At 47.2% G+C, this 273658-nt stretch overlaps 16 protein-coding genes and 1 pseudogene across 30 annotated transcripts; 8 read left to right on the forward strand and 9 right to left on the reverse strand.

Moving 5' to 3' along the window:
* Positions 1–31052: 31052 nt before the first annotated feature.
* ZNF335 (zinc finger protein 335) lies at positions 31053–50412 on the forward strand. Of its 6 annotated transcripts, XM_080925082.1 has the most exons (28): positions 31053–31437; positions 32076–32326; positions 33489–33726; positions 34614–34691; positions 34883–35182; positions 35260–35400; positions 37456–37602; positions 39586–39826; positions 39930–40107; positions 40769–40881; positions 41492–41510; positions 41635–41751; positions 41835–41911; positions 41991–42151; positions 42540–42769; positions 43864–43957; positions 44060–44154; positions 45883–46142; positions 47181–47292; positions 47371–47745; positions 48425–48567; positions 48653–48795; positions 48925–49028; positions 49313–49387; positions 49494–49577; positions 49658–49723; positions 49803–49884; positions 49974–50236. In XM_080925082.1, exons 2-28 carry the CDS (start codon positions 32126–32128, stop codon positions 50099–50101), a joined length of 4002 nt encoding a protein of 1333 aa, XP_080781208.1. In that variant the 5' UTR covers positions 31053–31437; positions 32076–32125; the 3' UTR covers positions 50102–50236. The 6 variants fall into 6 exon arrangements, with proteins under 6 accessions (XP_080781208.1, XP_080781207.1, XP_080781205.1 ...); XM_080925081.1 differs by having other exon boundaries at positions 47181–47745; XM_080925079.1 differs by having other exon boundaries at positions 47181–47745; positions 49803–50412.
* Positions 50413–50519: 107 nt separating this feature from the next.
* PCIF1 (phosphorylated CTD interacting factor 1) lies at positions 50520–62727 on the reverse strand (the record flags this gene model as incomplete). 3 transcript variants are annotated; one of them, XM_080925083.1, is made up of 16 exons in its annotated part: positions 50524–51373; positions 51476–51651; positions 51742–51835; positions 52535–52887; positions 53011–53183; positions 53682–53844; positions 55015–55114; positions 55370–55453; positions 55540–55687; positions 56082–56236; positions 56345–56472; positions 56580–56714; positions 57761–57885; positions 57969–58111; positions 59245–59422; positions 62537–62727. In XM_080925083.1, 14 exons carry the CDS (start codon positions 58090–58092, stop codon positions 51145–51147), a joined length of 2187 nt encoding a protein of 728 aa, XP_080781209.1. In that variant the 3' UTR covers positions 50524–51144. The 3 variants fall into 3 exon arrangements, with proteins under 3 accessions (XP_080781211.1, XP_080781209.1, XP_080781210.1); XM_080925084.1 differs by lacking the exons at positions 59245–59422; positions 62537–62727 and having other exon boundaries at positions 50527–51373; positions 52535–52719; positions 52801–52887; positions 57969–58143; XM_080925085.1 differs by lacking the exons at positions 59245–59422; positions 62537–62727 and having other exon boundaries at positions 50520–51373; positions 51476–51835; positions 52535–52719; positions 52801–52887; positions 57969–58106.
* A 19030-nt stretch (positions 62728–81757) lies between these two features.
* Positions 81758–97320, forward strand: PLTP (phospholipid transfer protein). Of its 2 annotated transcripts, none has more exons than XM_080924926.1 (16): positions 81758–81989; positions 82502–82612; positions 82696–82795; positions 84159–84287; positions 84774–84929; positions 86045–86108; positions 86188–86251; positions 87089–87180; positions 91614–91790; positions 91882–91941; positions 93872–94036; positions 94135–94202; positions 96582–96624; positions 96720–96783; positions 96904–96980; positions 97179–97320. In XM_080924926.1, exons 2-16 carry the CDS (start codon positions 82513–82515, stop codon positions 97299–97301), a joined length of 1482 nt encoding a protein of 493 aa, XP_080781052.1. In that variant the 5' UTR covers positions 81758–81989; positions 82502–82512; the 3' UTR covers positions 97302–97320. The 2 variants fall into 2 exon arrangements, with proteins under 2 accessions (XP_080781052.1, XP_080781051.1); XM_080924925.1 differs by having other exon boundaries at positions 81800–81923.
* A 97-nt stretch (positions 97321–97417) lies between these two features.
* CTSA (cathepsin A) lies at positions 97418–102957 on the reverse strand (the record flags this gene model as incomplete). Its single annotated transcript, XM_080924924.1, has 15 exons — positions 97418–97833; positions 98046–98150; positions 98280–98369; positions 98931–99006; positions 99524–99666; positions 99747–99822; positions 99920–100011; positions 100469–100553; positions 101035–101126; positions 101444–101599; positions 101827–101913; positions 102002–102052; positions 102323–102434; positions 102548–102726; positions 102904–102957. 15 exons carry the CDS (start codon positions 102955–102957, stop codon positions 97750–97752), a joined length of 1482 nt encoding a protein of 493 aa, XP_080781050.1. The 3' UTR covers positions 97418–97749.
* A 349-nt stretch (positions 102958–103306) lies between these two features.
* NEURL2 (neuralized E3 ubiquitin protein ligase 2) lies at positions 103307–105339 on the forward strand. The gene is made up of 2 exons (XM_080925713.1): positions 103307–104070; positions 105106–105339. Exons 1-2 carry the CDS (start codon positions 103329–103331, stop codon positions 105219–105221), a joined length of 858 nt encoding a protein of 285 aa, XP_080781839.1. The 5' UTR covers positions 103307–103328; the 3' UTR covers positions 105222–105339.
* A 2069-nt stretch (positions 105340–107408) lies between these two features.
* Positions 107409–108450, forward strand: SPATA25 (spermatogenesis associated 25; the record flags this gene model as incomplete). Its single annotated transcript, XM_080925208.1, has 2 exons — positions 107409–107463; positions 107831–108450. The coding sequence occupies 2 exons, from the start codon at positions 107409–107411 to the stop codon at positions 108448–108450; spliced, it is 675 nt and encodes a 224-aa protein (XP_080781334.1).
* Positions 108451–109112: 662 nt separating this feature from the next.
* ZSWIM1 (zinc finger SWIM-type containing 1) lies at positions 109113–112641 on the reverse strand. The gene is made up of 2 exons (XM_080925243.1): positions 112512–112641; positions 109113–111188 (listed from the first exon to the last, which is right to left on the reverse strand). The coding sequence occupies exon 2, from the start codon at positions 111041–111043 to the stop codon at positions 109676–109678; it is 1368 nt and encodes a 455-aa protein (XP_080781369.1). The 5' UTR covers positions 111044–111188; positions 112512–112641; the 3' UTR covers positions 109113–109675.
* Positions 112642–113716: 1075 nt separating this feature from the next.
* On the reverse strand, positions 113717–131617 carry ZSWIM3 (zinc finger SWIM-type containing 3). The gene is made up of 2 exons (XM_080925710.1): positions 131448–131617; positions 113717–115934 (listed from the first exon to the last, which is right to left on the reverse strand). The coding sequence occupies exons 1-2, from the start codon at positions 131600–131602 to the stop codon at positions 114014–114016; spliced, it is 2076 nt and encodes a 691-aa protein (XP_080781836.1). The 5' UTR covers positions 131603–131617; the 3' UTR covers positions 113717–114013.
* A 440-nt stretch (positions 131618–132057) lies between these two features.
* Positions 132058–143845, forward strand: ACOT8 (acyl-CoA thioesterase 8; the record flags this gene model as incomplete). Its single annotated transcript, XM_080924853.1, has 6 exons — positions 132058–132185; positions 133692–133828; positions 136777–137002; positions 141347–141504; positions 141831–142025; positions 143706–143845. 6 exons carry the CDS (start codon positions 132058–132060, stop codon positions 143822–143824), a joined length of 963 nt encoding a protein of 320 aa, XP_080780979.1. The 3' UTR covers positions 143825–143845.
* Positions 143846–144281: 436 nt separating this feature from the next.
* Positions 144282–151579, reverse strand: SNX21 (sorting nexin family member 21). 4 transcript variants are annotated; one of them, XM_080924849.1, is made up of 3 exons: positions 151100–151579; positions 150554–150711; positions 144282–144957 (listed from the first exon to the last, which is right to left on the reverse strand). In XM_080924849.1, exons 1-3 carry the CDS (start codon positions 151356–151358, stop codon positions 144283–144285), a joined length of 1092 nt encoding a protein of 363 aa, XP_080780975.1. In that variant the 5' UTR covers positions 151359–151579; the 3' UTR covers position 144282. The 4 variants fall into 4 exon arrangements, with proteins under 4 accessions (XP_080780975.1, XP_080780977.1, XP_080780978.1 ...); XM_080924851.1 differs by lacking the exon at positions 151100–151579 and adding an exon at positions 150074–150141 and having other exon boundaries at positions 150554–150622; XM_080924852.1 differs by lacking the exon at positions 151100–151579 and adding an exon at positions 150074–150141 and having other exon boundaries at positions 150561–150616.
* Positions 151580–156997: 5418 nt separating this feature from the next.
* TNNC2 (troponin C2, fast skeletal type) lies at positions 156998–159589 on the forward strand. Its single transcript, XM_080924729.1, has 6 exons — positions 156998–157103; positions 158497–158548; positions 158640–158783; positions 158872–158986; positions 159104–159240; positions 159421–159589. The coding sequence occupies exons 1-6, from the start codon at positions 157101–157103 to the stop codon at positions 159450–159452; spliced, it is 483 nt and encodes a 160-aa protein (XP_080780855.1). The 5' UTR covers positions 156998–157100; the 3' UTR covers positions 159453–159589.
* A 4559-nt stretch (positions 159590–164148) lies between these two features.
* UBE2C (ubiquitin conjugating enzyme E2 C) lies at positions 164149–166544 on the reverse strand (the record flags this gene model as incomplete). 3 transcript variants are annotated; one of them, XM_080924995.1, is made up of 6 exons in its annotated part: positions 164149–164207; positions 164471–164530; positions 164632–164836; positions 165502–165588; positions 166142–166169; positions 166444–166544. In XM_080924995.1, the coding sequence occupies 6 exons, from the start codon at positions 166542–166544 to the stop codon at positions 164149–164151; spliced, it is 540 nt and encodes a 179-aa protein (XP_080781121.1). The 3 variants fall into 3 exon arrangements, with proteins under 3 accessions (XP_080781121.1, XP_080781120.1, XP_080781122.1); XM_080924994.1 differs by having other exon boundaries at positions 164632–164890; XM_080924996.1 differs by lacking the exon at positions 165502–165588.
* A 1113-nt stretch (positions 166545–167657) lies between these two features.
* DNTTIP1 (deoxynucleotidyltransferase terminal interacting protein 1) lies at positions 167658–189368 on the reverse strand. The gene is made up of 13 exons (XM_080925029.1): positions 189221–189368; positions 188618–188688; positions 187801–187897; positions 181774–181872; positions 177637–177705; positions 177353–177406; positions 177042–177100; positions 175689–175734; positions 171947–172005; positions 171792–171852; positions 170545–170616; positions 168105–168160; positions 167658–168008 (listed from the first exon to the last, which is right to left on the reverse strand). Exons 1-13 carry the CDS (start codon positions 189323–189325, stop codon positions 167870–167872), a joined length of 987 nt encoding a protein of 328 aa, XP_080781155.1. The 5' UTR covers positions 189326–189368; the 3' UTR covers positions 167658–167869.
* On the reverse strand, positions 178240–178506 carry LOC308427009 (ATP synthase subunit f, mitochondrial-like; the record flags this gene model as incomplete). The annotated part of the gene is made up of 1 exon (XM_080925031.1): positions 178240–178506. One exon carries the CDS (start codon positions 178504–178506, stop codon positions 178240–178242), a length of 267 nt encoding a protein of 88 aa, XP_080781157.1.
* Positions 189369–192146: 2778 nt separating the features above from the next.
* Positions 192147–205046, forward strand: WFDC3 (WAP four-disulfide core domain 3). Its single transcript, XM_080925089.1, has 4 exons — positions 192147–192326; positions 201878–202009; positions 204270–204446; positions 204859–205046. The coding sequence occupies exons 1-4, from the start codon at positions 192248–192250 to the stop codon at positions 204873–204875; spliced, it is 405 nt and encodes a 134-aa protein (XP_080781215.1). The 5' UTR covers positions 192147–192247; the 3' UTR covers positions 204876–205046.
* A 36988-nt stretch (positions 205047–242034) lies between these two features.
* On the reverse strand, positions 242035–242543 carry LOC308427176 (vacuolar protein sorting-associated protein 29-like; annotated as a pseudogene). The gene has a single exon. The product of its transcript is annotated as a vacuolar protein sorting-associated protein 29-like (transcript).
* Positions 242544–267805: 25262 nt separating this feature from the next.
* Positions 267806–268967, forward strand: WFDC11 (WAP four-disulfide core domain 11; the record flags this gene model as incomplete). The annotated part of the gene is made up of 2 exons (XM_080925547.1): positions 267806–267893; positions 268816–268967. 2 exons carry the CDS (start codon positions 267806–267808, stop codon positions 268965–268967), a joined length of 240 nt encoding a protein of 79 aa, XP_080781673.1.
* Positions 268968–273658: the final 4691 nt, after the last annotated feature.

Raw genomic sequence — 273658 nt, forward strand, 5'->3', positions numbered from 1 at the left:
GTCCCCATTGCCAAGTCAGGCAGGACCCCAGACCCACAGGAAACCACAGCACTCAGGGAAGCGGTTGAGTTTTTGCAAACTGAGGAATTTGTGGGAAAAGGAAGAAGGATATGCATAATGGAGCATTCACCTAGCCCTAGGTCTGAAGGCCCTGCGTAGTCAGCCTGGTAAAGGACTGGAAGACCTAAGGCTTGGGACCACTCTTCCTTAGGCTTCTGAGACACCCCTCCTCCTGGCCAGAGAGCAGCCGGGAGCCCCTCCCTATGCTGTAGGTTCTATCCTCTCATTTCCACCTCCTGAGAGTGTCTTTGACTCAGCTTCCTCTCTGGGAGCAGGCTCTTTGAGGCAGGATTTGGGGAATTCCACAGGGCAACCCCCTAGTACCAGCAGGTTGACTCCTTGGGGAAGGAAAGATGAGCCTCGGGGACATGTGGAAGCAAGCAGAAGCCTCATCCTTCCCAGGCTGGTTAGCATCCTTCCTCTTCTGTTTAAAGAACAAAAAACAAACCCTCAAGCCTTTGTCTCTATATTGATTTGAGGATAAAATGAGACTCAGGAAAGATAGACGATGCTTTCAGCCAGTGTCCACGAGACCTCAGTTGATGTCAGGTTTGTGACTGGAAATTAGACCGGGGTCTTGGCTCTAAGCCTCAGGGTGACCTGGATGGGGCACACACCTTCCTCTCCAGAATTCTCCATGGATCCTTCCCCTCCTCCAGCCCCACTCCATCCAGGAAAACTCTTGCACAGTCTTTCCTCCCTGCCTTCTGTCCTCCCAGCCTGCCACCATGGTGAAGCAGGGCCATTTATCTGTCTTCAGCAAGCTATTCTGATTGAGCTTCCTAATTATACGCTTCCTAATGAACAGAGCTGTGAGACAGAGTGGGGAAGCTGGGACATGGTCCCAGGTTTCCCTTACATGCTTCTGACGGATGAGCGGCCACACTCAATTGCAGTCCTGGATCTACCGTTTCCCAACCTCACCATTTCCCAACCTTGTCACCTTAGGCAAGGCATTTCTCCTCCAAGCCACAGTGATAATTCACTTTTTGTGATTTGTTGTGTTGAACATTGTGATGTGCTCTCTACAAACCTCTCATATATGTCCTATCCCCTACATATGTGTGTGAGTCTGTGCAAGTGTGTGTGTGTAAGAGAAAGAGAGTCTGTGTCTCCATGTGTAAATGTGTGAGTCTGTGTCTGTGTGTGTATGTATGTGTGTATGTATCTCCATGTGACTGTGTGTGTTAGTCTGTGTATGTATATGAGAGTCCGTGTGTATGTGTATATATGAGAGTCTGTGTGTGCATGAGCATATGTGAGACTGTGTATGTGTGAGTTCATGTATGTATGAGTTTATGTGTGTATATGAGTCTGAGGGTAAGAGTCTGTGTGTGTGACTATGTATGTGTGTGACTGCATGTGTTAATCTGTGAGTGTATATGTGTGTGTGTATGCCCCCACACTCCTAGGGTCTTACACATGCTAGGCAAGCCCTCTACAACTGATTTGTTCCTAGCCCTTGTTTTTTGTTAATTTTTAAAGGGGTATGTGTGTGTGCATATGTGTGTGTGCAGGAACGCACATCCATAACTGCCAAGGCAAGAGAAGATGTTGGCTGTCATCTCTGTCATCTTTCCTCCCCACCCCCTTTGAGGCAGAGTCTCTCCCTAAACTTAGAGCCCAGTGACTTGCAGACAGGCTGGTAGTCAGCAAACCTTGGTAATCCTGTCTCTGAGTCTCCATCAGCCAGTGTAGGAGATGCATCCTTGGGTGCCACACCCAGCTGTTTACGGGTATGCTGTGGATCCTCAGTCAGGTCCTCAAGCTTCTACTGAGTCATTTCCCCAGCCCATCTTGATTTATTGAGAGAAGGTCCAAATGGAGGTCAGGTTTAAACTCCCATCGCCTGCCACTGCCTCCTGTGTGCTGTGTCATAGGTGTGTGCACCATGGTTGGTTTGGGAGGTAACTCTGGATTTTTTGGAATAGGAAACTTCTACTCAGAGCAGTCAAGGGACTTGCCCATGATCACAAATCCCCACGATGTGAGTTAAACAGAGAGCCAGGGTTCAAGCCCTGAGCAGTTTGAATCTTAAAGATTCTCATCTGCTATGGGGACTGAGCGGATCTGAGTGCAGGGGAATGAAATAGGTGGGTTTCCAGAGCCTTCCCACCCCAACCCTTCTCTTCCCCTGCTGCCTTAACTATGATAAAGCTGGAGGCTCAGGACTTTGAGGGATCGTACGTTGAAGACAGGGATCCAGGGCAACTACATTATAGACTTGGGAGTGTGGGATCAAAGAGTAATACAAGATTTGAAATGGAAACAAAGTACTGGGACCTCTCATCCTGATCTTCATCTAGGTGACAGACAAGAACTTCAGAGAAATCTGTGAAGTACCTTCATCTTGCCAGCAATTGTGTTGAGTGTCATGACTATGCATTATGCCATGTCTCTGTTGGCTATCACATTTATGTGTGTATGTCCTATCTGTATGGTATGCTACATCTGTTATATGTCACATTGATGTCATGTCATCTGTGTTGTATGACACATATATGTCATATCTATGTTGTGTGTCCTGTCTGTGTTAGATGTCAAATCTATGTAGTATGTCACATCTATACCATATGTCATGTCTGTGCTTATCTTGTTTCTTGAGCTTTACACCCTTGTTTTTGTTTTTGAGGCAGGGTCCCACGATGTAGACCTGGCTGGCCTAGACGTTGCTATGTGGACCAGCCTGGCCAAAAACTCATAGAGATCCCCCCTGCCTCCTGAATAATGGGATTAAAGGTGTGCACCACCACACCCATTAAGCTTGACTTCTTTATACTTGGGGCTGACGGTCCTTTGTTTGGGGATGTCCCCAGACACTGCAGTGTGTCTGGAGGTGTCCTCACCCTCTCTTCCTCATAGTGCCAGCAGCACCACCTGTACCCATTGTGACAACCATCATGTTACCAAATGTTCCCTGTGTGAGTGGGGAGGGAGGCACCTCTGGTCTGTGTTGAGTTTTCTTTGTAAATGACCCAAACATTTCATCAAATACTCAGACCATTGGTGAGGATCCTCAGTTTTCGTTGTTGTTCTTGTTTAGTTGGTTGGTTTTTGGTTTTGAGACAAGGTCTCTCTGTGTACTCCTAGCTGTCCTGAAACTCTCTCTGTAGACCGGGCTGGTCTTGAACTCAGAGATTCACCTGTCTCTGCCTCCCCAGCACTGGGATTAAAGGTGTCTGCCACCACATCCAGCTACGGCTTCACATCTTTAATGACTGCTCAATTTAGTCACACCAACACTTGGAAAGTGAAAGCAAGAGGGAGAGAGTTCAAAGCCAATCCCTAATGCATCGCAAGTTTGAAGCCAGCCTGGACTACAGGAGACCCTGTTATTAATAAATAAATAAAAGTCCTCACGGTGGTGGCACATGCCTTTTATCCCAGCACTCAGTAGGCAGAGGCAGGTGGATCTCTGTGAGTCCAAGGTCAGCCTAGTTTACAGATCGAGTTCCAGGATAGACAGAGCTACGCAGAGACCCTGCCTCGAAAAACAAACAAATAAAACAAGCTATTCAACACATTTTTTTTGAGTTTCATGAGCAAGCATTATGCTAAGTGTGCTATGTCCTCAGGTATCAGAGAAAGGTGGATCAGGAGTTTAAGATCATCCTCAGTTCGTAGCAAGTTCTTAGCCACCCTGGCTACTGGAGAGCCTAGCTTCTTTTCTCCTCTTCTCCTTCCTCCTCTTCTTTTGTTTCTGAGCTAGAATCTCAAATTAGTTACTGGAGAGCCAGTGACATGGCTCAGCAGTTAAAGGAGCCTGTCACCAAGTACAAAGACCGAAGTTCATCTTTCATGGTAGAAGAGAACCAACTCCTACGAGTTGTCCTCTAATCTCTGAGCACAATGGCACATACTCCCATAGACAAACACACACAGATGGAATGCAATACGTGGTGTGTGTACATTTGTGTGTATGTGTGCAAGTATGTGCTTGTGTGTGAGAGTGAATGTGTGTGCATGTATGTGTGCGGTCCTGCATGTATATATGTGTACATGTGTGTATAAGGGTGTATGTGTGTGCTCCTGCATGTGTGTGCATGTGTGTGTGTGTGCATTGTTGTGGTTTGAAACAAGGTCTTACCAAGAAACTCTGGCTGGTCTAGAACATACTGTGTAGACCAAGCTGGCCTCAAACTCACAGACCTGCTTGCCTCTGCCTTGCAAGTACTGGTATCAAAAGTCTATATTGCTGTGACTGGGAAGAAATTTGGGGGAGGAACAAGAAGAGTCAACACCACAAATGGAGGTGTCCCCACCTATTCTAGTTTCCTTTATCGTGAAGATGTGGAAACTGGGGTTAAGCAGAGTCATAGAACTTGACAGAAAGAGTATGTAGAGCAAAAGGGGCTCCCACTCTGGGATTGGACAGCCGAAATCCAAGCTTCAGCTCACTGTGTGACCCCAGCAATCACACAACCTACCGTTTCCCCATCTTAAAAATGCTGTTAATAATGGTGTTTCCGATGCGGGCCTGTTACAGGGGTGCCTGGTATACTTTGGGTACCACTTCTCAGCTACGCTTGCCTTCAGGATTACTGGTGGTTCTTACCCAGGGCTTGGAATCCATCCTAGCAATAATTCTTCTCTCTCTACCCCCAACTTCCTCCTTTGCCACCCCCACACATACATACAGCCTGCTCACCAACCCCCACGAAGGGGAACTTGGGGGAAGCTTGGTTTTCAACACAGCCATAGCAGGAAGTGGTTCTGATTACCACATCCCCTTCCCCACTTCCTCAGCCCCTCCTAACACTACAACAGAGTTTAGCTAAGGACTCAGGAAAGAATACAGAAAGCAAGAAATGCCCCCCTAGGGGGCAAAAATCTGACCCCCTGGAGCTCTGAACTCTTGACCTGGAATCATAACTTGGACTCTGAACCCCTTACAGTAGCACAGGGACTGGGCTAGACCTGGAGTCCTGAGTCACTCCCTGGCAGGATGACACAGCCGTGAAAAAGCCTCCACAACAGGGATAACCTCAGAGATAAGGAATGGCTTCCTCTGTCTAGCGTGGGGGAATTCTAAGCCTGCTTCTCCCAAATTTGCAGAAGAGGAAAGGGCCAGGTAGGCCTTAGAGGCTCTGACAGGCAGGAAGTGAGGGAGACACACTCCTTGTCTGAGATGAAACAGAGGCCGCCAAAGAAGTGTATCACTAGATCCCAGCCTCCTACCACAAGCATCCCTCCCAGCCCCAGGATAGGGGCAATTCCCCAGTCTGACTCCTAGATTATTTCCTGACGCGGAGCCCTGCCTCCCTGCTGGCCTTTGCTTAGCATCTTGCATGGAGCAGTACTGACTTTGGAATTAGACCTCCTGGCTTCAAACCCCAGCTCCTAGGACTTACTGTGTGACCTCACAGGTCACTTTCTCTCTCTGTAACTCCATTTTGTCCGTGAAATGGGGAGATGTAGCTCAACTGTGGGGCGTGCTCTGCTCAAAGGCCTTCATCGAGAGCCTGGCTCCCAAAAGTCTACTTCACAGAGTAATAGTAAGGGTTTTGTGAGAAGCTGTGCTGCAAACTTTTAACACAGTGACTGACACATGACAGGCATGGGGGGGGTACAATGATTCCTTCACTCTAATGCTTTCATCTCATTAATATGACAAATAAGGATCCATTCATAATTTCATTTTGGAGATGAGAAAATTGGAGTTCACCCAAGTTCATACACCCAGCGAGGGAATCACCAGAGACTCAGTCTGGCCCTGACCAGGACCCCAACCTTCTCTCCAGAATGTGCACGTGTCTCAGGCACCTCTGTCTGAAGTAATTCTAAATCTGTGTACATGGACTAGACAGTTTGCTCCAGCGACATCACAGACCTCAGTACAGCACAAGCAGAGATTGTGGACTATTTTCAAGGTGACAGTCACAAAGCCTGTGCTTTTTTGGTTTTGTCTTGCTCCCCCCCCCCCCCAGCAAAGTCCCGTGTAACCAGGCTGACATCAAACTCACTGCTGAAAATTACCTTGACCTTCTGAACCTCCTCCCTCCGTCTCTGGGCCGCTGAGTGTGCACTGCATAGCTGGATTTAATAGAGTGCTAGGGATGGAGCCCGGGGCTCTGAGAAAAGCAATCTACCAATAACCTACACCCCCAGCCCTTTGACTTTTGAGGCAGGGTCATGCTATCCAGCCCAAGGTGGCTTTGAACTTTGGGTTCTATTGCCTCTACTCTGGGAGCATGGGGGTTACAGGAATGTGTCACTATGCCTTGTTCAGAGAAGTGTTTTAAATTGCTCATTGTCCCCCAGCTGGTGAGTGACAGGGCTCCTGCCTCAGCCTTCTGACTCTAAGTCCCATGCTAAGATCGGGTCATTGGTTCAGGCAAGAAGGAAGTCGGTGTGGGAGAATCTGGGTTGGGGGTAGGTGTTCAGAAGCCAGGAGGTTATGTCTCAGAACCAATGGTGGGTATATCTAGCTGGGCGCTATTGAAAACTAGAATGAGAAAGGAAAGGAATTAAAAAGGAGAGTCAGGTAGCTGGAAGGGTACAACAGCCCAGAGGACTTCCCTTAAAGCCCGAGGGTCTTCTTCCCAGGAAGAGATGGTGCTGAGAGTCAGGTCCAGGGATGGAGGGAGGAGGATGGAAGTGAGATACACTCCTTCCCATTAGCTTGTCCAACCAGGAGTTATGAATATGCTTGGGGTCTCTGCCAAGCAGGTGCACCCTCAAAATACACGTTTTAAAAGTTGCTTTCGATATTTGGGAGGGAACAAAAACTGCCCTTAAAATGGCCAGTGTGCAAAAAAAGTCCATCCTCAGTTGGACTTCCTTATAAGGTAATTCCATGGTTTGGTGTTGCTGTTGGGCTTTCAGGGAGGTCAGGAAAGCACACTGTGACTCCTGTGATCACAGTGAAACCTAAACCTGACTCTTCACAGTGGGGACTGTTGGAGGATTAGCCCCAAAACTCCAAGGCTAAACATTCAGTGGGCTCAGCCTTTGCTGACAGAATGAAAGAAGAGGCCCTGGCGAATATCAGGAGGGGAGGGTGCACAGATCACACAGAGTTTGCTCCTGTTCCAAGACCAGGTTGAGTTCACTACCAGGAACCATTTCTCAATACTTTTCAGGGGTCCCTGATGCCCTGCAGCAGCAGCTCCTGGGGACATTTAGAAAAGCAAGTCTTCACCTGTCCCTACCCAGTTTGTCATTCACTCACCCATTCATTCACTTGTTCATTCATTCACTCATTCATTCACCCATTCATCATTTACTCATTCATTCATTCACTCACTCATTCACTTACCCATTCACTCACTCATTCATTCATTCACTCACTCATTCACTCATTCACTTGCTCATTCATTCTTTTTTTTTTTTTTTTTTTTTTTTTTTTTGTAGTTCTGGTATCTAAACCCACAGCCTTGTACATGTGAGGCAAGCTTTCTCCTACTGAGCTCCACCCCTACAGTCTTAGACTTAACAAGCCTGCCAAGTAATTCAGACGCCTGAGCGATCTGCTTTAATGTAGCTTCATCCAAACACGGAGTGGGAACGGTTTTGACCCCATTTCCAGGGGGAATCTGAGGTCACAAAGTTAAAGTCAGTTGCCCCATTACATAACTAGTGCTAACAATAAAGCTGAGTGCTCTTTGTTATATTATAGAGGAATAATAAATATATAATATATATATATAATAAATATAAAACTGTCAAGAATTTCAGGAGGCCTGGCTACTCAAAACTCATCCTACAGGGTCCAGGAATCTGGGTGCAGCCCTGGGGTGCCAGGCACCAGGTACGTTCAAAGTCACCCACAGGAATCCGTCAGTATGTTAATAGGACTGGCACTGTGCTAGTATGATCCAGTCTACACTCCAGAAGACCCCTGAAGGTTGCAGTACCAGGCACGGTCCCTGAGCTCAACAGACTCCAAAGATCACAGGGAAAAGCACGTGTCGTATAGGAATACGTATAGGAATACGTGTTCAGCAAAGCTGCGCACACGCTGGTCTCTCCCGGTATTTTTGTCTGTTTTTTTTTTTTTTTTATGTCATTGCTGGGGATAGAACCCATGCGCACACACCCCGCAGGCGATCGTTTTCCCACTTAGGTACCACCCCCTCCACAGACAGCCTGGGACGTTTTCCAGCAGTGACATTCATGTTTCATCATCTTCTCTGACTAGGGCACAACCTGAGTGTGAAGCTCCTGTGATTCAAACAATCACAACTGAGAATATATCTATCTACACAACCCTTCCCCCACCTGTAAAAGACTCTTATTACCAACTCCAGTTTGCATCCGTGTTTATCAAGGCTGGGGACTTTTTTTTTTTTAAGACCAGGGTCTCACTATGCAGTCCAGTTGACCTGGAGCTCCCAGTGTTCTACAGTCCCTAGTGTAGATCAGGCTAGCTTCCCTCAGACTCACAGAGACACTGGGATTAAAGGCGTGAACCACGACACTCCGCCCTAGGCTGGGGGCTTTAAAAAAGAAAGATTCGGTAATCAGTGGGGTCCGGAAGTGGTTGTTAGCAAGATCCCTGGATGTAGAAATGACAACAGGAACAGTCGCCCCCTCCAGGCTGAGGAAACCCAGAGGTGTTCGGAGACTCCCCGCCCTCTCCCCACTGCACCCCCAACGGAGCTGAAGCAATTGAGAACACGGCCAGCAAGTATCCAGAACCAATTTCCGCAGCGCTTCCTCCCCTGAGCTGCGGAGACATTGCTTCAAAGCTCAGACTCCGAAGAGCACGAGACACCCTCCCCACTGCGGTGCCGCAGAGCCCCGGGGCTGCGGCAGGCTGGGCGAGCCCGGAGCGGCTCCGCCTCGCGAAACCTTGGGCAGCCTCCTCGCGACATCTGCATATATTTGCATATTGAGCTCCAGCGCCGCCCTTCCCCCGCCCCCCAGCTCCACCTCCGTAGCGGGTGAGAGAGGAAAATAAAACTTAATATATTCACAAAGCCTGCTGAGACGTCTTCGAAGCTGAACTTCCCGCTGCGTTGCGACTTTGATACACCTGAAGGGGCTGCGGGGGCGGAAAGAATCGGGAGGGATGGTGCGGGAAGGCCTGGAGCCTGGAAACAGCGGGTCCCTCCCGCTCCTGCGGAAGGACCATGCTGAATTTATCTAGTGGGAACATTAGAGATGGGGAGATGGCGGCTGCCCCTTTCCAGGGCCTGACTGAGGTTCCTGGCTGAGAGACCATTCGGAAGGTTCTCCCAGCAACAGACCTGGGTAAAGTGGAGTCCAGTTAGGTTACAGACCGGGCAGGTGGCTGGGATCTGGCAGACCTGGACTTGAACCGTGTGACCTTGAGTTAATAACTGACTCTCCACGAACTCGAGTTTCTTCGTCCTTATAAAATACAAATGAGGCCTAGCTAGATGGCTCTGGCAGTAATCCCTTGCCTTCTTCATGCCTGATGACCTGAATTCAAGCAAGTCAGTCCCCGGGGCCCACGAACTGAAAGGGAAAACCTGACTTATTTTCCCCCTTGAGAAACTGTCTTTTCAGAACCCTGGCTATCCTGGCGCTCACAAAAGATCAACCTGACTCTGCTTCCCAAGTGCTGGAATTGAAGGTGTGTGCCACGCACACCTCCACCATCGGACTTTCCTATCCTCCACCCACTTCCCCCACTCCACCCCACAGAGAACTGACATTGTAAATTGCTTCTGACCTCCACATGTGTGCTTCCCTCCTCCCCCCCAGGCATACCACACACATCTACTATCCCAGAACTTGGGAATCAGAGACAGGAGGATCAGGAGTTCAAGGTAATCCTTGGTTACACGAAGAATTAAAGGCCAGCCTGGGCTAAATGAGACCCTGCCACCAGGTTTCTTTCATAATAATGACATTATTTCTTTTGAGTGTATCCCTCTGGTTTGTGGGTGAGGAGTTTGGATAGTAGGCACAGGGCCAGCTCGGTGACACTGCTCTTGCCACACGGAGTCATCACAATGAGGTTTCACTTACATTTCAGGACATGCTAACCTTTTATAGTTCTATTGTATGATGGGCCCACATCTGAGCTTCTAGGCCTAGACTGGGGCTGCCCCTCCCAGGATTAGCTGGCTCCCAGAGAGAACATTTGGCTCAAGAGCACCCTGTGAGTAAACATGCAAGCTGCTCCAAACAATCCACACCTCCTGAACCTCCTTCCTCCTCTTCTACCTCCTCCTGCAGTTCAAGATTCTAACCTTGTTATTACAAGTCTTCTGTGCCCAGGCACTGAGCAATGGGGCTAACTCCTGGAAACCAGAATTCAGTGGAATTATTCAAACCAGTCAGCTCTGGGCTGCAGTGGTTAGAGAGCATGCCCAAGGCCCTGGGTTCGATCCTCAGGGCTGTCTCCTCCTCCTCCTCACATCCCCCACCCCTCCCGACACAAACACACACACACACCACAGCTACTGTTTACTCCTGTAATTCCAGTGCTCAGGAAGCTGAGGCAGGAGGATTGTCAAGAATGTTAACCCAGGGAACTATAAATAGCAATCTCTCATTTTCCCCTTTTTCATTTTTTAATTTTATTATTTATTTGCTTATTTTTAGAAGCTTCCAGTTCCCTCAAAGCCTGGTCCTGGGCTGGCACAGAGCCACCTCTCCTCTGGTCCTTTGACTAAGGCAGTCACAAGGGACAGGAAGCAGACAGCCTGTTTCTACTTGGAAAGAGAGCCCTAGAGCAGGATTCTCAACCTCCCTAATGCTTTGACCCTTTAATACGGTTCCCCAAGCTGTGGTGGCTCCTAACCTAACAAAATGATTTTTGTTGCTACTTAACTGTAATTTTGCTACTGCTGTGAATCATAATGCAAATATTTGATATTCAACTCCTATGAAAGGGTCATTCAACCCCCAAAAGGGTCGTGACCTGCAGGTTAAGAACAATGGTCCTAGAGCCTTCAGCCTTTGATCTTCCAAGGGAGAAGAGGCAGCTTCCCACTGGACACCTCCCAGGTGTTTCTAGGATGCAAACATCTGACCGGACCAGTGCCATAAGATGCTTCCTCCCAGAGTGCTCCATCCTGGAATATACTGCATTCTCATGCAGAGTCTAGAGGCATGTTGCAACCTGTCACACTCTCTGGTGACCCGTCTACCGGAGTCTCGGCTCATTTGCCAGGTCTGGCTTTTGACCTTCATATCGCTGCCAGGAGCCTCGGGAGACTTTCGTTACAATCTTGCTTGCTTGAGCTAACTGGAATCAGATCTGATGAGTGTAACCAAGGGTCTCAACTGAGATATGGACCATTCTCTTCCTCCTGTAACCAAGTATCTGGTGTTAAGTACCCTAGGCTAACTTCCTCCCGTCTCTAGAGCATCTCCTGAAGTTCCCCTGGTGTTTCCAATACAACCTGGTCCCTCAATGCACTTCCTCATCCTGAATCTCCCCAAACCTTCTGTGTCACACCCCACACGTCTCTCCCCTCCTCCTGTCCCTCAACTAATAATCCGAACAATCCCCTTAAACCATCCCCTCTGAATCTGTGCCTTCACAGGCTGAGAGACTTCAACATCAGAGAGTTCATTTTTCACAGTCCTGAAGGGGAGAACAAGGTGCTCATTGGGTGGCTTCTTTGGAAGCCTCCCATCTGGTTTCCGGGTGGCTTCTCTTTCTGTGTCTTCTTCGCATGCTTTTCCCCTGGGCATGTCAACCATAGTGGATTAGTGACTGGCCTACTGGCCCATTTCAACTTAATTACCTCTTTAAAGACCCTATCTCTGAATGCAATCCATTTGAAGGTGCTGGGGTTAAGTGCCCAAGGTATAAATGCCGATGGCACTCAGGTTAACCCATGACACCCTTCCTCCTCCTGTCTCACCGCTTCTCCCTGAGCTTCAGGTCCCTGCACACTCAGCACCTATATTCCCAGGTTCACACCCTTGGTCAGCGATCCCTGATCATGTACACAGAGCTTGTGTAGCTCCCAAGTGTCTCCAAAATGAACTCCGTAGGCTGCCATCCAAACTTTGCAGGGTCTGGCTCCAACCTGCTTCTGCGGTCATGATCACAATTACAGGCAGAGGGAGAACGGCCGTGTTGTCACTAGACTGGCTTTCCTGTTCAAAGTGTAGCTTACAGACCCACAGTAACATTGTTCTCTTGAAGTCTGTCAGAAATGCAGAAGTCCAGGCTAACCCCCAGAGCTCCTGCCCAGAACTGGCTTCACCTGCAGGAGCCCCTTAGGTGGTAGAAGCTGGGATGACTCGGGGACTGGGGATGTAGCTTCGAATTAGAGTGCTTGGCTAGCATGTGTGAGGTTGAGGTTCGTGTTCCTGAAGGGAATCACTAATTCCAGAAGTTGAGAAACAGTACAAAAAAAAAAAAAAAAAAAAAAATGGAGATTTTCTATAAGTCTCTTAAGAATTCAAACTTGGCCAAGTGGTAGTGGTGGTGGTGGCACATACCTTTAATCCCAGTACCTAGAGGCAGAGGCAAGTGGATTTCTGAGTCCAAGGCCAGCCTGGTCTACAGAGTTCTAGAGTCTACACAGAGGAATCCTGTCTCAAAAAAAAAAAAAAAAAAAAAAAAAAAAAAAAAAAAAAAAAGATAGCAAAAGTATAAACAAATGAAAGACTGGCTGAGACGGCCCAGCATCGCTCACAGTGCTCAGCCCAGTGCTGGTCAGGATGCTGGTGCCGAGCGTGGAAGGACCTATTGCCCTAGAGAAAGAGAGGCAGAGCACCGATGGATTGATACACTCAGCCACACGTCAGGGGCTCCCACCCGCCAGCACTCTAACCCACCCCAGCACAGGCAGAGCCCCCAGCTGCTGGATGCTGGCACTCCACTCCTTCCTGCCTGCCTTCCCACACCTCCCTCACCCTCCCGCTTTGTCCAGCTGTTTGATTCATTTCTTAGATTTCGGCTGAGTCAGCATTCTTCCAGGAAAATCCCGCTGACCACCTAATCTGGGAAGGGGACCTCTTCCCTGCTCCCATGACTCCCCTGAACCCACCACTTCCCTTATTGTGGCTTTTTTTTTCTTCTTCATAATCCAGAGTGAATTTCCTGTTTGTCTCTCTCAGCACCAGCCGGGAGAGAGGGCTGTATTTGCTGTGTTCATGGTGTTAACAGGTATTTCTTAAATAAAGAAATATAACAGTTACATAGCAGTCTACTTTTTATTTTATCTCTTTATCTGTTTGGAGTATGCATGTGTTGGTATGCAGCTGTGTGAGCATGTGCGTGCCGCAGTGCACGTATGCTATGCTACATGCACAGAGGCCAGATGACAACTCTCAGAAGTCAGCTTCCGCCTCCAGCATGTGGCTCCTCATGAGGCTGGTCAGGCTGAGCTTTGCAGCACGCACCCTTGCCACTGAGCTGTCCTGACGGCACCCTTTTTCTTTAGGTCTTCTGATATGCCAGGTACTATCCTAAGATTTTTATTTAGTAACTCATTTAATCCTCATGGTTATTCAGTAACCTGGGTACGGTTATTCCGCCCCACCCCATTTTCCACATACGGAAACAGAGGCACGAAAAAGTTAGGTAAGCTGCCCAAGGTCGTACAGCTAATATACGGCAGAATGGAATTCAAACCCAAGTGCCCACTGGAACTCTGTGAAAAGTCAGAGGTTAGGGAAGTCTTCCACAGGAACAATGCCTTCAGCGGGTTTTGAGGACTGAATAGGAGTTTACTACATGGATGGATAACCTTAGCAATCTTCGATCTTAGTCCTGCCACGGCCACAGCAGAGTGAATAAGAAATAGCTGGCCACACCCCGGACACAAACAACCCAGACTCAGACAGGGCAAACGCCTCAGGGCAAAATGAAAACCTGGTCCAGTTTCAGCCTGAGTCACCCATGAGCAGGGCAGAACAGGGCAGGGTGCACATCCTGAGGTAAGAGGTGCAGCGCCCTCTGGCCCTGCGGGTCAGGTTTACTCAAAGGTGGACCTCCTTTCCCCAGGGCACTCCTTCCTCTCCCAGCGGCACCTTCCGGCAGGTGTGGGTTCATGGCTGACCTAGAGCCTCCAGGGAACACCAATGAAGTTCTGTGGTCAGCAAGTCGTGGCCCCTAAGGCTGATTTTATCATCTTGACCCTAGGACTTAGGGAGCGTCTACCCCTCTTCTTGAAGCTGAATCAGAGGGAGCCCCTATTCTGTGCTTAACGCAGATTGGGAAGAGGACCTACCCAGGACCTATGCTTGCCCAGGTCTCTCACACTGACACAGCTCCAACTTCCTGACTTACTGCAGGGAAGGATGAGGCTCTGAGGGAGAACCAGCAAGCCTGGACAGCACCTGGGTAGAATTCTCTCAAGTGAGCCCCATCTGGCCATAGGGAGACCCCAGCCTTGGCTTCTCCTGGGCAGCACTTCCGTCTCCTCTGTCTGAGCATTAAATGGGCAATCCACAAACTCCCCCTCCTTTCCCCTCTTCCCTCTGAAAATTTCCTTCGTTTGCTCTTTCGTGATACTAAGGATTGAACTCAGGGCATCTGGTATACTAGAGAGAGGTTTGCCAATAAGCTCTAGCATCTCTCTCTCTCTCTCTCTCTCTCTCTCTCTCTCTCTCTCTCTCTCTCTTAGATACACACACACATACTACACATGTACACACACACACATACACACACTACACATACACACATATTCATACAGATAGACAGATACACACCACACACATACACACAGATAGACAAACAGACACACATACTACAGACACATGCACCACACACACATATACACACAAACAGACAAACAAACACACACTACAGACACACACCACGCAGATATACACTACATATATATATATATATATATATATATACATATATATATATATATATATATATATACACACACACACAGATAGACAGACACACATCACACATATTCACACAGATAGACAGACCGACACACACACACACAAAGAGAGGTCTCACGTAACACAAGCTGGTCTCCAATTTGCTGTGCAGATAAAAATAACCTCAGGCTCCTGATCCTCTGACCTCTATCTTCTAAGTACTAGAAATTCCAGGTGTTTGTACCACACCAGGCTCTCTGAGATCTGTTTTTTTGTTTTTTGGGGGGTTTGTTTTGCTTTGTTTAAATTCTGTTCTGAGAGAGACTCTCTCTAAGTTGCCTGACTGGCCTTAAACTTATATAACACAGATGGGCCTTGAACTTGCAACCTTCCTGCCTCACTCCGCTGAGTAGCTGGGATGACAGCCGTAAGCCACAGGCCAGGCCTCAGAAAACCTTTACTAAGCTCTTTCTGGCCATGAGGCACAGCGCCAGGCCCCTGACCTCAGAGGATGATAATCGGATGTCCGACACACATGCAATCATAGACATTTACAGTGTCCTCCGCCATAGCCACTGCAGAGACCACATCCGCTTTGTTTATCCCTTAGGAGGAGCTTAGTAAAAACCCATGGAGCTCTAAGGAAGGAGGGACAGAAAGATAAAAAGCAGATGAGACAGGGGAGCCACAGATGCTATAGGGCTCTCCTGTAGCCTCCCTTCTAGCAGAACAAAGCACCCCTCTAGGAAGAGGGCTGGGGAACCAGAGCACAGCTCTTGTCCCTACCGGCACTCCTGACTGTGTGTTCAGAACAAGAAAGATGTCTGGGCTAAGGTGGTGCGATCCAGCGGCCATTTCAGTTCACATTGAAATGAAATACAATTCGAAGCGGAGCCAGTTTTAGTGGGATCAGACACATTCCAAGTGTTCAGAAGTCACTAGCGATGCGCCAGAAACCTCACAGATGGCTGAGTATTTGCATCTGGACAGTGCAGCTAAGCTGCACATACAACATCACCCAGATGTTGAATCCAGGGCACCAACAGTGTACCATATTTCCGTATTGCCTGTGAGGAATGGCCAGACGGTAGGGTGGCATAGTCCTTGTGATGGTTATTTAAAACCGTCAACTTGATACAATCTAGACAGAATAAACAGGCTAGCTCAGGTTGCCCTGTGGGCATGTCGGATTGCATTCATCAGCAGGGCAAGATGCAGCCTAAAAGTAGGCTGCACCACCCCCTGGGGCTGGGCCCTGAGCTCACGGAAAAGTGAGTTGAGCACTGAGAGGCACTTTCCCATTGCCCATTCATTCATTTCTCTTTGCTCTTGACTGGACAGGATGCAACCAGGTGTTTCAAACTCCAGCTGCCTTGATTTCCCCACAGTGATGAACTGGAACCTGGAGTTGTGAGCCAAATAAATTCTTCATTGGGCTCTGGGTTTAAGAGGGCTGGGGTGTGGGGCATGGTGCTTGCTTTAAATCCTAACACTTGGGAGACAGAGGCAGGCAGATTTCTGGCAGTTTAAGGTCAGTTTGGCCAACAGATTGAATTCCAAGACAACCAGGACTCCTCATAAACCCTGTCTTGGAGAAAAAAGCAAAACAAAACAAAAACAGAAAAACCCCAGAAGTAGGTTTTCCTATTTAGGAAAATGGGAGAAAGAAACCATTGTGGGGACCATAATACAGACTATTGGGTAGTCATCCATTGACTATGTATGTAGTAGTCTGTCCTTGCTTTTTTGAAAACTTAGAATAGAAAATTTATCAGTGAACGTATATATGTATGTCTACCACCAACTCTGTTATAAATAAATGTGTGTGAGTGTGTGAGTGTGTGTGTGTGTGTGTGTGTGTGTGTTCCAGGTCAGTCAGAGCTACACAGAGAAGCCCTGTCTCAAAACCTGACTAACAACAAGGAGGGTACATCTGAGTAGACACCAGCAGAGAGAAGGGGCCGAGGCGAGCAGCACTGGCTGGATGCTCACAGCCGTGCCAAGGCGAAAGTCACGAGTGCTCACTGAAGTGTTTCTGCGACTTCTCTCGAGTGCTGAGTTTTTAAAGACAAAAAGGAAATCAAGTCATGCCAAACAGGGTGTGAGGAAGTCTCCTGGGACTGTATGACATCTGTTGTTGTCATTGTCTTTACTACTTTGTCACCACCACTGACCGTCATCATCGTCATCATCATCATCATCATCAAGTGTTATGCCACATCTAGGGACTGAACCTTCAACCTCAGGAATGTTGATCAATTGCTCTAATACTGAGCTACAACCCACAGCAGAAGGTCCTGTTTCTTTCTTTCTTTTTTTTTTAACTCATTTTTATTTATATGAACACACTGTCGCTGTCTTCAGACACACCAGAAGAGGGCATCAGATCCCATTACAGATGGTTGTGAGACACCATGTGGTTGCTGGGAATTGAACTCAGGACCACTGGAAGAGCAGCCAGAGCCATCTCTCCAGTCCAGGTCTTGTTTCTTGCTGTGGGATTACCACAGGTTAGTTACAGAGGAAGACTGGGCTGGTAGACTGTCATTTACCTTATTCCTGTCCTGCCCAATTCCCACCTCTGTGTTCAAGGGGATGCCAAGCTTGACAATGTGACCACATTTGGCAAAAGAGATCCTCCAGGGTGCAATTCTCCTTGGTGAGGCTGAACCCTCCATTCAAGGACTGACTGCTTATGTAAGTTCTTTGCTTTACCTGCAGCCAGCTTGCCAGCTCCAGGGCCCTTTAAGCCGCTGAATTCACGGTGCTTAGCCACAGCAGCACTAGGAAGTTACCAAAGGGATGTTCAATTAGAGAGTGCTCACTGCGCACAGGACCTACAGAGAGAGGGCGTGTGCACATTTCTCCCAATCTGAACCTAAAAACAATAACAACAACAACAACAACAAAAATAATGCACTAAGCAAACAAACAAACAAACCGAGAATGATCTTCTGCTAATAACGTGTCTTAGTCGGTGTTCTGTTGCTATGAAGAGACATCACAACCACGGCAACTCTTAGAAAGCATTTAATTACGGCTTAAGATTTGGAGGTTTAGTCCATTATCATCATGGTGGGGAGCATGGAGGAATGCAGGCAGACACGGTGCTGAGGAAGGAACTGAGTTTTACATCCAGATCTGCAGTCCGCAGAAAGAAATAGATATCCTGGACTTGGTGTGGGCTTTTAAAACCTCAAAGCCTGTTCGGGTAACACACTTCCTTTCAAATAGTACCACTCCCTGGGGGCTGAGCATTCACTTCTACAAGCCTATGGGGGGCATTCTCTTTCAAACCACCGTGGAATATTATTTACCCTGTTCCAGAGCTGGGTGTAGTAGATCTCTAAGTGCAGGATAAAGGTGTGCTCTTGAAAGGGAATTTAGCAGGGATAACATCTCAAATGTAAATACAGAGTATCTAATTTAAAAAAGAAAGAAAAAAAAAGGGGGGGAGGGATTTAGCAAGATCACTTTCCCCATTCCTTGCTGAGAACCCACAGTAGTTTCTCTGCACAGAGAAGCACCACCCTCAAGCTCCAGGTAAACACAGCCAAGCAGGACAGAATGCCAAGTTCAGAAGTAGGCCAACTGCACATGGGAGTTTGGTATATGTGAAGGCAGAGGGGACTGCAGATTATGGTGGTAAGCCAACTGGTCAGTCACTTGGAAGAAATAAAGCAACATCTTCCTTGTTCTAGTTACTTCAACAAGAAGCCTTATTTTGGGAGAAATCCTCTAGAGAGAAGTATGAATTGTTTTTGTAATCTTGAGGTAGGAACTGCTTTTAAGCCCCACTTACTGCATCCTCATGGTCTCTGGGCTTTGTGCTGAGGCTGCAGGTGGAGGCCCTGGGCCCCCAGGGGCTCACTAATGTTCTAGGAGCGCTGACCTAGAATGCTGGCTTTCCATTTTTAAGACTGCATTGACTAACCAGGTTCAGTGGCTCACACCAGCATTCCCAGCCCTCAGCAAACTGGGGAAAGAGGATTGCTATAAATTCCCGAGCTACCCAGGCTACATAGTAAAGTCCTATCTCAAAACTTTGTTTTGACCATTAAAAGTAATTTCAAAATCCTTTGCTCTCTAATCTTCATAAATGGGCAGAACATTCAAACGTACAATATAAAATCCCCAAACCACCAAGAGCCTAACATAAGACTCAAAACCAAAGCAGGAACCGGTGGTCTAGGGTTACAAACCTGTAATCCCTGAAGTGTGTATGTGTAGTGAGGTTCGGGGAGTAGGATCAAGAGTTATAGGCCAGAGGCTGGAGCAATGGCACAGTGGTTGAGGACACTGACTGCTCTTCCAGAGGTCCTGAGTTCAAATCCCAGCAACCACATGGTGCCTCACAACCATCTGCAATGAATTTGATGCCCTCTTCTGTTGTGTCTGAGGACAGCGACAGTGTACTCACATACATAAAATAAATAAATTTTTTTTTAAAAAAAGAGTTAGAGGCCAGCCTGGGCTACACAGTGAAGCCCTGTGTCAAAAACCCCAAAGAACAAAACCACAAAACAAACCTGAACTGAGCGTAGCTGTCAGAACATGCTTGCCTAGTGCTGCAAAGGCCCTGCCTGGATTTGATCCCCATCACATCCTGTTCCTGCCCCACTGACACAGAATGTTCCAGAAGAAGGAGATTGCTGCTTAAGAAACATGAACCTTATGTTTTTTTTTTTTTTTTGGTTTTGTTTTTTTGCTTTGTCTTAGGTGTGAGTGTGTATATGTGCATGTGTGCCCATGTTCGTGTGCAGAAGTCAGAAGAAGGAATCAGGTAATCTCCGTCACTCTGCCTGTTCCTTTGAGGCGGCTTCCCCTAAATTTAGCTGGATCCTGAGCTTTTCTTTTCTAGACTAGAAGCTAAAAAGCCCCAGAGATCCTTTTGTGTCTGGAAGTCACAAAGGGAAGGTGACTGTGCATTTCTGTTGTCTCGTCCCCTCTCCCCATCTGAGGTGCTCACATGCGTGTGTTTTATTTGCCCTACTGCGCTACTGGTGGCAAACAGCACATTGTTCAGGTCTCATTAGCCCTTGTGCAAACCGCACTGCTCCGAGTTGGAGCTCAGATCCTGGCAGGTTCAACCTTGGACGTCAACCTTTAACGGAGTCTCCCCTGGCTCTCGGCCATGTCTACCCTCTCCATAGATGAGACATGTTCTCAGCCAGAGTCTCACACTCCGAGATGTCCCACGCACGGTCCCTGGAACTCCAGAAGTCCCAGCCCTAACAGCCTCAGGTCTGCCTCTAGCATTCCACGGGACACTTTCCCGGGCCCATCCCCTTGAGAGTGGAGGATGACTCTCCTCCACTGGCTACTGGTGCAGAGCAGGAGGCAGAAGACAGTTGAAGTCATACAGTGCTCATACACTGGAGGAGCTGGAGTGCTCTCTTGACAACCTTTCCTTCTCCTCCTCCTTAAATTCTGTGCACGTGCGGGCTGGTTTTATGTCAACTTGACACAAGCGAAAGTCATCAGAGAGGAGCGATCCTTAATCGAGAAGATGCTTCCATAGATTCGTTGTAGAATATTTTCTTAATTAGTAATTGATATGGGAGGACCCAGCCTATTTTGAATGGGGGTCACCCCTGGGCTGGTAGTCCTGGGTTCTACAGGAAAGCCAACTGAGCAAGCCAGTAAGCAACGCTCTGTGTCCTCTGCGTCAGTTCCGGCCTCCAGGCTCCTGCCTCGGCTGAGTTCCGGTCCTGACTTCCTGAGTGATGTGGAACTGGAAGTCAAACAAGCCCTTCCTCCCCAAGCTGCTTTGACCAGGGTGTTTCCCCTCAGCATCTCTAACACTGAGGCGTGCATCTTGCTTTTCCAAGCTCAATATTTTTTAATCAATACATTAAAGAAGCCACTTGGCATAGGAAGAGTGGAAGTCCTCCCCGCCCCCCAAGCTGGACTATACTATATGAACAGATTCTCAGCCCAGAATATTTGAGACATGCCTCTCCAGCTCATTAGCCTGTCCACTCCCTTTCTCAGGAGCACCCCTACTTTTGAAACTGTATTTGAGGGCAGTTTTTTTAAAATAAAAATTATGTGCATACATGTATTTATCTGCGTTTATGCCCATGGATGGAGTGCCTGTGGAATCCAGAGAAAGTGTCAGGTCCTCTGGAGCACGCTGGGAGCGCGGCCAAAATCTAAGATCACTATGAGCCCCGTGCACTAAGCCTTTTATCTAGTTTCCTCTTTTTTAAAAGATTTATTTATTTTATGTATATGAGAGTGTAGCTGTCTTCAGACACACCAGAAGAAGGCATCAGGCTGTGAGCCAACATGTGGTTGCTGGGATTTGAACTCAGGACCTCTGGAAGAGCAGTCAGTGCTCTTAACTACTGAGCCATCTCTCCAGCCCCCTAGTTTTCCCTTTTTTAATAAACAGCTCTATTTCTATATCTGACCATAAATTCTGGCTCAGTCTTTTGCCCTGGGATGCACAAACTCTGTGCAAGGGCCTTACCGCTCAGACCCAAGCCTGCATCACCCTGGCTTCCCACCGGCTACCTTCTTTCAGCTGGTACTTCCAAGTGCTCACAGGACCCACAGGCTAGACACAGCCTACACCAAGTCACCAGCCAGAGGACCAGACCCAGGCAGAGTCAGAGGGCTCCCCCTGCTGTCGGGCTCAGGAAATGAGCAGACAGACCTGGCATTCCTCCAAGAGAACTGCCTCTGGGGCTCATTTAAGCCCTACTCCACTGAGACATGAATAATTGCCTCCTCTCCTGGATCCAAAAACGTAACACAGATATTCTAATGGCTCCCATTTCTGGATCCCTTGTTAGGGATGGCAAGGAGTCGGCTAGACTCAGACTGTCCACTAATCACTCTGTGACCTCTGGCAAGACACTGGACCTCTGGGTGACTCAATTTCGGGAACAAAATAGAGACAGTCTATCACCCAGCTCAGAGGCCTGCTTTGAGGATGAGAGGCAAAGGGTAAACCGTTGAAAGTGGTACCCAGCATGCAGCCAGAATTAGTCCCTGGGAGGTGCCAGACCTGGAGCTAATGAGTGCTCGGCCACAGAAGGCTACAGGCTACATTCTTTTTATTATGTATTTAACTTAAGAAAGATCTTCCGTGTATGAATGCTTTACCTCTATGCATGTCTGTGCTCCGTGTGAATGCCTGGGGCAAAGAAAGCATCAGATCCCCTGAAACTGGAGTTAGAGATGGTAGTGAGCTGGCCAGATGGGTGTTAGGAATCGAACCCAAAAGAGCAGCCAGTGCTCTTAACCACTGAGCCATCTCTCCAGCCCTCATTCTTTCTCTTGATTGTACCATCTAATGTCACAGCTCAATGAAGCAGAGGGACTTAGTGTTAACCCCTACTTTACCAGAGAGGACTAAGCATATCAAGGTGACAGGGCCTTCCTTGAGCCCAGGTAAATGTACCAGCAGCCACTCCTTAACCACAGTGTCCCCAAGTGCTCATGAGGCAGGCAGTGGCCAATATCTGAATGGGGAAAAGAAAGCTCAGACAGGAGACACAACTTTAGGTCATAGAGCTAATTAGCACCGGAGCCTGGCCTGGACTTGACCCAGTTCTGTCTCCCCACAGTGTCTCATGTAATGCCATGACAACCGAGCAGGAGTGGTGACCCTGCGTGTGACACATGAGGACACTGACCTGAGAGGTTGACCTGCTCAGAGCCACAGGACAAGTATGCAGGAAGCTTTGTGCTGAAGGTAGACGCTGGAGTTGGGACGGAGCCCATTTTCGGTGCTCTGCCTCTGTTCTCTGCCTTGTCTTGTCTTTTGATCATCCTCCCAGGCTCCAAGGTAGTGCCGCGTGCTTCCGGGCCCCAGAACAGCTGTCAAAGGCCCTGAGCGGTGCTGGCCTCATCGTCCATCCCCCTGGCATATTCGCTTTTGTGTTCCTGTGATAAAACAGTCTGAGAAAAGCAACCCGAGTCTCATTATGGCTCAGTTCAAGATAAGTTGATCCTGGGAAGTGGGGAGCCATGGCGGCAAAAATCCAGCGCAACTGGTCACGTTGTGTGCACAGTTAGGAAGAAGAAAGGAGTGGATGCTTTTGTTCAGTCACCTTCCTCTTTGTATGAAGTTCAAGACTTTGTTCAGGAAATGTCCACCTAACCAGGGCAATCCTTACAGTCATGCACAGACTTCATTACCAGGCATCTTGTCTCCTGTCAGGTTGAGAATGTTACATCACTGCTGGCCCCTGGAGGCAGTTTGTACATGAGGCCCCAGGAAGTGAGGGGAGGGTCCAGAATGGAGTGCAGACACAGATCACTTATTCTTTTTTAAGATTTATTTATTATATATGAGTACACTGTAGCTGTCAGACACACCAGAAGAGGGCATCAGATCTCATGACAGATGGTTGTGAGCCACCATGTGGTTGCAGGGAACTGAACTCAGGACCTCTGGAAGAGCAGTCAGTGCTCTTAACCGCTGAGCCATCTCTCCAGCCCTGCAGATCGCTTCTGATCAGCCTCGGTGAGCTTGACCTTCCCAGAACTCTTCATTCATCTCTGGTGCACTGAACTTTGAAGACGGCTTCAAGGATAAAAAGTAGGGCAGTGTGTTCAGCATCTGTCACACCATTGCACATGTCACCACAGGTCCAGAAGTCCCCACCTTCGCCTCCAAGGTGGTCTCCTGAACTGTCTAACACTGCCAGACTGTGTTGATTATTCTGTGGTATCTGGGGCAGAGGGGAAGGTCCCAAAGCACTGGGCATCTAGGAGAAGAGTGTCAAACCATCACTAACTTAACTTGTTCCTTGTTTGGTGACTCAGTGGAGATGGATTGGACCCCCACTCTGACAGTGTCTGAGCTCTGTAAAGAAGGCGTGGTCCAGGCTCCCTGTTCAGTGTATGACGTCACTCTGTGTGGTCACTAAGCAAATGGGGGTCATTTATATTGCACCACTTAACTTTTGCACATGAAATCTGACACATTAATGTCATCCCAAGGTTAGAGGTGAAGGTGAACAGTCAAGAGACCCTCCTGCTTTTAACTCCTCAGGATTATGGCTGCTGCTCCCATGCCAAGATGAGTGGGGGGCTGTCCCAGGTCAGGCTAGGATAAAAGTAGTTCCTGGGCTATTTGGGCCTTGGTTTGGTGTGATTTTCTTGGAGTTTTCTATGCTAAGTCATCCTACCGAGAGCTGATTCCTACAACAACCAGTTTCTGGGCTGAGCTGTAGCTTGCAGTGCTTGCCTAGCCTTCACGAAGCCCTGGGTTTTATCCGTCGATAGCACCATATAGAACCGATTGGCATGCCACCGGCTCACAACGCCAGAACTCAGAAGGCACAGGCAAGACAATCAAAAGTTCAAGGCCATCCTTTGGCTATGTAAAAAACTCAAAGCCAGCCTGGGCTTCGCAAGATCCTGTCTCAACAACAGCAGCAGCATGCTCTGGGGAACAGAGCTATAAAGCTGGCCCAGGTCTAGCTCAGTCTGCTGGAGACGCTGGGGGGTCACTGGCAAGGTCACAGTATGACACAAACTATGACAGACAGAGGCACATAGTGGGCATCAAGGGAACTTATAATCCACTTATTATATTAAGTCTACTACAGAGAAATTCCAATTCCAGCCAGCCTGCTCTACACAGAGTGGCAGGTCAGCCAAAGCCCTATGGTGAGACCCCGTCTCGAATATATCTGTGTGTGGATGAACAAATAATTATTATTACTATATAATACGCTATAGTAGTAGTAATTATTCATTCGTATAAACAGATGTGTAGTGTCTCCTGAGCCAATACACTTCACTAAATGTTGAGGATACCATAGGCAAGAGATGGATGAAAGAGGCAAATACAGGTCTTGCCTCTGTCACCTGTCTTCTTGCCATCAGGAGAAACATTTGCCTCTGTGTCACCTGCTGCCTTCAGGAACTGCCATCATATACAAAGGTTAAGTCCATTTTCTGAATCCGGGGAGTTCTGATCCTGAAGCCCCTTCCCCACAAGCCCACCTTCCTCCAGTGCAGAAAGGTTCAGAATAAACCAAAAAAAAAAAAAAAAAAAAAAAAGCCTCCATTTCACACCACAGGGAGTCGACCTTAGGGGCTCATTATCCCAAGCAGGAGTGTAGTTTGGGGCTATAAATAGGTCTTTAACAACAGGTTTAGCTCACTTAACCCTAGTGGCCTGGAGTGAAATAGTGAGTGACTAGCTACCATGGGCCTGCCTGGCCTCAGCTCTGTGCAATGGAAGAGGCACCGAAGAGAGAGTAAGGACATATCCAGGACTCCATGGGGTGAACTCCCATGTGCACAACTCTGGCCACCTTGCAAGCCCTGGGCCAGTTTCCTTAGGTGTCACAGCCATGTTAGGAGTATCTAGTGGCCCACCTGTGATTGCAGCACACAGTGCATCTGAAGCCCCTGGCACCAGGTAAGTAAACCCCTGTTGTAACAGCACAGGCATCTCCTGCAGGAGATCCGGCCTGGAGTCACTTGCACTAGACCAGATGTTGGGTGCCTTTTCCTGAGAGACACGAACCAATTTCTATCTGTTTGCCCCAGATGTAGACAGCAGACCAAAGAAAGGACCAGCTCTACTCAAGTCTATGTTGGCGAACCAAGTTCGCCGAGTTTATTGGGGTTGCTATGGGTAACTCCAAGGCAGTTGTATCCCAAAAGCCCATAACCAGGATGGATGATTCACAAAAGCTGTTCCCTCAGAGCTCCCGCTGAAGAGACTCCTCCTCCTGAAGAGACTCCTCCCTCGAAGAGACTCCCCCCTCCCCCAGCAGTTACTCAAGATTTGTATAACCTTAATCAGGTGTCTCAAGAGTCCTTTGACTTTGAGCTTCCTGGATCTTATGAGTTTTGTTTCCTGAGCCTTGTAAGTTCCATTTGCTAGTTTCTCAATGGCTTGCACCCAAAATAAGAGATGTCTTCAACAATAGGGTCTCACATCTCGTCCTGGCGCACACTAATAGCCATGGTCTGCCTGTTCTTTGGGGTTTCCATTGCTGTGATGGAAGGAACACTGCATCCAAAAAAGCAATTTGGAGGAGAAGGTTTGTTTGGCTTATGCTTCCCCATCGCTGTTCATCATCAAAGAAAGTCAGGGCAGAGAGTGGCAAGATGGCTCAGCAGGAAGGACACATGGTCGCTGGCGACTGTCTATAAGAGGATCTGATGCTCTCTTCTGGGATGTGGGTGTACATGTGGTAGGGTATAAATAAATAAATAAATGTCAGAGCAGAACTCAAACAGGTCAGAAACTTATAAGCAGGAGCTGATTCGGAGACCACAGAGAGGTTGCTACTTACTGGCTTGCTTTAGCTTGCTCAGTTGACTTTCTGATAGAACCCAGGACCACCAGCCCAGGGATGGCACCACCCACAGTGGGTTGGGCTCTTCCCCCAACCAATCACTGATAAAGAAAAATGCCCTACAGGCTTTCAGAGAGTCCAATGTCATGGAGACATTTTCTTAACTGAGGTTCCCTCTACTCAGACTTTAGCTTGTATTGACAAAAAAACTATCCAGTGCATGACAACAGATTTTATGGTTTTGGCGGCCTCAGAGGACTCTGTGTCCAGAAATATATAGTGGTGGCCCACCCCTGGCATTGGGGTTTCCACTCAACAGTATACGGCTGCTAAGGGTGTCTTTCCCAAGCCGTAAGTGTACCTGCAGTCACTCTTCCTTTCTGTTGACTTTGTTCTTCCAGGCATTCTCCCAGATCTGTAGGATAGATAGTCAGGTGAGCACTGTGTACTGAACTCTTTTTACAGAGGGTGGGCGGGGGCTCTGAAGGCTCTCTCTACTCTCTGTGCAAGGAAAATGATAATTCGTCTTTGGCAGCCAATGGGATACTAAAACAGAAACACTAGCAAGGACCAATGTAGCAAGAAAAACCTATCATTTTTATCAATTATTTCTCTTTTAAAAAAATACCTGTGTATGGGCTGGAGAGATGGCTCAGTGGTTAAGAGCACTTACTGCTCTTCCAGAGGTCCTGGGTTAAATTTGCAGCAGCCACACAGCAGCTCACAACTGTCTGTAACTCCAAGATCTGACACCCTCACACAGACAAACATGCAGGCAAAACACCAATGCACAGAAAGTAAAAATTATTAAGAATATGTTTATGCATATAGGTGCATATATGCCTGTGCTGTGTTCCAAGCAGCCAGAAGAGGGCGCCAGATCTCCTGGAACTGCATAAGTCGGTGAGCTGCATTGTGGTTGGTGGGAATTGAACCTGGATCCTCTGGAAGAGCAGTCTGTGTTCTACTGCAGAGCCATCCCTCCAGCCCTTGAATCAATTATTTTACCAGAAAAGCAGTGCTGGTAGCAGCAGGGAGTGTGTGCCACCACCTGTCTACTCTCGAGAGTCTGATGTCACTCTCCACAAACCAGCCCCATTTTCATCCTGATAACATGGTTGTGGGGCCACAGATCGTCCCCCCATACCCACTGGGTTTGCTGGGGATTGTCTGGCATTGCTCAGTCTGGAACAGGACTTGGGCTTGGCAGTGTGTATTTTTAATCCTAGCACTGGGCAGGGAGGCAGGTGGTCTCTGTGAGTCCCAGGCCATCGAGGGCTATATAGTGAGACCCTGTCTTTAAAATCAGCCACAGCTGCCTGCAGACAGGGCCAAGACTGGACAGACAATTCCTGATACACTTTCTCCCATGGGACAAATGTACACAGGACACCTAAGAGAAGTAAGCGACCATTTCTAGAAGCCTAATGATTTCTTCCTGTGGTGTGCTAGCATCCACTCCTTTAGTAAACTGCTGCTCAGGCATTAAAGTTTAAAAAAAACAAAACAAAACAAAAAAAAAACCCAAACCCACAAACACAGCACTTCACACTTCACATCCTTTTCTTTTTTTTGGGGGGGGGGTGGGGGCGGGGGGGGGGAGGAACTCTAGCCTCATTCCCACACTGTCTATGTGCTTTTGACTTGCCACACAGACCCTCATCTGCTTCGCCACTCTCTCACCATCTCAACTGCTTTAGCACTTTATGACTTACAGGCTGCTCTGAATCATTCAGCCCCGCTAGAGCCCCACCCACCTTGTAAAGGTCATGCCCACCCTGGGCTCAGCAAAGCCACTAAAGTGCTACATCGAGATCCCCGTTGAATGGACTTAAGTCGCCTGTGAACACAGCTTTATCAGGTTGAGCAAACTACGCATCAAATACCACCTGCTGCGTGTCTCGTATTCTTAGTAGTATCTGTCCTTCCTGTTATCTATCCATCTGTGACATTCATGGGACTTGAAGTGGTTGTGACCAAGCATCCACATGGTTCACATGAGCCAGTCCATCTTGGACTTGTTTTTCTTGAGTCTCCTCAGGTTATGCAGTCTCTGTCTCAAAGCCCACTCACCCCAAATCCTACAGTCTCAGGAGTCAGACGGTGAAAGGCCCTGTCATTTCTAGTTTTAAAAGCTTCCCCAGTTCACAGAGTTCAGAGGGAGAAAACTTCCTGATTCTCAGTTTTCTACACTGAGCATTAGTCAGGTCATTTAAATGCTGAGTCACAGGTTGCTCTGCACGAGGCTAATGGTGGCCTCAGGACACTATCGATTATTCCCATCACTCTTCCTCTCTGTTCTCTGAATTTTTCTGTTTTATTTTGTTGTTTGTTTTTTAAAGTTTTGAATCCCAAGAAGGGCTAATTTGTGCCCTCCCTTAAATCCCGCACTAAGGGAAACGAAGGCCAACACCCGCACCTCATCTCCTGACAAATCAGAGGGTAATGTCGTTAGCTTATCGTGGTCCTTACCACTGTCCTATTGCTGTTTAGAGACACCAGGACCAAGGTGACTATTATAGGAAAAAGCATTGTATTGGGGCTTGCTTACAGTTTCAGAGATTTAGTCCATTATCAACGTTATGGGGAGCATAGCTCTGTGACGTATCTGAGAGCTGTGTCCTTATCCACACACAGAGAGGCAGAGACAGATACTGGTCCTGGATTGGACTTTTGAAAACTCAAAGCCCATTCCCAGTGACATGCTTTCTCCAACAAAGCCACATTTTCTAATCCCTCTAATTCTCAAACAGTTCCCTGCTCTAGTGACTTAAGCATTCTAATATATGAAGCCATGGGGACCATTCACATTCAAACCAGCCCTACTCTCTTCAGTGACCCTGGAGAAGTCTCTCTCTCTTTTAAGATTTATTTATTATATATAACTACACTGTAGCTGGCTTCAGATATACCAGAAGAGGGTGTCAGATCCCATTACAGATGGCTATGAGCCACCATGTGGTTGCTGGGATTTGAACTCAGGACCTCTGGAAAAGCACTCAGTGCTCTTAACCACTAAGCCATTTCTCCAGCCCCAAGAAGTCTCTTTTTATCCTCAGTAATTTTTTTTCCTTTGTGCACAGAAGAGAACTTTTTGCTATGAATTGGGCATAAAGTCTTTCCCCAAACGGTTCATACTGAAGGGTTGGTCCCAGCCGGTGGTACACTAAGAAGTGACTGGGTTGTGAGATTGTGAGACACTACATTCACCAACGCATTTATAGTGGAGTGGCTACTGGGTGGTACCTTCTTCAAAGAAGCTCACTGGAGGCACGCCTTTGAAAGTACAGTATTGCTTTGTCCTTGTCCCACCCACTTCTCCCTACCCACCGTGATTTGATTGGTCTTTTACATTGTCCCAGGCCCAGCAGAGACATCTGACTGTGGACAGAAACTCTGACATGATCCAATACAATCATCCTCTCCTTCTGTCGTTACTGAGAGGTTCAGATTGGGATGGGGGTGCTGGCTAGTTTTATGTCAACTTGATAAAAACTATAGTCAGAGAAGAAGGAGCCTCAACTGAGAAAATGCCTCCATATGACTGGGCTGTTGGTAAGCCAGTAGAACAATTTAGTGACTGATGTAGGAGGGGCTAGCCCCACTGTGGGCGGTGCCACCCTGAGCTGGTGATCCTGGGTTCTGTAAAAAAGCAGGCTGAGCAAGCCAGGAGGAGCAAGCCAGTAAGCAGCACCCCTCCAAGGCCTCTGCATCAGCTCCTGCACCCAGGTTCCTGCCCTGCTTGAGTCCTGCCCTTGCTTCCTTTGAGGATGAACCTGATATGGAAGAGAAACAAAATAAGCTGTCTCCTTCTCAAGTTGCTTTTGATAATATTATTTAATCATAGCAAAAAGATGTCCCAAAACAGAGCTCAAAGGGTATACTGAAACTGATTTTTCTTTGTAAAATAGATTTACTAGAAAAGATATTAATCAATAGACAGCAATGGCAGGGCACTGTGGGGACAGCAATTCCAAACCTTTTGGTTCCCTCAGATATTTTGCTAATAACAACAATTAAAAGCAAACAAACAAAAGCCCCCAAAAACTCCAATATCTTAGATATATTTCTATTGCTATGAAGAGACCCCATAACCCATTTCTTTCTTTTATAAATTGCCTTGGTTTCTGCCACCACTCCCTGGCTCTTTCCTTTCTTTCTTTTTTGTTTGTTTTTGTTTTTGCTCTTAGATAGGATCTTTCTATATAGCCTGAAACTATGTAGAGCAGGTTGGCCTCAAATCTGCCTGCCTCTGCCTCCCAAGTGCTAAGACTTAAAGGCGTGCACCACCACTGCCCGGCTTTAAGCATTTATTTATTTTACATCTATGGGGGCACACATGCTACAAAAAGCGTGTGGGGGTGGGAGGACAGCCTGGAAGAAACTGTTCTCTCCTTTACCATGTGGATTCTGGGAAAGACTCACTATGTAGCCCCAGCTGGTCTATGTGAACTCAAGTGAGGTTAATCTGCCTCTCTCAGAATGTTGGATTAAAAGCATGAGCCACCACACTGGGCCCAGGAATTGCAGGCTTCTAAAAATACCTAACACTGCGTGTGTACGCACGTGCGCGAGTGTGTAGGCTAGGAATCGAACCCAGGGCCTCATGTTTGCCACTGAACTAATTCCTCAGCTTCTGAACAAATCTACACTATCTACAATGACCAGAGAGCAGCTGGGTGTTTGAACCTCCAGTCCTAAGAACGTTAAGAAATACAGCTCGAAGTGCACCACGGTCCAAGCATTAACTTTTCTCCAAAACTCCCTGACCTCTGCCATTACCCCCAGCCTTTCTTGTCCTCAGATCTTGGTTTTCCCATCCGTATATGCTCCCTCCCCACGGCACAGCAAACCTAACCCGGGAGGACCCGATAGGGCTCGAGTGGAGCTTTATAGGTGAAAAGCCAGGAAAATAACTGATATCTCCTCCCCTCTGGACACCTTTAAGCCATCCGAGGCTGCTACGGTTCCCTAAGCGACCCCTGAAGGTGTGGCTAGACGCTGGGAGCCACGCCCACAGGAACCCGGCGCCTCCGCCGCGCCTCCTCCTGCGAGCCTTGGATGAGACATGCGTGACGTCACTCCACTTCCCGTGTAGCCATCCGCCACAAGAAAAAGTAGTTCCCGGCTCCGGCTGACCCCAGCCTCAACACTATGCAGCACATAAACTTCTAGAGTCCCTCTGGACCAGGCGACGGTTCTGAGTCCTCTGAGAGACCTTCTGAAACTCCGCAAATCTCTCTTTCCCCGGGGGGCGGCGGAGGAAGTAGTTCCGGTTCGAGGGAGGCTGATGGGTTCCTCCGCGACGGGGGTGAGAGGATGGCGACCTCGTCGATGCCGGAGTCGGAGAGCGACACAGCAGCCAGAGGCTCAGGTAAGAGACTGCCGGAGGCAGGCTGCCTCACTGCACACTGCTGTGCATCGAGGCTCTACCGCGGGGCTGCCGGGTGGCGAGCTCCCGGGCCGGCGGGGCTGTCCGAACAGGGCCCCGGGGTCCCAGGCCCTTTAGCCGCTCTCGCATTTGCCTGAGCGGAAACCCAGCGCCGCCACAAGATGGCGTCGGGCCTGGAGCTCAGGCAGCGCCGGGGACAGCCCCGAGTCACCAGGCCCCGCGACCGTCGCTGTCAGCCCCCTCCACAGGGGAGCCCGGGGAGGGGGAGCGAACCACTGACCCCGGGGGCCTGCGGGCTGTACCACTGGTTCCTCATCCGAGGGGACGCGAGGTCCGGAGGGCTGAACCGCTGTGTCCTCCCAGGGTCGATTCACGCCTCTGGGAGGAGCAAAGGGCCTTGATCAGCCACCAGGACCACCCTTCCTAGAGGGGCCCTACCCTGAGAGTCAGAAGTCCCTGTTCCTTTCTGGAAGGTTCCCTTTCCAGGAAACCCCGCCCCGTCTAGTCGGATGCTCAGTTTTTGCATCTGCGGGATGGGCACACCGGTGCTGTGTGGGTGCTGTTTGACCGGGTCCAAAAGGTGGACCACTTGTTGCAACCATGGTCGTCTCATCCGGCAGAGTGAAAGCCCCATACCCTGCGCTACGCTGTCAGTCGGTCCCCGGAACCAATGGAGGAGAACGAGGTGGAGAGCAGTAGCGACGCGGCCCCTCGGCCTGGCCAGCCGGAGGAGCCTTCAGAGAGTGGCCTGGGTGTGGGCACTTCGGAAGCTGTGTCCGCGGACAGCAGCGACTCTGCGCCCGCCCCAGGATTAACGGAGGCCGACGACTCTGGTGTGGGGCAGAGCTCAGACAGTGGCGGCCGCGCTGTGGTAGGGATCAGTCTGGATGGTGTGGGCTGGGGGACCGTAAGCAAAGCTTACTTGTAGAAAAGAATTGTTTTTGAGGCAGACGCCATGCCATGCCAAACTGCTACGGTAGGTTTTGTCGTTTGACAAGCCTCGTAGTTAAGAGACATATGTAAACCACTTGTTTCCAAGAATCTGCAGAAAGGGAAACTGAGGCAGAACATGACTACAGAGCCAGAATTCATTATTCGCTGTCTTACCCAGAGCCCTCAGGCTTCGTGAGCCTTTTCTGGCTCACATATTGATCCTTCTTAGTTACCCTAGTCTTTCCATCTGTCAATTGGAATGAAAGGACCTGGTTCTATAGGTTCTCTAGGCTGTAAGGGGAAACACTGAGCCATCTCTTCCTGATTTGATGATTTGAGCAGGCTACCCAGGTTTTAGCCCTTACATCCTCCGTTAAGTGAGAGTTATTATGTCTGGCAACTTCATGAGTAATTTTGGGAGATAGGGGTTGTATCTGGGCTCCACTTGATGGAGATAAGAGGCCCTGGATGTGAGTTTGGGGGTTCATCATATCAGCAGAAGTGGGCCTACTCTGAGTTTTCGTGTGCTAAGTTACAGAGTTACTGCTAGGGATAGGACAGGTATGGTCCGCGTCCTCACAGAGAACACAGCCTGGTGTGGAAATCATTGAGATGCCAGGGTGGGTGGGATTGGGCTGAGGAACTGGGTCTGTAGGAATGCTGCTCTTAGTGTAGACCCAACCTGTCATCATTCCAGTGTAATGAGGTGACAAAGTCTCGGCAGAGTGCTCCAGGAGAAAGGGCCTAATAAGGTCTAGCTTGCCCTCTAAAAGGGGCAGTGCCTAAATGGTTGTGAGAGGGCTGGATGTAGACTCTGGGTGACCATGGAAGAGTTTGCAGCAGAGGGAGTGATCGATGCCAAGGCCCAGTAACAGTTGTCCCTCCTGGCTGTGGTGTGTGGTCTAGAGAGATTCTTCTAACCCTGGGGTAGCACCTGAATACACCCATGGGCTCTAGAGCTCTCACTGACTGGAGAGCTCTCCTAGTCCTCTGTGGGGTTGAAATATGGTGGCTTTGTTTGTTGTTTCTTGGGTATCCACAGGCTGCTCTGTCCTGCCCCACCCCTGGCTCCTGAACTGCCCTCTGCTTCCTACTCCTAGGAGGAGGTATCCGAGAGCATTTCAACAGACCCCTTGCCTCATGGCTACCTCCCTGATTCATCTTCTGTGTCCCGGGGACCAGTGGCAGAGGTGCCAGGTGGCCCCCCAGCCCTGGTGCATTCCAGTGCTCTCCCAGACCCCAGCATGCTGGTGTCTGACTGCACAGCTTCCTCTTCAGACCTAGGCTCCGCCATTGACAAGATCATTGAGTCTACCATTGGCCCAGACCTCATCCAGAGTGAGTAGGGAGAGGGTGTGGCCCTGTAGAACCCAACAGCCAGCTGTGTGAATGAATGAATGAATGAAGATTAATTACTTTACTGAGGAATGTGTAAGGGAAACTTAGAACTGTTTCCTAGTGGTAAACAACACAAGAATCAAATAAGGGAGAGTTGTAGCTGAGGGCCAGTAAGATGGCTCAGCTGGAAATAGTGCTTGCCAGGCAGACCTAGTAACTGCTGCTGAACCCACGTAACAGTGGAATGAAAGAACCGACTCCCAAAGTTGTCATTTGACTTCCACACGCATGCCCGTAGACACACATGAAGTACATGCAACAGTAGCTAATTTTAAGAAGTAGAAGCAGTTGTATCTAGCTTTGTGCTAGGGGCGGTTATAAACACTTAACACATAGAAGGTGGCAGATCTTCTAGTGACCTCCAGAGGAGATGGCTGCCATTAACCTAGTCCGTGTGAGAATTATAAGGCACAGAGAGAGACACCAAAAAAATGACTTACCCAGTGACACTGTTAAGTAGAGGGTGCTCTGGGCAGTAAGCCAAGACAGGTGACCGACCCCTGAGTTCAAGCTGCTGGGTCTCTATGAGTAGTGACTTGCATAGAAGCACCAGCATCCCACAAAGCTCTGGCATAGTCTGAGAAGCATTCGGAGAAGGGTGCCTGCAGGATCTCTGTCCTGAGGAAGTTTAAAGAGGATAGAGGACCAGTAGGACCACTTTGTCAAAGACCAGGCAGCCAGGGTAGCTCTGATATCCTGGTGACTGGGCTAGCACATCACCTACACCCCACCTTGTACCATCCTGCAGTGGATGTACCCAGGGTCCAAGGGTATGGGCCTGTTGCCAGGGTCCCTCTGAGAGTGTCACCCTCCACCTTCTCTATCAGGCTGCATCACTGTGACCAGTGGTGAAGAGGGAGGCGCTGAGACCACACAGTACTTGATTCTGCAGGGCCCAGATGATGGTATGAATCCTGTCCCTAGTTCCCGGGAGCTATAATGGATGGGGGCAGAAGACAAGACTCCATATGACCCTGGAGGGTTAGCAGTTATCCTGGCTGCTGACAAGATGGCCTCTGGGAAATTTGGACCTGCCCGTGAAGAATAGCTGAGGCTCATGGCCAGTCTTGCCTTCTGTTTTCTCTCCTGTCCTCAGGTGCTCCCATGGCATCATCATTGTCTACTGCCACCTTGGCCAACAGTCTGGCTGCCATTGAAGCCCTGGCTGATGGTCCCACATCCACATGCCTAGAGCCTCCAGAGCAGCTGCAGGTAGAGCCCAGCTCTCTAGCACAGCCACCCCCAGCACCTGTCACGGAGGAGCTGGACCTACAGAGCCTGGAGGCCATGATGGAGGTGGTGGTTGTGGAGCAGTTCAGGTGCAAGATGTGCCAGTACCGGAGCAGCACCAAGGCGACCTTGCTCCGCCACATGCGGGAGCGGCACTTCCGTCCAGGTGCGTCCGGAGCCGCCGCTGGGCCCGATGGGGCAGGACACAACCAGACATGGCAGCTTGTTTCGTTCTCTCAGCAGTGCTAGCAGCAGCAGCAGCAGCTGGTAAAAGGGGACGTGCTCGGAAGTGGGGCATTTCCACCAAGACTGCAGAGGAGGAAGGGCCGGAGGAGGAGGAGGAGGACGACATTGTGGATGCTGGGGCAATTGATGATCTGGAGGGTAAGGCAGCTTACCACTCAACCTCTGTCCCCACATTCATCTGTAAAGACAGAGAACTACACCAGTGCCACCCAGGAGAGGGGAAGCTGTGGAGCAGGCAGAACCACAGAAGAAACAGTGCCAGCAAAAATACTTCTGCACTTTTCATAGCTCCATTACTTAGTATCTAAAATCATTCTGTGTGTGCACAGGAAAACTTAGTAAAGCTGGGCGTGTTGGCGAGTGCCAATAGTCCCAGCACTGGGGAGGTAGAGGCAGTAGGATCAGGAGCTCGTCGTCACTTTAACTACATAATTTGAGGCCAACCTAAATGAGACCTCAGTTCAACCCAAAACAAAAATATTTCACTTTTTTCTTATGTGTTGTGCATGGGTGCATATGCAGCCAGAGGTGATGTCAAACGTCTTGCACAATTGCTCTCTGCCTTACTTTTTGAGGCAGGGTTTCTTGCTGTACCTAGAGCTTGCTGATTCTGCTAGACAGCTATCCAAGAAGCTCCTGGGACCCTCCTGTCTCTCCAGTGTTGGGGCTGCTGCCATGCTCTGCTTTTGGACATGGGTTCTGGGAGGTTGAACTCAGGTCCTCATGTTTCACACCAAGTATTTCATTGACAGAGCTGCATCCCTGACCCCTTGATTCACTCCCAAGTTTTTGTTGTTCTAATTATGTGTATGCCTATGTATGGATATGTGCATTGTTGGCTGCAATACCTATGGAGGCCAGAGGAGGGTGCTGTTTGCCTGCAGCTAACCTTATAGGCAGTAGGGGCTGTTCCACATGAGTGCTGGAAACTGAACTTGGCTTCTCTGCAAAAGCAGCAAATGAGCTATCTCTCCAGTTTCTTTTTTTTCCCCTAACTTTTTGAGTGGAATTTCCCTGTGTGTAGCCCTTGGTGGTCTCAGATGTATGTTCCTCCTCCTGAATGTTTGGATTATAGGTGTGTGCCACTGTAACTGGTTCACTTTTCTCCCTAAACTTTATGAGATCTAATGTGCATTTTTGTTTCAGGATGTTTGAACCTGATTCTAGTTAGGGTGTGACTCAGCCCATAGCACACACCACTAATCTCTCTGGCTGGAATACCAACATGCCCTCAGTACACATCTTTAATCCCAGACAATGAAGGTAGAGTTAGTTGATGGAAGGAAGCACCATGCTTGAAAGTCTAATGGAGTGCCAAACAAAGTGACAACTAATGAGAAAGATTTGACAGAATAGGATCTGCCCAACTCTTATGAGGAGAGGGAAGCTGCTTAAGGGAAAGACAGACATACATACAGTAGGGTACAGTGGAGTTGGTGGTGAGCAGTGGAGCAGCACAGAGGGAGAAGGGCAGGTGTACTGGGAGAGCTTTACAGAGACAGACTGAAGACAACAAACTAGACTTGGATAAAGACAGAATGGGAAAGGAAAAGCCAGAAGATTAGAAAAGGTTCCTAGAGTTAATTTGAGGCAAAGCAGAGAAATTCAGAGGCCAAGAGAAAAGCCATATTGAATAAGTCAGCTGGCTTTTGAGCCAGAAGAGCTGAGTTAACAAGCCAGCCAGAGTTCAGAAAGAACTAGATAGAAGGGAGCTTATTCAGCAGCAAGACTTGGAGGCAGAAAAATGTTCTAGGCCTAGAGTAGATTGTATGGCGTCCAGAAGCTTCTAGGACTCTGCCTAGGTGAGCAGATGGAAGTACAAGCTTCTCAGACAACAGTCTTAACAGAATAAAAATAAGTTTTTCTTAGTTGGACTGAGTTCATTTTACTATTCAATGGTTATGCATGGTGGTTGTTTGCCTGGTGGGACAGCTCAGTCTAGGAGTTTGTCGACTGGCTCGAGTGGCTTTAGAACAGATACCTTTTGGTGCTTCTGGTTGAGGTGAGCTGTTGGCAGATCATTGAAAGGAAGGATAGTCAGTCCCCTGTGAGGGAAGGTGCAGAGGGCCTCGTAGGAACACCCTTACTGGTGGAGAGAAGTGCACACTGATGGACAGAGCAGTGGGTGTCAGCAGGGTAAGGGGTCAGGGCTAGAAGTGTTGGTCTATACACTCTCCTCTACTGTTGCCACAGAGGACAGTGACTACAATCCGGCTGAGGACGAGCCCCGGGGCCGGCAGCTTCGGCTCCAGCGTTCCACACCCAGTACCCCGAGACCTAGACGGAGGCCTGGCCGGCCCCGAAAGTTGCCTCGCCTGGAGACCTCAGACCTCCATGATAGTAAGATTTGATCATGGGACAAGCTGTATGTGTGGGTGACGTGTGACTCTGCTGTCTGATGCTTAGGTGCTCCACAAAGCACCCATTCTAGCCACTGGCTGCAGGCTTCCCAAGAAAGGAGCCTTCCTGTCTCCAACTAGAGAAACCTAGCCTCAGTGACTATGCAGGCTTTTGGAGATGCCTTCTAGTGACAAATTGTCACAGTGAGAAAAGAGGTTGACCCTTTCTAACTGAACAAGTAAAAGCTTAAAATGGTACTAAAATGAGGAGAGGAGCTGGTGGTTGAGTGGTCTGCGAGGCACTGTGGTCAGAGCATTGCAGTGGGACAGGAGTGGCTCAGCATGACGTGAGAACGAGCTCTATCACGGACTAGCTCTGACTGGAGCATGCCGCTTTGGATCTCTTGTTTATGCGTGGAGGGGTGACAGCATTTGCTTGTGTGGTGGCCACTGTGTATGCAGCAGCATTTGGAGGTAGAGTCTGTAGTCTCTCCAGAAGAACTGTTGTGTACAGAAAAGTAAATATGCCCCACACAGGCCATGGCCCATGAAGAGAATGATGGCATTGTTTAGGGGACCAAGGAAATGATTCAGTGGGTGAGAGAATTTGCTGTGAAAGCGTACCCTGAGTTCAAACCCCAGCACCGCAGGGAAACTTGGGATGGCTCTGTGTGTCTGTGTTCCCAGCATTGGGCTGCAGAAACAGAGTGATCCTGGAAGTTCATTGGCCATCAAGCCTAGCCAAGATACGGAGCTACAGGTTTGGTGGGATGCCCTGTCTCAGTGAATAAGTCAGAGGGAGGAGTACTTTTGCTGGTATAAAAGCTGTTAAATGTATCCCCACCTCCACACACATGTACATACACACACAGGAGACACTATGTCCAATCTGTCTCATTCTTAGTTTTTTAAAAAATAGTTTGTATTTTTGTGTGTGTGTATGAGCATGCCACAGCATGTGCAGGTCAGAGGACAACCTACAAGAGTTGGTTCTCTCCTTTGCCCTGTGGGCGCTGGTGATTGAACTCGGTGGGCAGGCTTGGCTGCAGAGGACTGTTCATTCACTAAGCCTTCACACTGGCTCTGTTCTGTCTGCCTGTCTGTCTGTTTTGTTGTGGTAGTTTTCTGAGCCACGGTCTCATGTAGTTCTGGCAGGCCTGGAACTCACATAGAAAGATCCACCTGCCTACCTGCTAAATTCTGAGACTAAAGGTATAAAGGTATGTTGCACACTAGTGGACGTCACTCATAATATTTAAAGTAGGATTTTGTTTGTTGATAGTGCTAGTGATTGAAGTAGGTCTTGTGGGTTTGTTTTTGTCTGTTATTTTTACATGCTTGCGTGTTTTGTCTGTATGTACGCAGTGTCTGTAGAGGCATCAGATCCCCTGAAACTGGAGTTATAGACTGCTGTGAGCTGCCTTGTGGATACAGGGAATTGAACCTAAGTCCTCTAAAAGAGCAACCAGTGCTCTTAACCATAGAGCCATCTTTCCAGCCCTTTAGATAGTATTTTAAACACTGTTTGAAAAGCTATCACATTCAGATTAGACTTCAAAGAGTTTGTAAGCTGTCCATGGAAGTCCTCTTGCCTCGGACCCTCCCTTGGGTCACCAGGCTCTCAAGGGTGTGCCAGTGTCAAAGACACTGTTGTCTCAGGAATCCACAGTATCCCTGTGGGGTTAGATTAGTCTGCAGATGGGACAGATGAGACTCAGGGAGGGGAGGGCTTTCACCTGAGAATGCACGGCCACTCACAGAGGGTGCTGAATCTAGAACTAGCTGTTGGAGCTGCTGCTGAGACACTCTCCCATTCAGTCTTGCTGCGCTGAGTAGGTCAGGTCAGAAGCAGTGTGGAATTTGTACTGCCCTCTGACCATGGGCTGACTGTGTGTGATCTGATGTCATCAGTGGTTAGTCTGGGGGCTGACTGGTCTCTAGTCCTAGAATGTGTGGCTGATTGTGTTCTTTGTGTCCATGACAGATGTAGGAGAGCCTCTAGTGAGTTCCCAGAGCACACAGAGCCCTCCAGAGCTACAGGATCTCGAGGCTCCCAGCTCCTCGGATCTGAGGGCCCTGGGCAAGGTGGGGAGGGGCCTGGTGGAATCCAGTGTGAGCCAGTCAGATGCTGAGAACGCAGCCCCGTCTTGCCAGGATGATGCTGACGCCCCACCCCGTCGCCGAGGAAGGCCTTCCAGGCGGTTCCTAGGGAAGAAATACCGAAAGTAAGTGGAATAGAGCATAGGTGAGCTTGATGGGCGGGTGTGGGTGGGTGGGAGTGCTCCCTGAGCCTGCAGCCCAGCCCTTGCCTCCACCCATTCCTGGCAGGTACTACTATAAGTCGCCCAAGCCACTGCTCAGGCCTTATCTGTGCCGAATATGTGGCTCTCGCTTCCTGTCCCACGAAGACCTTCGCTTCCATGTCAACTCCCACGAGGCTGGTGACCCACAGCTCTTCAAGTGCCTGCAGTGCAGCTACCGCTCCCGCCGCTGGTCCTCGCTGAAGGTGTGAGGCTCGGGGGCTCCCAGGGCTGGAAGGACCACCCAGGAGTAGAGCGCTTACACACTCTAGTCATGTAGCTTGTGAAGGATGCTGGGACATGGGACCCTGAGGAGGGCTGCCACGGGTGTCCAGTGAGGGACACGTCTCCTTTAAGGGTGCAACTTTACATTAGGGAAAATGTAGACATACTTATTCTAACAGCACAATTAGCCTGTGAGTGGTTTCTTCACAGTGAATCCTTCCAGCAGGTGGCAGTGTTAGGGTTCCTTTCATCTTACCTGAAAGGTGTGGCCAGTTGTACCAATTACTGTGGAGGACTGTGATTTGGCTGCATGGTGGTGTGTAGGCGCATCCTGCAGGCCATGGTGGACAGGCCTAGAGTTGTGTCTGGGCTCCTTAGGGGACTGTTCCATAGTACCAAAGTAAAGGCATGGGCTACATTGGCACAGTGCCCAGCTTCAAGTTATATTATGGCACGGTCCCTACACTCTGAATGTTTATTTCCTTTTTGGTCCGATGGGAAGCCAGCAACAGAGCTGGCACAGTAAATACTCTCTGGAGAGGATTCCTAGCTGTGCTGCAGACTCTGCTGTCCACATTTAAACAGGTGGGAACAAGGAGAAGGGTGGGAAGCTGAGGCTCCAGTGCTGTCTGTCTCTCACAGGAGCACATGTTCAACCATGTGGGCAGCAAGCCCTACAAGTGTGACGAATGCAGCTACACCAGTGTCTACCGCAAGGATGTTATTCGGCACGCGGCTGTGCACAGCCAGGACCGGTCAGTGAGTAGATCATGGGCAGTGGAGGGTAGACAGAACACGTGGCCTAAAGCACGATAGGTCCTATGTACGACACCCACTCTGGGCCTGGGTTGTTCATATGGTATTAGAAATACTCAGAGTCCTGGTGAATCATCCCTAATATTTGTCCCAGAATCCTTAGAGCCAGGGCCTTGAGGTTCAGGCTCTTCCTTAATCTGGGAAATGAAGACAGTGTTGAGGAGTCTGAGGGACATTGTATGACTGCAGGGGTTTGGTCAGAAGGCCTTACGGTCAGCTGCAGCTTCCCCCTCCCCATTGCTGAGTGCAGATCAGGGGAAGGAGTTGTGTTGCCAGCTAGGATACTGGTCACCAGGTTGAAGCCTATTCCCCAGGGCTTTTTCCTGTGGACCTTTTTTGAGCCTAGAGTGTAGTGTCCCGAGAATGGAGAGAAGACCCTTGTCCCAGATCAGATCAGAGCAGTCACCTGTGGAGACTTAGTGTTCTCCGCAGAGGACACCAGCTGGTTTTCCATGTGGAGAAGAGAGGGAATGGGTAATGAATGGTGATCAGACCTGAGACCGGGTGGCCCATGGGGAACCTGTGGTATAATGCTTTCTTCTTTCCTAGAAAGAAGAGGCCGGATCCGGTGAGTGTGGGGCCCTGGCCTGTGAAGAGCCCTGAACTGCTGATGGTTGGTGGGTGGGACAGGAAGTGATCACTCCTGCTGTTTTCCCTCTTTCTCCCTCTGACCTCTCATTATACCTTCCCAGACCCCAAAGCTGAGCTCTTTCCCTTGCCCAGTGTGTGGCCGTGTGTACCCCATGCAGAAGAGACTGACACAGCACATGAAGACTCACAGCACTGAGAAGCCCCACATGTGTGATAAGGTGGGTGGCCCAGACAGAGCTGTGGCTAGAGGCAGGGCCTTCTCTGGGCCATCCCCATCTAATTCCACCTTTCCCACCCTCAGTGTGGAAAGTCCTTTAAGAAGCGCTATACCTTCAAAATGCACCTGCTCACGCATATCCAGGCTGTTGCCAACCGCAGGTATGTCCCCACTAGAGGCCCATGGGTCAGGGAGAAATCCTTTATGTTTCTGAGCTCACCTCCTTCAAATTGCCTCCAGATTCAAGTGTGAGTTCTGCGAATTTGTTTGTGAGGACAAGAAGGCACTGTTGAACCACCAGCTGTCCCACGTTAGCGACAAGCCCTTCAAATGCAGCTTTTGTCCCTATCGCACCTTCCGTGAAGACTTCCTGCTATCTCATGTGGCTGTCAAGCACACAGGTCAGCCAGCCCTTCAGTCCCTATGCCCTCGTCAGAGCTCAGCTCTGTTCCTCTCCACAGTCCAAGCCACAGATAAACTTTTCCTTATGCTGTAAAGGGACTCCTGTGCTATTCTCTGTCCTGAGCCCAGTGCCAGAAGCTTGCTTTCTGACTTAGTTACGAAAGAGGGACATAGGAGGTAGCTACTTAGTTAGAAAGGTGACCTTGAGAATAAACCCTGGTAGGAAGGCTGAATATGGAAGTAGCCCTGATCCTTTCTGCTCTAATCCACCAGAGTGGACAGTAATGTTTGTCCAAGCACGGCAATGACTTGCTGCTAGGGAGCCCTGGCACCGGAGATGGCCTCCTGAAGGGCTGTGTGGGTGCAAGCACTTCCCTGTGCCCATAGGAGCCAAGCCCTTTGCCTGTGAGTACTGCCACTTCAGCACTCGCCATAAGAAGAACCTTCGCTTGCATGTACGATGCCGACATGCCAACAGCTTTGAAGAGTGGGGACGGCGCCACCCTGAGGAGCCTCCGTCCCGCCGCCGCCCCTTCTTCTCCCTGCAGCAGATAGAAGAGCTGAAGCAGCAGCACGGTGCGGCCCCTGGCCCTCCCCTCAGCTCAGCCGAACCCGAGGTAGGTGGCACACAGCACGCGCAGTGGGAACAGGTGCTGTGTCTCCTTTGCGCATTGTAGTCCAGCGGGATGACCTCTGCCTCTCCGCTGTTGTAGACACTAACCTAGTTGTGCTGCTTTTCTCAGCTTAGAAGGGGTAGCCTTTCCAGCGCCAGTCTAGACAGACACACCCACAGCAGCAGCTCACACACCTACAGCAGCTTGTTACTCTTAGATGTGAAACCATTGAAAAACTCGGCGGTCCTCAACTGCTGTGTCCCCAACATGAGTATTTTTGCACAGTATTGGAGGATCTGATGCTGATGCTGGTCTTTGTGGTTATCCTCATGTCCAGCATAGCTGCAGGAACATCTTCCTAGCTACATTCCAGAACAGAAGCGAAAGGAAGGGCTGAGAAATGGTTAAAAAAAAAAAAAAAAAAAGACGCTTGCTGTCATCTACACATGTGTTCCTCAGAAATTACTGGAAATACCTGCTTAGTTGAGCACTTTGGAAAGAGTCATGACTGAGACGGAAAAGTGTAGTCTTGTCAATGTGTGTGCTGCCCTCCCTAATGAAACTAAGACACTGACAAGAAAGAAGGTGAAGGTGTATGTGAGGTGCCTTGGCAAGTTAGGGTGTTTGGCGCCAAGCCTCATGATGTGATTTGGGGTCCTATATGGTAGAAATGGAACTTTGACTCCCCAGAGTTGTTCTCTGACATCCATATGTGTGCTATGGCGTTCATGTGACTATACACATACACACACCACATACATACAAAGTAAAATGTACTTTAAAATTAAGGGAGGCTGGATTGGACTTGGTAAGCAGACTTGGGATGAGCAGCTAGTATTCTATCATGGGAGCTCCCAGTGGCCCTGGGAAGATGACCACAACTCAATTCATGGGCTCTGGAGTTGGCAGTCTTAGGTTCAAGTTCCAGCCCTTCACTTTTCTGATCCTCACCATTCCATTAAGCACTGAACTGGTAAATACCTTTCAAAATAGTAGGTGACATAAACAAGGGACTGGGAGGAAATGAAGACATCAGATGTACTTGGGAAAAGTACTTCTGGCTAGACCTCTTAGGCTCCACCTATTCCCTTCCTCAGGCCCCCCAAGAACCAGCACCTTTCCAGTCACCTGAGACTCCCCCAATACTCTGTCCTGATGCCTTAGGTGGTGCCACAATCATCTACCAACAAGGTGAGCCTTGAAGAAGGCAGGGTTAAGGTAGGAACATGACATGGGTGGCATTGGGTGCCAGGTGTCCAGCCTGTTCTCAAGCTCAGGTTCCACCCAACCTAGGAGCTGAGGAGTCCACTGCAATGGCCACTCAGACAGCCTTGGATCTACTGTTGAACATGAGTGCCCAACGAGAGCTGGGGGCCACAGCCTTGCAGGTAAGTACCCAGGATTTCCCCATGCCCAATTATTGAACATCAGCTCCTCTGTTGGTCATGCAGTAAAGGAAAGTAGTGACTCCAGCCTACCCTGTCAGAGACAGATCACCCTAAACTTGAAGGAATGAGCTCTGTAGGCCACAGTGGGCAGTCTTTCCTAGTGTACTCTCTGGTTATTAGTGACCGTTTGTCTTAGGCACTCTTCTGTTGCTGTGAAGAGACTAATTCCATGAACTGAGTAGTAGCTGAAAGCTATATCCTGATCTTAGAGAATCAAAAGAGACTGAGTCTGGCATGGGCTTTTGAGACCATAAAGCCCATCCCCAGTGACACACTTCCTCCAACAAGACCACACTACTAATCACTACTAATCTTTCAAAGAGTTCCACTCAGTGGTGGCTAAGTCTATGGGGATCATTCTCATTCAGATCACCTAACAACTGCTGTGTATAGCTCTCATGCTCTCCTTCAGCTTGGTTTCTCACTGTCTACCATTCCTGTGAGCTCTGTGGGGAGCTAAAGCAACTTCTTTCTGTATACCACAGTCCCGGGGCTTTGTCTGATCCAGAGGCAAGGCCAGAGCTCTCTCTTGGCTCCTAGCAGCCTTGACACCATCTCATGCCACACACATCTCCTCCTAGTTTGCCATCTTTCCTCCAAGTGTTCAACCTAACCCATCTTGGAAGCATAGTTTTGTTTAGGTGCAAGCCAACACCTAGATGTTCCTTTAATAGGTCCACTGCTCTAGCATCAGTGATCTGCTGTGCAGGATGTGATGCACAGCTTGTCCACTGTGCGCACGTTCTTCATACCATTGTGTGTCTCAAGAAGGATGGAGGCATCGTTTACGATCCTACTTTATAATTCTGTTAATACAGTACAGGGCTAGACATCCGTCCGCAGGCTCAGTCTGAATCTCCTATTTGCTTCCTGCTCTTTTCTATAAGTTGCTAGTCTTTTGTTACTGCTTTGCAAAAGCATATTCTTTGAATATGAACGATGTCTACCTCATGTAATTATGATATTGTCCCCCCAGTGTTCTGTTCTCTCCTTTAATATCATGGTTTCTTTTGGTTGGTCATAGTTACAAAAATCCTATGTACATTTTGGTGTTTTGAGAACATGGTTCATGTAGCCTTAAATGCCTCAAGTGGCTTTAAACTCTGGTCCTAGTGCTTCTGCCTGTGTGCTGGAGTTACAGATACGTATGTTTTGCCACATCTGGCTATGGGCTTTCTCAATGGTTTTTCATTTGGCTCTCTACCTCAGAGTGTCCTGGTCACAGTGCTGATATTTGGGGCCTTGTGGTGGAGGTCACTCTATTTTGTGAGGTGTTTAGTAGCATCCCTGGTCATAGCAGCACATGACAGTATCATTCTCCATACCTAGAAGGTTGGCAAATACTGCTAGATACTCCCTCCCCAGTCCATTCTTGCCCATCTGTCTGCAGTCGCCAAGTGTGCTTTGCAGTGCCACCGTGTGTGTGTGTGTGTGTGTGTGTGTGTGTGTGTGTGTGTGTGTGTGTGTGTCCTGGAACTTAATATGTAGGCCACGCCGGTATGAATCTCAGATCTGCCTATTTCTGCCTTTGAGTGCTGGGGGGGAAAGGTGTGTTTTAGGAAGTCCTTGGGATGTGTGAGAGGTGACAGCAGAGGCTCTGGTAGGACAGTGAGCTTTAAGGCCCCAAGAAGGACTTTGTTCCAGAAGTGCCTGTTGGTATCATTGCAGGTGGCTGTGGTGAAGTCAGAGGGCATGGAAGCAGAGTTGACATCTACTGGTCGGCAGCCTTCCCCTGAAGACACCACTCCACAGGTGGTGACACTTCATATGGCAGAGTCGGGGAGCAGTGTGGCAGCTGAGAGCCAGCTAGGTCCATCTGATCTACAGCAGATTGCCCTGCCATCCGGGCCATTTAGTGGGACCAGCTACAGTGTCATCACAGCACCCCCAATGGAGGAGAGGACATCAGCTTCTGGCCCACCTTACAGGTAACTCCACCCCTTTCAGAAGTCTTTAACAGGGGCTCCCCACTCCAACCCAATTAGCAGGAGGCAGAGTCCTGGTTTGTACAGAGTGACAGGCAAGTAGGAAACTGACCTGTGTAGGGTAGAAGCTGGTATTCTTTGGCCATTAACTATTCTGGGAACTTGGTACTAATGGTCTTGCCTAGCTACCTTCCACAAGATCCAGGTTTTCCCGCTTTTACAAATGAGGTAACAGGCTATTGAGATGAAGCTTTAGATTGTGCTACCTAACCCTATATACCTTCCCTTCCCCTTAAGTGTAGGTGCTTATATGCATCTATGTATATTGTGTGCATCTGTGTGCACCATTGCATGCAGGAGCCTTCAGAGACCAGAAGGCATTGTATCCCCTGGACCTGGTGTTAAAAGTGGTTGTCAGCCACCATGTGGGTACTGGGAACCAATCCAGGGTCCTCTGCAAGAGCAGTCAGTGTTCTTAGGTGCTCTACCATCTTGCACCTCCCCAACCCCCAACTTTTACGACCTGAGCATTTGAACAAGTTTGTGCTCCTTTGTTGACCTGCTGCCTGAACCTGTGCTCGGCCTCTCTCTGCTGCAAATCTGTGACATGTTTCTCCACTCACTGAACTCTTCAGCCATCTGAAGAACTCTGACATGTGCTGTGCTGAGGGTCAGGAGCTTTGAGCCAGCCTCTGGTCAGGTTGGCTTAGCCTGTGCTCTCTCTTCTTGGATGTCTGGTAGCAGATGCATCCTGTTCACTCATTGGCTTGGCCCTTTCCTCCTGTCCCTTTGGCCAGACCTGAACTCCTGGAGTGCTGTCTTCTTCCTATCAAGGGGAATGAGGGTCGCCCTTTAAATATAGTGAATCACTGAGTTCTTGGTAGTCATTTATTTACAAAGAGACAGCTGGGATCCAGGTTTGAGCCTTACATTCACTCAAGACTCCTTGAGTTTGACTGACTGTTGCTTGGAGAGGGATTCTTGTGGCTTTTGATCCTTTTCTAGAACCCTACCTCATGCCTCCATTCTCTGTGTCCTCAGGGAAGATCCTCCAGGGGAGGCAGCCCAGGCTGTGGTTGTAAGTGACACTCTCAAGGAGGCTGGCACCCATTACATCATGGCAGCTGATGGGACCCAGTTGCACCACATTGAGGTGAGCCTTGGGAGTGGCCACCCCACCCAGTGTCCTGCCTCCACCCCTCTTCAGCATCTCATGCTGTCTTTTCTACAGCTAACTGCAGATGGCGCCATCTCCTTCCCAAGCCCAGATACTCTGGCCCCTGGAACCAAGTGGCCCCTGCTACAGTGTGGAGAGCCACCTAGAGATGGTTCTGAAGTTTTGTCTCCAACGAAGACCCACCATATGGGAGGCTCCCAGGGCTCTTCCACCCCACCCCCTGCAGCCAGCCATGCCCTAGGCCTGGTAGTACCCCCCTCCCCACCATCTGTAGCAACTTCATCAACAAAGAAATTCTCCTGCAAGGTGTGCTCAGAGGCCTTCCCTAGCCGGGCAGAGATGGAGAGTCATAAGCGGGCCCATGCTGGGCCTGCTACCTTCAAGTGTCCTGACTGCCCCTTCAGTGCTCGCCAGTGGTCCGAGGTCCGGGTAGGTGTTCTACGCCATGCCTCTACCTTCATTCCTGTGGTCACTCATTTGTATAACAACTCTTTATTGAGTATCTCCTCATGCCTGGTCCTCTGGTCCCCTCTAGGGTCAGAGATGACTCTGCAGGATTCCAGCTTGGGGAGCTGCCTGGTCAGGAAACTAACCAGATATAAAGTGACTAATGCCAGACTGTTCCCGGTGTGAAGGGTGGGAGGAGGAGCTAGGGAGATAACAGGTGACAGTGGAGCCAGACACAGAGGGTGACAATATGAACAAGTGAGGGAGGGCCTGAAGACAGCAGGGCAGCTTCTGATGTGTTTCTTGAGCTGCTTCCACTTGCCAGAGGGTTTCTGGCTTCCAGTACCAACCCAGTGCTGCTTCTTCTGAGCTCTGTACAGGGCCAGGCCTAGAGACCCGCTCTCCAGTGGGAAAGCTAAGGCCCAGTGGAGCAGGACCTAGCCCTAGCATGCAAGAGGTCCCTCCCTAGCACCTCTAAGTTACAAAACAGAGCCACAAACAGAGACACAATTGACAGTTCAGCCAGTGACTTCTGTCTGTGGTAGATCAATCCCTGTCAGGTCCATGCTTTTGGTCCTCACTGGCATGTGGGTTTAGTTTTCATGGAGACTTGTTGCCTTTCATGCTGACTCACTGGTGCCTGGAACTCTACCCTGTTTAGGCTCACATGGCACAACACTCGAGCCTGAGGCCCCACCAGTGCAATCAGTGTAGCTTCGCATCCAAGAACAAGAAGGACCTGAGGCGGCACATGCTAACGCACACTAATGAGAAGCCTTTCTCATGCCACGTCTGTGGGCAGCGGTGAGGCTAGGGATGGCTAAGAACAGGGGACTTCCATGTACACACCTGGTGGAGCTACTTCATGCCAACTCTTCCCTCGTTTCAGTTTCAACAGGAATGGGCACCTCAAATTCCACATCCAGCGGCTACATAGCATCGATGGGAGAAAGACTGGGACGTCGACAGCCCGAGCCCAAGCCCAGACCATCATCCTCAACAGTGAAGAGGAGACACTGGCCACACTGCACAGTGAGCTACCCCTGGGTTACGGAGTAGACTATTTGGGCCCAAAGACTAGAATCACAGCCCAAGGGAACCCCAGGGATGGGTCACTCAAGTTTTCCCTAAACCTCCTAAGTCTTCTTCTTCTCTGCCCAGCTGCCTTCCAGTCTGGTCACGGGGTCCTGGGTACAGAGCGGCTACAGCAAGCACTGAGCCAGGAACACATCATTGTGGCCCAGGAACAGACAGTGACCAATCAGGTAAGATCAAGGTCTGCAACCCCTGCAGAAAGGGTGGGACAGACAGGCAGAGGCTAGAAGGCCTAAAGAGGTAGCTCAGTGGGATAGAAGCGCTTGCACAACCACATAACAAGCCAAGTGTCTGCATGTTATGCTCAAAGAAGGGTGGAGAACAATGCTTGGCATCCTGTTCTAAGTTCCTGGCCTCCATGCCAGATTGGGAACACACATACACACCAAAAACACTTGATATGAGCACACGAGTTCAGTGCAGAACTGAGGCTACTCTGGCTTGGCCTTGTCAGGAGGAAGCTACCTACATCCAGGAAATCACGGCAGATGGCCAAACAGTACAGCATCTAGTGACCTCAGACAACCAGGTAACCTCCTATCCCCTGGGCCACTGTCTATGCCTGTGTCTTCTTTGCTTTCTTACTCAGCTCCCACTAAGTGGAGCCCTATCATCTGCCTCCCCCACTTTCTTAGGTTCAGTATATCATCTCTCAGGATGGTGTCCAGCACTTACTGCCTCAGGAGTACGTTGTGGTCCCTGATGGCCATCATATCCAGGTAGGCCAGGCCTGGAGCAGGGTGGGGTTTAGATGAAGGCTGCAACCTTACAGGATCACTGGCCAGTTTCTTATCTCTAGGTCCAGGAGGGCCAGATCACACACATCCAGTATGAGCAAGGTACCCCATTCCTGCAGGAGTCCCAGGTAGGGTACCTGGAAGATCAGGCAGAGCTGGGGTAGTGAAGCTCCTTTGGGGGCTATTCTTACTGGGCTCTTTCTCTAGATCCAGTATGTACCTGTATCCCCCAGCCAGCAGCTTGTCACCCAGGCTCAGCTTGAAGCTGCAGCACATTCTGCTGTTACAGGTATGGGACTGGACATTGACAGCCAGGAGACTGAAGTGAGGCCTAGCTCTTGGAGCCTCAGGCTTACTATGCTTTTCCCTCTTCGGCAGCGGTGGCTGATGCTGCCATGGCCCAAGCCCAGGGCCTGTTTGGCACTGAGGAGGCAGTGCCGGAACACATTCAACAGCTGCAGCATCAGGGCATCGAATACGACGTCATTACCCTCTCGGATGACTGAGCCTCAAAGGCCCAACGCTGATCGTGGATATCGGGGCCAGCTCTCCTGGAGACTAGGGACTTTCCTGTCCTACTTAGGGCCTCCAGATACTGGACAGTTAGTGTCCCTTGACTCCAAAGGAGCCAGACCTGTGCTCTTGGGGGGCAGCCATAGGCTCCAGCCAGGACATGCTGGGTGCCTCAGCCTGCTGGCAGGCTTTGGGAGAGAAATTTATTTTTGTTTTGATGGACCCACTGGCCCCTGTCTCAATAAAGGGACCAGAGTCCAGCCCTTGCAGCTCTCTTTGTATATGTACTAATAACCTGAACCAGGAAACCAGGCAGAAGTCCCAGCAAGTGGAGGCTACCTGGCTCTACAGCCAGCTAGCCCTACCTTGTAAGAACTGTGATTGCAGTATGGGCCAAACCAGCCTCATCTCAGGAGAGAGCTGAGCTAGTAAGAACCCTGCTTCCTCGGTGGGCTCCCTGTCTCCAGGGTCTCTGAGGGCAGGTGCTATATACTCTGAAGCCTGTAGTGCCTCTAAGGCAACACTTTCTCCTGACCAGATGGAAAACATTTAGCAGCCTGTAAATCTGGTTTAGGCAGGGACTAGAGATACCTGGGTAGGCTCAGCTGTAGTCTTCCAACCTACTGAGTTCAGGTAGACGCCTCTAGAGATTCAGTACCTCAAGGACCTGTGGATGGGTGGCAAGGTCTGGGGACCTTGATAAAGGGCACCTAGGGAATGGTCACCAAGGCAACTGCCCCAAGACCCTCAACACACTCTTGGGGAGTTTCTGTATTTCCTTTTACAAATGAAACAAGGCAGCAACAGGGTCAGTGTGGGGCTGGGGAGGCATGGGCTTATTTACAAGGTACTTGGTAAATCTGAAAGGGTGGGAGCAGGGAGGGGGAGCCCTGGCAGAGCCATAATATTCCTATGTTCCTGGCAGCTCAAGTCCTACTGCCACCCCAGGGTAGGGCCCTGGGGCATGCAGCCCTGAGGACTGAGTCCTAGCAGTCCGTAACAGCACCCCTGGAGCTCCTCCTCCCCGCAAGATATGTTAAGTGGGGTGAGGGTCTCGACTAGGGCCCTGCTCCCGGCTGAAGTCCCGGTCCTTGGCCTCTGAGGAGGAAGAGGAAGAGCTGGAGCTGTGGCTGCGGCCCGACTGCTTAAAGGCAGCGGTGAGCTCCTGCAGCCGCTCTGGTGTTGGCTCCCACTTGGCGAACCCAGGGTCATTCTGCAAGAAGAGCACTGCCGTGTTGTGGACGGCCTTGTAGTGCATCTCCTCCCTGTGGGCAAAGGCAGCTGCTCAGGGCAGGGAACGGACCAGGGCTGCTCACCCAGCCTGCCAGTCAGACCTGGCTTCCTTCCCCTGTTGCCCCGGCACCTACTTCTTGCAGATGTGCTGGGAGCCACTGCGGTACTCGTGCTCAAAGGCAGGCAAGATCAACTGGTGGCGTTTGAAGCGGCTCTGCTCCATTCGGGTGAGCGCTGGTGTTGGGGGCTCCCGCCACTCCGGGATGAACACAATGAAGGACAGGGGTTCCGGTGAGCTCTCCAGCAGTTTCTGTGGGAGGGACAGTATGGGGTGGACATGAGGTACTGCCCCCAAGAGGCTTGCAATTTTGCCTGCCCCATCAGTTGGCAGCACACCTACCTCGAAGTGAGAGACCATAGCATCCATGAGCTCCTCGCAGAACGGAGGGTTGGCCTCAAAGGAACCACTCACCGGGGTGAAGTCCAGGCAGGGCCTAAAGAAAGGTGAGCATTGTAGCCCCACTAACATCCAGTCCCTCACAGAGACATAAATGATGTCCCCATTCCTAAACAGCCACAAATGAAGGCAACCTCACAAAGAAATGACGACAGTTGGACCAGAGGCCAACATTCTCCTTTTAATTGGGCTGTGACAAGGAAATGACCTTGCCTCTCAGATTACTAACCTGAGAATGGAAGCTAAGGGTTAGGTGTGTGTGCCTGTTTCCACTAAGTTGAGAATTGAGTCTAAAACCACCATAGAAACCATACCCAGGGCTTCCCGCAGCTGCTGAGCATGGGCCTCTCCTTCTTTCCTGCTTTCTTCCTACTGGAGTTTTTCTGGTCATCTGTGTTCCTCAACCCTGCTGTTTTTGAGGTTTGTCTTACTCTTCACACCTCTCCCTGGAGCCCAGGATTTCTGTTCCAAACTTAAGCCAACTCATGGAGAAGCCCACAGGCCAGCTTAGGCAGTGTCTGTTACATGTCTGCCCCTGGAGCCACAATAGGGAGGCTCCCAGTACTTACGTACTTGTCAGAGATCACATGGCTGGTAAATAGTAAAAGTGGGAGCTACCTTCCACATTATCTTTCCAAAGCCCTCTAAGCATCAAGAAGCAACTAGATCGGGTTGGACTTGTGCCCTAGAAGACATCTTTATGGGAAGAAAGGGCCCAGGAACTCCTGGATCTCACCCTCGGGAGCCAAAGTAGCCATCTGTGTCAGGAAAGGCAGAACAGTATTGGCGGAAGTAGCAGTTGAGGGGTGAGGCGAAGCACTCAAAACTGACACCAAAGAGTCGGTGGAGGGTCTCAAAGACGTGCACTGGCAGTGACCCTTGCAGGCCAGTCCCCTCATAAAGGCCCACGCCAAACATCATCTGCAAATTAGCTTTAATCAATGTGAGGCTCAGTCTCCCTGTTCCCTTCCAAGGGAACCCTCCATGACCCCAGCTCTGTACCTGATATCGACGGAGAAGACACCAGACTCGAGGCAGGAACCTCTCAAAGGCAGAGTCATCTACACAGCTGTAGCGGTAGAGGAGCCACTATATACAGAAGAGGAAAGAGCAGTGATTTCATGACTGTATCACTGGCCAGATGAGGGCTCTGGTCAAAGAAGATCCCAAGCCTCCACTCAGGCCGTCAACAAGGGCCTCCCCGGTTCTCACCAGTTTACTGAAGTAGCTACGGCTGACCTTGACCATCTCTCCCTTATACCGGATGCAGACCACACTGTTCTCCATGTGCATCTCCACACTAGGCATGGGGGGTGCAGACACAGCCAGACGCACTGGGTAGCAGTATACCAGGCGGGGCTCCAACTCTGAGGCTTCTACTTCCTCTGTGGATGGGAAGACAGTGAAAGACTGTCCACAGTGGACAGCCTCCAGCACCCATTGTGCAGCACTTATAAGATGGGACTCAGTTTACATAACAAAGGAAACAACCTGCCAATCAACTGGCATTAACTGGTAGCCTGTATCAAAACACACAGCTCTTGACTCCTTTTGCAATGCCTTAGGCCTGCCAGACAAATCAGAAGTATGAAGATGGCAGCCTTTGTCTGGATAGTTGTTAGCTTATGTCGGGATCCTTAGGGCCTGCGCAGCTTAACTGTTAATGAATGCTCACATTGCCATGGTAGGTTATTATCACACTTGGGTCTGGGGAAAACAGGTTAAGGGAACAGGAATTCAGGTCAGCTTCTGGCTCCTTCGTTCTCATCACTTCAGTTTCTAGGGGAGCACTGACCCCCCCCCCCCCCAGACCAGTCTAGTCATGTGTGTTTTCAGGGCTAGGACAGAGTAGATGACAAGTTTGCTCTTCATCTCACTCCTACCTGGGATGTTGTTTTCCTTGAGGATGGCAAGGTGCTTCTCTCGGATCCGTTTAACATATTCCAGGGAGATGTGGTAGATCTTGCTGCAGATGCCTTCCACAGAGTCCTTGGCTGCAGCAGAGACATGAGGCCCACACTGCTTCCGCAGGTGCTCCAGGCGGTCCTGAAGAAAAGCCCTCATCAGGACACTGATGGCTAAAGGGCCTCAGTGGGGCCGGCAGGTGGAACTCTTGTGGGGCTAGTGAGTCCCAGATGTCCCAGTTGTCCCAGTTTTGAAAGTGGTTCTGTTTACTAGCCATGTTGCTTGGACAGATCCCTTGGCTTTTCTGAATCTTGTTCCTATCAAGGTAATTCAAACTAGCAAATAGGACACTGTGAGTAGTCAGTGTCATTCCCCGCCATTCACCAAGCCCATCATGTAAACAGGCCATGAACAGCTGCAGTGTTTGTTGCCACTACACTGGCAGAACCCAAGATGGTTGGTGGAAAAAGCGGCAGGTCAGGCAAGCTCCACCTTACAGCACTGGCTGTTTGCTGGGAGGGCTGCCACAGCACAGGGCACCTGGCTGGTCCATACTTAAAAGGTTGTGCTTTTAAGTACTTAGATTGCCCTGTAATCTGCAGTGTGACAGTGAGTGACTCTGGATAGTGAGTGTACCTATCTCAGTCAACAAGTGTCAGGTACACTTATTGATATGATCTGTGACACTTGTCTCTTGTGAAAAACAGTCCTGAGAAGAAAGCCCACTGCAAGTTGATGGAGATGGTTGAGTGACAGACAGGCCAGAGAACACGATGGCCCTGGATACACTGAGAAGGGATCGAATCTGAAGGTGGCTGGCTGTTTTGTAATATTTATTTTATTCATGTATGTATACGTTTTACCGTCATTCATTTTTATGTGCCACAAACATGCCTGGTACCCACAGAAACCAGAAGAGGGCATCAGATCCCTTGTTATGTAAATACTGGAATTGAACCCCAAACCACTGGGAGAACAGCCAGTGCTCGTAACTGCTGAGCCATCTCTCCAGCTCCCTAAAGGTAGCTTTTACTTGTACTATGGACACACACAAGGAAAGGCAGATCTCTTCTACTAAGGTGACACTGATTACTCATCAAGTTGGAAGGCAGCATCTGTCTGAGCTTCAGATTACAGAAACAATGTCAATGGAATTGTTCTTTGGGAGAAAACCATGGGCCTTAATCATCTCTGTAGTTGTGATTCTGGGGACTGGTGGGCATCAAAGTCTGCCATACCACACAACAAGCTGTGTGGAAGCCAGCCCGACAGGCAGTGCCTATCAACTGACCTCTCCCTGAGCCCTCTCACCATGTAGTCCTCCTTCGAGGCTGAGTGCTCCTTCCGTAGCCAGCTGAAGGTATCTTCCACATTCCACTTGACCACTTTTCTGCTGTCAGGAGATGCACTCCTGCAGGTTGACAGCAAGAGAAAGCTGTGTTTTGTGTGGGGCCCAGCTGTTAGGTTGTCTTATTTCTCCTGATTCACAGCCATCTCAGGCACTAACCTCTAAGCTTACCTCCCATCAGTCTGGCAACACTGACACACCTGTGTGAGCATTAGGCAGGTGCTTCCATGTGTTCTCGAATTTTCGAGTGTGCACACACACACATATATATACACACACACACACCATTTTCATTGTGTGGGACAGAAAAAGCCAAACCTGGACTCAATGAGCCGCCTGGCAGCTTCTGCATATTTAAAGAGCAGGCGTTTAGCTTCCTCCCGGAACTTGATTCGGGATAACCTGATTTAGAAAATAAGCAAGTTAGATAGAGCCCTACTACAAGTGACTTGGTACAAGGACCAGGCAGCCAAGTTATAGGGCTGTACCTGATGGGAATGTCATTCATAATTTCACGAAACATGGACGGAGACACAACTGGTTCACAGTTGCTTGGCAACAGAGGATCACATCCTTTATCCACCACTTTGCGCTCTAGCATCCAGCGGTTGAAAGATTCCCGGGGTGGCTCAATGCCTAGGGAACAAGAGAGCTGTTACGGACCTGGAGTAGTCAACACTAAAACAGAAAAGGCACAGTACTTGGTGTTTTTCAGCTGCTTCTTTCCTAGACGTCACTTACCAAACTATATTCAAAGACTCTTGGGTGGTTTTTGTTTGGTTTGGTTTTGATTTTTTAAGGCAGGGTCTGGTGATGCATCCCAGACTCGCCTGGAATTCAAAATCCTGTCTGAGCCTCCTGAGCTGGGATGTGTGAGCTCCAAGCATGCTTTCTCTAAGAGTTTTCCCAGCTTTCAAGTGTGGAAACTGCAGACAGGTCTGTTTTCCCACAGCACACACCAAGAACCACCAGGCCCTCTTCCCACACAAGCCCAAGTGGTAAAGTCAAGGAAAGGCTGTGGAGTCCTCACCCTCCCGCTGCTGACACAGTTCCCGATAGTGCTGGCGGAGCTTCAGGATGAGCTGAGAACGAAGCAGCTCAACCTCAGGATGTGGAGGCAGGACCTCTGAAGGGCCCCTGTGCTTGATGACAGCATTGGTCTGGATGTCCAGGTCCCAGTACACCCTAGGGGCACAGACAGGGCTTGTGATGAAGGCCTGCCCACCATACCACAGCCCTGGACAAATTACCCTTCAACAATGGAGGTATGCAAGCCAATCAGCAGGGACTCACTCAGTGGGTCGGAGGAGAGCTGCTTGTTTATCTTCAGTGGACCCACCCCAAATCTTTAATGTTGGGGTTCCTGGGATGTTGGGGGAACTGGGCACTGACTGGCTCGTGGGTGTCACAGGTATTTCAATCTGAAGGAAAAGAATCCAAAAAGCATCAAGTCATAGACGCTGCACTTGGGAATCTTTCCTGACACAGCCCTTGTAGTGACCTGCTAGCCACATGCCCAGACACTCACCTTGGGCTTCTTCACTCCGTTGCCACTTGGCTGCTCTTCTGAGAGCTGTCGCTTTCTGGGCTTGTTCTCTGGGGGAGTTTCCACCAAGGTGGAGTCTTGGGGCAGAGGGGTTGCATTCAACCCCAAAGGGTCTGACTACAGGAGGGAAAGCAGGAGAAATGTAAGTAGGGTGGTAGTTTTGTCATACTCTCATGCATTCCTACCCTGCAATGACTCCTCAGGAAGCCAAACGCCTGGAATGCGGATGAAGAACCCTGCATGGGCCCCACCCCTGCCTGCTACCTCCACCTGCAGCCCAGGGTGAGCTACCTACTTCCTGGTTCCCTCACCTTCAGAAAGGTCATGTTAACCCTACCTCACCACTGACATTATGACACAAGTCAGTGCTATGATGTCTTACATTAGATTGGTGCTTTAAGAACCAAACTGAAATCTGGAATCAAGTCAAAAAAGTCAAGGCTTTGCATGGGCCTCCTCTAGTGACATCAGGAATCTCTGCACATGCCCCTCTGCCAATAAGCAGCCATATGGCCTCGGCCCAGGTACTTTGAACCTCAGTGTCTTTACCTGCAGAATAAAGAGGCCCCTACCTGAAGGGTAGTAAAGCCTGCTCCAGCTGAGCGGTCTAAGTGCTGAAGTGGCTACCTGACTGTGTGGTAATACTCCTGTAGCATCCTTCCTTTCCCAGGTAGCTTCATTTTAAACTCTGATGATTCTCAGAGGGACTTTCTTCCCCAGATCTGGATCCCCAATGAGTTTCGATATTTTTAATTTTTTAGTAGACAGGGTTTGTCTGAGTATCCCTGGCTGTTTTAGACTTGCATTCTAGATCAAGCTGGCCTAGAACTCAGATCTACCTGCCACTGCCTCCCAAGTACTGGGATTAAAGGTGGGCACCATGCCTAGCTCAATACAACTAGAATCTTACTGTCTGCCACAAAGTGAGCATGTCATAAAGACAGGGAGGGAGCAAGTCAGCCGTGCTGAGGCTCATTTCATTTGCAGTGCCTTCAGAGTTCAGAATGCTACACTAGTAATCATTCTGTCCTGTCTGCAAGCTCTTTGAAGACAGGGAAAATCTTGCTTTACATTTTATCTGTAGGTATCTGCGCAAGGCTAGACACCTAGCTGTGGAAGGTGAGAGGCCTGCTCTGAGACCCTTGCCCCAAGCTGCCACTCACAAGCACATCGTGCTGACCCAGCACGGGCATCTCCCACAGGGACTGGTTGGTGAATCGGTTGAAGTAATAGGGACGGCTCTCCCTCCGGCTCCAGCACTTTTCCCAGCCTGCATGTACCAGCTCTTCTGCAAACAAAAGTACAACCCAGACAGTCAGGGCTGCTCACAGCATCCCTGCTGTCTTGCTAGCCCACCACTCCCTCCAGTACCTGGGAGGTCCTGTACCAGGCGAACTGGCTTTGGAGAACAGGGCTGGCTCTGATTGGAGGTGCCTGGAGAGTGACTTAGGAGGGAGGCTTCTTCCCGGGGGCTGCCGTGATTCTCATTGGCCATCTCAGCACCCACTCGGGACCTGCCACATAGGACCAAGAGTGTCAGCTCCATCCCACCCACCAATTACAACCTAGGGCTCTGGTGACTTATCTAGAGATTTGAGAAATCCAGCAGTCTTGCCCTGGATGGCAAGCTGGTGCCACAGGTGCACTGAGATTCAAGTTGTTCTCAATTGTATGACAGAGGACCCACTGCCTAGATCTTTCTAATTGCCTAGCTTGCCCCTGGGCTCACATCCTTCAGGAAGCCTTCTTTTACTCCTCCCCCAACCCAGGTTTGATGGGCAAAGCTCTTCTAGTGCCATGAAAAATGCACTGTAGTGCTAGATGGCTAGGTCTACAATGGAACGGTCTCATTAGACTGGGGTCAGGGTGTTGCTCTCCAAGGCTAAGAATGCTAGCTGGACCCAAGAGGAGCTCTACTAATCCTGCAGACATTTACAAAGTACCAAAGCCAATGAGAGAAGTCATTCCTACAAGGACCTGTGCCTTCTCTTGAGACGATGATAGCTTTACTGTTCCCACTAGGTACAGTCTCAGTGGACCAGCGCAGCTGAGGAGGAAGCAGAGACTCTACTGGTTGTAGTCTGTTGCTAAAGGAAGCAGTGTAACTAAGGAGTTTTATCTGGTCCAGTCCTTCAGAAGCCCCAGGCAAACACTGATTCTCTTACCACCAGCAATGAAGCCAGCTGCTTCAGACCTGTACTCTCCAGTACTCCCTGTGCACTCCCAGCACAGGTCCCAAAGGCCAGGTGCTTCCCAGTCTGGATCTATTACACCCCGGGGACCACCTGAGATCAGACTGGGAGTTTGTTGTTTTCAGTAGGTTACAAAACCCACGAGAAACCCTCCCCAGCAGTAAGACCACAAAAGCTGATTCAAAGATTTTCTTTGCATGCTGATCAGGAGCCCTGACTGGTTAACAACATCATAGGAATCATAGAACATTTATTTTATTGTACACTCACAGATGCCTGTTAATTTGGAAATGGAAAAATCAAATAGTTACTTTATCTGTACAGCTTGGCAGATAAAAATCACAGGGCAGCAGGACATGTGACACAAGGGCCTTGATTACAGAAAGGTTTGGAATGGCTTCTTGAGGGACTGAGCCCATGGGTTTCAAGGCTGAATAAGGTCCCCTTTCTCTCACCCTCTGGGGTCTGCAATACTAGCATGAGAGTGTTTTCTTCTCTGGCTGGATTGAACCCACTTCACAGGGTCCTACAGAAGGTGGGGAAGGCCCACAGAAAGGCGTAGCACAGGTGGGAAGGCTGGTCAGCAGTGCAGTTGACAAGGACTCAGGGGACTCCGTGAATCTGAATCAGCAGCTGGAGAGCAAATAGAAGAAAAGAGTCATTGGCCTGTGAAACTTTACCAGGCAGGGACAAAAGCTGTGAGACAAGGACACACTGGGGGAGGGTCTAGAGGCTCAATGAAGTTCAATTCTTCTCAAAGTTCAAGATCAGCCTAGTCCATAGAATGAGGCCCTGTCTAAATCAATCTGCTGAGACAGAATACCCCCCACCCTTTTGTGGTGATTTGAATTCTTTGGTTTGGTTCTGAGATAGGGTTTCTTTGTGTAACCTGGCTGACCTGGAACTCACTTTGTAGACCAGGCTGGTCTTGAACTCAGATTCACCTGCCTTTACCTCCAGAGATGTATGCCAACATACCCTGGCTTTTTTTTTTTTAAAACAATGTAGTCAAGTGTCCAGCCAATAAAGTCTGCATTCCTACCTCCTGAACTGGTTCATCAACAGAACTCTAAACTTGGTTTAATGCTTTCCTATCACCTTGAAGCTTTTTTGTTTTCGTAGTGAGAGAGATGGAACTCAAGAGTCTTGTACATGACAGGTAAGTGCTCTTCCAACCCTTGGTTGAGACCACTGTGCATAGCATAACAAATATATTATGAGGTACTAGGTCCCTTGTTCATGCTACATAACCTTTCTACCACTGAGCCAGACTCCTAACTTTTGAAACAGGGTCTTAAAAAATGGAACAAAAAAAAAAAAAAAAAAAAAGGAACAAGATTGTCCTTGAATTTATTAATCCATAGTTCAAGGCGGCCTTGAATATTTGAATATGATCCTCCTGCTTTGGTCTCTGGGATTGGCTAAGATTACAGCCTGTGCCAACAGGACTAGAAGATAAAACTTGCTTTACTGGCAATCAAGGCCAGATCCTTGCTAAGTAGTAAGTGTTCCAATAAGCAACCCTAACTTCCAGCCTGGGATTGACTTTTTTCCTCCTTCCCCCCCCCCTTTTCTGTTCTTGGGTTGAGATGAGGACTCAAATAGTCTAGGTTGGCTCAGACTCACTCTGTAGCTGAGTATGAACCTGAATCCCAATGTCGTCTTTGACATCCCAAGTGTTAGTACAGGTGAAAGCCATCATGATCAGCTTTCCTTTTGAATTGGCTTTGCCTGTGTTGCCTGAATTTGTCTTCAACCACTGGGCTCAAGAGATCCTTCCATCTCAGCCTTCTCATTAGGTGGAATATAGACACATGCCAATAGTAATCATGGTTTCATTTTGCACAACAGAGCCCCCACACATTGCACAGCTAGTGGTGCCAATCAAAGTGTCTGTAGACCAAAGCAATGGGAACAAAGTATACATCTGGAAAGTCTAGGGCAATATCTCAAGCCACCCACAACTAGTAAAGACACACTTCTGGGCTGGAGAGATGGCTCAGTGGTTAGGAACACCAACTGCTCTTCCAGAGGTCCTGAGTTCAAATCCCAGCAACCACATGGTGGCTCACAACCATCTGTAATGAGATCTGATGCCCTCTTCTGGTGTGTCTGAAGACAGCTACAATGTACTAATATGTAATAAATCTTTTTTTAAAAAGACACTTCTTTGAATGTCTTGAAAAAAAAATAAAGACATGCAAACTATAGCACATCTCATCTGTCTTTATTGAAAATTGTCTGTCCCAGAAAACGTGAAGGAGGCACCTGATGCATTTGTTGTAGAAGGCAGAAGCAGCCTGAAGCAGTTAAAGCAGGCAGAAGCACCACCTGAATGGGACACTACAGCAATCCCAAAACAGTTGAACTCCACGACACCTGTTTGCAGTCAGAAGCAGGAAGGGTAGAACTACCAAAGATTTTGTAACATCAGGACAGGGTCTCACATAGCTGAGACTGGCCTTAAACTCCTAATCATCCTGCCAGCATCTCCAAGTGTTAAGATTATCGCCCTTGGTCATACTATCCTGCCTCCATCTGTAAGCGCTAGAATTTCAGATTTCATCTATGCTATCATCCTCGCTAAAGATTTTGTAATTTTTAAAAGCACCCCAGGAGGGATTGGGAGACAAGATGACAATTTTTTTTTCACTTTACACAGCTTGGAAATGTTATCAACTTAGAATTTGTTAAGTGCTGGTGGTAATGAAGCTACTTTGTACACTGACTGCCCGTCATTATGTCAAACCTAGGGTTATATCCCCAGCACCACATACACACACATCAGAGCCAGGTGTAATAGCAGACACCTTTAATCCCAGCAACTCAAGACGCAGGATTTCTTTTGAGTTCGGGGGCAGCCTGGTCCACATAGTGAGTTACAGATAGATACTCAGGGCTACAGAGTCCCTGTCTCTTAAAAATAAATAAGATAAATATACATAGATGGGTGCAGCAGGTCTCTGGCCAAAACACCAGCTCCGAAGCAAGTTCAAGGCCACGCAGCCATCCTGACTTCTACGGCAGAACCATTTGACCCCTGCATGGTAGTCTAGCGTTCTGTGCACTCTCGCTGCTGCTCCCATTTCGTTAATGTATTCACTTAGCCTGTGCCTTCCGGACCCCCACGCATACCAAAGTCGAAGAAGCCCAGCGTACTCTAGAGACAAACAACAGTATCTGCGCAACCAGCGGAACTCAGGCGAGAAAATGCTTCCGATTCCCGGATTGGAGGAATATGGGCGGGAGCACTTCTCAGTGTACCAATCATAAAGCTCCGGCTCTGGTGGGCGGAGCCGCAGGACTACAAAGTGCGCAGGCGCACGGACAGAACCTAGTTCCCGGCGCGCTCCCGCGCTCCCCTCCCCCAACCCCAGCGGGGGCGGGATGTTTGGTGCGCGCGCGCCGGCCCATCTCCCGGGCTCCGCCCCCCGCCCTGCCGCGCGCTCCCGCCCCCGGGCTGAGGCGACTCAGAGTCGGAGCCCGACACAAAGGCGGTGGCGACGGCGGCAGCGGCAGCAGCGAAGGGACCCTAGAGGCAGTTTCGCCCGGTTCTCCGGGCCCACTGCAGTCACCCCAGCCAGCGGCCCTGCTGCCCACCCGCGGGTCTAAGATGGCGGCGACGAAAGAAACCGGGCGAGCGGCAGCCCCGAGCGGGAAGCGCCGGAGGGGCCTCCGCCGTCCTGCTTCGGACTCCCAGACCCTGGCGCGGCTCGCAGCAGAACCATGGCTTCCTGGGGCTCTTACCTGCTCGAAGCGGACTCGAGGGGATGCGGCCACACGTTCTTCTCGACCGCCCGTTTTGCCGCCTCCGCCTCGCCCTCCCCAGCGCCGCTGCCGCCATCTTGTGTCCCGGACCGGGACTCTGCGCTGCGCATGCGTTGGTACCGCCTCTGAAGGACCTCGCCACGGCCGCGTCGCCATCTTGAGTGTGGCAATGTTGGCTGGCTCCCCAGACCTTGGTTGCTTTCGCCCTCCTCCCCCTCCCCATTTTCCCGTCCTCTCTGTTGTCCCTTGTGGTCCTGAGGAGGAGAAAAACAGCTTTACTATCCTTGAAATGTAGGTGGGAAAAAGTGAATCTATACGCACACCCCTGCCGAACACACTCGCAGGGGCTGAAGATCTACTTGGACACTTTAAGGGGCACGAAACTGGTCTAGAATCTTCTGAGGGCTCTGGCTCAGTTGCCGACACGGAGGCGGAGTGGTGATGTAGGCCCTGCACATTGTAGACACCTGGGTCCTAGCCTGCACAGGGCTTTGCTGCTTCCAACTAGTCCCGTTCTCTCAGTCCTGGAATGTTTTCTCTCTCTGCCTAGGCCAGATTACGTGCAAATCGAACCTTTTCCTGTTAGCAACATGTTCACTAGTTGCTCTTGAATAATCCTAGCTTTTGGAGGAATGCTGGTAAGGTAGACCTGGCTTTGGGCAGCTGTAAAGTTGAGAAGGCTACACACAGCTTAGCTGGAGAAGCTTCTGCCAGAGGCCTCGGCAATTAGGCTACTAGCTCCACCCACTTGTGGCCTCCTAAGGAAGTTACCGCCCAGTTAAGGTAACTTGAAAGGACAAGTTTGCTGCTAGACTGACCTAGCCTCTGAGGACTATTCCGCTGAGACGCTGGCTGCCGGTAGCTTCCAGGTGGAATGTTGGGAGGTCAGGAAAAATAGGGGTTAGTAGGAGTCGGAGGATCTTATCTAGTCTATCCTCAAACACCTGACCCTTGACCCCAAGTGTGTCCATCTTCCTATGTCTTTTGGGGGATGGGAGCGGGTACTCTTGCTATAACCCTGGCAGGCCCAGAACTCCTAGAGATCCGTCTGCCTCCCGAGTGCTGGAATGAAAAGCATGCACCATCACGCCTCTCAAACCTTTTTTAAGGGTGGTGGTAGTGGTGTGCACTGCCAGCACTTGGGGAGGTGGAGGCAGGAGAATCAGGAGTCAGCCTTGACTACGTGAGACCTTACCTAAGTAAAAGCAGTAGCAGCTGGGCCATTCGGCTCACACCTGTAATCCTAGTACTTTCGAGACAGATAAAGAAGGAGCACAGCAGGATTACAAGAGATTTGCTTTAAACGGAGGATTGGTGGGCTGGAGAGATGGCTCAGTGGTTAGAGCACTGACTGCTCTTCCAGAGGTCCTGAGTTCAATTCCCAGCAACCACATGGTGGCTCACAACCATCTATTACGGGATCCGATGCCCTCTTCTGGTGTGTCTGAAGACAGCAACAGTGTATTCATATGTATTAAATGGGAGATTGGTTAGGAGTGTAACTGCCCAGGACTCCTAGCTACATAGGGAGTTCCGAACCTGATAGTGTCTCAAAGACCAGATGGACACCTGGAATCCCCAGCAGCACTCTAGCACTGGAAAAGCTGAGGCAGGAGAGTTCTAAGTCATAAGTCAGCCTGGGATACATAGTGAGGTGAGACTCAAACCTGAGCAGTGCACAGGAGATGGACATGGTAGACCTCGTCTCAGAGTTCAGAACTAGGGAGGCTGAGGAGCACGGATAACACAAGCATGCCTGCAGAAACAGTCACGATCAACTGCAGAAAGCAGACAGTGGTGGTTCTCAGGCCGATGTTCTACTTACCAGTCACTCCTGCTTTTTGCTACCTGACAATGAGTTTTGAGGCCAGCTTGATCTATCCAAGATTCGGGCTTCTCTGCCCTCCCACCCCTTTTGTGTATTCTGATGTCACTAGTTTTTCTTTTTTAAATAAGGTTTATTATTAACGAGTACACTATAGTTGTCTTTGGACACACCAAGAGAGGACATCGATGGCTGTGAGCCACCATATAGTTTCAGGGAATTGAACTCAGGACCTCTGGAAGAGCAGTCAGTGCTCTTAACCTTTAAGCCATCCTTCCAGCCCATGTCACTAGTTTCTTCAAGCTTCACATAATTCACCCTTCAGGTCCAGGCCCACACTTGGCTAAGCACCAGGTAGCCTCCCTGACTTTTTTAAGCCTCTCACCCCTCCCCATTCAACCTCCCTCTTCTGTTTTCTCATGTTCTGAGTGTACAATGTTTGTCCACTTCCTGTACTGTACAGGACTTCCTAGCCAAGCCTACCATGTTCAAGAGTCTTGGCCCACCAACTTGTGAAAGATCACAGCTAGAGCTGTTAATTACCTTCAACCACAAGTGGTAGAGAAGATCTCAACACTGTTCAACCAAGTATCCAGCCAGCCATGCTATTCTGCCCTAATAGAGGATAGAGATGGGAGATGAGAGAGGGCTTCCACATATGAAGCCTTGGGGGAGCACTCATTTCTTGGTGCAGAGCTTGGTTTTGGTTATAAGTCTATGTATGGCTAATAAATTGCTGCCCAAGAAAAATCTGGTGGAATTATACCTTGGGGTGCTGTTAAAAATCAACAGTAGGGGGTAACTTGTATACATCCTCAAGAGTAATTTAGCAACAGCCATTACACTCCTCAAGGATGAGAAAGGCTTACTCTCCTATCTGCCTGGTCCACGCTCAGCCCTGTGACTACTTGTTTGATGACCAGAGGCAGACCACAGTGTAAAAAACAGAGTGGCTGTTTTAGGCATCCTGGTTTCTTTTCTAGGCTCTGGCTTCTGCAAAGGAAACATGGAAGTGTTGTCCTTGGGAAAACCAAGCAAAGCATGAGCACCAAGCTAACCCCCTGTGGTTGGCTTAATGTTCTGTCCTATATACCCCCAGTCCCTGACTTAAGATGCTGGAGAGCAAACCTAAGGACCCATATTCCTGGAAGAAACACCCTCAAACACCAAAACTGGCTTCAGAATACTCAATTTGGGAATAATGGCTTTTTTTTCCCCTTGATCTGAGTTTGGTCCCCAGCACCCACATCTGGCAGCTCACAAACATCTGTACCTCCAGTTCAGGGGATCTGATGCCCTCTTCTGGCTTCTGCAGTCTACACACAAAAACTAAATCTTTTTAAAAAGTCAATTTTAGTTTTTGATAGTTTTAGAAGCCTGGCAAAGATCATGCCCGTGAACCCAGCACACAGGAAGGAGGATCAAGGCCAGTCTGTGCTCTATAGCAATTTCAAGAGCATCCTGGCCAGAATGAGACTGTCTCAAGAAAGAAAATATCAGTGAGATGGATCAACTAAAACAAGCTTTAAGAACCTGTTGCGGCATATGTCTTCAATCCCAGCATTAGGTATTGGTGGTGCACATACATGCAAGCAAAGATTCTCACACACACAAAAAAAATGTTAAAATGCTACGAAAAGCTAGGTGCAGTGGCTCACATGTGATCCAAACACTCTTCAGAGGAAAAATCAAGCAGATCTGAGCTGCGGGCTGGCCAAGGCTACACATTGAGATACTGTAAAGATAAAAGGTGACCAAAAGAGGGGATCGAATCCCCTGGAATTAGGGTTACAGGTGGCTCTGAACTGCTTTGTACATAGCAGGACTTGAACCCGGGCCCTCTGGAAGAGCAGCAAGTGATTTTAACTGCTGAGTCAGCTCCTGTCATAGAGGGTTTTCTGTTTTGGTTTTGTGAGACAGTCTGTCTCCATAGCCTCTGGCTTAACTTTGTAAATCAGATTGGCTTCAAACATACACACAGACACACACAGCAGGTAAAATGGCTCAGTGGATAAACCTGCTGTTGCACAAGCCTGAGGACCTGAGTCCAAATCCCAGGACCCATGGAAAAGATGGAAGGAGAGAACTGGCTTGACAAAATTGTCTTCTGACCTCTGTACATGAACCCACACATACATCGTGCAGGAAGACAAACAACTTGTATTAAAAAAAAAAAAAAGCTATATTTGCTCAGGTTCCCATGCATTTCAATCTTGTTCTCTGTGACTACAGCAAGAGCCCCTGAGAGGGAACAAGATCTCACCCTGATCATGGTGGGAGGCTCACGCAGGATCCTGGAATGGCTCCAGCTGCCCTGGAACCCTGTTCTGTGGTTCCAATTACACTAAGGCAGTTTCCAAAGCAAGTGGAGGGCCTGCTGCAGTCCTGGAGTGAGGTGACTGAAGGGAGTGGCTCCCTGGCCATTCTGGGATCACAGAAGAGATCCTTTTAGCCAAGAATAGACCAGGGAAAGGCGTGTCTCCTTGGGTCTTCCTGGCCCCTGTGTGATGTGGTGGGAGGGTCCCTTCCATTTCTTCATTTGGCTAGGCAGGATATGTATTGATGCTTGTACTAGGGCCTTGGAAACAAGTATTAAATAAGGCAGGCTTTGTGTTCAGGGAGCCCCCACAGAGTTGTGGGGGAAGCAGGTATATAAACAATCCCTCTGTGCTGGAAGATAAGGTTGCAAGGGAATGCCAGGTCAGTGAGTGTGCCAAGGAGCCTTAGAAGGAGATGACAATGGAGAAGTTTTCCAGGTAACCAGGGAAAGGGGGATAGCCTATCACAGGGCTGGGAGGTTTGGCAGGGGCTGGTGAGCTTGGAGAACAGGCCAGTCTTGTTCAAAATAGGCATAGGAATGGTGCAGGCCTTACCAGGGCCTTGATTTGCACTACTGTTCCAGCTTCATGGAAAACATTGGTGGCAATCCTCCAGTCTCCACAATATCCCTTACAATGCCCATTTCTCTACTGCAGTCAGTAGCCAACATGTTTACACCCAGAAGGGCTGAGTCTACAGATTTAAATTCCAGACTTCTCCAAAAGAGGACACCCAGAGACAGCCAGGAGCTCCCAAAACTAAGATCACAAAAAACTATGACCTGCAGAAGAGGGAGGACAGGCTGCCTGGCCAGATAGTCACAGATAAAGGGATCCTAGGACACTTAAAAAAAAACAGAGGGTGGGCTGGAGAGATGGCTCAGCGGTTAAGAGCGCTGACTGCTCTTCCAGAGGTCCTAAGTTCAAATCCCAGCAACCACATGGTGGCTCACAATCATTTGTAATGAGATCTGATGCCCTTTTCTGGTGTATCTGAAGATAGCTACAGTGTACTTACATATAATAAATAAATAGATATTTAAAAAAAAAAAACAGAGGGTTTGTAGAAACAGGCTATCTCTGTGTAGTCTTGGCTGTCCTGGAACTCACTCTATAGACCAGGCTAGCCTCAAATTCACAACAATCCACCTGCCTCTGCCTCCCTAGTGCTGGGATTTAAAGGTGTTTGTCACCTGCATCTGACTCTTAAGCTGCTTGCACAGCAACCAACAATTGAAAATACAGGGGTGTACATCTTCACACAAAGTCACCCCAAAGCCTCTGTATAGTTATTTGTCCCAAACATACACACATCAAGTGCTTTCAGTAAGTCAGCATTATACAACCATAACAATTCAATTTTGTGTGTGTTTGTGTTCACGTGTGGGCACACATGTGTGCAGAGGCCAGAGGACAACCTCCTGAGTCAGCATTGCTCATTCCTCAACTGCTGCCCCCCCCACACACACACTGGCCTGCAGCTTAGCATTTAGGTTGGGCTGGTAGACAATGAGTCTCAGGGGTCCACCTGTCTCTGGCTCCCAAGGCTGGAAGGCTGGGATTACAGATGTGTTCTCGGGATTGACATATACTTTTATGGGAAGAACTTTACCAATTGACCCATCTTACCAGGCCTCCAGAAATATATATATTGTACATTCAACACCTCACCCATGCTCCCTGGTCTAACCTGGAATCCCTCTCTTAAACGCCCTTTGTTTTTGGAGGCAGTTTCAATTGCACTTTCTTTCTCCCACCCCAGCCCCCATTACATTTATTGTCCATCTTGGAGGCCTTACTTTCATGTCACAAATACAAACATGATTTTATGTAGCTGTATAAAGTGTAGATCAGCCTGGTCTTTATCTTACTACCTCTGTTTCTCAAGAGCTGGTAAGATGTTTACCCTCCATATAAGAGAAAACATACAATATTTGTCTCTGCTCAATATCTCTAGTTTCTCCATTTTCCTGCAAACAACGTAACTTCTTTATGGCTTCAAAACACTCTATCATGAACTGCGAAAAGTACCGTTTTTTGCCTGATGTAATTGTGGCCTCAGAGGCTCACTGCCTCAGCCTGCTAACCTAGGCCTAATCCTGGAAGCTTTTGGCCTCTGTACAATCTTATCTGGTCCTCAGATGTTTTCAGCCTCTGAGACTTACTGTAGAATAAGCTCACTCTTTTGTTCTTTCTGAGCTCTGGCTAGCTGATTCCTTTCCAAGCTGACTGATTCAGTCTGGCTTCTCTCGTGGCCTTCCTCTCCTGAATTTCTCTGCTTGGCCTCACCTCATACTAACTTGGCAATGTGTTCTAATCTTTGGGGTCCTTTTCCTCATCTTCACCTGTGTCTAGCTTGTTCCCCCCCCCCTCTCTCTCTCTCTTTAAAGGTTATTTTATTTTATATGTATGAGTGCTTTGCCTACAGCTATTTATGTGCGCCATATCTGTGCCTGGTGCCTGAGAAGTCAGAAGGGGACATTGCAGTTACGGATGGCCATTAGTCACTATGTGGGTGCTGAGAACTGAGCCCAGGTCCTCTTCAAGAGCAGCAAATACCCTCAATGACTGTGTCATCTCTCCAACCCCAGCTTGTTTTCTTATACAACCCAGGACCACCTACCCAGGGGTGGCACCACCCACAGTGGCCATCCTCCTGCCTCAATTAGCAATCTATAAAATGCCTGGCAGACATTCTCCCAGGTCAGTCTGTGGCAACAATTCCTCAATGGAGGCTCCTTTCCCCAGAGACTCTAGTTTGAGCACAGTCAGTCCCATAGCTTAGTTCTTGTGACTAGAGCCACACTAAAAATTGACATCTCATCTCTCTGTGGTGTGCTGGTTTGGAATCCTTAGGGCACAAGCCATGGAATGGCATTGTCTGGTCTTATATTGAGGGGAGACTCTACAAGTGTAAAACAGAAAAGCAAACAGCAAAGAAAGGAGGAAAACTTGGGAGACTGACTTCATCAACTTGGATCACACCTAGAGAGTTGGATGCTGGGCAGTTTACTTCCAACAAGTTTAAATACAGTATAATTTGGAGGGGGAAACAAAGGTTCCTGATGTAATACAAACCCCGGTGCACATGGGATCATAATTACATTGGAAATAAACTCAGGGCACAAGTTATTTCTTCCAGGATTATGAGTTCTAGAAATAGGCTAACTATATTAGTTAGCTTAAGGGCCCAAGGAAGGGTCCAGTCCGGTCTTGGTCATACAGGTAGCATACAGGTCATGGGGCTGTTAGCCAACTCTGGTAGTCCTGATGAGGGGAGCTTGTGGAAGCTTCTGGCTATACCAATAATGTAACGTTCATTGGGACTATTAGGTATTTCTGGTTCAAGTTGTGAAAACTTGGGGAACCCCTGGCTGTAAGGGTCCTTTAGATTACTAGCCACCTCCACTCCCGGTTGCAGGAGCTTGGTACGGCCTGGCCAGCATGATAATGATAATGCAGTCATCACTTCTGATCCACAGATGTCTGGGTGTGAAAACAGGTCTTACAACTTTCCCATTACAAAGACAATCCTGCATACTTAACATTCCTGGTTTCTCTAGAGGCTTGTGGGCAAGGACCTTACTGCTGTGCTCACAACATCTGTAAAGGGTCTCTTTTGTCTGTGTGTCTATGTGTCCATGTTCCTATCCATGTATGTGTGTGCGTGTGTTATCCTTGTTGTTGTTGTTTCTTGAGACAGAATCTCACAATATTGTTCTGGCTGACCTGAAACTTACTGTGGACACTAAGCTGGCCTCATACAGAATTCTGCCTGTCTCTGCTTCCTGAGTGCCCTTATAAAAGGCTGAGCACCACCACAGGCATCTGACTTTAATTTTCTTATCCTCCTGCCTCAGCCTCCCAAATGCCAGGAGTATACTACTGTACTGGCTAGTTTTATGTAAACTTGACAGAAGCTAGAATCGTCAGAAAAGGGGAGCCCCAACTGAGAAAATGTCTCCATAAAATCCTATACATATGTGGGGTGGTGGTGGCTCACACCTTAAATCCTAGCACTTGGGAGGCAGAGGCAATTGGGCAATTGGATGTGTGAGTTTGAGGCAGCCTGGTCTACACACACACACACACACACACACACAAAAGGAGGGGGGTTCTGTAAGGCATTTTTTAAATTTAGTGATTAATGTGGGAGGATCCAGCAACACTGTGGGTGATAAGAAAACAGGTTGAGCAAGCCAGTAAGGTGGTGCCCCTCTATAGCCTCTGCCTCAGCTCCTGCCTCCTCTTTCAGTTCCTGTCCTGACTTCCTTTGATGATGAACAGTAATATGAAAGTATACATAACCCTTTCCTCCCCAACTTGCTTTTTGGTCATGATGTTTCTTCTTAGCAATAGAAACCCTAACTGAGAGGATGGAGAGATAGCTCAGCTGTTAAGAGCACTGACTGTTCTTCCAGAGGTCCTGAGTTCAAATCCCAGCAACCACATGGTGGCTCACAACCATCTGTAATGGGATCTGATGCTCTCTTCTGGTGTGTCTGAAGAGAGTGACAGCATACTTACATACATAAAATAAATAGAGGGTGGGGTGGGGTTTTTTGGTTTTGTTTGTTTGTTTTATAAAAGAACATCTCAAATAAATACCCATCTCTGTTGTAATCCAGTAAAGACAGGATCTTGGTCTTGGGAAGGGTTTTACCCCTTCCTTCTTTTCTTGTTTATGTTTAGCTGTGGGGCGCTGCCTGCACATTCTCCATTACAAGATGGCGCTGACATCCGGCTGGAGTTAGCAGTAAACAAGTCATGTGCACACGCGCTGGGTAACTTTCCACTCCTTGAGCTCTGCCTCTCCCGTGGCGTCATAGGGCCTGATGAGTTTCAACCAATCAGGGGTGTCCACGTCCAAGGCAAGGACTGATTCCTATATAAGGGGACGGGCTAGATAGTTCGGGGTCTTCGTTTTCACGTGTTGCAAGCTTATGCTCTGCCTCTCGAGAGCATTAAAGCTTTACCGCAGAAGAATCCTATTTCGTGTGCCGAGTCGTTCTTGCTGGCGAGACGGTTGCGGGACATTTAGCTTTGGCCTTTTTTGTTTTGTTTGTTGTTTGAGACAGGATGTCAGGAAACTCAGCCTGGTCTCAAAATCCCTATGTAGCCAAGGGTGACTTCACAGTTCTGGTCTTTCAGCTTCTCTCTCCAGGCTCCTGGGATTACAGATGTGTGTGCTATACCACCGAGGAGCAAATCTATGGCTTTGCCAAGCACTCATAACAACTGAACTACATCTCCAGCCCCTTGGCTTTTCTCTTCCTCTTCTTTCTCTTTTTCCTCCTCTTATTTTCTCAAGATGGGATTTCTCTGTGTAGCCATGGCTGTCCTGGTGTCCTGGAACTCACTCTGTAGACCAGGCTGGCCTCTAACTCAGAGACCTGCGTGCCTCTGCCTTCCAAGTGCTGGGATTGAAGGCGTGAGCCTCCACTGCTGGACCCCTATTCCTTTTGAGACGAGGTCTCATTGTGTAGGCTGTGTGGAACTCATGGCAATCCTACAGCCTCAGCTTCCCAAATGCTGAGATTACAAGTATGAGCCATCCACACTGAACTTAAAAAACAAACAAACAAACAAACAAAAAACTATTTTAGAAGCCATGGAGATGGCAGGTCAAAGTGTCTCACACAAGCCTGATGAATTGAGTTCAATCACTGGAACCCACACAAAAGCGGAAGAAGAGACTCCAAAGTCATCCTCTGACCACCTTCTCATGTGTGACACAGCATACCCATGTCCCATACAAGGAGCACACATTAATGACACTAAAGAACTATTAATTGGCTGTTTCTTTTGAAAAATGAATGGATTGAAGGAAGAGAGAGAGTGTGTGGCAGGGAAGAGAAATTGATGTTGGATCTAGAAAGATGGCTCAGTGGTTAGGCACTGTTCTTTCAGGGGACTGACGTTTGGTTCCAACACATATGTTTTGAAGCTCTACTGCCTGCAACTCCATGCTAAAGGGTGTCTGGTGCCCTCTTCTGGCCTCCACAGGCATTGCACACATACAAGACTATACACATAGTTACACACATAAATAAGCATGAATAAATAAGAAATCTTTATAAAGAAAGAAAAGCTGCTCTGTTATAAATTGTTTGGGACCGGAGCTGGAGAGATGGCTCAGTGGTTAAGAGCACTGATTCTTCCAGAGGTCCTGAGTTCAAATCCCAGCAACAACATGGTAGCTCACAACCATTTGTAATAGGATCAATGCCTCCTTCTGGTGTGTCTGAAGACAGCTGCAGCATACTTATATAAATAAAATAAATCTTAAAACAAACAAACAAAAACAGTTTGGGATCAAAGTTGGTCTAACTTCAGGCCTGAAGTTCTGCCTCCAGAGACAGTAAGAGAGTTCGACACGGCCAGTAGCTTCTCCCACGCCGGGACACATGTAAGTTTTGTGGAGACAAGGTAGCTCCCACACAAAGGCACACATGCTGCTGCCCCAGGGCAGCCTAGATGTGGAAAGGGATGGGAGTGGGTTGCATCAAGAAATGCAGATGTCCGCACAGCCAACCGAGATCCCTAGGGGCACCTCCCATGACCATAGGGATCTGCAGGGCCTCAGAAGAGATTAGGGAAGTATGACATTCCTGGCTGCTGACCAGCCCCACATAACCCTGGAGAACTGTGCCTACAAGAAGCAGAAAAGAGCTTAGAGACTAGCCAGGAATTAGGCCAGGGCCCACAAGGCCACTGTGGCCACACCACACGTAGAATCTCCTCCCTTTGAGGGGTCATGGTGACTCCCACCCATCCTTGAATTCAACAAATGTTTATGGAGTTAGTGTAAACAAGAGGAGAAGCTCAGCCCAGAGGTGGAGCTTGGAGTAGGTTGGAAGACACAGGATGTAAAGGGCCAAGAAAACAACTGGGTGTGGTGGCACACGCCCGTGACCCTAGTAGTTGGGAGGGGAAGGTTCGGGCAGGAGGAAGTTCAGAGTCATCTCTAGCTACACAGTGAGTTCAAGGTCAGCCTGGGTCAAATGAGATGAGGGGAAAAAGAATTAAACAAACAAAATGACCATAGATGGTAGATGTTGGGAGGGGACTCTCTCAGGGAGATGTTCTGTAAGGCAGGGAGGGAAAAGGGATGAAAAAGCCTGAGGCTGACCAAGCTCCTTCTGTGGTCCAAATAATGGCAGATCAATGGAATCCGAGGAGGAGCTAAATCCTTTAGAGTCACGAATGTACATATGCGTATGTGCGCATGTGTGTATCTGTGTGTGTAACTGTCTGTGTATGACTGTGTGTGTCTCTGTGTATGTATCGGTGTATGTGTGTGTGTGTGTGTGTGTGTGTCTGTGAGTGTGTATGTGTGTGTGTTTTCACCACTCCCTCCCATCTTTTTTTTGAGCCAGCCTGGCTTTGAACATTTTTCTTTTCTTTCTTCTTTTTTTTTTGACACAAGGTTTATTTGTATCACTCTGGTTGTCCTGGAACTCGCTCTGTAGACCAGGCTGGCCTTGAACTCAGAGATCTGTCTTTCTCTACCTCTCTATATACTAGGATTGCAGGCATTCACACTATGCTGAGCACCCTTATTTTTCTCTTTTTCTCCTTCCTGTTTACTTACTTCTGTTTTTATTTTTGTTCCTTCATGTATTTGTTCATTTGTTTCAAGACAGTCCATTTTTGTGTAGACCAGGCTTTCGTGGAACACAAAGTTCTGTCCTCCCTCTCGTGTGCTGGCATTAAAGTCGTGCACCACCACTACCTGAGTCTGTTTTCATTTTTAATGAAAACAATGGAAAAAGCCCAGGCTTAGCTGGCCAGTGGTGGCGCACACCTTTAATCCCAGCATTGGGAAGGCAGAGGCAGGTGGTTCTCTGAGTTCGAGGCCAGACTGGTTTACAGAGTGGGCTCCAGGATGGCCAAGGCTACACAGAAATCCTGTTTTGAAAATCAAAATAAAACAAACAAACAAACAAACAAAAAGTGAGAGGGGGGCAAACACTCGAGCGCGCTCGTGTGCGCGCGCGCACACACACACACACACACACACACACAGACAGAGAGAGAGAGAGAGAGGAGCAGAGTAGGGTACTAGTCAGGCATGGGTGGTAACAACCTCTATCTAAATCAGTGGAGAAGAGAGGAGGGCTGGAAGCTGTGAGTCGGTTGTCTTTGTTAGATGAAGATGCCCTGTCTTCTGGTTCCAGAGATGTGAAAATTAGAACATCTGTCGCCTCTTCCTCTGGAAGTTCAGGTATCTCATTCCCTAGACTGCTCTGCTACAAATGCCCCACCTGCTTCTTCTACCAGTTTGAGACTGTTAAGTGTAATGAAGCCCAGAGAGTCAGGAGACCTGGGACCAGGGAGGGCGGGAGCAGGGGCCCCTGGGAGTTGGTGTCAAGCCAAGGCAAGAGGGAGAGAAACGGGAGAGGAATGAGGGCCACAAAACAGCTCAGCTCCTAAGGAGCTTGCTGAAAAGCCATGAGACCCTCGGGTTGGACCCGGATACCTTTGGAAATGCTGGGTGGGAGTAGTAAAAAAATAAAAATGCTAATGCTGGGAAGCGGACACTGCAGAAATTTGGAGGCTTGCTCACAATCTAGGCGGCGCTTAGTGAGACCCTGGCCAAGTGAGAGACCTTGTCTGAGAGAAAGGGTCGACGGCACCTGATACAGGAAACCTACAGTTGATCCCTGGCTTCCATAGGCGTACTCACACACACTTGCTCGCTGTCTGTCTGTCTGCCTGTCTGATAACCTTTGTCTCTCATTCTCTCTCTCTCTCTCTCTCTCTCTCTCTCTCTCTCTCTCTCTCTCTCTCGTGTGTGTGTGTGTGTGTGTGTGTGTGTGTGTGTGTGTGTGTGTATACACCCAGAATCCTGTGGAGCTCCTGTTAATTGCTTGGACCAGACATTTCCTCCAGCCAGACCTCAGTCCTTTAATCTGTTTAACAGAGACATTAAGCACTACCCATCTATCTTTCTCACCTCTTCCCCACACACAAACACACAAAAACAAAAACAAAAAGAAGGAAGGGCCCAGCAGCACGGTGGCCTATCCCTCCTTTAATCTCAGCACCTGGGAGGCCGAGACAGGCTATCAGATAGATTGCTGTGAGTTTGAAATCAGCCTGGTCTTTGTAGCAAGTTTCAGATTAGCCATGGCTACATAGAGAGGTCTTGTCTCAAAAAATAAATGACTTAACGGCTCAGCAGTTAAGAGCACTGGCTGTTCTCCAAGAGGATCTGGGTTCAATTCCCAGCAACAGCTCACAACTGTAACCCTGGTTTCAGGGGACTTATTACCTTCTGACCTCTCTGGACACACAATTGGTGCACATATATACATACATGCAGGCAAAACTTACACACACATTAAGTAAGTAAATAAATAAATAAATAAATAAGGAGAAAAGGAAGAGCTGGGGATAAAAGCAGAGGAGAGCACTCACCTAGTACAGTCTGGGCCCAGTGCCACCACAAGAAAACAGCAACAGCAATTAATGAACTAAGGAAGTCAAATGTAGCTCAAGGTCCACACCACATCAGGGTCGAGACAAAGAGGCCCAGGTCAGTGGGTACAATGACCCTAGGTAGAACCTGAGGAGATAACACCTTGAATGAAACTTTATTTATTTATTCATTCATTTTATTTGATGTGCATTGGTGTGAGGGTGTCAGATCTGGAACTGCAGTTACAGACAGCAGTGAGATGCCCTGTAGGTGCTGGGAATTGAACCCGGGTCCTCTGAAAGAGGAACAGCACTCTTAACTAACCATTGTGCCATCTCTCCAGCCCCTGAAGGAAACTTTGAAACCAGCTAGTTTCGAACCTGGAAAGGCCACCTGGGACCAGGCAGATGGCTCTTCCGCAGAAAACGGAACTGGTTTTCAAGGAGGAAATGGGAAAGAAAAGAGGAACACAGAATACTCCATCTTCAAACAAATCTCCGAGCGGCAACCAACAGTTCTTCCCGGATGAACTCAGAAAGCCCCAGCCTGCATATTTGGTGAATGTCCAGTCTCTGCGAGGACTGTTTTGTCCACTGCATTCTGGAAACAGATGTAATCATGGTCGTTATGGTCAGACAGCTGCCTTTTCTCATGTCCCCCACCCCAGGTCTCCTGTCATGTGCTCCCAGGCCAGCCTATGATGATCCACACAGGCATATGAGCTGCAGCTCCCTGGATGGGGGAGGTGGTGTCAATTCCCGAGGAGCAACTTGGGTGGGCACTGGAGTGGGGATGGGCAGGAGGGGAGCCGGCTGATTCAGCTTCCCCAAGCTGGGCTGGGATCCAAAGAAAACACAGCTGAAGATGAAAGGAAGGCAGTGTCAGGCGGAGACTATATATGCTGACATCTTGGGCTACAATCCAGCTTGGCATCCCCTAGCCAGTGGAGCTTCTGTTTATTTGCTTGGACCAGATTTTTCCTCCAGTTGTACTTCAGTCGCTCAATCTGCTTAACAGAGAGACATTAAGATGGCCACAATGGCCCTTTCCAGTCATCCTAGTTACTCCAGAGGCCGAGGCAGGAGGATCACAAACTCAAAGCCTGGCTACATTGCAGCGCAGGTGCAAGGTCAACATGGAAAACTTAGTAAGACTCTGTATTCAAAAAGAAAAAAAGAAAAAAAGAGAAGTAGGAAGAGGGGCTGGGGAGGCCAGTGACATGTCTTCCTGGGTAAAGATACTGAGGCCAGACCTGAAATCCTGAATTTAATCCCTGGGACCACTCATTGGAAGGAGAAAAGGGGCTCAAACAAGCTGTCCTCCAGCTCCTGCTTACTGTAACATGCACCAACCCTCCCCAGTAAAAGTCTAAATCTTTTTAAAGAAGGCTGGAGATATAACTCAGGAGTCCGGGGTTTGCCTTGCAAGGGCCTGAGTTCCATCCACCAACATCAAAAGAACTAAAAGACCAACAGCCTCTGGATCCCACCGCATTGAGCCAGTTCCTAACCTGGTTATGATGTTTATCCTGTAAGCAATGATGTCTCTATTATAGGAGGCCCTGTGAAAGTTGTGTCTTGTGAATTAACATTCTCAGTGCAGCCTGTCAAACAACTAAATAGAAATTATCAATGCTACTGAGTCCTCTAGCAGTGTGTACTCCGTATGCTTCATATACATTGTATACTTTTTAGTACTCTGTGTGCTTCATATACATTGTATACTTTTTAGAACTTTGTACTTTATATACATTGTATACTTTTTTAGTACTTTGTGTACTTTATATACATTGTATACTTTTCTTTTTTGTCACTTTGTATACTTTATCTCATTGGCCCTCACTGCTGCTTAATTACTCTCATTTTGCAGATGTGGGAACAGGCTCAGGATCAGATTTGCTATTTCCTCTAGAGCAAGGTGTCCCCATCCAGGCGGCAGCCTATCCACTTAGAAGCTGTTCACGCTGCAGCGCCCAGCAAAGCCTAAAATATGTTTCCTCTGACCCTCTCCCAGAAAAATTGGAGACATGCTATAGCAAAAGACTTGAACCAGGTCTGTGTACAGAGCACTTGACTAACGGGCTAGCCTGGTATTAATGACCATGGCTGGTCTGAATGCACAGAGGATTTCCTTTGAGTCCCCAGAGTTTACTCAGTCATAAACAAATGTGAAAGGGTTCTGGCAGGGGCTCACCCCTCCTTCACCCAAGGCAAATTCTGACAGTCAGGGGGATTGCCAAAGTCCTCCCTGGGCTGCACTCTGCCAGCGTCACTGAGGGGTGAAACCACAACACACTGCAGGGAAAGGGGAAATTCACAGAAATGACAAGAGAGGCTGAGCCTGCAAGCCCCAGGAGTCTGGCTGAGGGGAAGGCACCTTCTCCTGTCCCTGGTAGGTCATACCTACGCCTGGGTTAAAAAGTGACTTCCAGGCCTAGATGTTCATCAACATAAGAATGGGTAAAGAAAATGTGGTACATTTACATACATTTACACAAGGGAGTACTACTCAGCTCTTTTCAAAAATGACATCATGAAATGTGCAGGCAAATGGATGGAAGTAGAAAAAAAGAATCATCCTGAGTGAGGTAATCCAGACCCAGAAAGGTAAGCATGGTATGTAGTCACTGATAGGTGGATGTTGACTATAAAGAACAACCATGTTACAATCCACAGACCCAGACAAGCTAAGTAACAAGGAGGGGTGTGAGAGGGGAGACACATAAATCTCCCAGTGATAAGGATTCTGGGGGTGGGTGTATCTGGGTGGGAGTGTCTGGTAGGGGGTGGGTACAGGAACAGGCGGGATCAGGTCAGGGGAACATGTAGGGAGAATTGGAACGTGGAGGGCAACTCTGGGACAAGCTAGAAACCTAACGCAATGTAAACTCCCAGGAATTTATGAGGGTAGACCCTAGCTAAGACTCCTTAGCTGTGGGAGATATGGAGCCTGAACTGGATAGGCAAGACTTTCAGTGGAGGGACTGGGACACCAACTCAGCCATAAAACCTTTGACCTACAATTTGTCCTGCCTACAAAATGTGCTGGGGTAAAGGTAGAGCAGAAATTGTAGGAGTAGCCAACTAATGACTGGTCCAGCTTGAGCGGGAGCTCAGAAGTAACAATGCCTGGAGGACCAGGGACCAGAGAGCCTAGAGACATAGGGTAGAGGATGATTCCTAAGGATGTTCTGCTCAACTCATAGACTGGCATCTTTCCCAGTCATCATCAGAGATGCTTCATCCAGCAACCAGTGGAAACTGATCCAGAGACCACAGCCAAACATTAGGTGGAGCGTGGGGAGTCCTACCGAAGGGGAGAAAGGACTGTAGGAGCCAGAGAAGTCAAGGACACCACAAGAAAACCCTAATCAATCAACCTGTGCTCAGAGGGGCTCACAGAGGATGAGCTGACATCAGGGAACCTGAATGGCTCTGACCTGGGTCCTCTGTGTATATTTTATGGTTATGCAGTCCAGTGTTCTTGTGGGACTCCTGACAGTGTCCGACACTTTCCTCCTACCGGTTTGCCTCAGTACAAGAGGGAGGTGCCCAGTCTTACTGCAACTTGATATGTCATGGTTGACTGCTCTCTTTGGGAGGCCTGTCCCTTTCTGAAGGGAAATGGAGAAGTGGATGGGGAGTGGACAGAGGGGAGGTGGAGGGGAGGGGGTGGGGGGAGCAGGGAGGGAGAACTGTGGTCAGGATGTAAAAAAGAATTATATTTATTATATATAATATTGTATATAAGATATATATATTAAAATATATAAAATTGGGAGTTTCAGGCCAGCCAAGGTTACCTATTTAGATAACTGTGCTGCTAAGTCAGCAGGGAAGGAAGGTTGTTGAAAAAATGTCCCCATTTTATCAGAGAACAGAATGACAGGAGCCAACTGTTGATAGGTGGAAGAGCATTCTAGGTAGAGGGAACAGCAGATGCAAAGACCTGAGGAGGGAAAAGGTGGGTGCTCAAAGGACTAGAAAGGCCATTGTGCAAAGGCAAGACGAAGGGCGAGCCAGCACTGAGCTGCAAGCCAGACCCCAGGTTTGCTGCTCACACCCTCCACCCCCCGAAACTCCCTCTGTAGACCAGACTGCCTTCGGATTTCACTGAGATCCACCAGCCTCTGCCTCCTAAGTGTTGAGATTAAAGGTTTTTGCTAGCCACACCAGGCCTTTGGGGGTTTTGTTGTTGTTGTTTGTTTCTGGGAAGGCTACTTACCTGAACTCTAAGCCACAGGAGCCTGGAGTCCTCTGCATGGCCTTAGCTCACCTGTGGTGTGTGCCTTTCATCATAATGCCTTGCTAGGGCTGTGGCAGAGAATGTACACATCACTTGACTAGATTCCTTTATGTTTACAATAACCTCTCACCAATCCTGGGGGATGCAGCTCACTTGCTAGAGCACCTATAGCACAGGACCTATATAGCACAGGGCCCTGTGTGCAGTATCCTCAGCACCACACAAACCAGGGCTGATGCTGTACATCTGTAAGCCAGCACTGATGATGGAGGCAGGAGAAGCCAACGTTCAAGTCCATCCTTGGTTGCGTAGAGAATTCAGGGCTAGCCTGGGCTACATGAAAACCTGTCTCAATGCTTCCCCCCCCCCAAAAAAAAAATACTCCCTTCCCCAAATCTTTAATATATACCATTTTAGGTAAGTGTTAGAAGAAGAAAATCACCTGAGCTATTCAATAAGAGTCCTAAGGCTGACATCCTAGGATGTAAGCATTGGTCCCTCAGAGAGAAAAGTCTAGACATCTTCCTGGGCTACCAACCCTACCTCAAACTATTTAGAAACAATCCTTGAATTCTCCAGTAACAGTCACAGACTTGTCTCACCCTCCAGTTTCCTGCCAGAGAGAATTCCTAAGAGAGCCAGCGTCACAGGCTATAAGAAGGTAAAATCAGATCTAGAGTGATTAGGCACTCTGGTTCTCCTCAGACTGAGTGGATTCCTATGCACAGCTCCGAATCCAGGAAGGTCCCGAACAAAACAAGACTATTGGGTCAGCTGAGCTGGCTGAGCGCTGAGTGTTAAGTACATGCTCAGCAAACATCTTTAGCAGTTCCTCCTTTCTATTTCTCCCGCATGGCTACAGAAAGATAACCGGCGTCTGTTTTCCACTTTGATGCTGGCGTGTAACTGTGCCGGCAGTGCACGAGGTGAGAGGGCACTGTGCAGAGCGGTCAGCCCCGGGGCTTCACTAAAGAATTCAGAGTCCCCCAGGAAGGCCAAACCTCCCTCTGGGATGATTGCTTCTCTGTTAGGGGGAGATCCCTGGGGCCCTAAAATCCTTAGGTTGATTGGAGTCTCATCACTAAGCCAGCGAGAGACGGTTGTGAGAGAAAAGAAAGGGAAATTAGGCTTGGGCATTGGCTTTCCCGGGCCTTCACGGAAGCCAAGTGGAAGTTCCCATAGGAAAGCACTCTGTGCTGGAGGAGGAAACTGAGGCTTCGCAGCCAAATGAAGGAGTTTGTTGTGATTGGAATTTGACAGCAGTGACTTCGCAAGCTGCTTTCTTCACTTTTCTCCCTCTTTTAGGAGCGAGTCCCCTACTTGTCCAGAAAACAGCCGAGCTTGTCACTGGCTCAGTACGGCCCTCTCCACCCTCCCGACTGCCTGCGTCCCGCCCCGTCCCCTCCCAGCCCCCAAGGAGGAGGGGAGAACAGAGGCGAGGAGGGGGGTCGGAGGCCCAGCCATATAAAGGCTGCTGGACCCGCGCTACCCGCCAGACCCTGCCGCCCGGATTCCCACCGCGCTGCTTGTCGCCCCACGTGACCGCGCCACTAAGTGAGTTGGGGCGCGTCCCCATTACATCCTTAGACCCTCCTGAGCCGCGTGGCTCACAAAACCCAGGTAGGGAGGAAAGCAGATGAAGGAGGGCGCTGGGATGGGGCACCAGACTGAATGCCTTATAGCAGAGACTTAGGAGATAGGGGAACCCAGGGGACAGTGCTCAGCAGGGGCCACCCCGGCGCGCGGCCTGGGAGACCTCAAGCCATTCAGCAGGAATGTGCTTGTGGTTGTCGCCATACCAACGTACAAGTCGGCACACGCCCTCCTCCGAAGGAAAAGGGAAAGTGGTGGTGGGGGATGGGGGGCTCATCCTCCTGAGATCCAAACTCGTCACGCGGCAGTTGCACGGGGGAACCGAGCCCCAAATCCTTTGGAGGCTGAGCGCAAGAATTGTGCTTCGGAACCTCGGTTTTGCATCAGGCAAATGGAGACAAGATGATTGGTTCCAAGTGCCCCAAATAGTTTTATGAGGAGTAACGGTCCAAGCCAGCACCCCGTTCTAGTTGCACGTCCAAAAAGTGGTCTGGAGCTGCCCAGATGACACCTGCGACCCGACCCCATCCTGTCCCCAGGCTTGGTCGCCATGGCCCTGCTCCCGGCCCTCTTCCTAGCGCTGCTGGCAGGTGCCCACGCCGAGCTCCCGGGCTGCAAGATCCGAATCACCTCCGCGGCTCTGGAGCTGGGTAAGGCGCGCAGCGGGAGACGTGGACCGGGTGGGGTGCCCTAGCCGCGGGCGCGGGACCTGAGTGTCTCCATGCTACCTCAGTGAAGCAGGAGGGGCTGCGCTTTCTGGAGCAAGAGCTGGAGAGCATCACCATCCCAGATGTGCACGGCGCAAAGGGCCATTTCTACTACAATATCTCGGAGTAAGTAGGGCTTGGGGAGGCGGGGTCTCAAAGGTGGTGGGACGACCTGAGACATCCCCCGACTGGGCGGGTCTGGGCGTGGTCAGTTAAATAAGGTGGGACCCTAAGAACCGGGTGAGATTACTAGGTAAAAAAGACTGGAGGTGGGCGGGCCCAGGAAAGGGGAATACGAACCAAAGAACACCGCCGAGGTACACTGGAAGAATTTACCTGTGGTTGAGAGTAGAGTCCAGCTTTAGGGTGGCGACAAAGGGGGAGGCCTAGAATGGGAGAGATAAGAGAGCTGTGACTTGGGGCGAGTTAAAGTGATGGAGGCAAAGTCAAAGAACCGGGTGGAAAGATGAGCATTCAGGAGGCTGGGACAGGATCGCAAATTAAAGCCTAAACTGGACTTTAAAAGAAAACAACAAGAAACAAAACAAAACGAAAAACAAAGACAAAACAAAAAAGACGAAAGAAAATAGGTCTAGCAATCACAGTGTGGGCAGAGCATGAGGTACGAGCAACAAGACCATAGAGTTTTTACTTACTTATTTTTAAGCTTTTGTTTAATTTTAATGTATGTGCATTGGTGTCTTGTCTCCACGTGTGTCTGTGTGAGGGTTTCGAATCCCCTTGGGACTATAGTTACAGATAGTTGTGAGATGCCTGTGGGTGCTGGGGATTGAACTCAGGACCTCTGGAAGAGCAGTCAGTGCTCTTAACCACTGAGCCATCTCTCTAGCCCCCATTTTTTATTCTTGAGACAGGATCTTAATATGTAGTCCCGTGTAATAAGAATAAGAATCCACTGTGTAAACCAGGTTGTGTGTGTGTGTAAAATATAATATAACTATACTAATATAATTCCTGTGGAAGGATCACTTGGGCTCACAAATTCAAAATCACTCCCCGTCTTTTATCTTGTTTTGTTTTGAGACAGGGTTTCCTCTGTGTAGTGCTGGCTGTCTTGGAACTCGTTCCATAGACCAGGCTGGCCTCAAACCCAGAGAAATCAGGAGGCTACCTCTGCCTCCTGAGTGCTGGGGTTAAAGGCGTGTGTGTGTGTGTGTGTGTGTGTGTGTGTGTGTGTGTGTGTGTATGTGTGTGTGTGTGCCACCATGCCTAGCTATTCCCTGTCTTTTAAATATTAAATACATTAAAAAAAATAAATGAGGAAGGCAATATTTAACTCCTGGGTCCAGAGAGCAAATCTCTTGAGTTACCCAATCCAGGTTGGACTCTTGAGGGACAAGGGAAAAACTCCATCCCACCCACCTAGATGGCCTAGCTTGCAGTTAGAGGAAGAGAGATGGGTCCTTGTGGTTGGGTGAGTCCATCTCCCTTGCCCCCCACACTGACCCCTGACCCCTGCCCTCTGCAGCGTGAAGGTCACACAGCTGCAGATGATATCCTCGGAGCTCCACTTCCAGCCCGACCAGGACCTGTTGCTGAACATCTCCAATGCATCCTTGGGGCTTCACTTCCGGCGGCAGCTCCTCTATTGGTTCTTGTGAGGACCCTGAACCCTCAGGGCTAGGGCTGTGGCTGGGCCCAGACTCCTTTAGCCTTCCCAGGTTTCAGTCTCTCCATTTAAGAGAAGGCTTTAGTAGGGTGCCTGTCAAAGGTCAAGAAAAGGTTTCAGGAGGGTCTTATGAATCTCCACCCCTAGGTGAGGAGCTCTAGGCAGGAAATGGCTGTGGGGGGTGTGTGTCATTTTTCTAAAATTTGCTTATGCAAACAAGACTAATTAAACTCATAGGATCATTTAAAAAAACAAAAAAAAAAAAAAAACAAAACCTAAAAGTTAGGGCAGATTCATACCGGGGAGATGGGTTCAGGCACTGAAGAGCAGGAGAGAACTATGGGGGTATATATGATCACAAACATTTTGTACACACTTGAGAAAAATGAAGGTATCATGTTGTATGGGGTGAAGAGAGGGGTCGAAACCTCAGTTAATCTCCCACTGGGGTGAACATGAACCTGCCTTTTACAGCTATGATGGGGGCTACATCAACGCCTCGGCTGAGGGCGTGTCCATCCGAACAGGTCTGCAGCTCTCCCAGGATCCCACTGGTCGGATTAAAGTGTCCAATGTCTCCTGCGAGGCCTCTGTGTCTAAAATGAATATGGCCTTCGGGGGAACCTTCAGGTGAGTCCCAGCCCCAGAGCACACTTTTTGAGGCCCATGGTCCAATGTCCTGGTGCAGAAAAGGAAGCTTGGGAGTCCTGCTGAATCCAGCCAAATCCTAGTTCCACAGCATCCGGGCCATGTGAACTTGGTCAAGTCACCAACGTTCAGAGGCTCAGAGAATTAAATCTGTTTTAGCAGATCCTTGTGAGCACTGTGTTGTTAGATATAGAATATTTAGGTAGCCCCTGGCATATGATAAATGTCTAAGTGTTAGGATTCATATGTCCGTGGTTGGAGTTGGCTCAGTGGTAGAGAGCCTGTCTAGTATGCATGAGGTCCTGGGTTCGTTCCTCAGTTCCTGCGTTTAGAAAATAAAACTTGAGGCAGGTATAGAAGCAGACACCTTTAAAACTCCAACACTCAGGAGGCAGAAGCGGGTGGGTCTCTGTGAGTTGGAGGCCAGCCTGGACTAAGTCATTTTAGGTCAGTCAGAGCTATAGAGTGAGAAACTGTCAAACCAACCCCCCAGACTCCCTGAAACTCACAGGCTCAGCATGCATGTTGGGCCTGTATTGCATTCTTAATTATAATAACAAAAAAATAACGTGGTGGATCTTGGACCCTTGGTGCTGGTTGTTTGGCATAAAAACCTGGTAGAGTTGCCATCCAGCGTTTGCGCACTGTCAGATTCGTGTGCTCAGCAAGCGTAGCATGTCCCAGGCCCTGAGGATTTAGAAAGCCTTCAGAGCTCAGCTAGAAGGATTCAAAGAGTTGTTAGGACTGAGAAGTGGAACCAAGGTAGCATTCAGGGTGGCGAGATTTAGATGAAGGGTGATCTGAGAAAGAGGAGGCATCTGAACCCAGTCTGCAGGCCACAGAGAGCAGAATCACTGGAGAAGGCATCGAGCGTTCATAGACTAGATGTAGGGGCCTCTGAGAGGCTTGAGAATGTGATGCAAGCGGCAGGGGAGGGGACCTTGAGGGTCAAGCTAAAGAGGGGCTGGGGCTTGGCTTGAGGAGCTGGCTGGAACCAAGGAGTCCCCGTTATGTCTGTTTCTTTTGGGCACTGTCATTTCCCCTGGGCCTGGTTCACGGGCCGTGCAGGGCTAACCCAGGCTCTCTTCTCCTTGCAGGCAGATATATAACTTTTTCTCCACGTTCATCACTTCTGGGATGCGGTTCCTGCTCAACCAGCAGGTGTGGGCGGTGGCAGACCTGGGTAGGAGAGTAGGGGGGCCTGGTTCTGAGAATCCCTGACTCTGGCCTGGTCCCCCAGATCTGCCCTGTGCTCTATCATGCTGGGACGGTGCTGCTCAACTCCCTCCTGGACACGGTGCCTGGTGAGTGAGTGTGGGGACTGGAGCTGGGGCCAGGGATAGGAGGACGCTGTAAGCTGTCACCATACAGTGACTCAGAGAGCCCCCTTCCCAGTCCAACCATGGAACGGTCCTGGGTTCAGAGGTGTCATTGGCTTGCTGTGTAACCTTAGGTAAGTAAACACCCCTCTGGTGTCTCTGGTGTCCCCATTTGATGGACCACACCTCTCCCAGGAGTTACCAAGGTCTTGAATACATGCTTGCTGACCACAGGGCCCCCGTTTGTCTTTATCAGTTTGCATGTCATACATGCTCAATCAACATGAATCCCTTCTTCCTATGCCACTGTGTGTGTTTACTGTTGGTCAGCGATCTTGACCTCTCTGGCCCATTGGGTAAAAAAAGCCTGAAAGGGAAAGCAGGGAAGTGACTCCTTAGTGGTCTTAAACATTTAAAACATGTTATCATAACTGTGTGTGCACGTGTGCGTGCATGCATGCGTACCTGCATCATGGTGTGTGCGTGGAGGTCAGAGGACAACATTGTGGAGTCGATTGTCTGCTTCTTATGGGTTCTGGGGATTGAACTGGGGTTGCACAGCTTTGGAGGCAAGCTCCTTTACTCCATGAAGCCATTTCGCCTGCCCTTCCTTTTCAGTCTCAGTGGTTTGATGAAAACCTGACGATAGTCTTAGTAGTTAGTAGTAGGGACTAACCGTGGCCTACTGATTGAGCACCTACAGCACATCAGGCTCTGGCTGCTGTGAGGGGAGCATCACTGCTTGGGAGTGAAAGACACAGGAAGGCTAAGCACCGGACTCAGTGTCACCCAGCTTGGACTGACTCGAGCCCCTTTCTCCAGTGCGTAGTTCTGTGGATGAGCTTGTCGGCATCGACTATTCCCTTCTGAAGGATCCTGTGGTCTCCAACGGCAACCTAGATATGGAATTCAGGGTAAGCTGCCTGGGATGGTGTGTGTGACCTCTGACTGCTGACGGACTTCCCGCCTCTGAGAGGGAAATTCTCATTTCTGTGGGTCATTCTCATCTGCTGTGGCTCCTGCTGCTTCTACAGGGTCAGGTTCAGCCTCCTAGATCAGAGCTTGAGCCCAGCTTTCTTTTCCTTTAAAGAATTTTTTTCAAGATTTTTTAAAAATTTTATGTATGTGAGTACATTGTCACTGTCTTCAGACACACCAGAAGAGGGCATTGGATCCCATTGCAGATGGTTGTGAGCGACCATGTGGGTGCTGGAAATTGAACTCAGGACCTCTGGGTAGTGGTAAATATTAAACAACGGTGAACGGTTCCAGGCACCACGCCTGTTACCTCCTGTTACTCTCTGTCCCTGGCGGCGATCTCTCCACCTCCATGCTAGCCCATGGCAGGTCCCTGGCACTCCAGCCCCATTCAGGGAACGCCTAGCACATCTCTGCTGCGGACTCTGCTCATATTTCCAGCATCTACCCCCCTGTGGTTATTGTCACAATTCCCAGTGACCTGATGAAATCAAAACTCTGAAGCTTGTAATTTAATAATTAGATTTATATCAGTAAATTCTTACTCCACAAAATGTCCACATAATAAATTCAGAGCCAACTGATATAAACTTCCCACCTAGATAAGATAACCCACAAATTGTCTTGTAATTATCCATCCCTTATAAGATATTCATAGCTACCTATGGCTCTCTAAAGCCACACGAGGGTGGTCCCTCCTCCTCCTCCATCTTGGTTTTTTCTCCCCCCCTCTTATCTTTCCTTCCACTCAGAAACTCTGCCCCCACCTTTCTCTTTCACTGTCCAATCACAGGCCTTGCCTTATCTTATGCCTGTCCTCACCTGCATGTACACATTAACCCATACCTCTGGAAGAACAATCAGTGCTCTTAACCAGCCTCTGAGCCCTTCTCCAGCAGCTCCACCATTCTAACTGTGTTCTGCATCTCTGCAGCTCCTCAGAAGTCCTTACTCCAGGGACTTGCTTATGCCTGGCCTGTCTCCTGCCTGCTCCTGACCCTGTGAGTTAGGTGCTAATAGTCTTCTTTTGGTTTCTGAGGGGGGTGAGGCTAACTAAGCCCTCTATGGATACCACGATCTAAGGATGTTCAAGTTCATGATTTAAAATGGTGTCCCAGGTGTATGACACATAATCTTCAAACATCCACTGATAGATATAATTCGTGTGTGCGTGTGCATATACACATGGAAGGGAGAGGACAGCTCCTGAGAGTTGAGTCTCTCCTCCCATCTAGGGGTCTGGGGTTCAAACTTACATCGTCAGGATTGGCCCCAAACTCCCTTACCTGCTGAGCCATCTTGCCAGCCTGACAATGCTGTTTGTTTGTTTGTTTGAGACAAGGTAGCCCTGGCTATCCTGAAACTACCTCCGTAGACTAGGCTGGCCCTTAACTCACAGAGATCCTCTTGCCTCTGCCCCAAGTGAAATTAAAGGCAAGAATGCTTTTTTTTTTCCTCTTTCTTAATTTTTAGATTTATTTATTTATTTATTCTATATAAGTACATTGTAGCTGCCATCAAACACACCAGAAGAGGGTGTCAAATTTCATTACAGATTGTTGCGAGACACCATGTGGTTGATGGGAATTGAACTCAGGACCTCTGGAAGAGCAGCCAGTGCTCTTAACCACCGAGCCATCCATCTAGCCCCTTCTTCTTTTTTAAGATTTATTTTATTTTCTGTTTGTGCGTGTTTTTGTGTGTGTGTATGTATGTGTACCACGTGTGTGAAGAGAGTGTCAGACACCCTGGACTTGGAGAATACACAGCCGTAAGCTGACATATGGTTGCTAGAGACTCAACCCACATCCTCTGGAAGAACAGCTGGTGCTCTTAACCACTGAGCCATCTGTCTAATCTGAGACTGCTGTTTTTAATTATGGTTGAATTTGTGGGTATGAAAAGCCAGCTGTATTGTTAATTTTATTTTTATTTTGAGTTTAGAAATAAGTATTTTAGCTGGGTTGGATGGTAGTGTTGAACACGTTTATTCCCAGCACTCACTGAGTTTGAGGCCAGCCTGGAGTACCAACTGGAAAGACCAAGGCTACACAGAGAAATCCTGTTTCAACAAAAATATTTTATTACAGAAAATTTAAAAGAAAGAGTAAGGAGTGCCTGGCTCGTAGGAGGGGTCCCTGAAAGCACAATACCATCTAGCTGCTAGTCTGGGGCCTTTTTATAGAACTAAACCCAGGTGAGGCGCGAGGGGAATTAGCTGGTCAGTCCGGTTGGCTCACCCCTAAAGTGGCCAGGAGCCTTTTTGCTTTCAGTCTCCTCCTCGGGTATAGCTTCAAGGCAGGAGTGACAGATAACCAGGAAGCAGGAAGCAGAGCACCTTCTGGTGTTCCTGCCCCCAGCCAGGACTTAAAACTGGTGCTGTAGAGGTTTCTGTTCCACCTGGACTGTTTCTCACCCCAAGGGCTAAGTAACTCCAACACCTTGAGGGAAGGGATTTGAGTAGCTATCAATCTGGCTTCTTGGAGTTGTCAGGTGTGGCAGTTGGAGTACCCCTCCAGTGGGCCCTATCTAAGGGACCTTGAGAGTTACTAACTTCGGAATGTAGTGAGGGTTCTTGACTCATGCTTGGCTAGTGATGTGACAGGGAAGGGAAGCTGAGAAAGGGACCAGGGGCCTGTGAGTGGAGGAAAACACTTTCCTCCCAGTGGGAACAAGCAGCGTTTACACAGCTCAGCATTACAAGCCCTAGGCAGAGACCCAGGGTAAGGCTGAAAGAGGGGTATGTTAATCAAGCTGGGCTTGGTGGTGCAGGCCTTTTATCCCAGCACTCAGGGGGTGGAGGCTGGTGGTTCCCTGTGAGTTTGAGGCCAGCCTGTGCTTTATAAAGCAAGTTTCAGGACAGCCAGGGATGAATGGAGAGACCCTGTCTCAAGAGACAGAAGAAAAAAGTCTTCATCCTTAACAGGCTCAGACAAGCATCCACCCAGGACTAGCTTAGTGGACTTTTTCTTCTCTGGTCTTTGACTATGAATCCGCTCTGCCTTCCAACATTTTTGACATCTGGAATGGCTGGACTCACCAGGTGAGATCCCTCCCAGCTGGATTCCTTCTTCAGTTCCTGGCCAGGGAATCATCAGGAATTACTGGGGTGTCTTCAAAATTAGATTGAAGCTTTTTTTTTTTTTTTTTTTTTTTTTTTTTTTTTTTTTTTTTTTTTTTTTGGCTCAACAGGTGCTTGGAAGTAGGGGAGCCATCCTAAGCCAGTAGGTTTCAGGGTTGTTTTTAGACACAGCCTCACTATGTAATGCTAGATGGCCTGGAGCGCCTATGTAGACCAGGCTGCCCCCAAACTCAGAGATTCATGTGCAGAAAAGCACGCCCACCAGGTCTGGCAGCTTCAGGTTCTTATTTTACAAATTTGAAGAATAAAATGATGGAGCAAAGCAGAGACTTTTAAAAGTATTTTATTATAGGGAGAGGAAGAGAAGGAAGGGCTCCCCTCCAGTAGGAACGGGTCCCAGGAAACAGGGCACCCGCTGTATTCATTTTAAGGATGTGACTTGCCCAAAGTCAGCAGTTGGTATGTGACCACCTCTGCTCCTTCCTGTGGTCAGCCGCAGAGTGTTCTAAAGATTCTGCAGCTCAAACATCTTAAATTCCAATCCTGAACACCCCCCCCTCCCCCCGCAGGCTGCAAGTCCTTAGGCAAAGGGTTTCCCCGACCTGGGCCAGATGCCTAATATGTAATTACCAAGGGAAGCTTGAGAGAACGTGCTTTCCAGGGCTGTGGTGTGGACACACTTTCTGTTAGAGGGACACACAAAAGGCTGAGGCAGGAGGATTGCCATGAAGTTGGGTCCAGCCAGGGCTACGTCTCGAAACTACACAAATAGAGAGGGGAATGAACACCCGGAAGTGGGTAGGCATGGTGGATATGTAAATGCGGCTGTGATTACTGCGACTCTGTATCCAGGTCATTTAGATCTCTCCTTTGCTGGCTTACGATTCCTGGTCCCCTCTGCCTTTCTTTTCATTCTTCGTTTCTTTCTGGGCTAATTATTTATGTGTATTTATTTATGGGTATGCAGTGCCCGTATGCAGTGCCCGGGGAGGACAGAAGGTAGAGTCGGATCTCCTGAAACTGGCAGACTGTTGAGCCACTTTGTATGTCCTCCGGGAGATCAGTACACGCTCTTAAACATCTGGGCCATCTCTTCAGCTCCGCGCCTTGCTTCCTGTGCTCTCTGCTGTGCTCCTCCCATCCTCCAAGCCTCTTTGCAATGCTTTTTGAGAGATGAGTTTGTCAGCCCCTCCAGGGCAGCCAGAGTCCAGTTCCCTGTGGCTCCTGACCGTGTGCCTGGCACAGATCCAATCTTCCTTGACCCTGATACCGAGCTCCCAATCCCAGGGAGCATTCTTCCCTCTGAAGGAGGGCAACTGGAGCCTCCTCAACAGGGCGGTGGAGCCTCAGCTGGAGGATGACGAGAGGATGGTGTACGTGGCCTTCTCGGAGTTCTTCTTTGACTCTGCCATGGAGAGTTACTTCCAAGCTGGTGCGCTGCAGCTGACCCTTGCTGGGGACAAGGTATACCAGGGATTGTCTGGAGGTTAGGCTAAGAAGGGGCCCATGATAGAGAGTCCAATTACCCTGTGTCATTTCTAATTCCCCCGTTCAGGTGCCAAGTGATCTGGACATGCTTCTGAGGGCCACCTACTTTGGGAGCATTGTTCTCCTGGTGAGTACTGGCTAGAGGCTGGGGGTGTGGCCAGAGTTGGAGGCTACCCCACCGACACAGTATGAGGTGGTGGGTGGAGGGTAAGTGGGAGGCTTTTTGCTTGTGGCCAAGCTCCCTTGCCTAGCCCATCCTATTTCTCACTCTGTGAAGCAGGGTTGGCACTTCTTGCCCCATTTGCCTTCACAGAGCAGGTGTGAGGTTGGGAGACAACCAGGGTCTTCCAAGTGCAGGGACCTTTGGGATGATCAGGATGCTCGTTTGCTTACTTTTTTTTTTTTAAATATAGGAGGAGAGAGGGAATTAAAAATTTAAAACAGGGGGTTAGAGATATACTTTGGTTGTGAGAATGCTTCCATAGCATGCCTAAAGCCCTGTGTTTGATCCTTGATCTGCAAATTTAATGGGACTGGAAAGATGGTTCAGTGGTCTTGCTGCTGTCAAATATGACTCATGGTTTGGTTTCTAGCACCTATGTGGTGGCTAACAATTGTCTGCAACTTTAGTTCCAGATAGTTCCTCTTATACCCCTGAGGGCACTGCATGCATGTGATATACAGACCTACATTCGAACAAAGCTCAAAACTACCCATATACATGAAAATAAAATTTACATATATATTTACTATATATAGTATATATTATATTATATACTGTATATATATATATATAATAAATATATAAATTCTATGTGCCATTAGTGAACATGTTCTTAGTCCAATTTTGTAAATGACAGTGACTTCAGGTCATGCTAGCCTCCCCTACATATACAACCTTGTAAGCCTGTCATGAGTTTCCAATGAAGTAACACAGGTAATTAGAAAAGCCACAGAGCACGTGTCCCCTGAAGCAGTCAATGACATTACTGCCCTAGGTGTCTTTCTCATGCTAAAGTCACGGGCTGTGTTGTTAGGCTGCCCGCATGCATCTGTAGGCTCTGCAGCTGAACCACCTCCTGACCTCAAACAACTTTTGTCTGCTTGGACTTCCAGGGGCGGGGCTTCAGTCGGCAAAGTGCTCACCTTAAAATTTGAGGACCCGAGCTTGGGTCCCTAGCACCCATGTAAAGAGCTGGGAGCAGCAGCTTTGGTGAGGAGACAGGAGAATCTCCCGAGCTTACTGGCTAACCAGTTGTGCTGACTCAGTGAGCCCCAGGTTTAGTGTGAGGCTTCATGAAATAATGTTGGACATAGAAAAGTGATAAAGGAAGCCACCTAAAGTTGACCTTTAGGAGGAATATAGGTGCATGTGAATAGATGCACACACACACACACACACACACACAGACACAGTGAGGATAATAGTGCCTGGCATACTTTGTTGTTTGAGACTTAGATGAGCTAATATGTATGCTGGGATCAGAATTATGCTTAAGTGGATGTTTGTTTTTGAGACTGGATCTCATTCACCCAGGCTAAACACACACACACACACACACACATACACATACACACACACACACACACACACACACACACACACACACACACACACATAAATGTGAATGCTGCCTGATCCTCCTTTCTCTACTCCCAAAGACTGGATTTACAGGTTTTGCTACCACTCCCAAGCAAAAAGGCCATACCTAGGGAGTCCCAGTTGGGGTTTGAGTCTGAATTGAATATTGAGGTTGAAGCAGGGGGCGGGGGATTTGAGTCAGAGTGGGATGTGTGCTGTAACTTCAGTACTTGAAGGTTGAGCCAGAGGAGCATTGGTGTCCAGGGTTCCAGGACCACTTAGGCAACTTAATGAGAGCTCATCTCAAGAGATGGAAGGAAGGATACTACTTTGACTAATTCTTGGGGGCAGGGTGCAGGCTAGAAGGGGGTAGGGTAGCACCACATCATCTGTCCTTGCCTCCAAAAGGGCTGAGGCTTTGTCCCACCCATCCCCCAGTGGTCACCGTGGTCTGCCCCTCTTACTCTGCCTCCAGAGTCCGACAGTGATTAACTCCCCACTGAAGCTGAAGCTAGAGGCCACCAGCCCTCCACGTTGTACCATCAAGCCGACAGGCACCACCATCTCTGTCACCGCCAGTGTCACCATCGCCTTGACCCCACCCATGATGCCTGAAATCGAGCTGTCTAAGATGATCATGGTATGAACCCCAGCAGGAGGGTACCTGGGGTCGGTGAGACGTGGGTTGTGGGCTTCGGACCTTTCCTGTTTATAATGTCCCCACGTGCTTTCCTTCAGGAAGGTCGTCTCAATGCTAAGCTGACACTCCGGGGCAAGGCGCTTCGAGTGAAGCTGGACCTTCGAAGGTATGCAGTTGATAAAGATCCTTAACTTCCCAGCCTTAACATCTCCAGGATGGTGGCACCTGCTCAACTGAACCATGGGGCTAAAGCTGAGCTATTCCTTTAAGCCTCCAATAAACTGGGATCCGTCCTTGTTAGTACTTACAAAAACTGAAACCAAGGCCTGGTGCTGGAGTTCACACTTTTAAGCCCAGGACTCAACATAGGCAGGTGGATCTCTGAGAGTTTAAGTTCTCTAGTGTACACAGTGAGGTGTAGGCTATCCAGAGAGTGGGGGAGAGGGAGAGAGAGAATTTGAACTCCAGGATGCAGAGATAGTTTTGTTAGTAAAGTTCCTCCCAAGCTAAATACAGGTGAAAATTACCTTGTACTTTTCTAGGGCTGCCTATTTAATGCCATCACCCCAGGTCATGTGGGACTGGCTAACTTGTATAATTATAGTTCAACAGTGGTTAGGCTGCAGAAGTCACAGTTCATTAACTAGTGGCTACATAGTAGACAGTGTAGATTGGAAGCTGTATAGAGCTGTTTTGAGATGGAAATGAGTCAAAGCAGGATCGTGGCTCGGCTCTCAGAATCTGGAGACAGGGTCTAGTCCACACAGCTGTGGAACTTCAGGCTATTTACTTGACCAGTTTCAGTTTCATCCAGGATTCTCAGGGCTGTGAATAAGGACTGAGTCACTAGGTGGTTTACAATGTTGCAGCTGGGCCTGGTAATTCTAGCACCAGGGAGGCTGAGGTAGGAAAATGTTAAGGCCAGCCAAGGCTAATCTATACAGTAAGACAATGTTTCAAGCAAACACCATTAACTCCAAAATAAAAAAAATTAAAAAAAAAAAAAAATCCCAAAGAATGAGGCCATGAGTTTAAGCCCTAAAACCCACTTTAAAAACTTAGAGTAGAAGCAATGGCTAGTGATTCCAGCACTGGGGAGGAGACAGAAGATACCTGGGGCTCACTCAGTTTAGCCAAATGCTGGAGCCTTGGGCCAATAAGAGATTCTTTCTCTAAACATGGTGGATGGTGTGACCCATCCTCCACTTGTCCAAATTTTCCCACACATAACGTGTACCTTTTATGCAGGTATGAATGAATGCTCTGGAGCGCATGTGCACGCACACACACACAATGTATACTTATGTGACCCTGGGGATGGAACCCAGGCTTTGTATGTACTTTCTGTCTCCAATCCAGCATTTCAGCTTTTCCTTTGCTTTTTGTTCTTTTCTTTTTTCAAGATACAGTTTCTCCATGTAGCCCTGGTTGTCCTGGAGCTCACTCTGTAGGCCAGGCTGGCCTCAAACTCAGAGGTCCACCTGCCTGTTTCCTTTGTGCTGGGATTAAAGGCATCAGCCATCACTTCCTGGCTTTTTATTGTCATAGTGAGTTCCAGGATAGCCTGGTCTACAGAGATCTGCCTGTCTCTGCCTCCTGAGTGTGAGATTAAAGGCAGGATGTTGGGATTAAAGGTCTGTGTCACCACGGCAGCTCTCAAGTTTGTATGAGTGTATACGTGCAGGTGTTCGGAGGCCAGAAGCATTGCCTTCTCCTGGAGCTGGAGTTCCATGTAGTCATTAAGTTGTGTGTCATGGGTGATGGTCTCCGGGAGCAGTATGACACTTAGTCACTGAACTTTCTCCTGTCCCCTATTCGATATGTATGTATGATGTGTGTATGCATGGTGTTTGTGTGGTGTATATGTATGGTGTATGTGTGCGGTATTTATGCCATGCTTCATAGGAGCCTGGAGAGGCGAGAAGAATGATTCAGATGTCCCGAAGTTAGAGTTACAAGCCATGCAGACTGACAGATGTGGGTGCTGAGAACTGAACTCGGATCCTCTGGAGGAGCAGCAAGTCCTCTTGGCCTCTGAGCTTTTCTAATTAACTCGTGTATGTGCATGCCTATGTGCATGTGCAATTATGTGTGATGGTACTCACGTGTTAGGAAGAGCATGTGAGTCAAAGGCCAACCTGTTCATTCTTTCTTGTACTATGTGTGCCCTGGGGATCAAACTCAGCCAGGTCCATTACCCACCACAGTCATTTTGCCAGTGCTATTTTGTTTTTTTTTTTAAATAGGTTTGGTATCTGATAGGGAGTAGAGATTGAATTTTGTTAATAAAGCAAACCATACTTGTTGACCTAGCTTCAGAGGCAAGGCATGGCACACAGGCATTCCTGACTGCTGAAAACCAGCAAGCTTAAAGAAAGGGGGCTCCAGAGACAAGAAAGTCACTCAAGGATGCACCCCTGGAAAATGGCAACTACCTGGAAGGATGATTGGGTGGGACCAGGAAGGCTGTCACTTGGGATCATCTTTTAGGTAGGGCCCAAGGAAAGGGTGTTCCCAGGTTTCATGGTGCGTTTCTCCCCCACAGATTTCAAATCTACTCAAATCAGTCTGCGCTGGAGTCTCTGGCAGTGAGTTGGGGATGGCAGTGGGTGGGTCCAGGCCTCCGGGCAAGCTGGCCGCTCACACAAACCGGAGTGCACTGTCTGTGTTCTTTTCCCCTCAGCTGATCCCGCTGCAGGCCCCACTGAAGACGCTGCTGCAAATTGGAGTGATGCCTTTGCTGAATGGTAGGGAGGGGCTGAGGGTGGGAGGAAGGAGTGGGGACAGGGACTAATGAGGGGTTGTGGGGGAATGGACACACGGACAGACTGATGGACACCCAGGCTGAGTTTGCCTCTCCCATCCAGAGCGTACCTGGCGCGGGGTGCAGATCCCCCTCCCTGAGGGTATCAACTTCGTGCGTGAGGTGGTGACCAACCACGCAGTAAGTACATACATTGTGGAAAGGAGGATGTAGACCAGGTCCTTCCTGTAGTAAAGGATTTTAAATCTAGAAACAGAGCCAAGCTACAGAGGACACTGTAAAGGAGCTGAGGCCCTGAGATTAAGAGTCTTGTGTTTGTTTGGAGGCGGTCTCTAAACTAACAAACCAGTCAGTGAGGCTCCCTGTCCCCTCCCCTAGGGTTTTGTCACTGTTGGGGCTGACCTCCACTTTGCCAAGGGGCTTCGAGAAGTGATTGACAAGAACCGTCCTGCCAACGTTGTGGACTCCTCTGTCCCTCCACCCTCTGCTGCAGCTGCCTGAACCCTTCCCCCGACCTGGGCAGCTGGCATTCAGGAACTGAACTGAGGCTTCTCAGCACCGCCTGCCCACCCCTTACCATCAGCCTAGTGGTCCCAGTGCCACAGAGAAGAGCCCAGTTGGAAGCTATACCCGATTTAATTCCATAAACAGTCACTGTCAATTACAACCCATTCACCCCTCTCCTTGGGCTTCTCTTCTTGGGGGTCCTGGGATGGGACATTTCTTTTATGCAGGTCGGGGAGGTCAGGCCACCCTACCATGGCCCGAACAAAGTGCTCACTCCATCCTAGGCTGTCTGAAGTCCTGAGGCCCACGCTGGGATGCACAGGGCTGTAGGAAGTCTGGGCAGTTTTAGAGCAGGACTTGCCCCACGGGGGCATTTCGCATAAAGGAGGACTCCTCTCCATGGAGAGAGGCTGGAAGGGGCTGATCAGGTACCCGGCAGGTATCAGTAAGGCTCCTTGTTCAGGAACCGAGAGAACATGGTGAAAGCAGCTCGGGGTTTGTCCGTGGGGACCATGTGTCCGGCGCCCTAGGGAGCAAAGCTTCATGAGAGATTTGGATCCCCCACACAAATCACCTCTCACTTCCAGGCACTTCCTTCATCCTGAGACCTTAATTCTTCCCTCTTCACCCTTCAAGCTCTCCCGGTGCATTATGGGTGACCCAGAATGAGTGAGGACCAGGAGGTCACGCCACTCCTCCCTCTGGCCCCGGCTGTCCCTCACAAGCTCAGAGTCCTACCTTGATGGTGAGGAAGGTGATGTGTGAGCACTCCTTCACGAAGCCGGCTACCTGTTCTCCGCTCTCCCCGTAGTCCACTAGCCAGGGCCGACGCTGCACCTCCATCTGTCCCATCAGGAAAGACGTTAGCCAGTGGCTCCAACCATCCTTGCTCAAAGCTGCTCAAGACTTCAGGACTCCTCTCCAGGTTTTCCCTCTCCAGGCATACCGCCCAGCCACCAGGCAGCACTTTACCTTCTGGTTGAGGGAATCCACAAACCATTCATCCCCCATGAAGTTGCAGGCCATGTCCACATCGCCATTGTAGAGAAGGATCTGGTATTTCTGGAGTAGGACAATGGGAAAACAGAAATGTGTGTGAGGCCCAGTCTCCCAGCCCTTCCCGGGTTCAAGCTTCAGGGATTCAGAAGCCCAGCAGAGAACAGAAACCTGAAATTCTCACGCTGTGTGCTACATATCCAATATGGACCAACTAGATGCTCTAATATATAAGGAGGAAGATTACGATGCCCCAAATTAGACAGCCTCATTGTGGAGCCCAGACTGGCTTAGAACTGAGGTCTCTCAGTCTCCAGGACTGAGCTTAGAGCTCTTGACTCATCATGGCCGGCTTATTAGGCTCATCTTACAGAAAACACAGCTGAGAGCTCTTCCCAGAGCCAGACGTTGGCACACACTGAGAGATAGCATTGTTATGTGTTCAGAGCCAGCCTGGGCTACGGAACAAGACAGTCTCATAATAATAACAACATAAACCCACAACCAGGGTGTGGTGGAGCAAGCTCTACAGAGACGCCCCGCTCGATGTGTTGTTTCTCTAGAGCCTCCAGCTACAACGGGGTTAAAGATTCCTGAGCTGGGTTGTGCTGTGCTGGGCACACATACCTGTGAGCTGAGCAGCTTCAGGTACTGGGAGTTCATGCTTTGGTAGAGGCGGCGGTACTGTAAATTCACCAAGAAGCTGCCAGGAGCATGACGCAGGATGCAGGGAAAAAAAGAACAGGGAACTGAGGGGGACAGTCAACAGGCCGGACCTTCCAGATTCCCAGCTTTGGATGTATCAGCTCTCTAGGACTTGCTTATCTGAATGGGAGCTGGAGATGTGTGGGCATATTTTTTTTTTTGGCTGATACAGTGATTGGGATACAACGGGTGTTTAGTGTGTTGTGTGTGAATGTAACGGCAGGTAATGATGGAGTGGAAACACTTAACTGAGCCCTAATGAGCTAGGGTTATGTTACTTAGAGGGGCCACAGGATGAACTGGGCAGCTCCAGGTGGCAATGGAGCTGTAGTCGGGACAGTGCCTACTTATCCAATGTCAGAGAAAACTGTCAATCAAGCTGCAGGACATCCTGAGCAACTAATGTTCACCCCCAAATGTTCACACCGCCCCCCTCTGAGAAGCCCTAGTTACAGGACCCGTGAACCCAGCCAAGATGGCGACCTCCTGCACCACGAGTAGCCACAGAAGCTCACTTGCACATGTCCCAGCGGGGCAGCGACTCAGGGATGTGGAGAGCCTTCCGGACATATGGGTTGTTGAGGTAGGTGGAGGGGGCTGTGGTGTTGGTGCAGGGAGGATCCAAGCGTACCTTGTTCCCAGAACGCAGCAGTAGTGCCTGGGGGCATGGGCATGGGGTGAGGGCCTTTAATATCTAATCCATCTACCGCCCCGGGGAAAGCCCATACCCTTGCATACCTCGGGAAATCTCCGCTTGAGCGGCAAGCGAGTGAAGATATTGCCAAAATCCTGGACCACAAATGTGTCCTCATATCTGTCAGAAACAGACAGACAGATGAACAAAAGTGTGGTGGGTGCTGGGCCTCTAGAGGCAGGAGGTATCGGCCCAAAGCACACCCAGCAGCACCTACCTATCACTGCCAGGTACCCCACCAGCACATGGGGCGTAGAGATTGTATATGTTGAGGCCAGATTTGCTCACAATTCGAGACACTTCCAGGAGCTGTGAAGATATCCGCCCTGCTTTTCGGATCCACTCACCCTCGGGATTAAGGCTCTCCTACCTCATCTCCCTCCCGATGCCACCCTTCACCCGCTCTTTTCACCGGTAGAACGCTCACTGGAATTCCAGATCTGGGTCCAGTCCTAACAGGACTATTCCCCGCCATGTGGCTTAAGGGAAGTGGCTTAAACTTTCTTGGCTTCAGTTTCCTCACTTCCCAGAGGAGCCCACAGTATTGGAGGGTTTGGGACAGAAAGCCCATGGGGTGAGCTGGAGCTATATAGTCCAGTCTGTAAAGCGCTTCTCCTACATGCACGAGGCTCTGGGTTCAATCCCCAGGACCACCACAAAGAGAAGCAACGGAGCTAGAGCTAGGTTCCCAAGGAGAGGTTTGTGTGATCCATTTCCCAGGCCTGGGGTGAAAGGGCTGATACCAAAGAGCAGGGCAGAAGCTCACATTGTTCACACACTCTGGGTCTTTGTTGTCATAGAAGTTACACTTGTTCTGAGAACAGCAGTGGGTCTGGAGTGAAGACCAAAGCCTGCGGATCAGAAAGTACTGAGGCTGAGCCGAGAGGCTAGGAGGAATAAAAAGACCTTCCTCCTCTCTCTTCTCAGACCCTGACTCTGGTGGTTGGGAGGAAAGAAGTGTAGGCTACCAAAGCTAATTTCCAAGGATTTGCTCCTTAGTCCATACAAGTAGCCCCAATGTTTTTGAGAGGTTTTTCTATATATCCTGGGCTCAAATCCTAAACTCGCTATGTAGCAAAGGCTGTCCTAAAACTCATGATTTCTGCCTGTTTCCAAGTGCTGGGTTACAGGTGTGTGTCACCATGTCTAGCTTCTTTAGTTTCTTTAAATCCTAGTCTTTTATCCTGGGCCTTTCAGCATCAAAACATTGGGCCAACTCCAGTCCCTACCTGCTCATAAAGCAGAGCAGGAATCCCAGGAGCTGAAGGACAGGTCTGAAATGGCATGACTTGCCCCACCTTAGACATTGCCCAACTGTCCCTCTCCCATTACCTGTTCCCCAGAAGACCGTGGTAGTAGGCAAAGTAAACCAGGGAGTTGTCATTCTGCTCATAGGAGGCAAGTCCATTGCCCACAGCCAGCCCCTGTGAAACACCCAAGGTATTCAGCTCATCTGAAGGTCGAGAGCGAGGGGGACCCTCCCTTGACCTACACGCAGACCTGCAATCTAAGAGCTGAAATCCAGAGTGGTTTGTGGGGGTGGGTGGGTGAGGTCATTCAATCTAAAGAACAGAAATGGCAGCCTGACAGGTAGGAGAGCTTCCTGTAGGAGGAGGCATGCAAGCTGGTAGAGTAGCCAATGGCCAGCTAGTAGCCCGTGAACGAGTGGCTCGGCTGACCTCACAAATCCTAGGTCACAGCATCACAGGTACCTCCCTCCCCTCCTGAAGCTACCCTGCACCTGAAGGTTCATGCTGGGATCCTGCATGACCAGTACAGCCAAGGTGGGGATGTAGATGCCAGCATAGCTCTCTCCCGTCAGGAAAAGTTTGTTGTCCTTGTATTCCGGAAAGAGGCGGAAGAAGTCTTTAAGGGCTTCATAATTGTTCTCAGCCACCTGAAGATGGATGACAGGGGAGTCAGGAGACCTGATGTTTAAGTGCTTCGGAGATAACGAGTCCAACCCATTTTACTTTGTGAAAGAGGAAGTGAGTTGGTTAAGAGTTTACCACAGAGCACATGACAGACAGGGCCAAAAGTGGACTCTGAGGTCATGCTCTCTCCTGAACCAAGCCATCTTGGGGGAAAGAGGGAATGGGGCAGGTGGTCAGGCAACAGGCTCACCTCTGTGTCATTGGTCACATACATCTTGTCATCTGCGTAGGAAAAGCCCACCCCAGCTGGGGACTCAATATACAGCATGTTGGCAATCTAGGGGGAGGAGGGAATGAGCAGAAGAGGGTTCCTCACCCCTTCAAGTACCCACACACCCCCACAAGACCCACAACTCCAAGTGTACCAGGTTCCAAGAATAGGGGTTGTACTCCAAGGTGACACCATCTGGCTGGATCTGAGGAGGAAAGACATATAGTCCCTGTGAGTCCCAGTGAACAGCTGGGTGGAGAGAAAGGGCTTTACGGATTGTCACACTCCGTGAGAGGTACAGAAAGTTAGGCCAAGGGTCAGATAAAACCAAAGAAAACAGAAATGTTAAAAGGTAAGCAAATTCAGGCCACAGGTTCCTTCTACCCTCCCCTTTCCTGCCTTTTCCTTGAGGAGCTGCCTCTTCCCAGTCCCCTGTCCTCTCTTATAGAGGAGAGAGGGGCAGTGGTCAACTCACCAGGAATGGGCCATGCTCTGTAAGCAACCCATCTAGGGAGCTGCAGCCGGGACCCCCATTGAGCCAGAGCACCACAGGGCTGTTCTTAGGGTCGTTCTGTGACTCCACAAACCTAGGAAAGGCACGGGGCAGGATTAGTACAAGTAAGAAGCCCCGTCCAGCCAGGGATCGTTAGAATTCGCCTGCCCAGTTATCATGCCCTTCTGGTGAGCTAGGGTTGAGCACCAGTAATGGAAGTGCTTGGAGTCCGATGCCCTGAGGTAGCCGGAGTACTGCCGGAAAGTGGACTGCTTGGCCAGACCGGGTAGGCAATCGATTTCATCCTGGTCCGGAGCTGCTTCGTCCTGGGACGCCCAGGACAGGAGCAGCAACAAGAGCAGTGGAGACAGTGCGGCTCGGGGCATCTGCGGGAGGAAGCATCGGTGGAAGATGTTTACCAGTTCCCCAGATCCCTTGCGCTTCCGAGCAGCGGTTCCTGGGGAGAAGATAGCGCGCATCTCCGGGGAGGAAAGCCCCCACCCGGGTCCAACTCCCGGCCACAGAGCCACGATCGCTGCCCACCAGTCCCGGCATCTTCGTACCTCGGCTTCCTTGTGTCCTTGCTCTCCAGGAGGAGCCTTGGGACGGGAAGTCATGTGTAGTTCTGGTCACGTGAGCTTCCGAATCACGTGACAGATTCCTCATTGTTTATTTTTTTTAAATCTGTGGGCCTGAGGGTCTGGAGTGGTCAATTACCAGGTCTAAGTGCACAGCCCTGGAGGTTATTAGTCCGGGTGCCAGATATCAGATGATCTTGGTCTTCATAGCAAGGTTTATCAGGCAATTGGGGACCCCTTAATGGTGACATGCCCAGAAAACGGCGCTAGGACCCTCGGGCAGAGCCGGGGAAAGTTAGACAAGGGGGAAATGCCTTACATGGTCCCCACCCCCCCTCCCCGCGGTCACCGTCTGAGCCCGCCGCCCAAAATAGCCCTTGGCATGAGCTGGCCTGCTTCATGGCATAGAGATGGCTGCTCCTTTCAAACCTATAGGGTTCGGTGGCCCACGGAGCCCTGTGTGTCCAGAGCCCCCTCCCACCCGCTTCCACAAAGTGCACGGAGCCAACATCCGCATGGACCCGTCGGGGACGCGAGCCACACGCGTGGAGAGTTTCGCTCACGGTGTGTGCTTCAGTCGCGAGCCCCTGGCACCCGGCCAGGTATTTCTAGTGGAGATAGAGGAAAAAGAGCTGGGCTGGTGCGGGCATCTACGTCTTGGTCTGACCGCGCTGGACCCGGCCACTCTGGCCTCTGTACCCGAGTTTTCACTGCCTGACTTGGTCAGCCTTGGCCACAGTTGGGTCTTCGCTATCACGCGCCACCACAACCGTGTGCCCCGGGAAGATCAACCAGAAGCAGAGGTAGAGGTCCCCAGCGGTCCCCAAGCCCTACTCGTTGAACCCTATTTACGCATCGAGCAGTTTCGAATTCCCCGGGACCGTCTGGTGGGCCGTAGCCGGCCAGGGCTTTATAGCCACCTCCTAGATCAGCTCTATGAACAAAACGTGCTGCCTCCCACAGCGCGCCGTAGTCGCCTGGGTGTTCTCTTCTGCCCCTGTGAGGATGGGACCGCTGACATGCACATCATCATCAACGGGGAGGACATGGGCCCCAGCGCCCGGGGACTGCCAGCTGGTCAGCCCCTCTACGCTGTGGTAGATGTGTTTGCCTCCACCAAGAGTGTGCGCCTGGTTCAACTGGAGTATGGCTGTATGTATCTCACCCCTGGAGTGACCTTTTTTTCAGTATAGGGACAGGCACCTGCTAGGACACCCCCCCCCCCAGCCAGATAGCAAGGCCTTGGACTGTCCAGCCCTAGGTTTTGAAGATGCAAAGTCTGGCTTTACCTTAGGCTTGTGATTTTGCAAACATCACACCTTGCTGTGGGCCTGCCTTGTTGACTGAGACACCCTGCGGGTTCCTTGTGGTTTGAACGGTGTTTCAATAATAGGGTAGGGAGCCTGTGGTTTTTAAATTTTGTCCTGGTAACCAAGTCAGGGTCTCATGCATGCCAGGCCAACACTCTTGCTGTGCTGCAAACCCCAGCCCCTAAGACAGGGATTCTAAAACCAATTATAGACCCGAGGCTTCTTGAGAATTTTGTGCACTTATTTATTTTTGGTTTTCTGAGACCAATTCGCTCTGAAGACAAGGCTGTAAGTAGCCCCCAGGCAGGCTTCATACTTTTGACAATCCTTTCTGCCTCAGCCTGAGGGCTGGGATTAGCCACGAACCACCACATTCAGCTATCAGTTGTGTGTTTTTATTAGAAAAATGTTCTGAGATTTGGATCTAAGGCTTTAGAGCCATCACAAACTTCAGATTGAGTTTTTGGGTTTTTTGTTTGTTTGTTTGTTTGTTTTTGGACTGGGTTTCTCTGAATAGCCTCGGCTCTCCTGAAACTCAGATCGACAACTTTGAACATAAGAGGCCTGGCTCACTGTAGCTCGACGAGCCTTTCTCCTACACCTCTGGTCATGTGTCATGAATTCACTGAGCTGAAATCTGCTGTGGTTGCATAGGCAGAGCAGACAAGGCGGCTGAGTGAAGGGAGGAGGATGTGGGTCTGATCAAAGTCCTCAGAAGGAGGTGTCATGTCAGCTAAAAAAGCAGGTCTGCCACAGGCTGAGCCTGAGAGCAGAAGGTAATTCCCAAGTGGATGGCACATAGGGACCCAGACACAGATGCCAGGTCTAGTGCTAGCTCCCCGAGACCAGTTTGCCTCTGACGGTCATCTCTCCACAGTGCCGTCTCTGCAGACTCTGTGCCGGCTAGTGATCCAGAAGAGTGTGGTACACAGGCTGGCCATTGATAGGCTCCAGCTGCCCAGAGGACTGAAGGATTTCTGCAAGTATGAATGAAGGCCTGTCTGTGGCCACCAGAGCAAACCCTGCCCGCAGAGCAGTGGCTAGTCCGGAGCTGGCCGCACGGCTCAAAATCAGGGCCAGAAATAAATAGAGCTTGTGTTGATGTTCTGAACGCTGGAGGGTTTCCTTGCCTCTGCAGCCTTGTGAGAGGCACTTTTATCGATACCAGGTCAGAAAAAGTATTTTAGAATCCGTCTAGATCAGGGCTTCCCGGCGTGCACACTCCTTTGAGTTATCTGGGACACTCCATGAGTGCCAGCGGGCCTGCCCCTCCCCCTCTCTGTCCTTCCCCCTCAACAGTCTCAGTTGGTTTGTGGTTTGTCAGGGAATTAAACTCAGATATCATGGATTTTTGTTTTGTATTGTTCTAGACAAGGTCTTGCCTGCCGTATTCCGAGATTAAAGGCGTGAGCCTCCTTGACACTTTTTTTTTGTTTGTTTGTTTTTTGTTTTTTTGCTTTTTTTGTAAAAGCCTCTTCAGAGATTCTAATGCGTGATTATTTACCGTTTTTTTTTTTTTTTTTTTTTTTTTTTTGGTTTATTTGAGACCTGTGCTGATCTTGAACTGTGGTAATTTGATCTCAGCAGGAAATGACAGACATGGTCTGTTTCTGGCTTCTGTCTTTTGCAGTACTAGGGACTGAGTTTAGTGCCCTATGTTTGCTAGATGAGCATTGAACCACCAAACCACAGTCCCTATAAAGACAGGGTCTCGATATGTAGCCCGGGCTGCCATGTAACTCACAAAGATCTGCCTGTCTCTACCTCCCGACCGCTGGGATTAAGGTGTGTACTACCTTGTCCTGCTGCCAGATCTCTTGTTACCTTTTTGGACAAAGCTTAAGTTGCTCGCACTGGCCTTAAACCTGGGGCTCTTCTGCCTCAGCTTCCCAGGCACTGAGTTCTAGGCCTGTTCCATCAGGCCTGACTATAATGTCTTCAAGAAGTAAAAAACATTGACACCTAGGTCTGTCCCTGGGATTCCATTAGTTGATCTAAGATGGAGTGGGGCCCTAACACTATTTGAAGCCTCCTAGAGCCTGTGCTGACCACCAATGAATGACCTGGACCAAACATCGCTTTTCAGTGGACAAGAGATGAGAATCTATTTGTCTAAGAACAAATAGCAAAGGAGCATTTATTTGGAGATAGGGAACTTGATCTGTAGATCAGGCTGGCCTCGAACTCAAGAGATCCGCCTGTCTCTGCCTCCTGAGTGCTGCCATTAAAGGTGCGAGCCACCATGCTGACTCCAGAAAATGATTAAAAAAAAAAAAAACAAACAAAACTCGGGGTTACCTGTACCCCGGTTTGCCTTCTGACTAGCTATAAAATGGAGGATGACCTTGCATTTCTGATCCTCCTGTCTCTACCACCTGAGTGCTGGGTTACCGGCCTGTGTCCCATGCTTGGTTTCTGGGTAGCAAGTGATTCACGACCTTGACTCACACAGCACAAGACACAAAAGTGCAGGACTCATTTCTCTGTATGGGTGATCACTAGCCTCCAGGGGCGACTCCTCACACTATCTCAACTCCTGAGCCTGTGGGCAGAGTCACTCCCATTTTACAGATAAAGATACTGAGGAACAAAGCTGTCTAGGTGGAGCCAGGTGTGGCCAGAAACATCTAGAAAGTTGAGACGGGAAGATCAGGGGTTTGAGGCCAGCCACACAAAAGCAAACACAGGCTGGGCATGGTGGTTCCTCACCTGTCGTCCCAGCGAGCAGGAGACTGGCCTGGAACAGGAAGTAGACCATAGGGCTTCCCAGGCCAGCCAGGGCTAAGTAGTTTGATTCTGTTCTCAACAAAACCAAGCAAACAAACCCTGGTACAACAAAAAGCAAAACAAAACATATACAGCGAGAATGTAGTTCAGAGGTAATTTGCTCCTCAGATAAAAAAAGCCCTGAGTTCTAGCCCCAGCACCAGAAAAAAAGCAAGACTAAAACCCACCTGTCTAGGTGGATCCTGACCAAGATAATGACAAAAGCCTGGGACTTCCTGATCCGGGTCCAGCACCCATTTAATCCCCTCCCATTGTGACATGTTATGTTCCATAATGAACAGTTAGTATTGTGAGGTAGGGTCCGGGTGTAAAGGCGGTGGCACTGTAGAAAACTGGAGACGAGGGCAGGAGGAATAGGGCGATTCCCTCACAAACAGGGACTCTGGGGCAGCCATGTCCTACTTCATGTCTCCACAAACTCATCTGGGTCTTCTACCTTCTGGCCAAGGTGAGAGGGGTTACTGGAACTGGGGTAGAGGGACAACAGAGCTTCCCACATGAAGTTGCTTCCTGGCTTTGGGGAGGTGGAGCTTCTGCTGAAAGCTTCTGGGCTGACCCTGGAATCAATCCTCAGGAGATTATATCCAAAAGGCCTTGCCAATTGCTAATCATGCACTTGCTCACCTAAACACTTCCCCATCACTGACAGTATTGGGACTGGCTGGAGTCATGGAAATAAGTAATTGCTTACATTCCCAACCTCTGCCCGTCTTCTTGGCCTCGTTCGGGTTGCCTCTGGCCCCAGGCCCTGCCCCTCAGGGCCTCTTCCTCCAAGAGACCAAGAATAACATTCCATTTCCTTCTTGTCTCTGCAGGTGGGGCTGCTTCTTCGGGTTCGTCCCTTGGCCTCTATAGTCCTGCAGAACCAGTGGTGGTGGTACCTGGTGGATTAGGCCCCCTGAGCCAGAAAGCTGAGCAGGTGGCACCTGCTGCCCAGGCCTGGGGTCCCACCTTGGCAGTGCCTGAAGCCAGGGGCTGCTCTGGGGGTGTTAGCTGGGAGACACCTCGGAGAAAGGAACACAACCGATACTGCCCCAAATTGCCCCCCATGAGGCAGTTTGAGAGCTTAGGCTGGGCAGACCCCTGCTCCAGAAGCAGAGCCCCCTATCTGGGTGGCCCTGGCAGGCCCCGGCCCCTGCTGCTGTGTGGGCTGTCACCTGGGGTTCTGCCAATATCTTCCGAGGCAGGGGGGAAGGAGGCCAGCTCCCAACCTGACATCTGCATCCTTACCCTGGCCATGATGATCGCTGGCATACCTACCGTGCCTGTGCCTGGCCTGCGGGAAGAGGACCTGATCCGGGCAGCTCAAGCTTTCATGATGGCCCATCCAGAGCCAGAGGGAGCTGTGGAGGGGGTGCAGTGGGAGCAGGCACATGCCCATATGGCTCCTGGACAGATGCCTTTAGTGAGATCCAGGAGGGGCTCCTGCTTGTAGTCAGATGAAATAGCATGAGATACATAGGGCGGCTTCTCCGTATGGTTTTTGGGCGGATAAGGTTGGGAATGACTCTGGCTGGGATGGGAAGAGGGTGTGGGTAACTGAGCCACCCTGACAAATCGCACTGCTTTGTTAGGACCATCCTGCAGGCAGTTCTTCATACCACTGCAGATCTGAGTCAAGGTACTACATAGGAAGACCTACTGGGAGAGTAGAGAAAAGTCTCTTCTTTAAAGTCCTAAACATTATGAATTTTCCTCTTGCCTCATGCCCCAGCTTGCTGAAGGGAGACTGTAGGCAAATGATGGCTGAGCAAACAGAAACCCATTCTTCTTTACTCTAACCAATCCTGTGAGGATGCCCATCTTACAGATAAGCTGAAGCTTAGAAAGCGCTTTTTATTGAGAGTCATACTGCTAGTAAAGGCAGAAGCAGGCCTGAAGGCTACGCAGGTAAAACAAAAACAGCATCAACACTCACAGGGACACCACTGGGTCAAGTCTCTTCCTTTCATGTCAAGAGAGGACCACACAGACTGCAGGATAAGTGTGGGGACACAACATTCATTTTATTGATCACAGGGTGGGACAGGAAAACTGGGAAGCTTGGCAGCCCCACCAAAGTAGCCTTTCCCTTTGTGGGAAGAACCCAGAGCCAGTGTCAGGGGAATCACATCCATCATGTCTGAGCAGGAGTTACCAACACAGAACCTTCAGCCTCAGCACCTACTAGTTCTCTTAAGGAATCACCTGTTTCCAGAAATTTCTTGAGCTACTTATGAAACCATTTTTCCTTATGAAAAAGTTGTTAAAACTGAAGTAGGAATGCACAACAGAGATTGTATTTGGCCATCAACGCCTACAATATTAACTACTGAGCCCTGAACAGAAAAGACTTCTGTCCTACGGAGCTTTCACATTCTAGACAAGAGGCTGGAGCAGACTTCAAAGCATAGTGTGTGTAGAGGGAAGTGAATATTCATATGTACATGAACGTTTCAGGGCACAAACACAAGTTGGGCCTACTGACACAGGCTTATAATCCTCCTTACTCAGCAGTTAGGAGGCTCACAAGTTCAAAGCCAGCCTGTCTGCAGAGTGAGTTCAAGAGTAGCCTGTGAGAGGTTATCTCAGAATAAGAAATAAAAAGAGGCAGTAGGAGAGCGCCTTGACACGTGCTCCGCTCTGCCTCAGCTCCCAGTACTGGGTGTGCACGTGTGTGCCTAGAGCTGCACCTGCTCATACGGGCCGATCCAGCTGTCCGCTAGTTCCCGGAGGGTGCTGTAGCGGCGCTCGAACTCCTCCTCGCTGCAGTGCTGTAAGAGCCGACCTACCTCCTCAGTGAGGAGAGTCACAGCCAGGTGCTTGTCCAGGCTGGCACTCCACTTACTGCCCAGGATACTGTCTAGACTGTTGGCACAGCCTGAGGTCCACTGAGCCTGCAGCATGTCGGGTTGGAGCACCTGCTGGCGGGCACTGAGCATGGCCAGGATGTGGCGGCAGGGCAGGTGGAAGGCTTGGTTAAAGTAGCAGCTGCAGCTGGCAGGGGACTGGGGCTGTACATTGTGCGTGTCCTCCAGAATCTGTATGTTCATTTTTTCTGAGCCAGAGCCAATGAGGTGCATGGACTTCTGGACTACGGCGAGCTCACCTAAGCAGAGTTGGGCAGCTGGCCCTGTGCAGATGGCATTGAGGGAGTGCTGGATGCGGGCTTCTACCAACTGTTCTGTGTTGGGGTTCTCTGGGCTAGCATTGGAAGGAGTGTGACTGTCCTGTGGACTCTCCGCCAAGCTGAGGCTTGCTTTGTCTGAAGGATTTTGTTGCATGTATCGGAACACAGATGCCATGCCCTGTTTCTCAAACGGGGTGGTGCCAAAACACTGACTGAGGATGTGGGCTGTGACCTCCAGGCTCTGGAAGTATCGGTTGCTCTGGGCTCGGCTCCTCCAGCGGTGGGCCAGCCAGATGCGGTCATTGAGCAGCCAGTGTGAGTGGAGCTCAGACAGCCTGTTGGGGGGGATGCAGTTATTCAGGAGTGTGGACAGCTTCCTCAGGTTGCTAGCTGTGGCCGAGCACATTGTGCTCTGCAGAGAGGACAGAAGCACACTTTGGACAGACTGCTCCAGGGATAGTTGATAGAATTTACCCTGGAGGAACTTACAGATGTGGAAGGCTGAGAGCAAGACCTCAGCAGTGGGGAATTCCATGGTCAGGGTGGGCAGCAGGAGGAAGTGAGGATCCACCAGAATGGTATTGACTCTCTCCCATGCTGGGTTAAACTTTTTGAACACCTGGAACATCTGGGCCAGGCCTCTGGCATCTTCATTGGTAGGAATGGCAAAGTACACTGCCCGGGCAAGAGGACCCTCAATCTGTACCCGAGGTCCATCCACCAGAAAGGTGTATAACACCTTGCCTCTTGGGTTATAGGTCCGGTGTATAAATAAGACCTCAGGGAAATGAGCAAAGAGGTCTTGCATGAAGCAACTTTGGTAGTTGAAGGCATCTAGCTGAGGAGTCTTGCTAATCTGGTGCAGCACAGGTGGGCTGGTATCCTTAATAAGCAGACCGTTCATCATTGTGAGAGCCATGGAGTGCTGGGAAGAGTCTAAAGCCCAGGCTAGGATCCCTCCTCTGCAGGACTGCTGTCAGTCAAGGAAGCATTACGTTTCTCAAATGCCAGGTAATCTGATGCTTGAAGCTAGACTGTAGTTTTAGATACTGTTTTAGATGAGCCTAGGAAAAGGAAGAGACACTTAAAGAGAGAAGGGACCTGAGTTTTCAACTCTTTTTTTCTGGACAATATTTCAAGATCAATATCAAACACTATATATCTTCTAGGGGCAGATATACATCAAGTACATAAGGACACATTGGATGATCATAGAAATCACAAAGATGAGAAAGAGTATGTTGGAGAAGGCAGGGCACATTAGCTAAAGTGTCCATAGGGGAGTCCCCTGGATATGAGACATAAATAACAAGCCAGCCATAAAAACATGGTTCCCAGAGACTAAAAAGGGCAGGAAGTCACGTGCAGTGGTATATACTTGTGATCCAAGCTACCTAACAGGCTGGGGCAGAAGGACCACCAGGCCAAGCTTCCCCGGGATCAGCTTAAGACCAGCATAGGCAATTTAGGGAGAACCTGTCACTGATACACAAAAACAACCACACACTCTCACATATACTAAAATCCCAAACCAACCAAACAGAAGGACTTAGGGGTTGGGTGTGGCCACAAACACCTGGAATCCCAACACTCAGGAGGTGGAGGCAGTAGGGTCAGCTCAAGGTCATTTTAGACTACAGGGGACCATAGCTCACTGACAATCTAGGTGATTGAAAACATGGTCAATCCTAGCACTTGGGAGGCAGAAGCAGGCCGAGCTCTGTGAGTTCTAGGCCAGCCAGGGCTGTTAGGAATAACCCTGACTCAAAACACAAAACAAATTCCCCTATGACATGTGGCCCTTATTGCTTACTGAAGGATTCTGCTGTGTGGCCCTGACCTGTCCACAGCCCACAGCAATCCTCACCTCAGATTCAGGCATGCATCACCTCATTTAGTTATCTTTTTAAAAAGATCATTCTAAATATTTTTGTATATCCTTTCTGTTCACAAATTCCTATAATCCTTGCTCTTTATTTTGGTCTATTTTGGGAAATAGATTCCCAACACCTGGTATGTACCAGGGGAAAAAAACCAACCGCCCAGAACTTGCTGTGAAATATTGGGAAAACCAAGTGGCCTTCTCTGAAATTCAATTCCTTTCACTATAAAAAGGGGCTAAGGTGTGTGTAGCTTCTCCTGCGTCTACATATATCCCGATTGGCTGTAATGCTTTATGCAAATATTTCCCACTTGGCTTCATTTACTGTCCCCATTTCACAGACCAAAGATTCAGGTTCAAAGTCACATGAGAGACTGAGGTACAAAGACATAGGCTAATGTCCACCATTACGACAGCTGGAAGCCGAGTCTTTGGCTCCAGATGCTGATGGCATCCTAGAGTCCCAAAATACGGACCAGGAAGGGAAGGCGGCCTCTGACCTCACCTGAGTTCGGGTGGGGGATGCGGAAGGCCGAGGTTCGTGTTCAAGCCCAGCGGAGCCGAATCCCAGCTTCCACTGGTGGAAGCTGTATGCACTAATCGTTGCGACCCGGCTTCACGCCTCCACCGCTGAGACCGTTCACGCACGCCCAGACGCGGCAGCCATTTCTCCCACTGGGCCCGCCTCCGACTGACTGACGTCCAGCCTCACCAATCACCACACCAGCTTCTCAATGACTCAGACCAAAGGAGCTCGCTGTGGAACTTGGGAGCTACGGACCAATCCTGGACTGGCAGCTCGAGGACGGACTGTTGCCGGGGTTACTGGGGGCTCGGCCAGAAATAACCAATGAGAGCTTGTGGAAGGACGTTGACGCCGCCCGAGGGCGAAGCCTCCCTTCCGTTTAGGGGGCTGGAAAGGCGGCACCTTTTAAAGGCCAAAATAAAATAAAGTAAAATAAAATAAAATAAAGAGCAGTGTTTTATTCGGAAACATTTAGTTTGTCAGGTATCGAGCTGTCAAGCTCTGAAGATACAGATCGATGGGAAAAGGTACAAATGTACTTCATTCTTTGCCTTAGGGAGAAATGGTTATTCAGGACCTGAGATTAAGATCAAGAGTTTGAAGCTAGTTCAGGCAACCTAGTAAGACCAGGTCTTAAAACAGCTGGCTGTGGCGTCAGACTATTTCATCCCAAGCACTGGGGATGCAGAAGCCCCTGGACTACAGGTTCCAGGCCAGACCTCTCTCGAAAATTAAACAATTTAAATTAGTAATTTGTCCACAGCATCCCAGCAAATGTCTTTCGGTAAAATCTAGAATTTAGGTCTCTCTTCCCGCCTGGTCCACAAGTCCCTTTCCTGAAGAGAATGAACAAGACAACCTAATTTCTGTGTTGCAGGCTTAGTTGGTAAGAAGAGGGCAGAGTAAGTGGTGCTACATTATTAAGCCTCTGAATGTCAAGCACCATACCCCATTGGACTGTACTCATTTCCTTCAATATGAGAACATTTGAGGTTGCTAGCCCTAGCCAGGCCTACATGAGGCCCTGTCTCAAAAAACACAAAAGTGAAACAAAAACAAAAACCGACTTTATTAGTGTGAATAAAAATACATAACAGGTATTTTAAAAGAGCAGCAACAGTGGACAATCAAGGTTACCCTCCTCCCCTCTGTCTGAGAACAAAGCTTCTTTCCAGGCCCATGTTTTATCCTCACCTGGGCAAGGGCTCACCTCTGTAGGCTGGGAAGAACGGAGCATGACCTTTCAGTATGGAATAGCTTTGGCTTGGAACAATGAATGAGGTGTTTATAGAACGCCAAAGGTAGGGCTAAAATGGGGCAGGTTAAAGGATTGTCACAGTGGAGTCCCTCTCTCCCCCAGTTTTAGGATCTTCTTAGCCTTTACCTAGGAAGACACTGATAAAAATACTGACCTCCAGCCTGACCCGCCATTTTGAGCTGTCCCGAGGTGGTTTTGAGATGAAGTTCACAGTACAAAAACTTCAATTGTGAACCATGGCTTCAGCAAGAGGGGGGCTGTCTCCTTCCTCTAGCTTTCCCCAGAGGAAAGGGAGGCAGCCCACATCTCTGAAGTCAACTGGCTGCTGACTGGACTCAGGCAGCTGATAGGGGTCCGCCCAGATGTCCACAATCTTGCGCAGGGTGGAGCAGCGCTCCTCCAGCTCTGGTCCCTCGGTTTGCATCAGCAGGTTTGCCAGCTCCCTGCTTAGGTCCCGAATCATGTGGTTCTGACTTTGTTTTTCAGGCTGATCTGTGTTTGGGATTATGCCGCGGTCTTGCAGCTCCCCATTGGGGTCAAGGAGGTGCTGGTATTTCTTCTGCCACCGGCAGCACACCATGGCTTCCCCTACTGGCTGCTGGCTAGTATGCAACAGAGCCAAAATGTGGCGGCACGGCAGGTGGTAGCACTGCTGAAAGGAGCAGCTGCAGCTGCAGCCGTCTTTGCTCACCTGCTGTGAGTTCTCCAGCAGCTGAACAGCCACCGAGGAGCCAGCCTCCTCTACCAGGTGGGTGGAATTCTGTACCACCTGCCACTCATTATGACACAACTTGTAGGCTAGTTCAGAGCCGCTCTGGTGCAAGATGTCCAGCATGCCACCCTGGGGCTGTGGCAACTTCGACTGCGCTGAGTCTGGCTTGGTCTCTTCTACCTCTTCCACAGGAAGCCTGGTGGTGCTCCCTCCACAAATTCTAAAAGGCTTTTTGGGCCTTGGAAGCGTGCTTGGGAGCCGAGTTCTCTTTAACTTGTGAGAATTTGTGGGCAAGCTCTTCAGACCTTTGGTATTAAAGAAATCTATATAATCCACAAAGTGAAGGATGCAGTCCAGCAGAGACCGCTGCTCTCGGAAGAGGCTTGACACCTTGCTGGTGACTATGTCCAGACTGTCCATGTAGGTGTTACATGCATGCAGGCCCTTCCTCACATGCATGTACCACAGCAGTTCACAGGAGAACCAGTGGGCCTGGAGGAAACTGAAGAGTTCCTCATCCAGTAGGGCTTGGGACATCACACAGAGATTTTTTAGGCTTGCATCAGAAGAGACAAACACAGCCTCCCGCAGAGCTTCTTTCATGAGCCTTTTAAAAGATGCATTTGCTGAACTCTGATGTAACTTCTTCTCCAAGAGACGAGTTGTGTGGTAGATAGAGAGGAGGGTGCGGGCAGTGGGGAAGATCTCCTGTAGAATAGCTCGGTGAGGGAATGAAGGGTCCACAAAAACCACCTTGACCTTCGGCCAATCAGAGTTGAATTCTGTAAAGATATTGAGCATCTTGGCCACAGAAGGAGCTGTCTCAGCCTTGAGCACAGCGAAGTGCACCACTCGACTCTCTCGCTCCTTGTTCTCCACCAAGAAAGCATATAGAATATGGCCCTGGCTGTTTTCCACCCGGTGCAACAAGAGAGTCTCTGGGAACCGGGTGAACAGGTCACTCATCTTGCTGCTCTGGAAGCTGAGTCGGTCTAGGTCTTGGCTGGTACCTACACTGAAGGAGGCCATTGAACCCTCGTCCACAGCGAGGAAGTTCTTCATCACTTTTGCTATCTTAGCCATATCAGAAGGACTGATGCCCTCCTCCTCTGGATTTGAGGGCTTGTGTATCTTATCTAGGCAAAAAGATGGCTCTACTTGGGGCTTCTCTGCTTTATCAAGGTCCTTCTTGTTGCTGAGCTGCACTGGCTGGAGTTCTTGCAGATATATTGCCTTCTGAGGTTTGCTAGTAGGGACTCCTCCAGCAGCATTAGGATCAGCATGTATGTGCTGGGTGTTCAGTTCACTGATAAACAGTCTATCTAGTCTCTCGTTGTACTGCAGGAGCAGGTACGCTGGACACCTGTCCACCTTCCGTGCTTTCTTCCTGTTTGACTGCGTCCGAATACAGACAAATTTCACCTGCACATATCTAGGGAAGGTAGAGGTGACAGTGAGAAAGGTGCTGGTTGCCCCTCTCTTAAGACCTCGTAGCCATTTATATTGACCAATACATTTCCTAGAGACTACAAAGTCTTCTAGAATGTGAGGGAGAAGAACGTGCAGCAACTCTCTAGTCACACTTTCGGCTCCCTCCTTCAAGACTGTCTCTATTACATCACCCCCTACTTTCTTCCACAGAGTTCTAAGGCCAGCTTATCTGTTTGTTTGTTATTATTATTTTTATTTTATTTTATTTTAGCTTGGGGACATCATGAAACTCATGATGTGGTCCCAGCTGGCCTTGAACTTGCTGCAACCTTCCTGGCTCAGCCCCCCATGAGCTGGGGCTACAGAAGTGAACAAGCTACTTACCACACCTGGCCTAAAGGCCTCATTTCTGCCATTCTGTCTGTTGCCATTTGTGGCCAGTGACCCCCACTCTGACGCAGGGTGTAAGGGGAAGCTGCCAACAGCAGTGGAGTGCTCAGCTAGTCTCTTCAGCGGATCCTAGCTGTGCTATAATCTAGTCCGAGCTCCCGGGAGGCCATGGCAAGAGTGCAGAAGCTGTAGGCCGACTCTCAGGCTATGCAGCAAGGCCTTTTCTTTCATTCAGGACACTGCTGCCACAAGCTCCTCCACAGCGACATGCTGAGGACCAGGACTGCCCACTGAGCTCTTCAGAGTCCTCTGGGGACAACATGTGCCTGGACTTACTTGTAGGAAAGGACATTTCTGATTGTTCCTGTAGAGAGAAATGTCTACATCCTGCTCTGTCTGTGTTTCGGTCTGTGATGGAGAGGGGACATCTAAGAAAGAACACCCTGGAGCTTCAGCACTCTGGATGGACAGTGTGATTTCAAGGGGATGGTCATCAACTTATCTGCTCTTTCTCTTATTCCATTCACCTCCCGGGCTCAAGACCCAATGAGAAGGGTTCTCCCTTCCCATCAGCCTTTATGAATGACCTCAAGATACAGTACTCTTGAATCTGATTTTCTGTATTCAATTAAAAGGTCTTACAGACCTTAGATATCAATACAAGCAGAGGTGAAATGGGGGAACACTGCGGGCCAAGTTGAGTCTTTTAAATCCAGGTTTCCCCTGGGAAGCTGTTTAATCTTGAACAAGTCATTTCACCTCTGTGGATACAGTATGCCCATTATAAATCGAGACAAGCTCATTAGGGTTATTGCAAGACTAAATGAACCACAACTAAAACATCTAGCCCAGAGCCTGTCTTGGCTTTTGTTTATGCTAGAGCCAAAGCAGCTGCTTTTGCAGTTCCCATGCCCAGCAACATTTAGTGGGGATGTCTCAAGTGCCAAGACTAACCCAGTCCTCAGTGTTCCTACGGCCTGACACAGTGCTGCTCTTTTAGCAGATGCTTATCAGTGATATAGTAGATAAATGAGTCACAGGCTACCAGCTGGAGGGATGGGTCACACCCCCGCCTCCTCAGGGAGTGGCCCAGCTGAAAAGCCAAGGGAGAGGGGAAAAGAAATCTCAGCCCCTGGCCTGCCCTGGCAGCCTGGGAGCTCTGCCTACTCTTTTCCAAACACTTATCCAGCTGGTCCAGTTTGCCCACCCTATGGGGCAAGTTTAGGAAAACAGGATATGTCAGTCTTGTGGTAACAGGGTGGAGGGGCCTGGGGCTGAGAACATATGTGTGTGTTATGGACACAGTACAGAGGTGGTGCCATCTCTAGTTTTGGTCAGGAAGGACTTGGAGTCCAGAGTAGTCCAGGCCAGCAAGTGAGGACCCACCCTTCTGTCTTAGAACAATGAACTGCCCACGGCTTCCTGTGCCCATTATAAAGTGTCTTCTGGAAGTGGCTTCTGTTTGTACCTTTGTTTGAATGATCCTCCCACTCTTCATCTCGAAGTACGTTCATCATTTAGGATACATGGAGCCATCATCTTTTCTAGAAGGCCTTACCCTCAACATATTAGCCCAATTCTAGTCATCTGATTATATTGACTTGCTGTGTATCTAGTGACAGTTTCGGGAGCCACTGCCAACACAACACAAAGCTCTTTTTACTATTCCTGATTCTACTTCCCAGCGGGGCTGGAATTTTGGGCATTCTTTTAATTTTTCTCATTCTTCATCCAATTTCCCTCCTTTCCTTAATTCTTTTTTTTTTTTAGTGGGTGGGGACAGGGCTTCACTTCATGGCCTTCTACCTGCCTTTGCCTGCCAAGTGCTGGGATTCCAGGCACGACCACCCTGCCCAGCATCTTTCTCTCTTCCTTTCTCATTATGCTAGGAAGCAAACCTAGAGCTTTGCACAGGGAGGCTGCTATTCTGCCACCAGCCTGACTCCAGTCTGTGTCTACTATGTGCACAAGTCTTTAGATGCTGCCCCACCGTTGCTACACAGTGAAAGATCCCGACGTCTCAGCTCACACCAGCAAGAATTCTAGTTTGTTCTTATTTTACAGAGGGAGGGAGTTTTCTATAAGGAGGCTCTATAAGGAGTATAAGAATCTAGGATTTACTCTTCCAGCCAATACCAGCACATCTGAGATTTGAACCAAGTTTGCTTGTCTATAGTCTAACTAGTTAGCCATTAATTTGCCCATTTTCTTTAAAAAAATTATCTCTGAGTTCCGTTTTTTCCCTCATTTGACCTTTACACATTGGTTAGGTTCAACAACCCCCCTTATAGATCTCTAATCAAGAGCTAGAGATGGCTCAGGTAAAGGTGTTGAGGAGAGACTTCACAAAGTTGTCCTCTGATTTATACAGACGCATGCCCTACCCTCTACAATACTATAAGCACACTGACACCTAAAATCTCACCGAGTTAAGGTGGGGATGGAGGATTGTGCCTGTGACCCCAGCACTTGGAAACTGAAGAAAGACTAACACATGTGGGCTGGAGAGATGGCTCAAGTGGTTAAGAGCACGAACTGCTCTTCCAAAGATCCTGAGTTCAAATCCCAGCAACCACATGGTGGCTCACAACCATCTGTAATGGGATCTGATGCCCTCTTCTGGTGAGTCTGAAGATAGTGACAGTGTTCTCATATACATAAAACAAATACATCTTAAAAAAAAAAAAAGACTAACGCCTGGGCTACATAGAGAATTGTGGGCTAGTCTAGACTAGAAAGCAAGATCTTTTCTCAAAAACAAACAAAAAATAGTCTGGGGCTGTAACTCAGTGGTAAAACCCTCCTTACCTTGATTGTGTGAAGCCCTAGGTTTAACCCCGAATACAACCAAAAATGAGAAAACAAACAAAAAACCCAACAATTTGTGCTTGTTCTGAAAATATACAGACATTTCCCTTGTCACTAACACTAACCAATGAACTTTAATGACATATCTGCAGTTCATGGAGGCGGTTATGTGTAGGGTATGTGTAAGAACTACGCCGTGCTATGTAAGAGGCTTGAGCATCCAATGGTTTTGATGTACGGGGCATCCTGGAGCCTGCCCACCTCCTGACACAGAGGGGACAATCATCATTTCATCTAATTCAAAACTGCTGCTTGTCAACTCGACCTCTTCCCGTCTCCCTGCCAAACAAAGCCAGTTCTGTCCAGGCTGCTGTTTCTCCACAACACAACTGCTTGCTTAGAGCAGCAACAGCCGATTGAGCCATTAAGGTAATGTGAGGACTCGGCCTGGACACTTGTCCTATTGTGGAGAAAGAGCTACAACAGGAAAGCTAGGAAGGGTTTCTCTTTTGGATGTGACTTCTGCATTTGTGTCCTGTGGGGAGCGGGACAGAATATGTCAGGCTTGAGGGTGTAGAATGGAGGATGCAAGGAGCCGAGCAGAGACAGTCACACTGCAGGCTCATTCTGCAGGCAGCAGCAATTCATAAGCAATTTTAAGTGAGTTATTAGTTAACTGAGGACTAAAGGATCCAATAAACTGGGTGTAGTAGCACATAACTATTTCCAGTACTCAGGAGGCTGAAGCAAGAGGACTGTCATGAATTCAGAGCGTAGTACATAAAATAAACAGTCCAATTCCCTCTCTCAACACAAACTCAAAACGACAACAAAAACTCCTGCGAAAATATCTTATGGAAATTAATAGGAAAAAAGATCTGAGTCAAAGTTTACCTTAAAATTATAGACTACAGGGTGGGGCTTGAGAGGTAGCTGTAGGGGGGTTAGCCTGAGGCTGCTTCTATTCTAATGCTAATACTAATAAACCCCTGAATTGGAATTAAATAAATTCTACAACAGGTGGCTCAGGAGTTTAGAGCAGTCGTAGATCTTGCAGAGGACCTAGGTTCAGTTCCCAGCACCCATAATAATTACTAACTCCAGTACCAGGGGATCTGATGATGCCCTCTCTGACCTCCTTGAGCACCAGGCACACAGATGCTGTGTACACATACATGCACACATGGTACATATACATACATGAAAAAATTACTCATACACACACACACACACACACACATATTATTTAAATCGGGACTAAAGGGGCTAGGGAGATGGCTCAGTCAGTAAAGTGCTTGCTAAGCAAGTGTGAGGACATATGTTTAGTCCCTAACATTCATAAAGAAACAAAACAAAAATGAAAGGGGCTGGAGAGATGGCTCAGCGGTTAAGAGCACTGGCTGTTCTTCTGGTCTTGAGTTCAAATCCCAGCAACCACATGGTGGCTCACAATCATCTGTAATGAGATCTGATGCCCTCTTGTGGTGGATCTGACCACAGCTACAGTGTATAGTATATAATAATAATAAAATAAAATAAAACCCCAAAACAAAACAAAACAAAATGAAAAAAACAAACAAACAAACAAAAAACAACCAACCAAAACAACAATGAAACTATTGGGAATAGCTGTGTGTAGCTATAATTCCAGTGCTGCAGAGATCTGCAGAGCTGGAGACAGGAGGATCCCTGGGGCCTTGCTGTCCGGTGAGTCTAGCCAAATCACTGAACTTACTGTTTAGTAAGAGATACTGTCACAAACCAATCCAATCCAAAACAGTGGAGAGGATCAACCTCCACACTTAAGCAAGCATCACATTCAGTGTAAGTGTACCTGTACACACACACACACACACACACACACACACACACACACACACACATGATTACAAGGCACAGTGGTGCATGCCTGTAATGTGTGAATGTGAAGCAAGAGGAGAAATGGAGTTGGAGGGCTGTGGGTGAGACCCTGTCTCTCAGACAGACAGAGCTGGGTGGCAAATTTGTAATCTCAGCCCCCTGCAGGCAGAGGCAGGAAAAGCCTTGGAAATTCAAAGCCAAGCAGGACAACACAGCTAGCCAGGGGTAGGTAGGAATACCTCAAAAGAAGTAGAGTAGGGCAAGAGACCTGTAAACTCAAACCCAGACATATCTAGAAAGAGGAATTTCTTTTTCTTTGTGGAGACAGTCTCTCAAAGTAGCCCTCCCTGTCCTAGAACTTGCCATAGAGATCAAGCTGGCCTCAAACTCAAAGATCCACCTGCCTCTGTTTCCTAAATGCTGGGTTAAAGGAGTGAGCCTCCACACAGGAGAGAGGCTCTTAATTTAGACAATACCTCCATAAGATTGGACTGCAGGCGCAAGCCTAGGCTAAATCTTCTTGATTAATGATTGACATGAAAAGGCCCCATCACCTGTGGGTGGTGCCACCCCTGAGCAGGTGATCCTGGATGGTGGAAGAAAGCAGACTGATCAGGCTACGAGAGGCAGGACTCTATCAGCTCCGTCCTCCAGGTCCCCCCTGACCTCCTGCCCTGAGGTCCTCCAACAGTACACTGATAAGCACACAGCCGCAGGTCAGACAAACTCTCCTCCCCGAGGTGCTTTGGTCGCAGTGTCTATCATAACAACAGACACCAAACGGGGTTCAGTGCACCTGAGGCTTAGTTATGAGGGGTACAGTTCAGATCCCCGTACCCAAGTACTGTAAACTCCTGCTCGGAGGGGCCCAAGGGAGCCTTCTGGCTTCAGCACATGCACAGGCGTAAGGAACTCACATACATATTTAAAAAAACAAGTCAAACAAACACAAAACCTAAAACTAACTTTTGTTGTTTGTTTTTTTTTTTTTTCCAGATAGGGTTTCTTTTTGTGTATAGACCTGGCTGTTCTGGAACTCACTCTGTAGACCAGGCTGGTCTCAAACTCAGAGATCCACGTACCTCTGTCTCCTGAGTGCTGGGATTAAAGGTGTGTGTCTTTACCATCTGGCTCAACTTTGTTTTGTTTCTCTGCGCACAACTCCCCAAAGTCTATGCTATTCCTCAATTACTGTCCTGGTCTTTCTCAAGCTTCCTAGGGTATAACTCCTGGAACCTCTGCCTTCTTGGTTTCCTGCCTCCATTTACCACTTCAGAAGACTATCAAGGGTTTATGAAGGGTTTACTTTCAAGGGTTCCACCAATCCTTCAGCCTTTGAGAGCTGTGTGTGTGCAATTTCAGTTTGCATGGTTTTATCTGCAATGTGTTAATCTGTTCATTAACTGATTCATCAGCTACATACTACCATTGATGTTAAGGAAACGGTGCAGGACCTGGCAAGAAAGCATAATACATGTGTTAGTGTGTTAAGAATTAAGTGACGGGGGCTGGAGAGTTGGCTCAGTGGTTAAGAGCACTGACTGCTCTTCCAGGGGTCCTGAGTTCAAATTCTAGCAACCACATAGTGTCTCACAACTATCTGTAATGGGATCTGATGCCCTCTTCTGGTGTGTCTGAGACAGCTACAGTGTACTATTATACATAAGATAAATAGATCTTAAAAATAAAAGATGGTATAAGAATTAAGTGACTTATGTCTAAGTTTCCTAGCAAAGAACCTGGAACATGTACTTCAGTGAGCATGTCGGAAAAGGGCAGTGACTGAACTGAAGAGCAATGGACAGACGTTGAACTCTGAAGGACATGAACTCTCAAACAGAGGGGCTGGGACAGGCTGTCTGTAAAGGGCACTCAAAAAGTATCACAGATTTTCTCACTTGATAGGGGTTTTAAAGAGAAAAAAATACAGAAGTCTTGATATATGAAAATGTATTTGGCCTTTGTCCTGCTCCCTGATCTATATGTCTAAATTTCTTTTCATTTTCAAAATGGTAAGTATCTTTATGTAGGCAAGTGAACCACCTGAAGGCTGAAGGCAACTCACTGGAAACATCAGGACAGAGTTCATTACAGGCCAGGGTAAATTACAATGCAGCCCAGTTGTCCTCAGACTCACCAGCAACACAGCCCAGCTCTCCTGCACAGTGCAGTGGTAGGTGCTGGTAATCCCCAAATTCAGAGGCAGAGTGAAGAGGGTCCCTCAGGTTCAAGTCCAGCTTGTTTTACATGGAGCTCCAGGCCAGCCACCCACTGAGACTCTATCTCAAAAGCAAAACCATACAAAATCCAACAAAGACAAAACAGCCCTAATCACTGTAGAGAGAATGTTAACAAAGGGCAGCCAGTCAAGGAAAAGGTCCAAATATTTTCTCCTTTACAAACTGCTTCCATGACCTGCAAGAAGGATTTCTTATGAACGTGGGTTTGAAAAAGTCTTTGTTTTTGAGACAGGGTTTCACTGTATAGCCCTGCTTTACCTGGAGCTCTCTATATAGATCAGGCTGGCCTTGAATTCACAGAAATTTGTCCACCTCTCTAGTGCTGAAGTTAAGGATATGTACCCTCACATCCGGCTGGTCTCCATTCTTAAATTATTTGCTACAATGACCCTTAAGAGTTTTTCTAACTAGGGAGCCAATGAGATGGTTTAGGGTATAAGTGCTTGCTGCTAAGCCTGACTACTTAATTTTGATCCCTGGGATTCACATGGTGGAAGGAGAGAAACATATCCAAGAGTTTTCCTCGGACCTCCACATACACAGAGCACAAAACAAACAAATAAATAAAGAAATGGAACTTTCTAATTGATATATATATATATATATATATATATATATTTCAATCTTATTTTATTATATTGTATGTTCTATGTGCATGTATGGCTGTGCACTACATGCATGCAGTGCCCTGGAGGCCAGAAGATGCTGGATCCCCTGGAACAGGAGTCAAGGATGATTGTGAGCCACTACAAGGGTACTGGGAATCAAACCTGGGTCTTTTGCATAGATAATGAGTGTTTTTAACCACTGCAACATCTCTATAGTCCTAACAGAAATATAAACATAGAATCTCATTTTGTAGCCTAGGATAAACTATTATTAAAGGCATGTGTCACCATACCAGATTTTTATTTTATTTTATATTTCTTTCTCTCTCTCTCTCTTTTATTAGATACTCTATTTACATTTGAAATGTTATCCCTTTACCCTGTTCCGCTCCCATCCCCCTCCCCCTCCAGTTGCCTTCAGAAAGGTGCACTCTTTTCTGATCCCCCTCTCCACCCTATTGCCTTGTCATTCCCCTACATTGGGACAATGTGCCCTCTCTGGAACAAAAGCCTCTTCTCACATTGATGTCAGACACTGCTATCTTCAGCTACATATACAACTGGATCAATAGGTCTCTCAAAGTGTACACAAAGGTTGGTGTTTTACTCCATGGGAGTTTTGGAGGGTTTGGTTGGTTGATAATGTTATCTTCCCATGAGGTTGCAACCCCTTTCAACTCCTTAGGTCTTTTCTTAAGCAACCTCATTGGGTTATTTTATATTTCTAATTAGTGTACAAAAACAGTACATTTCAACATGCCATTCTGTACTGGCTGGTTTTGTGTTAACACAAGCTGGAGTTATCACAGAGAAAGGAGCCTCAGTTGAGGAAATGCCTCCATGAGATCCAGCTGTAAGACATTTTCTCTACTAGTGATCAAGGGGGGAGGGCCCAGCCCATTGTGGGTGGAGCCATCCCTGGGCTGGTAGACCTGGATTTTATAAGAAAGCAAGCTGTGTAAGCCAGGGGAAGCAAGCCAGTAAGCAACATCCCTCCATGGCTTCTGTATCAGCTCCTGCTTCCTGACCTGCTTGAGTTCCAGTCCTGACTTCTTTTGGTGATGAACAGCATGTAGAAGTGTAAGCTGAATAAACCCTTTTCTCCTCAACTTGCTTCTTGGTCATTATGTTTTGTGCAGGAATAGAAACCCTGACTAAGACACATTCATGCATATATATGTGTGTAATATGTATACATATACATGTATATATCATTGTATATTATATGTACCATATTGATTTCATATACATATGTATTTACTAGTGTTTTTGAGGCTGGGTCTTATACTGTAGCCCAGGCTAGCGTGGAATTTACAGTAATTTCCTATGTTAGCCTTCCAAGGGCTGGATTTATAGGAGTTTACACCAAACTTGGTTAATGTGGGACTGGAGACAGAACCTGGAGCTTTGTGCATGTTAGGCAAGCATTCTAGTCAACTGGGCTACATTCCCAGGCTGCCTGCTGCCCTCTCATAAGCCCCCCCACCCCTTCATTTTTGTTTTCTGCAGTGCTGCGTATTTAACCCAGTCCCTTAAGAGTGCCAGGGAAATGTGGGTTCTGCCACCCACAGTTCATAAATGACACTATCCTGTGGTGCTGGCATTAAACCCAGGACCTTGCTCAAGGAAGTTACACACCTCACCACTGAGCCATTGTCCCTACCTTCTCACGTCTCCTCCTTTTTTGAGACAGGATCTTACCCCATAGCCCAGGCTGCCTTTGAACTCATTATATTGCTGAGGCTGGTCTCAAACTCATGTCAGTACTCTTTCCTGAGCCTCCCAAGTGCTGAGATTACAGTCTGTGCCGCCAGTCCCGCTAGACTCTATCCTACCCACTACGTTCGTTCTATGGTTTACTGTAGTTACAGCTCAGCAGTCACTGGTTCTGATGCTACATACAGCTTACTTCTCATCAAACCCTCCGCTGTTTTGTTTTGTCTCCCAGGGCTTTGTATATGCTCTGTAGGTAAGCACCCTAACTCTCACTATATTCCCTAGTCTACCTCCTCTTTCTTTTTTTGGGTGGGGGGTAAATTTACTTTTAGGACGAGAAAGATGGCTCAATAGCTTAGCAATTAAGAGCACTTGCTGGTCTTCTGGAGGACTCAGGTTGAATTCTTAGCATTCACATGGAAATTCACAACTGTACCTAATTCCAGTGGAACTGACACTCTCTTATAGCCTCTGTGGGCACTGCCTGCATATGTTACACAGAAATACACTCAGGCAAAGTATAGATCCAAATAAAAATAATAAACTCACAAAAATGTAAGTAGTTTTAGTTATGTGCATGTGTCTGATGCCCATGCACCTGAGTGCAGTGCCCTTTGAGTCCTACAGAGGACATCAGATCCCTGGAATTGGACATAAAGGCAATTGTCAGCTGCTTGACAAAGGTGCTGAAAACTACATTTGAATACTCTAGCAAGAGCAGCAAATGCTTTTAACTGTTGAACCACCTCCTCATTTTATAAAGGATAAAAGTTCATTGTGGAGGTTAAAACTCTTGTCCTAGGTCAAGGACAAAGGCTAGCTGACTCCAGAGCTCTCAACCTCTAACCCTTATGCCTGCTGATCCTCATCTTAAATTGCTAACTTCCCGTAAGTTCAACTGCCATTGCTATCCATATAACCTCTGCACTATTAGTTTCAAATAAAACTTAAAATTATTTAATGTGCATGGGTGTTTTGTTTGAATGTATGTCTGCGCAACATTGGCATGCCTGTGCCTAAGGAGGTCAGAAGAGGGTACCAGATGCCCTGGAACTAGAGTTACAGACTGGGCATTGAAGCCAGGTCCATTTAAAGAACAGCACGTGCTCTTAGCTACCCTGACATACTCCAGCCCTCAGATGATTTCCTTTAAATCAAATGCCACTTTTACTCTGTTTGGTAAAGAAGCTCATGTGAATATAGTAGATAAGAATTTAGAAGGCATGGCCTTGTTGGAGTAGGTGTGGTCTTGCTGGAGAAAGTGTGTCACTGTGGAGGTGGGCTTTAAGGTCTCATATGCTCAAAGCTAGGCTTACTGTGGCAGTTCTCAACCTGTGGCCTGAGGTTCAAGAATTTTCAGCTCCTTTTCCATTACCATGTTTGCCTGAATGTCACCATATTTCCTACCATGACAATAATGAGCTAAATCTCTGAACTGTAAGTCAGCCCCAATTATGTTCTCCTTTATAAGAGCTGCTGTGTGGGCTGGAGAGATGGCTCAGTGGTTACGAGCACTGGCTGCTGAGTTCATTTCCCAGCAACCACATGCTCTATGCTCTCTTCTGACCTGCAACTATACATGCAGCAGAGCACTCATATACATAACTTAAATAAATAAAAATTCAGGGAGCTGGAGAGATGGCTCAGTGGTTAAGAGAACTTACTATTCTTCTAGAGGTCCTGAGTTCAAATTCCAGCAAACACATGGCAGTTTACAACCATCTGTAATAAGATCTGATGTTCTCTTCTGGTGTATCTGAAGACAGCTACTTATATATAATAAGTAAATCTTATAATAGTAAAATGTATTAATATTAATGTACTTATATTTCACAGCAATACGACCCCTAACTAAGACAGTGTATATACTTGGCTGTGGGAACATCTATTAAGTTATCTCTTGAAAACATTTCTGCCACCTGCCCTCTAGCTCCTTCGACAGTGAGCTCTACAGAGAGCCAGGGTGCCATACATGATCCAAATCATCAATTAGAACCTGGTGTGGAGATGCACGCCTTTAACCCCAACACTCAGGAGGCAGAGGCACATGGATCTCTGCATTTGAGGCCAGCCTTGTCTACAGAGCAAGTTCCAGGGCAGCCAGAGCTACACAGATAGATCCTGTCTCAAAAACAAACAACACTGAACATCCTAGTGGCTTTGATCTCAGCCTTGGGAGGTGATTCGGGAGACCCTTTTTCCAAACAAGCTCTTACTGGAATCTCAGGATGGGGAAGGCAGGTAAAATATCACTGTATGTTTTGGGCAAGGCTGGCATAAGGGTGAGATCCTGCTTCAAAAATCAAACAAAAGAAATTTCTTTTGATTTTTCAAGACAGGGTTTCTCTCCATAGCTGTCCTGGAACTCACTCTGTAGACCAGGCTGGCCTTGAACTCAGAGATCCACCTCTATCTGCCTCCCAAGTGCTGGGATTTGTCTCTGCTGAGGATCAAGAGGCCCATATAAATTCTGTTAGTCAGTACTGTCTTCAGGGGCTGCCCAGCCCAGTGCCCTCATTTTATGCCCTCCCTAATGCCTGCCCATTGGTAAGTACAAGTTTGTTGATGCAATCAGAGAAGAAGTGACATTGAAAAGTTTCTCCAGCACAGCAGTTAAAGCAGCACAAGGTGGAAAAGGTGACGCTGGTCTGACACTGCACACAGTAACCGTGCGCAGCTTGACCCTTCTCCCTGCTCTGACTTGTGTCCCTTTCCACCACTGTGCTTGGGCTTGCTACGTCTCTCTTCTGCGCCATCTTACTTCAGTGCTCACACCTGAAGCTAACCCTGACCTCCCTCTGCATCTCAAGTATCACAGAGCAGAGCAGATGGGCGGTAGAGACAGGAGGCTAGTTTGCAGCAATGTAATATGTAAACCAGGCTGATAGGGATCTGCCTGTCTCTGCCTCTGGAGTGCTGAGATTAAAGGAACGGATCAGTTCTACCATGTTTTCTGAGATAGCCTCTCACTGAACTGAAGCCCACAGATTCAGCTAGGTTAGCTAGCCAAAGTGCTCTGGGAATCAACCACCTGTCTTTGCCCACCTGGCACTGGGGTTACAGAGCCACATGACTGTGCCCAGCCTTTAAGCAGAAGTGGGGATGTGAACTCAGTTCCCTGTACTTGCAGGACAGACATTTTCTTGCCTAAACAATTTCCCTTGCCCCTATTTACATTGCTTAAGAACCACAAAACTTGGAGCTAGAGAAATGGCTCTGCAGTTAAGAACAGTTGCTGCTCTTCCAGAGGACTTGACTTCAGTGCTCAGTACACACACTGGATGGTTCTCAACTGCCTGTAACTCCATGAGATCCAATGTTCTCTTCCAGCCTTCACACACACAAATATAAATAAAAATGAGTCTTTAAAAATTAAAGATGAAAATGAAGGCCTGAATTCATTATTTTTTTTTAGAGCAGTACCCATTTCCCTAAATCATGTTTAACACTTGACAAGTCATTTACTCAACAGTAAATGCCTACCATGGACAACCACGATGCTGGATGCTGGACAACCCGCCTGTGGGGCAGCTATGGAGTCCAGGCATCTCAGTTGCAGGAAGCACTTTCTGACAGATTGCAACTGACCTCATCTTCTGACCAAGCATGGCAGCCTAGTTGGTACAGGATGCCATCTTCTTCACAGATCTGGGCCTTCACTCCCATGGGTCTGTCTCATTAAATGCCTGACACTCATTACTTAACCACTGCTCTCCTATTCCCGGCCCAGGGAAACACAGCCATTTTAGTGGGAAGCCTTGTATGCTTCTCCAGTATTTGTTACTTCTTTCTTTGTAGCTCTCTTGGGGGAGAGGGGACAGGGTTCCTCCATGCAGCCCTGGCTGGTCCAGAACTCACTATGTAGACCAGGCAGGCCTTGACGCCATCAGAGGACCACCTTGTCTTTGCTTTCCCAGTGCTGGGATTAAAGGTGCACACCACCAAAAGAAAAATGCCCGATGTTTCTTTTATAGCTCTTTTATATTTTACTTGTTTGGTTTTTAGAGAAGGGTTTCTTTGCCCTGTAGTCCAGGCTGCTTTGGAGTTCACTATGTATTGTAGGCTGCCTTCAGACCTCATCCTTTTGAATATCTCTTCTGAAGACATTTACCACTCAGAGGCACGGTTTGCAGATCCCACCTCATGCAGCGGTTGAAATCTCTTACATAACACAGTGGGCTGTGGGCATAGAGCCTCCCATATTCTTTAAATCATCTCTAGGTTACAATAACAAACACAATGCAAATCCTATGCAAATAGTTTGAAAGACAAAGAGTCTCAGTCAGACATGGCGGATCACGTCTACAATCCCCAGCACTTGGGAGTCTGAGATGAGAATCACCATGAGTTTGGGGCTACTCAGGGCTACACAGAGAGGGCTTGTGCAAAAAGCAAAACAAAAAGTATATTTGTTCACGTCCACACTTCTGCTTAAAGACTTGCTGCCCTGGAACTCATTACTTAGGCCATGTTGACCTTCAACACACCCTTCCGAGGGCTGGGACTTAAAGGCATTCACCACCACACCCGACATATCATCAATGTGTGTGTGTGTGTGTGTGCCTGAGTGTATGCATGTGTACCGTAAGCTTGCAGGAGCCCTTAGAGGTCAGAAGGGTGGAGTGGAACTCCTAGAACTGGAATTACAGGTGCTAATAATCCACCACGTGGGTGCTGCGGACTGAGCCCAAGTCCTCCACGAGAGCAGGAAGTCCTCTTAACCGCGAGCTGTCCTTCCAGCCCCCATCGTTATTTTTGGTATTTTAATCCATACTGGTTTCCACGTCCAAGTAACTCCTTAGGGACACTTATTCATCCTTATGTGTACCCCAAGAATGACCCTGGACTTCAGAATGGCAGTCTGCAGAGTACTACCCAAAGAGCTCAATACTGGTCTCAAACTTTGGGGTACTCTGACCCTCAGTTGGGCTATATATTGTAATTAAAACTTGAATTGACTGACTTTCATATTGATTTATATAATGATTAGATTTCACAGCAAAACTCTGGCCACACAAGCCTTTCTTTTCACAAGGGAGTCAGGGAGGACTGCTTCCCTGTCTCTCTCTCTCTCTCTTGCCCCTTTGGTTTTTCAAGACAGGTTTTCTCTGTGTATCTCTGATTGTCCTAGAAGCTGCTCTGTAGACCACGTTGGCCTGGAATTCACAGAAATCTGCCTGCCTCTGCCTCCCCAGTGCTGGGATTAATGGTGTGCACCATCACCATCCTTTTCCTGTTCTTTTAAAAAAATGATTTGCTTCAAACTCATGATCCCCCTGCCTCTACCTTTTGCACTGGGATTCTAAACCTGCACCCTTATCGTTCTTTCGTTTAAAGGAAAACTAAAAGCTAAATTTATAGTAGGCTGTTTCACCTGAACCCTAAAATCACTGGCACTTTCACCAGCCCCTAGAGTCAAATGCACCAGAGAACTACCACCAATAATTCTGGCGCACACCTCTGCAGAGTAAAGCACCTGAGGAGCACCACCTTGGATAAGAAAGGGGGTTGAGAACCGCTGTATCTGGAGCTCAGGAATCATTTACAAAATCAATCAACGAAAAGAACCAACCAATGAGCACATTACTGCTTTGTAAAGAGGAGACTAATGGAGGAAATTACCAAGGCGTTTGGATTCACTCCTCAACAAGCTTTGTGCTTGAGAGAGATGCTCTCAATAAACAAATAAATAAAATGGGAAAACAACAAGATGCAGTTACTGCGAATTCCCAGAAAAGCTTGTGAATGAAGGAGTGGGACCAAGCACCGCGGGTAGCCCAAGGCCACGCCGGTGAGGTTTCCCTCGCTTTTCAGCAGGCATGGGCAACATGGCCCCATGCACGCCCTCCTCCTCCAGGTAGCCCTCCTCCCACCCTCCGGCCCCGCCCTTACAGGATATCCTCGCGGAAAGAGGTGCCGTTGTTGAGGTTATGGAAGCGGACGGAGATGCAGTCCCTGACAATGAAGGAGCACCTAGTCTCCTTTTTGTAGGCGCTGAAACACTCCTTGAAGTCCTCGTAGGTCTTAAAGCAGCTTCCTAGCTCCATGGCCGGGTACTGGCCCTCACGGAACCCAGAATCACGCCAGGGGTCAGAGGTCACTAGGTAACGGCTGGCACGGGCCCAGGTGCGGCCCCGACTGAGTGGCTTATTGGGAGCTTGGGAAGAGCCGGAGAAGAGACCGGTAAAAGCAACCTGGAGGCGACTTTGCTCTGTGACAGAAGGGAAATGACACTCATTCCTTATTATTTCATCTCCAATGCTCCGCCTCTTCGCTGATTCACCCAATCACACGCGAAGCTCTCAAACTGGCACAAATATTCTCCAATCATAAGATAGATACGGCCGCGCCCACTACGGAATTGACAAGCACATCTACCAATCAGAATCTGCGTATTGCTCACAGAAGCCCTAGGGATTTCCGGCCCCTGGAGTGACCTGCCGGAAGCTCTGGGTGCCTATATAAGTTTCCGCGTTTCTCTCTTCAGCAGCCAGCAGTGAAAATGTCAACGCCAGAAGAGCTGGAAGATGCTCATGGCGACGCCGACCGCGGCGACCTTTCTGGGGACCTCCGTAGTGTGCTGGTTACCAGCGTGCTCAACCTCGAGCCTCTAGATGAAGATCTCTACAGGTAGCCGGCGGTACCTCTGAACTAGGCTCGCACCCCTGTTTCAGTATAGAGTCGCGATTACTGCCATCTCCCTGTGGAGCTCAATTCTGAGGTTAAGAGTTCAGTGCCGGGTGCAAGCTCTGCTGCAGTTAGAAGGCGTGTCCCTGACATCTATCCTTGCTCTTAGGAGGCGATGGGGTGTGTGTATGTGTGTGTGTGTGACAGAGACAGAGACTCAGTTACTCTACAAGACAGCTTAATCTGGTAGACTGAGTCAACAAAACGAGGGCAGTGATTTCCCTGAGGATAACAGCTGATTGGTTATAATACACAATTCTAATAAGCTTCTGTGTGTGTGTGTGTGTGTGTGTGTGTGTGTGTGTGTGTGTGTGTTCAGGCCATCCCTGCATCATTAGTTGGGGTCTGGTAAGTTATTACTTTACTTGGGGTATGTTTTCTTCCTGGCATCACTGAAGTTGGTGATTGCAGCATGGGTTTGTAACAGTTTTTTGCTTTGTTAGAGACAGGGTGTCACTACTATATATAGTCCTGGCTGACCTGGAATTCACTATAACCCACAGGGATCCACGTGCATTTTTCTCCTAAGTGCTGGCAGGAGTTCACCACCAACCCTGGCCTTTTGTTTTGTTTTGAGACGGGCTTTCTGTGTAGCCCTCCCTGGCTGACCTGGAACTCACAGAGGTCAGTGTCTCTCTGTTTCCCAAGTCCTGGGAACAAAGGTGTGTACCACCATGCCTGTTCAGTGACAGTTTTGACCTATACAGCTCTCACAGTTTTATCAGAAGCTATCTTTCTTTCAGCTAGGTAATTACTGTCTTGGGCCAGGAGTGCTTTTCAAATGATATTGTAATGAAAAAAAAGTGATAACCTCAGGGCTGAGTTCTAGGACTCAGGGTTCAGGCTCCGGCACTGGGCAAGCCCTTTCACCTAGAAGGCCAGATCATTGTGTTCATCTGTATTAAATCTCACAACCTCATACTCTTCGACAGTTAGACTTTTTTTTTTATAAGGGAGTTATATGGGAAGTCTTGGAGTTGTTTTAGCTCTGAAACTAGTTCTTGGAAGGACTGCCTTGTCACGGTTAGGGAGTTCCAGTGGCAAGCCTTCATTCATCCTTACAATCCAGCCCCAGATGTTTTGTGGAGTTCCTTATGTCTATTCAAGGCCTCAATAAACTTCTTGCCTCTCCCTTTTCCTGGTTTGGGGCGGGGAAGAAGCTGCAGGCTTGAAACGGTCCAGGATTGGTAATGGTTGAGCTGTGTGGACTTGCTTCCTGTACTCTTGCTGTAAACGAGGGAGTCAGCTCACTTGCTGTGACTGAAGTCCAAGAAAGCCTGGGTAGAGGTGAAGGCTAAAGGTTTATGCTGTGACGTAAGAGATTGGAGAGTGAACACCTTGGCCTCCTTCGGGTTCTGAGAAAGGACCCAAATAACTTTAGATCCTTTACTTGAGGCTTATGGAGTTCAGAACACCCCTCAAGTCTTTTCCACTTTCCTCTCCCCACAGAGGAAGGCATTACTGGGTACCTACGTCCCAGCGGCTCTTTGGGGGTCAAATTGTGGGCCAGGCCCTGGTGGCTGCAGCCAAGTCTGTGAGTGAAGACGTCCACGTGCACTCTCTGCACTGCTACTTTGTCCGGGCAGGTAAACCCCGCACCCTGGCGCCTTGCTTGCAGCCACCCTTGGTGGCCCCTTGGTTACTTCTTCCCTCCTGCCTTTGAAGGCTGACTCAAGAGAAAGAGGAGAATTAGAGCAGGGGATGAGGAAGGGAGAGAGATGTGATTCCTGGAAAGGTACTTAGGGGGCTGAACATGTGGCTTAGTGGTAGCACACTTGGCTAGCACATTTGGAAGGGTCAAAAAAAAAAAAAAAAAACCTATATAAAAGAACCAGGGAGATAGCCCATCATTTGCTCAGGTCTGTAGCCTCAGTGCTTGGGAGGCTGAGACAGGATCTGGAAATAACCTGGATCCTTATCACACTCACTGCGACTCATTAAGTGCATCTGTTTCTTAGTGACGTGGACTAATGCTTACCTGCCTTTGGTGGGCCTTTCCTAGAGCTTTCCTGTTTGTTTTATTTTATTTTGAGATGGGGTCTCAGTGCGTAGCCCTGGCTGACCTCAGCCTTTATGACATCAGGCCTGGCTCTATTCTTTATTCATCCTTTCTGCTTGCCTCTGCCTCCCAAGAGCTGGGATTAAAGGCATTCGCCACCATACCCAACCCTCATTGATTTAAAAAAAATATATGCATGCTTTTTAAAGATATATGTGTATATGCATATGCCTAAATGAACACCATGTTGCTTTCTTCCTGTCTGAGGAGGCACTGGATATCCTGGAATTTGGAGTTACAAGGGATTGTGCCCCACCATGTAGGTGGTACAAACCAAACAGGGGTCCTCTGCAAGAGCAGACAATGCTCTTTTTTTAAATTAAAGTCACTCATTTTAGGTGACTTTTCTATTATCTTATTTCCTTCAAGATTTTTTTTTAAAGATTTATTTATTTATTATATATAAGTACACTGCAGCTGTCTTCAGACACACCAGAAGAGGGCACCAGATCTCATTATAAATGGTTGTGAGCCACCAAGTGGTTTCTGGGATTTGAACTCAGGGCCTTTGGAAGAGCAGTCTGTTCTCTTAACCTCTGAGCCATCTCTCCAGCACCCACAGACAGTGCTCTTAACTGATGATCACCTCACCTTGCTCTTGCTCACTTTTGTTGTTGTTTGAGACAGGTCTGTCTCACTATGTAGACTGGCTGGCCTGAAAGTCACCATTCAGACCAGGGTGGCCTCGAATGCACCGAGCTCTGCCTGCCTCTGGCTCCCGAGTGTTTTGGACTAAGGGCCTGCACCACCACACCTGGTTCTCTTCTTCATTCTTTATTCTCTTCTAATGTCAAGACTGTTAAGTCTTCCTAGGGCTGTAAACTGCTATTGGGATAGAAGGCGGGCGGTTTGGAAATTCAGTTTGAGCTTCATAGTAATTACCACAGTAGTCTAAAATGAGGTTACCTTCTTTTGCTAAGATTGATTTCATCTGTGAAACCAGAGTGGTTCCAGTAGGCTCTCAAAGCTCTGGGGAGCTCTCATTACAAACTCTTGGACTTAGCAGATGCATGCCACTTGCAGAGTGGTAGCCTCATGTGTCCCTGGCTAGCCTCAGACTTGCTGTGTAGCCATGGATATCCCTAACTAAAGTTCTGATCTTCTTGCCTGAGGCTCCTTACTGCTGGGATTACAGGCACCAGCAAACCTTTGTTCTGGGTGGAATCCAGGGTTTTCTTCATGTTAGACAAGTCCTATACCAATAAAACCTTCGCCCCACACAACCCTGGCATTCTGATCCTGTGATTCTTTCAGCTGAGGAGGTGCCCGACTGGGTTTTGTTTGATTTTTAGGCAAAATTACCAAGTCTGGCTTGGAATTCTAATCCTCCTGCCTCAACCTCCTGTATGTTGGCATTACAGACTGGTGCCTAAGTATATTAATTGGCTTTAGTTTTGATTCTACAACCAGGGACCACTTCATTTCAAAAGTAGAATAAGTTGCCAGGCTTTTAATTTAGCACTTGGGAAGCACAGGCAGGCAGATCTCTGTAAGATCGAGGCCAGCCTAGTCTACAGAGTAAGTTCCAGGAAAGCCAGGGCTACACAGAGAAACTTGAAAAACAAAGCAAACATGCAAACAAAGAGTAAGCGTGGGGTCGGCATGGTGGCAAACACCTTTAATTTTGGCACTGGGGAAGCAGAGGCAGGCAGATCTCTGGGAGTTGGATGCTACCCGCTACAAAGTTCTAGGGCTACTGTGAGATTCTGACTCAAATAACTAATTCATTATTTAATGAAAAGAAGAAAAAGGAGAAGAAAAAGAGTGTTCCCACCAGTCAGGCAGAAGAGGTTGATATTTATATACAGAGAAAGGCTAAAAGCCTAGAAACAGGAAGTGCATTGGTCACTTCAGTTTCCCTTGGAGTGGCTGGAGGTGTATTCCAGTGACAGAGCACTTGTTTTAGCATGCACGAGGGCAACCCTCTTCACCCCAGACAGCCAGGACTTGGCTACTATCTGACAGCTTTAACCAACAGCTCTTCTAACTTCACCGGTTTTCTGACTTTGTACCAAGTAGAGAAAGCCAAATGTGTGTCCCTAACCAATCACCTAAGTGTCCCCTTCTCCATGGCTCACCTGTAGCCTGCCCAGGCCCACAGCCTCCAGTCTGGGCACACCCAGCACATTCCCTGATCTCTGCTGTAGACATGGCCCACTGTCAAGCGGGTCTGGGTCTCTGCCAAAAGCACGTGACAGGGACATATTGAGAAGTCTGTCTTTATAAACAAAAAGAAGATGGATGTGATAGTTCACACCTGTAATTCTAGCATTTGAGAGGCTGAGGCAAGAGGATTGCCCTGAGTTCCAAGCTGGCCTAGGCTACAGAGTGAAACCCTGTCTCAAACAACAAAACCCCCAACCAACCAACCATAAAATCAGGATGAATAGAGCAGAGGGAGCTGTTTTACCAACTGTGATGATGCCGGCCCATGAATTTACTCAGGGTCACTGTATCCCCTTATGCCCATTGCAGGGGACCCAAAGGTGCCAGTGCTGTACCATGTGGAGAGGACACGGACGGGAGCCAGCTTCTCAGTGCGTGCTGTGAAGGCTGTGCAGCATGGCATGGCCATCTTCATCTGCCAGGCCTCCTTCCAGCAGATGCAGCCCAGCCCCCTACAGCACCAGTTCTCCATGCCCTCTGTGCCCCCACCAGAAGAGCTGCTGGACCATGAGGCCCTTATTGACCAGTACCTAAGGTGAGGCCAGGCCTGAGGACTCCAGAGAGGTGGTTTGTGTTGTTTTACTCTTAACATTTCTTTGATTCTTTAGTTTTTATGGTTCTGCAGATCAATCCTAGGAGCCTGGTGTGTGGTAGGTATGTTCTGCCACCCAGCTCCACCCCAGACCTTAAAACATTTACGACTTTGACCTATCTAGTAAAAACCACATTTAGGTCCCAGGCATAATCTGCATGCCTTTAGAGACAGGCAAGTCTATGAGAGTTCAAAGCTAGCTTGATCTACATGGGAGTCCCAGCCAGCCAGCCCTATATAGAAAGATTGTGTCTTTAAATAAAAAGAAAACAGTACTCAAATGACTAGATTTAGAAGCATTCAGATATTTCTATACTAGTCTCCATTTCCTTTTAAAAATTAGTATTGTGTGTGTATGGCGTGTTTGTGTCTGTGCATGCCACAGCATATGTAGGATGTGTTTGATGTGTTTGTGCACATGCATGCCATAGCATATGGAGCACACCACAGCACATGGAGCACACCACAGCACATGGAGCACACCACAGCACATGGAGCACAGCACAGCACATGGAGCACACCACAGCACATGGAGCACAGCACAGCACATGGAGCACACCACAGCACATGGAGCACACCACAGCACATGGAGCACAGCACAGCACATGGAGCACACCACAGCACATGGAGCACACCACAGCACATGGAGCACAGCACAGCACATGGAGCACACCACAGCACATGGAGCACACCACAGCACATGGAGCACAGCACAGCACATGGAGCACAGCACAGCACATGGAGCACAGCACAGCACATGGAGCACACCAAGCACATGGAGCACACCATAGCACATGGAGCACAGCACAGCACATGGAGCACAGCACAGCACATGGAGCACACCACAGCACATGGAGCACACCACAGCACATGGAGCACAGCACAGCACATGGAGCACAGCACAGCACATGGAGCACACCACAGCACATGGAGCACACCACAGTACATGGAGCACAGCACAGCACATGGAGCACAGCACAGCACATGGAGCACAGCATAGCATATGGAGCACAGCACAGCATATGGAGCACAGCACAGCACATGGAGCACACCACAGCACATGGAGCACAGCACAGCACATGGAGCACACCACAGCACATGGAGCACAGCACAGCACATGGAGCACACCACAGCACATGGAGCACAGCATAGCATATGGAGCACAGCACAGCATATGGAGCACAGCACAGCACATGGAGCACAGCACAGCACATGGAGCACAGCACAGCACATGGAGCACATCACAGCACATGGAGCACAGCATAGCATATGGAGCACAGCACAGCACATGGAGCACACCACAGCACATGGAGCACACCACAGCACATGGAGCACACCACAGCATATGGAGGACAGAGGATGACTGTGGAGCCAGTTCTCTTTTTTAACCTTTACCTGGGTTTAGAGGATAGAACTCAGGTCCTCAGCCTGTATGCCATGTCCCCTGCCCATTCCATTTTTAAATTTATTTATGTATTTATTTAAATTTAAGAGTACTCTATCTGTTTATACACCTAAATGCCAGAAGAGGGCATTAGATCCCTACATAGATTGTTATGAGTCACCATGTGGTTCCTGGGAATTGAACTCTTGACCTCTGGAAAAACAGCCTGTATTCTTAACTGCTGAGCCATCTCTCCAGCCCACTCTTTTATTTTTTTAATTAGTGTATATTGTATGAAGTCATGGGTTTTGTTTGACAGCTTCATGCATGTGTAGACTGTATTTTTATTATATGGCCCTTATATTACCTCTCTCATCCCCTTTCACATACAGTCCCAGGGCAGTGTTTTCAAGCTCTGGCTCCTACTCATTGGTGGGCCAGAGAGCCTCTAAGTGGGTCTTGACTATGCACTAAAGTATTAACTAGATCCCAGCACTTGGGAGGAAGAGAAAGATGGACTCTGTAATTCCCAGTTTAGGCCCTATCTCAAAAACATGGAGGCGGGCTGAAGAATGGCTCAGCACTTGCTGCTCTTGCAAAGTGTGGGTTTCAGTACCCACATGGTGGTCCATAACCACCTCTAATTCTAGTTCCAAAAGCTTTCACACCTCCTTCTGGCCTCCACAGCCAGTAAACACAAGTGTTGTGCACATTCATGCATGTAGATAAACACTGATACATATAAAACAAAAACAATTATATATACACACACACACACACACACACAAACGCACATATATATTTGGAGAGAGAAGTGGGGGGTTCTGGGAGGCATATATACTCTGATAGAATGTGTACTTAGCATGCCCAAAACTCTAGACTCATTCCCAATACTGCATGCACATACATATATGCATATATAAACATATATGTATACAGAAATGTATGTGCTTTATATACAGTATATAGAAGCAGAGAAGGTTATATTAGAGCCCAGTGTGCACCTAGGACAAGAGCCCCCTGAGCCACTTGAGTTCCAATGTTAGCACATGTGCACATGGGTCATAATGTAAAGGGCAGAGCTTACACTCAGCCAGCAGCCAGCAAGCATGGGGTAGCTTTGTTGTTATTAAAATGTTGGTTGGGGGGGCAGTGAGATGGCTCAGCAGGAAGAGGTGCTTGCTGTACAAGTCTGATAACCTGAGTTCAATCCCTGGACCCCATATCAAGGTGGAAGTAGAAAACTGATTCCTCAGAATTGTCCTCTGATCTTCACATGCGTGCTGTAGGACATGCACATGCTCTCTGCACCCATCCATAAGAAATGAAATTCAAAATTGACCCGAGGTTCAAGTCTCAGTCCTTGAATCCAACAGTAAACAACCTTTACAACCACTTAGTAAATAAACAGCCACCTCCAGTCCTGCTTCAGGCCTATGGTGCTGCAGCTGTGGAGTTAATGCATGGCAGAATGGGGCCCTCCTCTGGGACCCTGCTGCAGAGTCTGGACCACTGGTCAGCGTCTTGACTCTTCCTTGATAACATGTTTCTCACCAAGGTCACAATGAATAGAGTTTGACAAATGTTGGATATGGGGAAGAGCTCTGGATCTAGACAGACACACACACACACACACACACACACACGGAGTCTGGCCAGAGATTGCACCTTTGATACTACCTACCTGCTATGGGATTTTCTATCCCCCACCCTCCCAAGGCCCCAGATTCTTCATCTAAAATATGGGAGCAGTCCTCTCTCCAGCTCTGCCAAAGGAGAGAGGTTCTGTTGCTTGTGTTGCATATTGGGGCGGCAGCAGTGTGGCAGGGGTGGGGGTGGGTTCAGGAAGCCGACAGGCCAGGATTCAAGTCTAGACTCTGCCCCTGATAGCTGTGTGAGTGTGGACCTTCGTTTATGATTTGAGCTAATCACAACTCCCACCTCATAAGGTTGCTTTGAGGATTCAATAAGAGGTATACAGGCCTTTATCTATGTAGGGGTGCATGAGGCTGTGCCATGTGAGTAGTTACATCACCAACAGACATGAGGCTTAGTGTGTGCAGAAATATAAATAATGGATTGTTGTTAAAGGAGCCTGAACTTAGTACAGTGCTTGTTAATAAGGCAGCAACTGACCCTATAGGCTATATTGAATTTATGAAATAGAATGAATAATTCTTCTGTGTGGTGCTAGGGATCAAATCTGTGCGTGCTAGGTGGGCTTCCTGCCACGGAGCCACCTCCTTACCCCACACCCCTCACTGATCTTCTCTGAGTGTGGTAGCCACATTTCAAGTTCTCAGTCTCGTGTGGCTAGCGGCTGCCACTGTGGACAGTACAGAGAAACAGTCCACCAGACTGGTGGGCGTGGTAGAGCCTAAGAACTGAGGGTTCCACGGAAATGTGTCACCTGGCACACAGTGCTTCGGGCTGCTTAGGACAGAGAACACACACACAGCAGGAGGCTTCTCTTGAATGTTCAGGGCAGTGAAGAGGTCAGATAATAAACTGCCTGACATCAGATCTCCTCATGCTCTGAGCAATCCACCTGGGTCCCTGTGCTCACCTCTTACCAGTTGACCACACTTGTCACGTGAGGCCATGCCAAGGCATGAGTTATGGTCGTGGGCAGTGCTTTGATCAACACGCAGGCCTTTGCCATGTATAATGTTTGCTGTGAGACAGGTCATATCATTACTGTCATGTTTTAAGGGAAAAACAGGCTCAGAGAGATGACTAACTTGCCGAAGGTTAAAGAGACAAGGAAGGGGTTCAAACACTATATTGCTTTGTCAGCACCATGAGGAAGCTTTGCAGAGCCACTGTGGCAAATGGTGGCGATCAGAAGAGGCAGCGAGAAGGTCTATCTCCTTGAACTTCCTTGTCCCTGTGTTTCCTTCCAGGGATCCTAACCTTCACGAGAAATATCGAGTGGGGCTGAACCGAATTGCTGCCCGGGAGGTACCTATTGAGATCAAGTTGGTGAACCCACCCGCCCTGAACCAGCTGCAGACACTGGAGCCTAAACAGATGTTCTGGGTGCGAGCCCGGGGCTATATTGGTAAGAGGACCCACGATTTAGAGAAATATACTCCAGGAGTCTAGGCCTTGCCAATCATTTGCCCTGTATGGCTTCTCTCTCTGGTCTGTTTCCCAATCTCTCACCAGATCCCTTACCCTTGGGAAAAATGGGTTTACATTTAACTTACCTCTGTTCTCTCTTAGTTCTCCTGGATCTGTACACGCAAACCCCCTATCCTGGGTCATGTACCCTTGCACAACTAATTTGTGTGTGGCAGCCCTCCCCGCCTTCCCCAGCGGCTCCCTGCAGGTCCTGAGCTGGAAAGGCCAGGAGCCCAGGGCTGACGGGCTTGGGACCTGTTGCAGGGGAAGGCGACATCAAGATGCACTGCTGTGTGGCTGCTTATATCTCTGACTACGCCTTCCTGGGTACGGCACTGCTGCCTCACCAGTCCAAGTATAAAGCGAACTTCATGGTCTCGCTGGACCACTCCATGTGGTTCCACGCCCCATTCCGTGCTGACCACTGGATGCTCTACGAGTGTGAGAGCCCTTGGGCTGGTGAGTGTGGGCCCATGGGTCATTGTCTGTGGGATGCTAGGGAACATGCTTTGTTTTTGGATGATGCTGTCTCTTCCCACTTTCTCGGGCCGGCCCCTCTGGATATTTGTGTTGTTTTCAAAAGTACGGGAACATGCCAGGAATGATTGACTTTATCTCAGAGACCAGTACAGGTTGACTAGACCACTTTAGATTCCCTGTGCAAACTTGAGCAAATCCGTTTTGAAGCATTTTGGGTTTTGTTTTTTTGAGCTCTGTATGGAGTGGTGTCCAGCCTTGAATTCATGATACTCTTGGCTCTGCCTCCCAAGTGCTGGGAGCCATCATGCCCTGCTTCTCAGTTTTGCCCTGTGCCGTCTAAACGTCAGAAGCCATCGCTGCCACTAGAGGGAGCTGTTTCCTAGAAAGTCTTTTTTTTTTTTTTTTTTTTAGACAGTTTCATGGCTCTTGGTTAGCCTTGAACTCACTCTGTAACTGAAGGTGATCACTACTGCTTGATCCTCCTAGCTCCTCCTGAGTGCAGGAATCAAATCCAGCCCCCTTGTATGTTAGGTAAGCACCCTGTTAATGGAGTTACAGCCTTAGGAAACTGGGTTTTGGGTTTTGTTTTTTTGAGATAGATAGGGTTTCTCTGTGTAGGCCTGGCTTACTTGGTGACTTCAAACCTACAGACATCCACCTGCCTTTGCTTCTTGAGTGCTGGGATTAGACGTGTGCACTGCCACCACCTGGCTATCAACTGTATTTCTAAGGAGCTCCCCGAGTGATCCTGTGAGTTAGCACAGGGGGCAGGACACTGTGGTCTGTAAGGGCACCACTTCTAGATGCCCCATGTAGGGAACAGAGAGAAACCCAGCCTCCTCAAAGTCTGCATTAGAACCCTGGCTTCTTTCATAATGAAGTACACTTCAAAGGAAGAAAAGCTTTGCTTTATAAATGGGTGAAACTCAAGCAACTCCTTATAGTCAGGAAAGGGTTACTCAAGTACGAACAACATTGCTGCACAAGATTCATGACCTTGCAGTTAGGACACTCAGTCAGCTTTGGCCTGATTCTTGGGGCCAAGTTCCTGAGCCTGTCTTTAGTGCTATTGTCTGGAAAACAGGGCACGGAGTGAAGTCCATGCTCTGTGGCTGCAGTTAGATCTCAGTGGGCTCTGCTGTGTGAAGGAAACCTGAAGCTAGCCAGCCTCCCGAGAATAAGATCAGGCTCAGAGTCACCAAGGGAAAGACCTTCCAGATGCAGAGGGAAAAGACATCACACCCCATGGGCTCAGGTCCTCTTGGGTGCACCCCTCCCCTTGTGGTGGTTGGGTGAGTTACCAGCTGGGAGGATTTGGCTTGGTTTATGGGAAGGAAAGAATGGATTTCTGACAAGTGGCCAGAGATGTGGTAGTCGGCTTGGCCAAGCCTTCGGAGGCTGTTGTCAGAGCCCCCCTGTGGTCTTTTTGAGGAAGTGAACAGCCAGGTGAAAGTGCTTCTAAACCATCAAGTGGCCTTGGGGGGTGGGAAGCACGCCCCCTAGCGACTGAAATAGGCTCACACAGGGGCACTTGGCACTTTGGAACCATGTTCCAATGTACCCTTATATGGGGGCAGCTCTGCCCTGTATCAAACCCTTTGCAGGCAGGGTAGGTTGTGCTGAAGCAGGGGCCATTCCCACCCTTTCCCTTGCTTACAGGTGGCTCTCGAGGGCTAGTGCACGGGCGGCTGTGGCGTCGGGATGGGGTCCTTGCTGTGACCTGTGCCCAGGAGGGTGTGATCCGATTGAAGCCTCGGGTATCAGAGAGTAAGCTGTAGTCAAAGGTAACCAGCTCGGCCTGAGGCTAAAAGGACTCTTTCCATTGCCATTCCTGAGGCAGGATCACAGTTGAAGCTGGGCTTCCTGCCTCTTACATCCAATAAACATTGCTAACACTGGAGTAGCTGACTTTTAATAGAACTACAGCCCTCCCCATGCCCCTTCCCTTCACCAGGCTGTTACACTGGTTTAGAGGCCCATGGGAAAGGAAACATTGATCCTGACCTTGGCCTCCAGTTGTGGTAGGCTGAAGAGCCTGTGCCAAGACTTCCTCCTGGTATCATCCTAGGGTAACCCCAGCTAAAGTCTGTTCTGAGTTCTGTCTTACAGAACAAAGTTCCTCTCAATCTGTTGCAGACTCTTTCGAGAACTATTTTAGGGGCTCCCAGTTGCCTCAGCCACTGCCCCCTAACCTGGGGCAGCACTCTCTTAGACATGGACTTAAGACAGGAAAAAGTTAGTCCAGCACCTCTTTGATGAGCAGCTCCTTGAGGCTGGGGGGCGGGGTAGGGGTAAGGCCTGCCTCCTGTAGGGCCTGAAGCTGGGCCTCTGACTGCCGTTTGTCCAGGCCCAGGCGCCAGGAGAGCCGGACATGGGCCTCGAGAAAGGGTGCCAGGAAAGGATGGGGTCTCTTGTCCCCCAGCAGCTGCAGAGCCTTCTCACTACATGCTCGTGCTTCCCCAGGGTCCTCCAGTTCCTGATGACACACAGCCAACCCAGCCAGAGTCAACAGGGGGCGGTCCGGGCCAGAAGGGGTGCCCAACTGGGTCTGTAGCTGCCAGGCGTTGGCCCACAGTGCCAGAGCCTCACGATAAAGGCCAGTGCAGGTGAGACTCTGTGCCCGCCGCAGCTCGGGCAACACAAAGAAGTCCTGCAGTTCTGGAGCTTGGCGGAGCTCGGGCACTGCCTGCAGGTGGCCCAAAAACTGTTCAAAGGCCCTGCTGCGGCGTGCAATGGTTTCTGCAGTAAAGTTCCGGCGCAGACGCTTACGGGGAAAGGAGATGGCAGACATGGGGCCCCGGAATTGCCGCTGCAGGTTTCTGTGCAGCCGCTCAAAGTCCGAGTATCGGCGAGAGATCTGGGCTGGCTGGCGATCTGGTGGCCCTGGGCCCATCACGGCGAGGGTGTAGAGCTGTAGAAAGGGTGGATGTCAGGACTGAGGTAAAACATCGGTGGGTCTCTTCCCTCCCTTCCATACTTTGGGCTCTGCTCTTCAACCTCTTCTTCCTGAGACTGTCAGGAGGAGGAAGCTGCAGAACAGTGGCCAGGAACTCATTCCCATCTTACCTGAGGCTCCTCTGAAATGACCCAAGCCCAAGGCAGCATGGGAGAAAAAAAGACAGAAATGAGCTTTAATGTTTAGGGCCGCCACCATGTTACGCTGGGAATGCTCCCTGCCCCTTTGGGAAGGCCTTAGGAAAGCAGGAGTGAACTGAAACCCAGATCCTTCTTTTGGGCCTCTGAGCCAATCTGAGAGCCAGCTTGGAACTATGTGCCACTCTGGATACATTACTGGCCAAGCTTGTTCAAACCAGACCAAAGGACAGGCCTTCAGACAGCCTTAGCAGCAAGAATGTGAGTTCTGGACTGGGATTTATGTAACCACTAATCAGCCTCCTTCCTGTGATCCGAGGCAAAGCAGAATCCTCAGATCCGCCTCTGCTCTAATGAAAAGTTCCTAGGTTAAGGTCATTGTTTGCTCAGGCATGGAGTGTATTGGTGCTCGAGGCTTTTAGGTGGTGCACACTGGAGTATCCTGCACTATAGACAGGGTGGTTCCTGATTCTGTTGGATTCCTTTCTGGTTTTGGCCCTTGGGACAGTCTCACCATGTAGCCCACGAAGGCCTCTAATTCACAATCTTCTGGTCTAGACTCCTGAATGGTAGGATTAAAGGAATGTATCACTATGCCCATCTCTTTAGTTCTTTAGTTCTTTTTGTTTTTGTTTTGGGTTTCCTCTCTGTGTCTCTGTCTCTGTCTCTGTCTCTCTCTCTGTGTGTGTATGTGTGTGTGTGTGTGTGTGTGTGTGTGTGTGTGTGTGGTTGTTGTGTTTGGGCACACATACCTGACTGAGCCTGATGCCATAGCTTACAAATGGAGGTTAGAGGAAACCTTTCAGGATACGGTTCTCTTCTTCCATCATGAGATTTGAGGACAGCTCAGGTTATCGGGTCATGACAAGTGCTGGGCTATTTTGTTTGGCAAGACTGTGTTTTAGTTTTTGAGATGGTCTCATGGGTCCTGGCTGGCTGACCCCAGCTTGTTCTGTGGTCAAGTGCTGACACTACAGGAATACCGCACCCAGTGTATGCGGAGCTCTGTGTGTGCTAGCCATGCTTTCTACCACTGAAACAAGCCACACCTCCTGTCCTCTGCAGTAGTCTTTGTAGCCCAGGCTAGCCTTAAACTTTTGCTTGCCTCAGCTCCAAGCCTGGGATCATAGGCATTCTCTCTCCTTTCTCCTCTTTTTTTTTTTTTTTTTTTTTTTTTTTGAGACAGGGATTTTCCTCTGTTGTTTTGGCTTTGACCACCTAGACTATGGTGATCCTCCTGCCTCAGCTTTCTAAAGGGCTAAGACTATAGTCACACACTGCCATGCTCACCCTTTATCTTAAGCACAAATTGGTATCCCTTTTGCACAATTCATCTTTATTTTTAGGAAAGGACCAGAAGTCTCAGTTAAGACCCTCTTCAGGGAACAGCATTTGACAAGGTTTAATGAACTGTGGGCCTTCTAGGCATGTTAGACCTCTGAGTGACAGCTTCAGCCTCAAACTCTGTGCATGTGAGTGCGTGCGTGCGTGTTTCTGGGAACTGAACCTAGGGCTTTGCCCATGCTAGGTAAGTACTACTGACCTGTATCTGCAGTCCCTGACTCCATTTTTTGAGACAGGATCTCATGCAGTCCAAGCTGCCTCAAACATGCCGTATAGCTGAGGATGACCCCTCCTGATCCTCTTTTCTTCACATGTTATGGTATGCTTCACTATTCCACATTCTTTTTGTCTATCTGTCTCTCTTTGTGTGTGTTTTTGTTTTGCTTTATTTTTTACTCTGAGACAGAGTTTCATTAAATTGCCTGAGATTGCCTTAAATTCACTACATAGCAAAGGCAAACCTCAAACTTATGACCGCAGTCTCTCAAGTAGATAGAGTACAGGCCTGACCCACTGTATACTTTTAACTTTCCCTTTTCACAAGCAGTGCTATAAAGGTAGCTCCTAAACATGTTTTAGAAAAGGAGGATTCCTTTAAAGAACAATGTTACAAGAGCAGGGCCAAGGCAGGCAGGACTGAATGCTCAAGGACTGCCTGAGTTACAGAGAAAGTTCAAGACCACCCTGGGGCACTTAGTGAGACTATCCCGAAATAGACAAAAAAAAAAAAAAAAAAAAAAAGACTAAGACTATATATAGTTCAGAGGTAAAGCACTTGCTTAAGCATGCACGAGGCCCACTTTTCCATACCACCTGCCCCTCAAAAGTTAAGCAAAGAGTGATACAAGTTATACTTTATTTTTAATTTTGTGTGGTGTGATGTCTGAGTTACATTTGTGCATATATGCCATAGTATCATATGGGGGTCAGAGCAACTTTGGGAGGTTGGTTCTCTCCTTCCTCCATGGGTTTGGGGGGTTAAACTCAGGTTGTCAGGCAAACACCTTTTTCTGTCTGAGCCATTTCCCTTATGCACAAACAACATTTTAAAGGAAACTAAAGGATATGATTCCTGTTTGGTACACATGAACCAGGATGACTACGCAGTGTCCCCACAGAGACCCAGTGTAAGGATTAGTACTGAGGAGGATTGATGCCAAGATGAGGGCTTAACTGGGGCACCCAGACATTGTCTCAAATGTATCCAATAGGACTGCCATTAGCCTGTTAATCCAGTTATGTTTACCTGGCCTTTCTTCTTTTGAAGATTCCCAGTGCATTCAAACAACAAAAACCCATTTTACACCCATCCACCCCGTATTGTTCAAACATACTGACCAGCTAACATTTCCTTTCGGTTTTCTTTTCCCAGGCTGGGTTTGAACTCCTGACCCCTGTGCCTCCATCTCCCAAGTACTTGAAATATAAGCCCACCCACCAGGCCTCATTATTTTCCCCTTTGTCTATAACCCCAAGCAAAGCTGTTTTCCACAGGACACAGTAGGAAAGGCTGCTCTGCAGCAGTCTTTTATGCATACAGGTTGATATTTTAAATGTTAACATGTTCTTTAAGAATTTTATATACATATAAAACATACTTTGATCATATTTATTCCTCACTCTTCTCTTCTATTTGTAATTCTTTGCCAAAGACCATTTTCTACCTGATTATTTTGCCTGATGCTTGTAATGATCCACAGAGTTAGGTAACAGTGGCTGCGGTTGTTGGGGCTCAGCTGTAGGTCAATGACAGAGAACTTCCTAACTTGCATGTTCCGTCCACAGCAGTACAGCACGCTGTGCCTGCTGTTCTGTCGACTGCCTCATTCTGGACCACACTACTCCAACCTGGTGTCACTTAACCATCAACAGCCCTGCAAGGATGGTGTCTTGTCTCTGTCAGCTGTGGAAGCAGGCTCCAAGAGGAGTGAGGCTAAAGTCCTTCCTCTTGACCTCAGGGAGAAGAAATATGGAGATATGGGGTTCCTATTGTATAGAGGATGGGGCTTCATTTTCTAGACAGAGGAGAGGACAGAGATGGTTCCTGCCCTTCTTTAAGGCTTTTCACCTAAGTCTCCTGAGTCACCCACATTCCTTTCTGAGAGAGCTGCTCTTTGCTGACTGATTCTTGGTGTTTCCTTCCTGTGCATGACCCATTCATTACCCACCTCAGACCTCTGGAACATTTGCCACTTAAGATTGGACCGTCAGGGGCTAGGTGTGTAGTTCATGGTACAGCAGCGACTTAGCATACAAAGGATTTGATGCTTAACAAGATATGCAGCCTGCATCATCTATCAATCCCTGCACAGAGTGGGACAGTGCCCCATGGGTGTGGTCCTTGTTACCAACAGCAACAGAGAAGGGTGGAGAGACCCAAATGTGGGACAGGACTCCAGGCCTCCTATCTGGCTGAATGGAGGTAGACGAGGGAAGGGACAAGCTGGGAGTTGTTACTGCCAGGACCAACCAGGGTCCAGCTAGCTCAGATGGGTTTCAGACCTGAAGGGGGCAGAACCAGTGGATCTGTCTCTTTGCCAGTCTCTCCTCTTCATAGTAAGATAAACAGGGACTCTAGGCCTGGCTCCAGACTGTTCTTTATGCCTTAGCCCTGCTGGTGCTGAACATGGGAATGCTGGAGACCCGATTCATCAGGAGGTTGCAGCAGGCTCTCGGCACCTAACATTGCCCATCTAAAGTTAAGTGAGAATGCAGGCTGAATATCCTGCATCAGTGCTTAGCATCAGAAGTAAGTATTTCAGATTTTGGAATATTTGCATATACATATGTACACACACACACACTATATATATATATACATTTCTTAGACCCAAGTCTAAATACAAAATCAGTACAGTAAATATTTTGAGGCAGGGTCTCATGGCTTTCAGGAGACTGGGCTTGAGCTTATGTACCTGAGGCTGATCGTGAACTCCTGACCTGACTCCCCTTTCGAGCACCGAGACCACAGGTGTGTGGAGAGCTAGACAAGCACTCTTAGCAGCTGAGCATTACATCTTGGCTCCTAAAACTCACATTTCTTATGCACTTTATATGAACAGCCTGAAGGTTGGTCTTTGTTTTGATCCCAAGCTGGTCTTGCTGTGTATCTGGCCTTCCCTAAAACTGACACTTTTGCCCCACTTCCCAACTGTGCTAGCACACTCAGCCCTGGAGTGTTTTATATCATTTCCGGGGGTTTGAGATAAAGCCCAGAGTTCTTGGGCACTGTAAGCAAGTGCTGTATCTATATCTGAGATACATTCCATTTGTTTGTCCTTTTTTTTTTTTTTTTTTTTTGAGACAAGGTCTGAATATGTAGCCTTAGCCCAGGTTAGCCTTGCCCTTGGGGGCAGTCTTACTGCTTCAGCCTTTCAAGTCCCTATGTGATATCTTTAAACGGACCTACATTTTAAGCACACATCATGTGAAGTTCGGTGTGGACTTTTCCACTATTGGCATCACATGCGCACTCAAAAGCTTTGGATTTTCAAGCATTTGAGATTAGGGAATTTGAAACTATATCGCTGCCATTTTACCCTATCACAGGGCCAGACAAGGCTAAGGTTTCTGTGCCTGGTCTCACTTACCTCCTGTTAATCCCGTGTATTGTCCTGCCGCTCAAATGAGGAAACTGGGGCCATCGAGGTCACAGAACCTACCCAAGGGGAAGCCACTGGTAAAATACAGGGGGCGTGAATCAAGGCTGATCTGGTTCCAAAGCCCATTTCCTTAATCCTGACCCATGCAACCGGGTCTCAATACTGTGTCCTCCTGCAGTTGACAAAAACTCACAGGGTACAGGACAGTACACACATCAGTTCTCTTAACCTCAAAACTAGAACAGGAGGCAACTCCTCAAGGCCTCTTTCTCAGTTTTGGAGAAACCAAGCCATCAGTTGTCCACACCACACCCATCTTCTTATCTGGTCTCAGTTCCCCCAGTGTAAAATCAGGATATCCATTTATAACAACACAGCCACGACCCCCCAAAAGCTGTGGTATTTCCTACTTTCTCTCAGTGAGACTTCTAGACTCACTGCTTTAAGGGTTCCTGGAACCTCACTCACCACGTACTTGGAGGGAGGGTCCTTGACAACATTGGCGCTGGTCACCTCAAAGAGCAGTCGCTGTGGAACTAGGGTGTTCCGAGACTTTTTCCAGAAATCCTGCAGCTGGCGAGCCAAGAGTTGACTGCTCCGTTGTCCATCAGGTGGGGGACTTCGTTCTGCACAAGCACATGACCAGTCATTATGGGGCTAGCTAGCTCCAGAGTTAACATAAACAAAATGCCATGACCTCATTCACAGGAGCGAGATGGGCTTTATCTCAGCGCCTGGCTTACAGTAGATGCTAAATCTCCACCCAAAGCAGCTAGCACACCATACATTTGTTTTCCAGGTCCTGTGCACTTCATACCCACAAAAAACCCGAGATGCTCTGATTTCCATAGTGTGGTGACTCAAGGTCACACAGCCAAACCGGGTCTGGAAGAGCTTATGGTGTCAATAGTTTCAGGGAAATAACTTAGAGCCCCCTGGATGCTCTCGGACCGCGTCCAACGGGGAGGCCTAACCGAGCCCCGGGGCTCCTCCTGTCTGTCCTCTGGCACTCGCCTGCGTCTTCTCCCGAAGTCCCGTCTCCAGAGGGCGGCGAGTCGAGGCCCGCCTCATCGTCGTCCTCTTCGTCGTCAGGGTCATCCTCCGCACTGGTGAAACTGAGGGTGCCACTGAGGCGGGAGGACAGACCCTCGGCGTCGTCGTCCTCCAGCTCTGAGGTCTCAGGGAACTGCTCGGCCTCTGGGCCTGCCGCAGCCTCCCCGGGGCCATCGCTGGCCAGGGCGTGTCGCAGCCGGTGCAGGAGCCGCGAGGCCATGGCACCCAGGGGGGAGCGCGCCTCGCTGGGTCCAGGGCCGGAGAGGGAGGGGACCCCTGTCCGGAGAGGGGCGCGGGGGCGTGTCAGGGGCGGGACACCAGGAGCCACGCCCACGGGCCGCAGTCTCCGGGGACGTGCTGTATCCTGGCCTCTGCCTTGTTCCTCCCGGAGGCCGGGACGCGCCTCCACCCACCGCGTCCCCAAGTGCGTTCAGGGCGGGCTCCCGGGATTTGGTGCAGCAGCCCGCGGCTTGAAGAGGCTCTCCGCCCAGGCAGCTCACGGCGCCGCCTCGCTGCTTCCTGCCGCCGCTCCGCCCCGGCCCCGCCCGCTCCCCCTGCCGGAGCTGTTAGAATCCCTGGCCGCTGCCTGTGGGAGGGACGCGGAGAGTAGCCGGGCGAGCCAAGGCTTACCCCCACCCCCCGAAACCGTCCCCGATCGTGCTGGCCGCGCCCCTTCTCAGACTGGTCCCACCCCTCCTGGACTCCAGGGACAGCCCCAAGCTTTATCCCTAATTTCCATACAGTACTGTGTAACTTGACAGTAATTTCGCAGCTTTTGGGAGCTCGGCTCTCCCTTGAGAGAAGCTTGAAATCCGGCCGCGCCCAGCCTAGGTTTTCTCATATGAAAAATTTTCAGCTCTTGTAAGAACCCCAGTGCCTGTGTGAGTGACCCTAGGCCTTCCCAGTTTCATTTGAACTTCACCTGGGGGAAGTAGTCAAACAGAAAAACATCGAGAGAGGTTATTACTTGTCCAAGGTTGCAGTTTGCCAGATTTCTAGTGTGGAGCTCTGGAGCCGACTTATTTTCCCACGCCTGCGGGTTGGGCCGGGTCATCTCCGTAACTCTCTGGGAGAACTGCAGTTTCTTTCACTGCAGAGTAGGGGGCAGTGAAGAAAAAATTGCTCATCTCTGCCCCGAGGCTTACACGTCAGACCTAGCAGGGCAGATTCGGCTAGTTAGACAATAAAACAGGTTATCTCAAGGGCCAGCCAAGTGTGGTGTCACTGTGGCTCACTTCATTAATCCTAGCACTGGAGGCAGAGATGGGAGGATCATTGTGAGTTCAAGGCCAGCCTGGTCTACATGTCGAGTTCCAGGACTAAATAGAAACCCAGACTCAAAGTGTCTCAGATGGTAGCTCCTATCCCCTTTCAGGGCACGGGAGAGGGATGAAGGATATATTCTTGAAAGACCTCCCTGGTCTCAGTTTGTAGGACTAGTGGTGTCCTGTTGTAAGTGTTTCACACAGTGTCACATGTCGATCTCAGAGGATGAAGTTACAGTACTGGTTCATTTTTAATATGAAGAAACTAAGGCTAGGCTGGAGGCATGGCTTTGTGGTTGAGGGCGTGTACTGTTTTTGTAGAGGAACAGAACTCAGTTTTCAGCATTCACACTGACAGTTATAGATGCCAGTAACTTCGGGGGATCCAACGCCCTCTTCTGGCCCCAAGGGTACCTGCACACATGTACAAAAAACCCAAACCCACACACATACACATAATTAAAAAATAGAATAAATCTTAGAAAAAAGCCAGGTGTGCTAGTGCACACTTTTAATCCCAGCACTTGGAAGGCAGAGGTGGATCTCTGTGAATTCAAGGGCAGCCTGGTCTACATAGTGAGTTCTAGGTCAATCATGGTCACATGGTAAAACCTGAGAGAAAAGGGGAGATGTTCTCCTGTGGCAGAAAGTAGGGGAGCAGGGATTTAAGCTTGTTGGTGACTTGAAGCTCTGACTACTCTGAATTTGCTTACAGGCAGACTGTAAGGACCAAGGAGACACCACACATTTTTCTACTGTTGGTTGATTTTTTTATTTTTAATATCTTTAGTTATTTATTATATACAACTACACTGTAGCTGTCTTCAGACACACCAGAAGAGGGCGTCAGATCCTATTACAGATGGTTGTGAGCCACTATGTGGTTGCTGGGATTTGAACTCACGACCTCTGGAAGAGCAGTCAGTGCTCTTAACTGCTGAGCCATCTCTCCAGCCCCATATTGGTTGATTATTAACTTTTCCTTTGGTATATGGCACGGAAGTCTGGGTGAACAGCTGAGGGTCTGTCAGACACAGTCACACACACCTGTAACTCTAGCACTTGAGAGGCTGCCGCAGAAGGACCATGAGTTCAAACCTAACTCAAAACGGCAAGTAAACAAACAGGAAGAAATGAAGGAGAAAAGAGCTGGTGTTCATAGCAATATGGCTAGAAATCTGGTGTGTCTGGTTAGGCAGGATGATGGCCAGCATGCCTGCAGCAGTGGCACTTGGAAGGCTGAGGCAGGAGAGATGCAAGTTAGAGGGCAACCTGAACTATGTAGTGAGGTCCTGTTTCAAAAGGAAGGAAGGAAGAAAGGAAGAAAACAACTCCCCCTACCTCAAAAATAAGTGGGCCAGTGAGATGGCTTAGTGGGTAAAGGTGCCGTCCAGGAAGCCTGACAACCTGAGTTCAGTTCCAAGGATCCAGATGGTAGAGGGAGAGAACCATCTCCTGCAAGTTGTCCTCTGACTGCCACATGTGCACTGTGGTGTTTCAGCATGTGCATGCGCATATGTGTGCGTGCACACACACATACACACACACACACACACACACACACACACACACACAACCAGACAGTAATAGCCTACTTTTAAAAAGTTTTATAAATTATTTGTGTGTGTGTGTGTGTGTGTGTGTGTGTGTGTGGTGTAGTGTACCCATCTGTATGCGTGGAGGTCAAATGTTTCCTGGAGTTCATTTATTTAGCCTGTGAGTACTAGGGATCTACTAGTCTGCATCCCTGCCCTGTCTTCCCTCCCATTGCTGGGTTTATGGTCCCACATGATTAATGAGAATCTGAATCCAAGTCCCGATGCTTGTGTGGCTGGTACTTCACAGAGAAAGCCGACCCCATCACCTTCTTTCTCTTTTTTCCTAAGATGTAGTAGGCAAGGCTGGCATCAAACTCCTTATGAAGGCAGCCTTGATTTCTCCATCGTCTTACGTCCTTGTCACAGCTGCCACACTGGCTGTTTGTTTGTGTGCTTCTTTATATTACGACTGTGTGACCGTGGGCTCGCATGTGACATGGTACAAGTGTGGTGGTCAGAGGACATCTTTTGGAAGCACTTCCTCTCCCTGACCACAGAGCTGGGGTGTAGGGGAGAAGGGATACAGGACGAGGAGATCTGAAAGTTGAAGATGGCAGGGAGTGTCTGGCATATGCAAAGTCCTGCTATTCCTGAAGGGTGGTGCTTGGGGCAGTATTTAGCGGGACCAGAGTGGAGCAGCATGTAAGTCAACGAGAGAGGCCGGGATGCAAGTAGGGGCCGTTACAATCCTGTTTGGCTGCACATAGGGCCTTGGTTTTTATTTGTTTCACCAAACAAACATAGGAACAAATGGGGAGGGATGTTGCTAAGGCTTGCCTCCTTTTTGCTGCACAGACAAGTGACCCCGGTGTGCAGAGCCTTGCCTTGATCCTCTCCCTGGCAGGGCGAGGCCTTATTTAGCCTGGCCTGGCTCCTCGAGCTTTCTTGGGAATGTCTATATTTAGGGGAAGAGTGCAGCCCAGTTGCCACTGTCCATCTGCCCTCCTTGGACCCTGGTCCACCATTTGCTGGCCCTAGACTTAGCTGTCTCCATTTTCTTCCTGTTGATTTAGCAACTGTCCCTGAGCCTTGCCTACCTCACTGCTTAGCCTGGGCCCTGTGGGTTCTCTGGGTGTAGTCCCTTTGGACTCTCTCTGCCCTCCGCTTTTCACTCCACAGAGGCACAGAGGAACTCTAGGAAGGGGGTAGCTGTCCCCTCTCCCGTTTTCATAACTATATGTGTATTTATGAATATTTCATGTATAAGCTTACACCCACACTCCAGGGACTTCATGATAGAACAAGTACAAAAGGAAAAAAGGACACGGCCACCCCCAGTGTTGGGGATGTAGCTCAGTTGGTGGACTGCTTGCCTACCATGCACAAAACTCTGCTTCACCTCTTAACATCAGATAAAACCAGGCATGATGATGTATGAGAAAAACCCTAGTCATCCTCAGCTGCATAGTGAGTTTGAGGCTAGCCTTGGCTACATGAGACCAGGTCTCAAAAAAAAAATTAATAATAAAAGAAAGAAAGATAAAGAAAAACAAAAGAAGCCTGAGCTTCTAATCCTCTAAGTCACAGCAAACAGGCCCCTCACATTCTAGAACCTAATTTTATAGCAGCAGGTAAAGTTCTAGGTATATAATGTTTAAGACAAAATAAACCTTTGCTGTCTTTATTATTTTAGAGAACCCAGCGTTCTCACCAAAAAGTGGGCTCTAAACGCTTTTGCCCTGGATGGTCAGACCTGAAGAAGCATCTTTCTTCAATGTTCACTTCTCCTCACAATATGAGGCGCACTCTCTTTACTAACACTTCTAGGTGGGTCCCTAGAGTCAGGCTTGTCCTCATTTTTCCACAACAAAAGGTAAAAGATAAGAATTGCCAAGGCTGCAGCTCAGTGGTTAGGAGCACCGGGTGCTCTGCCAGAAGACCTTGGTTCAATTCCCAGCACCCACATGGTGGCTCCCAACTGTGGGATCCGGTGCCGCCTTTGGGCACTAGGTGTGCGTGCAGTGCACAGACCTATGTGCAGATGAAGCACCCATATGCAGTAAGAAAATGAAGCTTTAAAAGAATCACCAGTGTTGGGGATGTAGCTCAGTGGGTAGAGTTCTTTATCGCATGCACAAAGCTGCGGCTGGAATTCCCACCCAGCACTGTAGCCTCTGTGACTTGGGACACTAAGGCACGGGGATCGCCTGAACCCAGGAGTTCGAGGACAGCTCAGTTGACACAGGGCAGACTCCTTTGCAAAATAAATCAAAGGACTTGGTGGTATGTGCCTGTAAATCCCAGCACTCTGGAGGTGGAAGTGGGGGGAGGGTGAGAACCTCAAGGTTAACATGAGCTACATAAGGCGTTCAAGGTCAGTCTGTAATATGTAAGATCTGGCCTCCAAAGTGGGGAATTCCTCTATGGATTGTGTGACTTATGCTCTGGGCAGACAGGGATAATAATAGTTAGCTCTTCACGGGATGAATAGTAGTAGATGAGATCAGCATAGTGCGAGGACAGGGTGCGGGAGTTGAAGACATGTCACCAGCTCAGTACTACATGTCACTTCCCCTTCTGGGGCCAAACACCAACCCTAGGCACCCAGCACAAGCTAGGTCACTTAGTCATCTGGGCTCACGTTTGCCAATTCTATCTTGGAGGAAGGTGTGCCCCAAGGGCCCTCACCATCCGCCCACATTCACATGGCTCAGAGGGAGAAGAGTGTCTTGAATGAAGTTTGGACGTCAAGCCTGGGCTCCTTCCATTCTACTGTGCTCTCGTTCAGAACATCCTCTCCCATTTTGGAACAAGTGTGCTGGGGGTGGGGGAGGAGCTCCCTAAGACAGTGGAGCAGGGCGGGCCCTCCTCCTAAGAATCTAGGAGAACAAGAACGTCAGAGACTGCCACCTGCTCCGAAGCTTAAATTTCCCTGCAAAGGGCCTTGGCTAAATTAGGTAATGGGCTAGGACTCTGGGATGGGAGGAGTTTGCTGCCCCCTGCATCTGATTGGTCAGGGTATCCAGTTCTGGGGAGTAGGGAGGAGGGAAGAGAGGATGCACCTACAAATCCTGAAGCCTAGAGAGATCTGGGGCACCTTTGGGTGGTGGAGCTCGGAGGAGACGACCCACAGCAGAGGAGTCCCAGTCACCAGCAACCATGGTAAGGACAAGAAGGGTCTTCACACTTCTGTGCACAGGCTGCTTCTGGACCTCTTCCAGTCCTAGAACCGTGTGTACTATGGGTAATAATATGGACGCCTGAAGGTAGAAGGTAAGGGTTGCTGGAACCCAAGTCCTGTTGTGACTTCTCGTGGTCAGGGCAGGATAGTTCAGGAACCAATCCTCAAGGCTATGACTTCCTGGCTACCCTGAGGCTTGAGGCAGTGCTGTTATGCAGCTAGGGCTGGTGGGAAGGGTCTTAGCCTGTCTGCTCCCCAAGAGAGACGGAGATCATGAGAGCAGAAAGTCTCCCAGTAAGGCAAAGTAGGCTCCATTGGCCCTGCCGAGCTTGTGGCAACCAGAGAAGGAAGGCTTCCTCTAAGAATTCCGAGGATGATGGTTAGTAGGGGTGGGTGACAGGCTAGAGTTAGAGACCCTGACCATCCACAGGAGGGGTCTGATCTGGGGCTGCCACATTCTTCTGAGTACCCCTCCCACTTCACTTGAAGGAGTAACTGGACTCCAGAGACCAGCTGCCATTGCCCATGCCCAACTAAATATAGCATATCATCCTGGATCAGGCCAAGGGACAGGGAAGGTTGGAGGAACTGGGCCAGCTGGCTGAAGAATGTCTTGGGACTTGCCATCCTCTGCTCACCACCTCGAGTCCAAAGCCCTGACCCAGATGGCCTGGCTTGGTTGTGACCTGGGAAAATTCACAGAAACCTTACTTTCATGGTCACACATGGAGTTCCAGGCCAACCAGAGCTACATAGCAAGACTATCTAAACACCCAAACCAGAACGTTGTAACAGAACAAAGGTTTCTTATTTTCACACCAAGACAAAGCCCTATCATATCTGACAGTGTTTACCCTGATGACCTAGTGGGAAGTTTTGCCCCTGAGACCCCTCTGAATCAAAGCTGCGCATCTCTTCTTGTGGTCTCAGTGTCCGAGTGCTTGTAAATGTTCTGCGCCTTTGCATTCTGTTATTTAGTTGAGGACAAATATTTATTGACCAACTAGTCAAGTCTCAGACAGCATTAGGAGACAGGGAAATTAGAAAATTGAATAGTGTTAACACTTTCAAACCCTCTCTTACTCCTGATTTCATATTATCCCTGTAAAGTCACAGGAAGAGTGACTTGCCAAAGGTCACTGCTGGGATGGGGGGCATCCTGTCTCGGCTCTCCGAAGATAAATGGGAAACTGTGGTTTAACCAGTGTCCCCTTTGTACTGGGGACCGGCACCAAGGGACACCTGGGAGGTGCTGCCGGTTTGGAGTGCTTCTGGAGGGCCTAGGGGGCACTTCCTAATACAAGAGAGGGCTGGGGAGACAAGCTGGGGTGAGGGTCTGCCCTTCTGTGCTCTGATTCTCTCTGTTTCCTACAGACGGACCAACAGGCTGAGGCCAGGTCCTACCTCAGCGAGGAGATGATTGCTGGTGAGTTCAGCGCAGCCATTGGGGGAAATTAGGTGTTAGATTGACAATCCAACTGGCCTCACCCATTGCTGCTTCTGTCTCTCCCTGGTAGAGTTCAAGGCCGCCTTTGACATGTTTGATGCTGATGGTGGTGGGGACATCAGCGTTAAAGAGCTGGGCACCGTGATGAGGATGCTAGGGCAGACACCCACCAAAGAGGAACTGGATGCCATCATTGAGGAAGTGGACGAGGATGGTGAGCTGGGCCCCTCCAGGGCAGGGGACGGGAGGAGAGGCTCAGCTCACACGGGGCTAAGTGCCCCCCTTCCCCCTGCTTCTTGCAGGCAGCGGTACCATCGACTTTGAGGAGTTCTTGGTCATGATGGTGCGCCAGATGAAAGAGGATGCGAAAGGGAAGAGCGAAGAGGAACTGGCTGAGTGTTTCCGCATCTTCGACAGGTGCGTGGGGCTCCTGGGATCCTTGGGAGCAGATGGAGCCTGCTGGCCTGAAGCGAAGGAGCAGGTTGACCAGGGTGAGGTTGACCCTGTGTCCTGCTCTGTTCCTCCCTCCCAAAGGAACGCAGATGGCTACATTGATGCTGAGGAGCTGGCGGAGATTTTCCGGGCTTCTGGGGAGCACGTGACAGATGAGGAGATCGAATCCCTGATGAAGGACGGTGATAAGAACAACGATGGCCGCATTGACTTCGATGGTGAGGGCCAGCTGGTGCTCTTGGCTTTGTGGGTGGGACTGGGCATAGGCTAAGTCCCCTCCCACTCTCTTGAGGGCCCATAGGATGCTCCGCAGCTTAGTGCAATTTCCCCATTAACGACTAGGCACCTCTCTGCGCCCTGAGCGGTATGCCGGACCTCATACCACTTTTTCTCCACAGAGTTTCTGAAGATGATGGAGGGCGTTCAGTAAGGAGCCGGTCTTCGTGTTCATCCAGATTGTGGGTCCCCTGGGTGTGGGCAACTCCACCCTTGCCTTCCCTGCCCTGCCAGGGAAAGGCTGCTCCTTTGGGCTCTGTGGCTGGAAGGAATAAAAGCTGACAATGTAAAGCTGGCCTGACTGATCAGGGGAATGCTTGAGGGCAAGGGATCTTAGGGATTGCCAGGCTGGCTTGAGCCTTCCCTGGAGTGGCTGGGTGTGAAATGAAGGAAGGGTCACGCGAGCTGGAGGCTTGGGTGGTGGAGTGCTGGGTAAAGCTCGACCTGCTCTGCAGGTTTGCAGCCGGATACCAGCAGCTGGCGCTGGCAGTGGGCAACTCTTGGCAAATGGTCCGCTCTTGTGCCTGGTGCTGGAAGATGGAGGTCCCAGGGTGAGCGGGTGAGCCGGCTGCCCATCAAACGAGGGCATATGGGACGGATAGGGAGAGGGAAGCTGGAACCAGGGAAGAGGCAACGCTTCTTTCCCCCCTACCATTTCTGGAACCACCTTGGATCTTGGGTATGGTACGTTCACCCGCTGCAGGACCCCCTGCCAAGGAGAAAGAGTCTGTCCATCCATCTCAGATCGATGCATTTACACACAAGTAAGATGCAGCGTCCCAGGATCAAAGGGGGAGGGGAGCATCATTCCTGTCCCAGTCCTCCATCTCCCTCCCTTCAGCCCCTTTTCATCGCGCTCCAGAGGGCCAAGGGCATGACCTAGCTAAAGTGAAATTCTATCCCGAGGTAGGGTGGAGGTATTTTTTCCTTACTCCTGGAATGTCTTTCCCCTTATGAACCTGGCAGATTCTTGTCCTCCCTAAATGAAGGAGGCAGGTTGTTTGGGTTTGAATCCTCATTGCCTATGATAAATTCAACCTCTCTGTGCCTCAGTTTCCTCATCTGTAAAATGAAGATATCATGTGTAAATGAATATTTAGTGGGGACAGGAGTTCAAGAATACTTGTGTGTAACTGTCATTTAGTAACTGCTGGGGCACTTGGCTCTGGAGATGGAACAAAGGAATGCTAGGCAAATGCCCTGCCACGGAGTCACATTTCCTTTCTGGAACTTACTATGTAGACCAGGCTGGCCTCAACCTCTGCCTCCTGAGTGCTGGGATTAACGCTGTGCCCCGTCACGCCCTGTCTGCCATCTTGAAACTCTTTGAACTTTGTTACTTCGTTCAGACTACAGCCCACCCTCTCCATCCCTGTCCTGTCTTCTTGGCCCTACATAAACATTTTTTAAAAATTCTTTTAGATTTATTTATGTGTGTAAATGTTTTTACCTGCATGTTTGTCTGTGCACTACATGCATGCCAGGTGCCAGAGGATGCCAGAGGATGGCATCGAATCCTCTGAAAATCTTAGAGCTGGCTGTGAGCCATCACATCAGTATTGGGAACCCAGGTCCCCTTGCAAGAGCAACAAGTGCCCTTAACCACTGAGCTATCTCTCCAGCCCCTCAAATTAAAACCTTTTGAAAAACACATTTATGTTACATGTGTTTGCTGGTTATATCATACATGTAGAGGCTAGAGGACAACTTTTGGGAGTCATTTTCCCTTTGCATTTTGTGGGGCCTGGGATTGAACTCAGGCAGACCAGCTTGCCTGCAAGCACTAGAAAGCTCCTCTTCTTCCTCCTCTTTCTTCCATCACATACTTCACAGCTTCTGGCTTCAGCCCATACTGGTGCTGGGGTCTAGAAATCACCAAAAAGCCTACTATGTGCTGTGTCATTGCTCATTCTGCCTTATAACTCAAGCTGTTGCTTGCCTAGTTCTTGATAACAGGTAATGTCTCCCCTGCTCCAAGCTACAGCCAAGAGGATCTTCCTAAAACTGTCCCATGTTGCTGCTGTGTCCAAAGATTCTTTAGCGCCTGTTGCCTTCAAGATGAAGCTTAAGGAGCTGCCCATCCCCCTCCTCCCTGCTGCCCTGAGGACTGAACTTAAATTCTCAGTAACAGGCATTTTGCCCCTGAACTCTTCCAGACACCTATGCATTATGGTATGGCTGAAGGCCCTGAGGAAGCTGTCTTAGCAGCTTTCACTCCTCCCTGGAGTTTTTGCACCCCATGAAACACCCTCCATTCTTCCCACTCCAGTGTTCTGCAGCATCTGAGACCGAGTCCCTACAAATCTTTTTACTTTTATTTAAGAGAAGGTCTTGGGCTGGAGAGATGGCTCAGTGGTTAAGAGCACTGACTGCTCTTCCAGAGGTCCTGAGTTCAATTCCCAGCAACCACATGGTGGCTCACAACCATCTGTAATAAGATCGGATGCCTTTTTCTGGTGTGTCTGAAGACAGTGTACTCCTATAAATAAATAATATTAAAAAAAAAAAAAAAGAGAGAGAGAGAAAAGGCTGGGTTCAAACTTTCAATCCTCCTGCCTCAGCCTGCTGAATGGTGGGATTACAGGTGTGTGCCACAGTACCACTCCTTTGGTCCATCTCTAGTGTTTCCCCTCTTTCAGCAAGTCCACTGGTAAACATTTTCATTCAGTTTATAAAGCACTGGTGATGTGGTGTGTGTGTTTATGCATGCTACACTGCACATGTGGAGGTCAGAGAATGTTGTTCTGACTTGATGGAGCTCAGATCATCAGGATAGATGCTATCTATCCACCCAGGTCCTTATTTGTGTTTTAAGGAGTCCTTGAAACTGGGTAGGTTAGTTGACCACATAGAGGACCACGTCCCAGCCTTCCAAGGTAGACACAAACACAACCATCTCAGCACACATCTGGAATGGATTTAGTGCCAGTTTCTGAGCATTCCTGTTCTAATCATTCTGGGCAGTGCCCGTGCTGCTTGGGGGCCACACCCTTTTTCCTTTGCTAGAATTACAGGCTTGTTCCACCCTGTTGCACTTAGACCTTTGAGATAGAGCTTTAACTTGATAATATTAACACTAAGAATCTATATAGACCACGTGGGCCTTGAACCTTTAGCCTGCCTCCCGACTCTACTTCCAAGTGCTGGGATTACATGAATCACTACCAGCATCTGGCTCACTTCCCCTCCCCTAGATTGGGTATAGTTCAGGCTGGCCTCAAACTATCACGTTAAAGATGATCTTGAACTCTCTGCCTGTATCTCCTGGAGTGCTGGGATGACAGGCATATTCTACTGAAAGCAGGATCCCAGCCTTTGCTGAACAACTTGTACATTAACTAGACCACAGCAAATGTAACCTGGGGCTCACCAGAAATGCAGCTCTTCTGCCTCTCCTCCTAGCAGAAGTTGTATTTTAACAAGATTCCAAGTGAATTTGTCCACATTTAGATGGATTATAAAGTTCTATGCCTGAGGGGCTAGAGAGATGGCTCAGAGGTTAAGAACACTGGCAATTCTTCCAAAGGACCTGGGTTCAATTCCTAGTACCTACAGGGCCGCTAACAACTGTCTGGAACTCCTGTTCTGGGGGATCCAACACCCTTAAATTAGAGGTACATGTAGCCAAAACACCAATGTATATATAAAATAAAAATAAATGCTTCATATATATATATATATATATATATATATATATATATATTTAAAAAGCTCTATGCCCAAGAGAAAACCAAGAGCACAATTCACTTCTGAACTCAAATTTTTTTTCACCCATGGCTGCTAGAAGCCTAGGGAAGAACAGGGCTAACACTAGTGTGATGGTTTGCATATGCTTGGCCCAGTAGTGGCACTATTAGAAGGTGTGGCCTTGTTGGAGGAAGTGTGTCACTCTGGGGATGGGCTTGGAGACCCTCCTCCTAGCTTCCTGAAGATACTCAGTCTGTTCCTGGCTTCCTTTGGATGAAGCTGTAGAACTCTCAGCTCCTCCTGCACCATACCTGCCTGGATACTACTATGCTCTTGCCTTGATAGTAATGGACTGAACCTTTAAGCCAGCCCCAATTAAATGTTGTCATTTATAAGACTTGCCTTGGTCATGGTGTCTGTTCAGAGCAGTATGTTAACCCTAAGACAACTAGTTAACAAAGACCGGGTCCTCTGCCTCCCATCCCCCTTCCCACAAGGCTGCACAATCAACTGCTAGAAGAGCTGACAACTTGGGCAGGGCCCAAAGCACCGTGTAGAGATGGAGCAGGAGATAAAATTACCCCCCTGGGTCTAGAGCTCAATCTTTCTTCCGAGTTTGGGCAACCTGAGTCAGGTCCTCCATTCCCCAGATCTTTAACCTGTTAGAAAGCAGGTGTCTAGCACTCCAATCCTAGACTCGAACTGAAGGTCTGGTTTAGCCTCATCTGCATCCCGCCTGAAACTGTTCCATATGGTCACCATGTATTCATGGTGCATGCTGTAACGCCTCAGAAGTGGACTTTTGGTGCTGGGGTTGAATCTGGCACCTCTCTGCCAGGGAGCTATACCTCCAGGCAAATAAGTGACAAAAACAAGATCATTTCTTAGTGACCCCATTGTCTATCAGCTGCTTCCAACCCTGTAGACAACAGGCCAGAACCCAGATTGTAAGCTAGCAGGCTCCCCACCCCCAATCCTCCGGGTAACTTTGAGGCAGCAATTTATGCAAAAACAAGCAAGTATTTATTTAATATACATTGTAAAGGTTCAAGCAGACTTAATTTAAAGAACAAAAAAAAAATAACAGTACAGCTCAGAAATCAAGGAAGGACAGATGGACGATCTCAGAAGGAAGACAACACAAAGAGAGCTGGACAGCTGACTCAGGGCTCTTGGCTGGAGACCTGCTTTGAATAGGTTTCTTGCAGGTACTTCTTAAATGCTAGAAGAGAACATTTGGAGCTCGGGTGAGTGATGGATGGGGGAGGCTGGCAAGGCCCATTCTCCCTGTCTAGCAGATACCCCCGTGTTGCCATCTGGTTGGCTCCCCGACAGACTGGTTTCTAGAGTCCAGGAAAGGAACAGGAGATATATCCTACCCACAGACCCTTTCATCTTTGTGAGCACAGAAGAAGCCAACTCAGCCCCCAGGGTCCCTTTGAATGTTGGCAAGGATCACTCTGAACTGGACAAGGTCCTACCTACCTGTGGGGTTTTTCCAGAGCTCTGCCGCATGTGTGTTCAAAGGGCTATCGATGTTGGGTTCTGTGGATGGAGTCACAACAGTCAGAGGGATAAAGAGGCACATTCAGAGGATCCCTGGCAAATGCCCAGGGTGTGTAGGAATGGGTGGTCTCAGAAGTTACCTCCTAGCAGGCTCTGGATAGAGAGCAAGATGGTCCTGACATCATATAGTGCAGACCACTTATCCTTGAGGATGTCCAGGCAGATGTTGCCCTGGGTGTCCACGTTGGGGTGGTAGCAGGGTGTGAGGAACTTCACTGTGGGTGCGTTGTAAGGGTAGCCACTGGGGAACTCTAGGGAGAGTTTATACCTCAGGTCTTCATATACCTGACATTTGGGGAGAGAAGGGCAGAGTAAGTTCCCTTCACCTTGTGCACTGCCCTGTACTATCCCAGCATCCCCACATTCCATCCAAGCACCAAGGGCCATACAGCGAGGAACTTACAAGTGTGTCTGCGTCTGACTAACAAACTATAATTAAATTGGCCAATGGTGGGCTAGAGGTGGCTCACAGGTTAAGAGCACTGACTGCTCTTCCAGAGGTCCTGAGTTCAATTCCCAGCAACCACATGGTGGCTCACAACCATCTGTAATGAGATGATGCCCTCTTCTGGTGTGTCTGAAGACATCTACAGTGTACTTATATAATAAATCTTTTAAAAAAAGGCCAATGGTGCATTCTTCCTGTGCTATCAGTGACCTTCTGGTCCAAAGATTGTGACCTGGCACCCCGGGGGCTACAAGAGTGGTCTGACTACTATCTCAGTTACTAAAATGAAAATTTAGATCAAATTTCTGACTTAAAACCAGATCTGCTGTAATGGGAAGCTGTTTGTGCCCTCCACCCCACTTGATCATGGTCTACAGATAGCACTGACTGCCCAAAGAGTCCCTTTCCCTCCAACGGAAAGAACACGGGCACAGGGGACTGAAGCTGACCTAGCGCTTCTTCAGCAAAGTTCACCATACTCAGTAAAGTGTCGCCCACTTACGGTGCCGACTGCTCCGTGGATGGTCCCTACCCATTTGAACAGGTTGTCTGATTCAGGGAAGGCGGAAATTCCTTTGTCACCAGACATCTGAGGAAGGAAACAACACCCAAATGCTGGATTCCAGCGAACGATTTCCGGGACATCAGAAGGGGTCCCTGGGTGAGCGCCCGTCCTGCCCCCAACATACTCTGCCTCTAAATAAAGCAACTAGAGCCAATCCAGGCTAGATCCCAGGCTAGAAGGAAGGGGGCACAGAAGCACCTCCTGTGCTTCCGAATTTTGCCTCTTCTGTTTTTCACCGGGAATTTAAATGCCGCTAAAACTGAAGATTGCCACTTAGGGGCATTGTAGCAAAGGACAACGAGGAGAGAATTCTAAAGTAATGGGACCAGCAATTCCAAGGGTGGCGATGGGCAAGGTTACAGCTGGGGCCAAAAGGCAAGCCAGGATGAGCCTATGACTTGGTAGGCAGTTGCCGTGCTCAAGTGGACGTTCAAAGGGCTTCCGGTAAGACAGTAAATTACATCCATAGTATTAGCAAGTAGACTAATACTATGTATTAGTATTAAAAAAGGCTACTGATAATTGGGTGGGGGATGGAAAGGTAGGCGAATTGATCTTAGAACACACAGTCACTCACCATGAGGGTCATCAGTTCCTGCTGTAACCTGCAAAGAGAATCGGGGTTACTCGGGGAGGGCATGGATACAGTGGAGGTGATACAAGATTTCCCACCCTACTACCCCTTCTTCAAAGGCAGGTTCAGCTTGGACGCTCATTATCTACAGGAGGACCCAGGTGAGCCTTTGGCCGCGTGTTAAGCCCAGCGCTCGCAGGGTAACCTATGAGAGCTGCCTGGCAGCGCCGTCAGCCTTCCACTTCCTGCGTTCCTGATGCCCCTTTTGTGTCCCAAAGCCCCGGGGTGAACTCTGCACCACTCACCTCTTGCCCACAGGGCCCCGGGCTGCGCCCCCGCAGGGCTCGGCTCCTTTTCGAACGGCGGCAACGCTGGCCGCAGCTGGGTCGCGGTTTTGCGAGGCCATCCCAGAGGTACAGGCAGCGAGACAGGAGTGTAGAGACGAAAGGGCAACTGCGGGGCTGCGGGCCGCCGCCCGCGTTTGAATTGCAACCCTCCTGCTGCGCTAGCCAATCAGAGGCTCGCTTGGGTTTGATCCAGCCAATGGAACGCCCCGAAGCGCTTTGCCTCTGCGCAACTGCTAGGCCACCCAGTTAGGCGCTGCGATTGGATGGGCGGGGCATACCTCGGATAGTCGATTGGTGAAGAAGGCTGCCATTAACTAACGAATCGGTGGCGGATTGGTGGTCTTTGGACGACGCCGACCATTAAAGGGTCAAAGGAACAGTCCACGTGTATATTCCGCCCCTCCCCCGCTGGGTCTCTTTGGAACCCCGACTCCTGTGCTGATCTGTAATTTGGCTGTGCAGCCAGGTATGAACTTGACTTCTTGATCCTCCTTGCTTTCATTTCCAAGTGTTGAGATTTCACGAATGAGTGCTCTACACGCCCGGCAGTGGGTGGACCTCGGTCCAAATCTGCTGGTCCGTCCAGGCATACGCCCAGCAGGGAGCACATCTTCCGGAAAAGGGAGAACTTGACAGTTATTCTTCAAGCCGGAAGCCTTTTCTCCTCACCCTATTAAAAGGCTAGTTACCTTTCTGGGTTCCCAATAGTAAACGTGGGTTGAGCGGGTGCATGCCTGTAAGCCCTCCGCAGGTGGAGACAGCCTGGTAAGGAGCTGAGAGTTATCTCTAGGCTAGCCTGGGCTATATGAGACCACACCTTAAAGAAACAAAAACAGGGTCTGTTGGTGCTCAATGCCTTTAATCCCAACAAAGGTGGGAACTCTGAGTTTGAACTCAGCCAGGGATACATGTAAGAGTCTCAATCCTGAGCCTATAACACTGGGAAGATAAAGGGCAACTGCATTTTTCCTTTGCTAGCTATCAAACCCTCATTGGGCTAGTCTTCACATTGTGCAACATTACTAAACTGGGACAAGGACGGGAGATTGGCAGAGAACACAGATGGGGTAGGTGGGCAGGTAGGTGGTCCTTTTCTGGTGTGCATACTTCTTTGGCCCTTGTTCTGTCAGGTCCCACAAGGCAGTCATTACATCAGGCTCACCTGTGTTTATTACAAACTGTTTAATAGCTTCTCATTCCAATAACTTGAGAAACAGAACCACGTGCCAGTCTGGGGTGCTCTGCAGTGAGTCACTACGAACCAGCTCATGTACAGCTTGAAGCTGCTAAGAGCCAACTAGACCAAATCCCCATGATGGCCTCAGTCGGGCAGGGAAAGAGGGTCTTGGAGGCAGGCTGCCGAGTGTCGTAGCCAGGACACTGCTCAGGTCTGGGGAGCTGCTTCAGCAGCACGATGCTCATTTTCTGTCCGTAGTGTCTCCATGTATTTCCGCATCTTCTCAACCATCCAGGATGGCAGAACAAAGGATTTCAGCTCCTCCAACTTCAGGTCCAAGCATCCTCTGGAGGAGACATTGGGTGGACATTAATGGGAGGGTGACGGCCTTGTCTGTGTGCCTACCGAGGCGGAAGGATGGGGAAAGAGCCCCTCTGTATACCTGTAGTCATCGCTGGCAGCCAGGTCTCGGATGTCCTCCTCAATGAGAAGGTACGCCTGAGGGTAAGGGAGAGTGAGGCTTCTGATTAATTTCATTTTATATCAGAAACTACTAAATAATGTCCTGGGTAGAAGACGCAGGATGCAGCTTGCAGATTACTAGGGAGGAGTTTGCTGGAGGGCGCTGGGAATGGTTCCTTGAGAGCATCTTTCACTCAGAAACTTTACAGGCAGAGTAGATTCCAATGACTGAGAAAAAAAATTGCCCAGGCTGTACCTGAACTGTACCTGACTCAAGAAAGAAAGAAAGAAAGAAAGGGGGGGGGGGAGGAAGGGAGGGAGGGAAAGAAAGAAAGAAGGAAAGAAAGAAACAAACCCCATGGTCTTCCCACCAATTAACAACAAGAATAACAACACTTGATCGATGTGATTTATAGCATATGTTAAGAGCTAGCAGAATACAGAGATGAGAGCAAGAAGTGGTATTTACCCTGGGGTTGGTCAACAATGCTGCTATACAGTGGCTGTAGCACTGAACTCTCCCTGGGTCTGTACAAGGCCGCAGCCTATGGTCCTTGAGCTCATATACACTATCTCTTTTTGTTTTTGTAGCTGAGATTGGCTTGCAATTCTTGTAGCTCAGGCTGGCTTTGAACTCACTGCAGCACAACTGCTTTAGCTTCACAAGTACTGGGATTATAGGCAGGTGTCACACAGAGACAGGAACAGACACTAAATAATGTAGTAATTATCTTCAAAATTAGTATTGGGGATTAAGTCTGGGGCCTTCCCCAAGTCAGATAAGCATTCTACATATCCCTCAACCATACATATCCCTAGCAGCCTGCCTTACCACCCCCCTTAATTGCTTTTTTTGAGATGGGGTTTCATGTAGTCCAGGCCAGCATCAAACCTGTCAGATAATAGAGGCTGGCTTTAAACTCTTGATTTTGCCTCACCCTCTCAAGTGCTGGGATTACAGATGTACAACATTCCTGGCCCTTTTGGAAAAACAAAACAAAACAGCCTATTTTATTAAAAACTTGAGACAACTTCTTGCTTTAAGCCTGGCCTTGAACTTGTTTTGTAGACCAGCAGGCTTTGAATTAAAAATCCTCCTGGCCGGGCTGGTGGCACCTTTAATCCCAGCACTCAGGAGGCAGAGGCAGGCTAGACTACATGGTGAGTTCTAGAATAGCCAGGACTATATATTGAGACTGTTATCTCAAAAGAAAACAAAACAACCAAAGAAAAAAACCACAAAAATCCCCTGCTTCAACTTCCTGAGTAGCTGGGATAACAGGCTGATGTTACCAGGCCTGGGCAGCTCCAGCTTTAAAAGACTTGTTGCACCTCTACTGCTGCCCCTCTTCCTCCTCCTTTCTTTGGGTCAGGGTTTCACCGTGCAGCTATGGCTGGCCTGGAACTCACACTCATTTGGTTTCCTCTGCCCTCCAAACGCTGGGTTACAGATGGCTGCCGCATGCCCAGCTCTGCTCATCTGTTTCTGTTCTAGGCTAAGTGGTAGCAATCTGGAGTCATTTATAAAAATGAGTGTGGCACAGAGACACATGAAAGAAAGCTCTCACTGCCAAAAAGCAGATGGCGTACACAGGAATTTATGGTCATGAGAGTCAGTTATGAACAGTTCCAATAGAATCCTCATGGAGAACACTGCCTGTGTAGAAAAAGCCATGGTCGTCTCAGGACACACAATGATCCTGACTGTTGCTTGATTTGAGCTGAGATGACTTAGTAGATGTGAATCTGGAAAGTGCTGCCAGGTATGGTGAACATCTTTCTTTTTCCCTTTGTTGTTGGTGTTTTGTTTTTTTTTTTTTTTTTTTTTTTTTTTTTGAGACACAGTCTTTCTGTTATAGCTCTGGGTGTCTTATCTTAGAACTCACTCTATAGACCAGGTGGCCTTGTACTCAGAGATCACCTACCTCTGCCTCCAAAGTGCTGGGATTAAAGGTGTCTGCCACTATACTTGGCTGTTAACATCTTTAACTTGTGTCCCTACTATGTTGAGAAGGCATTCTACAGATGTATCTGTGATGATTCCCTGTATCCTTGCTATGCTGTGTTTGGAAAATGCAGTGGTCAATGAATAAGAATCTGTCCGCAGACATATTTGGAAAGAAGCATTGCTGGGTAGTGAGTTCCAGGACGGCCAGGACCGTTACACAGGGAAACACACAGCCTTTTCTATGGGCATCTAGTATGACCCAAAACTTGCAGGAGTGGGTGGAAAGTTGAGAGGGAGCCCTAGGAACCGTATCTGCTCTTCAGCATGAAGGAACAGGTCTCATGTCTCCCTTCCCACCATTTTGATGCTTAAGGAGTCTACAAAATTTGGAGACAAGTTGTGGCCAAGAGCTGGAATCATGATTCCTGGACTGGGTGCGTCTTTGGCAGTGGTACACACAAGCAGTGCTTACCATCTTTCCGCCTGTTGCCCGCATATGATGCTGCTCAGCCAGCCAGTGCTTGTCCTGAGGATCTGCTGCATACTGTGAAGGATAAAGTTAGTGGGAACACATGTTAGCTTAGTGGGAAGGGCTCTTCCCTTGGCTCCTTGACCAGTTCTTACCAATGGACCTTGTCTTGGCAGGTGTGTATATCCAAGGGCTCATGAATCTGAACCATGCCCAGGGAGCCTGGGGTTGCAACCTAGTTGCCAGAGTTCAAGTGCATGTCCACTCTCTCTAGATGCCTTTCTTAAATATAGCATCCCTAGAAACAAGCTCAGTATTTTATTTTTGGTTTCTGACAGTATATCACTATATAGCCCAGGCTAGGATTACCTCTGGATCTCCGTCTCTGCTTCTGAGTACTGAGATTATAAGCTCTTATGTGCTATTACTGGTAGGACCATACTTTCTAAAACAAACAGCACCATGTTCTAGAGTTCAACATCAAAGACAAACAAGGCTAAACGTCCTACACTTTGTAGATATGCAAATGTGGGTAGTAATGTCTTCCAGATTCGCCTTCCTTGGTTGTAGAATGGAGAGTGCTGCACCAGCTATGGCGGCATAGCCTGTAATCCTAGCTCTTGGTAGGTGGAGGCAGGAGGACCTGGAGTGAGTGAGAGGACAGCCTGGGCAACATGAGAGCCTGTGCTAGAAGATAACCCTCTGAATCCTATGCAGTTGTTAAATATGAGGGAGAGCTGTTTGTGTAGGACAGGTAAGCCATCAAGATATTACTGACAACACATTTTCTGTAAAAACTGCTGGGACATGCCTTTGATCCCAGTACTCAGAAAGTAGAGGCTGGAGGATTTCTAAATTTGAGGCTAGCCTGGTCTACAGAGCCAGTTCCAGGACTGTCAGGGTTACAGAGAGAAACCTTGTCTCCAAAACCTAAAACTCCACAAGACTAAAAGAAGCTGGGCAGGGAGGCTCGTGCCTGTGTTCCCAGCTTAGCTTGAGTAGCAGAGTGTAGGGGACTGTAGGTGTGCACCTGGTTACACAACCATTCCAGGGACAATCCCACGAAGCAGGCAAGTGGAGCTCTCTAAACTGGGATTGGCATAGCTAGGCAAAAGGTGCAGGTAAGGGGAACTAGATCCCAGATATTTTGACTACCAGGTCAGTGTATGTCCAAGCTTCTCTGTGCCTCAGTTTCCAAGGCCATCTACAACCACAATGTCATGGCTCTCTCCCCTCCAGCGCTCACCTACCTTAAAGAGGTGTGGGTGCTTGATGTAGATCCTCCCTCTGGTGCCTCCCATTCCTAAGGCCCTGTAAAATGAAGGAAGAGTGGCAGTAGGTGCTGACCCTGTTAGTGAGCTGTGAGCCAACCCCTCCCCATTGGCACCAAGGGTCTCAGACTTACTTGTTGGCTCGAGACCCCAAAACAAAGGTGGTAGATTCATTCAGCCGAGCTGGGTCCCACTGAAAGAAACAGGCCAGTAAGGGGTATTTAACATGCTGGGCAGAGATGTGACACTCCCCCGTCCTTTCCTCCCCCCCCTTATCCGTTATTGGACAGTTTATGCAGGAAATAGAGTACTTACAATGTTAGACTCTGCTAGACACTGAGGATTGAGATGAATTAAGATACAGACTGTTCCCCAGGAGTCCCAGACACACATACTGGCTGAAAGACCATTATCTGATGGGGCCATGACATGGCTGGGTCAGGGCGTGAGAGGTGTCTAAAGGGATGGATGGAACAGGCAGAAGGTCCCTCTTGAAGAGCTCACCCTGAAGTTACCTCTGGAAGGGTAAGTGCGAATCAAACAGGTGGGGGAGGGACGGGGCATCCTACAGAGTGCAGTGGGGAAAGGCTGATGAGCATTGGTTTGGAACACTCAACAAACTAGGTCATTTCTGTGTTGCTCTAGGAGAGGCGACTGAGAAAGCAGACAACTGGAGTCCCTAGCCACACTGATGGGTTGTGCTGTATGACCTACAGACCACATGGAACCACCGATGTCTACTGGAGTAAGCCTAATGTGCTCAAGGACAGTTCACTCTTTCAGCAGTGTGGATGACAGAGCAGCTCAGAGGCTGCTGTGACAAATCAGAATGCCAAGCAATTAAGAGCCTAAGCTATGGCAACAGTGAGGAGAAAGGGGGACAGGAACTGTAGGACATTCACAGCGTAAGGGTTTGACTGGATGCAGAGAGGTGAGGGAAGTCAACAGGCAAAGATGGCTCAGGTAAGACATAGCAGGATCTGAAAGGTGGACTGAGGGTGCAGCTTAGCAGAGAACTGTTTGCCTGGCACACGTGAGGTCCTGAGTTCTGTTCCTGGTACATACAAGGCTGTTTAGTCCCTAGTACAATCATCAGCACATAACGGGAGCTCACTTTTGTCACAGTGAGCACCTGTGAGGTTGAGAAGGATACTGAGTTCAAGGCTAGTCTGGGCTACAGTGAGAGCCTATCTCAGAATAACAAAACCAAATGTGTTTTTGAAGATCCTCATTACAATTTTAGATCTGCTGTGTCTGAGAGGTATTTGGAGGTTCTGGCTGGGAGCACAGCACCTGTGTACCTCTGACCAAACAATGACCGTGCTCATTCTTTTGGGATGAGATGCAGCTTTAGGAGGGGTGTACATGGAGTGGTGAGGGTGGCCTAGCCTGCCAGATCACCGTAGTCAATTCTAGGCACCACTAGGGTGGCATATGTTCTTGCCAGATGGCCCTTACATCCTAGATAAGCTGTGTTTGACACGCCTGTGCAACCTCAGGCAGCAAGGACTAGTAAACTGGAAGATGACAAGGTTGAGAGCTGAGGTGTGAGAGGGACAAAGAAACCTGGTAAGTATAAGACCTGGTCCCGAAGCTGTAGGCATGGATGAGCAAGATCCCTGAGCCTACGGTGGTCAAGAGGCACCAGAGGTCTTAAGGAGGATGAGTTTGAATTCATTCATATGAGACAGCTCACAACCACCGATAGTTCCAGCTTTAAGGGAATATAATATTCTCTTCTGACCTTTATGGGCATTCACATACATACTCACATGCACATAAAAGTTTTAAAGAGACCCAGAGAGAGCAGGTGAGATGGTTGAATGCCTGAGCCTAAAGATGTGCATCTGATCCCTGAGACCCACACAGTGGAAGGAGGAACCAACTTCCCTGGGAGGGTCACTGACCTTCACATGATTTTGTGAATGCACACAGAGTAAAGAAACGTATTAACAGTCATACAGAGGAGCTACAGGTGAAGTGGGGATCCCTACCATATGGGCCATGTTGGAAAAGCCCTCTTCTTAGGACTAAGAAGGGAGCTTGGAGAGAACAGAAAGAGTCAGGAGAATATGGATTGCAAGCTTTAAGTTTTAGAGCTCAAGAAATTTCTTGAAGATTTTAGAAGAAAATTCCTGACAAACTATAGGGAAAAGTAGAGGGCTGTGCTTGCTAGTTCAGTGTCAACATTTAGGAAGAGAGACTCTTTTTTAACTTAGAAAATGCCCCTCTCTGCCTGTAGACAAGTCTGTAGAGCATTTTCATAAATGGAGAGGTCTCTGCCCACTGCGTGAGCCACCACCCCTGGGCAGGTGGTCCTACAAGAAAGGTTTACAGGCACAGTAGCTCATGGCTTTAATCCCAGCATTTGGGAGGCAAAAGCAGGCAGATATCTGTGAGTTCAATAGGGGGAGGAAGCAGGCTAAGTGGGCCAAAAGAAGCAAGTTATTAAGCAGCACCCTTCTATGGCCTCTGCATCAACTTCCTGCCCTGAGTTCCTATCCTGACTTCCATTTGTCGATAGACTGTTATGTGGAAGTGTTTTTGGCCATGGCATTTTATCACACCAATAGAAACTGTAACAAAGACAGTAGCTAACTGGGCCGGAGAGATGGCTCAGTGGTTAGAGCACTGACTGCTCTTCCAGAGGTCCTGAATTCAATTCCCAGCACCCACATGGTGGCTCACACCATCTGTAATGGGATCTGATGCCCTCTTCTGGTGTGTCTGAAGAGAGCAGCACTGTACTCAAATTCATAAAATGAGTAAATTTTAAAAGAGCAGCTAACTTGTTTTTAATAAAGTTCTAACAAGGAGAGAGATACCTTTATGTACCCGATCATAAAAGAGATTGCAAAAATATTTTGGAGGTGGCAGATACTAAAGGCATCAACAGATTTTGGGCTTCACACTTGGCTTTATCACCAGCCAGCTGTACGCCTAGGCAAACTTCAAATGTATTGGGAGCATGAGATAATGCCAGAGAACAAGATCACGCCTGCCCAACAGGGGGATGGCAGGAAGGAAACTCGAGTCCCAGACAGGGTCACAATCTGTCTTGTAACAGCATCACAAACAATAAGTGAGCCAACAAACCATAAAGGAGTGTTAGCAGCTGTCGGCTTAGGGACTTAATTCTCCTTTTTAGAGACTTACTTTAGCCTTGAACTTGCAGTGATCTTCTTGCCTCTGCCTCCCAAGTGATGGGATTACAGGTGTCAGCACTGGACTCTGAATTTTAAAATTACCCATTTAAAAACTAATCAAACCCAGGGCCTCATTCATGCCAGACAAAAGCTCCACTATGGAGCTGTGCCTCCAACCCAGCTTTTTAGTTTCCCTCTAATAAGAGGGAAGTCATGCCACCTGCAGGAAAATGGTGCAGCTGCAGGGTTACATTAATCAAGTACATCTCAGAAAGACAAAACTGTATGCTTTCTCATTTATACATATAAAATCACGTATGTATAAATGATATCAATGTAGACATGAAGCGTAGGGGAACAGAGGGAACTGATGGAGGGCCAGACAGGAAAGGGAAGGCAGCAGAGCATGGAGAGGGACACGTCCTCAGTTTGGCATGAGTGTGTGTAGTGAGCAAAGACCAAGCACAACAGAACAGTTCCCATGTCAGGGATCACAACCAGGGCCTTCGACATGCCAGGCAGTATCTGCTGCCAGGCTACTAAAGTCCAGCTCTTTATTTTGTTCTAATCCCAGGTCTTCCTTGGAGTACTGTCTGGAGGCCAAAGTGGCTGAAGGTAGAGACAGGGAAGATGGCTGTGGAATGGCGTGAACATATCATGTATTACTTCCAACCTCTTTTCCTCACAGGGGCCCAGAGCCTCGGCCACGGTCATGTTCACACAAGCATACCTTGGGGCCTTCTCGGCGAATTGGTTCACAGGATTTTGGTTTCCATCTGCTCAGAAGGAAAAAAAAATAGGTGAATTCTCCATGTGATGGAGGGAGGAACTGAGCTTAGAGGTTTACTGGAGACATCACTGGAAGTCTTAGTGGTGACTGTTTTCTGGCAAGTCATTAGAATTACAAAGGAGGGGCTAGCAGAGGTGGCTCAGCAGTTAAAACACTAGCTCTTTCCCAAAAGACATGGGTTCAGTTCCCAGCACCCACATGGCAGCTCACGACTGTCTGCAACTAGTTTCAGGGGATCCAACATACAGACATACATGCAGGGAAACCACCAGTGTACAAAAATAAAACACTAATTAAAAAAAAAAAAAAAAAAAAGCCTGGAGCAAAAACTATCTTAGAGCCTAGCAATGGGCAAGTCCAGGAATGTCTAGTTGTAGCTTTCTCATCTGTCAGAAGGAGGTAAGGCCAGCAGCTGCCCTGCCCACCTTCAGGTAAAAAACAGTTTAGAGTAAGACCTTGTCCCCAAGACAGGACAAAGGGCTTTAGGAAGGATGCTGTAGCTGGGTACAGGCCATTCTAACTCTGTCCAATTTCAGACTCACAGCACCAGGAATGTATCCCACAGCAGCCAGAAGGCCCAGTGATGGTGTTAAGCTGGGGCAGAGTCATCAACTGTAACAAATGTGCCATTCAAGTGTCAGGTGTTGCTAGCAGGTGCACATGTATGGGGCAGGGAGGAGGGTTCATATCTCTGTATCGTCTACTCGTTTGTGATGTATCTAAAAATGCTCTATAAATAGAACTTAAAAAGCTTTTTGAAAAGAACCCTCCTCTAGTCTAATAGTGCTGCTAATAATTGTATGATCAGTTCTTTGTTGTGTTTTATTGTGACAGTGTCTCATATAGTCTAGACTGGCCTTCAAGCCACTTGTCACTGTGTAGCAGAGGATAACCAATAATTCTTAATCATCCTGACTTCTCCTAAGTGTAGAGATCTCAGTTGTCTGCTATTGACCCTATTAGGGCAAGTAATTCTGACTGTTTTTAAAAATCTGCTAGCTGCTGTGTTCTTTACAGAGTACTTGTAAGCTTGTATTCAGACCAGCTCTGAACATTTAGACATGAATCAGGACTGGTGTTTAATCAAGCTGGAACTGTTGTGGGCTTGTAAAGGCCAGATAAAACAACTCTATCTCATGGTCCCTTCACTACCCTACATTGGAAATCCTCTCCCACAGTAGCTCACACCAATTGACCCAAGTCCACCAGACTTTCACCCTGGCCTCTTCCCACTCATTGCCCCCCACCCCTCAATTCCCTTCAGCTCTTACAGCACTGGTAACCCCTACTCACACCATGCCAGCAGCTGCGCGGTCATTTGACAGGACATGTCCAGGAGGCCGACCTTTCCTCTGCACAGAGAAGAGCTGTCAGAGCCTTAATCTGTGGTAGCATCCCTGGTCTAGTCTGCTGGGACCAGGTCAGTTAGGACAGATGGTTATATAGAAAGAACAAATGATCCTGGGAGTGCCCTGGAAAGCAACTGTTTCTCTCCTTGCCACCCCATGCCTGGAAAAGCCCAAAGGTAATGAAAGCCCAGGTCTTCTTTTGGAACAGAAGGGCCCTTTCCAGCTGGAAGCTCCAACAAGGACTTACTTGCTTACCTTTTTGGGAATGGGGCTTCCTCGGTGGGATTCCTCTTCTGCTTGCCGGCCACGCTGTAGAAAAAGGGAAGAAGTCAGTGCAAGGCTAGTGCCTGGGAGCTGCAGTCTGCTGGGGCTAAGTAAACAGGACTCCTGGACTCAAGCCTTTGGCCACCACTTGACCTGGGTCTCAGAAGTCTTGAACAGTGCCTTTTGGACCTGGTGTATCATTTCCCGGGTCCATATGTTTTACCTGCCTCCCACTTGTCTCTTCCCTCCCAAGACCCTAGGGCAGTGATTTTCACCTTGATTCCTGGAATTTCATGGGCCAATCTGGGTATCACCTTTTCTCCATCTGAAAAGAGCAGCTTTGCCTGAAAGGAAAAAAAAAAAAAAAAACAGTGTTGGCAGCCAGCAGCTTGGTGGGAAGTGCAGCGGTTTGTAAACACAACTTCAGGATCAGTTAGCTTTCCTGTAGTCCACACTCATATTTATGTTCAAAGATGCAAACAAGCAAGAAACGCATGAGCACATATATCCATTTATGAAAAGCGGCTATGAAGACATTCTATTTCTGCCTGTTGACTATGGAGGGAAGGAGCTGGTGAGGCACCAAAGGCTGGACTGTGCTCAGTGGTTATGAGGATCTGAACCCGCCACAAAGCAGAACAGTCAGCTCACATTAGTCTCAGCACTTAGGAGGTTGATCCACAGGATTGCTGCATGTTCATGAGACTAAGGAAAACAAAGATGTGCCTGTGTGTGTGTGTGTGTACACAAATTCATGTGGTGGAGTGTGTGTGGAGGTCAGACCTGTCAGCTGTCTTTCCCATGTGTTGTCAGGCAAGCACCTTTAATTACCGAAACATCTTGCCATGGCAGTTATGCTTAGCCATGCAGTGCCCTCCTCAGTGGTACTTGTGTCGCCGCTCATGTTTGAGTTCCTTGTAAGAAATGCAGTAGCTGAAGACCACGTAGGCTGCCAGTACCACGTTAATCCCTGAGATGCTGCCTTTCCGAATGTTGATGTGCTTGTTGTAATATCGGTCATACCCTCTCCGAAAGGCTCCTGCAGTGCCACTGGAGGTCAAGTCCCACATCAGTATCCAGCTTGGCAGCTCTCCAAGTTTAACCTCCACAAGCCTCTTCTCCTTCAATGGCACGAGGGACACCATCTTAAAGTCCTGATCTAAGTCTATACTCTTAACCATCACTCAGAGACCTTGTTAATATAGACCAGGTTGGCCTCAGAGATATCTGCCTGGCTTTGATTCCCGAGGACTGAGATTAAAGGCATTTACAAACATCTTTCCCTCTCCATCTTTCTCTCTAGTTTTCCGAGACAGGGTTTCTCTGTATAGCTCTGGCTGTCCTGGAACTCTGGACCAGGTTGGCCTTGAACTCAGACCGCCTGCCTATGTCTGCCTCCGGAATGCTGGGATTAAAAGTGTGCGCTACCGTATGAATCCTCTTAATGGAATCTGTTATTTGCAAAAATAAAGTGAACAGATAAAAGCAAACAAGAGAAAACTCAAGGGAACACATGGGAGGCAAGATCCACCACTTCCTCCTAACACAAAGAAGGGTTGGAAAGATTAGAATCACTGAGAAGGAAGATAGGGCATATGGAGAGAAGAGAACCAGGCCTTACCCACCCCAAACTAAAACACTGGGCTGGAAGTTAGTAGTGGGTAAGGATGCTTTGGAACCCACAAAGTAAAAGGAGAACCAACTCCTGCCAAGTTATGCTCTGACCTTAGTGTAAAATAAACTATCACCAGCACTGATTAAAACAGTCCTAGTGTAAATCATCATGTCTAGTCTGAAGAATTTTCTAATCAAGTAAGTTTGTTTTAGACAAGGGAAACCCAAAACAAAATGCTTTTATTAATTTGTGTGTGTATAAATGTGTGTATTTATGTATATCTATACATACACTTTTTTCTTTTTGACAGTGTTTCTCTATGTAGTCCTAGCTCCTAGTTATTCTGGAACTCACTCTATAGACAAAGCTAGTCTCAAACTCAGAAATCCTCCTGCCTCTGCCTCCCAGGTGCTGGGATTAAAGGTGTGCACCACTATGCCCAGCTATATATTTCATGTGCATGTGTGTTTTGTTTCCATACTAGAAGAGGGCATTGGATCCCATGGGACTACAGTTATAGACAACTGTGAGCTCCCCTGTGGGTGCTAGGAACTGAATTTATCCCCTCTGGGAGAGCAGCCAGTGTTAACTGCTGAGCCATCTCTCCAGGCCATTTTTGTTGTTTCTACAGACAGGTTCTGGGCAGCACAGGCTGGACTAGACCTCAGTATGTCCTCATCAGGCTGGCCTCAATCTTACAGAGATCCTCTTGTCTCTGAGCCCCCGACTACACGTACATGCAACCAGACTTGGTATTCAAAAGCTGGGGGGCAATGAGGGCTGGTCATGCCTACTTTCTAAAGAAATTATTATTATTACTATTATTATTGTGTGAGTTTGTGGGTTGTGGCATACATGCTTCAACATACATAAGGGAGTCAGGACAACTTTATGGGGTTGGTTTTCTCCCCTTTAGGTGGGCTTGGTGGTTAAACTCAGGTTGTCAGGCTTTTGTGGCAAGCACCTCACCCACTGAGCCATGTCTCTTGACCTTTCTTCATCTTTACATCTTATCTGAACTCCTCAGGAGTCTCCTAAATCTATTTCTAATCCAGTGTTCTCGAAGCAGCCAGAACAATGCTTCTTTTGTATTGTGGGGGATGGAGCTCAGGCAAGCACCTTGCTGCTGAGCTGTACTCCAATTCTGAAGAATTTTGCTAAAATGCAAATGACATCAGGCCACTCTGTGATTGCACACCAACACCGTCCACCGGGCCTGTACTCTGCCCACTGCAGCTGTGTTACCCTATGAAACTAGAGACACTCTCCTTTCCCACTCCTTCCCCTGGACTCATCGTCTAGCAAGCCCTCTTACTGGACAACTGTTTGTCGAGTACTGTCAAGGGAAGGGACATGTACATTGCTGGGGCCTGACACTAAGAAGCACATAGTAGGTCCTCAATAAATATCAAGTGGAGTGATAAATAAAAAGACAGGGACCAGTGAGCTAGTTCAGGAGGTAAATGCATTTGCTGCTTGACATCTGCGTGAGTTCCATGTTCAGGAACTACTTGGTGAAGGAAGAATTTCAGAAAGTTATCTTCTGATTTTATACACTTGCCATTTGTATATATACAAACACCCAGAGGAGAGGGATTTAAGATGAAGGTGAATGAAGATCTTTTCAATTTACCCTGCTTCAGTTCAACCTTATGGAAACACTATTAGCAAATGTCTGTTGTTAGCAACTGTTACAATTGTTCATATATGATGCTCATTCCTGGAATAAAGAATCTGGCCTCTTAGGAATTTGCTGGCTAAAACTTCATAGTCTCAAGAAGCAGGTCTGTTTCCAGTGTTCTGCAGGATGGAGCTGTGCCCTCCCAGAGCTGGGGTTCAGGCAGTGCTTCTGTTCCTTTCTGAGGCTCCGCAGTTAAGCAAGGCATAGTTAACAAATTCAGTCAAGCAAAGAGCATGCTGGATGTGACAGTCTCTATTAATAGCACAGCTGACATAGGCAGACAGGTTCTCTAGTGTCTGAACAGTCATTTATAGAAATGATGTCAAGTCTCCTGACCACACCCGAGATGCAGGAGGACAAAGGGTGCTAAGCCCCATGACCCTCAAAGAGGCTATGGCTACTTGAAGCGGATTTACCAACTACTTGCAGAGGCAAGGCACATCTTAAATTACAATTTGTTTTTCTCATTTGCCCTTTTAAAAATGTGATAAAATTTTATTTATTTATTGACTGCATGTGTATGTGTGGACATTCATATGTAGGTCAGAGGACAGACAGCTTGTGGGAGTGGGCTCTGAGGAATTAAACTCAGGCCACCAGGCTTGGCAGCAAACATCTTATTGGTCCTTGTTTGTCTTTTTAATTTGTTCTAGCTTTATTGTGGCAAAACTAACAGATACTACATACACGAGGGGTCCATGTGTTGGTTTATATGATCACAATACACTGTTACCACTGTGTCTGTATACATGTGTGTACAATTTAGAAGAACTTTCTTAAGCAGATATCAAGTAAACAAGAATGTCAACAACTGTTGTCACTATTTTCTGTGTACCAGACTGAATCAACCTTCTAAACCTCAAGCTACCGAAGCTTCCCAGGTAACCATTTCCTTCTGTTTCTTTCAGTTTGCTAAACAGTTTCTTCAATGGCCAAACAGGGATGGACATACGTAACCTGTATGGTTCCTTTATGCTACTTCTCTTCCTGCTTTGTCATCTGCCACCTGTGAACTCAACTCGGATGTAAGTGGCTTCCTGATGTCTCCCAAGTACCACTAATGAAAGAACTTTCTTAGCTCACTCCGAACCTTTGTCTGCATCTCTTGGCCCTCACCTGCTCCAGGCAGCTGCGGCAGGCCTCCTGAATCAACTGCTCTGCATCCACTTCTTCCCCAACATTGTCTCGAACATTCAGCGCTGCCTTCTGGAAGAACTAGGGGAGAACATCAACACAAAGTCAGAAGTCTTTCAAGTCTGCATTAACCAAAGGGTACACATTTAATGCGGTAACATCATGGATGACTGTTGGCTTTGCTTATACACAGCCTCTCAATTTCATAATCATGTGTAAAGAAAAAATGCTATGCCCTAAGCAAATGGGCCAACGTAAGTGGAAAACATTAACACAATGGGAAATCACAACTGAATTTTTCATTAGCCAATCCCTTATCTTCGAGGCAGGGAAGGTGACCCAGGATCCCAGCAACACCAACAAAGGCTAAGTAGGGCATATGGGAAAAGGGAGAGCGTGATTCTAAAAATGCCAAGAAATTGCATGATGGGGCTCAAACATCTGAGGTGCCTGAGATCACATTTAAGTGTCCAAGTTGGACCAAGGAGATGCCTCAGTGGGTTATAAGTGTTCAAATTGTATCTCTACAAGAAAGTTATCAGTTCTCTCTTGGATATATCAAAGTTCTGGAAACTAAATTGTTCCTGTTGTGAGAAGCAGCTATGAGGATGCACTGCCACTTTTTAATTAGCAAGTCCATTGCCTCTGTTGTTAACATAAAAACCAGGGAAGCCAGGCATGGCGGTGTGTGCATTTAGTCCCAGCACTTGGGAGGCAGAGGCAGGCATATCTCTGAGTTCCAGGTTAGCCAGGACTATGTAGAAAGACCCTGTTCAAAACAAAACAACAGCAGACAAAATAAAACCAGGGAGAGCACATGAAATGAGTGTACATAGCACCACCTTTCTTTCCCTCATACCCCTTAATTCCATCTCAAGAAACTGACTCCTCAGAAACCCTCAAGTGAATCAAGATGTACAGTGTCATCGAAGTATAATTCTTTTTAATTAAAAAACTACATGAACTCTTTATTTAGCATGAATGTAGACACCTTGCAGGAGTTGGTGCTTTCCTTGTTTGAAGTGAGTTTGGGATTTGAACTTAGGTCTTCAGGCTTGGTGGCAAGTGCTTTCATCTGCTGAGCCATCTCATTAGCCCCCACTGAAGTATTTCTTGTAACATGAGAAAAACTGTAAACAATCCCAACGAATTTCCTAGGGACTAGCTAATTAAGTCATGGCATACTGATGAAAGAGAGTACTCTGTAACTATTGTGAAGAATCAGGATGAGCTACTACATGATGATCTAGAAACATGGCCCATATACTAAGTCAGTCAAGGTGATGAGGTTTGTTCAAGTGACACAGCTGGAAGGCTGTACAGCCATTGTTGGCAGTCAGCTATTAAATACTAGTGTGTATGTGTGCACAAGCATGTTGGTGCCACAGTGTGTGTACAAAAGTCAGAGGGCAATCCTGTGGAGTCGATGCTCTCCTCCCATCGTGTGGGTTCTGGATCTACTACTGCCAGGGTGTCAGACTTCATGGGAAATGCTTTACCCACCGAGTTGTCTCACTGACCCTGTTTTCTGATTTTTAGAATGAGGCATCACATACCCCAGGCTGACCTCCAACCAGTGAAGGATGAGCCTGAACTGCTCTTCTTGTCTCTACCTTCTAAGTGCTATTATAGGTATGTGCCACACCTGGCTTAAGAGAATATTTTATCAAAAAACTGAGTTGAATTATAGAATAAAAACATCCCCTACACAGACAGTCCACAGTCCTACCATGTTTGTTTTACTAGATATCTACTCATTCTTCTGCCCATCTATCCATCAACTCAATGTTATTAAACATTATTTGCAATGTTAAGGTGCAAACACAGGGTCAGTATGCTAGGCAGGCTATTCCACACTGCTAATCTTAAAAAAAAAAAAAAAAGTACGACACTTATACATACATATAGTTTGTGTATGTGTGCATGTGGGAGCACATGTCATGGCATGTGGTAGAGGTCAGAGCACAGTCCTTCCACCATGTGTGTTCTGAGGATTATAACCAGGTCATTAGGCTTGGCAGCAAGTACCTTAAGCCCCTGAGCTACTTCAATGGCCCCAGCATTTAATTCAAGACAGTCTTAGTAGGTAGCTCAGGTTGGTCTTGAATTCATAATTTTCCTGCTTCCACCTTCTGAGTACTGAGGTTACAAGCATACACTTCAATGCCAGATCTGTTATTAAGTATTATAAAATTAAATATTCTATATTATAATTTCTTTGAGAAAGCTTAAAAACATTTTTTAGATGTATCATTTGTGTGTGTTGTGTCTGCATATATGTCTGTGCATCACATGTGTGCCTGTTGCCTGAGAAACCACAAGAAGTTGCTGGTCTCACACTGGAGTTAGGAACTATGGATGGTTGTAAGCCACCACGTGGGTGCAGGGAACTGAACCTGAGTTCTCAGGAAGAGCAACAAGTGCTTTTAATTAGCCTTGAATTTTTTTTTTTTTTTTTTTTACATTTATGTATTTGTTTTGTGGACACATTCCATGGCATACTGTGGAAGTCAGAGGATAACTTGGGGGACTCAGCTGTCACTCTTGGTGGGAAGGGCCTTCACTTGCTTAGCCATCTTGTTGGTCCTGGAATATCTTTTTAAAAAGCAACATATGTTTAGTAGAAATAAATAAAGATTTACTTGAGCAAGATGAGACATAACTAAAATTTAGTATTTTAAAAAGGTTAAAGAGATGGACTGGAGAGATGACTCAGCAGTTAAGAGCACTGACTGCTCTTCCAGAGGTCCTGAGTTCAATTCCCAGCAACCACATTCTCATAACCACCTGTAATGTGATCTTATGCCCTCTACTAGTGTGTCTGAAGACAGCTACAGTGTACTCACATACATATAATAAAAAACAACAAACTTTAAGGAGACTGATAGCAGTTATTTGGTTTTTTAAGATTATTTATTTACTACATATAAGTACACTGTAACTGTCTTCAGACATACCAGAAGAGGGCATCAGATCTCATTACAGATGGTTGTGAGCCACCATGTGGTTGCTGGGATTTGAACTCAGGACCTCTAGAAGAGCAGTCAGTGCCCTTAACCACTGAGCCATCTCTCCAACCCACTGAGAACCCTGTTAAGCTCAGATGAGGCCAGGCACCACAGGAGGGACAGACACCACTCAATTTATTTTTATTTCAGAGGTTTCTCTGACAGTTTTATGGAGGGTAGATTTAAAGAAGGAAAGAACAATCAGAGCTGGACAATCACAGGAGCCTAGATGAGAAACAATGAAAGTGCCAGCCAGAATGGGGCATGGACTCTGCAGTAGACCACTACACACTGAACACAGAACAGAAGGTAGGTTTCTACACAAATGACCCAAAACTGAGCTCTGACCCCGTCTGTCCCTGCCCTCCTCACAGTATGCAAGTAGTAGCTCTGTTTTCATGGCTGCCCAGGACAAGTGAGCTGGCAGGTATAGACATCCTCTTCTCTCAGTCTGCATCTCAGTCATGGATATAAAAATACACAAGTTGCTGCCTCACTACTGGGGCTCCAACACTGTCACTTCCTGTTGGGATTATTTTGGTTTCCCAGTTAGTCCCTCTGCAGTCTATGTTCATGTGTTCTAATGCGCTTGCAGAAGCCAGAGGCACTGAAGCTTCCAGAGTTGGAGTTACAGCCAGATGTAAGCCACCTGCTCTGAAAGCTGTGAACCAAACTAGGATTCTCCATCCACAAACAGTGTGTGCTCTTAACTGCTGAGTCTCCCAGCCCTCCCTAAAAGCATCCATTGATTCTTTCAAAGCATAACCTATAGAAGCATGCCTTGAGAGAATCATGGCCTTGAGGCTATCCTGGGCTATGTCGTAGATTTTAAGCCTCTTTGAGCTACTTTAAAAACAAAGCCAATCAGACAAAAAATGGTTGGCACTGTAGAGATGGCTCAAGGGTTAAGAGCACTGGCTGTTCTTCTGCTTTTCCCAGCACCCACATGGTAGCTCAAAACCACCCATAAATTCCAGCCCTGGGGGATCCAACGCCCTTTTCTGACCTTGTGTACATCACACACATAGTATGTATCTATACATTTGGCAGAACACTCATAAACATAAAACCAAAACAAACCCAAGAGTCCAACAAAACCTCCCAACAACCCAGAAAACAAAACCTCAAAGTGGCCTCAAAGCCTTTACAGGATCTGCAGTTATTTCTTTATATGTCCAAATTATCCTGATATCAAAACAGAATAAAGACAATTATAGGGCAAGCTCCTTGAAGAACATAAAAGAATAATTCTCAACAACAGAGTTGCAAACTGGTTTTAAGAAAACATGGTAAATATTCATCATGAACAAGCAGGCTATAATCTTGAGACATAGGGATAATTCACATTTGCAAATCAATAATGGAATTCATTAAGCAATGGACTTAAGACAGAAATCAAATTATCATCTCACTAGATTAAAGAAAAGGCTTCTGAAAAAATAAAACATTTTGTAATAAAAGTCCTGGAAGAAAGGGAATGTATCCTAACATAAAAAAGGCTACAGATGACAGACCTACAGCCAACATTCTGTTAATTACAGAAAACTCAGAACTGAAACCAGGAATATGACAGGTGTCAGGTGTCCACTTTCTCCACTCACATTCAGTATAGTAAAGAAAGTTTCAGCTACAGCAATCAAGACAAGAGAAGCAAAGCACACAAACAAGAAAGGAAGATGCCAACAGAGCTTACTTACAGACAATATTCTACACACCAGAAAACCATGAGAATTGACAAGCACTTTCAACAAATCAATGTACAAAACCCTACAGCCTTCCTGCACACTGGCAGCAAACAGGTTGAGGAAGAAACCATTCCATTCACAATTGTTACAAAACAAACCCTCCAGTAAGCATGCCTGTAACCAAAGCTTTAAAGACTGAAGGAAACTGGAGACCCTACAGGATGGAGTGACCTTCCCCCACCCTACTGTGAAATGGCATTCCCAAAAGCAACCCCATCAAAACCCATGAGCATCTGTCACAGTGCGTCTGTCACAGTAGCCGACACTCTAGCTCTGTCCTCCAGTAAGCCCAGTGGTCACCTCTTTTTTTCACTTGGTCCCAGACACTGTTCAAAGTGAGCGAGGGCATTATTTGTCTTACACAATGCCTCAGTCCCGGTCATGTCTGGCAATATTCTAATCATGAATTACTATTTTTCTACTGCTTGGGAGCAATCTCAGGGCTTTACACACACAAGCTAAGTGCTTTACCGAGCTACTCACATGGTCCCAAGTCATTTTAGTGATGCTGATAGTATTTTTAAAAATGCATTAAAAAAAATGTCATGGTCTAAGCAAGGGTGTTGAATATATTAAAATGAAGCCACTTGGCATAAAAAGGTATTTAAATCCCCCCTAGGCAGTGAAAAGGCTATTGGGGTGTATATTTAGAATGGAAGCCTATTATCTCTGTGTAGCATGAATGTGAAGAGACTGCTGACAGGAGGAAGAACCATCCTGCCTGGAAGACTCCTCTATCCCCTCCCCCTTTCTTTTCTGATAGGAACTTGCTATGTAGACCAGGCTAGCCTCAAACTCCAAGGATCTGCTTGCTTCTTTCTCCTAGGTGCTGAGATTAAAGGTATGTGCTACCATTCCTGGCTCTTTTTAAGATTTATATATATATATATATAAATATACATATATATATATGTGTGTGTGTGTATGTACCTGCGGAATTTATATTCTGGTTATAACCTGCAGAGGCCAGAAGAGAGCACTAGATCCTGGACCTGGAGTTCCAGGTGTCAGAGAGTGGCCTGAAGTGGGTGTCTGAGAACTACAACAGAGTCCTGTGTAGGATCGGTGAGCACTCCTAACCCCTGAGGCTATGTTTTCCAGCCTCCATTCTTTTTCTTTCTTGTCCAAGGGGTCTTACTGTGCTGCCCAGGCTGGCTGTCAGCTGCCTCAGCCTCCTGCGTGGTTGAGCACGCCACAGTACCTGGCTGCGTGGTCTTGTTTAGCAGTGCTGTTGGCTTTAATCACCATGTCCTCACCTTCATGTACTTGTTGAAGACACTCTGGATCTCCTCATTGATGCTAGGCTGCAGGACAGCACGGAGGAGATCCATAGAGATGGCTGGATCTGTGAAACTGCATGGGGGTGGGGGGAGAGAATCAGGGGAGTGTTCCAAACAACATTCCCAGATTACTCAGCCAGTTAGTGACATGTGATTTTAAAATTTTATTTCATCATAACTCTCTATGAAATGGAAATTATTTTCCAAGTATGAAATATAATACACACACGTATTTTTTTCTTTTTCTTTTTCTTTTTTTTTTGAGACAGTTTCACTATGTAGTCTGGCTGTCTTGGAACTCACTATATAGATCAGGCTTGCTGTAAACTCACAGAAGACCGCCTGCCTCTTCCAAGTGCTGTAATTAATAAATGATTATTACTACCCCAGGTCAAAAATACAAGAAGAATTCCAAAGGCCCATCCAGAGTATTTTCCCTTCCCCAGGCTGGACTCAACTAGTGGCCCCATGTCAAAGCTGAGAAAACAGAGTCTAAGAAAAGCTAATGGCTTGTCCAAAGGTATCCAGTTAACAAACATCAGAGTCTGCATTAGAACTGATGTCTGAATCTCGAATTCACATTCTCTGGCTTACAGATTTCATTCACTGAGATGGTACTACATTTTTATACCTTCCCTGCTTTGTGGAAGAGTTAGGGCAAGGAACTGACAAAGTTACAGGAAGTTACAGCACCCGGAACTCCTGCTTGTTGTTGATCTCAGACTCCTTCAGTGGGGCTCTCAAAGCACTCACTCAAAATTCACATAACCAGATATGGTCGCACAGGCCTTACCTTGTGGTCATCTGAGATCGGCGGCCCCTTCGCTGCACCTGCCGGTGTTTTATCATTATGTTCCAAGGGTTCTGTGGGGACCAAGTGGGCAAATGTCACCGAGGCTTCTCATAGTGAAGATGAGTATGGAGAAAAGTGAGTATGGAGCTAAACCTAGACGTTCCTGCTTCTCACGTCTCCCACCTTGGGTTCTGATGGGGAATTCAATGGCTGGAAGACCCTGTCAGGGTGGAGGAATTGGGAAAATGTTTTCTGTCACCAGTGTCCAAAGCTCACTTTTTCTGGAAGAGCAAGAGGAAGAGCAACAATGTTTACCGAGGGTCTACTATGGGGCGGGTGAGTCAGGCGTTCTACCTGCCTTTATCAGCCCATCCCACCACAACTCCATCAATGTTGTTCATTTCACAGAAGAGAAAACTGGCGCTCAGAGGGTGTCACACCAGGCTCACGTCACCTAGCTAGAATCTGAATCCGGGTCGTCGCACGGAGAAACCGGCACCCCTAGGGCCGCACAGCCGCCGCGTTCTTTCGCCCGCGGGCCCGGGACCCGGGAGCCCGAGGCCCTGCCCGGCCCGAGCCCCAGCCTCGCCCGGGCGCCCTCACCGTGAGAACCGGCTGGCCCGCCGCGCCCGCTTCACCCAGCTCCAGGCCGCCTCGCTCCGCCCCGCCGGGGCCCCGCGGCTGCTCGGTGTCGCCAGTCGCCCCCATGGCGCCCCCGGCCCACAACAACCTCAGCTCGATTCAGCCACCGGAAAGCGGCGCCGTGACGTCACGGGAGCGCCCGAGCCACCCGGACGGAAGCGCGACGCGGGAGCGCAGTGGGTTGCTATGGGAACTGAACTGCCGCCTTAGGAGCCGGGTCTGAGTGGTTTCCGGATCTTTGGTGTAGGGCACGACTTCGGGGTTTTCAGACCCCTGGGAGACAAGGGCTGGAAACTGAGTGCGGGTGTTGGGGACATTCAGTCAAGGGACGAGGGTGGGTGTGAGGGCAGCAGGTTGTACACTTCAGCCCAGGGAACACAGGATGAGAGCGGTCCGAAGTTCAGTCATTGAAAGCCGCAGGGACTTCTGAAAGCTTGGCACAGCCTCCCCCGAATTGTAATAGTCTGACGCAGGAACCAGGAAAGCCAACAAAAGAAGGGCTGCTGGTGCCATTTCAAATACCCAGACACCAAAGCACCATAGCACTAGCCTTTGTGGGCTGTCGCTTGTGTCGGAAGGCATCAGAATGATGTCTTGTGAACTAGTCTTGTTCTGGAGAGCTGACCTTCTCTCCCCTAGATGGTTGATTCTGGGATAGGTAGGGGATGGAGGGTTTAACAACTGTGGCGTTCTTCAGGAACCCCCCCCCCCCCCCCCCGCCCAGTACTGTCTCAGAGGTAAGCTGTCCGTAAAAGAATTGGATTCACTTACAGATGATGAAGTTACTCTTCTCGGGTTACAATAAGCAGGCAGTGTGACGTGTACGAGTTTTTGTGTTAGGAAAGATCTAGATCCAAATCCGATATGATCGTTAATGTTGGATAGGGACTGGGGCAATAACATAACACCCCAGCTCTGAGGAAGAAGTAGCAGAAAGCTCAGTCTGTGCTGCATAGCAAGATGCTGCCTCAAAGGCTAAGAATATTGGCTGTGGGACTGGATAGCCTACAGTTGTTCTCATGCATACTAATTGCACGATCATTCATTCTTCCATAGTTTCAAATATTCCAGGCTGGACTCAAATTCACCATAGAGCTAAGCAGCTGCTTCCACCTCCACGGTGCTAGGTTCACATGCATGCCACAACACCACGTTTGGTTTATGTGGTGTTGGGAATTGACCCCGGATTATTTTATGAAATGCACTTAAAACTATGGCATAAGTAATTCCTTAAATTATTTTTATATAATAGTGATTTTCAGCCTTCACTTAAGGACTTTTTTTTCTGAAATATTATTGTGTGGATTAAAATACTATACATAAAGCACATATGAGATAATAAACAGTATCAGTTTTCCCCATGTTCCACTATCCACTTTTTTAAAGGTTTGCTTATGTGTATGAGTGCTTTTCTGGCATGTATGTATGTATGCACATCATGTATGTGCCTGGTGTCTGCACAGGTCAGAAGACAGTATTGAAACCTTTGGAAATAGAGTTATGGATAATTGTAAACTTCCGCATGGGTGCTGGGAACTGAACTCTGGTCCTCTACGAGAGCAACACATGCTCCCTGACTGAGGAGCCATCTTTCTAGCCCCAACACCCACCTTTTAACAAGAGCACTTCCTTGCTTTAAATGACGCCCTGCCCCCCCTTTGGCAAGATCTTCTTCTGTAGCTCTAGGCTGACCTTTAACTTTGGTCCAACCTGACTTTTGTAATTTACCTGTCTCTCTCTGCCTTCCAAAGACTGGAATCACAAGCAGACACCACTACGCCTGGCTTTTAGATATATGGCTTTTTAGTTTTTTGTTGTTGTTGTTGTTGTTTTGTTTTTATCTAGACGCTGCCCATAACCTTATTGGGCCCGGCAGTGTCAGTGGACAGCATTAGGTATCACAGCCAGCGGAGGACATGTGCAACACATATAAAAAGAAGAAGGGGGAAAAGGTGACAAAGGAGACATGCGAAAGACCTAGTCATAGCAGCTGTCCTAAGTTTGATGACTGCCCTTCATTTTGTCGAAGAGTGGCATGTGTGGGACCAAGCTGCAAACTTTTTGTGCTCTTGTACTGATGCCGAAACACTCCGATGCTGCTTTTCCATGGGTTTTGATAGTTTCCAGAGATGGGCAGGATGTCATGCTTCAGTTCTATCATTAGCTCAGCTATTTTCTTAAGTTGTCTTTTTAGTTCTTCCCTCTGTCAAGGACGAGGTATAGAGGCCCTTTTAGAGCCCGTGGACGGAACGAGGAACACCGAGCTTTTGTTCCTTGTCAGGGTCATTCTTGGCAAAGCCAGCAATGGACTGGTGCCAGGGCTCTGGGGGGCCGAGGCCAGGTTTCCATGTAAGCTGTGGTTAAATGTTCCAGACCCTGAGATATGAAATGCTTTGCTAACTGTACCAGATATACCTTGCAAAAGAGTCACCTTACTGATTTGTATTCTGCTTCTCCATCCTAGGCTACAGGAAGAGCTGTGATAATAATAAACTTGCTGGTTTGAGTCATCAGCCCTCGCCCCCCCCCCACCCCTCTACACTTCCAGCTTTGGACTGTTTTTCTTGTCTCCCTGGTCCTTTCTCTCAGAATCCCAATGTGAACCAAGAACTGGTCTTGCTGACCCACTGTTGTTTTGACTGCAACCGAATCCTTCCAAAGCCCTTCTGGTCTCTCCTTGACCTTTATTTAATCCATAGGCTACCTCTCCGTTTCCTAGCCTTCCAGAGGACTTCATTGCTTGATTATGAGTGTTGTGTATATTGCAAGGCAGTATTTGGTCCCTCCCATCACATGTGCTCTTTGGCAGTGCCAGGAAATTTCCCACACACCAGAAGCCAATCACTGTTCTCATTGTTAGGAGAAGCTGTTCTTGGGGATAATTGCTTAAGTGAAACCATTAGGATTAGACGGACAGGAGTCACCTAGTCCTTTCTTCTGCTGCCACCTCTTCCCTGAACTGAGCTCTCGACTCTCATAATCAGCAGGATGTTAAGATACCTCTTCCTCATGAAGGCACTTCTTGCTCTTGGGTTCCTGGCATCTTGGGTAGCTGCAGGAGAGCACGGTGAGCTACCATCTGGGGTTCTTGGCTAAAATGAATAGAAAGTTAGCTAGGGGAGAGCACATCTCCCTTCTAAAGTTCCTCATGTGTGGTGCTGATCGTGTCTGTAGGAAGGCCTGGAGGGAAGGACTGAATAGTGAGGGGCTTTTGTTACCGTCTCTGCAACAAGGAGCTAGGACTTACAAGGATATATGTTCCAGTTATCTTCTAGAGCTCATGAAATGAGGACTGGACCATGCAACAGGCCCCCCTCTGTCTGTCTGTCTGTCTGTCTGTCTGTCTTGTCTGTCTGTCTGCCTGCCTGCCTGTCTTTCTTTCTCTGCAGCACTACTTGTTTATTTGTCTTTTAGTAGTCGCAGTAGGGTGTTAGTCTTTGTATGGCAAGAAGAGATGGAGGTTGCCGTGATATTTTACATAGGGATGCATGGAGACACTGAGTTTCTTGAGGTACAGTTGACTCTCATTCCCTAATTACTTTTTAAAAGATTTGTTTCTCTCTCTCTCTCTCTCTCTCTCTCTCTCTCTCTCTCTCTCTCTCTGTGTGTGTGTGTGTGTGTGTGTGTGTGTGTCTGCAGAGGCCAAAAGAAGAAATAGGGTCTCCTTGAGCTGGGGATACAGACGGTTGTGAGGAGCCAGAGATTGGTACTGGGCACCACACTTGTGTCCTCTGGAAGAACATCAAGTATTTTTGATGTTAACAGCTGAGTCATTTCTTCAGCCTCCAATTCCCATTTCTTGAGGCCTAGCCAATTATCTGAACTTCTATGAAATCTTTTTCAGTTAAGGAGGGACAGTGCCCTACTGATCAGAACCCATGCAAAGATTTGTGCCAGAGCCATAGGTTGTGCTCCTCTGGGCAGAAGCGTACAGACTGTGGTAGGACCTGCTAAGCAGTTGTCCCTAAGGGCATGTTGTCATGATGGGCAGGATCCCAGTGTGTTCCCTGGCCTTATCTCTTGGATGGATAGAACCAGAGGGTTTTTCACCCGTTAGATTGTCTTCAGACTCCTGGCTGTGTAGGTTATCTCTTTCCCCCTTTGAGGTCTCTAACCATTCCTTACTCTAGCTCTTTGTCTTCTCCTTTGGACTTGAGTAGGGAAGGGAAGGCTAGAAAGGTGGGTAGGTGAGACCCTCAGCAGGTGAAGGTTCTTGCCTACCTGATAAAAAACCTGAAGACCTGGGTTCCACCCCCAGGACCCATGCAAAGGTGGAAAGAGAGAACTGTCCTCTGAGTGCCACATGGATGCCATGGTACATGTGCCTCCCCTAAAATAAGGCTACTTAGAGAAAGAGGCCCTAAGGAGTTAGAGATGTGCCTCAGGACCTCACTAGGAGTCCATCCTGACCTCATACTCATGGTCCTCCTGCTTTTGCCTCCTGAGTGCTGGGATTGCAGGTATGTACCATTATGCCTGGCTTTCCCCCACCTTCTAAAGTCAGGGTCTTGCTTCATAGCCCAGGATAGTCTTGAACCTGCAGTCCTCTTGCATCCCCTTTCCAAAATACTAGGATTTTAGGTGTTAGATCACAGAGCCTCTAGTTGCCTTTCTCATTCTCAGAAACCCAGTCCCATCTTCCCTGGGGCTCTTGTCTCTGCCTTCTTCTGATAATGCAAGGACTTGTAAACCAGTGTTCTTCCTTGGCTCTGTAAAGGGTTCTGATGCCTACCCTGAAAAAGACCTTGAGTTATGGCCAGGCTTCTGCTCCTTGTGAACAGTTATAAAACTAAGAGTTTTCTCTGAATAGCCCTCCCTTTCCCCACCTCCCACATGTTGTTCACCACAGCTGTCTTGTCTTTCACTTTAAACTGTCCCTTTAATCCTCTCTCTCTCCCACTGCCCAAGGCTTGATTATGGCCTTCATGGTCCTAGGTGTTCCCTCCCCACAGAGCTCATTTTGAAGAGTAACTGATCTCAACTTCTTTACCCTGGATCTGCCTCTTTAGAAAAAAAAAATTGAAATGTTATTTACTTATTTAGCTTGTGTGCACCAGCTAGGGCATGTATTTGTAGATCAGATGACAACTTGTGGGAACTGGTTTCTTCCTTTAACTATGTGGTACTTGAGGATCAAATGCAGGTTGTCAGGGTTTTGCTAAGCACCTTTATCTCATTGTCTGCTTTGTTTTTGTTTTTAAGTAGACATCTTGTTTTGTTTTCCAAGACAATTTCTCTGTGTAGTCCTGGTTGTCCTGGAACTCATCCTGTAGACTAGGCTGACTTCAAATTCAGAGATCCACCTGCCTCTGCCTCCCAAGTGCTAGGATTAAAGGCCACTGGGCCACTGCCACATGGCTTTATTTATTTATTTTTAATGTGGGTGCCAGAGATTGAAACTTAGGTTCTCAAACTCAGTTCTTCATGCTTGTCCAGAAAGCACCTTACTGACTGAATTATCTCCCTAACTCATGCCTTTAAACAGTTTTTTTTTTCTGTATTGTTTGTTCTTGTTGAAGTTTATATGTGCCACAGGTTTGTGGGTATCCTCATAAGCCAGAAGAGGGTATCGGATTCCCCTGGAACTGGAGTTGCAGATGATTTGGGGACTGAACCCTGGTCCGCTGTAGCCATCTTACCTGTTGAGTCATCTCTTCAACACCTTGAACCAGAGAGGAAAAGACACAGCCCCAGAGTTGTTCAGAGACCGTGCTGTTCTAATATGTGTACCCCAGATGAGGTGTGACCAGCTGTGCAGAGAAAAGCTGCACATCTGGCTGCAGCAGGAGACCTGTGGTCTCACTCTTCAGACAAAACCTCTTCACACTCCATGAGCGGATGAGCTTGCTCCTTTGTCATATGCACACTATCTGGTGCCAAGGTGCCAGTCATTCCCTGACGATTGATGTTCGTTTGCTTTGAGAAACAATATAAATGCCAGCTATATTCTGAGAACTGAACAAAGATGTACAGAACACCCTAGTCACAATCACTGGTTGGCTTAGTCCTAGCCAAGCAGAGCAGGATGCCAAGAGGCAATGCCACATATCCTTATATGGAGGTGGATTAGGAAGTTGCTGACTAATTCCCAATCCCCTCGGTCAGCTGAGATATTCATTACTAACATCTACCCCAAGAACCCGCAAAGAGGCAGCAGGATAGAATCTTGGTGTCTGCAGCAGACAGTACACATTCCCCCATTCATCTGCTTCAGAGACTTTCTACTCTCTTTGCTCACACGCAGGCCAGTCTCTTGTTAGTAGTTGAGGAAAATTTTCTTTTATTCTGACAAAGTTAGACTCTGGAGAGAGATCTCTTCTCCCCCATACAGGAGCATTATGAGCTAATTAATCCTATGCTAACATTTTTATCTTTTTCCCATGAACATCTATTGGATGTTTATTGCTACATCCAGTGCCGAGTTCTGGGTACACTGTGCTGGACAAAGCGTGCGAATAAATACATGATTTCAAACTATGATAAGGACAGCACAGGGCCAGGAAAGGGTGCTTAGAGAATGATGGGTTCTCATATTGTGTTGGGTGGTTAAGGAGAGTATGTCCAAGATGGTGACGTTTAAGCTAAAACTGGGAGAAGTTAAAGCGAGCCAGGAGGAGGGTGTGGTTGGATATCAAAGAGAGAACCCTGTGTAGAGGTCTTCAGAGGAGAAGACATGTGCATGGTTAGAGATGGAGAACAGAAGAACAGAGACTGTTGACACTAGGGAGAAAGTTCTCTGTCCTGGGCCATGTTTCCTTTACCATTAAAGAGACACTAAAAGCTATTAGAAGCTGGTGATACTGCCTCAGGGGTGCCTCAGGAGGCAGAGGCAAGTGGATCTCTCTGTGTTGGAGGACAGATTGGTCTACAAAGTAAGCTCCAAGACAGCCAGGGCTACACGGAGAAATACTGTCTTAAAGAAAGTTGTTGGTGTTGTCTGTGTGGAGCCCCTCCTTATTTCCCTGCTCTTTTAGAGTTTTCATGGCTACTTTTGCTTGTTTATACTTTTCTTTCCCTTTATGGTTGTATTTTCTGCCTCTCTCTGTTCTCTGTACTACTTTTCTGGGAGTGGTGTTCAATATCTACACTGGCTTTTGGAGAGCTAACCCAAATATAATATTCAGCCCTATATGTCTGCCTGTTGCTCATGTTGTATACTTTAAGGTGTTTTATAGATTTAAACTATTTTTTGATAATTTATTCTTGGGTGATTAATTTTCTTCCCTGGTTTTTGAAATGGGATCACATTACTTTTTTCCCTCTTTTCTTTCAGAGACAGAGTTTCAGGTAGCCCAGTGGGGCAATCAATTCTCTCTATAGCCAATGCTGGCCTTGGACCCCTGGTCTTCCTGCCTCTTCCTCCTGAGTCCTGGGACTGCAGGCATGCACCACCAAACCTGGCTCCTTTTCTTTTTTCTTTGTGTCCCTTTTCCTTTTTAGAAACAGAGCCTCACTGTTTTCCCCAGGACTTTCCTCAAGCTTGTGACTTCCCTGCCTCTGTCTCCTGAATGATACTCTGTTGTCTGCAGAACCTGGAGCCAGAATGCCTGGCAGTGTGTTAGAGTTGTAAGCATAGATTTGGGTTGTCTGAGACAAGTGGGTCTCTAGGTCTTTGTTTCTCTGTAAGATGGAAAGAGCCTAGGGAGTGGGTGTGTTTGTCCAGTGAACATTAGATCCCTTTCTTTTGGTCCTAGGAAAAACCTCCTCTTGTTTTTTCTCCTTTTCTTCCACCTCATGCTTTTCCTGTTCATCCCTTCCTGTCCTCATCTTCTAAGATAGTCTTTCTATGTCACATATTTGTGACATAGAAATTTCTAGAACTCCTACCTCAGCTTTCTAGATGCTGCCGTTATAGGTATACATGATGTTACAGCTCTCCCACGAATACAATTTCTAACCAGTCCTTTAAGTTCAGAACCAGGATAATCCCCCCCTCCTCAGCCTGCTGATCAGGCCCTCTCTGAGACCCTGAAACTCCACAGCACGTGTAATCTTTCCTTTTACCATGCCTCCCTGGTAGCACGCTTTTTCCCAGTCAGTACCCAGAGGGGTGATCTGTATCTGGCTTAGACAGCTTCCTTGGACAGACTGCCTATAAGAGAGTCTAGAACACTGTAGTCTTTCCAGGACTCTCAGTGCTCAGCTCTGGGACCAAATCTGGAAATCTGTTGTGAGCAAGTCGCTCATTGTTAGCTTGCAAGGGGTCTCCTGCAACCTTCTCAGTGTCTGAAGCTGAAATCTGAATGATGGGGATTGAGGGCAAGGCTGGTTCCCAGTTGTGGCGCCTTTGTGAACTTCTCTGGCCTTTGGCCATTAAAGACAGGACTTCCTTTTCCCTTGGCTAGTCAGTTAGACTAGAAGCAGTCTCCAGAAGCAGACCAGTCAGTGAAGTCAGTATTTAACTGCTTCTTCAGCATCTATAGCTCCTGTTGTAGTGAAGTATTGCACTTAATAAGACTGATTCCCAGGAAGCTCTTCTTCCTGAGCTTTTCCTAACCTTTGACGTCATCAGAGGTATGCTGGAGCAGAGCTGGTCTGTTTGACAAAGGTGGAGTGTCAGTCAGGCTACCTGGAGCACAGGTAGACACTGGAATGTACTCTCAGGGATAAGTTCTGGTCTGAATGAGAGCCTGTGGTGAATCTTCTGTCTGTTTGTTCTGTGGGCCTGGGCAAGTGTGTTTATCTCTTTGAATCTTCTCTTTGTCATCGTCATAGAGTGATGACGTAGTTTGGAAGAAACGTGTTTGAAGAGCCTGCATTGAGTCTGCCAGGTAATGCTCAGGACCTCCCTACAGCCCAGCACTGCTCTGGTCTGTTTCCTGCTCTACTCATTTGCATTTGACCCACCTACTTACTTGTCAATCTTACACCAAGTATGGAGAGTCAGCTCTCCCTGGCATGTGGGTATCTATTGTGAGCCAGGTCCACAACTTTGGTGGAGTTGTGAAGAGGAAGTTGCAAAGGCAGAGGCTTCCAGCTTCTTTCCCAGAGTTTATTCTAAGTGCAGAAGGCAACATTAGAGCCAGTGAGATGGCTTATCTGGTAAAGGGCTCACCATACAAACCTTAGGATTTGAGTTCAGCCCCATGGTGGGAAAAGAGGACTGACTGACTTCCAGAGGTTGTCCTCTGAACAGACAGGCACACTCACATAGATCACTCACACACTTAATAAGTACACACTTTAAAACATGTATAAAGGAAGTAGCCAGGCATGGTGGAAGTGTAATCCCAGCACTGGGAAGGCAGATGCAGGAGGATCAAGAGTTCAAGGCCATTGTCAGCTCCATGGTGAGTTTAAGGTAGTCTGGGGAAAAGAGACCTTGTCTCACCCCATCCCCCACCCCAAAGTCATGGCGGCAAGTGTAAATGAGGGAGAGGCCTATTCCAGTTTATGTTCTGGAAAGGGTGTTCTGGTGTGGGAAGAATGAAGACTGAGTATAGAGGACTGAGGACCAGGTGAGCAGTCATCAGGACAGACTAGGTGAGAGATAAGTCACAGGGCAGACTTAGATGACCAGCTAAAGAAGTAAATGTCTGTGAACACTGAGGGAGCGGGCATCAGGGATGCCGTGAAGTGTCTAGCCTGAGTGATGGGGCAGGAGGCAGGTGGCAGGTAGACTGGAGCTGATGCTGGAGGGAAGCCGGCACCCTGACTAACAGATTCCCCTGCTCTTTGGTGATTGGTGGGGTGTTGCAGATAGAGGGTGGAGGTGGTCACCCCAAGTCCTATTTCTTGTCCTGATCCCCAGTAATGTGATTAGTTGTGAGCTTACTGAAATGAATGCTTTATAATGGCTGAGTTTACCTAGGCTAGCAGAACCAAGACACTGAGGGCAGAGCATCTTGTCTAAAGGCATTGCAGGGACCAAGGTTCCCGGGGACAGAACAAGGATGGGCAGTTAGAGCTTTTACAGAACCTGGTTTCAGGAGAGTATGAGGGACTACAAACACTGTCTAGCTTAAGAATAAGAGATGGCTCAGCAGTTAAGAGCACTGCTCTTCCAGAGGTTCTGGGTTCAATTTGCAGCACCTACTCCATTTCTAGGGCTCTGACATCTGTACACAGACATACAGGCAGGTGAAATACCAATGAACATAAAGGACATAAAAATAACGAAGGTGGCATGCATAGTCTTAGAGGCAGTGACGTCCCATCATGTCCAGCTGACTGGAATTATTTGACATGGGTCTGAGTCTGAAAGGACGGCAGTGTAAGCGATGGACAAAGGGCTGTGCTCTGACCCTCAGCCCTAACCTGCCTCCCAAGGTCTCCATTCTTTGTTTCTAAAATTCAGCAAAACTCTGGGGAGCTTAGTGGAAGTTAGGTTGGGAGAGAGCAGAGGTTCCCAGCCTTTGTCCCACCAGGCTCATTAAAACGGTGACACCTAGTAAATATGGTGGCTCTCTTTTTAGACTCACTGTTCGACTCTCTGGGTGATTTCCATATCCAGATCTCTCAACTATAAAATCATTTTTTTTTGACAAGTATATTGCAGTGTTTGCCTGCAGACCGTGAGTAGGCGTGGAGATACATGAGGTAGTTATCATGACGACATGTTCCAAATGAAAAAACCCAGGGCACATGGTTTTGGAGTGACATCATGACACATACTATTGCTGTTCAGGACAATCCCAGGACACCGGACTATTGTGGTTCATCTTCGGGGTCCAACCCTTCCCTTTTCCATCATGGCTCAGTGCAGACATACATACCCGCTGCATTTGAGGCTCTGTGACAGACGTGTTTTGGTTTTCTACGTAACTTTTCTGTGCCCATCACCTCTCTCCATATTTAACGAACTGAAAAAAACACTGGGATGAGTCACGGTCCAGGAGTCTGACTCAGCTGCAATCTTCTTTGGGTGTGCCTGCTCCTGAGGCCATGTTGCAAGGATGGCACAGTAGAATATAATTTAGTTGCTAGCTAGCTCTGTAGTTCCGGGTGGGCCCCATTCTCTTTCCTGGGTTTTGGTATTGTCATAGCAGTGATGAAGAGGCTAACTCATCTAGAACATGCTTGCCTATGGACAACTGAACATTAACACAATAGTGACTCACGGTCCTAACTTTACAAGAATTATGAGGTTGGTGTCATGGTACTCAGTGGTATACCAAGAAGGAAGCATCTCTTTTTCACCCCTGCAGTCTCTGACTTTGTCCTCATGTTAATGACTTCCTGCTTCAAAGGCCACCTTACTTCTGTACAGCATGAGTGTCTTTGGAAGAAAGGAGTTGTACTGGCTGTTTTTGTGTCAACTTGACACAAGCTGGAGTTATCACAGAGAAAGGAGCCTCAGTTGAGGAAATGCCTCCATGAAATCCAGCTGTAAGGCATTTTCTCAACTAGTGATCAAGGGGGGAGGGCCCAGTCCATGGTGGGTGGTGCCATCCCTGGGCTGGTAGACCTGGGTTCTATAAGAAAGCAAGCTGAGCAAGCCAGGGGAGCAAGCCAGTAAGTAACATCCCTCCATGGCCTGTGCATCAGCTCCTGCTTCCTGACCTACCTGAGTTCCAGTCCTGACTTCCTTTGGTGATGAACAGCGATATGAAAGCATGAGCTGAATAAACCCTTTCCTCCCCAACTTTCTTCTTGGTCCTGATGTTTGTGCAGGAATAGAAACCCTCACTAAGACAGGAGTGAAGTGAGTCTGTATCATGGGTACCTGAGTTCTCCCATTAGTATCTTAGCTTGTTGTTGCTCTAGTTGATCGGAGAGAATGGAGAATGCAGATCATCTGGGCTGGGCTTTTATGAATGAGTCTCATTTCCAGTATAGCAAACTGTCCCCAGATATAATGGCCTAAGACAATGGTTCACTCCTCACCCCAGCTGTGAGTGGCCTTGGCTTTACTAAATAGTCTATCTCCTGATGTGCATGTAAGCGGGGAGCCCAGGATTGCTGAAATGTCTGAGCTGATGTTTCCTTTTTATTTATTTTAATTTATTTATCAATTACTTTGTGTGTTTCTGCATGTTTGTATATATGTGCACATGGATGTGGAGGCCTGAAGTTGACCCGGCGCATCTTTCCTCAGGAGCTTTCCATCTTGTGTTTTCTGAGTCAGGGTCTCTTACTGGCACTCAGGGCTTGCTGATCAGGCGAGGCTAGCTCAAGGTGTCTGAGCTCTAGGTGGCCACTGAGGTGTCTGCTTGCCTCCACTGTGCTACTCCTGGCGTTCATTGTCAGTAAAGCATGGCAAACAGTTTACAAACTGAGCCTGTCTTCAGCCCCCTAGGATGGCATTTTTTCTTCCATGTCCCCTGCCCAAGTGGCATCTCAGCACACTACAGTCTAATAGGTCAGTGTGGAAAGGGACTTTACCAGAGCACACATTCCAGGAAATATAATTGGCTGGGGACAAATACTGTCTGTCACAGTACAAAAGAAAGGAGAGTGAACATAGGTGTGTAATCCATATGCTTTATGTTTGCTATGGTAGGTTAGAGCTGATGCAAACACCAAAACCAGGGGAGCAGTTCATGGCCAGAAGAAACAGAATAAATGTGGAATATTAGTGTATATTGCATGTTAATCTATATTGACATCCACTGAACAATAGATTTTATGTTCTTGGCTTAAGCACATCTGAGTTTTAATGCTTTCTCTCTATGGCAGAATTGAGAGGTAAATGTCCTGCTGATCCTCTTCCATGTCAGGAGCTGTGTGCTGAGGATGCATCCTGTCCCCAGGGGCATAAATGCTGCAGTACCGGATGTGGCCATGCCTGCCGAGGAGACATTGAGGGAGGTATGTTGGTTCTTTGGGAGGAGAGTCAAAAGTGCTCTCTGGACCCCAGGTCAGTTTGCAAGAGCTTTCTCCAGACATCTTTCCGGGGGTGGGGGTAGGGGCAGAGGATACAGCTGACATCTTTACCACTCACTGGCTTCTAACACAGTTGGTCCTTGTAGGGTCACCATTGGCATAAGAACCAGTGGAGGGAGGCGTGGTGCCTCAGCTTCTGGTCTGAGCTCTGCTGTGGGTATCTTTGTGGCTGGGGGTAAATAATGCCAGCTCTCTGAGCTGGTTTTCTCAGTCCAGTAAAGAGGCTGCCCAGGATCACTGGTTACTCGGATCTTTGTTTGCTATAGGGTCTCATTATGTAGCCCAGGCTGGTCCACTCATAATCCTGACTTAGTCTCCCTTGTGCTCACTCTACAGGCTTGAGATAACTATCCTTGGCTTCTTTCACACACACACACACACACACACACACACACACACACACACACACACACACACACACTTTCCCTCTCCTTTTCCCCTTCTTTCTCTGACCCTTCCTCTGTCAGTCTTTTTTGGGGGGGGAGGAGGGGACAGAGTCTCATGCAGTGGAGTTGACTGAACTTCCTATGAAGTTCAAGATGATCTTGAACTTTTGGCCTTCCTACTTCTACTTCTTGAGTGCAGGGTCCCAGGCATATACCAACACCCCCAGTTTATGCACTCCTGGGGACTGAACCCAGGGCTTCATAGATGTTGGGCAAACACTACACCAGCTGAACTGTTTCTAGCCCCCTAGTCTGTTTACATTCCCATGCAATGCTTAACCTTTGTCCTTACATGCGTGTAGCCTATTATGGAAGAGAAATGAGGAATTACCAATGCATCCTAATTATAACAGGGTCTCACCTGATAAAGCCACTGTAAAGGACAAGCCTTGTAAGTTGAAAGTACCTTTTATACTCGTGTTCTAGGCAGGGTTGCTATGGCTGTGATGAAACACCATGGCCAAAAGCAAATTGGGGAGGAAAGGGTTTCCTTGGCTTACATTTCCATACTGTAGTGCATCCCTGAAGGAAGTCATGGCCGGAACCCAACAAGGCAGGGATTTGGAGGCAGGAGCTGATGCAGAGGCCATGGAGGGTGCTTCTTACTGGCTTTCTCCCCTCTTCCTCTTTTTTGTTTGTTTGTTTGATTTTTGAGTATAACAGCTCTGGCTGTCCTGGGACTTGATTTGTAGACCAGGATGTCCTCTAACTCACAGACATCTGCTTTCTCTGCCTCTAGAGTTTTGGGATTAAAGGTATACACTGTCGTGCCTAACTCAGTCTGCTTTCTTATAGAATCCAGGACCACCAGCCCAGAGATGGCACCACCCAGAATGAGCTGGGCCCTCCCCTCATCAATTACTTACTAATTAAGAAAATGTTCAACAGCCAAATCTTATGGGTGGCAGTTTCTTAATTAAGGTTCCCTCCTTTCAAATGACTCTAGCTTGTGTCAAGTTGACAGAAGTTAGCCAGCACAGCTCTCAACCTACTTCTTTAAATCTGCTAGCTTTTCCGCACATACAATCCACTGTGGAGTGTCAGTTATATGCCACAGCAGACCTGCAGCTGACTGGGTGTTGTGGCTGCTGTTGCCCAACATTGAATGAATCTTGTACTATATGTTGCTGGTCTGGGGAAAGATAGGACTGGCATATTAAGGGACAGTTCCTCCCAAGTCTGTACCATTCTCACACCTTTGAGAACTGATACCATGACAAGTATGCACACACACTCATCACACACAACCTATGCGTGTACTACACACTACTCACATACATGCATGTACACCACAACTCACGTTATACACATATCATACATACAACACACATAGACCATATATACAACACACATACACAGCTACACCACAACCCCCCCCCCCCCACACACACACGAGTTTTGATGAAAGAAGACTTACACAGGATTATGGTAGCACAGAGCAGGGACATAAAATGTCCTTAGGGTGGCAAATGAGCCAGTGATGTGAAATTCACAGATGGGACCTTGTCTCTCTGCTGTTGGCTCTATTGGGAAGCCTGCATTCTACCAACCTCTAGGGAACTGTCTTTGGGAGTGTGGTAACTCCTAGGTCAGAGGTGTTTGGATGTGTACAGTCTTAGCCCTCCAGCTTCCCTGCTTCAGCCACATCTGTTTGGGCCCTGCATTTAAGTTGTAGGCGGGAACTTGGGAAGATAGGATCCACCTCCCCATGTCTCTCTCTGTCCTGGTATTCACCACAGGGCGGGACGGTCAATGTCCCAGAATTCTGGTAGGCCTGTGCATTGTTGAGTGCATGACGGATGAGAACTGCAAGCCTGGGGAAAAGTGCTGTAAGTCAGGGTGTGGCCGCTTCTGCATCCAGGGACTCCAACAGCTCACAGTCTCCAACCTGACTGACGGCTTTCATTCTAAATTAGGTGAGTATTGCCCATAATGGCCTTTGACCAGCTGTGAAGTTAACAGGCTTCACTGCTGTGTGGGAAGGCTTAGACACTAACGGCAGTAAAGAATGATGTTAGAAAGATCCTGAGTCACAGACCACACCCTCAAATGAACACTGTGGGATTACAGTGTTTACAGTGGGTGTGGGATGGCACAAGCCACAGAGGGGGTGAAAACATCTGATTTGTTTGGGCTGTGAGGGCTGCGGGCGGGGCAAGAAAAAAGAAGAGAATCTGTTCCGATTTGCTAACAGAGCTGAGGCTAACGTCTGACTGACAGTCTTCAGAGCCAGCTAGGAGGACACTGAAGCTCTCCAGGGTGGAAGGGAAACAGTTCGGCTTGAGCCAGCATGGCACAGATGTGACCTGAAATTTCTTCCACTTACAGAGGCTCAAGCGCCCTAGCTGACCTGATTTTTCTGGAGCTCCGGGAAGCTTCTAGAAGCCAGGAAGGGGTGACATCCTGGGGCTTCTGACACTCTTTGGAGTATCAGGCCTTCTCCTTGTTCCTGCTGCTACTTGCAGCACATGGGACCGCCCTGATGACTGGTGTTTCTCTTTCCCAATAAAATGCTGGCGTGGACCCTCTTGTCTGTTCTGTGTAGGGGTCACTGAGGCAGGAGACCTAGTGAGTCTACTGGTGCATGGCTTTGGCATTGTGAAACCTATGGACTAAAGAAAGACAGCACATTCTTTGTTAAAAATGTAACATATATAAGGAGAAGTATTAATGACCAACATGAGAGGACTAGTTAAATAAACTAGCCATTGCCTAGAGAAGTAGTAAAAGAGTTACATGTAAAACCTTCGACAGCTGGGGCTGAGAGATGGTTCAGTGGTTAATAGTACTGGCTGCTCTTCTAGAAGAGCTGTGTTCAATTCCCAGCACCCACATGGCAGCTCACAACTGTCTGTGACTCTTGTTACAGGGTGCCTGATACTCTCTTACACAGGCATACATGCAGTCAAATCACCAAAGTATAAAAATGAAAAATAAAACACAAAACCTTAGGCAGTCTTGGATGAGTTTAGTCATCCTGGAAGTAACGAGGTAAAAATATTTTTTTTCTTTTAAATGTTAAAAACAATAATGGTGTGTGTAGTGTGCATGTAGATTTCAAATGACAATTCTGAGGAACTGTTTCTGTGTGGGTCCTGGGGATTGAACTCAGGTCATCAGGCTTGTACGCATCCCCTGCCTGTTGCCCACTAATCACCACACATTCTAAAAAGCCTTTCCGTTTTCCTCTTCTGTCTTCTGCCAGACAGTAAAAATGTCATTGTCTTACACCAAATGTGTTACCCAGTCCTTCCTTCCTTCCTCCCCCCGCCCCTTTTGAGATAGGGTTTCTCTGTGTAACCCAGGCTGCCCTCAAACTTAGAGATCCACCTGCCTTTGCTTCCCAGGCTAGTATTACAGGTGTGCAGCACCACCCTTCTTACGAGGTTGTTCTCCGTTTGCTTCTTTGACTTTTGAAGTTTTGTGTAGCCTACTTTTCGCCTCAAAGTTCTATGTAGCTGAGGCTGGCCTTGAGCTCCTTCCTGATCTGATGCCTGCTTCCCCAGTGCTGGATTACACCTGTGCACCACCGCCTCCTGCTTGGGTTTTCGTTGGTTATAGCGTGTTCCCACTGGACAGCTTGGCTGAGGATGGCACTCTGGCATGGTTTCTGATTCTGTCCCCTTATGATACACCAAACAAATCGGGATACCACGTCCAAGATGGTCCGATTCACTCTAAGATTGTTTCTGGTATTACAGATAACTCTTTGCTAGACTGCCATGCAATGGCTAGTTTATTTGACCAGTCATGCATGCCATTTTGGATACTCGTACCCTTTTATACACCTTGCCCTCACATCCCACTCCACATCCCCCCATCACACCCATATTCACCCCCATATACATACACACCCCTTACTCACTCTACATTTTTTTAATGTATATATCTTGGTCTATATATTTTTTTTACCAAGGAAATGGGACAAATTCTTAGCGGTAGAATTCTAGTATCTTAAATAGCTTCCCTTCACAGCTCTCAATACATCTTTGAATGAGTAAAAGTATGAATGGAATTTCTCAGTACACCAATTGAAAGTTTCGGGGCTGCCAGCAATAAGGAATCCAACCAGCCAGGGGCTTTGGTCAACAAAGCTGGCTCGGTGTCTCTGAGCCTCGGGTTTTATCTTTGTGCTGCCTGCTCAATGCTTCACAGGTAGAGCAGGGTCAGCTGGAACTCTAGTGGCACAGCAGGGAGAAGCCATTGTGTGATGGCAATGCAGGAACACCTTTAATTCACAGGCCCCTCTTTCTGTGACAGCTTCCTGAGAAGAAAGCAGATGTTTGCAGAGGGAATGGCTTGGATTGGTTATGCTTCCTACCTGGGATGAGACATAAGGAAAGAATGCTGACTGGTTAACATAGCAATATAGATGCTACCCTGGCTCAGGGGCGCATGCAATTAAAACTGGGGTTGCTAGGTGTGGGCTGCTGAGATGGCCCAATGAGTAAAGGTGCTTGTCCCCAGGTCTGATGGCCCAAGTTTGGTCCCCAGGACTCACACGACAGAAGGAAAGAATCTACTTGGGCAAATTGCTGTCTGACCGTTTTACATGTGCATAGCCACATAACCACACCCACAATGTAATAAATATAAAAAATGCTAAGTGTGATTCAGGATATTAGTGGGGTGAGAACACTCATTTTTTTTCTGAGTAGACGTGTTGGTTTTGCCTAATTCGATGACAGGTGGCTGAACTGTGCCACAGGCTGTGCAGTGGTGGGCCCAGGACTCTGGGAAGGGCTGATATGAGGCTGCTGGGCTGCTGACCACAAAGTTAAAAGCATGTTTGGAGTGTTGCCTGTATTGCTCAGACTGGCCTTGAACTCATGGACTTAAGCAACCCTTTTGTCTCCCAAGGCCCCCAGTGCATGGCTTCTTGTATAGCTTCATGTACATAATTAAGAACCAGTATGGTAGAGACTTCCATGAGAGCAGGGGATGCTGTTTGTCCCTGGGAACTCTCAGAGGCTGTAAGGCAATTTTCTGCCAGGTGAGAGTGGGACCGGAGGCTAGAGCCTGTGAGCCAGACTTTCCTTTAATCAGGTGGGGGCTACCCTGTGCAGCCTGTCTCCATAGCAATGGCATGGGAGGAGGGAGGGATGGAGGAAGGATGAAAGGGGAGAGAGAGAGAGAGACAGAGAGACACACCCATAGAAATACACAGAGAGAGACAGAGACAGAGACAGGCATAAACTCATACATATGGATGGGCACACTCACACGGGGAGGGGGTGAGACAGACAGACATACCCACAGAGAAACACACACACACACACACACACACACACACACACACACACACAGACTGAGGCAGAGACAGAGACAGGCATAGACACACATACACATGGAGGGACACACATGAGGGGTGTGGGTGGGGAACAGACAGAGACAGAGACAGGACAGACATAGACAGACACAGAGACAGAGACAGGCATGGACACACACATGAAGGGGCACACACGGGGGGGGGGGGAGACTTAAATTTCAGGTCTTTGTATAATCTCTAGACTGTTTTCTCTCATAATGTGCCCTAAACAAAACCAACCAAACAACCAAACAACTACAACAAAAAACAGGCAGAGCTTTTCTTCCTTGAGGTTTCAGTGCCTTTGGGCCTGAATCCTGCACAGCAGGACCCTATGAATCCCCATCCTACCTTCTACTCCCAGTCTTTGCACCTCAAACTAACCTTTGACCAGACTGAAAAGCCACTCTGGCTCCCACCTCAGTTTCATTACAGGGTGCTTCCGACCTCCCATGTGAGGGCTGTGAATGACATATGCCCTGTACCCCTTTCCTTAACCACCCGAGTTCCTCCCCCAGCAACACCAAGGGGCACCAGTATCCCTGCTGTGCTGCGCCCCATTCTTTCATCGCTTAGGTCATGACATCGATGGTAAGTGGAGGTGACGGATGGCGAGGGTGGGGAGATGCTATTGAGTTGAGTCAAGATCTGTTATGGAGGGAACAGTGTGTAGACAGACCAGCTTCACACTCACAGGTTGACAAACCCAAGAATGAAGAATGAAGACATGGGGTGGGGATGGGGGCCGAAAATCTTTGCTGGGTGCTTTGGTCTCTGAGCCACCAGGGGGCAGTAGAAATCTAGGCCGCAGACCATAAAGGCCACAGACCATAAAGATCATAGTAGAAGCCTAGACAAAGCTCACTGTGGTCAGAGTTTCTGTTTCCCTACCGAACCACATGATGATGGTGGGTCACATCCTCTCTTTTCGTGATGTGACACATTTCTTCAGGTGGGGAATCTTTAACTGGGGGGTGTTAGTCACATTTCAGCCCTTCTTATACAAAGCACATAGGGTCAAATGGTTGAGATCAAGAACAGAAAAACATTTTCCCCCTATGAGGGAAGGTGAGGAGGGCACGGAGTGACTTGCAGGCACCAGCTATCCCGCCAGGCTCCCTGGTCCGGGCTCTCTGGTGCTCTCTACACCCGATGGCTCTGCCTTGGCATCTGCACTTGCACCTGCTTGTACGTAAATGTCCCTCCTCAGTTTGTTTTGTCTCTCCGTTGCTTTCTGTTCCTCAGTTTTCTGATAACTTCATAGCTCTTTTATGTTTAGGACAGTGACTCTTTTTCTGTTTTCCATTTCTTTCTCCTCTTCAGTTTTTGAAAAAAGACAAAGCGTGCACTTACACCTGTATGTCTGGTCATTCTCTTTTCTTCTTCTTGTTCTGTTTTGACACAGGGCTTCTCTGTGTAGCCCCAGTTTCTGCGGAATTCATTTTTGGGACCAGACCTTGAACTCAGAGATCTGCCTGCCACTGGCCCTCAAGGGCTCAGATTAGAGGTCACTACCTCCTGGCAAAGTTTCTTTTTTCTTTCTTCAAGACAAGGGTTTCTCTGTGCAGCCCTGGCTGTCTTGTAATGTACTCTGTAAACCAGGCTGGCTTCAAACTAAGAGATTCACTCATCTCTGCCTCCTGAGTGCGGAAACTAAATGTGTGTGCCACTGTGCCCACTTTGATCCTTTCTCTTACAAGAGCATAAGACTTGGATAAAGGGAACTCCGCTCTTATCCAAATCCTAGTCACCTTCCAAGAGCTCTAAGCACTGTAGTCAAATGAAGTTTCAAGTTTGTCTTTAATGGGGGCAAAACTTCAGCATGAGAAGCCTTTAGGCCATACAAACTGCTGTTCACACCACAGTAGTATACGTGCAGATTTTGTCCTGGGTAGCAAACCCAGGAGGCATAAAGTTACTGGTGTTCCTTCATAGACTTTTGTCATTGACACTGTGTCATAGCCGGATCTGTGTTTTAATTGTAAAGGGATTTTATTCCTTACATATTTAACTGTTTCTATTTAACAAACCCTGCAACTTCGTGGCTGCTGCTTATTCTGTGTCTTAGTTATTTTTTTACTGCTGTGAAGAGACACAATGACCAAATACTTGAAAAAGAGGATTTAATTCCTGAGCTCACGGTTCTAGAGGGTTAGAGTTCATAACTATCACGGTGGGGAGCTTGGCACTGGGCAGCATACATGACACTTGAGTAGCAGCTGAGAACCCATTTTTTATCACAAGTTCTGGCTAGAGATAACAGGATAACTGGGGCTGGCATGGGCTTTTGAAACGCCAAAGCTCACCCCCAGTCACACACCTCCTCCAACAAAACCACACCTCCTAATCCTTCCTAAACATTTCCACCAACTGGGGATGAAGCATTCAGACACACGAGCTTATGTGTGGGGTGGTGGAACATGAGAGGAAGCCTGTCAAGGTCGAGCTGGGCTTAAAACCCTGGGGACCCAGAAGGGACAGTAGGAGCTTTGTCTGTTTCTGAGACCAGGCCCCTGTCATGTAGCCACAACCCCCCATAGAGAGAATTGTGGCCATCAGTCACATAGGGGCAGTGTCCTCAAGCCCCTCTACAAGTAGATGAAACATCCCTAACATCTCAGACCAAGCCACTAGGAAGCACCTGCTATCAGACCCCAACCCAACCCAAACTGTATATAAGATCATATCCAGAAGCAATAAAGGTGTGTGTGAGAATTACTCCATCTGAGAGCATCTGTCACGTAAGAGCTGTAACACTGCCTGGGAAGAGAATGCTCTCCTGTAAGCTTTTGCCACTAGAAGCTCCCCTGAACTTCTGTTAGCTAGACAGTCCTCTGCCAGCTTGGCTTCCACAGCTGTACTTCCTTCCCCTTTTGCTCGTGCCCTTTCCCCTTCACCTGAGATCACCACAGATAGCCTTCGGATGCAGACCTGCACTTATGGGAACCATTCTCATTCAAACCACCATCCTGGTTTGCTAAGATCTTTACCAAATGGCGCAAAGTCTTCTATCACATTTCAGTTAAGTCAGTTGCACAATAGACAAAAACCTACATTTCTTGCTGTAGTGGTTTCTGGATTTTGAATACATTATTACTAATGTTTCTTGATACATGGTATTTTCTTTTTAAAAAATGATTTATTTTATGTATATGAGTATACTGTCATTGTCTTCAGACACTGAAGAGGGCATCAGATCCCATTACAGATGGTTGTGAACCACCATGTGGTTGCTGGGAATTGAACTCAGGACCTCTGGAAGAGCAGTCAGTGCTCTTAACTGCTGAGCCATCATCTCTCCAACCCTGGTACATAGTATTTTCAATCATAATTAAATTCTTCTGTTCTACTGAGGCCGCATTGTAGGTTGCCATCTTTTCATTTTAATATTTTCTGTACTTTACTATTTTTACTTTAAATAGAGCATTTTCAAGCAGAAGCAAGACATAAGGGACAACTTGACCTCCTTTCTTTCCTGTTTCTTCTGTCTTCTTGGCACTGAAAATCAAAATCAAAACAAGAGTTTGGGGACATGCCTTAGTTGGTACAGTGCTTGTCCGGCATGCATAGGCACACATTGGGTGTGGTATGGTACATGCTTGCGATAATGGCACTTGGGAGGTGGAGGCAGAAAGAACAGAAGTTCCTTTGCTAACTTTAGCTAAAGAGTGTTGAGGCCTGCCCCACTCAATTAGCTGCGGCCATTTTGTTCTGTGCCTATCAGCTATTCCATATTGTTGCTGTAATACGCCTGCCAGTCATTGACAAAGAAAAGCAACTAGACTCAGAGCAGGGTCATGCTGACCACAAATCATTGTGTTCTGTATGTTATGAGGTTTGTTCTTAACCTTAAGAAATTCACAACCATAAGCTTCAGGTATGATCCATTAAGATCAATATGTTAGGTCTCAAATGGCTTGAGTCAGGGGCTGACCACTGGGCAGCACTTCCAGCTCCTGCGTCTGAGTTCATTGGAGTTTTTAAGGTTTTAGCCTTTGTAAGCTGACATAGAAAAATGTTTCTGGTCGTAGCCTCAGGCCCGGACTTCTGACCTATGGCCCTGATCAATCAATCTGAAGGTATGTGTTCAATAAACCATCCCTGTCTAACTGATATCAGTGTTTGTGTGATTTGTGGGGTGACTCCTGGACCCTAACACAGAGGAAGTTTAAGTCAGGAACTTGGCCTCAACAACAAAAACGAGAAAAAAAAATCCAACAACAACAAAACCAAACAGGAACGTGGTTTGAATGGGAATGCCCCCATAGCCTCATAGATTTGAATGCTTGTTCCAAAGTTGGTGGAGCTGTTTAGGAAGTGTGGCTTTGTTGGAGGAGGTGGGCCACTAAGGATGGGCTTTGAGGTTTTGAAAACTCATGTTATTTCTAATTAGCTCTGTGCCTGCCTCGTGCTTGTGGGTCAGGATGTAAACTCTCAGCTACTTCTCCAGAGCCATGCCCGTCTGCCTGTTGCCATGTTGCCTGCCATGAGTGTCATGGACTCACCCTCTGAAATTTTAAGTAGTCCAAAATTAAATACCTTTAAAATATATATTGCTCTGGTCATGGTATCTCTTCACAGCAAGAGTAATCCCAGTTAGCCTTAACAACAAGTGAAGCAAAATGAACAGAGTGCATGGAGAGATGCAGACCCCATCTGGGAAAGATGACATCATGTTGGGTTTAGATGTGGGAAGCATGCCACCTAAGCTGGGAACTCACTCTCTCAACGTTAGGACTTCCCGAGAGAGGGAAAGGATATGGCTGATGGATGGTTTCTCAACCTTGGTCTTATTAACGTGTTTTAAGATTTTATGATTCGTGTGTGTGTGTGTGTGTGTGTGTGTGTGTGTGTGTGCTCTTTATGTTATGTGACATTCAGCTCCGCTTGTGGCCTCATCATTAGGTGCCAATGGTTCTTCCTTTTGTGACCCAAAATACCCTCAGCCACTGTCAGATGTCTGGAGGGGTTGGGAGCAAACTGGCAGCTGCTGGTGAACCTTGGTCTTAAAGGTCCCAGTGTCCTCCTGCTGTGGTGTCTGAAATGTTCACCACCAGGAATGTTGCTTCTCTGACTTTTGTTGGGATAAGAAGGTACATGCAACCCCACAACAACAGGAACTATAAAAAGGGGAAGGAAAGACATGCCACTGTGCACAGTTATGGGCATGTAGAACATTTACATTTAAAAAAGATTTATATGTATGAGGGTTTTGCCCACATGGATGCCTGTGTACCACATGTGCACCGGATGCCCTCAGAGGCCAGAAGATGGAGTCTGATTCCCAGAAACAGCTGTGAGCATGTTTTATGTGGAACATGTGGATGCTGGGAATCAAACGTAGATCCTCTGCAAGAGCAGCAATCGCTCTTAATCACTGAGCCATCTCTTCAGCCCCTGTGCAGAGGCTTTTGTGAATATGTCCTGTATGTATTTTGTGTATAGACATGCATTTGTAGGCATGTATTTATGTTCCTATGTGTTTGCGTGTACATGCACACATAGCCATATGTATGGAGAGGTCAGAATCAGCCTTCGGTATTAATCCTCAGGAAGAGTTTCACCTGTTGTTCGCCCCCTCCTCTTCTTTTATTCTTCTTCTCGCTTCTCTTCCTCCTTGTCCTCTTGAGAAAGGGTCTTTATACACAGTTCTGGCTATCCTGGGCTACAAGGTTGGCCTTGAACTCACAGATATCCTCTTACTTCTGTTTCCCCAGTGCCAAGATTAAAAGCATGTGCCAACATGCCCTGGGCAGTGGTTTGTATATGCTTGACCCAGGGAGTGGCACTATTAAGAGGCAAGGCCTTGTTGGAGTAGGTGTGGCACTGTGTGTGGAGGCTTTAAGACCCTCGTCCTAGCTGCTTGGGAACCAGTCTACTCCTAGCAGCCTTCAGATGAAGATGTAGAACTCAGCTCCTCCTGCACCATGCCTGCCTGGATGCTGCCATGCTCCTCCCTTGGTGATAATGAACTGAACCTCTGAACCTGTAAGGCGTCTCTTTACAGCAATGCAAACCCTAACCAAGTCACCCAGCTACCTTGTTTTAGGGGCTTTTCCTGGACCCTGGAGCTCACGGATTAAGCCAGGCTGACTGACCTACCTGTCTCCGCCTCCCCATAATCATGTGCCCAAGTGCCGCCATGCCCAGATTTTTATGTGGATTCTTGGGATAGAACTCATGCCCTGTGAGTGAACTTTTGTCAGAGACCTCAGCATTTAATAAGTTCACTTGTTATTGCCTCTATTAATTAATTCTCTGTGTGTTGGGAGCAGAGGCTGATGCTGAGAGCCTTTCTTCATCTTGATCTAGCTTATCTTTTGAGATAGAGCCTCTTGCAGAACCTGACACGGACACTTGCTGATTGGCTAGACTGGGTGGCCAGTAAGCTCTGGGGAATCCACATGGCTTAATGTCTTCCTTGTTTTAGGGTTGGAGAATGCAGTCTTTACACATGTGCTGGGTATTGAACATGGGTCTTCATGCTTATTCAATGGGCACATTACTGACTGAGCCATCTGCCCAGCACCTACATTTGCCTTTTTTTAAAAAAAGAAGTATAATTAGGAAACCTAATTGAAACCTAAGAGGAAATTGGGTTATGAATTCCTTGTCTCTACCAAACATGTTACTTATAGTCACTCTCTGAACTAGAATACAGCTCTCAAAAAACTTTTTAGAGAAGTTGTACTTGAGCCATACTGTGCTGTGGGATGCTGGACTTGGAGATTTTGACCAATACTTAGAGGTTACTAGAATCTTCTTGCTTCCCTTGCCCTCACCCTCCTGCACTGTAGTAATCTCTTGGGAGAGGGAGTAAGAATTCCAAGGCCTCTAATAGATTGTTTGTGCCCCTCCAAAGGGCTTCCCCAAGTTGTGCTCATAACCTAGGGTCTGTGGTTGCTAGAGTTTGTACTGAGCTGGAATCATCATAGGCTGACTCATGTGGGGCTACAGGTCATATCAGGGCATACAAACACTAGGGTACTGGCTCAAGTGGATAGATTCCTCTGTGAGGCTCCACTGTTGACAAGAATTTGAATAATCAGAGCTCCTAGATGCAACGGCATAGCTTCTATAGTTCTACTAACCAGGATGCCAGAGAGAGGTCCCCAGAACAGGAACATGCTTGAGGGTTGACTGACAGATAATCTGTGGCAGATAGGAGAATCGAGTGACAGTTGTTTTGTTGGAAACAATGCCAGAATGAGAGCAAAGATGAAGGATACCATAAGGATTGACTCATGAAGGAAGAGGCTGGTGCCTATAAAGGGGTCATACATGTGGTTTATGTCGGAGGCGTCTTGGATAGGAATGATGTATGCATTCATACTGGGCCTGAAGTTCAGAAAAATATCAATTAAAATTGCATAAGCTAACCAGTGGGAAAGGTAAACCAAGGCAAGGAACTGAGCAAGAATTTTTGAATTCTGAATGTTGTCAGAAGTTTCAACTTTATTCTCTCTGGATCTGCCCAGGGCTGCTCCTCTCAGCCTTCGCTGACTGATTTCCTGGGTTTGAATTAGTCCTTCTGTTAATAAATAAAAAAGGTGATTGTTATGGTCATCGGCATACCTAAAAGGACCCAATCCACTGGTTGTTAAGGTATCACCCAGATTTCACAGCTGGCTATCAATAACATTCTCCTATGGATGTAATGCTGTGTTGTGGGAATATGCGGGTTTACAGTCACAGCAAATACTGGACTGTGACTGGGGTCTTCCCCACACTCTGGACACTCCAGGAGGTTTTCTTTTAACCACCAAACAGCAACCTATGACGTTCTCAAAGAGCCAGGCAATTACCATCGTAGTGAGATGCTGGGTAGAGAATTAGAGCCTGTTGCTCCATGTCCTTCCAAGTAATCAAACACACACACACACACACACACACACACACACACACACACACACACGAACACGCACACACCTGTAGGTTTTGAAGGTTTCATATGTTTGATCATGCTCATCCCACTCCCCCAGCCCTTCCCACATTGCTTCCCCTCTTTTGCTTTCTAATTTTATGGTTCTTGTGTTTTGTTTTGTTTTGTTTTTTAAATGTAACCCAAGTTGACACGGTGCTCACTAAGTAGCCCAGGTTAGCCTTAGACTCCTGAATGGATTTCACAAGTAAGCCACCATGACTGGCCAGGCTTTGTTTTTCAGCTTGAAAACAACCCAGGACGGAGGGAATCGAGGCTCACATATCTGGACATGGAGGTAATTTATTGATTCCTTGCTCATTTCCCACTAGCTTCTTCCTAGTTGTTGCTTGTAAAACAGTGATTCCTACCCCCAGTATCCTTAAAGCTGGGCTCACCTGTATTTTAATGCAATGGACTTCGCAGAGGTATTTACTTTTAAAGTTGTTTCTGTTGCCCCCACAGCCACTGAAGATGAAGGGCTCACATAAGGCTGTATCTTTGTTGAAGTAATATCTGTAGAAAATGAAGTTGCAGGAGCCTTTCTTTACGGGTTGGTTGCATATTACTGTCGATAAGAAGCCCAGGTTTAGATCCTCAGAATCATCACTCTTTTCTCTACGGACTCAGACTACTAATGTTCTTCTCTGCCCCCATATAAATCTGATTTTATCACTGGGGAGCAAGTTATATTCCCCCGAGCATAAACTTTGCTCTATTTGTGACCCAGACAGTGAACCTGGGCTATAGCCTGGGTTGATGTTACAGAGGATGCTTAGAGAAGGACCACATCCTCCACCTTCCCCAATATTCCGTGTTCACATTAAGCCTCCCACTTCCAGAGTCTCTACGTATTTCCCTTGGCTCTACAAATGACCATCTAACTCGGTGCCTGTAGGTTCTCACGAGTCGGAACCCTTTCACCAGAGCACATTTGTTAAAAAGCCTTCCCACCTTATGGCAGCCTCCTTTCTCTTCGAGCCTCTGCTGTCCTCCCCCCTCCTGCTTCTCCGTAATTACACCCCTAGACTTACTTCTTTTTGCTGTCAGCATGTACGTGGGTTCCGGCAGGAGCCATGGTGACCATGTGGAAGACAAAGAGAGTTAATGTTGCTCTTCATGAAGTCCAGTTACAGTCCTTTCCAGGATTGGGATTTTCCTATCTCCACTCTGAGTGTTCCCAATGTGCTCATTAGAATTCAAATTTAAAAAGTAGAATGGGGGTATAGACAGCCTTGAACCTCCTGAATCCAAGGAAGGTAGCATAGTGCTCCTATGATTCTGCATTGAATGGAAATGAAACTCGTAACACACATGCACGCACGCACGCACGCACGCACGAGTGGGGAGATTTCTTGAATTCCCCTAATATCAACATGATCTTTGTGACCCTCAATCTCTTTTTTGTTACTTAAGTTGATTCTATTTTTCTTTTCTCCCCTTTCTGCAACCTATACTGGGAACTCAATATAATCAGAAGCCCCCAACCCATGGTTGATAGAAAAGGAGGGTTTGGCGCTGGTCATCAGCTACACCATCCAGATTACCTGAATTTCCTTCTCCTTCGCCATTTTCCTCCCGGCTGCATTTTCATTTTTGCTTACCTCCGAGATGCCCGCTTTCACAGAGTTGTCTTCTGACTCCTGCAGGAAACACCAGGTTCATAGAAAACATTGGCAGGAGCATGGTGAACGTTAGAAGCCACAGGGCAAGGCGGATCCCTGGAGCCTCCATGGCGCTCCTGATAGCGGATGGGAGAGACCCAGGCTACACCGGAGTGCTGTCTTGGAGGCGGAGCTTCAGGTTCTCTGAGAAGTTGAACCCATATTTGAATTGAATTTCCTCAGGGCCTGGACAGGGCTCTGTGGAGCCAGAATCAGTGTAGTGAGCAGGACAGTAAGTGCTTGGGTATCCAGCCATGGGGTTTGAAAGACTGTGTTTGACAGAGCCCTGAGGAGGAACCCCACCTCGTTCTCTCCATCTATGGGTTAGAGCTGCTTAGAACTGAAAGTGTCAATACACTTCTTCTCATTGTTTTAAGAATGTGTAGAGAAAACAGTGGGTTTCGTCATAGAATTTTCATACTTGCTTTTGCTGCTTCCCCACCTCCTCATCTTCAGCCTTCATTTCTATCCACTCCTTTCTGCCTCCAATAACCCTCCTGCTTTTGTGCCACACCAATGTCATCTTTCTTCTCTCAGGTTATGGCCTGTTTCTCCTCATACACCCATTGACACAGCTAGAATGTAAATCTGTTCCAAGAATAGCTCTGTAGTATTTATGTTTCTGAGTCCTAAGTCTGAGAGAGTAACTTCCACTCCCACCCATTTCCTGCAAATGTCGTGTCCTCGTTCTTGAACTTGTACATGAAATTCTGCTGTGAGCATGTGTCTATACTGCTTGTGTGCCAGAGGTCAGGAGGTGCCCTGGGACTAGAGTTACAGATGGTTGTGAGCTGCTATGTGGTTCTGGGAATCAACCTTGGTCCTCTGGAAGAGGGTTAGTATACCTCTATTCGGTTAGTATTTCTTGTATGTAGTTTAAGATTACTTCCACTAAGAAAGGCCAAAATGACTCCACTAAATTGAGAGAAGAGAGGGTTAATCAAAAAGAGAGGACATGATTTTGCCTGTCATGACTGATCTTATGCAACAGTAAAGAATAAAGGTTGTGATAAGGCTCCTTAAAGCACTCAGTTCGGCTTTATAGCAAGTAGCAATTAACAGAAGAAAGAAAGCTGGGGATATGAGTGTGAAATGACTGTTGCAGCCCACTTTTTGTCTTAGTCAGGGTTTCTATTCCTGCGCAAACATCATAACCAAGAAGCAAGTTGAGGAGGAAAAGGTTTATTCAGCTTACAATTCCACACTGCTGTTCATCACCAAAGGAAGTCAGGACTGGAACTCAAGCAGGTCAGGAAGCAGGAGCTGATGCAGAGGCCATGGAGGGATGTTACTTACTGGCTTGTTTCCCCTGCCTTGCTCAGCCTGCTTTCTTATAGAACCCAATACCAGCCCAGGGATGGCACCACCCACAATGGGCCCTCCCACCCTTGAACACTAATTGAGAAAATGCCTTACAGCTGGATCTCATGGACACACAAAACCAGTCAGTATACCTTGCCATGTTAGAAACAAAGATCTGGTTCACTCCAGGGCAAAACCTTCAGATTATCCAAAGAACCAGCTGGAGGGTTTTGTCTTGTAGAGCGTGCCTTAAATCAAATCAGAACATGGCTGGTTACTCAGCTGACATCTGTACCACTATTGATCCCATAGGCATGTCTTGTCAGGCTATTCATTGTTGTAGCTTGTAGGGTTCACAGCTGCAGGGTTCACAGTTGCAGGGTTCACAGCTGTGGGGTTCATAGCTGCAGGGTTTACAGCTGCAGGGTTCACAGCTGCGGGGCTCACAGCTGTGGGGTTCACAGCTGCGGGGTTCACAGCTGCAGGGTTCACAGTTGCAGGGTTCACAGCTGTGGGGTTCATAGCTGCAGGGTTTACAGCTGCAGGGTTCACAGCTGCAGGGTGCACAGCTGTGGGGCTCACAGTTGCAGGGTTCACAGCTGCAGGGTTTACAGCTGAGTGAGAGCAATGATTACTTTTCTCTCTCATTAATGTGCACATCACTTTCTAGTGTTATGAAAGCTAGCCAGTAGGGATGACTCTTCCAGGTGAGCACAAGCCTGATCTCCCCAGTTCTGTGACTAAAGTTGTGTGGCATCCTCAATGGGAGAGTCTTACCACCAAGTTCTGAAGGATTAACAAAAGAACTGGCAATGGACTGGAATGTTTGGGAACCTCACTGATCAACACGATGAGGTAATACACTCCTGGCACCGGGCCTTTTATTTGTTAGTTTGCAGTGTCTAGTAGGGGCACTGCCACCCTGTTACAGTGTGATTCCATTTAAACTCTTGGCATGCACGTTTGTACTTAGGAGGCTTCTATAATAGTAAGTTTCTGCAGGACTTTTTAAAAATGTCTTTGGTGTTAGTTGTTTCTGTTTGTATTTTCTCTTCTACTGTGCTCTCCCACTTCCTACCCCATTTAACTCCCCGGTGCCATTGTTTTCCTTTAACCCTTTAGACTACTACTCCCTATCTCCCCTCCCATGACACCTTAGTAATCTCCTGACCTCAGTGGATATTCCGAATGAAGCACATGTATCTGAAAATTCACACATCCACAAATGAAAGAAAGCAAGCCACTTTTATCATTTTGAGCCCGAGTTACCTCACCCGGAAATGATTGTTTCCAGCTCTATCCATTTACCTACAAATCTCACAGCCAAATAGTGTTCTATTGTGTAAATGTGTAAATGTGCATTTTCTCCCACTCACCCGTTGATAGACATCTAAAGTTGCTTTTATTTCCTGGATAACTGTGACCGGAGCAGCAGTGAACATGGATGAGCAGTAATCTCTGTAGTGGGATATAGAATCTTTTCATGTGTTTGTGGAAAGGGAATTGTGAGTACCTGCACAAAGCTAAGCTTATCTGGAGAGAAAGCAGCAACAAGGAAAAAGATGGTTACACAGACACTGATGTGGAGGCCATTGATGTATGACTTGATGTTCATGTACCCGTGCATGTGAGTGTATGTATGCATGTGTGTGCATGTGTGTGTATGTGTGTGTATGTATGCATATGCATTTAAGCACACACAGATTAGAGCAAAATGTGGGGTGTGCATAGGTTCCTCTTCTTTTAATCTCTGCTTTATTTTCTTGAGATTTCAAGATTACTGTTTCCACTAAACTGGCTGGCCAGTGCACTCCTACAATCTGTCTTTCTTTATTCCCAAAGCTGGGTTTACAGGCACATGCATGTGGCATGCCTGGCTTTCTTCACATGGCTGAAGTACATTTGAACTCAGCTCTTCATGACTGATAAGCAAACACTCTTACTCACCAAGCCATGGTCCCTAACGTAAACACTTCTCCTGATGCACAGCTCCCCAGATCAGGCTTAGAAATAGTATGATAGAGTTGACTTGGCGAGGAAATGATGAATCCAAAAGGGGAGGGAATCTAAAGTCTGAGAATTCAAGAGTGAGCTACTTTAACCTGGAAAAGTGGTATTTAAAATTTTCTGCAAAATTTATATAAATTTGGGAAGTCTAAGGGCTTAAATCTATTATAGAAAGGATTATATTTAAAAACGTTTGTGTTTTTACTGCCATGGTTTTGTTTTTGTTTTTATTTTAAAATTTATTTTTATTTCATTGTATTATTTTTATTTCATTATGCAGGGGTTTTGCCTGTATGTGTGTCTGTGTGAGGGCGTTGGATCCTCAGGATCTGGACAGACAGTAACTTTAACACTTTCATGCCACACTTCGAACTGGGTTCTGTGTATAGTGAACTTGATAGGGTATAGTTTGCACTTTTAAGGTGTGTGTGTGTGTGTGTGTGCATGTGTGAGCTGAATTTAACACAAAGGCATTTCACCCTGACCCCACAGCTAGAGGACAGAGAGTAACATCTTGCTGTTTACATCTTGTTGAGAGGTCAGTTGGAAAGGCATCTGAAGGTGCCTCACTCCATGTTTCCAGTGGAGTAAATATTGGTCTCTTCTACTAATCAGCTCAGCTTTCACAGAAGGCGGGTAATGGGGAGCTTGGGATTGACCCCAAGGCAAGTGCTCGCCAATGCTATAACCCCAGCAGTCCTTTTATCTGTAGAAATTTATTTTTACTATTTCAAAGTGTGTGTGTGTGTGTGTGTGTGTGTGTGTGTGTGTGTGTGTGTGTGAGTACAGGAGGCCAGAAACATGGGATCTCCTTGGAGCTGGAGTTATAGGAGATTGTGAGGTACCCTATATGGATTCTGGGAGCAGACCAGGAGCAGCAAGTGCTCTTAACCACTCAGCCTCCTCTCCAGCACCTTATTTTAAAATTTGAGACATTTTGTTATTAAGTCCTAGGCTGGCCTTGACCTCACTCTCTAGCTAGTCTTGAGCTTGAGAACCTCCTGCCTCAGTTTCCCAGGTTGCTGAAATTACAGACCTGTGTCAGTCACCCTGTCTGGCTTGCTGAGTTGGGCAATTAACTCCCAGAATGCAGGACATCTTGATATTTTGCATTCATCTCTTTTTTTGTGGTTACATGCAAATATGGGAAAGGAAGGCTGGAGCTTCATGTTTCCAGGGAGAGAAAGTGAAGTGTTCCATGTCAGAGCACAGCGCTTCAGATGAAAGACACGGAGCAGAAAGGAGGGCCATTAACTCTCTCATTTTTTATTTATATTTTTTGCCTTTGTGTTTTCTGCTCTGCCTCCTGGAAAACCAATAACCAAGGGTTCATGATTAAGGCTTGGGGCACTAGAGTGATCGCTAACTGGAGTGATCGCTAACACTGCTCAGGGAGAAACTGTGTCAGACTAAGCAATCCCACTGAGATGTCTCCCACTCAGCTCTTACAGTCACCTTACCCTTTCTTTCAGACTTAGTGCTAATTCTTACTCATTTGAGAGGGATGGAAAAGAAAGACTATATTTTTACCCAAATAGAGTGAGCCTTAGGGCCGGAGAGAAGGCTCAGTAGAGGACTCAGGCTTGGTTCTCAGTGTCTACATGGTGACTCACTGTCTACTCTGTAAACTCCGGTTCTAAGGGAGTCACTGCTGTCTTCTGGCTTCTGTGGGCACTGTAGGCACAGTGTGCACATACATACATGCAGGCATGTACTAATACATACATGCAGGCATGTACTATTGTTCTTAGTTAGGGTTGTTGTTGCTGTGATGAAACATCATGACCGACATCAAATTGGGGAGGAAAGGGTTTTTCTTAAGCTTAGCTTCCACATCATCAAGGAAGCTTTATTATCCAAGGAAGTCAGGTCAGGAGCTCAAACAGGACCGGAACCTGGAGGCAGGAGCTGCTGCAGAGGCCATGGAAGGATGCTGCTTACTAGCTTGCTCATTATGGCTCACTCAGACTGCTTTCTTATAGAACCCAGGACCAACAGTGTAGTAAAAAATATTTTAAAAATCCCAGCCAGGGGCTTCTTCCCTGCCATAGACCACTGATATTCCTGGATGAAAGACACACAGTCTTTATATTTTTAAAGAGACACACAGTCTTTATATTTTTAATATGCCTTAGGCAGCACACAGCTGGGAAGCTACCTACCCTCCATGCTGTTAGAATCTATTTTCCTATGGCAACCCAAATTGTTACTATGTTTCATCTGGCTGCTCTTAGCTCCAATTGGTCAACTCACATGACATGTTCTTATGGCTCAGCTAAGGAGGCTCTGCTTTCTCCTCTCCTTCACATTCTTCTTCTATTCCATGGCAGTTTCTCTTTCCTTCCCCTTCCTTGTGGTCCTTTCTTTCCAAGCCCATGATGAAACCTAAACCCCATCCATGTCTCTTCTGCCCAGCAATTGGCTGTTGGCATCTTTATTCACCAATCACAATTAACTGGAGGTGGGGTCACTCAGTGTCTTATGTTACATCATTGAGGTAACAAGTCTTGGGGGTGGGGGAGTCCCAAATTAGCATTAGAATACAAACGGGCATTAGGCCAACCCACTACACAACAGCCTGGAGTGGCACCACCTATAATGGGGTAGGGCTGTCCCCAACCAATCATGAATTGAAAAAATGCCTTATAGCTGAGTCTTATGGAGGCATTTTTCTTTTAAAAAATTGAGGTTCCTTTCTTTCAGATGACTCTAGGTTGTGCCAAGTTGACATAAAAATAGACATACATCCATACACACACACACACACACACACACACACTCACACATAAATACACACATATACACATATATACATACATGTATACGCACACACAAGCACATAACTATAAAGGATATTATGGTTCATGATTCAGTGAAGGGGCTCTGAAGCCCTAGGGATGGTGTAGTGTTGGGCTCCACTGTCCAAAGGTCAAGTTTTATGGATGTTGAAACCATGGTAACTCACCACTCGGGAAGCCCCATTGTGAGTTCGCATTTCTCCTCTGTAGGTTATTTATTTCAGTGACATAATCTGTGATGAACGCAGCTAAACAAAGGCTCTGGCCCAAGGTGGGGGACTGTGGAAGGCACAGTGGAGGAGAGGTGTTCCCAGACCAGTCACAGGCCTGTAAAGAGTACACAATGTGTTCCTGTGCCATAGAATCAAATGAAATCCACTCTTTGCCAACTTGTCTGCTGTCTTAAGGAGGGCTGGCCGAGGCAGAAGTTTACTGTGCAAGACACTGTAGAGTTTTCTGTCGTGACAGTCTGTGAAACAAGTAAAGACTTGTGTGCTGGGCCTAGACCTGAAGCCAGTGGGAGTCATCACATAGGGCTTTCTGTTGTCCGTAACAGCTGCTTTCATTCTCCTGGTATAACTGTCATCTCCGAGGCTTACTGCCTCCATTTGCTAACCTAGCTTCTAGCCTCCATGCGATTTTATCTTGGCCTAGAATGTTTTCAGCCTCTAAGACTTACTGCTAAATAAGCTCACCCTATTTTCGTTAGGGTTTCCATTCCTGTGAAGAGTTGCTATGATCAAGGCTACTCAAGGACAATGTTTAGTTTGGGCTGGCTTATAGGTTCAGAGGTTCAGTCTGTTATCATGGCAGGAAGCATGGCAGCGTCCAGGTAGGCATGGCACTGGAGGAACTCTGAGTTCTCCATCTTGATCCAAAGGCACTCAGGAGAAGACTGGCTTCCAGGCATCTGGGAGAAAGTTCTCTCAAAGCCCACCCCACAGTGACACACTCCCCTCAACAAGATCACACCTTCCAATAGTGCCACTCCCTGGGCCAAGAATATTCAAACCACCACACACTCCCTGGTTCTTTCTGATCTCAGTCTGGCCAATTCAACTCAGCTCTTTCTGACTCACACTCCCCTCCAAGATGACTGATTCAATCTGGCTTCCCCCTCAGCCTCTCCTGAGTTGCTCTGCTTGGCCTCATACTAAGTTTGGTAATCTCTAATTTTCTGGTTCCTTCTCCATTGCTGACTTGTTTTATCTTCATCTGTGTCTGGCTTGTTCTCTCTTCAAGCTGCCTCTGTAAAACTCTTCTGGTAAAACCGTCACCTCCTCTCTTTGCCTGTGCGGCTACTTAGGTAGCTGCCCTTTCTACTCTTTTTTTTTTTTTTTCATCAGAGTTGGGCAGATCCTATTCTGGTAAGTCTTTCTCTGATTTATCACTCTGTCTGCTACTCAATTAGACATCACTTTTCAAACATGGTTTCAAACACGCTTCCTTCTACAAACTAACTTTATCTTCCTTGTTTAGGATTAAAGGTGTGTACTGAGGGCGTGTCTGTATTCCAGCCAGAGGGATAAAAGTTGTGTGCTCAGGGCTGAGCCTCACTACAACTAGAAATACCACGATTAGAAACAGGGTTTTTCGGTGAATAACACAATCTCTGGGTTCACAGTATGATCAGATAACCTGCCACAGTTGTCTCCTTTTGATCTGTGGTTATGTTCTTTAGCTATGGTAGCCACAGGCTTTGGAAGGTTCATGAGTAGATATCAACCCACAGGAATGGAAGAATCAAGGAGTAGACTGCACTGGGTATTTTGGTCTCTGTAATCAGCATGAGATCCTCCATGTAGTTATAGTATTCCATTTAAAAAAATTATCTGAGACTGATTCCTGTTATGGAGCCCACACTGACCTCAAACTCCGAATCATCCCACCATAGCTTTGAGTGTTGGGATTCAGTCATGTGCTGCCAATGACAGATGGCACCCAAATGTTCCATTTCTTTTGCTATATATTTTTTCTTTTCTTTTCTCTTTTATTCCTTTTCCTCTTTGTTTTGTTCCTCTTCCTTCTCCTTTTGGTATAAGGTCTCACTAAACATCCTTGACTGCCCCATGTGGGGCATTATGTAGACCAGACTGGCTTCAGACTTCAAGAGATTTCTCTCCCTCTGTCTCCTAAGAGCTGAAAATAAAAGCATGTAACAGCTTGTTCGGTCTCTGTTCCTTGTAGAAAATTGTCAATCCCAGTGTGATGCCTTCCCTTAGAGTAAGAAAGAGTAGTTCACTAATGAGGAAACATTAGAGTGAGGTTGTCATAGGTCTATAGCTGGTCTTTGTTACTTTGTGGGTTCTTCTTTGTCCCAATCTTTACCCCATCCCCCAGTTTCACTTCCTATCACTAGATAGAAAGGATAGATGGGAGAGAGGGAAATAGAGATCCCTGAATCTAATTTCTTTTCTTTTTTTTCTTCTTAGAGCACAACTATTAAAAAACTGCAACCAACCCTCCCACCCCCAATGACCACCAACCACCAACCCTGCCTTTGGGGTTCTAGTATTTATGTGCCCTCTGAAAAGTTCCCAGAATTCCAAATGAGCAGGAGGGAAATCATTTTTTGGTGATGCAGACAGTTTGAAGCAGTCCGAGACCCTTACACCTGGGATTAAATGAAAGCACAGTCTTATAATATTTATGTATTTTTTAAAAAAGAAACTAAAATTCCAAAACTGCCACTATGTAGGCCCTCTTAATAGTTTGGGGAATAACATCTTTTATTTTATTTATTTTAAAAAGGATTTATTTATTTATTACATATAAATACACTGTAGCTGTCTTCAGACACACCAGAAGAGGGCATCAGATCTCATTACAGATAGTTGTGAGCCACCATGTGGTTGCTGGGATTTGAACTCGGGACCTCTGGAAGAACAGTCAGTGTTCTTAACTGTTGAGCCATCTCTCCAGCCTTATTACTTTATTCTTTGTGACAGCCTTATTGGGATGTAATCTCCATACTCCATCCCTCACCATTGCAAAATGGGATCCATATGGCTTTTTACCATAGCCAGAGAATCACAAAACCATCACCACTGATCGGAGAACAGTTTCATCACCTTTGAAAGAATCTTACCCCTGCTCTCAACTTCCGGCAGCTACTGAGTGGCGCAGCCATGTCCACTGAAAACGGGGAGAACCATGGAGCTGGCACAGCTGCATGTCACAGTTCCAGTAAAGCAGACTGATGTCCTTCTTTCTCTTACCATTGATCTTTATGGGCTGTATTATTGTGTATTATTATGGGCTGTATTATTGGGAACTTTCAGCATTGTGATTCCGAGTCTCTTTAGGAAAATCCAAAAATTAGCTTTACCTGGCCACTATTTGCAAGTCTTCCTTATGTCCTGGAGATCATCGTGGAGAAGCACATATCCAGAGGAGGCCATTGCTCCAGGAATCTTCCTGGGCGATCTGCCCCTGAGCAAGCTCAAGCAATATAACTGATGCAGAGCAAACGGCAATGACTGGCAAACTCTGACCGGCCAGGAAAACAGGTTACAGATTCAAGGTCTCTGAAAACGTAGTTTACAGGGTACACTCCTAAAAGAATAAAACTCAGTCAGACAGGTTGACTGAAATAAACTTTGCCTACTTTATAGTGTAGATGATGAAACCTAGAATAAGAGGTATTAGTATTTGCTGCTCTTAAAATGACAGTTCAGATATTTTCTCTTTGCTGGACTGTTTTAGAACTAATTGTAAACATGGCCAGCCTAAAGACATAATAAACATGCCTGCTTTGGAAGAGACATTCTTTAGTGATATAGAAAATTTAAATCCCAACCCAAGGTTTCTACCCCAGTCTGGATCATTTAGTTTCTGGATAAAACACATACATGACTTTTATATTTACAATAAGCCTTTAACAGCATTAGAGCTGGAAGATACCTCCCCTCAGTGCTATTAGCATCTACTTTTCTATTGATAACTTCGACTTCTTATTTTATCAGGTTTTATCTGGGCTGCTCTTAACTCCAATTGGCCAGTCCTCAGGGCCACATTTTCATGATTTGTCTAACTCATGGTAGCTTCTCTCCCCTTGTTCACCTTCTTCCCTTTGTGGTTTTCCTCCAACCCCAAGCCTGAGAACCCTAAACCCTGCCTAAGACTCTTCTGCCCAGCTACTGGCTGTCAACATCTTAATTTACCAGTAGGAAATAACCTGGGGGCAAGTTCACACAGCGTCACTTGGGTCAATGTGTGAACTCTCTAGTCTCTGGGGCAACCAGGTCTTGAGGAAGCATTCTTAACATTAAAATACAAGCAGCATCAGGCCAGCCCACTATACTTTAGAGTCTTTAAACTAGAGTTATAGGATTGATAATAAAAATAAAATCTGTTGTGTTTCTATTTTTTAATATTGTAACGGAACTTGTAACCCTGGACATGTAATGAAGAACCAAACATAAATTCTACACCACTTGGATGATAGTCTTTGTTCTGTGAAACGTGTATAAATAAGAAGTCAGAGCTCCCTTCCACCCCCTTATCTCCTCTGAAGGCAGCCCTGTCCTCAGCCTCCTGGGAACCCTCCACCCCGCAGTCATGTATTTCTGTCTCTATGGATTTGTTTACCATGAAGATTTCATATAAGAATGGATTATATTACAGGGTTTATGTGACTGGCTTTCTTCACTTAGCATCATATCTTCATGTACATGTAGCAAGTATGATACTTTTTCTTGTATGCACAGAACTCGCTTATTTATTGTTATATTCTACATACAATTTTTATAAGATATGCAATTTAATAGTATTTTCTCCTATTCTCTGTTTAATTCCCTCCCCCATCTCTGTTTCTCTTTTTGAGACGGGGTCTTACTGTAGCTCTGGCTTTGAATTCACAGAGATCTGCCTTGCTCTGCCTTCTGAGTGCTGGGATTAAAGACATGTACCACCACGCCCAGTTATTTTCTCTCTCCTGGTTCATATTTGGGGACATTGTCATAAGACTGTGACTCTTGTTCCACGGGACCTGACACATACACGGAATCAAACACCAATGCACATGAAGTAAAAATAAATTATTTTAAATTTATTTGCTTACATGGAAATGTTTTCACATCTAATGCCCATAGATGGTGAGGAAAAAATTCATCTTTACCTACAATCGATACCCAGCTAAACTATAATCCAAGAATGAGAGGAAAATGAAATTAAGAGAGGGCCCAGAATCCGGTGTAGAGGCAGAGTGTTTGTTCTTGCTTCACATGTTTGGGGCCTCGGATTTAATTCCTAGAATGGTAAAGAACAGTAGAAATAAAATTAATATATTTACATTTCCTTACTATAAAATACAGTTTAAGGTCAAACTGCATCAACAAGGACAAAGAATAGTGTTACGCCATTCTGCAGTAAAGACTCTGGAGAAACAAAATCAGCGATGGGGGCTGGGCAGGTAGTTCAGTTTGTAAAGCTTTCTGCAGACATCTGTGGACTTGATTATGTGTGCAAAAGGAACCTGCTTTAAGGGCGCATGCTTGTAATGCCAGGTCTGTGGAGGTAGAGATGGGAGATCTCTGGGGCTCATTGGTGGGCAAGCCTAGGCTAAAAAAATGTGAACCCTAGTTCCTAGTGAGAGAGCCTGTCCCAAAAAAGTAAGGCGGGAAGACTCCAGACACACACACGCACGCACGCACGCACGCACGCACGCACGCACGCACGCACGCACGCGAGCGTAACAAAACGCATGGGCATGCATGTGCACGCGTTCACTCATGCACATACTGAATATGGACTCTTAATGATGTCCTAACTCAAATCGACCACAACACTGGTAGGACCGGAAACAGTTGGCAATTCAAATGTGAGGTTTAAAAATACACCCCCACCCAGAAGCCAAGAGGTCAAGCAGATGAGAACTCAACACAACATAGAAAAATAGATTTCACAGATCCATATGCACAAAAAATAAATACCAGACAACATCTGGCTGGATATCTGGGATGGGTATCTGTCCCTCCAGCACTAGGGGAGGTGGAGGCAGGAAGACCAAGAGTTGATCAACTTGATTGTACTGGCCAGTGTTGGTATCAACTTGACTGGAGCTAGAATCATTTGAGAAGAGGGAACCTCAATTGAAATAGTGCTCCTCTGGCCTGCGGGGAGGCCTGTGGGGGATTTTCACAACGGATAATGGAAGTGGGAAGGCCCAGCCCATTGTGGGCGGTGCAACCCTGGGTTCCTTGGTCCTGGGTACTATAGGAAAGCGGGCTGAGCAAGCCAGGAAGAACTAGTCAGAAAGCAACGTTTCTCCATGGCCTCTGCTGCGGATCCTAACCCTGTTTGAATTCACAACCCGACTTCCTTCAATGATGGAGTACGATGTGGGGGTGTAAGCTGACATAAACTTTCCTCCCCAGCTTGTTTTTGGCCATGGTATTTCGTCACAGCAACGGGAACATTATTAAGACACTGGGCTATATGAGATCCTGTCTCAAACAAACACAAACCAATGTTTTCTCACACTTTCAGGTAACCCGTCACGGAGCCCATGTGAAAATCAGACCCCTTTTGTGCAGTTAGCTCTCTCTTTCTGTCTTTGCATGGTGTCCAGGTCATAGGCTTTCCAGCTTTTCCTGGGATACGCTACACCCACAAGCCCCACAACGGGAAGACTTGAGTGTACCTTCTTCTGCACCATTTAACACCATTGAACACTTAAATGTGAGGCACTGAGAGGCCTTGAGAGCCGACAGCAGCCCTCTACCATCTGCCCCTCTGACGTGAGGTCCAAAGATTTTCTCATTGCCTTCGCTGAGATCAGTCCGGAGTCAAAGGATGGGGAACATCAGGAGTATCTTCCTTCCGTTTTGCTTTCAGCTTGTCCTTCCAGCTGCACGGATTTGTTTGTGGTCAGCCTTCTTGTATGTTTCCATCTGAGTCTCTCTTCTATGAATAACTGGTTCTCAGTGACTCCCCCGAGTTTTATGTGAGCCTTTTGGACGTCACATAGATCTATGTCCTACGTGGTTCTTAGTGTACATGCAGTTCTGATTCAACATCCAAGTGCTTTTAATTTATTTTTCTTTTTATTTTCTGTGTATGGGTGCTTTGCCTGAATGGATGTCTGTGCACCTGGTGTTGAAGGACGCTGGAAGAGGACATACTATCCCTGGAAGTGGAATTGTAAACAATTGTAAGCTATCTCTTTATCCTCTGTTTTTCTAATTTTTATTTCTTTTATAACTTTAAGGTTTGTATTTAAAAAAGTATTCAAGACCAGACAGTACAGACATAACTGTTTTCTTAGAGGCAATAGCAACAGTGTGTTTACCTGTGTGTATAGTATATTCTTGTGTGTGCACACATATGCGTGTGTAGATATGAGGTCAGTCAACATTGGGTGTCTTCTATTGCTCTCTTTCATATTTTCTGAGACAGGTTTTTCTCACAATACTTGGGGCTTATCAATTGGCTAGAAAGGCTGGCTACTGCCATCTAGAGGTTCACTAGCTTCTGCTCCCTAGTCTTACAGGTGCATACCAACCACCGTGCTCCATTTTTTATTGAGTGTTGGGCATCTGAACTCAGGTCAAGCTTACGCAGTAAGCACTTTTCCCACCAGACCAAGCCTTTCTCTGCATGTTTCAGGTACTCTTTCGAGTCGTGGATTCCAAAGCATTTTCTATTCTTCTCTCTCTGGAAAGACATCTACACTTGTTTTCCCTTCGGACTCCTTTCTCCAGATTACCTGGAGGCCACTTTTCAGCCTCCTGTTTTACCTGGAAGTTTTCCATTTTCTTACATAAGATTTTTTTTTCCTACAAGAATCTCAAATTTTGTTAGATTCTTTTTTTTTCATTTAAGTTTCACATCTTCTGTCCTTCATTCTTTCCTTCTCTCCTTCCTTCCTTCTCATTCTTGACCTCATAATGTCCTTCCAGCAAGCTTTGAAGTCTAGGACTTGAGTCTGGGAAGGTGGCTCATTAGATAAGAGTTCATGTTGCTCTTGCAGAGGCCCAGAGATTGGTTCTCAGCACCCATGCCAGGTGGCTTACAAATGTCTGTAACTCCAGCTTCAGGGGACCAGGTACTCTCTTCTGGCCTCTGTGGGCAAATACACAGATATATACACATAATTAAAAATAAAATCTGAAAGGTAAAAAAAAAAGAAAATCTTGAACTTAAAGTATCATTTCTTGTCAGCCTCTAGAGTAGCTGGAACTACAGTGTGTTTCACTATACCCAGTTTATTTATTTAATTTGGGACAGGACCTTACTTATATAGCCCTGGTTGGCCTGAAACTGCCCATACAGACGAGGCCGGCCTTAAACTAACAGACACCTGTCTTCCTTTGTCTCCTGGATGCTGCGATTAAAAGTGTGCACTGACACCTCCCAGCTCAGTTTTATTATTGTTATTTTAAAATCCATCCTTTAAATCTCTCCCGAAGGGTCATGAGTGGCCCAGAATTCACTATGTAGCACCGGCTGCCCTTGCATCCTCTTACTTCACCTGACCTGGTAGGATTACAGATGTGCACCATGACACTTGGCTTCTATTCTCTTAGGTGATACATTTGACTTGAGCTATTGGTAGAAAGTATTTATTATTTTGACTTTTGAAAGCTTTTTTTAGAGTTTCAGCAATTATGTGTATTTCTGTGTGTATATGCTTATGAGTGCAGGTACTTGAGGAAGCCAGAAGAGGGCATTTGTTTTCCTGAAGCTGTAGTTACGGTGGGTTGGAAACTGCCAGATCAGGAAACTGGGAATCAAGCTACTGTCCTCTGTGAGGGCAGAAAGCATTTTTAACTGCTAGGCCGGCTCTCCAGCTGTATCTTGACTTTTACAGAGGTTTGATGACTCTGGCTTTTGTACCCATGGCTTTCTTCTTAAAGCACAATTTTAATGTTTATCCTGCTTGCTTGTGACTCAGTTCTTCTAAAGTGTATCCAGCTTGCTGGTGATGCTAATATGTATTTAGCTTGCTTGTGGTGCTCTACTTCATATGTTTTCACTGTTGCATCTTTGTTTTGTGATTTGACACACAATGTCTTTATCCATCCTCCTGCCTTTGTCTTAATTGGTTTTCTGATGGTTTAGCTCTTCTGATCTCCAACCACTTGCTCTATTTTGTTTTATTTTTGGCCCCTGTGGGCACCAGGAACACATGTGGAGCATAGATGTACATGTAGGCAAAGCACTCATACTCATAAAATAACATTACCTCCCCCACTTTTGAGACAAGGTCTCACTGTATAGCTCTTTGTAGACCAGGCTGGTCTTGAACTCACAGAGATCCATTTACCTTTCCCTGACTCTCAGGTAGTGGGATTAAAAGAGATGTAATACTGTGCCTGGCAATGTAAATAAATCTTAAGAAAAAAAAAAAAAAAACAACCCAAAGAACAACAGTAAAAACAAAAATACAAACAAAATGGGGGGTTGTGGTAGAGAGATGGCTTTGTGGGTCAGAGCACTTGCTGCTCTTGGAGAAGAGCACCCAAGTCAGGCAGCTCCCAGGGGGATTGGATGCCCTTTTCTGATCTATATAAACACACACACACACACACACACACACACACACACACACACACACACACATGCACATACATGTACACAGGTTTTCAGTGATTTGTAGTGTCTCTGAGGCTGGTGATTCACAAGTGATTTCCAGATGAGGAGTTAGACTTCATTTGTAAGTTAGACAGGGTAGCTATAGAGAGGACAATTGTACTTCAGTGAAGACCCATCTGGGATACCCAAGGCATTTTAGAGTTTCTTGGTCAACCTGAAGATGCTAGAGCTGGGCAGATCATGGCTCGACCCCACCTGGTCACTTTCTATTCAGGCTTGAGAGTCTCTACGTTGATGATCATTCTTTTGGTAGGAGAAACAAAGCTATGGAACTGAGGTCAAGGTTTCCTTTTTTAGGAAGGCAGACAATAGCCAAGTCAAATTTCAATCACCAAGCTCTTAGGGCTACCTACATGATTACTAATAAACAAGGAACAACTTAAGAGATCAGTTAAGCATAACCAGCCTTTGAGGATTGGTAGACTTGAGTCAGGAAGTCTGACAGAGAAAAAATTGTTTGAGTGGAGAAAGATTTCAGGTTAGTGTGAGGTTTGGTGCTGTATTTGATTTCAAGATTAACGTAGAGCGTAGGCTTGCTTGGGGGTACTGATCAGCAGGATTTCATAAAGGAGGACCCCAATCTGTGCAGTTTGGTCAGCTGTCCTGGGATAATGTCAGCATAGTCTGAGTTGCTCCTGAATGAAGAGGGAGACCTGTAGGATAGAACCTGTTGGCATTCTCTGGATAAGGCAGTGGGATGAAGATAAAGGAACAAAGGACTCATAGGAAGATGCTCTCATTTTTAATGACTGTAGTGATTTTTATTTCAGGAAAGACAAAATTAGGAACAGGAAAATAGTGAACTGAAGTGTCAAAGATTATGGACGTGTTCCAAAAATCTAAACGCTGGTCTGAATCTTCTTGAATCTTTATTTCAGATGGCCCATTTGAGAACCTCCATGAACGCACATAAAGTTCAGGCACAGGTTCAGGTTCAAGTTTTCTGTTTATGTAGAAAAAAAAAATCAGGTTCATGCTGCAGGTTACAAAAAGTCTCCCTGGATTAGTGTAAGTCATTTCTCTCTGGGCACAATCCTAGAGGGTGGCCTCTCTATCAGTGATCCCTCTGTTCCACTAACCTGTTTCAACTGCCCAAAAGATAGCCACTGCCCGTGCTCTAGTCACCACAAAGATTCATTGAGGATGATCAGAAACAGAATGTGTGCCTTCGAGTCACTACCTAGTCTACCTCTCTTCTCATTTTATGGAAACTATTCACAGCTCTGCCTGGATAGGATCCATTGACCATCTTGTTCTGATAACTTGGAAGTCATCCATTGTGGGCGGGGACTTCCAGTGTACAGGTAGCATGTCTCTGTAGAGATTTAGGAGGCTTGAAAATGCCAGGATTTGATTTGGGAGCATATGAGCAGGGCAAGAGCCTTGTGGTGCTCAGATCTAATTAAAACAATATCAGAAAACAAAACTAACTTGTTATGCATTGGCTACTTTATTACCCTGCCCCCCAAGATGAGTTTCTCTGTGTAGTCCTGGCTGTCCTAGAGATCACTCTGTAGAGCAGGCTGGCCTCGAACTCACAGAGATCCACCATCTGTCTCTGCCTTCCAAGTGCTGAGATTAAAGGTATGGTCTACCACCACCCGGCTACAAGTGATTATTTCTTTTTTCTTTTTTAAAAAATTTATTTCGGATATATTTTTTTAAGGTTGTAATTAAGTATTTGTGGGTACATATACATACATATATATATATATATATATATATGTAACAATAATATAGGAAAAGAGGCTATTAATTTGAGGGGATAGGAGAGAGACTAGGAAGGGCTGTAGGGAGGAAAGGGGGATGTGATACAGTTCTATTTTAATTAAAAAATATTTTTTGTTGAGCTTCACACAGTCTGTGAGTTGTTTCTGGGGTGTTCAGAGCTTCAAGTGATTATTTCTAATGGACATATTTTCCTCATGTATTAGGTGAAAATAATACTATAAATCTACTGTGCAGCTCCATTAGCTTAATCTCATTTTTAAAGATCTTTTGTAATTTATTCTACTGCACACATAATACACATGTATATATACATACATATACATATATATATATATATAGTATGATGTATACAATGAATTCTGCTTATTTTCACCTCACTTACTCCAGCTCTTTTTCACCCCCTCCCCAAAGGTTGCTTGCTTAAGAGAACTTAAGTCGAGCTGGAGAGATGGCTCAGCAGTTAAGAGCACTGGCTGTTCTTCTATAGGTCTTGAGTTCAAATCCCAGCAACCACAGGGTAGTTTACAACCACCTGTAATGAGGTCTGATGCCCTTTTCTGGTGTGTCTGAAGACAGCTACCGTGCATATAATAAATAAATAAATAAATAAATCTTTTTTTAAAAAAGAGGTCATTTTATTTGTGACCCATGGATTTTGGTTAGAGCTATGCATATGACCCCAACTGTGGATTTCTTGGTGGACATAAAACCGAAGATAGTCACTGTCCTCTCCCAGGTTTTCATCAGTAGCCAACTGTTCCTCAGGGAGAGGAATCCTGAACCCCGCTCCCATTCATGCCTGACTGTTTTCAAGTTTAGGCTTGTGAAGGCATATCATATGCAGCTGCAGCTGCTATGAATTCAGAATTGCAGTGTCTACACCATGCCCAGAGGACAGTGTTTTGTAACTCTACTTCTTACCATTCAGCTCTAACACCAGGTAGAGGAGGAGACTATCTTAATGTCTCAGTACCTTGAGCGGCCATAAGTCTCTTTAGCCATGAGCTGCTAAAGGAAGCTTCTCTGATCAAGGTTTGAGGGTAGTCATTGTCTCTGGGACTACAGGAGGAAAAGCCTGGACCCTGCACTGACCTTTGAAGCTGGCTAGGCATGATGCCTTCTGGACTCTCTCCACGTCCTCCATGCTGTCCACAGGGAGATCTGGTTTTTTCCTGTCAGCTTTGGTGTACCGGGCTGTAAAGTGGTCAGTCTCACATCCGGAGTAGGGTTCTTCTCTGACTTGATGGGCTTGCTATTTTAATGTAAAATTGGGTCATTATATGGTAATTGCTCAGCAGAATACCTGGCAATGTGGCAAATAATCAATTGTTCAGTGAGTTCTCCCTGAACCTTTAGTTTTTTTTTCTAATTGCAAAACCAACAATTTGTTGTTGTTGTTTTGTTGTTGTCTTTTGTCTGTTTTTTGAAGACAGGGTTTCTCTGTGTAGCTCTCTGGCTGTCCTGAAACTCACTGTGCCTGGAACTCAGAGATCCATTTGCCTCTGCCTCCTAATTTCTAGGATTAAAGGCGTGCACCACGACCCCATGGGCAAAGTTTACAATTTATTCTGGGCTCCAGCCTAACTGTTAGAAACTTTTATAGAACAATCTTTTCTCTTTACATCCTAAAACAGGGTAAGTGCTGGTTAATTTTCATTATCCTTGGATCTCAGAGCTTCCTCTTACCGTTCATTTAAAAGAGAGTGTATTCCTTACCTCGGTGGTAATGCTTTTTTTTTGTATTCTGCATTACAAGCTATGTCACAGTCTATTTTAAGCATGAAGTTATTAAGGTTACCATCGCAGCCAGTGAACACAAAGCTATGACACTGTTTGGCGGTTTGGTTGTAGAAAAATCTAAAATGTACTTCAAAGCAGCTGCCAGGATCCACTTCCAAAAGACAAGGATCTGCATGAGAAGTGACCGCGGAGTTAGAGGACAATTAAGGTACAACAGGAAGCTTGTCTCCATTCAGAAGATCTTAAAAATCCTTGCTAGGGCTTAGGGAGTTAAGGTACTGACCACTGGAATTATATCTCTGGAACACATAGAGTGGGAAGAGAGAACCAAATTCTAGTAGTCCGACAACCTCTACATGGTTCACAAGAATGCATACATGCACATGTGTTCAGGGACTTGTGCTTTTCCTATTACAAGCAGAGTCACATGGTGAAGCCGTCTTTGTCCAACACAAATATTAACTTACCTCTCCAGGTTGTGATCCTGGGCAGTGATTTTGGGAAGGACCGGATTGCGCATGGCTTAGCTTGAACAAAGTGACAAGGGTCCTTATACTGTACACCCTCTATGCTATCCCAGCCTTCTGCTTCTCCTCGATCATTGCCTAGCCTTTCAGTTGCCTGCTGAGCACACATTCCCTACTTTTTACACACTCATTAGGCCAACTTACATTTCAAAATTCAGGTGACTGGTTTCTGTCGTGCTAAAACTAGACGAAGGGCCAGGGGGCACAGTACTTCTGCCCCCTCGTACCTTGCTGTTCTGTGCTCCTCCTCTTGTCTTCCAGGAAGCAGCTGTCTCCCTTTTAGTGGCTAAGTGGTGGATATGAATGACTGAAATAGCCATCCCAATGATTACATTGATAGATGAGTGCTTACTGCTCGCCTTCCTCAAGCTGCCGGCCTCTAACTTATTCTCTGATAAGGACTACGTGTCTAGGCCTACTTACACGCATGATTTTATTTCATGCGTACAATACTTTCTGGTTTTCTGATTTTTGTTTTACACATGGGCAAAGTGCGGCTGCAGAGAGGAGATGAGCCTTGTCTAAAGGCACCCAGATGCTGAGCAACAGAAACAGAGTTCGGAATTTGACTCCAAGTGTAGACTGTACCCCTCAGGCTCTGGGGAAAGTCTCCCTATGGGCCATAGCTACACTGTGAACCCCTCTCTATAGGTGCAGTGTGCTCAGGTGTTTTCTGAGCCCAGAGCCTAGATGTTAGATACACCTCAATTACCTCAGTCTGAATTCCTCTCTCTCTCCTTCCAATGCAAGCTCTTGGAAGGTCTGTCTCCTTGCCCTGTGTCACAAAGCCCCCATCTCAGAATTCGTCCAGTCTTTGACCTCCTACAAAAGAATTCTCTATCCTGAAAGGACTTACTTGCCCCATATATTGTTTTATCCTCATCGAACATCCACAAATCCCTCAAAGTAAGTGATGCCCCGAGTTGAGGAGCCGAAGGTTGGTAGGTACTGCCACAGCAGAAGAGCTTTCTGACCCACCCAGAGGAATTGTTTACATTTCTTCCCCTCCCCCTCCCCCACCCCAGTCATAATTGACCTTGGACTTTTCCTCCTGCTTTTACTTCATTCATACCGTTGTAGTCTTGGCAGAGGTTTTTAGTGAGGTAATTAAGAAAGCTCAGGACGGGAGGACTGAGTGAGCAGAAGAGGGAGAATCCCAGGAGAAATCCCAGCTTAGCAGGCTTCATGGTGGAGCAGGCAGCAGATACGAGAGGCTGTTGCCAACTGCTCTTGTACTTCTGGTTTGGTTTGGTGGGAGGGCTGAGCCCACCTACCCCAAGGGCCAGGATTGAGCATTACTATGTGTTGAGTTGAACGCTAAGCGCATGAGTACCCAGCTATGAAGCTAAAGGTCTTAGACTGATTAGCCTCCTGATAGGGAGCTCCTTATTCATGGAGAAACAATGCACGCTTAGGGGCCAGGGAGTCTGCACATGCTTAACTATGGAGGGCCGGACCATCGGAGCAAGGAATTTCAAAAGATTGCTTCCTTCCCATTTTCTGAAAAGCAGAGGAAAAAAAAATGGCCCGGTGCATTAGAAAGAATGAAAGAAATGGGACATTTAAAGCATTTTCCTTCAATCCATATTCTACATGATGTAAGACCTAGGGGCTAAGTCATTAAATTATTACCCTGAATCTGTGAGGTAAGGCATACCCATCAACACTGGCAGATGCTAAATAGAGGTTATCTGTACAAGATGCCCGATCTGTTGTATAGTGGACACCTGATCCAAAGCTACCTTCAGTGTTTAGGGGCGATTGTTATTGTCACCGTCTAAGCTTTGGAGACAAGATCTGGTTGTTTACCCCGATTTGTACAAGAATTTGTGTAGCTCATGCTGGCCTTGAACTTCTGATCTTCCCACTTGAGCCTCCCAAGTGCTGGGATTACAGTCTCGGGCTTCCACACTCAGCTAAGAGTTCTTGTTTGTTTGTTTATTTTGCACAATGCTGCTACACTACTTGGGCTTGAATTGTTTTTATAAATTTGGGGAAAACGAATGACTCTCGCTTACAGCCGGGAACCACTTGGCGGTGATTTCTTTTGGTGAACTATGAAATTCAGTCCTACTCTCATTTTCTAAGGGCTTCAGATTCCTCTCATGAGACACTGCATTTGACTCAGCCACTCCCAAGAGCTGAAGTCATATAATAATATCCGATATTATTATATGATATAATGGTATATGCTAGTATATTTGGACTTAGTGCTTTAGTACATTATATAAACTGAATCAAAGGCCATACTTAATTTCTTACACTTTATATTAGGAGTTTTCCTTTTCCATATAAAATTCAGAATCAGCCTTGTAAATTTCTGAGAAAATCTACCCTGGACATTGTCTGGCATTGCATTGAATCTATAGACCAATTTCCCATGTGTTTTGGTCTTTGATAATCTTTTTTTTCAAGACATTTCTTACAAAAATAAGAAAATAGTACAAAAACTGGTATGATTCACAAAAGACCCCAAATATGTGTGTATATATGTGTATGTATGTGTATATGTGTGTATGCATGTGTGTGTGTGTGTCAGTTCTGTTTTCCTAGAGAACCCTGACTAATTCACACATCCATGAGCATAAACACACACACACACACACACACACACACACACACACACACACACACTGACACACTGAACTGGTCTTGCACTTTTCCTTTTGAATAACCACAGATGTCTCTGCTCTCAGTTGTATTGACCTATAAGAGAAACTTCTTAGGAGCTGTAATCTTTTTGTACACTACAGAAGTTTGTGCTAGCGTGCTACATAGGACTTGCACATGTTTAAGAGCTCAGCTGTTCTCTCACTATCGTTATTGGATTTGAACATAACCGTCTATTGGTTATATGTCGGTTGGATTGAGACCTAGTCGCTCATAGCCTCTGAATATCTCATATAAAGTTGATATAGTTTGTTCACTGTGGAGTTAATTACACACGTCTGTGGCTCACGATGTCTCTGTTTTGGTAGATTTCCACGAACTTACTGTTTTAATTTTCAATTGTTTAAAACTTTGGTTTACTCTCCAAGTTTTCTATCTCCTCTTCTATTCTAAAATTTTATTTTTACTGTGGTCAGAGTCCTTAGTATCTCAGGCTTGGAGATACAGCTCAGCGACTGGAATGGATACTGAACACTTAAGCACTTGAGTTTTGGTACTTAGCACTTCATAAAAGTTAAGCATCACTGCATATGCCCAGAACTCCTGCTCTGGGGGAAAGACAGGCACCTTGAGGATTCACTGATAGCCAGTCTGGCTGAAATGATGTGCTCTAGGCCCAATGAGAGACTCTGACTCAGAAAGAAAATAAAGTGAAAGCGATTGAAGAAGACACTAGATGCTGACCTGTGGCCTACACATGCACATATGTAGGCTTGTGCAAATGCATATATACACTAAACATACACCTATCTACACACATGCATGAGTTTTTAAAGATCTAGTCTACTAGCATATTTCAGATGTGTAATACCTTGTTGTTGATGATCAGCATTACACGTTTACGTCTTCTTTATCTTATTTGACTGAAACTTGATGCATCGTACATAACGACTTCCCATCTTTCTCACCAACCCTAGCCAAACACCATTCCACTGGGAGTTCTATAACTATTTTGGATACCTTCTCTAAGCAGAAGTATAAAACGTACTTATCTTCCTGTGTGCAGTTTATTTCCACATGGTGCAACATCCCCCAGACACAGTCATATCGAAAATTATAAGATTTAATTATTTTTGATGGCCAAATAGTATTCAGGTCCTTAGATAAGTCAAAATTGTTTGTCCTTTCATCACTAACAGATGATGGCTTTTTGCTCTCATGAATGCTGCTGCAAGAAACCCTGAGAGGTTCTACCAGTGCCTGACCAATACAGATGCAGATACTCACAGCCAACCCGGACTGAGCCCGGGGACCCCAGTGGAAGAGCTGGGGGAAGGACTGAAGGAGCTGAAAGAGATTGCAACCCCACAAGAAGAAGAACTAACAGGGCCACCCAGAGCTCCCAGGGACTAAACCACCAACCGAAGAGCACACAGGGAGGGAGCCAGGATTCCAGATACATATGTTGCAGAGGATGGCCTTATCTGGCATCAGTGGGAGGGGAGGGAGGCTTGGGAAGGGGGATATCGTTTGAAATGTAAAATGAATAAAATGATTAATAAAAAAGAAAAAGAAATATGGGAGAGTTGGTGTCCCTTCAGTAGACTGATTTAGTTTACTTTGGCTATATGCCTAATATTTTTAGAATTGCTAGACCATTGCTGCTTGTAAATTTTTGAGGAGTCCTCACAGTTTCCCATAATGGCTGTATTAATTTATGCTTTCTTCAAAAGTATATGATTCCCCCCCCCCTTTTCTTTATGTTGACCAACATTTCTGGGATAAGATGGTATCTCATTGTAGTTTTGATTTGCATTTTCCCTTGTGATGAGTGGCCAGGGAATCTCTCACATGCTTCTTGGTTAGACGGAGGTTTCTTCTTGAGACCTCCCATTTAAAAATATTTGTGGTTTTTTTTTAAATGGAAGGTACACATTTATTACCAGAGAAGAAAAAACATACACACAAAGTCTGTATTCTTTCTCTTCATGCACTAGTTTTCTAATAACCAAATACCAACTAGTGAAATATTTACAAGGACAAACTTCCTAACATGGCCCTGCACTTTGGGGTGGGCTTCTTTTTATAGAAACCATATACTGCAAACTAATATATTCTTATAGTTTACAAGAAGCTTTAGAGCAACTATGTATTAACAGAGAAGACTTTTAGTGCAAAATATTAGAAAAGTGATACAACTGTGTGCCTATTAAGTGTTTAATTATTTGATTTGAACAAGGAAATGAGAAAAAAAAAGTGGTGGAGACCGGCCTGGCTTTATGACTTTTTAATACTCAATTCATTCTACTTTCATGTCATCTCCAATTAGCTGACAGACGTAAGTGACGACGGTAGAAGTCTAGATGTCCATCAGCACAAATGACGGAATAATATTTGTTTCCAAGGCGTTGTAGGCCCCAGTAGCAGAACCTGGGTTAATGCAGAATTTATTTTCATGCTCAAATGCTTCAAATTTGTGTGTGTCCTGAGGTAAGAATGTCCGTATCAAACTGCCTCTGCAGCAGCGCTAAGCTAGCCATGTCTCCCCACGGAACAACTTGGTGGCCGTGGATCAGACCGATGTTGAACTGCCCCACAGTCACAACCCTCTGTTCTGGATAATTCAGATTCTCATCAAAGTCTCCTCTTACGATGTGGACATCACCAGCCAGAGTCTTGAGATAGTCATAGCTCTCCTTGGTGCAAAGGTTTCCCGTGCAGAGCACGTGCTGGATTTTTCCTGGATTTGGCCGGCAGGCTGTTTCTCCTGTGTGGAATGTGCAGATCTCCTGATACCAACACCAACATCCGATCACCCGGGCTCCGCTCATATTTGTGGGTTTTAATATTGTTTGGGTTCCTTACATATTTTGGGTATTAAGCCCTTGCTAGAGATATAGCTTGAGTGGTTTTCTCCCAGTCTAGCACCTTTCTCTTTCACCCTGTGGGTTATTTGCTCTCTCCTTGTGTGTGTTCACATGTGTGTGTGGGTTAGAGGGGAGCCTTGGGTGTGTTCTTCAAGAGTGTGTACCTCCCCCCCTTTTGTAGAATTCTGAGACGAGGGGGGGTCTCTCATTGGCTTGGAAGCTGCCAAGTTGGCTGGACTAGCTGGCCAAGGAGTCACAGGGACTCACATCTCCCTCTGAACCCGAGTGCCGAGAACGCAGATGGACACACTGTCGGGTCTCCCCCTCTTTTTCTAGCGTGGATTCTGGATCAAAGCGAGGTGCTTCCTCTGCATGGAAGCATGTGCTTCATGGAAGTATGTGGTCTGCACACTGCGTGCTCTCCCCAGCCCCTCTCACTGTCTTTGTTGTGAAGAAGCTTTGGAGTCTGACCTATTCCCATGTTCCTGTCAGCTGCCCGTTGCATTCTTTGAGCACCTGCCCAGTCTAATATCACGGAATGCCCGTCTTTTATTTTCTTCCAGTGTTTCTATTGATTTGTCCCTCACATCTTTGGTTTATTTTTGTACATGGTGAGAAATGCTTCATTTTTTTTTCTGTATGTGGATATATACTTTCCTCAGCATGGCTTACTAAAGAGATTGTCCATTGGTCAATGCACGTTTGGTACCTTCGTCAAAAACCAAGTGATTGGAGGCTGGTGAGCTGGCTCAGTGGACAAAGTGATTGCTGTCAAGCATTATGGCTTTGATTTGATTTCCAAGCCATACATGATGGAAAGAGAATTAATTTCCACATGTTGTCTTCTGACTATCTCTATCTCTATCTCTATATCTATATCTATATCTATCTATATCATCTATATCTATATCCTATATCTATATCTACATCTATATCCTATATCTATATCTATATCCACATCTACATCTACATCGATATCTATATCTATATGTGTGTGTGTATATATATACACATATACACACATATACATATATATACATATACATACATATGTATGTATATATATATATATTTTTTTTTTAAAGAAATCTTTAGAGCCTCTGTGTATGGGACCATGCTGTCTGTAAATAAGGCTAATTCATCTTTCTTGTTTTCCAACTTGAGTGGAAATCTACTTATTTCTCTTGCTTATATTGTCCTGGTCAAGACTTCTAGTGTCATCCTGAATAAGAACAACAACAGTGGGACTCCTAGGGGATGTGCGGACGGCTCTGTGGGAAACACTTGCAGGGCAAACACGAGGAGTTGGATTCAGATCCGTAGCACCCAGGTGAAAGAGAGGCACCGCAGTGAATGTCTACAACCTTAGCTGCAGGGACAGGAGGCAGGGGAGAGGTGGATTTGGGGGACTTGGTGGCCATAGCCAAAGCCAAAAACTTCATGTTCTCAGAGGCACCATGTTTAAGAGAATAAGGTGACAAGTGATAGAGGAAGGTAGCCAGTGTGGACTTGTGGCCTCTGTATGGGTGAGCACAGACAGGCATACACACTTGTAAACACACACACATGCACACACATATAACCTCCTACTCTCTCTGTTCTAGATATTAGAGAAAACATTTTCTAAGTCCTGCAAGCTACTACTTGCCTGCTTAAAAAAAAAAAAGATAGTTATTATCATTTCTTCAATACATCCTCTGTGGACAGTTTTAGGTTCAGTCCTCAGTCCTCTGGGCTGAACTGAAAGAAGTTGGACACAGCCTCTGAAAATGTTACTTCATGGCTACACCATCAGCTGCTGCCTGATGTTCCCGTCAATACAATTAAAAAGTTGTAAGAGCAGTTCTATGGCCGAGAAGACATCTGTCTCAGTGTTGTCAAACCTCACAGTGTGCACAAGTCTGCAAGTTGAGAAGTGCCCATGCCCTAGTTATAAGAGACTTGGGTAATGAAGACAAAGATAAAAGCCTAAGCCTGTCACGATGGCTCAGGAAGGAGGGCTTGAGTCCAGTATTTTCTCATGGGCTCTCTCTCTCTTGGCCTTCGTTTTCTTTCTTTACCAGCAAGCCACTGCCCCACGTCCTGGTCTCCACTTCCTTTTGTATGTTCATGTCCACATGCCTCTTTGCAGAGAACACTCACTTGAACTCCTACATCATCTAAACATATGGTGCCCGAAGTGATGGTTTCTTCTTATCTCCCGGCTCCAGTCTCTCCTTCCTTGTTCATTGTTTGTAGTATCGCCATAAGCTCTACTTGTACATCATAATTTTCTAAGAGTGAAGCCCTGTTCTCAGGGAGTGCTTTTTTTTCTCTTTGGAAATGCAGTAGGTAAATGCTTTGGATCATTATTCTTTTGTAATACTAAAGTTTACCTCCCTTTGGACAACTGTGGGTCTTTCAGTCTTCATGCTCACCAAAAAGCAAACATGCATCCAAATCCTTTCAAGCAGATTAAGACAAAATATCGGAATTTTATATCTTGTTCAAATGAGAATTAAACACTAATATACTAGATATAAAGAAATTCTTCGATACCTCCGAACCCTGTGAAAGTTTTGAATAAGTTAGACAGCGTTTGCTGTGTTTTACATGGGCCAACATGAATGCGAGAGACCCACCTGGCTCTCTAAGGGCGACTTAAACCACATCTGTTTGGGTGTTGGTGGTATAAGGAACTTGCAGGTTTTTCTGAACAGTCTGTTTGCTCTGGGTTAGGGGAATCCAGGAAGTCAGCTGGACTGGAAAGGTTTCTCAGAAGAGAGGTTCAGAGTTGGGATAAGGCTCACGCAGAGGCTGTGCAACAGACAGAAAGGAGGACTTGTGGGGCTAGGAGAGTGGACCCTCTCAGACTGATGTCATTCATGGGGGCTCTGCAGGGGGCACAGAGTCCCCTGCCAGCTGAGGATAGGCGCAGACATCACTGATCAGTTAGCGAATCTCTTCACTGTGAACTTAACTCAGTTTATCTTCCAAAGTTGTAAGGAATAGCTAGGACCCATCCGGCCCCCTGTCAAGATTTGAGAACACTTACCTTGATTTTACCAACTTGAGTTAATTCAGACAGAGGCGAGAAATTAACAATCAGCCAACCAACCAAACACTTATATCTGAATGTATACTTTATAAAAATTATTTATTTATTTGTCATTGTGTGTGTGTGTGTGTGTGTGTGTGTGCATGCATGTGAGTATGCGGTGTACACTCAGAGGTCAGATGACAACTTGTGGGATTTGGTTCTCTTCCACCATGGAAGGTTTGGGGGACTCAAACTCGGGCCACTAGACACGCACATCCACCTTGGTGGCAAGACTGAACCTGTTGACTCATGCCATCTGTGATTTCAGAGGTTTGGATAACGGACTGACTAGACACAGGAAATAAGGACATTCGTGGACCCTGTCAGCAACCCTGTGAGGGGTTTGCATACAGACTCTCATTTCATCTTCACAGTACACCAGAGGGTTCGGGGTTCTCTACCCCTGTGCTTCTGAGAATTATGGACCGCCCAAAAGGACTGCTACATCAACAGAGCCAAGCTGGACTGATTCCCAGCACTGTTCCTTTAGCAGGCAGTAAGTGTGAACTTGGCAGGGGCTGTGTAAGGGCCAAAATGATTCTCATGCTTCGCTGTGCTGTGCTGTGTTGTTCCTGCTGTCATATAATGTTCTTTCTCTTCAAGATCTGACAGAGAGCACTTGGAACCCAAACATCACTACTCTCATTTGAAAACTCTGGGGACATCAGATCGTCAACAGACCTTAAATTTGTATATTTAATTTTAAAAAAATATGTGGTTTCTTTTTGTTTTATGTATGTGTGTTTGTACCCATGCATGTGCAGGTGTCCTGTGAGGTCAGGAGAGGGTGCTGAATCCCTTCGAGCTGGAGTTACAGACATTTGTGAGGTACTGGAATCCATGTTGGAGAAAACACCCATCTTAAGCGCTGAAGTCATTTTTTCAGACAGCTTCAACGTTAAAAGAAAATACGTGGAAACAACAGTCAGCAAATGACTAACGTTTTTGTTTTGGTAGTGAAGTAACAGGGAGCTCTATTTGATTAACTGCTTTTTAAATCTCAGTGAACTGATAGAGGTGACCCCCTCTCTACCTTTTCAAAGAGCAAACACCCAGAACCTGGGAAGAGCGACGTCTGTACGCTCTCATCTTTGCAGAGAGCCTCCTCAGCAAGGATGCTGTGATCCGTGCAGCCTTGCATTATGCCCATAACATTAGGAGGCTTGGATGGCTGCCCTCTCTATTCCATGATCAGCTTAACTGTCTCAGAGAGGGACAGTGAGTTAACCAGTGACTGGCTCGCAGAGCGTGAAGGGCCCAGTCTGACTTCCTGTTCATGGCGCTTACCCACTGGAGGACAGAACAGACTGTTTCTTAGGTCTGAGTGCCCTGTTCTCCCCTTAGGTGATGGCTTTGCCTATCTATCTTGTAGACCATACTCTGCCCCCCGCCCCCCCCAGGCAATGAGTGCAAAGACTGACTGGTGAAGTGAAAAAACGGAGGACCAGGCAATCTGGTCATCAAGAAGGCCATTCTGGCTTTGGGAGAACACCGTTGCTTTTGGAGGGGGCTGGAAGAGGAAGCAGAGGTCTCATACAAGGGATTGGGAGAACCTTACACTTAGGCAACACACTTGGGAGCACTCTGCGGTGGTCAAGTCTGAGGAGTCGTGAATCTCTCAAAACTGTAGAAGAAAATATTTTCAACTATGTTGGGTGCCAATTTGTACTTGAAGGTGTAATTCCTACTTTTTGTTAATCCCGCTTGAAAGTAGAACAAGAAGCTGAGCTCTCCTGCCACAAAGGAGGAGGAGCTGGACACCACCAACCATCAGCTTTTTGTGTCTTTGTGTTCTGTCTAAGGCTGCACGTTCAAAGGTGTGGCGTTGAATGGCAGGGGGCTAGTCTTCTCAGACAGAACTGGTTGAGGGACCAGTTGAATGTATGGAAATTAATCACGAGAGGCCAGAGACTGATTCAGCTCATTTGTGGCTTTTATTTTAGTCTTGTGATTATTCTTGCCTTAATAATGAGCAAGCTGATTCAGAGATAGATAGATAGATAGATAGATAGATAGATAGACAGACAGACAGACAGACAGAGACAGACAGAGAAAGAGAGGGGGGGAGGGAGAGAGAGACTAATTAACTCCTTTGAGATCACCAAGCTAAGAGATGGTAGAGACAGCAGTTAAGCCTAGGTGTCTAACTCCATATGTCCACTGTCTTCAACATTTGCTCAGGGTATGGGACATAGCAGAGAACAAGGCACTTCAACCTTTCCTCAAGAAACTCAGCACCCGGGCCTTCTGCTGAGGATCTTTGGTCTTGACTTCATTTGGATCTTGTGAGACATTTACAAACAGAATCTTCATCTGTTCAAAAAAAGGAAGGAAGGAAAGAAGGAAGGAAGGAAGGAAAAGGAAGGGGCTGTCAGATTAAAGGTGACAGGCATGCCAGGAGCAGCAGTGTCTCATTGGCACCTTAGATTCTTCTCTCTGTCTCTTTGAAAGCCTCGGGACTAATGCTCATGACCAGGCAACCAGCCACAGCTCTCCTGAACTCGAGAATGTCAAGGGACAAAGGAGAACAAAAAAAAAAAAAAAAAATAAGCGGACTTGCTTCGTGTGACCAGATACATCATTCCAGGTAGATGCTGGGATCAAGGTATTGGTCCCAGAATAGAGACCGAGGCAACTATGATCTCGTTCAGAGAGATGGGGCCAGAGATTCACAGTGGAGGGAGAAGGACTTTTAATTAGGAGTTTCATGGAAATCATTCTTGGTAAAGACAGAGGCAAGGTTGGCAATATGGCAAAACAAGATTAAGGGAAAAGGAAAGAAGACTCATCATTCATGGGTAAGAGGTTCTGCTGCTGACCTCAGCCAGGAGCTCTGGTGCCAGGGCTGGGAGAGAAGACCCTTAGGAGACCCCAAGTATTGGGGCTTGGTTTGAGGTACACACTATCCCACAGAAGGCAGAACAGCACTGAAGCTTTGCAGGGCATTCCTCCTGCTGTGTACAGAATGTGTTGCAGTTTTCAGGCTCTGATCTGCAGGGTGGAGGCTCCAGGATATACTCTGCAACGAAGAACAGGCGAGAGTGGTTGAAATAACAGGCAGCAACAACCCCATCTCCCCTCGCTGCTCTCCAGGGATGGGAATAAGCTTTGCCCCAGCTCCCATCTTCCTCTGGGTTCTGTTCAGTGAGCTAGGGCTGGATATCAGATCTGAGACTGTGTGGTGGAACCGAGAACTCATTATCCATTCATAATCCTTACAGATCAGACACCGAATCTCCACAGACCCTGGTAGGGTCTGTTTCCAGGGCATGATTGTGTTTGTGTGTGTGTGTGTATGGTAAGTTAAAAAAAAAGGTATTGGTCACCTAATTTATATTAATTTATTGTGTAATTTTGAGAAAAATCATTCAATCTTTCCTTAATGATTTTTCCTGGGATCAACTGGACATAGTTTGAGATATATATATAATGTATATATATAATATATATATTAAACATAGGTAATTAAGAAGCCTAAACAGAAGATAATTGAAGCACAACAATGAACCCAACAAACTACAAGAGCTGGGTTGGAAACTGGGATTCAATTAATAGTTAGGGGGGATTTTTTTTTCTTTTCATGGTGAGGAGGGTGAGAATTTCAGAATGAGATGCCAACATCCGACTTCTTCTTTTCCCCTCTGAAGCTCTGCAAACAGAATTAAGCTTCCACAAGAACATGAACTACCAGTCATATCCTCTGACTGAGCCCCAAATATAGAAGAATGCACACAAAACAGCTCTCTTCCCCTGGTGTATTGGCCCACAATAGGCATTCTAGCCCTTGTCAGGTTGAGGGGCATTAGTGACTAATGAGACAGACGCTAGGGGATGCTAGTTACCGGTAATTGTGCGGTGCCTCTAGATTTTACCAAGCATAAAATAAAATGCGAGGTCCCCCTTCCCTTCCTCCCCACACATCCTCCAAGGCCAACGTTATGCAGACTGAATCTTGACCTCTACCGATTTCATTTTCCTGTCTGTATTAGTGCTTGAAAAATGGGGCCAAGGCTCCCTCCATGGTGAAACTGGGGGCAGTAAACTTAACCAAGAGGATGACGCTGAGAACCTTGATTGTAACTGATATTTAGTGGGATGTGTCTTACAGTCTAGTAAGAGAGCTCCTCGCCTGAATGCTTCTCTCTTTTCTTGTCTCAGTATCATTATTTACATTGTAACATCACATTTGAAAGAAAAAAACAAAACAAAACAAAACCCTTGTTCTCAGAGGGTTTGGAGCCATGTAGTAAGCAAACAGCACAGAGATTCTAAAGTAGAGTTTTCTGACTATAAGATTTGGATCCTTGAATGCAGTACTATTCTATTCACTGTGAAATTCTTTCAAGGTGCCCCCCCCCGAGATTCTCTTTTCTCCACAGGAGCTAACCCCATTCCTCCCCTGGAGCCCAGACCCAGCACCTACTTAGAAAGTATTGCTTGAGACTTGCAGGCACCAGTTGTGGTGCTAGGCTGAGCACCAGCAGGAGCTGGAAAGGTGACACAGGTGTCATGCTGCTGGCAGGATGGGTGGTAAGTCCTGGCCGAGGGTGGTTAGGTTTGCCCAGACTCTGCGGGAGGAGAAGACAGGGAGAGTCTCTGAGAAGTCTCTAGGATAGCCTGTCTCTGCCTGTAAGGAAACTGGCTGAAACCGCAGCACCTTCTAGCCCTGCCCACTACAAGGGCAGGTCCTGTTACTGTGTTTGCTGTCCCTTCATCCTCTCAGCAGGGCTGGAAGCTTAAGTTTCCCTGTTAGGCTTAGAGAATTGGCTTTCATTCCTAATACAAAAATCATATGTTCACGAGTTTGTGTCAAAGGATCTGCCAGCGTTGCTTTTTTCCCTGTATAAGCTTAAGGTGTTGTAGTTCTTCAGTCCTTTGGTGTGGTAAATGTCACTCCAGTGTTGCTCATGTGAAACCATTCTTCAGTCTCCACAAGCATATGGTTGCCTCACAGGATCATGTTGATCACATTTGCTGCAGTCTGAGTAAGGGTCTCACTCTGTAGCCCCCTGGAACTCACTATGTAGACCAGGCTAGCCTTGAACTCATAGATCTCCACCTGTCTCTGCTTCCTGAGTGCTGGGACTAAAGGGATGTACCCCTATATCGCACCCTTACACTATTCTTTCTGGGGCTTGTAGTAAACTAACTACACGGACTATGTTGACCAGCACCCTTTCTTTATCTGGTTCCTTTGGAAGTCTTGTGTACCACAATTAGTTACTGAAATTCAAAAACCTTCCTTTCTCCTCTTTTTGGAGACTCACTATGTAGCCCAGGCTAGCCCAGAACGTGTGGCGGTCCTGCCTCTGTCTCTTGAGTGCTGCATGACAGGCAAGTCTGTGGCTTCCTCCTTCTATTTTTTTTTCTTGAGCAAATGTATTCATTTTAATTTTGTTGTTTTGATTTAACTGCACATCCTAGAAATGGGTTTAGAGAAGTATCAGAAAGTCCCACTTCTCAGCTGTGTTCCCTACTGTGTGCTGGTATCTAGTTGCTCGGCAACGCCCCCTTTTACAGAGGCTTATGTAGCTACCAAGATCCACGGTGTGAAGGCCTCGGTAACTGCTGCCCAACTAGCCAGCTATTTTAAACTGTTACTAAGCTTACAAGAAGACTTTCTCATGCCCCAGTTGGTTGCATATTCTGCTATGTTCTGTGCCTTGGTGTTCTTGGAAACCAATCACAACAGAGGGCAGTTAGAACGGCTGTGTATATGTAGACACAATAAACTTGGACCTGAACCAACTGTCCGTAGCACTTCCTGTACCTATGTGGGAGCTTCTATGGCATTTGCCTTTATAAGCTGCCCCTGGGACGGACCCCAACATAAGAAAGATGCCTGCATCTGTTTAGAGTAAAACTTCCATTTTGAGTAGAGGTCGAACAGTTCAGATAATCTAGTTCCAAAGGTTACTGAGCAACTTTCCACCTCACAGAATGGAGAAAATCTGGAAACACTATATTCACTTCCTTTTTCTAAAAAACAAATCAACAAACAAACAAACAAACCAGACTGCGGAGATGACTTTGTCTGTAAAGCATGTGTCACACAAGCATTAGGACTTGAGTTTATATCCCTAGCACAGATGTGACAGGGAAGCTGTGTGGCACATGTCTGCATCGCCAGTCCTGAAGGGCAGGAGGCAGACATCTCCCTGGTGGTCATCCAGCCTAGCCAAACCAGAGCACTCCAGGATCAGCTGAGGGACCCTAGCTCAGAAAATAAGAAAGAATAATTGGAAAAGATCTCTGACCCCCATATGCACACAGCCACACATGTGCACGTAGGCACACACATATACAGGTATGTGTACACATGTGCATATGGGCACACACACACCCGTCACACATAATACCAGAGATATTTCCTACATTTTCCATCAGTGGAGGCAATAGAGGTCATTATGGCCGATGCCTGGATTATTGCCTAGATTCTGATTTCTCCCTCTGGCCCCTGCATTGATCCCCAGATTCACCCAGAGCCCAGAACGTCACTCAGACAAGTCCTTTGACCCACAATCTTCCCAGAGATGAAAGCTAACACTTAACATAAACTAAATGGTAAATGGACCATTCTGAACCACCAGGGTTGCTAAAATGTGGCTGGGAAACAAGATTGAGGAGATAGACAGACGGACACACTACACCAATCACTCCTACAGTTAAAGTGATGAGAACATTCACTAGAACCTTCCCACCATTGCAGAGATGGTGGGTTTTAGAGTCAAGATTCAACATTACATCTTTCTGAGGACAAAGCCTATGAACATGACCTTGTTACCCAAATGTGTATTGATAGAGCCTCTTGATGATTCCGCATGATAATTCTCTTTTACACCTCAGTATCCTCAGTATCGGAAATGTAGAAATTATTTGTTGAGTTAAATGTATTATTTGAAAAATTAAATGACTCTCTTTTGCATCATGTTCTCTCTCCACATAGATGGTCCATGTGAAATACTGGCCTGTCTTTTATCTATGAATGCAATACTTTCTTTTTTAGTTATTCTTCATATTGCTATGTCCAGACACCTGGCAAGGGGCAATTTAAGGGAGGAAGGGTTTAATTCTGACTTCCAGTTCAAGGGGATCATTTCACCACAGTGAGGAACACGTGGCAGCATTTGGGGATGGCATGGTGACATGAACAGAGGCCAGGTGTCACATCCATTTGCATGCAGGAAGTAGAGTATGAAAAGAAAGTAGGATTGGACAGTGAAACCTCAAGGCCAGGGACCTTTGACTCACTTCCTCCAAGAGGAACTGCTTTCTAAGTTTGCAGAACCTTTTAAAATAGCACCACCAGATTAGAGCCAACTGTCTAAACACATGAGCCTTCCGGGAGACAATCTCCGTACAAACTACAACGTTTGATACTTTGATCAAGGAAGTATATGTAAAAAATGTAATACATGAATAATGCAGGACATTAGTAGTCTCAGACACTGAAAAGAGGTCTATATGGAGGGACATGCAATGAAATCATGTGGTTTCTTTCTGAAGAACAATAGCATTGTAGATGTTTAAATGAGCAGGAGGCAGGAAGAAAACAGAGGTGACTTAAAAAGTGAGAAAAGGATTTTTCTTATTAAATATACATAGAAATTTAAGGAAGATACAGCTAATTCATGATAACTATACACAACGAGGTTTTATTTATTTGGTTTGTTTATTTATTTGTTTGTTTACTTATTTGTGTATGTGTGTGTCTATCTGTCAGTGTGAGGGCCAGGTCCCCCAGAGCTGGAGTTATAGGAAGCTTTGAATTACTCGATGTGGGTGCTGGGAACCAAATTCAGGTCCTCTCTTTGGAAAAGCAGTATGTGTTTTAACCACTGAGCAATTTCTCCAGCCCACACAATCTATTGTCTATCTATCTATCTATCTATCTATCTATCTATCTATCTATCTATCTACCTACCTACCTATCTACCTATCTATCTATCGTAATTAAAATACATAAATAACTAACCCTCAGAAGGGAAAGTTCTGTTAGCTGGAAGAGAAGGCTGATGCTTCTGCAGAAGCTCAGTTCTTGGCCGCCCACGACAAAGTGAGCAGCCTTTGGAGTGGAGGAAACAGGAGGGCTCCTGCTCTGCTCAGTCTTGGACGCCAGGGGCAGCAAAGAGCTGATGCGAACCTTTCCTGCCTTCATTCCACCACCTCTTACACTGCAGGGAAGTCTAGGCTGGCTGTTTTAGGGCGTCATGCTGTTCCAGGCTCTACTGCCCGCTCTGCTCCTCTGTGCTGGTGCTTTAATCACTGCCCCAGGGAAGGTGTCCAGAACAGAAGAAGATCCCTAGTAGGTGATGGGGAAGGAAGGCCTGAAAAGATGGCTACCTCTCTGATCACTCAATTCTGTGCCGGCTCCGGAGCATCCTAACCTACAGCCATCCTGTCCTGATACCCAGTACTAAGACTTGGTGAAGGGCACAAAGGAAACTTCTGCAGTGTGAGTGGGACCTGGCCTTGTGGTCTTAGAGGAGCGTTAAGCTTGAGAAGGGTCTCTTTAGGCAACCTTTTCGTTCACTTGCTCCCGTTCCCTGTCAGGAAGCTAGGCCTGTGAGAAAGGGCCCGGCATTGACCTACGACACCATTGCTGTTCAGCTTTCTGAAAGTGTCAAGTGCATAACCTGATGCTCACCTTTCTGTGGGAATCTTTACAGGAAGCTTCTGCAAACAAGAGGGACGGAGCCTGCGTCAGAAGCACGAGGGCCTTCTTTGTAAAAGAATATTAGCAGAAATACACCTACACTGCCATCTGAAACCTTTGCTCCTGTCAAATGGAGCAGAACTGATGGCGTGGACCAGGTTCTACTGCACACGTCACCCGCCCCTTCCCGGCTCAGCCTTTGCTTCCCTTCTCTCTCACTGTGGCCCAGGGAGTCCCGCCAGCCACGAGGCACCGCTTCACTTGCATAGTCAGTCCTCCCAGGGACAACTGCCCATGTCTTATTGTGTCTCAAATAAAGAATATTCTTAATAGATACTGAATTCAGGGAAGTCAGGTGACAAGACCGAGGTATGCGTGCCTGTGTGTACAGGTGTGCACACCTGTGTGTGAGGGCATGTGTATGCATACGAGGGTGCATGCATGCATGTGAGTGCACATATGTACACGTGTATATATGTGCGTGTGTGTGTGTGTGTGTGTGTGTGTGTGTGTGAGAGAGAGAGAGAGAGAGAGAGAGAGAGAGAGAGAGAGGGTGGGGGGAGGGAGAGAGACTAATGGGACTAGAAGTGAGTTCGGGAGCATAGCATCAGATGTGAAGAGAATTCAGATGGGTAGGCCTCAGGCAGTGTCCTGGGCAGTGTTTCTGGGCCACTCGGTGAGGACACAGCCAAAGAGGAAAGTTCCTCCATCAGACCAGAGCCTCCGACCTCTCTCAAACACCTCAGCCTTGATGAGTGCTTCAGGGCCACCCTCACCTGCGCCAGCCTTCCCTTACCCAGGGAGCCTTTGGAAAGAGATCACTGTCACACAGACATCATCAGAGGTAGGTGCATCAGGGGCCCGCCTTCCCGGGAATCTAAACTGTTGTCTTCCCAGCCTCATCCCTAAGCATTTTTCTAGGCCACGGCTTATTGTTGCAGCAGAGAGTATCAAAAGAAACAGCATCAGGGCTGGAGAGATAACTCGGGGGGGCTAGGAACAGTACTGGAGAACTCGGTTTCTGTTGCCAGGACCCACGGCAGGAGGTTTATAACCGCCTATAGCCACAGCACTAGGGATCCAGCACCCTCTTCTGGCCTCTTTGAGTATTACACACACGTGTCACGTTCACATCCACAGGTATTAAAATAAAAGGAACATTACCTGCAAGGGTCATGTAGAGGTGGACTGTTCACAACTGTCTGCAATTCTTCCGTGAACCAGAGCTCCCTCCAGCCTTTGGTTTACTTCACCTCATCCCAGCGTTTCTTCTGCTGTTCCTCTTGCTTCTGTCCTACTTACTCTGCAGAACGTTTCAGTTGCTTTTCATGACTGTCAGTCACTGTGGTCACGGATGTCACCACGGGGCTCTGCTATCTCTCCGCTGCTGGCTCCTGCTGTAGCTGTCATTACAGCTCCGCTGTTCCTGCCCCTAGTCAGCCCCACACCGCCACACTCCTGCGGTGCTGCTGCGTCTGCTCTTCCGTCGCCTGCTGTAACTTCTTTTTATGCGTTACCAGTTCTGTCTGCTCTAATGGTAGGTATCAAAGTAAACCAAAAAAAGCCACTATAGTCTGAAGAGATGGCTCAGCAGTCAAGAGCACCAGCTGTTCTCACAAGAGAACACCTCCATGGCTGCTCGCATCTGTAACTCCAGTTCCAAGGAAACTGACGCCCTCTTCTGGCCGGCAAAGGCACTGCATGCACTATGTTATAATTCAGAGTCCAATGGGCTAAGTTACAGTGCAGGGGCTGGGCCTAGGACACCCACACTCATTTGTAGCAGATGTGCAGCTTGTCTTCGTGTGAGTCCCCTAAAACTTGAAAAGCAGGCTGTCTCTGACTCTCTTGCTTGTCTTTGGATCCTCTTCCCTGGCTGTGCTGTCTTGTCTGGCTTCAGGGGGAGAGGATGCTCTTAGTCCTGCTGCATTCGACTTGATGAGCCAGGGAGGGTTGGTACCGTGCTGGGACTTTCCCTTCCTCTGAGGAGAAATTGAGGGGGTAATAGGGAAGGTGTGTGTGAGGGTCAAACTAGGAGGAGAGAAGGAAGGGGACAGGATGCCATGTGAATAAAGAGATAAATAAAACTACACCCTAAAATTACGGGGGAAAACCCCGAAAGCTTTATTTTCTGTGTGCTCAGCGGGGGCAGCCAGCATGGGATCTGAAGAAAGATTGAACAGCATTTTTAAAGGATGAAACACAAAGCGAGGGAGGAACTGGAGGGAGCTGCAGTTATCCAATTGTATTTTGACATCATGGGTTAAGCAAGGGAGCATCCATTGGCGGCTGGGCTGTATCCAGGGCAACCGGCTTTGAGGTCCTTAATTCACTGTCGACCTTAGGTCCGGAGCTCAGAGTGATAAGGGGACAAAGGAGCCGGTCAGCTGCATGTAGTTAATTCTGGCATAACAAGTAATTGATTATACATTTTTACAGCATATGCACCTTAGTTTAGATAACAGTAATTTCTGTATTCTGGTTATCAGACAGTTAAGAAAACATTTGGAGAAGTGGGATGGGTGTTCGTTCCTAAGCCTGGGAACATGAACTTGTCTGACCCTGCCAGCGAGACAGAGAAGCTGTCCTTGAGAACTTGAGAAGGCTGGACTCAGACAACTGTTTTCAACCGAAGCCGCTCAGCTATAGGAAAGTCCTCAGCTCCCTAAGGTCCGGGGCCCTGAATTCAGTTTCTCCCTTCGCGCCGAGTCTGAAAGCAAATGGCAGTATTTAGAACAAGTTTCTTCTGCTTGTTCCCAACACACACACACAATTATCTAGACTGGCAAACTCAAAAGCTTCTGTCCAGGAAAAGAAGCAGCAGGCTAGAGAAGCAAGCCACGGTGGAAGCAAACACTTGAAAACCCCGACCCTGACGAGGAGCCACTGTTAGCATGAGGTGAGGTCATAAATCCCATTGTGCAGAGGAGGGCTGGAGAGACGGCTCGGTGGTGTGGCTTCTTCCCCAGGGGATTCTTGTTTGATTCCCAGCACCCTTATGGTGACTCACAATCATAGACAACTTCAGTCCCGGCGGATCCAATGCTCTCTTCTGGTCTCTACGGTCCCCAGGCATGCAAACCATGCCCTGACACACATATAGGCCAAAACACCCACATAAAATAAGCAAATGAATAAGATTTAAAAGGTATTTGGAGAAAGATGGATTTTGTAGCACACACCTGTAATGCCAGTATTTAGGAGACTGAGATGGGTAGACTGTGAGCATGAGGCCAACCTGGACTACATTAGCAAGAGGCCAACCTGGACTACATTAGCAAGAGGCCAGCCTGGACTACATTAGCAAGATCTCGTCTAAAACAAACAAGCAAAATGCATTTAGAGCTATAGAAAATATTTACCATATGTATAACATTAAAAATATTCACAGAACTAGAGGCTGGAGAGATCTCTCAGAGCCTGTTGGTCGCACTTCCAAAGGACCTGAGTTCCGTTAGGTGACTCACAGTTGACTTCAACTCCAGCTCCAGGGGATCAGACGCCCTCTTCTGGCCTCCACAGGCACTGCATGTAATTATCAGATTCCCTGAACCCAAGTTCCAGGTAGTTGTGAGTTGCATTGTGGGTGCCGGGAACTAAACCTAGTACAGGTGTGCTGTTGTAGGCCATGCAGGAGGAACCGCCAATGGCTTCAGGACTCATGGAATGCGGTCCACTTGTTAATACAACCACAGCAGGTGTGCCTCAGAGAGAGACAGCCCTGAGGATGTGTGCTGAGGACTTCGTGCTGTTATGGAGTTTTAAATCTGCTTCGAAACCCTCTTCATCTAAGAATTGTATGAAAAATCTCTGGGCCCTTCCAGTCCCTCACTGGGCACACACAATACTAATGCGTGATCTCTTCCAGACATTGTTGCAGCAGCAGATTAATGCAATGACCACCCTAGGAAAGAACTTAGACATGTAGATTGTTAGGAATGAACAGCACTTTTAGAAAGCCTTTGGAAGAATACACTCTTAGTAAAATCGGGCTAAGATGTTTTTTTTGATGGTGGCTCTGATGTAGAAAATATTAGGGAGAAATTCGAAGTTCAGAAAGGCACACTCAATGGCGAAGCTAGGGAATTTTTTTAAGTCAGGGGACAGGAACGATGACAGCCCTGGCTGGCGTGACTCTTTTGCTGAAGCTGGACTGGTGATCAAGGTCGTAGATTTCTTGTGCCCATTTTTGCCCTCAGCTTCCCGGTGTGATTTAATGAAATTCGCTGATGAGTAGATGTGTATTCTGAGGATGTAAAGCAGAAATGGCTGGTTGTTTTGTAAATAAAAGCTTAGATTCTTTGTGATTCTTTTAGGGTTTTCATAAGATTACCTTTGAAGATAAATAATCAAACAATCGATCCTTTCTTTGTAACCGCAAATTGCTGCCTGCCAGTAAGAAAAACTAGTGGAGAAAAATTACTTTGCTCGTTCACAATTTGTTAATCTCTATTGATTGCTTAGTTATGATTGAATATAGGTTTTTGGGAATAATTTGTTTTCTTTACCTGTACTACACGATGTTTGTCCATGTGAAGGTTTTGGGGAATACACTGTTTTCTCACAGTCATTCACTAGGAAAAAAATGGACAGAATCTTTACTGCTTGCAAGATTTTGCTGGAATATATAAACGGAGAAAAAGATGAGGTCGTTGGAGTCTGATTCACCAAGCAAGCAGACAGGAAAGTCTGTGGAGTGACCAGTCACCCACTCCCCTCCTCCTGGTGTGCCCTGTGGTATGGAAGCTGGCCTTCCACAATGTCCTCCACAAGCTCACGTACTTGAACCCTTGCCTCCCAGTTGCTGGTGTTGTTTGGGGGATGTTCTAGGGAGGTATGGCCTTGCTGAAAAAAGTATGCCACTTCTCAGGACAGCGGGTGTTCTGAGTTTATAGCCTCATCCTATTTCTAGTTGGACCTCTCAAGTTCTAGTTAGATTGTGGCTGAAGATAAGACCTTTCAGCTTCTCGGTCCTCCTGGCTTGCCTGCTGCTTGATACCTTATCCCTCTGCCCTGGATTCTTATCCCTCTTGAACACTAAGGCAAAATAAACTATATTTTTTCCCATAAGTTGCCTTTGGTCACAGCAAAGGGAAAACAATAATAGTAAATATAAAATTAGAGGTGGCAAACACTCTTAATCCCTGAGCTGTCTCTTCATCCCCCCAAGTTTAGGTTTTACATTTGCATGTCGAACCTCTCCTGGATGAGTGCCCTCCCCCACATCCCCCTCACTGGCATAAAACCAATAAGAGACTTGTTAGGATGATGCTCTCAATTGCGGGATCAATAGAAAGGCAGAGGGGACTTTACAATGGCATCCCATGGTGCTTCAGAGAAATAGGTTTACAGACCTTTCTCTCCCACCCACCTCACCAAGGCTTCTGCATGTGCTGGGGAAGGGAGTTGGGTGGGTGCATCTTGTTCTGGCTTGTTCTACTCTGCCTGCAGCAAGAAGGAAAGCAGGAAACAGACTCGAGGTCCTGTACATTCCCACCTGAAGATCTGAGCTAGATCTGACCCACTTCAAAGAGTGATCAAAGTCTAAAGCAACAGCATTTATTCCTCCCATTACTTGGTCTGTGAGCAGAGGTTCCACTGCCCTGGAACTGAGGAGAGAACATCACTAGCCAAGTGATTATCAGCACCTCTGGCTGAGAGGTAGGTAGACAGGAAGAGTCTGTAGAGACTGTGGTTTGGGGCTTGCTTATCAGCAGTTCTAATGTGAGACCACTTTGCTACAGTTTTCCCACCAAGCTGTGGTGACCCCCGCCCCCACTCCATAACTGCAATTTTGCTACTGTTATGAATCATAATGTAAATATCTGTGATTTCCGATGGTCTCAGGTGACCCTTGTGAAAGGGTCATTCAACCCATGAAGGGGTGGAGATCAACAGTTTAGGAACAGATAGATGGCTTAGAAAGTTTTCTTTGCCGAATGGTGGTGGTGGTGTAAGCCTTTCATCTCTGAGTGCTCAGAGGCAGAGGCAGATGGGTCTCTGTGAGTTCAAGGCCAACCTGGTGTAAAGAATGAGATACAGTGCAGCCAGGGTTACACAGAGAAACCCTGTCTCAAACCACCTCCTTTCCCGCACCCCCTTCCCTCCCCCCAAAAAAGGAAGGAAGAAAAAAAAAAGGTTCCTGTTCAAATCATGCTAGCACTGTCTCTCCGTGGAGTAAGTGACTGCTTTAATAGTTTAGAAAAAGAAACCAAGATAGAAAGATTCAAGTGAGTTTGTATGAGGCCAAATACAATCTGCTAATGCCCTTCATACAGTGTCCCCATCAAGACTGCCTGACATCAACATGAGGAAGAAGAAATTTCATACAAAAGTTCAGTTAAAAAGAAGTTGACTCACTGGGTGATCGTGGTGCACATCTTTAATCCTGGCACTTTAGGGGGCAGAGGCTGGCAGATCTCCGTGAGTTCAAAGCTAGCCTGGTCTACAGAGTGAGCTCCAGGACAGCCAAGGCTACACAGAGAAACTCTGTCTTTAAAAAAAAGTGAAAGAAAGAAAAGAAAAAGAAAAAGAAAAAAAGTTCACTCTTTAAAGATGTCAAGGTTCAGTAGATGAATGGATACAAAAATTGTGGTACATTTACACAATAGAGTACTACTCAGCTATCAGAAACAATGACTTAACGAAATTCTTAAGAAAATGGATGCATCTAGAGAATATCATCCTGAGTGAGGTAGCCCAGTTACAAAAGAACAGACATAATATGCAGTCACTGATAATGGGATATAACCCCAAAAAGCTCTGAACATCCCAGAAACAACTCACAGACTGTGTGAAGTTCAACAACAACAACAACAACAAAAAAGAATATATTTTAATTAAAATAGAACTGTATCACATCCCCCTTTCCTCCCTACAGCCCCTCCTAGTCTCTCTCCTATCCCCTCAAATTAATAGCCTCTTTTCCTATATTGTTGTTACATATATACATATGTGTATGTATATGTACCCACAAATACTTAATTACAACCTTAAAATATGTATTCGTATACTTTTATGCAAAAATGCTGAAAATTTGTACATTTATCTTTGTTTTTAAAATAAAGTAAAAAAAAAAAAAAAGATGTCAAGGTCGTAAGAGGTGAGAGTGTTTCTAGGTGTCCTGAGAAGATAGATTACTAAAGGTAGATGATGTTTTAGTCTATTTTTATCAATGTTAAACTCATGGTAAGTATGTCATGACCACATAAAAGACCCTCACTGAAGTATTTAGAAATGAGATCAACAAATCAAATGGAGGCTTGTCTTTCTCTGGGACACTTCCATACATACATAAAATTGTGTCTCATTCTCTTTATTTTCGAGGCAAGGTTTCATTATGTAGCCCTGGCTGATCTAGAACTGAATTGTTATCAGACAATCTTCAAACTCACAGAGGTCTGCCTGCCTCTGCTTCTTTTAATTGGTTTTATTTCTTGAGATTTGTTTATTTTTATTTTCCTGCACATGAGTGGTCAGCCTGCAAGTCTGTCTGTGCACTGTGTGCATGCAGTGCTCGTGGAGGCCAGAAGAGGAGCAAGATCCCCCTGGAACTGGAGTTTCCAATGGTTGTGAGCTGCCACGTGAGTGCTGGGAATCCAAACTGAGTCCCCTGGAAGAGCCAGTGAGCCATTTCTCCCTGGACCTTGCCGATAACCCCTCCGTGCCCTTCCCATCCCTCCTCCCTTTGCTAGTCTGTTCCTCCCACTAAAGAGATATTTCACCCTCTCTCTCTCTCTCTCTCTCTCTCTCTCTCTCTCTCTTTGTCTCTCTGTCTCTCTCTCTCACACACACAGACACACAGACACACACAAAGACACACACACACACACATACAGACGTACACACACACACACACACACACACACACACACACACACACACACACGGAGAACAGAGTTTAATCTACAGTCTCTGTATAACAGGTGATATTCAGTCTTACTGTCCTCCCTTACTCTCTTCTGTTTGCGTCCTCCGCATCAAATCTTTCCCACCCCTTCATTAACTCCTTCTTTTATGTCATACATAAACTATACATTTATATATTATATATTATATTTATATTATACATTATATTATAATATGTAATAAATATAACATCACAGTATTATACATGTTTTATATAAATATATAATTTGTAACTCATAATGTATAATTCATATACTTTATAATTATAATTTATATATAAACTTATAACTATAATTTATTACTTTATATCTACATAAACATATTTTATACTCTTTACTGTGAGGCAAAATAAGTCTATTTTTTCTTGAGTTGCTTTTGTATGACATTTTTGTGACGGTAATGAGAAAAGTAACAAACACACATGTGGAATGTTTCTTCAACTATTTATGGATCATGTGTATTTTTGATTTTGAGAAATGTCCACTTGATTCATTCAACTATTTATTGATTGTGATGTTTTAGGAGCCATTCCATCGTCATATGCTTGGTTGGCAAAGACTTGTCTCCCGTTCTGCAGGTTCTCTCTTTGACCTAATGATTTCCCTCTCATAAGCTGTGCAGAAGTTCTTAATTTCATTTATCAGTCCTTGAAACTGTTTCCTGTGATACCAGAGCCCTTTACAGAAAGCTCCTGTCTATGCCTGTACTTTCCCTGCCTGTGACTGCATCTGCTTGGGAATGCACCTGTCCTGCCTGTACTTGCCTATACCTGCACCTGTGCTTGCACCTGTGCCTGCACCTGCCCTTGCCATGCTTGCACCTGCACCTGCATCTGCTTGTGCCTGCATCTTGAAATAATAATTCTCAGTTATTCTCTAGAGGTTTCAGAGTTTCAGATCCTGTTGTTAAAGTTTTTTCTTGTTTGATTTTTAATTAGAATATGAAGTAATGGGCTTCATTATGCTGCTTTCATGCTTTATACATTGTTCTAATTTCCTCTCTTCCTCTCAACAACGACCTCTTTCTCTGCACTCCCCTTCCTCCTCCACTTCTTCCTCACAAATACTCTCCTCTTCTGTTGTCATAGTGTATTAATTCTTTCCCCCTTCTCCTTAGGGTTTTGTCTTCTCTCTCATGATCCCCTAACTAGTTTCAACACGCACACAAGCATGTATGATTTTAAAATCTAGATTCCACACACGAGAAAAATCACACAGAATAAATCTTTCTCAACCTAGTTTTTTTTTTGCTTAACATGATGACTTGAGGTTGTACCCATTTTTTTTTCCTGTAAACATCATGGTTCATTTTTATAGCTGAAGAAGATCTCACTCTGCATACCTGTGGCCTCTTTTTCATTTCTTTATCTGATTCACATGTTGGTAGGATTTCATGTCTGTAGCTTTCCTGATATTTTGAGAAGACACACTCTCACAGCAAACTTCCTGTCTCTCCAACTCCTACAGTCTTTCCAAACCCTTTCCCAACTCTTCTGAGATGATCCCTGAGCCTTAGATGCAGAAGCTATGTTGTAGATGTATCAGTTGGAACTGAGATCCAAGCTGTGCGTTTTGATAAGTTGTAGTTTTCAACAGTGTTCTCAGTTTGTTGCAAAGAATAGTTTTCCTGATGTGAGGTGAGGACTACACATAACAAAGAGAAACATCTGGAGTGCAGTTAGGGATTGTCTGGGTTTAGTAAAGTGGCAGATGTAGGTTCTCCTCCAAGATCTGTAAATTCATGAGTACTGAGTACCAGCTAGGTTTCCAGTACCAGACATGATTTTCCTTTTGTTAGGTGGGTCTTAAGTCCAATCAGAAGTATGTTGGCTTTCACTGAGTTATGTATACCATTCTGGCATCCTTAGAGCTGTTGAGCCATGCTGGTCGTTGTGATTTATGGGCATCATAACTGAGTAGGATTACGGATGCTTTCCTCCTTTGAAAGCTTGCACAATACCATCTGGTACCCGGAGAGCAAGTCCTCATTGAGGGGTGTTTCTGTTTCTTGTTGATTGCTATTAGTGCAGTACTGTACATGGAAGCCCAGGTCTCTATGATACCCTGATGTAGTATCCTACTACATAGGGTGGTACCTATGGTAGTTCTATTTTTGTTTTTGAGGAACACCCTCCATCAGAGTAATTTCCAAAGCAGCTACAAAAGATTACATCCCACCAACGGCGTGTGATTTTCCTCTTCTCCACATGCTTACCAGTATTTGGTGTTCTTCTTTCTTTCTTTCTTTCTTTCTTTCTTTCTTTCTTTCTTTCTTTCTTTCGTTTTCTTTCTTTTTTTCGTTCTTTCTTTCTTTCTTTCCTTCTCTCTCTCTCTCTCTCTCTCTCTCTCTCTCTCTCTCTCTTTCTCTGTCTCTTTCTTTCTTAAAGATTTATTTATTTAATACATGTGAGTAAATCATTGCTGTCTTTAGACACACCAGAAGAGGGCATCAGATCTCATCACAGATGGTTGTGAGCCACCATGTGGTTGCTGGAATTTGAACTCAGGATCTCTGGAAGAGCAGTCAGTGCTCTTAACTGCTGAGCCATCTCTCCAGCCCTCTTTTTTTTTTTTGAAAAAAATTTTGGTTTCCCTGTGCATTTGTTCATGAGTGTGTATGAATTGTGAGCATTGTGTGTATGATGTTTGTGTGTGTGTGTGTGTGTATATATATATATGTATGTATGTATATATATATATATATATATATATATATATATATTCCATATTTACATCTGGAAATAGTCTTTTAGCCGGAAGCTCATGGCTTTGGCTAGGCTGGCTGGCCAATGAGCTTCAAGGATGTGCGTATCTCCACCCCACTCGGGTATCAACCTAGATGTTCACCAACAGCTGAACAGACAACAAAAATGTGGTACACATGGGGTGTTATCAGCCATAAAAATAGGAAATTATAAAAATTTCAGGTAATTCTCTAGAGAACACACACAGCCATTGATCAATCAAAAGATGAATTGATGATCTTAATTTAAAACTTGAATTGCCGCTGGTATTGATGGCACATGCCTTTAGTTTAAGCATGTGAGAGGTTCAGTCAGATGGATCTGAGTTGAAGGCCACATGAATTTTTGTTTAGACAACAATACTGTGGAGATTTCATGGTGCAGCTCCTCTGTCTTCTCTAGAGAGTGAGTTCCAGGCCAGCCAGAGCTACACAGTGAATCCCGTTTTGTTTTGTTTTAAAATCGAAGTTGCAGAAATTGCTAGAGGACCCAGTGATGTCCCTGTGACATGTAGGTACAGGCAAAATCTTCCTGGTTAGGGCTCCAACAGCACAGAAAATCACCCAGAATTTATAAATGGGATGCTACAGAAAATGGAAAAGGCAAAGGAAACTGTTAGCAAGGCAAATAGACAGCTTATAGAATGAGAGAATGGACTAATATGCAGAATACATAAATGACTATAACATTAAATAGCAAAAATTCCCTGGCTATCAATAAATAGGACAATGAACCAAACGGGTAATTTTCAAGACAACAAGCAGCCAGTAAGTATTTTAAACGGTCCAATGTCCTTCTTGTTAGGGAAATGCAAATTAAGGCTGCTTTTAGAGTTTATCTCCCCCAGGTCAGAATGGCCAAGATAAACAAAGAATAGCTCAAGTTGGGGAGAACGTGGGAAAGAAACATGCAAACATGTGCAGCCACTATGGAAATCAATGTGGCGATTTCTCAAAAGACTAAAAATAGAACCAGTATGTGACTGAGTTACGCCACACGAGCATTGACCCAAAGGACTACGTATCCCACCACACAGATGCCTGAGTGTCCATGTTTGTTGTCGGCCTATTCTCAATAGCAAGAAAATGTGAATCAGTCTAGATGCCGGTCAACAGATGGATGGATGCTGAGAATGTGGCACAAATACACTGTGAGATTTTATTTTATTTATTTATTTTATTTGCCACACAGCTGTGAAACTATATACATGTCAGGAAGTGGGTGGATCTGGAAAGTTTTATCTCGAGCCCATGTATCTCAGACTCAAGAAGGCAAATATCATATGTTCCTTTTCATAAGTGGATACCAGCTTTTCTTATGTGCATGCATATGTGTCTTTGTGTATACGGCACGTGGTTGCAGGAGCCCACAGATGACAGAAGAGGGTGCTGGATCCCCTAGTGCTGGAGTTATAGGTGGTTGTGAGCGGATCTATTGTGGGTGCTGGGTGTGGAACTTGGGTCCCCTGGGAGAGCAGGAAGTCCTTTGTAACTACTAAGTCATCTTTCTGGCCCAGATCTTAATTTTGTTTATGTGTATTTATGTAGGAATAAATGGGGTAGGTCAGAAAAATAGAAAGGCAGCGGCGAGCAGGGGAAAAGAGTTTCTAAAGAAAGGGAACGGGAGGCGAATCGAATACTCAAGACACAGAAACACAGAGGAGGATACTGCAGGCGCCCGATACAAGTGATGTGGGGGAGGTGAGGGAGGAGTGTGTGTGGGATCAACCGAAACAAACTGTGAGAGCAGAGGGCCAGGATGTGTCCGCTGCAAGATAGCGTCTTTTATATGTGACACAGAGCTGCGCTCAAGAAAGCTCCCCAGTATGGTTGCCTAAACAAAGTTCGCACCGTGGAAACACCAATTGGGATTTCAGTGTGGACCTAGGAACTCTCACAAGACCCTACCCCTAGGTAAAGAGCTGTAGGCAGTTAATGGCTACCAAGAAAGAACATGAGTTTTCTTCAGGGACGAGCCCCTACCCCCACCCCATAGGTTTTCCATCCTTAAGGGGTCATTCCTAAATACGTACACATGTGAACAGCACCAACATGAACCTAGCAGGTTGTTTTTTAAAATAGATTTATGTGTTTACACAGGTGGGTAGCAATAATAATTAAAGCAAAAGAAGCCATGAAGCTGAGAGTGGGGTTAGGGAACATGGATGGGGTGGAATGAAGGAAGGAAAGAGGGGTGTAAACATAAATACAGTACTCACATGTGGCGTCTAAAAGTAAATTTAATACATAGAGAATATTTTCTAAAGAAAGAAAGAAACTTGTCACTTTGTATCCTAACTAAAAATTAGATGTAAAAATTAAAAAGAACCAAAAGAATGCCACACAATTCACATATTTTCCCGTCTTATCAAAGCAGTGAATGTACGTTTGCCCACATTAGTGACGATGACACGCCACACACCAGTGTCATGGGATCAGTAGGTAGATTTTATTTCTCTCTTTTGTGATTTTTTTTTTAATATTTAAATTCTGTAAGATTTTATATTTAGTTTTTGTAAGTCTCAAGTGATAGCTTGAACTATCCTTTAATCAAGGGAAGGAAGAATGTATGAAAATGTATGTATTTTCTTCAGTGGGGGAGAAGACATTTGGTACCTATCACCTGGCAGAGCTAGAGGTCAGACATATCTGCGGTTGATGGGTGGAGGGTGAGGCGTTGTGTCTAGAAGGTGGGATGTTTAAAAGTCTATAGGTGCTCCCCCTTGGCTCACACCTTTGTTCCCCAACTTATCTACATGTTCTTTAGCAGCAGCTGGGAAGGCGAAAAGAGCGTATCTAGACACTCGCGGTCAACGTCATGAAGCCCTCGCTGCCCCCGTGTCTGGTGTTCCTCTGCATGCTGCTGCTGCCACCTGCTCTGGCAGGGACAAAGAACAAGTATTCTTGTAGGTGGTGAGAATGCCTTGTGACCCGGGGCAAGGGCTGTACTCATTTCTGAACAAGGGAGTGGGTACCGTGTCTGGCATTTTGATTCGGGTTCCAACTTCCCAGGTTAGCCTCCAATTGGGAAACTTCCCAAACAGCAACATTCCTACCCTGACCATGAGCCCTGAAGACTGATTATTTTCTGTTGCCTCTGAGGATCTAGAACCAACAGAAAGAGCCCCCTTCCTCTGGACTTCCGGAAGTCCTGTGATCCCTTTCACGAGAACCAGATGGGTATTTAGTAATGACACTTTAAAGTATAGACATCTTTTAGAATGGGACAAGACACCAGAGTTCTTAGCTCTAAGGAGAGCTGAGTCCACAAAGATGTCTTCTGACCTCCACGCCTGAGTCATGGAGCAGTCAGCAGGGAGGCAGTGTGGAGAAAACCTGGTTCAAGCCAGGCATGGTTGAGCTTGGCAGCAATCCCAGTGCTTGGGAGGTGAAAGCAGGGCTTCAGGGGCATCTTCAGCTTCCTGTGAATGCATGGATAGCCCAGAATACGATAGCCCATCTCAAGAAAAACAAGAACAAACCCAGAAAGCTTATCTGTACTTTCTCTGCCTCCCGAGGCAGGTATTGTAATGAAGCTAGTGGACATCTTGGATTTTCACACCTCTTGTTAAATCAATCTATATTTTATAGATGGACTCATGTATGCTGGGGATATACAGAGTCTGGTAAGGCCTTTGGGGGCTGAGGTAATGAATTCAGTGGAGATTTCTGTGAGGTCAGGGGTCAAGGCAATGACGTTGCTGTGTGGGCAGGTAGAAGAGACACCTTAGCAGGGATCTAGGCTCAGACTCTAGGAGCAGGCCTAAGCTCAGAAAGGGCTTGCTTCGCGGGCTCTGCGAGCCTCTCTTGATTTCATTTCCATTTCAGCGGGAGAACTCTTACTCGAGGAGTGCTGGGGCCAGCCGAAAGCTAATGACTGCGTCAAGAAGTGTTCTAGAACTTTCAAATGTATACACAGAAACCACACGTGCTGCTGGACCTACTGTGGTAACATCTGTGCAGAAAATGGGGTGAGCTGAAGATGGGGGGCATTGTTTTCACCGTCATCCTCAGCCTCAAACCAAAGGTGCCCAAATCAGAGGCCCACACAGGCATAGGATGGCACAGACACTTAGACACAGGAGACACACAGACACAGGTCCACACACAGACAGGCATTCGTACACACACACACACACACACACATACACACACACACACAAATACACAGACATACATAGATACATCCACACACACTCCCAACAGATATGTATAGATGTGCACAGACAGACATATATAGACATATACACATTCCTCCACATACAGAAGCATACCTAGACACACCTACAAACATACACAACATACACACACAGATAGAGGGAGAGAGTGAGTGAGAGAGTGAGTGAGTGAGTGAGAGAGAGAGAGAGAAAGAGAGAGAGAGAGAGAGAGAGAGAGAGAGAGAGAGAGAGAGAGAGTAAGGTCTCTGACACCAGGAAAGCAGTTCACTGGAACATGAAATGAGACGCCAGCTTAGAGCCCACAGCTTTTTTTTTTTTTAAATACAGGGTCTCTCTGGCTGTCCTGAAACTCGATATGCAGACCAGGTTGGCCTCAAATTCACAGAAATCACCTGCCTGAGTGCTGGGATTAAAGGCATGGCTCTTTTAAATGCCTGTTTTCTAGTTTGTCTGCATTTATGACCATCAGCTGCATAGTTCGACTTTTCTGTGGACACACTGAGTCCAGTGATCTCTTAGTGAACCAGAGCCTCATTTATCCAGAACTGGTCCAGGCCCTGGCGTCCACCATGGGGGGGTGGTGTCAGCCAGTGGGAACTGGGCTTCAGCTTGACGATGAAGGTTGGTTTCTTAGAGACTCCATATCTCTGAGAATCTAAATGTTTTCTTTTACAGACATTTTTTGAAAGAAAGAAATGACCCTGATTTCTCACCAGCCCGGCCTCTCGTGAGCTAGCAGATGCTTAAGAGACTTCAGGACAGGGCTGGATGGTTACTTTTAGAAATGCTGTGTTTATTGGTGGATAAAAAGGCAAACGTATTTGAAAAATAAACCACTTATGAACAGACTGGCTTCGGTGTCTTCTTTTTATCACCCCCTCACGTCATTCTGTGATTCCTCCTGAACCTTGCTTTTAAAAATTTTTATTTTTTTTATAATTTTATATTTATATCATGTTATTTGATCGAAGTCTTATTATCATCTTGGATCTCTCCATTCCCACTAAATTCCTTCTTCTTTCAAAGTCTTTCTACTTTTTTATTACTAACTATTATTATTTATTACTTTATACTTCAGTCACAGCTTCCCTTCCTTCCTCTCTTCTCGGTCCCTCCCTCTCACCTCCCTTTCCCCATTCATCCCTACTCCTTTGGTTCTCAGAAGATGGGAGGCCTCCCACAGATATTCAACAGCCTTGCATATCGAGTTGCATTAAGACTAGGCACATCTTCTACTGAGGCTAGCCTAGGCAGCCCAGTTAGGGGAAAGGGTCCTGAAGGCAAGCACTGTAGTCAGAGTCAGCTCCTGCTCTTGCTTTAAGAGTCTCACATGACAACCCAGCTGCACAACTGTCTTAGTAAGGGTTTTATTGTTGTGAACAGACACCATGACCAAGACAACTCCCTCTTATAAAGGACAATATTTAATTGGGGCTGGCTTACAAGTTCAGAGGTTCAGTCCATTATCACCATGGTAACATCCAGGCAGGCATGATACTGGAGAAGCTGGAGTACTACATTTTTATTCAAAGCCAGGGTGATGGTTTGCATATGCTCAGCCCAGGGAATAACACTATTAGAGGGCATGGTCCTGCTAGAGTAGGTGTGACCTTGTTGGAGTAGGTTTGTCACTGTGGGTGTGGGTTTTAAGACCCTTATTCTAGCTGCCTGGAAGCCAGTCTTCTGCCAGCAGCCTTTAGATGAAGATGTAGAACTCTCCGCTCCTCCTGCACCATGTCTGCCTGGATGCTGCCATGCCCCCACCTTGATGATAATGAACTGAACCTCTGAACCTGTAAGCCAGCCTCAATTAAATGTTGTCCTTTATGAGACTTGCCTTGGTCATGGTGTCTGTTCACAGCAGTAAAACCCTGACTAAGACAGCCAAGGAAAAACTATCTTCCGCAGGCAGCCATTGGAGACTCCGATTCCACATTAAGTGGAACTTGAGCACAGAGACCTCAAAGTCCACCCCTACAGTGACACACTTCATCCATCAAAGCCATACCTTCTAATAATGTCATTCTCTGTGGGCCAAGCATTCAAACACATGAGTCTATGGAGGATAAACTTATTCACACACCACCAACTGTTACACATGTGCAGAGGGCCTAGGTCTGCTCCATGTTTTTTGTTTTTAAAAGACTGTAGACTAGGCTGGCATTGAACTCACAGCCATCCACCTGCCTCTACCTTCCAGGTGCTAAGTGTGCCACCACAGCAGGTTTCTCACCTACTCTTAATGGTATTTCGTATAGTTCCTCATTGTAGGGATTTTGTCACCTTATGTGGCTTAAAATATATACTTATGAACTTTCTCAGGTACTATTTCAATGTGAGAGATTGTCAAATGACCCCTTTTATTTAAAAAAAAGAGACATATATATATATATATATATATATATATATATATATATATATATATGTATGTATGTATGTATGTATACAGTAGCTGTCTTCAGACACATCAGAAGAGGGCATCAGATCCCATGACAGATGGTTATGAGCCACCATGTGGTTGCTGGGAATTGAACTCAGGACCTCTGGAAGAGCGGTCAGCATTCTTAACCACTGAGCCATCTCTCCAGCCCTCATTTTGTTCTTAAAAAATCAGGTTTTTCATTTCTTTCTTTCTTCTTCTTCTTTTTAAAAAGACATATGGGTACATTATATTCATGTTACATTAAACAGTGAACGTGTCACTGGCAGATGGCAGGAGCCAGGTTTCTAACTACTGAGGGCACATTTACAAGGACGCCTTCATCAAAGGATGAAGACCTCTCTCAATGCTAATAATCTCCAATGCCAACAGTCCCCACGATGCTCTCAGGATCAGGATGACCTGCAAAGGCCTGAGGACCCAGGCTGTCTTAGCCTCCCAGTATGTTACACTAGACCCTTTGTCCCAAGGCTAGCAACTCCAGACTGAGACTGACACTAGTGAGATACCATATCTCAAGGATCCGGGACAACCTGGATGACTCTCATTGGATTTGCAGTAGGACCAGGCATATACCAAAGGTTCCTAGCTTTAGGCTTGTTGTTAGGCCAGCCCTTAAGTCTTCTATATGGCTAAACTGGCCTCTAAACTCTAGGCTGCAGACCACTGTCTGTAGCATTTTTTTTTTTCTAGGCATAAGGCCCATACCAGCATGAGGCTGACCAGGGTAGCACCTCTGCTTCCACTGCCTAGGCTTGTCTTCACACATTACAGGATGAAGACCCACTCAGTTCTAAGATACTTCCTCTGGCTGTAGGTTTCAGGCATATCTTATAAAGAGTCAGCAGCCATTAAATACCAGCAGCACACCTACACACACACACACACACACACACACACACACACACACACACACAGCCTCCAAGCCATATAGCTTGGCAATACCTTATTCCAGCAGACTCAAGTCCCAAACCTGTCTCTAGACTTCAGAGCTGAACCCAGATTCCACAACTATGCGTATGTATCTTAGTTCCAGAATGGCTCCAGAGAAGCCAGTACCCAGGTGGGTTTAGATCTTCATCTGAATACACAGTCACCAGCCAGCACCAGGGCACACAGCTACAAGTCAGTAGGCATGGTTCTGGGCTGAATCTGAATGATTCTAGGTTGCAGCCAGGCAGAATCTGAGCCTACCCTACCCTACCTTGAGTAGATGCAAAACACGAACAAACCAAATCTCACATGGAGAAAAGATTGTTCATCATGAGACTGACACAGGCCACACACGGAGATCTATAAATGTCTCAAAGGCCCAAATGTATATGATCATTTTTGGAAATGAAACAAAACTAATGATGAATGTCTTAGTTTGGGTTCCCACTTGCTGTGGTGAATCACCATGACTGAAAGAAAGCGTAGGGGAGGAAAGGGTTAATTTGGCTTTTGCTTCCTCATCCCTGCTCATCATTAAAGGAAGTCAGGACAGGAACTCAAGCAGGGCAGGAACCTGGAGACAGGAGCTGATGAAGAGGCCATGGAGGGGTGCTGCTTACTGGCTTGCTTCTCATGGCTACTCAACCTGCTTTCTTATAGAATCCAGGACCAGCAGTTCAGGGATGGTCCCACCTACAATGGGTGGGCCCTTCCCCATCAATCACTGATTAAGAAAATGTCTTATAGTCAGATATTATGGGAGCATTTTCCCAATTAAGATTTCCCCCTTTCCAGTGACTCTGGCTTATATCATGTTGATATAAAACTCACCATCACAATAAGATGTGCAGCACACAGGGCTGGAGAGATGGCTTATTAAGAGCCATGTACTGTTCTTGCAGAGGACCCGAGTTTGGTTTCTAGGCACTGGCATTGGGTGGTTCACAACATCCTATCTAGTACACATACTTAAAGTAAAATGTGATGGGGGCATAGGAGGAATGGGAAAGAGGAAACTGTGTTGGGATATATTGAAAACAAACAAGATATCAAAACGCAGTGAATATATGCATATATATATTCCATATAAATTCAGCCATGGTAAAATTCAGTGGATCAC

The sequence above is a fragment of the Micromys minutus genome, assembly GCF_963924665.1.
Source record: "Micromys minutus genome assembly, chromosome: 11".
NCBI classification, from domain to species: Eukaryota; Metazoa; Chordata; class Mammalia; order Rodentia; family Muridae; genus Micromys; species Micromys minutus.

Excerpts from the sequence above, each read along its gene's own strand:
- DNTTIP1 (XM_080925029.1), bottom strand. The coding sequence starts at position 189,325 with ATGGGGGCGACTGGCGACACCGAGCAGCCGCGGGGCCCCGGCGGGGCG. Across the intron at positions 175,735-177,041 it reads CGCGCAGCTGCTGGCATGGT|ATGGAAACCAAAATCCTGTG; the intron begins GTGAGTAGGGGT and ends CCTTCTGAGCAG. Across the intron at positions 171,853-171,946 it reads TTGGGGTCTCGAGCCAACAA|GGCCTTAGGAATGGGAGGCA; the intron begins GTAAGTCTGAGA and ends TTCATTTTACAG.
- PLTP (XM_080924926.1), top strand. The coding sequence starts at position 82,513 with ATGGCCCTGCTCCCGGCCCTCTTCCTAGCGCTGCTGGCAGGTGCCCAC. Across the intron at positions 86,252-87,088 it reads CCTCCTGGACACGGTGCCTG|TGCGTAGTTCTGTGGATGAG; the intron begins GTGAGTGAGTGT and ends CCCTTTCTCCAG. Across the intron at positions 96,625-96,719 it reads CTGCGCTGGAGTCTCTGGCA|CTGATCCCGCTGCAGGCCCC; the intron begins GTGAGTTGGGGA and ends TTTTCCCCTCAG.
- ZSWIM1 (XM_080925243.1), bottom strand. The coding sequence starts at position 111,043 with ATGGCTCTCACAATGATGAACGGTCTGCTTATTAAGGATACCAGCCCA.
- ZSWIM3 (XM_080925710.1), bottom strand. The coding sequence starts at position 131,602 with ATGGAGCTAGGAAGCTGCTTTAAGACCTACGAGGACTTCAAGGAGTGT. Across the intron at positions 115,935-131,447 it reads TCTTTCCGCGAGGATATCCT|ATATGTGCAGGTGAAATTTG; the intron begins GTAAGGGCGGGG and ends TACCTTCCCTAG.
- WFDC3 (XM_080925089.1), top strand. The coding sequence starts at position 192,248 with ATGTTAAGATACCTCTTCCTCATGAAGGCACTTCTTGCTCTTGGGTTC. Across the intron at positions 192,327-201,877 it reads GGTAGCTGCAGGAGAGCACG|AATTGAGAGGTAAATGTCCT; the intron begins GTGAGCTACCAT and ends TCTCTATGGCAG. Across the intron at positions 202,010-204,269 it reads CCGAGGAGACATTGAGGGAG|GGCGGGACGGTCAATGTCCC; the intron begins GTATGTTGGTTC and ends TATTCACCACAG.
- ZNF335 (XM_080925077.1), top strand. The coding sequence starts at position 32,126 with ATGGAGGAGAACGAGGTGGAGAGCAGTAGCGACGCGGCCCCTCGGCCT. Across the intron at positions 48,568-48,652 it reads TGCCACGTCTGTGGGCAGCG|TTTCAACAGGAATGGGCACC; the intron begins GTGAGGCTAGGG and ends CCCTCGTTTCAG. Across the intron at positions 49,578-49,657 it reads CTGATGGCCATCATATCCAG|GTCCAGGAGGGCCAGATCAC; the intron begins GTAGGCCAGGCC and ends TCTTATCTCTAG.
- SNX21 (XM_080924849.1), bottom strand. The coding sequence starts at position 151,358 with ATGGCCTCGCGGCTCCTGCACCGGCTGCGACACGCCCTGGCCAGCGAT. Across the intron at positions 150,712-151,099 it reads GACTTCGGGAGAAGACGCAG|AACGAAGTCCCCCACCTGAT; the intron begins GCGAGTGCCAGA and ends GTGCTTGTGCAG. Across the intron at positions 144,958-150,553 it reads ACCCTCCCTCCAAGTACGTG|CTCTACACCCTCGCCGTGAT; the intron begins GTGAGTGAGGTT and ends CCCTTTCTACAG.
- NEURL2 (XM_080925713.1), top strand. The coding sequence starts at position 103,329 with ATGGCTGCTCCTTTCAAACCTATAGGGTTCGGTGGCCCACGGAGCCCT. Across the intron at positions 104,071-105,105 it reads GGTTCAACTGGAGTATGGCT|TGCCGTCTCTGCAGACTCTG; the intron begins GTATGTATCTCA and ends ATCTCTCCACAG.
- TNNC2 (XM_080924729.1), top strand. Across the intron at positions 158,784-158,871 it reads TGAGGAAGTGGACGAGGATG|GCAGCGGTACCATCGACTTT; the intron begins GTGAGCTGGGCC and ends TGCTTCTTGCAG. Across the intron at positions 158,987-159,103 it reads TGTTTCCGCATCTTCGACAG|GAACGCAGATGGCTACATTG; the intron begins GTGCGTGGGGCT and ends TCCCTCCCAAAG.